Source organism: Halictus rubicundus, chromosome 1 (genome assembly GCF_050948215.1).
Source record: "Halictus rubicundus isolate RS-2024b chromosome 1, iyHalRubi1_principal, whole genome shotgun sequence".
NCBI classification, from domain to species: Eukaryota; Metazoa; Arthropoda; class Insecta; order Hymenoptera; family Halictidae; genus Halictus; species Halictus rubicundus.
In genome coordinates this window covers 25313206-25601563 of record NC_135149.1, presented here as the reverse complement: position 1 = coordinate 25601563, position 288358 = coordinate 25313206, and the positions used below count along the sequence as shown (strand labels likewise).

The 288358-nt window shown below is 44.3% G+C and overlaps 3 protein-coding genes across 6 annotated transcripts in view; all 3 read left to right on the top strand.

Moving 5' to 3' along the window:
- Positions 1–78380: 78380 nt before the first annotated feature.
- Positions 78381–132251, top strand: LOC143359040 (uncharacterized). The gene is made up of 2 exons (XM_076796684.1): positions 78381–79334; positions 130852–132251. The coding sequence occupies exons 1-2, from the start codon at positions 79223–79225 to the stop codon at positions 131034–131036; spliced, it is 297 nt and encodes a 98-aa protein (XP_076652799.1). The 5' UTR covers positions 78381–79222; the 3' UTR covers positions 131037–132251.
- A 1283-nt stretch (positions 132252–133534) lies between these two features.
- Positions 133535–265126, top strand: Dati (zinc finger protein datilografo). 4 transcript variants are annotated; one of them, XM_076796195.1, is made up of 13 exons: positions 133535–134550; positions 140252–140362; positions 194250–194580; positions 233469–233662; positions 239663–239692; positions 250362–250521; positions 254661–254873; positions 255182–255304; positions 255601–255738; positions 256481–256681; positions 258568–258788; positions 258910–259063; positions 259502–265126. In XM_076796195.1, the coding sequence occupies exons 1-13, from the start codon at positions 133543–133545 to the stop codon at positions 259621–259623; spliced, it is 3006 nt and encodes a 1001-aa protein (XP_076652310.1). In that variant the 5' UTR covers positions 133535–133542; the 3' UTR covers positions 259624–265126. The 4 variants fall into 4 exon arrangements, with proteins under 4 accessions (XP_076652310.1, XP_076652295.1, XP_076652285.1 ...); XM_076796180.1 differs by having other exon boundaries at positions 133543–134550; positions 194262–194580; XM_076796170.1 differs by having other exon boundaries at positions 133543–134550; positions 256493–256681.
- Positions 265127–284806: 19680 nt separating this feature from the next.
- LOC143358930 (aminomethyltransferase, mitochondrial) overlaps positions 284807–288358 on the top strand; it is a 3774-nt gene continuing 222 nt past the window's right edge. The window contains exons 1-5 of the mRNA XM_076796473.1: positions 284807–285170; positions 285686–286026; positions 286245–286564; positions 286631–286713; positions 287752–288358. The exon at positions 287752–288358 is cut by the window's right edge and continues 222 nt beyond it. Coding sequence (XP_076652588.1) covers positions 284918–285170; positions 285686–286026; positions 286245–286564; positions 286631–286713; positions 287752–288092 — 1338 coding nt within the window. The 5' untranslated portion in view covers positions 284807–284917 and the 3' untranslated portion in view covers positions 288093–288358. The remainder of the gene's footprint in view (positions 285171–285685; positions 286027–286244; positions 286565–286630; positions 286714–287751) is intronic.

Genomic DNA, 288358 nt, shown 5'->3' with positions numbered 1-288358 from the left:
CTACGGAAGCATGTTTGTGGGCCGCTTAAACTTAACCATTTTATTATTTTCTAACCGTTTCAGCAATTCTCGAGTGATTATTGCATTGGCCGATGATTGATTTCATGATCACAATAAATATAAATCGATGTTGTTCATGAAAAGTATCCTTAAAAAAGTGTTCTTACTTTCTCTTAATAACTTCCATAGAAACATTATTTCTATTCGGTGATCCTTGAAAATACCTCTTCAAAAATAGCTGCTCGTCTTATTTGAAATCAAGAAATTATTTTTACATTTTATTCTCGGATGCAATTTTCATACAAAAAAGATCCCGAATTCTTATATTTCTAGAAATCGTGATCTAAAATTAACTTCGTCGTCACATTGTTTAAAACCACCACCCAAAGACTATTTTTACTCACTGCTCCTCAAACTGTCAGATAGAAATAATTTTTATATTTTATTCTAGGAAATCATTCCCTACGAATGACTCCTACGTCGCATCCTTCAAAACCGCCCTCTAAAAATAATTTTTACTCATCATCTAACCAAACTATCCCCTAAAATTAATTCTCACATTTTATTCTTTGAAACCGTCTCCTAGAATAATTTCCACCCCGCATACTAAAAACTCTATCCAAAAATAATTCCCATTTCTCATTTAGTGAAAGTATTCCCCGAAAATTATTCTTGAACTGCATCTTTTCCATCCACGCTTCGTCTCACAAACCACCCCTTAAAAATAACTTGTACTTCATATACCTAAGTTCATTGTCTGTAACAGAAACTCACCCCCTAAAAATTACTCTTATTCCCTGTTCCACAAGACCGCTCTCCAAAAAACAATTCCTCACATTGGAAAACCATCCCCTGAAAAAGCAATCAGAAATCTTCATTAATTCTGAAAAACCGTTCTAAAAATTATTTTACCCCTTAAAGGCATCCCGTGCCCCTCGTCCCAAGAAGCGACCCTCCAAAAATATCTTTCACAGCTTATCTCACGACCCGGCGGCTTACAAATAACTTTTAACCCTTATCAGAGGAGTCCCACCCCTGGAAAACGACTTTAACTCCGATCCGAGCAACCCCAGAGGCACGCGGAGTTGGAATCGATACGGTGTCTAAATAAATATCAGCCATTCGTCTGGTTAAGTGTCGTTCGGATCCAGCTGGCAGGTGATCGTCTGTAGAATCTTGCCACGAAGAAGGGACGGAATTGATCGCGGCGGTGCCGCGCGATTACACACCGGCGTGTTGGAAATCTTCCGCGCGATCAGGTCCTCTTCTGAGCTATTTCTTGCTGATCGTCGCCGGGCCATCGCCATCGCCGAGCCGTTCCACAGTCTTCTCTCCTCATCACCGTCGTCACGGCTGCCTTCCTCCGGGCTCCTTTATCCTGCAGTATCTATCTTCATTTTCTTAATCGCTCCCAGCTACCGCCGCCCCCGTCTCCTATTCCACCCCCGCGTACCACCACCCTCCAACCCTCTCACACCGCCCGTTCACGCTGGCCAAGATGGCGTCGTTGACGAAGACGTATTACCCGGGCACGCTGCCGGCTGAAAGGGATCGGCTGCGGATTTCTAAGAGATTGGACCGCCCTAACGAGTAGATTCTTTACTCCGCGAATCGCTCCCGTAATCCGAGCGGTCTTAGCCGAACTGGATTAAATGGCGATGGAGCCCGCGCCACCTGCTAAATCGCTCAATAAGAACCCCAACACCTTTTTACACCCCCGAATTCAAGACGACATCGCCCCAACGTGAACTGTTTGTGGAAATCAATTTGTACAAGTCAATAAAAAGAAATTCAACTTTGTAAGTCAGGTTGTAAGTGAGCCTCCATAAGCGAGGGTGATTTTGCCATCCCCAAATTCGAGATTGAGTCGCTTTGGAAGTGCCGATACAGTGAATTCTCGATATATGTCAACGACACGGGTCTTGCCTGCGTCGTGTATCGTGCAGGAGACATAACCCGAGATACCCCGCGGAAGTGGGGATGATTCCGCGACGTTTATCATCCAGGCCTTGGCGACATATATAGAGAAATCACTTTATAATGGACGAGTAAATTAAAAAACCTTGTTTTCTTTTTTACAATAACAATCAAAGTACTAGTGACTGTATCTTACGTTCCTATAAGGAATCAATTTAAATCTAAATGGACAAAAGAATTTTTGTTAACAATTTTCCGTTGAAATAAAACTCCCCCTGATATTGAAAGAGAACCAGCCCCAGAATCACCACAAGCAAACAGGATGAAACTAGTAATGAGTCTAGTTATCACCGAAAGAATAATCCGGCTTGTATAAAGAATAACATTCGAGCCAATTGGTGTGTATAAAAGAGATTCGGGTGCACTAACCAAAGAGACTAATTGATGAAGACGAACCCTAACAAGATCGCTTATCACGAAAAGAAAAATCCGGTATAAGGAACAACTTTTGAACGAGACCATGTGTATAAAAGAGGCGCACACGTTCGCCGGATCACTTTTTACCCTCGTCGTCCTCGGAGGACGCTGCTAATTCGATTGCTTTCGTTAATCTCGGAACAGCGTACACAGAGTTACGCACACCGATGCGAGGCCACGTGTACCAGAGCTATCTGCCGTAGAGTAATCCGGAGACGAGGTAACGCACGCGTGCACGCACATACCCCGACACGTACGTATACATACACGTGTATGTATGTATATAGATGAGTACATACAGACACACATACGCAGCCCCATGCGGCCGGAAACCAGGAGCACGGAGGAAGCCGAATGTGGGACAAACTCATACCCCATTCATCCGAACCACGCTAGCCGCGCGTTTGCCTTCTGGTGAAAGTCGAGAAACCCGTTACTGTCGCTCCCGTCTGTCTCTCCCCAGCGATTTGTTTCGTACGGGTTCACTTTCTCCCTATCGATTTTTATTTTGACAGTGACCGCCGGCTGTCCGCTCGACCGGCGCTAATTAATTCTCGATTCCTAAGCTCTCGGACCCTCCGACAGCCTCCTCGTTAGCGCCTTGTCTTATCGTTTCTTTAAAAAAAAAAAATTCGTCAAATTTATAATTTTCATAATTTACAATTTTTAGAAACCTCGTGAAATATTATAGATTACTGTCAAATTGATTTCGTAATTTAGAATTTTTCTGAGGACTGTACCAATATTATCAAAATCGTGAGGGGTAGTTTCCTGGTCTACAATTTTTCTAACGGTTCTATGAGACAACCTCTACACGAGGAATTTCCCAAATTAAAAAAGGTACTTCGTTCCTTGTGAATTTCTAACGATCAGAACTTGCCTTTTTGAAAAAGAATTTGGGCACACGACGGTGCAGCAAAACTTAATTTTATCATTTCTTATTTTTTGTTACAGAATGGAAAACAACTTGTGGGAATACAATAGAGTTTGGAAAATTAATGTTTTATTCATTACTCACGGGTTTGCAAAATAAGAGAATTTATACAATGTTTGTCTCAGGTTTGGAAAACAGAAAAATCAGGTCGAAATTCATTCTTTTCATTCAAACATCGAAGGAAGATTGTTTCTTCTTCATTACTGATCTGTTCAGAAGAGAATTTAAATATTCATTACAGATTTTGGGAACACAAGATTCCATTACAAGATTTGAATTACAAATCTAGTAATCTGCTATTCAAGTACAGATAAAGTGTGCTTGACCAAGCCTTCGAAAAGTTCTCTGTGTCCAATATAAATTTTTATTTCCTTCCAAGGTTTAAAGGTTATGAATACCGAGACTGCGGATTTCCTGCAACCATGTCAAAATTGAACGAAATTTAAAACTATACAGTGACTGACTGAGTAGAAACACCCGAATCCTCCTCTAGGTGCACGTCCACCAGGTACGTTAAATTTCGCGGATTCTCTTTTCTAAAGAAGCGTAATAAACTCGGGAGCGTGATCAATTTCTGCGAAAAGCTTATCGCAGGCTGGCGAAAGAAGGCGTCTCGGGGGCGTCGCTTTGGAAGCGAGCCTGCAGCAAACTGGATAGACGAAATTGGACGCTCGGGGGTGGCCCCGGAGTGCTCGAAAGACGACGAAGTCTCGAAGAAGAAGCGGAAGAACCGGAAGAACCTCGGCACGGCGAGATTCCGGGGGGGGAGGGAGAGGTGGTTGGTCGTGGGTGTATGAGGTGGAGGGGGTGGGTGGTTGAAGCAACTTGCCGGCGAGAAAACGAGTTTCTGCCCGGAAAGTCTGGGCTGCAGCCCCTTCGCGGAGGCGCACCGTACCCGTCCACCCCCGCCGCCCTTCTTCGGTGGCAGTATCAAGACCTGTGTGCCCAGCGGTGGTGTCCGTGTAACTCCGAAGGTGTGCAAGAACGAAGTTGCCGGTGTCGGCGAAAGACAGAGGCCGAGACGCTGGGAGACAGAAGGCTGGAGCAAGAAGAAAGTGTGGATAAAGGGGGTCGGAGATGGGGCTGGGCGGTGGGGGCGGGGGTGAAAGACAGAAGGAGAAAGAGAGGTAGAAGCGCGGACGGAAAGAGACGGTGAAAGATGGAGAAAACGGAGAGAGATAGAGAGAGAGAGAGAGAGAGAGAGAGAGAAAGAGAGGGAGAGTGAGCAGGAGAGAGGCAGAGGGAGAAGCTTTTCCTTAGCTGGCGCGAGTGGGGGCAGCCATTTTCCCGAGTTCTTAATATTTTCATGATGGCGGCCGGTGCTGGCGGAGCCGCTTGGAAATGGGGAGTGGGTGGGTGGTGGGTAGCTGTAGGGTGTGGGGTGGATGAAAGAGGGTGGGCAAGCGGAACGGAGCACCAGAGGCGGGCTTCGGGGCGGGAGGGGAGAAATTAGAAAAGGGGAGATTTAAATATCAAGCTCCGAGGGGCGGACCAAGCTCCGTCTCGCTCTCTCTTGGACCGTCCACCCTCGGCCACCCTCTCGCCCTCTCTCTTCCGCTTTCTCTCCTGGCCCCGCTATCCGTCTCCGTTCAGCTAGCTCTTCCTCCGTTCGCCCTTGCTAGCCGGCTCTCACTCTTTCCACCCTCTTTCGCCCGTCGTCTCTACGGTTCTTCTCTTTCTCATCACCCTCCTCCTCCTCCTCTTCCTCCTCCTCCCCGTCCCCCCGTAGCCCCCGTCTCACCCCACCGAACGTCCCTGCCCCCGCATTACCAGCCGTTCTTCGCTTATGCACCCATACAAACAGCGGAGCCGGCTCCACCGGTCCGTGTACACACACAGAGGGAGACGCACGCTCACGCACACACACGCCTATCGATCCTCGGCCAGAGAAAAGGCGTCTTAGAGCCGTTCGACGGCGGACGAGGACGCTACGGCGTCGCGGCGCTCGATCTAAGGCTACGCGAGCGCTACGTGCTAATTGGATGTCCCCTGCCCCCACGCTTTTGTCCGACCTGGACCCGACACCCAGCTTCCCCGATATTGTGACACACGCCCGACCCGAACGATCACGGCCGTCCCGACGCAACAATGTTCCCAACCATATCCACATAGCGACGATTACACCCGCGATGCACGCCCTTGCATCCCCGAGAATGCACCGGCCGAATACCGACCAGCATTATTATTCGGAAAAACTGCCAACGGGACCCGCGGACCGGTGCAACGACACTGCGTTCTATTGTGTGCAGTTGAGGCACACCTGGGATCCACGGGTTTCAGGGCTTGGGCATCGGGCGGCGAGATTCTTTTATTAATAATCTTCTTTGGGATCGAGTTTTTCAGCATTTTCTTTTTTCACTTAACAACCGGTGGGTGGCGTTTTTAAGAAGACATTTGGCATTGTGCGCTCGTTTTAGTATTTTTGGTATTTGTTTTTTTGGGATCGATTTCTGATGGGTTGATAGCGGAGATTAATTGATGGGATCTTTTTATGAAGATTTTTTGGGAATGTACTTTAGTAGACATAGTGAGTTACGTTTTTATTTAGGGGACGGTCATATGTTCATCACAATCTTTTTATCAATGTTTTCGGGAATGCATTTCTAATTATTTCTGTTTACCAACTGCTGTGTAATAGGTAAATGGTAAACTATCTTTTTACGTGGGGGTTGGAGGTATGTTCTTCATGCTGCTTTCATTATTCATTTTTATTGAGAATCATTTTTCAACGATTTTCTTATCAGCTATTTTTATATGGCATTTTTGCGGCAGATGGCAATAGACTTTTTTTGGAGACACATGGTTAATTGCATTGTTAACCAGGGTGTGGTGTGCTCTTTTTATTCACAATTTTTTGGGGATTGATTTTTTAACGACTTTCCTACCAATAGCTACTTAATGACATTTTTAGCGAATCATCCATCCAGCTCCTCTGATTAATAAGTCTTTGGAGTTTGTTTGATGAAGATTTTTTCACTGCTGGTGATTTAATTGTGGGCTTAAGAAGATGATTTAGTAGTTTTTCATTAGCAATAGCAATTAGGCTCGCAGGCTGGCGAGTCCTTTTAACCCTTAAGCACCGTTCTGGTCAATTTGACCTGAAAGCGAACCGTCGTTTCTGATGCCAGAAGTAACAGATGGGTCGCAATGACTCACTTATAATTTTGGGTTTTACAATTGCACACGTCATACGGCTACTTTCGTCGGTAGCTATTAATTACATTTGTACACTATTGTTCGCTACTATTCATGTATTACAAAATATAAAGAAATGTGAAAAAATTGATTTAAATCATGTGGAAAATATTGTCAATAATTGATTTAAATTAAGCGAAAGATATTGTAAAGTTTCAAATCAATATCGTGCAAGCAATTGTGAAATATTTTCAAGTAAACATTGTGGAAAATATAGACAATATTACGAAGTATATTAGCGTGAAAAAAATGGTGAAAAATATAGACAATATTGCGAAGTATATTAGCGTGAAAAAAATGGTGAAAAATATAGACAATATTACGAAGTATATTAGCGTGAAAAAAATGGTGAAAAATATAGACAATATTACGAAGTATATTAGCGTGAAAAAAATGGTGAAAAATATAGACAATATTACGAAGTATATTAGCGTGAAAAAAATGGTGAAAAATATAGAAAATATTACGAAATATATTACCACGAAAAATATGGTGAAAAATGTTAATAAATGCATTGTAAAAAATATTGTGAAAAATATTTACGAAGAACGTTGCAGAAATGCTGTGAAAAAGTGTAGCGAAGAATGTCGCGAGGTAAACATCGTCGGCGTGTTTCGCCGGTGGCGTGAAACGTGTAAAGTCGAGTGTAGAACGCTGTTCAAGAATGCATGCTAATCCGCCGGGTAGGATGAGCGCATTTGATCTTGAATTTTGGGTTACCGGGTTCCGTAAACCCGGCGTGCGGCGCGGATGTTCACGTGTGCGATGTCACGTGTTTGATGTAGGTCAATGTCTTCGGCACCGGTCACCGTTCCAAACGTGTCGCCACAAATCAAATAACTGTGTACTTGCTCTCGCATGTGGCCACCACCGTTTCACTGTGCCGAGGACGCGAGGAGGTTCCCATGCAATTTCCAGGTGTTCCGCCACCCCTGCCACGAACGAACATCATTAACGTTCCATTCGTGTCCCACTCAAATTTTCGAAAAACCATCATCTCGACCTCGAAAAGGCGCGAACCGAAACCAACTCGGTATCATTCCGCAAAATCGGTCGTTACCTCGAACTGGGCGAATACCTGAAGGATCGTCCGCCGGAAGCATCCAATCTCCTTTTTATGCGAGTGATAATCGATGGAAATGTTGCATGCTCTCCAATTTCACTCTATTCGTCAAAATCCGGAGCACGGACGTGTCGGAAGAAGAGTTAATCGAAATCTTAATCAAACTCCCGCGATTGAAACAATCAGGTCATCCCGCTCCCACGACCTACGTCATTCGCGATTCAAATAAACAAGGTAGATATTTTTCGGAGACGGCGCGAAATTATTCTACATTTATTTCGGGCAGATTGCATGCAAAACACAACCTGGATACAAAATTAATTCGGTATGCAATAGACAATTTTAGGGGTTGAAAGAAATTATCTTTTCTTCTTTAATACCTTCGTTAAATTACATAATACTTTAAAAATCGATAAATTCTGCAACTTGCAATTCCTTTTAACATCTCCAAGTTATAAAGACGTAAAATTCTTAGTCAACAGCGTTTCTGAAAAGCGCAAGAAAATTTTCATTCAGCAAAGGTCTGTGTTAGGTTCAATTTTAGGTTTCTTTTTAGGGGAGGGCTGAAGGTTTTCAACGAAGCAGCTTGATGGAAAGGAGTATGCTCGATGCTGTGATGGTCTAAAATTTCGCAGAGGATTTTGGGAGGAGGGGGTTGACATTCGCCACAAAAATATTTCGGCGAACGATTCCGCGGTTCTTTCGCGTGCGAAATGAACGGGGCCCGGTCGGGTCGATCGAAGGCGAAACTCGCCCCCCTCGTTCCCCCGGTTCCCTTCCCGGTGAGAGAGGAATATTAGTTACCCTTTCAGTCGTAAGCGAGCGCCGTAAAATTATTCACCGTGTTATTCCTTCGCCTGCTCCTCGGAGGAGGGCCCTGATACGGAAGTAAGGAAACTTATGAAAATCTATATAAGGAAAATTCTCAAGAGTGAGATCGTCGAGGCGGGTAGGTCGGCGAAGGCGGCGGCGGGGGGTGAGTTTCTGGGGGGGTAGTTGCCGAGCGTTCTGGAAAGGAAGGAAGAAGGTGAAAGGGAAGAGGGCGCGAAGAAGAAAGGGGCGGGGGTGGGTGGTCGTAGAAGGAAGAGGGGGAGGGGGAGGGGGGGTGGTTGGAGGAATAGGTAGGGAACTCGAATTCGTCCTTTGAGAGGCCGACAGCAGGCGCCAGCCGGAGGAAACAGAGTAAAATGTCCTGGAAACAACGAAGTCTTTCGCTACCCCCGGGCTCACCCTCCACCCTCTCTTGTCCTCTCTCTTTCTCACTCTCTCTTTCTCTCTCGCAGGTATAATACCCCCCCGTCCCAAGAAGCTTACCCGCCCTATATTTTCCGTATCTGGAATAAGTGTGCAAGGGGCTTGCAAGACTGTGTGCTACGCCCCCTTCTTTAATTACGTTCAGCCGCCCCTCGCGGAGCAACTACTTCTCCACAAGGTACCCCTTCCGAGAGAGCCACCCTCGCAGCAACCGGCTCGAACGCTCTCCACCGCCTTCCACCCCCCCCCCCGGTCACCCTCTCAGCTTCGTTTTATCTATTCATCCTCCGGTGTCTTCTGTTTTTAGAGAAGAAAATTTTAATTGGAATTTCGTGAGCCCAAGACCCACTCCCTCGCTGCCCGTTCACCCCCGCGAAGTGTCTACCGGTTCTGTCTTCTGTTCTTAACACCAACCCCTTTCCTCTTTTCGTCCCGCTTACTCTCTGCCCAAACCACCCCCTACACCCTCCCACTCTCTCCCTCTCTCACTCTCTTTCTCTTTTGTGTGCCGTTTCCGCGAGGAACCAACCCCCGACCAACCCCCTCACGACTTCCAACGGGACCGATAATCCAATAGGCTTCGTTCTCCCTCACCCCCCCCCCTTCCCCCGTGAAACGATGGATGATGGATGAATATTAAACGGAGCCTGTTTCGGATGGATGACTCGCTAGGTCAAGGCGAACCGGTGGTAATTCAATCGCGGATTGTTACTACTTCGGTTATTTGTCCCGTCACAGTCATTGAAAACGGTCAATGATCCGCTAGATGCAAGTAGAAGCCAGTGGTTTTGGAATTATAGTTGGATATACAGGGGCGGGAAAAATTATGTACGGTATTTGTTACTGTAGTTGGCCGTCTGAGCAGTATATAAAATTATTTAAACACTAATCACATTAAAATTAAATTAAAATTTTTTAGAAATTTGGGCTACATTTCAGACAATATCTTTTAGTTAGAATGAACAAAATTTTTCATTTCAGACGCCCCAATTTTTGTCAACGATGGCCGATACAAAACGGCGAATAACTCAGCCATTTTTTAATATTTTATTCTGAACAAAATGGAGAATAGAGTTGAATGTTGTGATATTATCACTACAAAAACCCGGAATTTTTGATTTATTAATTATCCTTTAAATAATTCTTATATAGTCAAGGTGGCTGATTACGAATGGCAACAGAGTCGCTAATGATGTGCGAACGATTAATATCGGAAAATTGTTTTGCACATAGAAGATGAAGGATCCAAATTAGGGGATGGTGTGTCTTTCGGTCAGACGAGGCTGTCCAAATCGTAAGAAACACGTGTCGGTAGGAGCAGGTCCCAGGAAGGCATCCGAGCGAAACTCAGGGTAATCAACCGTCCTTTATTTCGAGAGCAAACAGAGACCGCTTTTGCGCCAGCACACGCATACATATACACACACGCGTCTCGTGGACTGTCACAAATAGGGGGTGGCGACGCGTCGCCTAAACCTCCCCCCTCTACGTTTTTTAATTAAGCACCTTCGAGTTTTTCCACGGTCGAATTTTTTCACAGGCCCGTGCACCGTCTGCCCGGTTTTCGGGAGAGCCATCTTCTTCGACTCGCTTCGTCTCTCTTATCGATTTTGCAATTAGTAAGAAAGTAATCCAACCCCTTATACCTATCCACCCTCGAATCCCCTGCGAAGATAATCGACGTTCCAAGAAAAGCACCTCTAATTGCGACGCATCGCAGGAACCCTTCCGGACAACGAACAGATTTTTCCCTTCATGGCGTTCCCATGGAACACCAACGATCTATACGATCTTCCCAGCATCTGTGTATAGTGATCGAGACGACTGACTCCGGGGCGGGAATCTTCCAACCCCTATCTCGAAACCAGACTGAGGAATCTTACGAAGTTAGGCTGTTTCGTGAAGAGTTCGATGGAACAAAAATTTTAACAGGATTTAATATTTCTTGTGTGTACGTTGCAATATTATTTACTAAATCCTATTAAAAATTGTTTTTAGGGTTACCTAAACTTTGTATTCATTTTTTATTTACAAAGGATTATTATTTATACTTGGGTTTATCACCCGAGAATGAATTAGACAACTTCTAATATCAAAACTTGAATCAAAATTTTTTTTATTATTTTTATTTTTATTCATACAGGCTATCATCTATATATCATTCTGGAGTACTAGAAAAGAAAGAAGGAAATGTTATTTTGTAAGGATTCTTTCCAATTTCCTTTAGATTAATATAACCATGTTTATGTTTGTTCTCATAATAATATAATATAATTTGTTCCCATTGTTCCCATAATTTGTACTTATATTGAATTATTTTTGTTCTTATCATAAATGGGAGTCGGACACGAATATCGATTATTACGTATATGCAACGACGTATTATCATAACATAAATGTGTAATAAAGTAATTCAATGATCAATTCTCGCAATATGAATAAGTGATAAGTAACAAAATTATTCATTATTATAATAGAAGTAAGTACATGAAAGAAGAACAGCTAAAAAGAATCTCGATAAAACATAGTATAGAACATAGTATAGCATAGTATAAAACATAGTATTTATAGTAACAGATGCACCGTGGATCTTCACAGATTTACAGCTTGTAATGATCTCCAAAAACCAAACTAAAAATAAAACGAAAGAAACACGATCTTAATTCCACGATGGGTCTTAAAACCTATCGAGACTGTTACCACCAGCAAAAATTAAATTCACTCGGAAGCATAAATTTCCTTAAAAATCCACAGTCAAGTAGCATTTCGCAAACCGCAAATGAGCACGGTACGCCGAAATTGGCGGCGAGGAAACAAAAATGAGTATCCCGGGGGTAGCAAAGGCAGAGGGTAGGAAAGTAGCCAATAGAATCGGCGGCCAATCTCTCGACTTCTTCGATCGTGTAAGTGGAAACGGTCGGTTCAAGAGCAAGAGAACCGCGACAGCAGAAAATAGCCAGCTCTGAAAACATTTCCGGCCGATTGAAACGCGCAGATTGGTCCAGCGGCGGGAAAGAACAGGGCGGGGATCGGGTGTGGGGGTTGTGGGGGGGTTGGTGTTGGGTGGATGGAATGGGAAAGGAAGACGAAGAGAGAGAAGCGGCGGGAAAGGAGTCGGAGATAGAACCGCTCGATTGAGTCCACTGAAACAGTTTGTGTCTGCGGTCCACCGAAATTGATCCGGCAACACCGCGGCAACTGTCTCCAACACTCTCGAGCCCTACGCCCACGCTCTCTCCTCTTCTTTTCTCTCTCTCTCTCTCTCTCTCTCTCTCTCTCTCTCTCTCGCTAGTTTTCTCTCTTTCGATCCCTCTTTCTCCCTTTCCGCCGCCATCGGTAACCGCCACCACATCCTCCCGTTCTCGTTCTGGCCGCGCGGACACCTGTGGTACGTCCTCGAGGATCTTGACCCTCACCGGCGATTTTATCTGGGATCTACCGGTGATCGATCATCGATTACCCGGACGATGACTCTATTCTACCCTGAGGAATCACTTAAATTCTTTCAGGCTCTCGGTTTTAATGCTCCCTCCACCTTTTGGTTCTTGGTAGTTTTGTTAAAGGTTCCATTTCATCCCCCAGCTTCGATTTTTCGTTTTTGCTGTTTCTTGATGCCCTTCGTCCTCGATATCACACCCCTATTTTTGGCCATTACCTATTCATTTGGCTACAAGACTATTTTTCTGTGGAAAATTGTTTATATTCTTTCGATTTCCCTTTTCGATTTTCCCTAATACTAATAATAATAGTTTGGTCCTCAATCTTTATAGTTTTCTTAGAGATTCACTATCATCCCCCTATGTATGGCCATCATCCATTAGTCTGACTACCAGACCAATTTCTTCTGAAGGATTGTTTAAATTTTTTTATTTTTCATACTTGCTATTTCTTGCTGCTCTTCACCTTTTATTTTTGCAATTTTTTAAAGAGTCGATATCATCCCCCTACTTTTCACCATGACCTGTTAGCCTAACAGGTGTAACTTCCTTTGAAGAGTCACTTAAATTCTTTTGGCACTGCTGATGATGTCGAGCTAGATTTTTAAAGAAATAAGAGTATTACTCATTTCTGTAGTCGCTTTAAATTTAAACAGGATAATATTTTCACGTTATCAATATCGAACCCCTGCTGCAGTCGGAAAGTCACTAGGATTGAGCGTCCACTTTTTCACAAATTATAATTAATAATTCCAGACCAATCCCTTATTCAATCATATCAATTATTCATTTCTTTCAAGTCTAAAAATAATTTTCCCTATTATCAAAAATGACAACTCTTTAAACGAATATTTCCCTGTCACTTTTTCAGAAATTCTAGCCAGTCTCAAATAAAACATATTTATCAAACCTTCGTCAAAGTTCACGTTCTGTTCAGTGGACAGACCCTCGAACCTACGATGAACTATGAGAAGCGAGGGGTTAATTGACCGTCTTGTCGTGATTCCTGGCAGTGGGGACTCCAGCAGCTTATCAGAAGGTCCAACAAGAACTGCAATAAATTTTCTATTGAAAATAAACCGACCCGAAAGGCGTCTCAAAACTCCTCAGAAGATCCAGCAAGAAGTGTAATAAATATTTTTCTCAGAATTCTCATTAAAACATCCAAAGGGTGCTTTATAAATAAAATCTGCTTCCGTACAACAACCCAAACCCAGAGAGTCTATCTTGTACTATTCTAATTTGGATTATTGTCTCGCATCGAGGATCCACACGTCCCAGGATGTTCCAATCACTGTGTTTAAAACCCCAAAGCAGAGACCAGCTAAAAATCCTTCCCATTAGGACACCCGAAGGTACATTAATCCCAGAAAACAAACACGACTCCTCCATCAAAAATCCGCTAGCAGGGGTTCATCATCTGGCTGCGATCCGCGCCGTCTGCAGCTCCTCCCAATGCTCCCTCGCTCGACCGGTCGCGTCGCTAAGGGTTGAAAAGTGGTCGATCGTCTTCGAGAGGGTCAACGATTGCTCGCCTATAGAGCACACCGTGTTCCACCTCTCCTGCTGTTCCACCTCCTCCTCCTCCTCGTCCTCCGAGGAAGTTTCGCGCTGAAGCCGTTGAAATATCAAACACAGGAGGAAAAGGAAAGAAGAAGAAGAAGTGGAGGGTTGGCCGTGGTAAGAATAAGAAGACGTGGAAAGAGAGAGGGGTTGGTAGGGTGCTGGTTTCCTAAAGGTCGAGTTTCCGAGTGCAGCTGGGAGGGAGAGAGAGGGAGAGAGATAGCGAGAGAGGTCTGCAGGGGGCGAGTACGGTAATAGAGAACTGTAGTGAGAGAGAAAGAGACAGAGAGAGAGAGAGAGGAGAGAAAGAGAGAAGGGGGTGGAGAGGGTGGAGAGCTCGGCGAGGCAAGACGGATGGAGGTCGTAGGACCTAGCCCGGAGGAGATGGAGGAGACGAAAGGAGAGGTCGTAGGAGGAGGAGAGGGTCGAGGCGGAGGGTAGGAGAGAAATAAAGATGGCCGCTCGTGCCTCCGGGGCCGAGCCACCCACCGGAGCCACCTTACTCCTCACGGTAATAAAAGGAAAAAGGGGAGAAAACTGAGAAGCAGAGCTGAAGGTGGTAGGTCGGCCTGTGGGGGTGCCGCGAACGAACGAACGAACGAACGAGCGGAGCGACCGACGGGGGGGCATCCGCGGGGGAAACAGTTCTTATTGATTCAGAGGAGCCACCCTCACGGAGGAGCAAAAGCCTGGTGGACCCGCTCCTGGACTTCTCTCTTCTCTCCTTCCACGGTCTTCCCTCTTCGTCCCAGCGTCAGCCTGTGCCTTTTACGAACGAGGGCTCGCGATCTCCGTCACTTGCGCTCGACCTGCTCCTACCCCACCGAAACGCCTTCCTTCGACCAGGCATGTTTTACAACCCCGACGACTTACAACCATCCCCTCTTCTTTTCCATTTTTTTTTTAAACGACCTTCAAACAAACGATCTTCGTTGAGAACGTTCTTCCTGACTGTCGATTTTTGATTGCTTCAGAAATTCAACACTTTTTTTCTAGACTTCAATCCGTGGACCAAGTATTCTTTACAACCCCGACGACTTATATGCATCCCTTCTACGTCTTCCCTCGTCTTTTTCATTTTTTTTTCTTTTTTGACAAACGACCTTTCTTGAGAACATTCTTCCTGACCGTCGATTTTCGATTGAACACTTTTTTTCTACATTTCAGTCCGTGGACCAAGGATGTTTTACAACCTCGACGACTTATATCCACCCCTTCTTCGTGTTCTTCTTCTTTTTTCGTTTTCGATTAATGGTCTTCGTTGGAAATTCCTGGGTGTCCATTTTTTATTTCATAAGAAATTCTGCATTTTTTCCCGAGGTCTTCCTTTTTCTTGGATCAGGGTATTTTGCAACCCCTTTCATTAATGCTCTTCTTCTTTTTATTTCATATTTCATACATGGTTGATGACCATTTTAGTCGCTGTTCTTGACCGTTGATTTAGGATTTTCCATCAGATTTGAAATTGTTTCCTACCCTCATTTTCTCGACTAAGAATATTTTACAACCCCATCAACTTCCCTCGATTTGTTCCACAATTCTTTATTTTTATTGAAATATTCTAATAACGTTTGTTGAGAATATAATCTCTGGTTGTTGGGTTAGGATGTCTCGACGAATTCAACGTATTTTCCTACTTTTCATTTAAATCGACAATATTTTACAACCCCTTCAATTTTTCTGAATTTTTTCTTATCGACTAACAGAATTATAATTATTCACTCTAATTTAACACGGACTGAAAATAGACTTCTCCTTTCAACAATTTAGCAAGTGACAAATAACATAACAATCTTCTTAAACCCTTCTAATGTCCTTCTACTTTCACAATTCACCCTTTCATGTTCCCCATAAAAGCATAAAATCCACAGTCCACTAATCATCAGTCCACACTTCTCAAGAAACGATCCATTAATAAATACTCAAAATTCGTGAATATTAAATATATAAAATAGTACACATTAATTTTTAAAAATGTGGAGCAAAAAAAAGTTTAAAAATTTTTAAAAAATGTGGAGCATAAGCGAAATGCTTTGATGCTAAAATGTTAAAAAATTAGAATGGATATTGATCGATTCGACCAGTGAACGTCACAAGTAAATATCTTTGATTCCTTTGATCGTGAGCGAACCCTACAGCTTCGAGATCCTTCCGAAGGAATATTCCTTTTCCCGAGAACCCAGGCAGCGTTCGTCGGGCTGAAGGAGCCCGGGAAATATCGCCGGGCTTTAGGTGCACAGACAAATTTCGCAGTCCACTTTGCCTGCGTCGGGTCCCAAAGTGGGGTACGATATACGGGGCTTTTTAAGCGGAGTCGTTTTATATTTGACGAGGCATCAGCGGCGGGTAAACGCGCACCTGCCGACAGGAGTCGTGTGTCTACAGCGTAAACAACCACCCAGGCCCTCGACACACCCCCGAACCACCCCCCACGCTACCCCGTTCGTCGTCGGAAAAAGTGGTTTCAACCACTTTTCCCTCCGTAAACTCGGCCCGCACTTACCGGCCCGGAGCCAGAAAGTCCGAGTCAATTTGACCGCCCCCGCACGGTTAACGCAAACTCCGCCGGGGGTTGGGCATAGAGGATGATACACACGGGTGTAAACCGAGGGGGGTGGAAGAAAAGAAGAGGGAAAAAAAAGAGGAAGGAGAGAGGACGGCCGGCAATTACGCGGTCGTTTCAATCCGGGCGACTCGAAAAACTTGCCCCGGCTGCTGGCCTTTAATAACCGGGGCAAACTTTGCTCACCCCCTCCGCGCCACCGGGGGTTGTTACTTTTTAATCACGGGTAAATATTGACCGGTGGCCCAGATTCTTTGAGACTCCGCGAGGACTTTAAACGAGTAGATTAGCAGGAGGACTCGGGCGAAAGAGGATTCGCGGATTGTTAGGGGTGGTTTCTGCTCCGGGGGGCTAGAAAATCTTTTCTCTGCGCTCTTCTACGGTGTGCATGTAAACACGGAGAAATTCTATTTATTAACCCTTTGCACTTGAGTGGTGATTCTGAAGCACCACTAGAAATTGTTGTGGCATTATTTCAAAGAATTTACAAAAAATATTACAAAACATTTGTTACATTACAAAATTTGTATTGAATAGATTACTAAACGTTTAAATGTTATATGTGCTAATGGGATCAGTTTCGTATGAATAAAATGAAGATATTCTAAGACGGAAGAAAAATCTAGTTTTAGAATGAAAATAGCGCCGAGTGCAAAGGGTTAATAACTAGACTGCGGATGTTTATGTTAAATAAAAATTTTCTATCTGAATTGCAGCAAACTGAAATAGCAATTTATTTTCTTTCTTAACATGTTCAATAGAGTGAAAATAATATAACACTGTTTTTAAATTCTTCTAATGCTTTTACTGTTTTAAATTACACCTACTCATTTCTGTCATAAATGCATACAACCCGCAGTCTATTAGTAACACTCAAGCCACTCGAACATGAACATCGGAAAATTGAACTTACTATTTTATTTGTAAAAATAGACGCCCTATTTCATAATGACGAACATTTTCACCCGCCTGGCGAGCAGATATTCATGCAAAATAAAAGTGTTCTGCATTAATTGTGGCAAGCACGGGATAACTTCACTTCGAAACATTATTCAATGAGGAGCAATTATGTTGTTAAATTTGTTAATGTTGATAATTATGTTAATGTTGTCAATAATGACGATTTGTAGGTGGGCACCCTGGTCATGAAACAGTGGGAGATTTTTCGGGGATGAACGAGGGGGTTGAAAACAGCACTCATCGCTTCCAGGGTGGAGCATAGTCTTCCATCGACGATCCGCAAGACCAAGGACGTTTCAATCTCGCGGAGCACATATATAAAAAGACCGGGCGAATTCCTCCGGAGGAATCGGTTGAAACTGGGCCCGTCTCGTGACCAATCCCTCGAAGGGACGAGGAGCGGGAAAGGAGAAAGGCAACGTCGTAATTTTGCAGGACTTTTCCGAGTTGCAGCTCGTCGGAGTCGCCCGTTCCCCCCCGCCCCCTTTTCTCTCTTTCTCCGTTCCAGCGGCGCCCGGTTCGCCCGGCTCTCTGGGCAAATTGACTTTTCCTAATAAACCAACTCGCGAGGCAACTTCGGCGAAAATCATTTAAAACTTTGCCAGACTCGAATTCGCCTCTCGTTTTAATGCGGAGGCCCGCAGAAAGCTCGCTCGCGCGCGCCCGCCCGCGTGCATCCTCGCCTTCGCCTCGCCCCCGCTTCGCCCGGCCTCGCCCAGCTCGCTAGCTCGTTCCTCCTTTCTTCCGCTCTTTCCGCGCCGCTTACACGCTCCTCCCGTTTCCGTTCATCGTTTTCTCGTTTCGCATTGTGCCCGCGCCGCCTTTGTGCGCTAATAGCCGCCGCGTCTAACCGCGAAGTCGGCTTTCCCGCCACCGCCACCGGAAAAACTCGCGGAAAATTCCGGATCGGACCGACCGGAACCCGGGGATCCACCCCCGACCAACCCCCATCGCCCAGCGCGAATTCCCTTCCGCCTCGCAGGGGTTGCTTTCGAATTCTATTCTTTAACCCACGGTGCCTTTCTCCTCGTTATGTACCGTATTTGCCGTGAAATGAAAAAGATCGGATAGAAAATATTCTAGGAAGAAATATTTGGTTTTGGAAAATAAGATTCTGGAAGGAAATAAGGTTTTCGGAATACGTGTTCCACCGATTCAGAGAGTCCGAGGGGAGTTTGAATGGGGAATCATGCTCCGCGACCGAATTCATCGGGGCTCGCACAAAGAGTCATCCCCCTCCGAAAAAGAAGCTGGCATTTCCGCGGCGAAACGAGGCGAACGAAATACCGGCGCGGGATTTTTAATCGAAAACCGTCGCCCACGGCGGCACGTCCGCTTTTTGCCAGGGCCCGGTAATGTATGCCGGTGGTTGTCTCATTCTCGAAGCGATCTCGTGCAGGGCGTGTGCCATGAAATAAATAGTAACGGAATCCAGCGCGTACCAGCCACCCCCTACTACCACCGGCATCGTTGCTGCACGACGTGAGAACCCATAAACCAGGAATAACAAGCTCCGCGACGAGAAACCAGCGGAGCATCTCGGATATACCGGATTTCAGCCGACGAAAAATTACCGACCACCATATATCTGCGGCCACGACACACCTGCGGGATTTTCTGAACGGTTTTCTTTTCTCTACCATCGATCGTAAGTCGCAAAATATCATAACTCGCAAAATATTCTCATTCGAGATAATAAAGAGACGTTGACACTTTAAGATTGACTCGAAGACTGAAACCAAAGTTTTCTTACAAAATTAGAAGACCTCTGAGCCAAAAATTTGGTGAGTACAGATTTTGAAAATTGTGTAATTCTTGCAGCAAATACGTAGAAATGTATGACCCTGTCACAAACTAAATCGATGAATCACCTTTCGAGTTTTCTTACATTTTCTTAATATTTAGGATTATTAGTATTAAACGAGAAACATTGAAAGAACTTTTGAAAATGATTGTACTTTTTATTTTGCGGAGTTAATCGATTTGATAAATGAACGGCTTGTACAAATACGTATAACAATTACGATTTAACTAAAAAATGGAATTGCTCGAATTTTGTACCAAGATTCTGAATTAAAAATGTGTAAAATATTTGTTCATATATAAAAATATGTGTAACAAGTACAGTTTTATTAAAAAACGGAATTGCTCGATTTTTGTTATCCTCAATTAAAAATGTATAAAAATGTATAAAAATGTATAAAATGTTTGTTCAGTCAGATTTGATGTCGAAAATTTGTTACAATACAAACACAAATAAAAGAATCTGTGTAACGGTGACTCTAAGTGACATCTTTATGATTTGGTCAATTGCAGAACGAAAAATATGGAATCGTTAATTTTAATTCCTCTGGTATTTTTAGTCCGAGCTTCAACAAAAATGCTGCACTTTAAATTTTGCTTGGAATTTTTGCTGCAAATAATTCTTTCAGCTAAAAATTTTAGGAAATGAATGCGACACAATAGCAATTGGATTAAAACAACCGTTTACGGTTTACTGCAGTCCAAATCAGAAATGTATTTTTCGTGAAATCGTTAAATAAATATGCCCTTTCATTCCTGAATATACACCAATGAAAATACCGCACACTCCTGGCGAATGCTTTCTTTTCATTTCTACAAATAAACTGTGCATTGTATACGTTTATTGTGTTCACAAGCGCGCGAGGTACTGCGAATGTAATTATTCCATGAACATTTTGTTTTTCAAAATTGCCGTTTCAGTTGTTCCTACCTGCGGAAGAATATTAAATGCGAGTTTAACTTTGTTAGAAATTTGATTACGCTGCTCTTTATTCCGTGCAAGTTGATTTAAACACACAAAAATTCTATTCATTAATAACACTCCACCCAGTCTACCACACAAACTTGAACATTTCAATTGCAAAATTGGACTTTAGAAATAGGCGATTTATTTAATAATGACCAGACCGCGGACTTTATACATTTATCACAAAAATGGGTGCGTGCAATTAAAGCAGTGGACATATTGAACACATTTAAGGACATCAGTGTGCTAATCGCATCAATTTTCACAGCAGAAAGCTACGCCATTAGCCGAGCACTGGAAATTGCCAATTTATATAGTAATACTACAAATTTTCTCATCTTCACCAACTCGCAAAGTACAATCAAGTCACTACAGAAGCCAACCTTCGAATATAGTATCAGTAACCATATCATTGAAATCAAAACTAAGTACTCTACGTTTATATTAAACAACAAAGGCCAAAATTTTATTAAGTTTATCTGGATACCAGCACATGTAGGAATTATCGGTAACGAAGAAGTAGACTCACTTGCGAAAGAAGCGACCAAAGAAAGCCCTTCACCAGATATCAAGGTTTCAATCGCTGACCTAACCAGAGACCTCAAAATTCAAGCAAGATTGTCCACTAACACCCTAATCAAAAAGGAAGGTCTAATCAAAGGTGTGAACTATGTTAGATTTTATCACAAGGACAAAGGCAAGCCATGGTACACTGGTCTTGCGCTCTCTAGAGATTTTCTAGTTTTTGTTAATAGATGTCGAGCTAATCACTATAATTTAAATGGTTCTTTGGCGAGGGTTAACTTTATAGCTAACAGCGCTTGCCAATGCGGAGCAGAACTCCAAGACCTAAATCATGTTATATGGCAATGCCCAGACTATGAAAACGAACGCAATACATTGGAAACAAAGCTCCTGAAAGACAAGTACTGTTTCCCTCTTTGTATTAGTTCCTTCTTATGTAAACCTGACATAAAAGGACTGAAAATAATTTATAATTTCCTTAAACAATGTTCCGTTAGACTTTAGAAACAGTGTAAACCTATTTAATGTAAGCTAGATGTAATAATATTGTACTTGCATATATAAACCACTTGGTTTAAAGCAATAAATAAATAAATCAGTGTGCTAATTTCAGCCCCATAAGATAATTTTAAAAAAGAAGAAAGTGTTATTTGGGCCCCTGTGTGTTGCAATCAACACAAACATTTTATATTTAATAACGACAAGCATTTTCACCAGGGTGGTTATCCAATTAAGTTTGATAAATCTCCAGTGGATTTTTACGCAAAATGGAAATGTTCTGCATCAATTAAGGGAAGCAGGAATTAAATAAAAATTCAATAATGGAAAGAATTACATATAAATAATTAATCTCACTTTGGTTGTTATACTTTAAAGAATGCAACGTGAAATTTTGAATAATGGTGGATTTTGAGTAATGCTGATTAGAGGGTGTGTGCCCCGGACAGGTCTTCAGTTATGAAGGAAGGGGTTAAAAATTTAGCACTTGAGCTCACCAAAAATTGTTTAAAAATCGTCAGGGGATCGAGAGTAGCTGAAACGATGCAAAGGTGAAACTAGACGCGGGGGGAAGCGATAGGGGTGAGAATCGAAGGAGCTGGTGGAGACGGTGGTCGACTCGGTGGGCGCATTAAACATGCACCGCTTCAACATTATTTCATCTCGGTGAATAATTCACCGCGATGGCTGACAAGCGGAGTCGGCCTCGGCAAAAGAAAACGTCGAAGAAGCCACCTCGTAACGAACCACCGGGCGACGATAATCGAATTTCCTGGAGCCGACGCTCGTGATCCTCGAAACGACCGATCTTCTTCCGGCGTCCGGAAATAGAGAACGATTTTTGACCAGCCCCGAAACGGTTCGGTTTCCGGCCCGGGCTAGCGTGATACGCCCGAATAAAATGGCGGCTTCGCAAAAGAGCACGCGAAGAAATTCCGCCAATATTTAACGATCCAACGGGATCAGAGAACTTTGCTCGACAAATAATCTTCCGGGAGCAAACGTTTGCACGGCTTCCAGCTAACCCCGGGATCGAAGAATCGTTTCTCAAAGGGTCCCTGGAAATGATAAGCCAAATCCCGGCCGCGGGGAATTATTATTTAGCTTTCTTTCCAACAAACACGATTTTACAATTTCAACAGTCTTGGAACGAGAATATTTTATCTCATTAACGCGATCCCACACAGAACTAATGACTACGCACGTTACATCACGAAAGGTTAATAAACAACGATGATATAATATTGTATATTGCATTCTTCAGAGAATGAAACGGATTACATTCGATTACTTCGTACAAACTTTGTCACGTGGGGAAGCGATTTCATGTGTCAAACACATTTCTGTACTAATCAAATAAGGTTGTTATTGATATTGTTGCAGAGGAAATCGAACTTGACAAAAATTCTGATATAATTAAACTACACCAAAACTCTCAACACCAATTTTGTAGAAGTGCAAAAGGATCTGCATTTTACATTTGAAAGACAGAATTTCTTTGTTACAGGTTTCCTTTCTTATTTTATGTTCTAAATTGACAACCGTATTTTAACAAGAAAGCGCCATCTATATGTTCTTTCTTTAAATTTACTAAGTTTAAGGATTCTACGATTTCAGTGTCATCTTAGGGGTTGGTTTATGGAATGTTTGTAAATTGTTTCCCGAAAATATTCTATAAATTGCAAGGATTAAAATTAGTTCATAAAATATCAACTGCTTTTTCCCAGTAAAACAGAAAATGTACATTGATGGGTTAGAGTTTGTGAGACTAGCGATTATGTCCCCTTTTTCACCCTCTAAAAAGAATACAGAAAAATATAAAATTTTGCATTGCCAATCGATTACTCCAACAATTCTCAACGAAACAGCAGAATTCATAGCAAGCCTCAATAAAAAAGCAGGTCCCCAAACCAAAAAAAAAATAAATCACAACCCTTAAAAAAGGAAAAATCGTCTCCAACGCCGAAGGGGGTAGCAAACCGTGCAAAGACGGGTCCAAAAAATTAATTTTAGGATCCGCTCGGTCCGGAAGCGGTTCAAAGACGACCGTTCGGCATTCTTGGGCTTCGCCACGTTTAAAATTCAGCTGGGAAAAGCTGGAGGCTCGCCGAGGGCTGGCGGCGACGCGAAACAGCTTCGTATCTCGAGATAATAACGAGTCCCTCCTTTCCTTTACCTCTTTTTCTCGGCGATGATACGCCGAGTCCCCTACCGCGGGCTCGCGCGCGCGTGGTCTCGAAAAATTAATTATATCTCGAAAGTTAAAATCGAGTTTCGGACCGGGGGAGCGCGGAACGCGCGAGGCGTTTGTTTTTGTTCGGCGTCGACCCCCGGCCGCCGGGAAACGGCAGAAATTTTAAACGAAAGTTTACTAATGAAGGCGACTCCCCCGCGAGCCCCCTCCCACCACCCTGCAACGCCCCCGTGCTTTTTCCCTTCGCGAGAACCCGGCGTTGCACCGAGAGAGAAAAGAGGGACGAGAGAAAATCGCGGGGCCGACGCCGCGCTTTTCACCGGACGGCCCCGCCAGTTTTCCGTGCCGCGGCGTTTTCATCGTCTCGCCGGCTCTAGACAGACTTTTCGCGAGAGCGCGTCCTCTTTTTTTTCGCCGCGGCGAGAGCGGACGTCGCGGTTCAATGACGCCGCCCGACGCCGCTGGAAAAAGACACCGCGACGCCGCCGACTCGCGGCCGCGTGTTCTGGAGGAAATGCGTTTTCCTCCGCGTTTCAATGCGGACACGCTTCCGCGAGCGACGCCGTTGTTTTAGCCACCGCTCCGGGTTCTTTCTCTCGGGATCTCGCTTTTTCTCTGTTCGCAATTTTTGTCAATCCTGTTTCATCAACTATTACTACCCCATGGACTGCTGAACATATTTTACCATAATTGACGATGACCCTAGACCTATCGCTGGTCAAATGTCACGAATTTTTTATTTCGGTATTCATAATTTCAACAATACCGAAATCAAAAATCCGTGACATTTGACCAGCGATAGGTCTAGGGTCATCGTCAATTATGGTAAAATATGTTCAGCAGTCCATGGGGTAATAATAGTTGATGAAACGGGATTGAAAAAAATGGCGAACAGAGAAAAAACTTTCGTGGGAAATGAATTTCTTAAATCAAGCGTAGACCATAAATAATAATAACAAAAAGTCCAAAGCTTAATCTTGCCATTCTTATGAAGCAACGCATGCCGGTCACCTTCAATATTCGGTTTAGTGTCACGACCAGACACACATTTATTTATCAATTTTTTTTTAAACATATTTCCGAAGTCGTATCTTGTAGTCTACCCATTCGGCTGTCTGTTAAATCTAATGCAACAGTTATTGGGTTGTCCAGAAAACTCAAACGCAGTACATTGATATACATTTATTGAATTATTATAAATGCCATTTTGTTCCATAATCTTTCTCGAAACTTGCGTTTTTCGGCGAAAAACTTTTAAATATGATTTTTTATGTCGACCAAAGAGTTAAAGTTTTTGTCATTATGGGCATTTTGTATTGACCTAAAGAGATGAAAATCTGAGGGTGTAATGTCCGGTTGAAAGGGTGAATGAGATAGCACATGCCAACCAAGCTCCAACAGCTTTTGGAAGAAAAAGAGCATCAAATGCCTATAATGCACTTTCTTTCCTTCCATATTTAAGAGCGGATAAAACTAACAAAAATTAATGTATCCTAATCAAACCTTTTTCTAAAAATGACTGAAATATCACATTTTAGACTATGTATGTACACATACCATTTGTTTTCAATCATTCTGACATATTCAGACCTATCCTAATGCCTCCTACAGAAAAACGGCACGAACTTTCCGGACAACCCAATATTTGGACCGTTTATTTTGATAGTGAGCAGCCTCACGTTTATTTATCAATTTTTTTAAACATATTTTCGAAGTCGTATCTTGTGGACCCATTCGGCTGTCCGTTATATCTAATGCAACAGTTGTTTGGACCGTTCATTTCGAAAGTGGTGCAAGCCCATTAATACAAAAAATTAAAAAATACAAATTATGTAATATCTCATTTTTTTTTTAAATGGACTTACCCCACTTTCAGAGTAAACGGTTCATTTATTTCATTTAATCGTCAGAGATCGAGTTCGTAACTGGCACTGACCGTAGTAACACTTTTAATGTTGCATGATTGTTGCATGTCCAGTAACGGGATGAAACGTCGCCTCGGAAAAATCGCTTCAGACCGACGGAAACCGCCGATAATTTTTGCACCAATAACAAAGAGCGAGCCAAGATCAAAAGAAGATCGCGCGCGATCTATGGGCGATTGATCGAGGACTGCCGACGGCGACAGCTCCGTGGCGTGGGCCGCCATGAAAAAATCCATGGAGCGTGGAATCGTTCGTCATGTCGACGATCAAAGAGCCCGGCCCATGGAAAGAGAGAGAGAGAGAGAGAGAGAGAGAGAGAGAGATTTCTCCGTCGGACCGGGTAGCTTTTTCGAAGATCGATAAGGGAGTTCTTCGAAGCGTGGCGAGAGAAGGCGCGAGAGGGGTGGGAGGGGGCCCAGGACATAATAGAAAGAGATCCCTCCATTTTGCACAGCCATCTTTCGCGCGCAGGGCCGTCTAAACCCACCCTCGCGTTTCTACGAGCTTTTCTTTCCCCTTGGTCGTATCTCTTTCTCTCGTCGTACACCCGGGCCGAAACAAACCACCTCCGGTTCCACGGGGGTGAAAGCTACTGAGAGAAAGAGAGAGAGAGAGAGAGAGAGAGAGAGAGAGAGGGAGAGATAGAGAAAATTCGCGGAGAGGGTTCCCCGGCGAAAGTAAGGGCTTAAAAATTCCCCGCCGCCCTCCTTCGGCCGACAACGAGCAAGAGGTTGCCGCTGCCTTTCCTGGCAACCCCCAAAAATCATTAAAACCATCCCTCGACTCGCCAAGGACTCTCGTCCTCGTCGGAGGATTCCTGCCCAGGGAGATCATCCTTCGGCGGATTCTTTCCGCAAGGAACCGGTTCGACTAACAGAATCTAAGGGCGCCGTTCTCGTGAGGCGAGACACCCCTAGCGAGGGGTTGCTCCGCGTCTTTGCGAAGAAATCGGGTTCGTACCTCGTTCGGAGGATCTTCTGCCTTCCTGCTTGGTTAAATATTTTATTTCAACTCATACTTTCATTCTGAACGCAGGATTTATCCAGAAATTTAACAATAAACCTCCCACCACCGGTGAAATGATTCCAGGCCTTTTATTTCACATTTATTGAAACTGTAGTGACGCCTCCGTGGGGACTGATTCAACAATTTCTTTATTCAAGAATACACTGTAATACAAATCACACAAAATAAACTAAATCAGGTTATTTTTACAAGGCGATTTATACTATACACTTTTAGTGCTCGGTTGAATGTTAAAATTTAAAGGAGAATCCTGATTTTTCAAGATTTCTTAATTTAGACTTCACCAAGCTCGCGAAGGCGTTTTAGAAAATTATTAAGTTAATGAATTTGTTTATTAATTGTAGGGGAACACGTCTATTCACACGTAACGAAAGCAAAAATGAGAACATTTTTCTAGACGAGGGGAGAAAATATTGTTTCGCATTCAGGGTTTGAAATGGCTTTTCAAAAATGAGAATTAAGGTCGACACACGCGGCATAATTACGGATAATCAGGCTGATAAATGAAGGTAAATTATGTACAATTATACATTGATGTCACTCAGCCAGGATAATTCAGTATTCAATACATGTTACATCAATATGGAGATGCAGAACGACTAAATGTGAATGTCCATGGACGAAGAAAGTAGAGAATGAAAAGCAGTGAGAAGATATTTATTCAGTGAATAGATTGAAGGTTTTATGGTAATGTTAACATGCGAAAATTGTGGAAATTCTCTTGGCCAAGGCACATGTGTGCAGACTGTGATAATTTGTACCATATTATGCAACATTTTAACTCTGCGATAACTAACCTACACGAATCCCCAATTTCATAGTTTCTTTCGTAAAATTCAGAGTGTGCGAAAGATTTCTTTCTGTCAACTGGAAGATTGCTCCTGGTAAAAATAAAATAAAAACCTTGTTATCTTTTTTTAGTTACATAGTTTCGTGCATGATATACCCTGATAAAAAATCCGGAATTGTAAAAATTCATTTCATGGTAGAAATCTGCCTAAAAGCCAATAAAGACAGGCAAGAAGAATTGTTAATACCCTTTGAAATGCATTCTTAACGTATAATGTTTCGCATAAAATAATTATAGCTTTGTGCATCCAATAGTATGCTCGTTTACGGTACCTAAATTGCACAAACCAATTCATGTCATTTCGATCGAGCAATCGACAACAAATGATATAGAAGTACCGGCACAAAGTGAAACACATAACGTATACTTTCACATCCCCATAAATCCCCACGCACTTGGTTATTCACGAGAAAACATAAATCATGATGTAACAACAAGTATACGGAGCAATCGCACAGTTTTATTTTTGCATGAGACATCGATTGTGGATAAACTTCCTACACGATGTCTGGGAGACAGAGAATTATAGTGACTTCAGAGACTACTTGAATACCACTTGTCGATAGTTTAATTCAGAATTAAAAAAGCATCCGCTTTCACAATGATTCATTTTACTAAATTATTCATTTTCTTTACAGATATTTCTGTACGATACGGGAATTGAGAAAATGAAAATTATTTCTCAGAAATCCTCCAAATTGAAATATCTCGAAAAACATTGTAAAATTTGTTTCACGACTAAATCCACCACAGATTTGAAAATTAAAGCTTCCTCTTCCTAACGATCCCCTAAAAATTGATGTACGATTTTTTTTGTTCGTTCTACCGAGCTTCGCAACGGAAGGTGTACCGCCAACTTTATAATAACGTAAGGTACATCATGAGGGTTTCACACAACCGAACTTGTTCTCCGTTTCTGTCCCATAAAACATCTAAAAAAAAAATCGTACATCAACTTTTAAGGGCTTGTTGTACGAGGGAGGCATCACTCTTCAAGTCGATGATGGATTTAATAACGAACATATTTTTCCTATGATTTTAGAAATGTTTCAATGCACAGAAATTCTGAGAAGAAACCCAAATAGTTAATCGTAGTTTAATCGTAATTTTTCTTGCTGACATACATTAGTCGATTAAATGCAAATCACAGAAATATTTAAAGAACTTAAAAATACTGTTGCGTTATACTCATTCAAATTATTAAGAAAGGAAACAGTAGTCTATGTAGCTCCTACATCTTGAAATTAATATTAATCCTACAAAGTCTTAAAAGTAACTAATAAATATTGTTTTATAAAAATGACGAGATTGAATTTATTTCGATTTTGTACGGTTCGCATTATAATACATGTTCTCCTAAGTACATTTATCATTTCCCACGAAAGCACCTTTATAATTTCAGTAACTGTAAATTAAAAATCTGAAACCAGTCACTTTTATTTTATTTTAATTTTTATTTTACACACGAATCCGCAGTCTGTCAACACTTTGACGTCCGATTATTTACACTGCCTGACTGACAGAAAAAGCGGGCGAAAAATTGAGCAGAACGATTTTAAATAAACCGATGGAAAAACTTACAAACCAACAATTCACAAATAACCTATTTTTAGATATCCCGACATCAAAATCTTAATCGCTGAAGACTTCACAACCTGCGCGACGGTGTACCCATCAAATTCCAGAATACAGTGATTTCTCTGTATATGTCGCCAAGGCCTGGATGATAAATGTCGTAGAATCATTCCCACTACCGTAGCCCCCGTGAGGGTCCACGAAACTTGAGAGGCTTCGGACGCTGAGGAGTGTAAACATAACACGATTCGGATAATGTCTCCTGGACGATTCATGACGCTGGCAAGACAGGCGTTGTTGACATATATCGAGAGTTCACTGTATTTCCCCGTTTCGTTCCACGGGATCAATTTAGTCTCGGTGGGGTGACTTATGGGGTAAATAACAAACCAACACAGGCGGTTCTTGTCGATTCCCTTTCGGCCATGAAGCCGAGAAGATAATGGCGGGTCGGGGGGAGAGTGGGGAAGGGGGGAGAGGGAGCAATTTCACGGAAAAAGGAGTCTCCGAGGCTCGGCGTGGAAGAAAATCACCGGCCTGCTAGCGTACACCAATAATTTCGTTGCCGTGACTGCCGGCAAAAATGGTGGTGCAACGTGCGAGGGTGGCACGCGAGAGGATCCACCCTTCAGGAACGTTGCCACCCTCCTCGAGGGCTCCCGTAACGGAGAAAATTGCGGAGAATCGCTTTCTCTCCCGGCTCGCTTCTCCTGACTTATTCAACGCTGGGAGCCGCGACACGTGACGAACGGGACCCAACGAGCCGGCTAAGTGGACCGGAAGTCCACGGAGGAACGCGATCCTTCGGTTCAGAAATGGGACAGTCGATGCGAGCCGGCTTGAATAAAGAAAAAATCACGATCGAGGCTGGCCAGATGCCGCGCCATGTGGACGCGCGTTTCACGCGTCGATCATCGCGCGTTGGCCTACAAACGAGCAACAACACAACCTGCCTCGTGCATCTCTCCCCCCCCCCTTTCTCCCTCTCTCTCTCTCTTTCCCCTATCCCATCCCCTTTCTCTTCTCCCCTCTACACACCCCCGCATGACCCCTATCCTGAACCCACGTGCTCCGAGGAAGTTCGGCGACTCTGACGAAATTCGTAACTCCCTTGATATCGGGATCGTGGGAACCTTGAGTGTCTCCGGGATTTAGGGTGTTCCGGGGCCTACGACTTGGAACACGTCCGCCATAAACGATTCCCAGCGACCGATAGACTGATCTAATGCTTCCACAAAATTTCACGGTTCTTCTATCGCTATGTTCGATCGAATTCATATTTCCGTGAACAAGTGAACTGAATTCTCGATATATGTCAACAACACGGGTCTTGCCAGTGACATATATCGTCCAGGAGTCGTTTTATGTTTACACTCCTCGGTGTCCGTGGCCTCTCAAGCTTCGGCCCCCTCACGGGGTAAACCCAGCGGTAGTGGGGACAATTCCGCGACGTTTATCATCCAGACATTGGCGACATATATGGAGAAATCGTTGTACTTAGTGGGAAACAAAGTTTTAAGCCTACGCGAGCGTCTCCGGGATTTAGGGTGCTCCGGGGCCTACCACTCGTGACACGTTTGCGATCGAGCTGTGATAATTCCAGCGATTGATAGACTGATCTAGAGCTTCTACAATGTCCAATGGTTTGACCGTGGATCTACATGTGAAATAAAAATTTGTTTGTGTCAATTGCTAGGGAAAGAAGCCAAATAGAAATTCCTCTCTTCGTTTAATGACTTTCATGAGCTGAAACTAATACATTGGTATTCTGACACTTCATTGTTAACACTAGGTTTACATAGCACTAGAACTGACTATTTTACACTACTTTATGAAAATAACATGAATGCACCTATCAGAATTTCTAGTCATTTTTTAAATAATATATGTATACCCAAGGAAATCAATTTGTAAAATAGTTCCTCACGAATGCATCTTTACAATCTCAATATTCGTAAATTACAAATATTAGAATACGTCATTTTGACGGGGTCCCGTAAATCTAGTGTTGAGCTTTCGCGAATAAGTCATGTAACACATGGTACGGAAATGGGCTAGATGAATAGGTGAAAATGCAAATTATGTTTGGCTTTGAAGTGGGTGGTTGATTTGAAAGAAGAGGAAGAAGAATCGATGCTTGCCATCGGGTCCCATGGATCCTGTAGCCCGTCGGCGCTCCTCGGGTACAACTTAGGGTTGGCTGGGCGATATAAATTCGTCCAATCTAAATCGAGCCGTCTTCAATTTCGTATCTCGTTCGTGCCCGGTCTCCTTTTCCCTTCGCTCGGCAATCCTTTGCTCCGTTGCACTCTCGTTGTATTCCGTTCGCCGGCTCTCGGTTTTCCCAACCCCCGTTCGTCCTGGGCGCTCGCGAGTCCTGTTATTCCAGGATTCCAGTTGCCTAAGACGCCTTCGCCGACCGCAGAGTAAAGTATGAGGCCATACTTCACCCGCGGGGGCTTCTCTATCTTTCTCTCTCACTCTCTCTCCCTTTCTCATGCTCACTCCTCCCCTAGATCTCCTCCCCCGCGCGCACGCCCGGTCTAATGAAACTTTGAAAAATCACCGGAATTAACCGAATTTGAATTACACCGAATTCCCGGGGACAGAAGGCGGAGAAGGGTGAAAAGTGACGTAACGACCGGATGAAGCGACGAGGAATTCCTTCTGCAGCCCCTACTCGACACCCTCGACTACCCCCGAAGACGACTTTGCCGTCTTTTCTTCCTGGTATCGATCTTGATCTCGATATCGCGCGACTTCGACGATGCTTCTCGTTAAATAGATGCCAACGTTGGATAAAGTGTGAGAGTAAAATTGTAAATAGGGGGTGAAAGTGGTTGATTCGTGGATCTTCAAATGTCGATCTCTGATGGATGCAGAAAGAAATTGTAGTTATGGGTACAGAAGGAATGGTGCACAGTTTGTGAAGCTTCGTTTTAATAAAATAGTAAATAGGAGTTGAAAGTCCTCTGTTAGGGGATGGTTTGCCTGAATCTTCGAGTGTAGAAGACGTATGCTGAAGTAAATTCCAAGTAACAGTACAAATTCTGCAAAATCTGTGACGCTTCTTTTTAAGAAATGTTGTAAGAAATATTGACAGTCAGTGTGAAATTGTAAATAGGGGATGAAAGTGGTTGATTTGTGGATCCCTAAATGTCGATCTCTGATGGATGCAGAAAGAAATTGTAATTATTAGTACAGAAGGAATGGTGCACAATTTGTGAAGCTTCGTTTTAATAAAATAGTAAATAGGGGTTGAAAGTCCTCCGTCAGGGGATGATTTGCCTGAATCTTCAGGTATAGAAGACGTATGCAGAAATAAATTGTAATTAACTGTACAAATTCTACAAAATTTGTGACGCTCCTTTTTAAGAAATATTGTAAGCAATATTGAAAATGATGTCAGTGTGAAATTGTAAATAGGGGGTGAACGTTCTTCATCGAAGAACGCTTCGCGAATCTTTACGTGTCGCGAAGCTTGTCTGTCGTAAACAGAAATTGTTTTTAATTTAGAGAGGGAAACAGGTCGGAATGTGGGTCGAGAATTTTTGTGAAATATTTTTCGGTTATGGCATTCGAATCTGTTCTTTCGCACTGCTGGAGAGGTACTTTGTCTCGAGCACAATTTCGAACGAGAATGAGTCGTAATGCACTGGGGAGGTAAAATACCTCCTGATGAAACTACCCTCCGCGCTCTTCGAGGAAAGTAGGACTGCTTGAAGAAAACGGACTATTCGTCACTCCTGCTACGAGATATCGATCTTCGCTCCACTCTTATCCGTTTCAGGAACAATCTCTCGGAAACAAACTGCTCGAAGCAGGTAGAACTCGTTTCTATCAAAAATCAGCCCTACATTAATTTTCTACATTTGTTTTCGAAACACAAATAAATTGAGCATTGAGAAACAATTCTATAAATGTACAAATTATCTATTCACCAGATCTGCATTAAATATTAACACAAACGATGACGAATAAATCGTAAATGCGATCCCGTTGACGCAAAAATTAATTGTCCACCAGGTCCACCTTATCTTTTGCTTATCACAGAAAAACCACCCCTTCCAATTCCCTTCAAGACCCAAACGAACAGTACATGAAAACTCGAAACCGAGGTTTAAAAAATGAATTCTCCTAGTCCAATCGCCTTCCTGTCTTCGTGGTACCGATCCCGAACTTGTTTTTCGCGATTCCTCTTGAGCACAACCTCGTCTTAAGCCTCCGAGTCTTCCTGATCTTGAAGTATTGGTCGAGTGAAAACTTCGCGGCACTGAAGAACGATCGGTATCGATACATCGCGAGTCGACGAGGCTAGGACCGAGTGTCCGGCATGTCCAGTGGCGACCGGCAGACTGGACCCGCTCGAAAAAGTGACCGTCGCAATGGTTGTCCCCCTGTGGCCCGTTGCGGACCTTCTCTTTTTGGGTCCAGTCGTCGATACGCGGCCGGCCAACCCCATCGGCCCGCGAATAAAGGCGGAAACTGGACAAACCAGTTTGCCGTTTTCGAAATTAGGCTCCCCCGGCGAACGGGACCTCGACTGGCCGATGTCCACTGTCCAAGGGGTGAGCCCCGAGGCCCGCCACGGGTCCCAATACCGCCGCGCGTTCATGAATAAGTCGCAACAATGTCCTGCCCGGGACCGGTTCCTCTTTCTTTCCCATTGTCGCCCGTCAAGGAGAACGATCGAAACTTATACGCGTGGACGAGCCCGGCAAACCACGTTCACGTTACGCTGTCCACGAATGCCGACAACTATCGTTCTTGTTGCACCATTCGTCTTTAATTATACTGCACGGAGTGTAACGTGAATAGGAAGTGATATAGGAGGATAAAGATTGAATTGTGTTCGCAATGATAGTACGCTGTACTGATGTTAATTTAACGAAGTCACGAATGGAGAAAAGTAGAATTCAGTTGCCGGAATTGCCGGGGAAAGAATTACAAATGTTTCAGTAACCTTCCGACGGCGGAGACCGGGTCTATTTTGACCCAGAGCATCGATATCGTCATTTACAGTTTTTGGGGGATTAATGAGACCAGCAGCTGCTGCACTAGGAAAAATATGTTTTAAAAAGGTGTAGAAATACTTCAGTTGTATAGCTATAAGAATGGTTCACTGCCTGAATATTGAGAAATAGTTTTTTAGACATTTTTTAAAACCAGATTAGTAGAGATACTTACTCCAAACTTTGGGAATGTGTTTAGCAGTTCTTTAAGGATGTAGAAAACTTTTCGCAGCAATTGCTATAGCATCGAATGTTATAACGATTCAATCGAAATGTTTCGGAAAATGTTTATACATACACCCATGAATGAGATTTTCTCCGGACCAATGTTGACATAACTTTTTTCCTTCTCTAAGCATTAGGAATCTATCCCTGAAGTTTTGCCCGCCATTTACGAAACACCCTGTATAATAACTGTGCTTATAATACGTGGGAAATAATGACGCCAATTAAAGCCAAAAATATTTTAACTTCTGCAGAAATAACGCAGGCGGATCAGATTTTTACGAAAGCTTAGTTATCTAGGATCAACCCTTAGCACTCGAATGGCGACTGTAAGGCGCCACTAAAAATTGCTGTATCATTATTCAAAATATTTTTTACATTATTAAATTTGTTTGTATTTAACAAATTACTGAACACTTCGGTACTGTACGAGTAAATTGCATAATTTTCATATGTACAACATGAAGCTATTTTAACTCCAAAACGAAACATTTCTTCCGACCAAGAATATTTCTCTTCTATATATATTTTTTCATGTTGAGTGCAAAGGGTTAAAATCAATGTTCACATTATCCGAAGTAATGATAAGACTGACAGATTCAGAACCGTGTGACCCACGTACGGCCGGTGTGGTATTGCACAAAAGAATCGAATAATGAGCGCAGCAGAGTGGGGAACAGCAGCGAAGCAGATTTTCGGCCGAAAACAATTAGCGAACGTCCATAAAGAAGGAAACCATTTTCCCCGGCGATTCGGACGGATGAAATTCGCGGGTATGGTTGGAATCGCGTCCGGCAGACGCGGCCCAAAACAATCTTTTCCGCCCGGAAGTCGGGTAGGTTTCCAAATAGGTGGGTCCGTTGGAAGCGGCGGTGCTTTGGGAACGTCGGCGTTCCTTTGAATTCTTCAAAGCATCGCTGGCAGACAGACAGGGAGACCCGGAGAAAGAGACCTGAAAACAGGAGAAAGAGAGAGAAAGAGGGTAGGTCGGTCGCTCCGGTAGCGCGATTCTACTTTCTATAAATGGGATTTGTTAATTTGAAACGATGCACCGGGCATAATTACACGAGCTCGCGATACTTATAGCTGTAAGTATTTCATCGTCGTATTAAGCTCGTAAGCTCGTTATCTCCGCAAAAGGTACGATAGACCCTTGGCTCCGGCGAGAGGCAATGTACGGGCTCGGTAGGAGGACCCGCGGAGCGTTTCATAGCGTTTAGTCTTTATGGCGTGTGGTTCTGCAGCCATCTCGAGGTAGCTCTTCTCTCTACATTACCCATCCCTCCCCCCTTCCCGCTCCGTTCCGTAGCCACCCCCGGTTTTCCACCCCCGAACCACCCCCAGCTAGCGTTCTGTTCTCTTCTCTCTTCTCTCATTCACCTAGCTCTCTTTCTCTCTCTCTCTCTCTCTTTCTCCTCCACAAGCCAAGCAACCTAGCAAGCCTGACTCCGCGCTACGGCGAAACAATGGACCGAAATAAATAGCCCGTCTTTCGTCTTTTGTTTCTTGGGGGCCCATTGTTGCCGCCGTAGATAAGAAAACAAGAGACTCTGTCGCTGTGTTTACGAGCCCCGGCCGAGGCTCCTGGATGCTGCGGCCCCCTTTTTGCCTCGTCCGCCCAAGAGCCACCTTCTTCTCTCACCCCCAGTGTTCTCTCATCCTCCTCCTCCTCCTCCTCGTCCTCTTCCTCTTCGTCCTCTCTCTTCTTCTTCCTGCTCCACCTCTTCCTCCACGGCCTGACACACGGCTCTTCTCTCCTAGTCGGGCTCTCCCTTTTCAACCACCCTCCACCACCCACACGCCACCCGATCGTGCACCATCCAGTTCCTTTCGCGTCTCGTCCACCTATCGTTCTTCTTCGTCGCGACTAATCCCTCCGCTGCGACGCTTCCACGTTCTTCGGAATCCTCGTGACGCGCGAGCATGTCACCCTTCCGCGCCAGGACCACCCCCGCGATAAACCCCAGATGCAAGAACTCCATCGTCCGGCTGGCCTTTCTTTGCGCCGGAATGCAACTCGCCGCGCCGGTTTTCCCCGGTGGTTGCACCTTCGCAACCCTTCTGGGAAAAATGCACTCGCTATACGCCCCTGGACTTCTTTAACCACGAACCTACCGCGGTCGAAACCACCGGGTTTCAATTATTGAAATTGTGAAACAGTTTTCATAGGGAATTACTGAATTTACTTCTTTATTTAAGCACATATTGTCATGGAAATCGTACAAAGTTCAGGTAAATTTAACTTTCTCCCCTCTCTAAGACATTTCACTTTTATATGTTTTGTCATAACGACTGGTTCCTATGTTCTTCTTTCACGATTACTGAAATTGTACAAATATTTTCATCAGAAATCTTTGAAAGAACTTTTTCGTTGAAGCACGTGCTAGGATAAAAATGGTATTAGGTTTGAATAGATGTAGTCTTATTACAAAGGAATATACGTCAGTTGTATTATTACTCGGTAGGTCTAGTGTTCAGTATCATGACGATTTAAGTGACCTAAACGTTTCTTCTGATGCAAAGCATTTCTCTAGTGCTTGGTCCCTTGTCCCCTGGGAAAAATTGCTAGGTATACGCTCCTGGAAATTTAAATTCTTGAAGCTTGATGATTCAGCTCCTGAACATAAACGTCATATCCTGATCAAAAGTATTTCCATTGTGTAGGATACTTGCGTTTTAGGCACGCGAAGCTGAGTATATTTACTCATAGCATACCTCAGTCCCAACCATTTATGCAATACAAATTACGAATGAATATGGTAATTGAAAAATTGTTTCTAGAGTGCAAAGGATGAACGCGTTACCTACCGAGCCATTTTCGCTCAATTTTTCATCCAGGCCAATTCCACATCAGCCTGTGGATTTTTCTGCAAAATAAAAATTCCGTTAATTGCAACATGCAGAAGTCACGTGGATATTTACATTTTCTCTTGATAATTTTATAGAGTCGAAAACAAAGCAACAGTGATTATAACTCCTGAGTGAATTCATGAACTCCTTTGTCCTTAACGATTTCCTGATAGGATCATAAAATTGATATTTATTGTATGTCCACGTTTGTATTAATGTTTCATTATCGACAATAAAAGAACACAATTTTATTTCAATCTCAAATGAGTGTGCAACATTCATATTCAATAGATTCTGTTTGAACGAACCCTTTGAATGACTAAAAAATTCTGTCATAACAAAATTATATTCACCGAATGTAAAATACTCAATTCTCGATAATGTGATTGACACATGGTTAATTCCGTTTCCATTTGTCCCAGTCATTTATCCAACAAAATAAAAATGATGACGGCCCAGGTTCTCCCAGCGGAAAAGTGGCAAGTAATTTAGCATAAACTTGGCAATAAAGGAACAAGAAATAGTTTAATCGGCGTCCGTCGGTTCCCTGGTCCGGGGGGGGGGGGGGGGCGCGTCGTCGCGAGGGTCTTCTCCGCGAATTAATTAAAATTTTCGCAGGCAGCGGCGTCGAGATGGTGGGCGGCGAGAGGCTAATTTTCTAGCAAGAAAATTCTGATTCTAATTTCATGCAAATGGCCGCCTGTGCCGGGGCACCGGCCCGCCACGGTAGGGGTGGCCAGGGAACGAAAGGGGTGCGAGGGGGGTTCGATGGGGGAGGAGGGGGAGAGAGAGTAGTCGTCGCGGGGTGTTGCAGAGAGGGTTGCGTGACGAGGGTGGGGCCGAGGGTGGCCCCCTTTACGCCGGCGACAACGGAGCTCTTCCAGTTTGTGGGGGTGTGGGCCAGGAGGGGCGTAAGAAGAGCGACAAAACAATGGAACGAAATTTAAATTATGCTCCCCGCAAAATGGCGATCGTATGCAAACGCGATGCTTATCCACCGGAGCAGAAAGAGAGAAGGCGCCGACGACTTTGCAGATGCCGACAACTCGTCCCCCTCCCGCCTCTCCTCTTTCTTTCCTCCTCCTCCTCCCACCACCCCCCACCCGCACCCCTTTCCCTTGTGCCCCTCGTTCGCCAGCGTGCCGCTTCTTTTCTGTCATTCCCCCGTCTTCCCTCTTAATCTTCTGTGTCCCCTTTTACCTTTCTCCCGGAGTGCATAGGCCGCCGCGCACCTTGCGTGTCGCCTATGCACACGCGATTCCTTCCTTCTTACCGGCCCGCTGCGTTTCGTTTCGTTCGCTTGTTTATTTCTTACGGCTAACCGGCACAACCCTCGACCAACCACGATCGATCAATTAACCGACGCCGGACAACTGGCCTTACTTTCACTGATCTTTTTTTGAACAAATCGGGCCCCCCGAGAGAAGATCCCTTTTAGCTACTATGAGCCACGGTACAGATTCTTTATTTTTCTATATAAACATTTTGCAAGTTACAACACATTTTGCAAGTTACAACATTTTACATTTTACATTTTACATTCTACATTCTACATTCTACATTTTACATTTTACATTTTACATTTTACATTTTACATTCTCCATTCTACATTCTACATTTTACATTTTACATTTTACATTTTACATTTTACATTTTACATTTTACATTTTACATTTTACATTTTACATTTTACATTTTACATTTTACATTTTACATTTTACATTTTACATTTTACATTTTACATTTTACATTTTACATTTTACATTTTACATTTTACATTTTACATTTTACATTTTACATTTTACATTTTACATTTTACATTTTACATTTTACACTTCACATTTTACATTTTATATTTCACATTTTAAATTATACATTTTACATTTTAAATTCTACACTTCACGTTTTACATTTTACAACATTATTTTGTTAGAGCATCTTTCTTAAAATGCATTAAAATGTACCTCTTACAAATATTTGTGTAATAATATAATATAATATAATATATATAATACCATAATATTTGTGTAAAAATATTCTGTAGCAATCACAAGAAGCCAGAGTTAAATTAAAACTGGTTCCTCCCTTCTCAATAATTTTAATATATCGAGAATAATATAACAGTAAGTTGAAGTTCTTATTGTGCTTGTAATATTTTATGTCTAATCTAATCATGTTTCTAATAAATGTATTAAATCCACGAGCGACCAATGAAAGTATTAAAAAAGAGACGATATATTGTTCAGTAAAGTCCAATAGAAGATCCAATATTATGTATCGAAATGAATAGTACAGAAAATTAAATTCGCCTTCATAGTTCGTCGTCTAAAAACTTTCTATTAAAATCCGCACCCGAGTAATATCGAATATTTCGCGAGCTAATAGCAGCTATAAATACGTGACACGTCTTCCCGTATAATTAAATACAAGGTACCGGGGCGCGGCGGGATGATTCTATGAAACGAAATTAATATTCTTATTTATATTGGCGAGCGTGTTGTTTCAGTATATTGGATTCGATGGCGAAGCGTTCGAGTTGTCTCTGTCAACAAAGAAACCTACTGGGTAGTGCGAATACCACGGTAAATAGGAATGGCTGATGAGGTCTGGGGAATATATTTTGAATCATGTTCCATGCTGTTTGGAGGATAGTCTGTTTTTCGTGGTGGCCGAAGAAGCTCCGCACGATCGTTATACCACGACGAACACCATAATGCTTTACCGGAAAGAAGGAATCGCCAAAATTCACTGAAAAAATTCTCCAAATCATTCTTTCCTTTACAATACCACACTACGTCGAAAATAACAGTGAGTCCCAAGGTAACTCGAACAATCATTACACTGCAGATCCTTATGCAGAATAAAATGTTCGTGTATCAATTATAAGATATAAGAGCTAAGTAAAATTTTTCTCAGTAATAATTTTAACAGTGTAAGGGATCCAATTACTGTGGGGGTACCAACTACTGTGTCTGTATTAATTATTATCATTTCTAAAGCATACTGGATATTAAAACAGAAATATATAACATATGTATATTAACTGATTTTAATGAAAGAAATTTAATATCTCTTTTTTAATATTCATTTCGCTTTAAAAATAAGAATAATTAATATTGGTACAGTGATTGGTATCGCCACAGTAATTGGGTCCTTTACCCTATGTTAGCAATGGAATTTTGAAAGTCTTGTTACTCTTTTAAATTCCACCTATTCATTTTTATCTACATATATATTTTTTATCTATATTTACTTACAAAGTTGTCATATTCATATATGCGATATGAATCACTCTCATTCACTCTCTGTTTCCCATTCGCACTCCACGTCCCTCCGCCGACAATTTATCTCACACATCGCATCTCCCTATTCTATTTTTACAATAAACGCATAAAACCCGCAGTCTAATTACAAGCTCGCAACGAAAACCGCTATACAATACCGGCAAGAAAATACTGCAAATTTCCACTCTCTCTTTCACAATACCGCCGTACACCCGAACAATCCCGCTGCCTGAAAAACCGCAGCAATTCAGAAAACCGACTCGAGTCTCCGGTTGGGCAATAATTAGCCGAATCGCGTCTAATTTCGCGTGACCTTTGCCCGTTGCAAAACACCGCGGAGGTTCCGCGCGTCGCTCACCGGGCCGATTTGCGAGGACGCGGAGCGTGCAAATCGGGAAAAGAAGCTCCTATGCAAAATTCAGCCGGAGCTTAAACGCTACAAACCGCGACGGAGCCGCGAGTGCTCCGTGCAACAATTACCGTCGGTCGATTAATATTTCATTCGCTGGCGGGAGGGGGTGGGGGGTTAATTCGATGCGCGATAAAACTGATTCGCAGTGCTCTAATTGTCCCGGCGTCGTTTCGTTCTTTCCGCGCAGAAACGTTTCCAACGAGCGAAACTGCGCGGCGAAGTCGCTATTCTTGTTGCGGCTGATTTTCTCTTGAGGGGCTGGGCCGACGCAGGGGGTGAGAATGGGGCGGTGGGGGTGGGAGGGGTGGGAGGACGGATTCATTTATCTTTCCCGTAGATCTAGCTTATATTTCACCGCCCTCCCTCTCTCCCCCCGAGGCAGATACTAAGACGAATGGTCTCTCGAGCAGATCTTGCAAAACATCACCCCCGCGTTTCACCTCATCCACCCCCGCGTGCAAAGCCGGAAGACCTGCCATCGAATGCAAATGTAAAACACTGAAGAGGCGAGCTGAACTACTTCAACCGGTGTCGCGAGTTTATTCGGACCGCAAAAACCGCCATGAATTACGCCCCTGGATCAAGATTAATCGCGGACGGGGGTGGATCGCGAGACGAGAGGAAATCGGAGATGTTGCGAGTGAAGGACGATCGTCGGACGGAGACTCTCAGACTTTTTGTAGAGATTTGGGAGGGGGGATGATTTTCAGGGAAATTGTGGTAGTTCGTTTGGGGGTTGGTGGTGGGAGGTGATCGTGGACTGGGGTTTTAGCACTAAAAATGACTATTTTACATTATAAAAAGAAGATGAACGTATCTATAAAAATTTGTAGCCATTTTTATAATAATGCATAGCCAAAGAAATCAGTTTGTTAAATAATTCCTCATGGATGCTTACAATCGAAATATTCGTACATTGAAAATATTAGAATCCGTCATTTTGACAGGTCCCGTAGTGTTAAGATAACATTCATGTTCTACCTTGCTGATTTCTAAAATTCTTGAAATTTCGGTAGACATATTGTAGACTATGTAAATGTATCTTAAGTAATTAATTGTTGAGTAATAAGAGTGTAATCAAATTAATGCAGGTTCAATTTAATTCTTAAGAATTTTTGGTAAAATGTCAGAATGTTGTAAACACGTTGGTTGAAACTATGAAACTAATCCCTATTTTATGGAATTATTAAATAAGTACCATGCGCGTATAAATTAATTGTATCCTCCATTTACAGAAAGAATGCAAAAATCGAACAAATCGACGACTCATTTTAAATAAAATTATTCACAAATATTGCAATTCTTTTGAAAGGTGTAGAATGAAAATACTATTTTCGAAACTAATTTCTCAGGTACGGTAACGGTCATTTTTCTACAAAATTATGGTATAAACTGATAGAAGCAATGTCTCGCTGAGCCATCATACAACGAGCACCATTATCGACCAGATTCAAGAAATGACAGCACAAGAAGCTACATTTTATTCCTTTAGAAAGCTCGAAAGGACGTAGAGATTTTTATGAAGTAGGTTTGCAGGTTTGACGGGACCTGTTTGACCTGTTGAAGTCCCGTTGGACTTCTTCGAGTTTGGGGGTGCCATCTGCCCCATGGAAAACGGTTGCTCGCCGCCAAGAAAAATCGCTCGTGGGAAAGCGGTGAGCTGGCTCCTTGAGCGAGTCCTTTTTATCGTGACCCGGTCCTTTCTTGCGCGACCCTAACTCGCCGCGAGCAACCCTTCAGGGTCGGCCAACGGTCAGCGAACCCCCGGCTTTCGGCATTATGGGAACCGGTTTTTCGGACGGAATTTTTCCATCGAATTTTTATCGCGAACCCGTTTGACCGGTCAGCCGATGTTCTCTCGTCCAGGTGGTCACTTCCTGACCACCCTGGTTCGGGTCACTCTCTTGTGCCCCCCCCCCTCCCTTCCTGATCCCTTGTTATGTCAAACGGTCGCCGCTTCTTAATTCTGCGACACGTTCCTGCCACTCGACAATGGCCACACTTCTATATATGTTATGCCCACTGTATTGTCCATCTGCGTTCGTTCATACTTTCGCGACTGTTGCTATGAACATGCTGAAGAAAAATTAGCAGAGGTGTTCGACCCCTTTGAAGGTCAGGAGGAGAAAGGTTGCTCGTATTTGAAATTACGTTTTAGTTATTTTTAGTAATCGCTTCTCAGGGGGATCTATTTACAAAGAGATAGAGATATATGACTAGAATATTGGAAGAATATTTATTATTGTAGTCCACTGTGAAAATTCAGCTTAAAATTAAAAAATAAAATTGAAATTTAGAACGAGAAAATTTGGAACCAGTGTCTCAACAAAGTCTTCCAATTTCAATCTTCTTGCTCACTGGATGAAGAAGCAATTACTTGCACAATTAATCGTATTATTCTAAATATGTAGAAGTGTGTTCTATAATTTTTAATCTCCATTGAAACAGTACCATGTTTCGATCAGAACCGTTATACGAAATTATCGTGCTCTTTAAATTTTATTTGTCTCGCTGAACGAATAAAACTGCCAGTGATTGTACAATTGAGTTTATATCGATATAAGCGTACAGAAACACTCGATCGAATTATTGTTTCGACCAATTTAGGAAATAATCGTGCTCTTACAATTTTAATTATCTTGTTCAACGAATAAATCCGCCGCTGCTTGCACGAATGACGATGGCAATGATCAAATTACATGCTCATTATATAAATATGTAGTAGCATCCAGGCTAAATATTAATCATCCATCGAAGCAGCATCAGTTTTCGAAGTCTTATTATTTTTTGGTAATTCTTCTTGGAGTTCAGGCGAGCACTTACGTTTTTATCGTGGCGATAACAAGAAGACTATGCGTGTTACGCGTTTCATTCGTGTTTCTCGGCCAGCATACACGGGCAAACGTGTTCCCCAGCTCCGCTGGTTACACTTTGACTACTCTGTAAAACACTTTGAACTGGTCTTCGGGTTTCTCCGTCTGCTTCGCCAGCTTTCCTGTTTCTCTTACGACAACCAAGGATTACTATGGGAGCATTCTTACCCTCCCATACGGAGGTGGGAGGGGGGGGGGGCTTTATTATTATTGCCGTCATCTATTTAACTGGATGCGGCTAATTATCAGCGGTATCAGTTCGAACTGGCGGGTTTCAGACAGAGCCCACGACCGAACATTCAATTAGTCGTTTCGGGTATACCTTAACGAAGATTCTGACAATGAGACGCGTTTTCTATGGTGTCTAGTATACCGGTCCGTTGTTCACGATGATTATGCAGCCATACTATTTATGTCAATTACTTTACTGTCGCGCGGCGGAGTGAATGGAATTCTTGAGCGATTATTCGTGGAAATGACAGGCCTTTTAGCCGAGGAGAATCGGAGTCAATGAATGACCAGGCACGATTATTATAAGCCTCAGATTTGTATGCCTGGAGCCTTCCGAACGCTCCGTGAATTTATTTTCAATATTCGCATATCTTCACAGTATTATACGCCATTGACTATAATGGAGTTTGAAGCAGTTCTATTTTATTCTTCATTTAATAAAATCGTGGTTGAAGTCCACTAAAAATTTCGCTTCGTTGAAACAAGACGTTGTTCTATTTCTTGACACACCTGGAACATTTTAGGAATTGTAACCAATCAAAAAGGCCAATAAAAACGTCAAATAAAACTTCGCAGTTCTGTAAAAAATTGTATCAGTTCATTAAGAAAGCTGTTCCATTATTTGATGAGACATTTTAGGAGTCCTAATTTCTTTTTTTGCCAGTAAAATTGTTAAATAAAAGTTCATTAAAAGTTGATGTTGCACTATTTCTTGAAACATTTAGCGCATTTTATAAATTGTAATTTCCACTAGTTCATAAATACAATTTTATTAGTTGATTCAGAAGGTTGATGCACTATTTCTTAATATATCTAAAACACATTTGACGAATTGTGCCACCCTTCTTGTAAGTAAAATTGTAAAATAAAGCTCGGTGTAACAGTAAAAATTTTGCATTTCATTAAAAGATGTTGCAGCGTCTCCTGATATACCTAGCAGATTTTATAAATTTTAACACCTCGTTTCCTAGTGAAATTATGAAATAACGTTTGCCGATCCGAAAAAGCCAGTTGAATTATTTCCGGTTGCGCCATGAGCGTCGTATCGGGCCAAGAATTGTGTGCATTATTTCTAGAAGTTAGTGTCGCCGTGTAGCCGAGGTAGGATGGTGGTTAAACGTCCATTTTCTTCTTCGGGCAGCGAATCGTTTCCTCGGGAAGCCCGTTCGAGACGGCGAGAGCTCGCAGGAGGAGGTGTAGGAGGGAGCCCAACGGGTTCAAATTGGTAACTCTAGAAGATCAAGATGAAAAACGAGCTAAACACCCCTAACCCCTCCGCCGGCGTGGTCCTTCAACCCCCTCCAACCCCCGAAACCCCCGAGTTCCTCCGGAGAAGCGAGAGCGCAGTCTGGTATACAGCAACACCCCTCTTTGAAACAGCCCTCGCGAGGCCACGCTACCGTTTTAATATTAATGGAAAGGCTGATGGGAAAGCTGAAAGGAAGGAAATTGAAGGAAAATAAAAGGAAAAGCGTCCTAACATCGCCACCCCGGCCACCCCATCCTGCGTCAACCATCCCCGAAACGAAACATCTTCCTATTTATTCAAGGCTGACATACCGATCGATACTTTCAGCATTTCTAAAATACAAGATTCTATTTAGGGGATGAATTGTCATTTATTTAAATTCTTTCATTGCTCATATTTTCATTTTGTTGAACGTAAGATACTCTTGAAAGTAAAATTAGGGGATGAAGGTTTGATTGAATCAAACTCTTTTAGTACTTGCACACGATATTGCCAGTTTTATTTTCTGTACAGCACAAGATACTCTTGCGGTCAACTTAGGGGATGTACAACCCTTGCAAATCCAGATAATTATTTACCGAATTTTTCGGAATATATTTTTCACTGTGATTCTCCGAGATGCATATAAAAGTTGCATTTAGCCACGAGAAAACTTGGGGAACTTGATCAAGTCCTTGGGGAAGTTGGGTCAAAGGTGACCCACTGTAGAAAATTTCTGCCCGAAAGCAGATTTCGTAATCGAAAAACGAAACGCCTGCCACGCTCTTGTTTATTCAATAAACGCAGCCAGAAAATCGACGGCTGCTTAACGATAAGTGGGTAGCATGAATGATGACACTGTCATTCGTCATCCGCTCTCCTGAATAAAACACAGAGCTGATCTGCGATCCGAACGAAAGATTCCCATGCATAAAACCGTGTTCTATTTCGACCGATCGGCGATCCCCATCGTCCGGAAATGACTGTTCGATAATTCACGGTATAGCTGGCGCGCAACGGACCGATCCGCGCAAAAACCACTCGTGACTAATCTTCAAGGCTGGCATGTGATCATGAAACAAAAGCGGCAGCGTCAGAAATTGGACACAACAGTTGGATGACACGAAAATGAAGTGACTTCGAAGACACCTTAAAAAAAAAAGGCGTGGGAAAAATATCGAACGGGCGATTATGATTGACGAGTGTATGTTTGGTGGATATGGACGACAGTGTTTCATTGATAATACAACCGGTGATTAACTTCGACCAAGCCTCGTTTCGGGGAACGCAACTTTCCTATAAACGACCGCATCAAAAGGACCTTTGATACTGAGAAGTTCGATGACCAACGGGAGCATGATACCATCATTGTGTGTCAATCATGCGATTCTCTATTTCAGAGATATTCGGGAGAAAGGTATCTTCATAATTTTTATGCAGTTTAAATAGTGCGTTCTGTTCTTTTTGTTTGAAGTTGCTTAGATTGTAAATAGGATTTCTGCGCAGACAACGATTTTTATGTATTTTTATGTATTCAAAAACTGGTTGAAAGTGTCGTGGAGTATGACAAAAATCGCTATCCTCTGATCGATATCCTTTGTCTACCTGAAACCCCTCTACCAAACGTTTCGATTAGATCCTGCTGATCACTGGGTATGTAAATGTACACTACAGCATCGAACCAAAAAATAAAAATAAAGAACCTAGCACCCAAAATAAAAATTATATTTTTTTAAAAAGTCAATAGGAAATCGTCTTCCAAAAAATTTAATCACGATCCTTCCATGTCCACTAAAGTATCGAACCAAAAAATGGAAATCAAGCATCCACCGAACGTTTGAACGATCAGGAACCTAGCAAAGACAACCTAAGACAAAATTCATATTTTTATCAAAAGCCAATTGAAAATCGTCTTCCAAACATTTGAATCAGGATCCTTCCATGTCCACTAAAGTATCGAACCAAAAAATGGAAATAAAGCATCTTTTGAATGTTTGAACGATCAGGAACTTACCAAAGAGCACCCAAAACAAAATTCATATTTTTATCAAAAGCCAATTGAAAATCGTCTTCCAAACAATTGATTTACGACTCATCTATGTGTATGTCCACTAAAGTATTGAGCCAAAAAATAAACATAAAGCATCCACCGAACGTTTCACGCTCAGGAACCTAGCAAAGGGCACCCAAAACAAAATTCATATTTTTTTAAAGAAGCCCTTCCATGTCCACTAAAGTATCGAGCCAAAAAATACAAATAAAGCATCCACCGAACGTTTGAACGATCAGGAACCTAGCAAAGAGCACCGAAGACAAAATTCATATTTTTATCAAAAGCCAATTGAGAATCGTCTTGCAAACAATTGAAACAGGAGCCTTCCATGTCTACAAAATTATCGAAGCAAAAAAAAAAAAATAAAAATGAAGCATCCACAGAACATTTGAACGATCTGGAACCTAGCAAAGAGCACCCAAAACAAAATTGATATTTTTTTAAAAAGCCAATTGAAAATTATCTTCCAAAAAATTTAATCGCGAGCCTTCCACGTCCACTACAGTATCGAACCAAAAAATAAAAATAAAGCATCCACCGGACGCTTGAACGCTCAGGAACCTAGCAAAGGGCACCCAAAACGAAATTCATATTTTTTTAGAGAAGCCCTTCCATGTCCACTAAAGTATCGAGCCAACAAATACAAGTAAAGCATCCACCGAACGTTTGAACGATCAGGAATCTAGCAAAGAGCACCGAAGACAAAATTCATATTTTTATCAAAAGCCAATTGAGAATCGTCTTGCAAACAATTGAAACAGGAGCCTTCCTGTCTACTAAATTATCGAATCAAAAAAAAAAAAAAATAATAAAAATGAAGCAAACACAGAACATTTGAACGATCAGGAACCTAGCAAAGGGCACCCAAGACAAAATTCATATTTTTTTAAAGAAGCCCTTCCACGTCCACTAAAGTATCGAGCCAAAAAATAAAAATAAAGCATCCACCGAACGTTTGAACGACCAGGAACCTAGCAAAGAGCACCCAAGACAAAATTCATATTTTTTTAAGGAGTCCATCCAAAACCTAAAAAACGATCGTTCGGAATCCTCGCGCAGAACTGGACACCGTCGAATTCCATCAGCAGTGGAGTCGAGGCCGGTCGGAGTCGGTTTGGCATGGTTCGGTTCGGTGGTGCGAGCCGTGTGTCTGTCTCCTTGTAAATCCTAGAAGGTTTCATGAAAGTTCTGGCATAGAACGCGGCTGGATGGCGGATGGCGGCCGGTCGGGTCCCCCGGTTCGTCTCTAGGAACGGCTTTCGTCCTTTTATCTGGAACTGCGGTGCCGCTCTCTCGCGCCGGGCAAGCCGGGCGTCTTGGAGCGGGCGTCTCCTGGACGACGCCTCGGATCAATACCGACGCCCAGCGTCTCATTGGCCCCTTCTCTTAGGTGCCGTGGAAAATCGCCCAGGAGATGACGGCCAGGAAGAGGCAGGAGGGTGCCTGCAGGAGAGGAGAGAGCGGGAGCGGCAGGAAAAGGGGTGGCCAGGAGGTGAGAGGGGGTGTGGGCAGGGGGTGGCCGGATGGTTCTAAGGGGGTGAGCCGAGCGGACCTTCCTTCCTCCATCCTTCCACAGCCTCCAGCCATTCTTTGCAGCCGCTTCACCCTCCGACGCCTCCGACGTTCCATTTTCTTTTCTGGCCGTCGCTCCTACGCTTTTCCGTAACGTCTACTACGTCACTGCCTGACGAGGGACGATTCCTCTTTTTTACTGTTTTTTTTTTTCATTTTTTCTTTTTTTTTTGGCAGATTTGCCTTCGCCGTCTGGCTCTTCTTTCGTTCTCCGGGCCGCTGCCTCGATAAGTCCGCTCCCGCGACACAATGGACTCATTATTTTTACCGGACGCCTACTTTTCTACTCCGCCGACGACGCGTCGACTTCGTGTTCCCGTCGAGACGACGCCGTATATCGCCCGGGCTTTGTGGTCTTGTGCTTGACAGGGGAACTGTTCTTGCGATCCTGGTCGGCCGAGGCCTGTGGGACCGAATTTTTCGAGCTTTTGTTCCAACCGGGCTTCCGGCGCCTGCAACGGGGCTGGATTGATGAGAAGTTGTTGGTCCGAACTGGGTTTACATTGACCATTCAACGCTTCAAATTCACGTCAGTATTATTGTTGTCAGTACAGTGATTTCTCTATATATGTCGCCAAAGCCTGGACGATAAACGTCGCGGAATTATCCCCACTATCGACATCATGTCGACAGAACAAACTAGAAAATTCTTGGAAACATGTACAATCGAATCCCCATGCTCTAATATAATCGGTACAGCGATTTCTCTGTATATGTCGCCAAGGCCTGAACGATAAACGTCGCGGAATTATCCCCACTATCGACACCATGTCCACAGAGCAAACTAGAAAATTCTTGAAAACATGTACAGTCGAATCTCCATGCTCTAATATAATCGGTACAGTGATTTCTCTGTATATGTCGCCAAGGCCTGGACGATAAACGTCGCGGAATTATCCCCACTATCGACATCATTGCCACAGAGCAAACTAGAAAATTCTTCGAAACATGTACAGTCGAATCCCCATGCTCTAATATAATCGGTACAGTGATTTCTCTGTATATGTCGCCAAGGCCTGGACGATAAACGTCGCGGAATTATCCCCACTACCGCGAGGCATACCCCCAAAGGGGCAATGAAACTCGAGAGGTCTTGGACGTCGAGGACTGTAAACATAACACTACTCGGGTATGTCCTGGACGATACACGTTGCTGGCAAGACCCATGTTGTTGACATATATCGAGAATTCACTGTATTGGTTATGATTGTGGATTTTGTGCATTGATTACAAAAACGAGTAATTTGACGCAGAGGAAAGATTAAAAGTTCCTTTTGTTTTTATTCGTTTCTCAAGATCATACGGCTTTGTTTATTGATCACGTCATTGAAATAGGAATTACGAAATGAAGGACTAAATGTCATACTCATGCAATGCGAATAAATCATAAAATGCATTATTAAAATGTATATAAAACAATTAATTTAATTGTAGCCAAAGAAAAGGGTCTTCCAACTGGTACAGATGGCAGTATCGATATTCTAAAAAATATTTTTCTCATTACAGTACTACCTTTTCATAAATCACATGAACCCAGATAAAACAGGAAACGAGAAACAATGAATGGCGAAGAAGGGCTCTCCCAAATGAATGACGAATAACCTGAGCGATAACTACAGCCTTTTCTCGATATATGTCCCAAATACCTGGCTGATAGAAGTCGCAGAACTATCCCCACTACGCCGAGGAGTGTAAACATAATCCGGGTACGACGTGGATGAAAGAATAGTATCTCCTGGATGATATGTGTCGCTGGCAAGACCCGTGTTCATGACATATATCGAGAAAACACTGTAATCGAATAACTAATAATTCATTATTCCCTATTCAAATAAAATTTTCTCAAACAATGTCTAATGTCTACCGACCGAACCGCAAAAAGACGCACAGTCGGCGGAGTATGTCAACAATGCCGACTGTTGATCGCGCCTCGGATCACCAAAGTGTACAGTGATCCTCGACGCGCGTTAATCAGCATTCACGGTGGCGAAACCCGAGAACAGTATCCAGCCTCAGAATCCACCCCCTATCCAGGTAACCAAAGCCACGCGCGGCGAGGTTCTATTCACCTTTTTTTTTTTCCCCTCCCCGGCATGGGTTTAATCGAACGCGGGGGTTCATTAGCGGGCGCGGTAAACTACACGACCGCTCTTGTCGCCGTCCTCGCTTTTAAAAGGCTCGTTGGTCGTCTTTTTTCTTCCAACCCCCAGCAAACTTCCTCGGCGATCGGAGGGTTGGAATCAATGAGGTAGGATCGCGGCCGACAGGGTGCGCGTGGCCAAGTGATTTTTTGCGGTGCTTCCCTCTATCTGGTGCTGATCCTCCGGTTTTCCCTTCGGTCCTCTTTCTCAACCCCTCGAACCTTTTTTCCATCCCCTCTCTTTCTCTCTCTCTTTCTTTTTCTCACCCCGGGTCGCTGCTCCACCTTTTTTCTCCCTGTTGCTGGCGAGCGCGACGCGCGCCACGGGACACATTATTAGCTTAATAACTCCAGGGGACCTTTTTTAATCCCGCCGCACCGTTTCCAGGAGCAGCCTCCTCCGCGGAAGGCTTTAATTAAAAAATAAACAACCCAGCACCCCCGGAGCAGCCGGTAAACGGGCGCGAGAGATTTAAAGCTGGCCGGGACCGGCCCCGGGACATTTGCATTTCGATTCTACGGGCCGCGAGCCGTTTCTTTATCGCGTGGCCGCCAGGCCGTGTCAAGATCTCCCCGGCCCACTCGCCGATCTACGCGGACAATGGTCGTTCCGGTGACCACCAGAAAATCTCATTTTTATTGCAAGAGGTTGGAGATGCTCTGTGACACACGTCTCGGGAAAAAGTTATACAGTGAACTTTCCGATATATGTCAACAACACGGGTCTTCTCAGCGACGTGTATCGTGCAGGTGGCATACGCGAGCCGTGTTACGTTTACCGAGGCCTCTCGACCTTCGTGGCCCCTCACGGAGTATACTTCGCGGTAGTGAGGGTAATTCCGCGTCGTTTACCGTCCAGGCCTTGGCGACATATATAGAGAAATCATTGTATTTAGTAGGAAACAAACTCTTAAGCCTAGGCGAGTGTCTCCGGGATTTAGGGTGTTCCGAGACCTAAGACTCATGACACGTTCGCGATCGAGCTGTGATAAACAATTCCAGCGATTGATAGACTGATCTAGCGCTTCTAGAAAATTTTACGGTTCTTCTATCGTTGTGTTCGATGTGATTCATATTTCTTTTTCCCGGCTTTCTTTTTCGGGATGGTTTGCGCTAGGGTTTGGGGAAGAGTTGGAGTTGGTTTGAAGGGGTGTTGTTGCGGTGGTGGTTTAAGAATATTGTTTAGGCTTCTTTGTGAGAATTGTTGTGTATGGTTTTGGTACGTTTTGTGCATTTTACGCTGTTGAAAATGGAGGAAAGGTGCTAAAGTATCGTTTAGAGACTATAGAGTTTGGACAGTTTTCATTGGACACCTTGACAGAGAAGTACAGTGAATTCTCGATATATCTCAACAACTCGGGTCTTGCCAGTGACGTGTATCGTAAAGGTGACATACCCGAGCCGTGTTATGTTTGCACTCCTCGGCGTCCGAGGCCACTCGACCTTCGTGGCCCCTCACGGGGTATACCCAGCGGTAGTGGGGATAATTCCGCGACATTTATCGTCCAGGCCTTGGCGACATATATAGAAAAATCACTGTACCGTTTATATTACCTAGTCTCGTCACAGTTTTTCGTTTTCGAGTACTGCGTTGCGAAGGTGTGAGAAAATTCAGCGATCAGGAGGGACAAAAATCATTTCACTGATCCCCAAAAAATTCAATTTTCATCGTACATCATCGAAGAAGGTCTGGAACGTTTGATATAACAGTTTCGCCGCGTTGGAAGCATGATTCAGAGCACAGTGCTCGCCGCGGGACCGTTTTCGCCCCATTCTCGCGCAAGGGTAACTGCGACCGGGTTCCAGCGAATTAATTGGGGAAAAATCGGAGCTCGGGAAAATTGGCGGATTAAACAGGGGAGGGAAGAAAAGTTGTACGCGCGCAAACAGGTGTATTTATCATAGACGAGCGAGCGGAGCGGTGGCGCGCATGGGAAAACAGCCGCGTATCGCCGCCCGCCAAACACCGTTTACCGAGCGATAAACAGTTTGCATTTTGTTGCATGGCCGTCCGTGTAATTAGCGCTTAATAAATCCGCGGCACGCTCCTATGGCTGCGCTCTTTCCCGCGAGCCGCGCTGATAAACAATCGACCGGCTGCATTTGACAGGCGGCCGTGCCGCGCCGAAAAGAGATCGGACGCGATCAGGTTGTTTGCCTTTGATGCCTGTTTTTATGGGGAATTGGATCCGACTCGTCTAGCTACTCTCGAATTCTGATGAACTGGATGTTTCCCATAGCGCGATATTTTTTAAATATTTATTCGGGCCGGGGAAACATCCCCTGAAAAATTGTAAAGGCTCAGACGATTAGGAGAGATAAATTTTGCTTTTCTGAGTTGCTAATGTTTTGGGAAAGTTTCTAGGTGTGCGAGGTTAATAATATATAAAAAATAATTATATATATTGCTTTGTAGAAAATAAGATTAATGTCTTATATTTCTGTTCGACTTTTCATTCAGGTTTCTTGATGAATCATACCTGGACCTTTCGACGTTATTTTGGGACAGAAAATTTTTTGGGGAAGATGAGATTCAAGGTGATAAAAGTAGAAGCTCCGCACTGAAAAATGAGTTTAGGTAGATCGTTCTGCGATTTTTCTTTGCAAAGTTACAACAGTTTAAATTTTTGCAGAAGTTGGAAACCATCCTCTATAAAATTGAAAGATTTCAGATCTACGGAATTATTGTAAACATTTTGCAAAAGTTATAGGATGTCTGATAATAAATACTAGACGACGATGTACTGTTTTTCATTTACATACTATATCTAGAATGAATTTTTCTGACAGACAGGCTCGCTTCAACATTTTCACTGGACACGAAAACATCCCTTATGGATTTGAATGACTCCGATGTCTCGATGCATGTTTTCACATATTTCAGGTGACATTTGTCTGAATGGAAAAATTCGTACAACAAAATTGAACAAAATCGTTCAGCCAAACGAGCCTCCATAAATATTCTCTAGCACGGAACCATTATTTTAAACAACAGAATTAGCGAACCGACATTTATCACAGTTATCGTTCTCTTAACGCACATTGATTGTCACGAGAGCTAGGTGCAGTATTCTATGATTAAGTTCAGAAATTAATTTTTATCGCACATATTTGAATAAAACAAATTTAATTAGAATATGCAGCATGCAGAAGAGTTAGCGAAGTAATCACTGCGGTCACTTTCATTTTTCCACTTTCGACTTCGATAAATAAAATAGCTTCAATGTTACGGGATTTTTGGGGGCTGTTTTTCGAGTGAAACGAGTACTTAAATTTCCTGAAATTAATTCAACATGTCCCCCATAGAAATAGTCTTACAAAAATATCGAAAGCCTCGAGTCGTTAGAAGAAATTTATATGAAAAATTAAGTTTATTTTCACTCGTGCATTAGCAGGTTAAATTGTCTATAAAATATTGTCAATTGAGCACGTGGCTCTAAAGAGTAACACGGAGCTAGGGGGTGTTAAATGAGCTTCTGAGTACTTACATTTCCTGAAATTAAATCAGCATGTCCCCATCGAAATAGTCTTACAAAAATATCGGAAGCCTCGAGTCGTTAGAAGAAATTTATATGAAAAATTAAGTTTATTTTCACTCGTGCATTAGCAGGTTAAATTGTCTATAAAATATTGTCAATTGAGCACGTGGCTCTAAAGAGTAACACGGGGCTAGTGTTGAAGGAGCTTCGGATGCAAGGTGGCAAAGAAAATTCTGAGTCCTGCATAATGCAGCTTTTTTTCACGAAGCATAATCGATACTTGGAGCCAGGTAGTATGCAACCGAGGGCGAAACAGCGACGCAGATATTAGCCTCGCGGGAACAGCGTGTAGAACGAGGCTGAAGGGGCAGAGATACCATTTTGAACGACGAATTTTCCGCAGACAAGCTGAAATCCAAGTTAGCCACGGCTTAAGGAGAGCCAATGGTAGCCAGGAGAGCATGCTACGGTATAGGAGAGTCCCGGCAAGGTGTCCGGCAGCTTATTTTTCCGTGAAGGGGTGAGCACATCGCCGGGGTAGGGATAAGTCGCGAAGGCGGTGGAGGATGAGTGGGATGGCCAGCCTTAACCGAAAGAGGGGAAAAGACGCGAAAGTGGGGTAAAATAGGCCGCGGGGTGGGGGACGGGCGAGGGGGGTGACACTTAGATGGTTCAAATCGAGGGGGCAGGGGGTTGGACGGAAGTGACGGAGGACGGGGGTGGCTCGGCCGCCGCACCAACGTCCCGATAGGCGTCCGAGCGACGGTGTCTGCACTTCGTTAACCCATCGCAATGTTATTTCATTTGCGAAGTACAAGCGACAACCGGCTACCCCCGGTAATGCCGAAATTTCGACGAGGACGCCAAGGCGATCCTGGACTGGAGGAACCACTCCCTTTTGCCGGAAATGCTGCTATTTCCACGTCCAGTGGACTGCGATCCATCGAGAAACATTGCGAAATTTTTCTGTGCCATTTTTTGACGAACATATGTTTTACACTTTTATTTTAGTGCACACATAATCGGAATTGTAAAGATAGGTGCACTTGAATTGACGATTATATAGTTTAGGAGACATTTCGAGGGACTCAACACCGAACCTACCACCGCCGGTGAAAATGACCGGTTCCAGATTTTTTTATTTTACAATTACTGAAATTATAAAGACGATTTCGTGGAAATGATTAAATGAATATACTTTGTAGAGAAGAATTCAATCTCGTCGTTTTTAAAAGAGAACATGTATTGGTTACTTTTAAGGCTCGGTAGGATTAGTGTTAAAGGACTCTAGACCTTCGAGGACTATTACCAAATTTCTCTGCGATATGTAAAAGCTTGCTGATGTTCCTATGACGAATGCAAGCACTTCTATACGTCTTAAAATTTTTAAAACAAAAGTCTTTGTGACACAAACCATTTTTTGATCCTTTAAGAGGAATATAAAATCACACAGTCCCCACATATCTATTATTAATTAATAATGAAACGAATGCAGAGTAAACACAACAAAAACTATGTATAATATTGACGTTTGGTCCGTCTAGTTTATATATCTACATGATAATTCGACAGAAATTATTCAGTACAGTATCAAGCCACAATGACGACGGGCGCTAAAAAGCTTCACAAATAACAACATACTCACAAAAACGCTATAACCCACTACTAAAAAACACAATTAGGGCGGATCTCTGACCCAATGTTCTACATCCAAGCGTTATCCACGCGACCCAACCCTAAAGGGCCACAGCGCTCTGCCCGCAGAGTCTACAAAATAAAGACAAAAAAGCGTCGCCCTAATGCACTTAACCCTTTGCACGAAGAAAAAAGCATGATCCCTCGCAGGTAGGTCACCCCGGCGTCACTCACCCCACGGACCCACCCCATGGATTTCTTTCGAACAGGTGGGCAAAAAATCAGGGTCGGAAAACCGAGGGGTGTGAGACTCCTAACCCTAAACAAGCTTTTTCATCGTCTAATCGTGCCTTTTTGTGCGACGGTTTTTTTCACAGCCGTTATTAGGGTTGCGTCGGGTTTTTGCGGGTGCAGGTAACGCACCCTGTGTTGCCGGTAAAAAAAAAACCGGAAAAAACGCGTTCACCCCCTGGCTCGCGTGGAGTGGTGACGACAGGTCGGTGCTTATATTTATACGGCACGCCGCTGCCAGACGATGATGATTTATCTGCGCGGGTGCACGCGTTCGTCCGAAACGCTTGGTAAATATAAAATCTCGCGCATCCGGCTGTTGACTGATGATAGTAAAAACCCATTGGCCGGGCAAACACGGCAGCCGGGATTTTAACGGGGCCTATTTCGTGCTATTTGACGAGCCCCGCTCTGTGGAAACGCGACCGGGAAGAAATATTGGCGCCCCCGGTCCCCGGGATTAAATCAACGGCACGCAATGCCGCCTCTCATTTCGATCCGCGAAGATTATAAATAATGCAAACTCCGCGCATTCGCCCGGGACCGCTGAAGATGGCATTCGATGGTTTTTCACGTTTCTCTGTTTACCCCCTTAACCGCGCCGTATTTTGTTCGAGCCTTCACCTTTTTGGGGTTTTTGATTTTTTGCAATTAGAATTTTCGAGTTAAAAATCCGGAACCAATTGCAGCGGATGTATCTATGTGTTTGACATCCGATCGATTTTTTTCGGAATTTTCGCATGCGGCTCAATAACCGAAATAGGCTAAAAACTGATTTTTACATTTTACCCTCTATCTACCCCAAGATATAGGGTTAAAATTTTGATTTTTCTCTTGATGCCTTATCGAATGGCAAAACACAGGAGCAATTTGGGAATTTCGTTCCTTCTTTAATAATCTAAATAGGGGATTCAACTTTTTCAGTTGTCATACTGTTGCAAATTCGGAATGCAGTAGTAATATTAAAAACTATTTCCTCACACACCCAAATAATATTAATTCTAAATTTCACCCCTATTCTACAACAATAGACCCCAATTAGAAGATTTTAAATATAAAACAGCTCGCTCAAAACTCAGTCCATCCTCTAATATCATCTCCTAAACCAGCCAGCAGCTATTATTTCATCCGAGAAAAGACTTTTCATTATCGCTATTAATACTCACCCTTCCGCTTCTCAAAATTAGAAGAATTTATGGTCGCGGTGTTGTTTAACGGTTCTCCTGAATAATTTTCTCCTCTCCAGAATTAAAACAGCAGCACCCAAGGGGCGGTCGATCGAAGGCAAGTTGATTTGTTAATCAAACCGGTTAATCGAATTCCCCGCGGGGTGAAACAATAGCCGAGAAACAAACCTGCGAGCGTTGTCACGCTGACGAGTAGTTCTGCGATCATCAGTTGGTAGCGGTGGCGCCACGGGTCGCTTCGATTTCGCCTGTGAACGGAACCGGGTCGGTAAAACGGGATCGTTTCTGGATCTCGTCCAATCTAACAGGATTGTTCGATCCTACCCCCCCCCCCCCGAACCACCCACACTTGGGCGGAGAGTCCTTTCTCTTAACCATCCTATTCATTATTCGACTAAATCGAAGGAAGAAAAGTTCGCTTCAGAATCTTCCTTCGAATAAAAGAAACGATTCTTTTCCATTATAATTTTTTCTTTTTCGATGCAGGAATGTTGGGGGAAAAATTGAACAAATGAATGGGGCAGACAGAAGCACTGGGCTCTTGATTATCCGGCCTCTTCATTGGCCAGAATGAATTTCCACTTCGGAACTGTGAAATAAAAGCACCGAGGCGATTCTTTTACGAAGTATTTTTTTTCAGATGCAGGAATTCACGGGGAAAAGATTTAACAATTTGGTGGATGGACGTGCTGGTTTTTGATCAAAATACAAATAAAGTTTGATGCAGACGACTGTACTTTTCGTCAGGGGAACGAGAGAAAAGCAAAGCGGAATGCAGAGAAGCATACATTTCGCGGGAGTGGGACTTTTTAAATTCGCGCGTAGAAGGTATGGTCAGTTCGACGGGTTATTTCCATCAAGGTCGCCGATGTTGGCTCCTTCTCTCCTTTCCCCGGCTTCTTTCTCGTTCGTTCCCAATGGTGCAGCCTTTCATCCCTCTCGCACGAACTCTTTTTAACTTGCGCGAGCCTCGCCGGCGACCGAAACCACGCAGGAAAATTGCATCTCCGCTGCGATCGTTCTACAATTGCCAAAATTTAATGATTTGTTCTCTTGCCCCGTGGTTCTGGTAATTATGTTTGCTATTTTTGTCGTCCTTTTAGCGGAAGGAATTCCAAACTCGATTCGGAGACTGCTGCTTGGAGTTGATTTTCGATTTAATGAAAAATATTTCATTCTCGGTTCTGCTTTCGCGATAATTACTTGAATTCATCACTTCCACGATCTCCTAAATGTTGAAAATTTATGTATGTAACGAGAGAATTATATAATTAATAATTACAGCGAGATCTATTGTGAATTATTCCATAAATTCCATTGTCTCGGTAATAGTCCCACGATTACCCAAATTAAAAAGGATTAATAATCCCTAAATAATATTCCCAATTCCCTAAATTACTCAGACACATACCCTAAATTCCTTTTTCTCGATAATACTCCCATGATTTCGTGTACTATCTTTTGAGAAATTCAGTCTTATTAGGTTCTCCAATTATTAAATAATATAGGACCTTAATGTACCACAATGTTCACTTCCCCTTCACACGTTCCTCAAGTAAGAAAATGATATGAGTAATAACTATAGATCGATCACGACTTATTTATGGACTAGTCAATCCACCGCGATGTTAACAAGAAAACAGAATAACCGTGGACCAAGAGAAACCATTGTAAACCCGTTCCTTAAAAGTTCCCGGGAGTACTGTGACACTTATTTATCGTTCGTTTCGCTGCCAGTTATTGCGCAATCTCTTCCCATTTGAAGAGTTATAAAATCCAGTGATTGTACCGGATTTCTATCGAGTATCTGTTTGATTGACATTAATTGGATAAGACATGCTCTAGGCAGCCTTAGCTGGTTCTATTGTTTCCGAATGGTACAATGTTGCGTACCAAACGTTGTACTTGCCGTGTTTCTATAAAAAGAGACTGTGTTCTCGCGCGGAGTCCGTTTCATTATTTTCTTTGTCTCCCTTCCGCACTATTGCATTGAATCAACAGCTATTTTTGCGCGATGATAAATAGAACAAACTTTTAGAACGCGTCACTTTGGTCTGTTTTATCGGAATTTTTTTTAACTGGAAACTGTACGTACTTGCGCCGGTCGTTCTCGCAGTGTTTTAGTCCCAGTCTCAAAAATGTCTTGCAAAACCATTTTAATTTTTAACTCTCTAAATTTTTCTTCAATTTTTCTCCTTGAAGTACTGCATTATGAGCCTTCCACCTCGGCTAAAATACCCAGAATTACTCGATGCGTAAAGGCGTCTAAAAAATCATCCCCTAGGACAAGACCAGATTATTACTGCACTATCTAAAATTCTTCAGTTATTGTACTCTTAATAATGATTAACTTTTTCTAATTTTTAAAAGATTTTACTGAACTTCTACTTACTGTGACACAATTTTTCGAATGATTGATGCAGTGTCCCTATATCAACGACAGAATATTTATTATTTTAGTCATTAAATAAGTTTGTTAAAAATAGTTATTTTCGCTGATAAAATTTTTGACAGACTTTTTTCTTTTCGATAATTTTTAATTCACTTCATTCTTTTCTACAATCACTACATTATTTCATTCTTAGGACACGTATTAAAGCTCTTGATAGATCCATTTTCCAATGAATGAACTGATCATAACCGTATCGCGAGTCACACTCTAAACCAGCATACACTCCAGATGCATTTCCAGCCGGCTCCGCGTGGCTCGGTGCAGCGCAATAAAATTGCAGCTAAACTCGCACGTGTTCTGCAAAGATGGCGGCAAACAAGGGCCGAAAAAGGGGGTTCGCCTCGCTCCCCGAAACCTCCATCATCGACTTTTCCTTCCCTTCGTTGCGTCCTCTTCGCAGCCGCCTGAAAATTCACCCCTCGCGAGCGATATATCCCGGTGCATCGATTCCCGTTGCACCCGAGGGGGGATGATGCGAGTAGCGAGAGAGCGTGCAACGCGTGGAACGCGTGCAACCCCGTATCCCGGTTCCTCAGCGTTTATTACACGCGTTCGCGAATTGCGTAAGCCTCGAGAATATCGATAGTCTAATAATATGGGACGGGACGCGTTCGCTTGTTCCTTCCGCGGCGCATCGCGCGCTTTCGGCATTCCTCTTGTCCGCGGTGTTTCGACTGCATTTCCTCTCGACGCATCTCGCTGGGTTCGCGTTGCACTCTGTCGCTTACAGTCCCCCCCTCCCTCCCTTCCCGCCACCACTGTACCAGGCATGATCAAAAAGAAACCGGGCTCTGGCAGTTTCCTCGGGACAGTGTCAGATAAAATTTGATGGCCCTGCTGGACACTTATCCGTGCCCTTGTGTACCAGTCAGCCAATTTCGAGTTGCGGATATTTTAACACGTGCTACATGCAATTCAGTGAAAGCTTGACAATGCAAAAATGGAAATAAGCACAGACTAAATTCGAAATGGTACTCATTAATCAGGCAACTAATTTGATTTCCATTCCCTTCGTAGAGGTCCCCTCCAATATAGCGGTTCTAGCAGTTCTGCAATCCCGCAACTAGTCGTTGGAAATCATTTTCTTCCAGTACCTCTCCCGTTCTGTTTCCCTCTTGTCTAGAAGTGTATAGAAAGCTCGGTGTATTGGTATTACCCGATTCCGTTAATTTAAGATTCTTCACTCCTTTTTTCCCTCTTCACACGGTTTCTGATGCATTCCCCGTTATTTCCTCCCGATGCGCCCATCCGCCTAGTTCCCGTTGCACTCTGACGCTCGCAGATTTCCCCCCTTGCCGGCCCCTCGTCCGCAAGTGCATAGAATCCTCGGCGTATTGGTAAACCCAGTCCCACCAATTTTAGATGCTTCGCTCGTTCTTTTATCCCTCTTTCCGCGGTTTCTGATGCATTCCCCGCTATTTAGCGCCCATCCGCCTAGTTCGCGTTGCACTCTGACGCTTGCAGTTTCCCCCCACCCTTGGTGCACCCTCGTCCACAAGTGTATAGAAACCCCGGTGTATTGGCAAACCCGGTCCCGCCAATTTTAGATGCTTTGCTCCTTCTTTTTTTCCCTCCGTCCGCGGCGTCCGGCTGAGCCGCGACGCCCGCCCCGACGCTTTTCGTCCTCTTCTTCTTCGACTACGACGACGACGACGACGACGACGACGACGACGACGACGACGACGACGAAGACGAAGACGAGCGCCGACGCCGCGCGCCATTTTATTTTCTCGAGGCGCGCCCGCTATTTTTGGCCGTTCTAGAAAACCCGCCTCTCCTTTTTCCGGGTCTTGGCAGCCGCGTCCGGGTGGCGATCTCTCGCTCGCTCGCTCGCTCGCACGCGGATTTATTCTTACGTGTGACCGCGAAAAATATTGCCCGCGCGGATACACACCCACTCGGCCAGATGCGATTTTTGACGCGGACCAGCCGCGCCGGATGCCGCGTCTTACAATTACTCACCCGCCACCAATTTTTCCATTCCACCGCTTGGCAGACGCGCAACAATGTCGCCGGGATGACCAGGAAGCTGCACCAACGAAAACATGCTCGGAGTCAATGTAGCGGGCGCTTTGCGTCAGGCGAAATTTGCTATGCTTATTCGGATTCCGATGTCTTCTTGGCCGATTCTTGATGCATGGGGATTCGACTGTACACGTTTCCAAGAATTTTCTAGTTTGCTCTGTGGGCATGATGTCGGTAGTGGGGATAATTCCGCGACGTTTATCGTCCAGACCTTGGCGACATATACAGAGAAATCACTGTAACGTTTATATTTGAGTATGGGGATTCGACTGTACATGTTTCCAAGAATTTTCTAGTTTGTTCTGTGGGCATGATGTTGGTAGTGGGGATAATTCCGCGACGTTTATCGTCCAGACCTTGACGACATATACAGAGAAATCACTGTAACGTTTATATTTGAGTATGGGGATTCGACTGTACATGTTTCCAAGAATTTTCTAGTTTGTTCTGTGGACATGATGTCGGTAGTGGGGATAATTCCGCGACGTTTATCGTCCAGACCTTGGCGACATATACAGAGAAATCACTGTATCGTTTATATTAGAGCATGGGGATTCGACTTTACATGTTTCCAAGAATTGTCTAGTTTTCTTTGTGGGCATGATGTCGGTAGTGGGGATAATTCCGCGACGTTTATCGTCCAGATCTTGGCGACATATACAGAAAAATCACTGTATCGTTCATATTAGAGCATGGGAATTCGACTGTACATGTTTCCAAGAATTTTCTAGTTTTCTTTGTGGGCATGATGTCGATAGTGGGGATAATTCCGCGACGTTTATCGTCCAGGCTTTGGCGACATATATAGAGAAATCACTGTACCGTTTATATTAGAATTATAAGTTACGAAGGTGAGAGAGAATTCAGCGATCTAGAGGGACGAAAATCATTTCAATGATCGCCAAAAAATTCAATTTTTATCGTTCATTATCGAAGAATTTCTGAAATATTTGAGATAACAGTTTGCGTCAGGGGAAATTTGCTATGCTTCGTCTTGGGCGATTCTTGGGCATGGGGATTCGACTGTATATGTTTTCAAAAATTTTATATTTTGTTCTATGGGAATGAGGGAATTTTGGAGGTAAAAATAAAGAGATTCGATTGTTCTGCTCGGTAATTGTGCAGTCAATATTTACAAGAATATATACTGTTTTTAAATTGGTGTAAAAATACAAGAGTTGCATTTATTTTCTAAATTCATTGGTGTGCTTCTTTGTAAGCTAAAGGCAAAACTGCTCGATTCGTGTGGTTAATTCTTAGACTATGAATATTTTTAATATTGTTGTATTTTCTACATTGCTTTACGAGCACTTGGATGGCATTTCTCTTAGAGATTGATTTATCCTGTTAAGATATTTAGAGACCTGAGAATAAAAAGGATTGATTTTGTCGGACAGTAATCCGGTTGCGAATACATGCAACAACGTTGAACTTTCCACATTGTTTTCTGAGAACGAGCGTTGCACTAATTTCGGAAATTTCGTTGCCCCGATGAATATTTTAAGATTCTAAAACTGGAAAAGGTCGATGTCTATGGTCAGAATATTTGCTCCAATATTTTCCTAAGGTTAATTTTTCCGCGCGCATTTTTCTCCGGATATTTTTTTTCTCGCCATCGCCACCCGCGGCGCAGTCGGAAGAACGGTCCGAAAAATCGGGCAGGGTTGGCGTCTGTTCGTTGTGTGCCGGTCGTGTTCGAAAACGCGTTTCGTTATTAGCGGGATTGCAATTTCTACGTTGACCCTCGTCCTTTCTGATCTCGAGTCGATCGATTTCCCGTGAGGTCAGTGACCCTCCTTTCGCTCCCCTCGCACGCCACGCAGAAGAAACGAAACGGCGACTTTTGCCGATAGCGATCGTCCTCGATGGACACCATTCCCCCCGGCCCGCGCCATATTTATTGGCATATTAGGATACACTAGAACGCGCTAGTGCAAACTATATGTTTACTACGAAACGATCAATACTCACAATTCTGATGGGACTCTCTCTCGGGCAACGTGTGCATACACACGCATCGAGCACAGAGAGAGAGAGAGAGAGAGAGAGAGGGAGGGAGAGGGAGAGAGCAGCATTCGCGCTCGCGTGTTATTTACACAATGCGTTAAATAAATTTTCCAGGCCGCTACTTCCTGCCCCTTGAAATATATCGAATTGAATATTTTCGTTCACGTCTGCCCCCGCGAGCCGAGCTGCAACCCCCGAGCCACCCCTTTTCCGCCCTCCACGCCCGGCGTCATTTTGTTCGAACCGGAGTTTCGAATTCCGCTCGGTCGCGAAAAATTAAACAAAAATCGGCGGCCGACGGGAACCGGCGAGAGGAACACGCCGGATATCGTATCGCTATTAACCGATCAATTTGCGAACGACGGAAAAACCCCGGCGACCGGGCTTTTGCTCAAAATTCGCTAGCGAATTTCCGCGGCGCGTCGAAGGCAATTTTTACGCCGGCCGAACAACGGACGAACATATACGCCGCGATATAATTATACGCTGTATCGAATAATAATGTAATGGAACATAATCAGCGCGCAATGCGCACAATGAAGGTTCGTTACGCGCTCTTTGTTATTGTAATTAGCCGGGCCGATTTGTCTTGCGATAGACTTTCGCGAATAATCACCTGTCGATTTTCGGACCATGGTTCTTCAGGTTCTTCGAGATCAGAATACCCAGTTGCAATCGAACTGTGTATCTTTTGTTCTGTATTTTCGTGCACAGGTTATACCAGGTTATGCTCAGGGAAATTCGTAATCTGTGGGTTTCGACTGCGAAAGGAATTTCGTATGAAAACTTTCGTGGTAACTCTGTGTAATTGAAGTAATTGTTAGTGAAATGTTAAGGCAGATTGTGCTAATTAAACTGCGCTCGCGATGCTCAGTGTGTCGAACTTTTCGGGATTGCACGTGCTGCTTTGTATGGGAGATTCTCGACACAATTTTTCAACTGTTCGTTGCCGATCCGAGGTTATTGGATCGAACGGTTCTGCGCTGAGAAATTCTTTAGTAGAATACAACATTTTGTTATGAACATCAATCCGATGTTCTTCGAAAAATTTGTATGGAAGAATTATGTCGTTACGGAGACATTTAGTGCGAATTTTCGGCTGCACTTTCTCGGTGACATGGACTTAGTGTGGAAAAATTTAGAACGTCGATTATTGTGTTGATGAAGAATTCCAAAAAAATTGGAAGAAAGGATATTTTTATTAAAGAAATTTTAAAAACATTGTCCACCTTCATGTTCTCAAAATTGATAACAGAGTGCTTTTACTTTAAAAAGTAATTATTCCTAATCCTATGATTTTTTATATAATATTAATATTAATTACACTGTGGCACTGGAACTGAGAAAATTGGATTGGGAAATTCTAAATTCTCACTTCTTTTCTTCCTAGGAGAAATGAAAATTCATTCAAAGATTTCCAGAATGATAATAATTGAATATTTTCTGTTTCTCAAAAATATTGAATATTTTCTGTTTTCCTTTTTACGAAAGAATAAATTGAAATCCGACGTAGCAACCCTTAGCTAGTAAACTTTAGCTTTAACATTTTTAAAACGTAACAAGTGTGGAAATAGTTACACGTTAAAAATGATAAGTAAATGTCATTTACATTCTAGGAGAAGTATGAGTACGTCAATTAAACATCTTTTGCTTGCTGAAACAGATCCTTCAGCTTAAACCTCGGTTAGCCCGCTTTGTAATTCGACCTAGCCGATTTCATAGCGTAGATATGTAACCCGGCGAATACCTGCCGGAATGGATTAGACTTCTTTGACGGTTGATTCCAATAGAGGCTAATTTACGTAGTGTAGTAGCCACAACCTCCATAACGGAGCGAACTACAGACATTCCTGGAGGAATGTCACATTATTGCGTCAAAGGATCTCTTAAAAATTCACCGTGGATTCCACGCACAAATCTGACGAATTCAAAACTCTCGTAAAGTACGGCTTACTTTCGTTGCAAACGAATTTCCCATCGTTCTCTTCCGACACGCAATTTTTTTCACGAAGGCAAGTAGCTGTACGAAGTTTTAATTTTAATAAAGCCCGTTACGGTATTTCAAAGCGAAAGAATCACTATTACGATCGTGTAATGGCTTAATGTGTGGTGTGCAATTATAGTGTACTCAAAACCCCATTTAAGGAGGGAGAACCCAACCATCGTCATTACAGAGGCATAACAAGACTACGTGAATTAAATCCTAGTTAAGATTACATGCGGAACTATTACGGATCCTAAGGTATTATCCCCGTAACGTGCACTTTAAAAAGGAGTAAAGAAGATTAGTGACGACAGCTGGAAAAATAGATAAATTTAATCACGTACGAAAATATATAATACAAACGATGAATATTGTTCCCAGAGGAGCCTCGGGAAAGTGTCGTTTAGGCGTGACACGAAACATTTTACCGAAAGTTAATAAAGATGGACATGCATGGCAAATGCTCAAATGACAAAAATAATTATTATTAATTAATTCAAAAGACGAGGCGATTCTCCAAAAAATTCTAGGACTAAATTCCACGAGCAAAGGAACTATTTTATCCCTAAGCGGCTTTAGAAAATCAGTGTAATTTCTCAGAAACGGTATAAACAACGCTATTGGGAGCAGGTGGATTGAAAATGAACGACTGACAAGCACAGAAAAATGTAATTTCGATCCTCCCCAAAAATTGCAGTAATAACCCTTTGACTCTGAAGCACCACTAGAAATTGTGGTCGCGTTATCTCAAAGAAATTACAAAAAATATTACAAAATATTTGTTACATTACAAAATTTGTATTCAATAGATTACTAAGCATTTAAATATTATATGTGGAAATCGGAATAATTTCGTATGAATGAAATGAAAATATTCCAAGACGGAAGAAAAATTCAGTTTTAGATTGAAAATAGCGCCTAATGCAAAGGGATAAATTCAATAGTATCTACAACCCCTTAAATTAATATTTACTTGCTGCCCATAGCAGCTTCAGGAAAAGAAACAACCATTTTGATTGAACCACCATACTCGAAAAGCCATCAGGAGCACGTAGAACTAAAACGGGCGAGATCCGAACCGTTCGAAAAATCCCCGTACAAATTCGATCCAAAAATCGGCGGACCGGCAGCACCGATCCGGTCCCATAGCAGGCTCGCCAGAACTGCCGTAGATCATCATTTCCCGGGGACAATACCGAAAAAGCGTCACTCGCAGGTAGAACGAAAATGGACGATGGCATCGAACGCGCGGATTCGTCCCATGAATTTCCCAAAAAGCCCGGGAAAGCTCCCTTGGAACGCGCTGGTTCGCTGAACGAGGCCGATGCGTCCGGGTGGATCGTGCGAGTATGTGTGCGCGCGAGTGGGTGGCAAACGGGGTGGGGGGAGGTATAGCGCGTTTGCGGGGGTGGTTCCCGATCGAATCCCGGGGATCGAGAAATCTTTTTTGTCGCGGCGCTCGTATCGGCTCTCTCTCGGCTCTCTCTCCGCGTTTCGTACATATCCGCGTATTTTCGGACGATTTTCTGCCCGCGACTGTAAGAGCACGCTAAAACTTCTCTCTCTCTCTCTCTCTCTCTCTCTCTCTCTTTCTCTCTCTTTCTCTCTCTCCCCACCACCCCCGCGATTCTTCCATCCTGCTTTCACTGGGATCTCTGTGCTCGCCCCTCGGCAACGTTCGCGCGTCTCTGCGGAACGGGAGGCAACGGACCAGCGTTTAATGTAAATCGCCACGCACGGGCCGAGCGCGCTCGCGGGAGCGAGAGGGATGCCCCGTAGAGCGAGACGTGCGGTGGAGGGGGTCGCGAGGGGGCGGGGTGAACCGCGGGGCAGCGGGACGGAGTGGGGCGGGAGGGAGGTACATACATATGTATGGGTAAACGTGCACCCACCGGGTCGGTCTCGCTCTCTCGCGGTTCTCTTTGTCTTCGTTTCACTCCGCTCTCTTTCTCGCTCCTCCTCCGCCGCCGTCCCCCTCACCCCTCCCTCAAGCGGTTCCTCTCGCTCCGTTCCTCCCACATCTCTTTCGCCGGATACTTCCATCCCGTACGCCGCGCCGCGCCGCGCCGCGTCGGTCGGCTCTCTTTTTCGATCCAGGCTGCCGGCGTGTCCCTCTCGCTCCACGTCGGTCCGGCTCGCTCTCTCCGACGGTTCCGCTCGCTTCGACTCGCTTTTAGCTCTCGCTTCAGCTCCGGACGGTCCGCGTGGACGTTAGCCCGGCGGATTTTTTCCGCTCTTTGTCCACACGCTCGTTCTCGGTCCTTCTTTCTTTCCGCCGCGCGCCGCTTTTTTCCTGCCCCCCATCGTCCCGCAATCTTTCTCTACCCCAACCCCATCCCCCCACCTCCCCAACCACCCGGGGCGGACGCGAGTGATTTTTATAATCTGCTACTTGTTGCGCCGGCAGAGGCCCGCCCGGAAAAACCGGAAAATAGAGGAAAACAAAAGCACCGTGGGAGAGGAGAGAGAGGAGAGAGAGTGTCCGCGGCCGGACGGAGAACAGAAACAGGGTGGCCGGACTCTCCGGCCAATGGGGCGGGAGAGCGACGCGGGAGGGGGTGAAAAAAGAAAAAGGCACCGCGGGACGGATGATCCGCGCGCGCGTGTTCGCTCGCCTCGCTTGCCTCGTCTCGCCTCGCCCCGCGCCGGAGCCGCGAGCGGAGCAGAGCAGAGCGGAGCGGAGCTCTCTTTCTCTGTAGATGCTCTTCTGGCCCGCGAGCCGACGCTCTGCTCGCTGCTTTTCCACGAGCTTTTTCTACGCCTTTTTAGTTTGTTTGAAAAATGCGCCAGCGGGGTGAATGACCCCCGTGACCAACTCGTCTCTGGCCGATTAGGCTGCGATGGGAACGAGACGGTTCTTGGAATTTCGTGGGATTGGGACTAATTGCGTCGATAAGGAACATTGCAGCTTTGCATTCGGATTGTTCCGCTTTCTGTCGACAGCGCGGAGCTACTTCGCTTCGTTTTAGACAGCACGTAAATTAACCTAATGCTAGTTCAACACTGAACCTACCACGGTCAAAATTACCGGTTTTATATTTTACAATTATTCAAGCTATAAAAATTCATTTATGGAAAAGTTCCTTGTCCAAGCATTTATTGTAAATTACAGACAATCTCATTAAATTTAGGGTCGCCATTTTTACAAGGCAATATTGACCAGATATTGTTAATGCCTGGTAGGTTTAAAATGCTTCGACAAAACCATTTAAATATTGTGCAGATACTTTTTGATAGCATATACGAAATTAAAATTATTTTTTCAAAACACTGTCCCCCGGAAACCATAACGTATTAAAGAGAGTATTAATTGGGAGGTAGATTTTATAATGGAGGTATAGTGCACTGTATGCGATGCATGTTGGCACAAGTGCATAAAGATGCTGTTTTCTTTGATGGGGAAATTTGCAGGGTGAACGATCGTTCTCCGGAATTGATTGTTCAACAAAATAGGGGCTCACCATTTTAATGGTCTTTTTCTGATTGGGGGAGAATGTTAACCGGGTGGTAAATTTTGTTGGAGGTTCAAGTGAGTTGCACTTTATTCGATGCACATTGTTACAAGTGACCAGAGATGAGTTTCTCCCTGACAGGAAAATTTGTAGGGTGATTAATGTTTTTCATTTTTGTAATTGAAAGGGTACGTTCATTAGGGGGTGAGTTTTGTTCGAGATTGCTGTATAGTGCACTTTATTCGATGCATGTTGGCACAAGTGCATGAAGATGCTCTTTTATTCGCTGGGAAAATTTGTCGGATGTTGTTCGAAGTACAAATTCAGTTGAGACTTTCCAGTTTTAGTTTTTTTTTTGTTATATTAAAAGAAAATGTTGCTTGTGATTGTTAACTCTTTTGGAACGCGTATTGCACTTGATTCCATGCAAATTGTACGAGTGCATAAAAACGCGTTTCCCTTGATGAAGAAAATTTGTGGGATGTTCTTCGAAGTACAAATTCAGTTGAGACTTTCCAGTTTTAGTTTTTTTTTGTCATATTAAAAGAAAATGTTGCTTGTGATTGTTAACTCTTTTGGAATGCGTATTGCACTTGATTCCATGCAAATTGTACGAGTGCATAAAAACGCGTTTCCCTTGATGAAGAAAATTTGTGGGATGGATAATCATCCTCGTGAATCGATTGTTTATAAAACACAAAGTAGAAGCTAACCAATCGTATCGTTTTTCCTGATTAAAGGGGAGCGTTAATTAAGGCGATAACATTGCTGGAATCTGTAGTACGCTGTACTTTTTACTGTGCGAGTTGTTGCGAATGTACGAATATCAAAATAAAACATTAGATTTTTTATTAATACATCGAACTCTGCCAAGCACAACTTCGTATAAATAAAAACTTTCACAATATCCGCAAAGACAATTAAACTTTGTCCAACCACCCCTTATTCCGTTATGTGCATCAGCAAAGTTTCGCGGTGACGTGTACGAAGAGGCATACTTCTTTCCGTTCCGAGGACAATTAAATCATTCTAATTAATCAGTGTGTGTATTTACGCCGGATTTTATGTGTAAAATTTATGTTATAAAATGAACGACGTTAAAAGGCGGCTGGTCCCTGGGCCCCATCCTTATTAGTGTCCATGTAATCTTCTAACAAGAAGTGCAACATAAAACTTCGACATTAATTAAACGTGTTAGCGAATGCATAACGACTGGCCACTAATTAGTGAATTATAAACTGAAATACTTTAACCTTAAAAGTTTATGGCTAGTTTTTAATAACACGCGCGGAGAAACGGTCGGTAATAGCAACGTGCCCGCGAATAGGGACATATATACCTAGCAGGCTGCTGCAATTATCTTGATCGTCGATGGAGAATATTTGCGCATTTATTATGACGTCGCGAACGGAATATATATGCACACTTATTATAATTTTTACCGCGACCATCTTGCGAACGATCGGGCCAAATGAAATGCCCTCTGCGCGAATGAAGAGCTCGCGATCGGAAGGCGATACAGCTTCTTTTTTTTTTTTTGTTAATTAGGCACCGTGGCGCTACGATAATGCGAGCATCTGAGCAAACGCAGGCTCACTGCGTGACCGTTTAATTGCGGGAAAATTGCTCTAGGCGTTAATGCGATTGGAGCCAGCGAGAATTGGGTGATTTTCGACGAGCTGGTCTGTCAATGGAGAATTTTTTATGAATTTTATGACGGATGTTTTAAAATAATTTATTCCATACGGAACACGAGGAGGAACCGTTCGAGCAGGACGATAAGTGACACTGCCGTGAACGAGACCGGAGGCAGAGGTTTTCAAATATTTATTGATCTTATTAGACCGGCGATAATCCGAAACGGCGGGAAAAGTGTGTAGGAGAGAAAATTATCTTTCCACGGTATCATCGGTTTCTCTCCTCGTTTGCGATCGTTCCGTACGGAGAATTTCTACACGCTGAGTTAAAGGCCGCGCTCAGCACGGTTCTCCAAATCTTCCATTGAGAAAACCTCGACGGTTGCTGCGGAGCGACTGAAATAAACGGGGAGAGCCGGGATTCGCGTGCAAACGCCGCATTATAGCCAAACAATCTAGAAGAATGGCCTAGCGAAATCGAACGCACGAATTGCCGAAGGAACAGTAAATACGGACAGGAGGAAATTGGATGCTGATAGTTGCAACAGCAAAAATTCACGAAACTATGTGACGAACAAAAAATGTTCACCAAAGCGGCTGACTTGAAATTATGAACGTGGAGAAAGCAACAGTTAATCTACAGATTTTTACGAAAATACACAGCCACGTTGGATTTATTGAAAGGAGTTGATTTAGAATCAGAGTTATCCTGATTAGCATAGATAGCTAATTAATAGACTGAGGACGTTTACGCAATTTCCAATTTTTGTAGACAAATTTTGAGAAAATAGAATGAAATAAAATCCTATTTTTCATGGGAACCGCCTCTGCAAATCCAAAAGAAAGAAAAATGGTAACAAATTACATCGAATTTTATATTGTAGCATTTTTTGAAAATTGTCATAAGCCATAAATGCATAAAGATCCGCAGTCTACTAATTAATTGAAATTAAATAAAGAAAGGATTAAATTATGTATTAGAATTAGGTATAGGTTTTAAAGTAGATTGATCAAAATAGGGGTTGGATAAGGTAGGGGTTGATTCAGAATGGGAATTACTTTATTTGGAACAGAAGACTATGGGGATACAATGAAAAATTAGTTTCAATTTATTTTTGAAATGTACTAATAATTAAGTAACATCAAAATTGTTTTAGATTTAAGAATATAGTTTAAAATTAGATGTTTTAGAATAGAATTTTTTTAGAAGAATTAGGGTTGGATAACGTGGGTGGTGATCGATACTGGTAGATGAACATTTCGCGAAATGTTCCTTCGAATGCCACATAAATATTGATAACACTATTACGATAGTGCCTTCCTTATTATGTCTTCCTTTTTGACTGCTGCGCATGGCTAGTTTATTTTTCATTAACTTTCGAAAGTGTTCAAGCCAATAGTGGTCAATCTCGGACGTCTGGTAACCCTGCTAACGATTGATTTACGATCATAGCTCGCTAGATAGCGTATTGTATTATATGTATGAACCCGTGCATTGTTTCTAAGAAACATTCGGAAACCATTCGTACGTGGCCAGTCACACAGAACAGGATGCAATCAATTATAATAAATAGTCTTATTCTTACCTATGAAAGAAATGTGTGTTCCTTATTACGACTATTATTATCGCGATAGTAATGCGAAAACAATATTAAATCTCTGACTGTTTATTTCGTTTTGTTCCCTCACGGGTATTATAGATCCGAAAAAATTGCAGCATAACCGTCGATCCGTAGCGAGCATAAGAGTACAGATTTTATTCTGCTTTTATGGCTTTTATTTTGCTTTATGCTCATCCCTTGAAAAAGTTCGTGTTTTTTAGAACGGAATCTTCGGATCTCAATTTTCAGACAGAAATAACTCCAGTATAGCTATTGTTGTTACCATGGGGCCTCATAACTGAAATTTTGATAGTGGGTTAGAATCTTTACAAAAAAAAAGTGAATCACAAAAATTTTTGAGGCAGAAATTAACCCTGGTAGGAAAAATCATCGGGGTCATTTCGATTCAACTATTGGATCGCATGACTTATATATTATACATGTACATACAGGGTGGCCTAAAACCATAGAAGATAAATATGAAAATTCTACGTTTCAAGGTGGCTCCATATGAACACAAAAATAAATAAATATAAGATATTCTTTTTCTCAAAATTTTCTGAAAATATTCTTTTTCTTCCAGGAAACTAGAATCGACTCCAATCACTACCTGCAAAATCCATAGGAGATAATCATACAAATTCTACGGTCCCAAAAATATAACTCCCAATTAACACGGAGTCATCCGTCATGGGAAGGTCGGTGAGGAGACCTGTAAAAAGTGCGAGCAGAAATTTTCTTGGTGTTCGAGGGAATTCGAGTCGACAAAGAGGATCCAATCACCGCGTCAGCAATCAGAGAGCGATCTACGATGCAAATTCTCCGGCTCGAAAATAGCTCGGTATTAACGCAGCGCGATCCATCATCCGAAGGCTGTCTCGAAAAACGAAGAAAAGCAGAAAAAGGTGGAAAAGAGGGTAATGGCGAGAGCGCGAGCGGCACTTTGTCCCACGCGGCGAGCGTGTAGCCGCGCAAAATGGCTTCCTCCTTTTCAGGAATTATCGCGATGTAGGAAGTCTCGGCGCCGTTGGTGGGGGCGGAGGTGGCCGGCAGTCGCTCCGCGCTCTCGGCCGAAAGTTTAAAATAGAATATCTCGCGAGTAACTTTCATCGGTCGTCAAAAAATCATGCAGTGTCGTACCTAGCGGGGGGCACACGCTGCCTCCTCCCACCCGCGATGGCGGCTTTGCTTATGGGTAGGCGGGGGCGGAAGGGGGGGCAGTGGGGGCAGAGGGGGGTGGGCACACGAGAGAAGAACGCGCGAGAAAGGGAACGAGAAAAGGAAACGGCGACGAAGCCGGGGCCCTCCTCTCCGCTCTCGCCCGAGCGCGTTCGAGCGGCTCTAGGATAGGCCATGCGGTTGCGTTCGACGTGGAAACGCCAGAATGTGCACGCAGACAGATGCACGCGTGCAACTGCAACGCGCGCGAGCAACCGAGAGCCCGATCCGCCGTGCAAGCAACTCCGCGGAGCTGGCGAACGGACGAGCGAATAAGCAAGCGTGCAAGCGAGCGAGCGAGTAGGCGACCGCGTGTGTGCCCACCGCGAGAATTTACCGCCGGTAACTGCGCCCCGGCAGGAAGTTCTCCCGCGGCCGAGGAAAGATATTTCAGAGCTTTTGTTGATCGCACCGGACGATCCCCTATTAACAACTAGCCGAACTGGAAACGAGACCGATCCCCGAACCCCTTCGCGCTTCCCGTTCCCGGGATCCGCGCGCAACGCCGCCGCGCCGTGGGAAGTGGAGAACCGTTGCGCGTGAAAAAGAGCCGCTCGATCCGTAGATCCTAGATCCCGGACGATCGAGGCGCCCGCGGAGAGGCAGGAAATTTGCGCGGGGGTGAGAGACCGTCTTGATGCTTCGCCCGCCGGATGCTTATTAGCCCATTCGCATCGTCAGGAACAACGAGAGGCTATGTCCTTATCAACTGTTTGTTTTTATTGGACCGGGTTATTGGCGATCCAGGAAACGTGGGATACGGTCTTTTGGATCGAGGTTGCGTTTTCGAGAAAATTCAATCGACGAATTTACAAGTTCGTTGTGTACATGCTATTGGGTAGCAATCGACTGATGCGTCTGATCATGGTCTACAGAATCCACTGATCGGAAATACTGGTGCATGAGAAGATTTTCCTTGACCAATTTTGAGCTTCAAATGTTACCGACTAGGAATCGACTGAGATGTCTGGCCACGACCAGAATAATCTACTTATTGGAAATACTAGTGCACGGCAAGGTTTCACTTGATTTGACTTCTTCATGTCTGAAGACATTTGCTATTGAATAAGAATCGACTGGCGTGTCTGATCATGACTTGCTGGATCTATTTATTGGAAATTTTTATCTTCTTGGACTAAATTTTTAACTCTTCTGACCAGACTGCGGATCTTTATGAAAAACAGAAAATACTTGCATTGATTGCAAGACGCAAAAGTATAAACAAAAATTTGTCTCTTCTTTTAATTAGTTTATTAAGCGGAAACCAATAAGCTGACGTCCTTAAATCTTTTTCATATGTGCACTGCTTTAAATTGTGCTTACCCATTTTTGTCATAAATGCATAAAATCCGCAGTCTACTTATGACAATAATCAAAATTTTGTACGATTCTCAATGACATTGCAGTTTATTAATAAATTTGTAAATTAATCTGCGATCATAAAAGAACATAAAAATCCACAATAATGTTTTCAAATGAAGTTGAAAGTGGATTTCGAAAGTACCCTGTACAATAATAAATTGGAAACAGTAAGATTGTTGGTTAGTCCAATCAACGGTAAGATTAAATATTACATTAGACCGGGGATAGAGAGGATCATGCCCCTCTCTGGAAAACAACCGTAAAAGAATAGTACTCCAGAGAAAACCCTCTTGATACCTCACTTTCCCGCTAATTAGCGTTTCCAGGACAGCGTTAGTCCGCTCTAACAAGTTCCACTGAATCCTTTTTCCACATTTCCCCGGAGAAGAATCTTTGGAGATGTCGGATCAGACAAAACCTTCAGCTCAGTTCCACAAAGCTTCGAATAACGAATTAAAAATCCCTCGTTCGTGAAATTCAGAAATCTCCCAGCTCCCATACTCCATTTCAACGTTATCAAAAATTCTAATCAGATCAGATCCTTCGAAAATCACCAAACTGACGAACCCTTGTCTCAATACAGAACCAGAAAGGAGGTTATCCACGGTCACCAAGAAACTTGCCCCAAACACTGACTTACCTCCTCACCCTCAACTAGACGTACGCACCCCTTATCTGAAGTGTTGGAAGACTCCGGGCTTGTTGTCTCACGGTGGGAACACTGAACCGAACCTTGCCCAACTCAACTTGCCAAGTTTCACATCACCTGGTCCCACCCACGATCCCAAGAATTATCGAACTCGAACGTGCCGTCCAACTGACGATCCTAAAAATGTTGAACTTGAAACCTGCGTCCTAACAAAAGTCTCGGGTCAATTCAGAAAAAAAAAACCCTCCAAACTGATCGGAAACCAAAGACCCTTTACTATTCCCAAGACCATCAGATTAGGGACACACAAGTCCTCCAACTCCCTAGTCAACAAGAATCTGGTGTCAATTCAGAAAAAGAAACCTCCAAACTGATCGGAAACCAAAGACCCTTTACTGTTCCTAAGATCGTCAGATTAGGGGCATACATGTCCTCCAACTCCCTAGTCAACAAAAGTCTAGAGTCAATTCAGAAAAAGAAACCTCCAAACTGATCGGAAGCCAAAGACCCTTTACTGTTCCTAACATCATCAGGTTAGGGGCATACATGTCCTCCAACTCCCTAGTCAACAAAAGTTTGGTGTCAATTCAGAAAAAGGACCCTCCAAACTGATCAGAAGCCAAAGACCCTTTACTGTTCCTAAGATCATCAGATTCGGGACATACTTGTCCTCCAAGTCCCCAGTCTTAAAAATGTTCATTCCTCAGTCCAGTCTTCCAGATGGGACATCCAAGACAAGCTTCACGATGTCTTGGATTCCGGAAATGGCCCAATCTTGGCAGCCCTCTGCTGATGAACTTTCTGGCCCCTGTTCCCAAAATCAACATGTTGCTTCCATCAATCTTGAAAAGTCTTTAAATGATGTGTTTTTAGACAAATCTTAGCAGCCACAAGAGAGTGCGAGTTCCCTGCATCCCCAATCCCAAAATCATCAAACCCAAACGTCTTCAAGCTCCCCAAGGATCACGAGAGCTTCAAGAGCCCTACCATAGCAGAAGCCTCAAGGATCAATTTACAATTTTTGCCCAGCAAATCCTTTCAAAGTTAGCTTCCCCAGACTGACCCTACGAGTTAGAGGACTTCCGCGACTCCTCCGTCTGCCATAGCCAAAAAGGCAAGGCGAAAGACGTTGATTCGTTTCTCCGGTGTAAACGTCCCCGAAGTGACGAGACGGTTCACCGTTCCCGGTACAGTTGCACGTAGAGTCTCGGTGCTGTTCGCGGAGCTCTGATTTTCACTCTCCACGCCAATGAATGACGTAGCGAAGATACTCCGCGGTGGCGGCGGCGGTGGCGGAGCAGCGTGCGGGCCTCTCCGATCCGCTCGCTCATATTCGCTAGAGCTCGCGCTAGCTCGCCTAGCCGCGCGCGCGAGTAGAGTACACACGTTCTGCACGGTGTGCGCATGCGCGGACGCGGTGCGCGCGGTGCGCCGCGGCTCTCGGCTCGACTCGCCACGGCCCTCGTTCTCCTCTCGGCTCTCCGTGGCTCGCCCTCCCCGCCGCCAAGGTGCATGCATGCATTCTATGCGGCGTGCACCGCATTAGATGCATTTCTAAGTCGCGCCGCAATAAATCGCAGAAATATCGAAGCCCGAGAGGCCCGCGCTGGCCCTGAGACCCTCGGACACGTCGTGGCCCAGTGACGTACTCTGTCGTCGATCATCAGCCAGCCGGAAGAGGACCAAGAAGACCGGGGCCGGTAAAGCCTGACCGATTCTTAAAGATCCGTTGCCGCGAGGGGACCTTGCCAAGCTGACTCGGAGCTTTCGGATCGACAAGGACAGTGGGCACTCTTCGGGAAAGGGATCAAGGTGCGAAGAGGTTGATCGAGGCCGGGACCGGGGCCCCGACACGTGCGATCCAGCGGACGTCTCCCAACCGATCGGCGCCGGTGTGTATACGATAGGGGTTGCTATCGACGCTGCCAATCGATCCTCCTTTCCCACAGCCGGTTTTCCTCGTCGCGGGCAACACACGCCGGCCACGGAAGAGCGACCCGAAGAGATGAGACACGCCGGTGGTGTACCGGGCAGGAAGTGACAAAGGTTACCGGTGCGGCCGGGGGCCCGCGCGGATTCGCGTTACTTCCACGGGAAAGGGCCGTCGCGGATGCGGCAGCGTTTCGGAGGAGGAAGAAGAAGAAAAGAATACGACGCACCGAGTCACGTGCGAACCAGTCCCTCCCACTTGCGGACGGCGTGCCGCGGATTTCAGTGCGCTGAAAATCGTAACGTCGCGAGAGCCAGCTCCGGCCGAACCGTACGCCCTGGAAAACCGGGATCGTCTTCAGAAACGGCAAACGGGAATTTACAAATAAACCCGCGACAGCTTCGGAACGTTTCTTCGAACCGGAAGACGCACAGGGTCGAATTGTTCGAGAGTGAATCGGTGGCGATCCTGGAACTGGTGTTCGTCCTCCGGGACAACTGGATCGAAGGAAGACGAGCTGGTCTGATCGCGAGAGATCGGTGGAGTGACTGTTCGTCACCTTCTTCTGGGCTTCTACCGGAGGCCAGCTAGGTCGAAGAGGATCGGTATCAGAAGAGATCCGAGTGACTGAGACTGCTAGGAGCCTCGTGTTCATCTCCGAGTTGGAGCAGCTGAATCTTCACGAAGTGGAATAATAAGAAGCAGCTTGTAAATAAACAAAAATCAACTCGCATCGGTAAGAAGGAAAGACGTGGAGCTAGATCAGAAGAGGACAACTTGGGAATCGAATTGTTTCAGAGAAAAAGAAGACGGAGGGTCCAGTGAGTTGTTGATGAACCTAGAGAAGAGTGTCTGCACCAGATTCAAGAGGACCGAACTCGATCCTGAAAAAGATAGTGGATCCAGTGAATGATTGAAGGAATCTTATACGAGAGAAGATCAAGATTATCAGGACCCAATTACTAAAGGAACCAGGATCGAGGAAAGAGTGTCTACACCAGTTTGAAGAAGGAAGACCCGTTCGATCCAGAAGAAGATAGAGGATCGTGGTACAGCGGACCTCCGAGGAGGATCGAGAGCCTCGGGTAGGAACCGGAAGTTGGTGGCGGCAGGTGTTCCGTCTTCGGTCGGTTTTTCTCGCGTCGCGGAAACCGTCGTGTGCACGGTTTGGAGCGGTAGGAAGCGGCGTGTCCGCGGTTTTTCGCGCGAAGAAGACGCGGAGGAGACGAGATCCGAGCGGCGACTGTCGGCCCCTTGGTCGCTTACACAGTGTCGTCCTCGACGTAGCGTCGAGCGGAACGCGCGATGCACGCGGCGATCAGTGCCCGTCCGCCGAGTGTACATTGAAGGAAAGGAACACACACGCGAAAGGGAGAAAGTGGGAAGAATCGGCCGCGCGGTCCGGAGCCGAGCCGAGCCGAGTCGAGCGGAGCCGGCCGATTTGTCTCGATCTTTTCGATCGCGCGACTCGCGTCGATAAGGGCCGCGGAAAACGTGAGGCCGGCGACGCCGTCCGCGTTCTCTTCGTCTTCGTTCGCGACCGTTTTTATCGTTTTTCTTGTTTTTTTTTTTCTTCGATTGGTCGGTCCTCTAGTTATCTTCTTCGTGGTTCCCGGAGGTGTTTCTCTTCGGATACTCTTCGGGGAATAGCCGCGAGTGAGTGAGACGCGGTAACACCGAGCATCGGTTCCCGCGAAACAGTGTCGGATGAACTGGACGCACGGACTGTTCGATGTGGATGAGGATGAGGAGGACGACGACGAACTACCACTGGAACGCGATGATCTGAAGAGGCTGGTAGAGACCGGATCGAGTTCAGGTAAAGAGTTTGCATTGCGGGAGCTGGCTTTCGGGTACCGGGACGGCTCGAGACACCACTGTGCACCGATTTGCCGATTTTCGAAGACGAAATTCAAACGGGATTTGAAACAGCTTTACTTTCAATGGTTTCGATCGAGACGTGCCTCGAATATGCGACCATGCAGCTGTTATCATTTTTTAAATTATGCACCCATTTCGGACCTAATTATTGTCTAAATGGTCGAGGGAGAATCATCTTTATTTTAACTGCTTTGGGTACGAACCTTGACGCAAATATATGAAGTTGTAGCTGTTGCAATTTTTTGAGGATCTAGCTCGGAATTGTCGAAATGGTTGAATAGAGAATTATTTTTATTTTAACTGATATGAATAGAAATCACAACCGAAATGTAGTGATAGAATTGTGAGAATTTTGTATTTACTTTGGTTCTAGTTTAAAATTACCTAAATGGTTGAATAGAGAATTATTTTTATTGTAACTGTTATGAATAGAAATCACAACTGAAACATGTAGTGATAGAATTGTTAGAATATTTTGTTTATTTTGGATCTAGTTCAGAATTATCTGAATAGTTAAATAGAGAATTATTTATATTTTAATTGTTTTGAATAGAAATCACAACAGAAGCATACAATGATGCAGTTTTTGTCACTCCTCTTATTGTGGATCTAGTTCAGAATTATCTAAATGATTCAATAGAGAATTATTTTTATATTAATTGTTTTGAATAGAAATGACAACAGAAGCACACAATGATGCAGTTTTGATCACTCCTCTTATTGTGGATCTAGTTCAGAATTACCTAAATGGTTGAATAGAGAATTATTATTATTTTAACTGTTATGAATAGAAATCACAACTGAAATATTTAATGATAGAATTGTTAGAATTTTTTGTTTATTTTGGATCTAGTTTAGAATTATCTAAATGGTTGAATAGAGTATTATTTTTATTTTAACTGTTATAAATAGAAATCACAACTGAAATATGTAGTGATAGAATTGTTAGAATTTCTTGTTTATTTTGGATGTAGTTCAGATCCAAATGTTAATTGTTTTGAATAGAAATCACACTGGAAGCAGACAATGATGCAGTTTTTATCACTCCTCTTATTGTGGATCTAGTTCAGAATTATCTAAATGGTTGAATAGAAAATTGTTTTTATTTTAACTGTTATAAGTATAGAAATCACAACTAAAATATGTAGAGATAGAGTTGTTAGAATTTTCTGTTTATTTTGGATCTAGTTCAGAATTATCTAAATGATTTAACGGAGATAGAGATTTTTAAAATTTTTATCTTCATCAGAATCTACAAGAATTCACAAAGAACATGTAAAGAATTTTTTCTGAACAATGTTGGTTAAAATTTACAAAGGCTACATACTTCATATGCAGAACTGTGCCTCTTTTCATTGTTATTGTTATCTTTATTGAGAAAATCCAAGCCGAGATCGTTCAAATAATTAGTTATTTGTATAAGCCAAAGTTAACCATTTTGCTAACTAATTAATTATTCGAGCAAGTCGAACATTTCTTGAACTCCGTGTTATTCGAATGAATAATTAAAGGGAGAACGTACCCAAAGAACGATCTTCTCAATGATTTCACAGTGTGCTAAACTTGATTCAATTTTGCAAATGATGTGAGCATGACAACAGCTACAGAAACTTATATGTACTGTCGTCCAACAATATTTTTAGAAACCTTCTCAAAATATGAATCGTCGTAAACATTTCACTGTTTGTACACCAATTTAGAAATCGTTGTAACCGAATTAAATAATTCAGATACGATATTTTACGTGCGCGCAATTATAATATAATACAAGTAGTGTTTTCATGTTTTATAATAAACATTTATTCTTATGCATTCATAACACACGCAGGTTTATAAAGTGCAAGCAAACATGTCTGTGTATTAACAAACATTTGAGTTCCAATTACACACATGCACATAATTATAATATTATATACATATCCTGATATTTTATAACAAACATGCAGCAGGGATTTTTTTGCATTTATGGCATGAGCAAGTGCGAGCAAACATTAGCACAAATTGCTAGCATTTTCACTTCACTTTCACTGGAAGATATCTTCCAAATGCGGCGTTTCCAATTTTTTTCAAAAACGTCCAAAAAATTATATTTTCGTCAAAGGTCCACGGTTGAGTAGTGGAGTACCGAAAGCAATTAGCCTCAAAATTTCGCGATGAGAGCCACGTCATTGACTAGAAAACCGTCCGCAAACCTACATTCGTCTTTCTGTCATTGTTTTTAAGCAGAAAAGCTTAAAGGTGCCGGATCTCGAGGTAAGAAAATTCGCGGTAACAGTTGAAAAATTGGGTTTCGGCCAGGAGAGCGGCGTCGCGGTGCACAGTGGCGTCGCGGAAGGTGCTGGCCCGCCGATCGAGCGATCGATCAGCGCCGGCGAGATTAACGCTTTTTCCACTTGTGTCGGATCGGGCGCGCGCGCGGCCCGACCCGGCTTGTCTCTGTCGCGCTGGGATCTAACAACTATTAATATTGCTTGCTTGCAGAGATGTCTGACCGGTACACACGCACACGCTTTAGCCGCAAAACTAACAAAACCGAAAGCACGCGGATTGGAGGAAAAACGGCGCTGGCCCCGGACTAAAACTCGACCCGCTTCTTTCCTCTTCCAATCGACGTGCCCGCTTTGCTTCGCCGAGATCCCGTGTAGAACGCTTCGAGCTACCCCCTGCGTCTTCTGCAACCCCTCTCTCGCAACCCCCGAAAGAAATCGACAGGAGAAACAACGAGGATGAGGCGCAAAATCGAGGATCGAGCACGGCGTCTCCCGTAGAAACGATCGATCGATCCGACGTGCAAAAAGAGTTCCGAGCCAACTATTTCTCGCAACCCCCGAAAAAAGAAATCTCGATAGATCGATCACGAAACAGGAAGCAACGAGAAGGCGGGAAAAATCGTTCGATCGATTGGAAGGAAGGGGTTGTCGAAAGAGGGTGCGGGCGTAGAGCCGGCCGGTGATTAGTCACAGTGTTTTGGAAAACAATGCGCAGAATTTCCGGCCAGCCGATAAATAATATAGGATAAATAAAGTGTATCGCCGGGGATGAGTGAAGTGACGGCGACGCGGCGCGGGGCTCGAACGAATGAATAAACAACCCCCGATGCATGTATTGTGCATTATCGAATAAAAATTGAATGAAACACAACGGCGTGGCGCGGACTGCCTCTCTCCCGGTCCGCTCTCTCTCTCTCTCTCCCTCTCTCTCTTTCTCTCTCGAAACTCAACGCCCAGAGAGAGCCCGTCGTTTGTTCGTCCGGTTGAACCCCTGCTGAATATTTCGGACCTTGATCGATCATCGAATAAAAGGAGAATGGACAAACGCCGCGGCCGGACGTTCGATTGTTCGTCCGTTTGACTCGATTTTTAATGACGGAATTTCGACGCCAACATACACGGGCCATCGATCGGCGCGTTATTTAGCGGAGGATTGCGCGTTTATGGAAATGTCGGGGGATTAATCGCTCCCGGGGATTTGATAAGGCTTAACTCCCGGTAAGGAGAGCTCGGGCCCGCCATTTTTGGCGAATGGTAAACGAACGCGGGCCGTTCGAACGGGAAAAGAAAGTTGAACGAAACTGTCGGCGATCGAGACTCTTACAGAATTTGTACTGGGGAAAAGTCCGTGAAAATGTACCATTTTCATACGTATGTGTAATATGCCGTATGATACAGACAAGAAATAGTTCGTTTCAGACAGCCATTTTATCAAGTACTGAAATTATACCAATGCTTTCAGGGAAATTACTTTGAATTAAATGAGTTCTCTGTGAGAATATTAAGTCGGAAAGTCGTGTAAAATCTAGACGAATGCACTTTTGTAATTATTGTAAGTAGATGGATTGTAGTCTGCGAAGTGGTAAGATTGTGGATGTTTATGCGTTTCTGATATGTTTTAGTGCACAAGATGTATATGATACCATTTTTGTATTATTTTGAATCTGTAGAAATGCTTTCTGACAACTTTAAATCGCATAAATATCGACAGTCTTGTTATGAATAATTCGTAGAAAGTGACTTCGATCGCTCAGCGTTTCTAGTGTTAACGTCGTGATAATAAAACACTGGTTTCACGACTGTAAATTGTGTATAAAAATTACTGGCACACAACTTCGAAATCCTTATGACGTTAACACATCTATATATTATATTTTATTGATCTAGTTCCATAAATACTGCGCCCATGAATAAAGCATTTTACAAAAATGATGTACGTTATGGATCACTTTATACAACATAAATCGCTTTTACACTTAGTCAAACGAGCGTTTCCCGCCCAATTTATTTTATCCCTGCCCCTTTCTAAACATATTCTGTTCAATGAATAATTCAACGAAAAGCTGTTGAAATGAAAGAATGTAAGCAGCTGCAGAGCAATGTGTAATTAAACTCAGAACAATTGAATTAATGTTTCAAATTCAATTTCGCCCTGTACACCTTGTTAAACGCTTTCTTGCATTAGAAAATAATTTCGAAAACATGATTAATAGAAAGATGGAGGAAAGAGTCCCGGAGACTTAGAAATTCGCAGATTAGAAAAATCCAGGCAAACTACGTATATAATTTATCAGATTAAGTTTATTTAAACTCACCCCTTTCCAAATACGTACATTCCAAGTCAAAGAGAAATTCTACAAGAATTGTTGACCAAACAGAAAGCCAAAAAATAATTCTCAAATATTGAAATGAAATATTGAAATGAACAAAAATCATAATTAAACCTGGCAGAGTCGAGCAGGCGTTTTAAACCAAATTTATAACAACCCAATCTAATTATATACATCTTCACTGGAAAACAAATTCCCAAAAGACCTCACTGAAACACAAATAAAAGAACAATTCCGAAAATCCAGAAGCTCAAATTTATAAACCAAAATGTTTTACAATTAAATCACTCTTATAACCATATTCCAGCTTAACCCCCATACGTTCCCCAAGGTGAAAATTCATCCATTTATTATTTTCACGAAAAATGACTGATTCTTTTTCTATCGTAAGACGTGCTTCAGTGACGCTATAAACGAAACATAATTTGTTATTTGAAAGTAAGACAAAAATGGTTGGAACATTACCCTAGGCTCTTATATGTAAGTATAGGATCGCGCGAGGGTTAAGAAACAATCCCAAAAAGCAGAAGGAAATAATTACCGGATCCCAGAGCAGCTCTCATACAAGAGTCCCCAAAGCCTGGCAAAGCAGACGTTGCGATTAAATTTACCTGGCTGGAAACGCGACAATGTCGCAATTCACGGCGTCGCTCTCCCCTATAGGGTGCCCCTCCCCCTTCCCTTCGGCGACCCTCAAATTAAACCCTTAAACAGGTCCGAGAGCCGGCGGCGTCACCTTTGCGACCAGGTCAGCGTCCACGAGACGAGATAATGCTGTCTCATAGGGGTTGCTTCCCAAAAGAGAGACAAAGAGGCAAGCGGAAAGAAGGGTGGTTGGGAGAAAGATAAAATAGTGGGGGGTTAGAAAGGGAGCTAAAAGAAGGTCCGAGGAGATCGAAGACGGAGAGGAATAATAAATTCGGGGATGGCTCCCTTCTTCCCCTTCGGTGCCCTTTGGTGCCTCATCGGCAGTGCCGAGTAAAATAATATTTGAAACACAAAATAAAATTTCAATCACTAATTCCGTATTTATATAATCTATAATAAACAGATATTCCCAAATATAAAAAAGAATTCTATCAATTTCCTTGTAACAGTATCACATGAAATTGGCTTCGCCGGTCACTTCTACATGCCCTTGTGTATCGGCCTGCCAATAATCATCGAGCCACGAATATTTTAACACGTGCTACATGCAATTTAGCGGAAGCATGATCGCGTGGCAATTCGACGCAACGCGCCGAAAAATGGAAATAAGCCCGGACTAAATGCAGAAAGGTCCTAATTAATCAGCAAGCTAATTCGACAGTTCCATTCCCTTTGTGGTAGTCCCCCCCCCCCCCCCGCGAATATAGCTATGACGCGTTTTCTTTTTCTTCAGACCTGGTGTTCGGATGAAATGCTTTCAATCACTATCTCCAAATACTTTTCATTCGAAACGTAGCCGGTCCTGCCCCTTCGGCCAGCGGTCCCCCCCACTCTGGACACGGGGCATCACCGATGGGCTCTCTCGCCCTTCCATATGGGGGCCCCGTGTGCCACCCCCCTTTTTTAAGGCGGCCAGCTGCGGGGTCAGTTTTCGACGGGCGCGCGGCGCATTAAGATGCTTCGCTCAAAATTCCTCGCGTGTCATCGTGTTCGGGTCGTAGTGTTTCGCGCGTGAAACGGTGGATACGGCGCCTGGGTCCCCACCCACCCCCCTCCGGATTTAGTGCAAAAGTGGTGCTCGTCTTCTCACCCCCGCAGCTCTCACTCGTGCAACCCTGGTCCCCGATGGAGACGAACCGAACGAGCCGCCGTCAACACGAGAGAAAGAGAGAGAGAGAGGGGCCGCGGGAAAGAACGGAAAACAACGAGGCGCGCGAGTAACGCGGCGGATCGTCTATGCAGTGATGAACAAGTGATGGATATTAAATGGACGCACGGTACGCATCGACAGATTAATTCCATTTTCCGAGCGGTGCGGACTCGCGATCCGCCCCGAGCTAGACCGAAATATTCGTTTTTTCATTTTTTTTCCTACCCCCTTCTCCCGCTCTTTTTTTTTTGTCGTCGTGTTCCAACAGTCGTTCCATCATTGGTGGTAGTCCTGCTGGCAAATATTTATCGAACTCGTTCACGCGATCGATCTAATATTTTTCACCGGTCCACCGCTTTCCCGCGCTTTTTTTTTCAGCAACTCAGGCGATCCGGATTTTTTTCCCACGTTTCGCTGGGCGCGATTGGTTGCATCGTAGGGCTCCTAAGCGACCAATGTGCGAACGGAATTATTGCAAAAATGTGTTGACCTTGTTTAAAGGAAAGGAGATTTAATTTAACTGCGGATTTTTCTTGAGGAATTTTCAAATCTGTGAAATGTATTATTATTGAAATCGTTTCGCTGTTACTTGTATCGGGAATAGTTCTTTTTGGCCGCTTTAGTATCAATTTTTCTGGCTCTGAATTTTTAGAAAAATCTGCAGCGTTATAATAACACTTTATTCGATATTGTGCAATTGAGACGATTGTACCTTAAACAATAACCGCACGCGGTATAGTTGATTAAAAATTCAATTTCATTCTGAGCCCAATTAATGTCGACGGCGATTGCGATTCGTCAAAAGTTCATGCAACAGTCAAAAATTCAACGAAATTCGCTTGGGGTAAGGGTATTGTTTAAAACTTGACATTGTGATGTTTTTACCAAAGTTCGATGAAATTTCAATTTTATTTTTCGTCCTATCGAGGCTATACTGCAGAAATGATACAATAGTAATAACGCGAACAAAGTTCGTTTTGTTTAAAATTGTATGGTGTAACATTTTTTTCAAAAGTCCAAGTTTTATTTCACTTCAAGTCCGATCCAGACGATTTTTCTAATGTTAATACGCGTACTATACAGTTTAATTAAATCCATGTATGTACTTTTTCAAATTTAATAATGGAACATGTTTGTCAAAGTTCAATAAAAATGCAATTTTATTTCGAACTCGTTTGATTGTTCAAAAATTATTACTGTAACCCGACTCCACTAAAATTGAATTTTGCTCCGCGTCCGATAAAACAATGAATAAATTTTTCTCCGGCATCAGTTTTTCTGATTCATATTCATTCGTATCAAGTCACAGTAATAGGAACTAGTATAAATAATTTCATAGTATTAACGCATTTACATCGAGTTACATTCAGCATTTTACACCAACTTATTTCAATTTTGTCTCCATTTTGCCTGAATTTTACCTCAGTTTTTCCACAATTTGCCTAAACTTTGAATTAGGAGATTCTCCTCTAAAGATTTCTTTGTTCAAATTCTGTGTCAGTTTTGTCCAATTTTAACGATCATTTTATTGTTCACAAAGTCATAAAGAATTCCACAGAAGCTTCCGAAGAGTTGCTTTTATTTTCTCAAATTTTATTTGTCACGCGTTTCCCGCAAATGGGAATTGTCGATAAGTATTTCCCGGGCCACCGGGTATGCTGCATCGATCCGCGCTTTTCCAAATTTCAGTCGGAACGCGGCGCAATTAACATCGCAACAGAAATTAGTTCGAAATGCAATAACGTCGATCGGCGACGAAAGAATTCGAAGCTTTCTGAGCCCATCCCCGTGGACCGTGTTGCTGCCAATCGTTTGCGCCTCGCGCGAATAATTAATCGCGAATAGCTGTTTTCCGTGGAGAGAGAGGCTCACTCTCCCTCTCTCTCCCTCTCTCCCTCGTGAGAGAGCGAGGGTGTAAGCCCACCCCTTTCGAATCCGAAAAACGCGACTCGTTGCAGCGGCTCGTTTAATTTCGCTAATTTCTTTTCTTCCGTTCGAACCGGGCCCCGCAAGGGTTGCAACCCTTGCGTCTCCTCTCCCAGAAAGAAGAGAGAGAGAGAGAGAAGCGAGAAGAATCGAGAGAGGAGGAAACGTTAAAGGGTTCGCGAGACGTTAAAAATCTCAAGGGGCCGCAAGAAGGGTGGGAAGAGGGTAGAAGAGCGTCGTAAGGATGACGGACCGGAAAAATAATTACTACCCCCCGTAACACGGACTCGGCCGAGTGTCTGAAACCGCGGGAATAAAACTGCGGCCTGGGGTGAAATATTTTGACAGCCGGAAAAAATGACAATCTTTCCACCCTGGAAGAGGGAACATTTAATTGGCAGTCGGGAAATTTGAAAATTTTGCATCCTGTTTAACACACCCGAAAGAAACCACTTTTCTTCTTATTGCGAAGGTTCATTGAACACTGATGAACAATATTATTCGATCAAAACTGCATTTGGAATTTTTGGTAGGCTCTGCTCTATTTTTTTAAATTTCAGCCCCTAGCTGCCTGCTCCGAGTAAAAATCTTTCTGAATATTCAAGCAACAGAAACAATAATTTTCTATATTATGTCCGGTGAAGATTCATTGAGAAGAGATTTAAAAAACAATATTTACTATGCTAAACACGCTTACATTCGATAAAAATTGAGTTCAGAATTTTCACCCCTTATCTGATTGAAAATAAAAATATTTCGAAATATTCGGACCAGAAAAGCAGTAAATTTGGATAAAAATTTAACGCATAACTACAAAAAGTAATATTTATCGTGCAGAATATTGTTTATAGGTTGGATATATCTTGTAATAAAAATGTTCAGTCGAATAAAAGGGTGATGGAGGAGAAAGTAATTAATCGATATTCTATTTTTAAGAGGGGTTTGGTTTCACTTTTGTCAGAGAGTGGGTGGTTACGCTTGTTGCACGGTTTATTAAAGGAACAGCAGAGAGAACGAGATGCTTCACGGAGTATCGATCCGCGAAAACAATGGGCTTCCAATTTGCGCAAAAGAACGGAAAAACGTTCCCAAAGAATTCTATTATCGTTACGACCGATTGAATCGGCCAATCATCACCCGGAAATTGGATCTCCTCGTTCCTTTTTAGGCGACAAAAACTCCTCTCCCATTTTCTTATCACTGAATTACCTATAAAAGTCCCGAATAACAGGCTCGTTGTCAGAGCGCCGCCAACCTCGATTCGATGGCCGCCAATTTCGTCCCTGAACTTCCGTCAAACTGCAAATTCCTGCTCTCAAACGAACTGTGCAAATATTAACAAGTTCCCTATTACCGCCACCCGTTTAATTCGATAAACTCTGACACAAAAATTGATTTTCCCTAAACGTAATACCTAGATACAATCAATGCACCAATGAATTTTTACATTTTCACCGGAAAGTAAAAGAAATTGGATTTATTACATAGCTGCAAAAACTGTAGGTTTAAAATGTTACGACTCCTGTTCAATCTTAATTCCGTGGAATGTTAGAAAAATAATTTTTCAGAGTTTTTCTGAAAAACTATTTTTTTAGTTATAAATGAGTATAACAACAAGCAATATGAACATTGCGATTAATTAGAAAAATACTGAACACAAAGAGAACAAAAAGGGGTCATTATTTTAAAGCAGCCTAGTAAATAAAATTCTGTTTTCCTCAGGCATGTTTTCAGTGAAATAAAAAATAGAACAGATGTATGATTCCAGTCTTCTAAATTTTTATTGTATAAAATTTTATAAAATCCACCTTGCCAGTGATTATAACAAATAAAAAAATAATGTTTGACGGTTTATTGGACATATAAAAATAAATGTGTTCAGACGAACGTTCGAGTTTGGACGAGCATCATCTTGCGTAGAATTGAATTCAGCCGATTCATTGGGCTCGGGAACAATCAATTTAGGAGAGCCAAGGGAAGACGTGTCCGGGGGTTATTGATTAAAACAATCGAAGAGAATTCTTGCCGCGTGACGCGACATTCGAGGGAAAGCAAAGAACGCCGGCCAGAGAAAAGGTACAAAGGGCCGGGTGGAAGGGGACAGAGACTTGTGGAGGGAGGGTGGACCGACAGCGGGAAAAGATGGCGTAAAAATGGAGGGTGAAAAATAGGCGTGGGATGGGGTCAACCGAGACCCCACCCCACCCCCTCTCGACCATAACGTCGACACTCCTTTTCGGCCCGTTTCCATTGGGAATACGGCTGCCGGGAAGGAAGATCAGCGAAATTCCGCGTCCCCGGGGCGCCCCGCAACTTTTTAAGACACTGTTCCATTAGCGGGGCAAAAAGGGATGATGGTTGTTTAGTCGCATGATTTACAAATGGAAATCGCCCCGAGAAACCGCCGTCACTATTCCTGAAGGGTTGCAGAGCTCACCTGAGTAAAAAATTAATTTATTCTCGAACAACCCTTCCACGGTTCCCCTAACACGCGTCTTTTACAATTAATTTATTGTATAGAATTTCGGTAGCATTTTATGCAAATTTAAATTTTTGAGGATGATTTTAAGGGTTCATTATTCCAGTGAAATTTTGTTTCCTGATATAATTGGTTCAGTAAAATAAATGTGAAATAAAACGGTATTAGGGTGTAATTTGAGGGGTTGAATCCTTAGTTCAATAAACTACAAATATTAAACAATTCTAATCCTATCAATATTCCTCAGAAAGTACTCTTCTGACTACGAAACATTTTTACAAGTCTTCTGGCAGGACGAAGATGGTAATTTTCACTGATTTTGTTCGATTTTTCCTGAGAATGGGAGTTGTGTCGTTGGAACGGACAATGGAGGCAGGATAGGTAGATGGTGGTCGTATCGGAAAAGCGGAAGATCTAATTTTACAAAATATTCTCACATTCCGAATAATTCAAGGTTGCGACTCGGAACCAGACCAGGTAGAAGGGGGCCGCGGCGACGAGTTAAAACAAACATTTTTGCGCGTGCGAGCATCGGCCATAAAGCTCTGCCCGGCCAAATGCATTGGCCGGCGGTTGCATAACACTCTAGAATAGCTTCGGAAAATGGTGGACCTTCTCTCGCGGCTAGCTTTTTCTTTTTCGGTCTACGCGGGCCGTTTTACGTCTCAATACCGGGAACTGTCCTCCCTTCTCGCCCCTCTGCTCGCCTAACTGCACCGCGAGAGGCATCCGTGAACTTTGCGATGCTGCGAAACACTATTCTTTGCGCGGATTATATTTAAAACACAATTGCCAACTCCCTCCGCGTGATCTCTATCCCACCAATCGCGAGAACTGCACAAAATTTTTGTGAAATTATTTACGCGGAATTTTCCAACCCTTAGCTAATTTTTTTGCTAGCTGAACCAACCTTTTTCGTGCTTATTTTGGCAGAAGGAAAATTTAAAACACAAATGCCAACTTCTTATAATACATTATCTAGTGTATTGCAAAAATTGTGCAAAGTTTGAGTACAGTGTTTAATCCGAATTTTTCAACCCTCTGAAGCAGATAAATTTTTCTGAGCAGGAAGAGAATTAAATTTTTTAATTCTAGTGAACGATTGTGTTCGTTATATGTCTAGGATTATTTAAGTATTCAGGTTTTTATTTTGGTAGAAATGTTAAGAAAAATTTGTAAGGGAAAGTTGAAAAATATGTAGGTAAGATACAAGCAGAAGTGTAATACAAGTTTAGCAGGATGCGATGCAGTACTATTAAAATTAACTCTGACCCTGAATCAATTTTCGTACAATGTTTTACAAGTACTATACCGCGGAGGAATTTACGACATCAACGAAGAAACGTATTATGACAGTAATAAAACCAAGCTTTATTTGTGCATGCTGAATTCTTTCGTTCCTGCCTTTTACACGTTTCCAGTCTACTTCGCAAATATTTTCTCTGGTTACGCACAAGATGGACAGCGTGTTAGCGCTGTCAGATTTTTTTTATTTAATTAATCTGTGAAAAGAAACAACTAGAGTAGAGTAAAACCGATAATTTGTAAATTTGTCACTAGACAGCGGTGCTTTATGAATTTGTAGTGGAAAAAAATTTACAAAAATTGTGAAATAAAATATTTTATACAATTGATTGTTACTTGACCCTACTTTTAAAGTTGCACAAATCATTGATGAATAAAGTAGAATTTTGTTCAGCCTCGTCTTTGAATAAAACGGCGCAAGATTGAATGAAACAATGCCAACTTTTAAGTTGTGATATTATATAGGTGTTTAATTACTTCTATACAATAACTGATCATAAATACTTTTTTGTAGAGTACTAGTCTGTAATAAATTAAAAATTTTAATAGAGGAATACACATTTTTCTAATATGTAATACTAGAATTATCAAAATAAATAAATTGACCCATTCGATATACCTTAAACAATTATTTTCAGAATACTTTTGCGAAAAGTTATCAAATAAATGTGCATGTTACGGTAAAAATTGCAACAGCGGTGATTTTAACTTTTAATTTTCGCAAGAGATCTGAAGAAGCGGGTTTGGACGTTTGGCATTCGGTCGGAGAATTCCGCAAAAATTGGCAGTTCGCAGAAAAGATTCCGCCGCCGCGATTCCGATCCGCGATCGCGTGTTGCGCAAGTGTAACCGGTCGAAAATAGCTCGCAAAATGTCGGTTATTTTTTGGAGGGCTCTAGAGAGGCTATCGGAGCCGCGTCTTTAGCCAAACGCTGATGTCTCGTTGCGAAACGCGCGTTGCGCGATCAAAAACTGCGAATCCGACAACCGAAGAAAACGAGAAGGAAAAAAAGAAAAGAAAAGGCAGAAGAAGAAGAAAAAGCCACTTACGATCCCTTTCGGAGTCGGTCAATTAAAATTATTTATTAAAAGGCGCCCGGGTTCGAGAGTAAACAGACCGGGGACGTCGGAGAGGCGCGATCCGATTAAAATCTAATTTTTCACGGATACTCTCTTAATTAAAACATTAAATTGATTGCGGCGTGAGGTCGGCCCCGTCCAGGGGGAGGGGCACACCGTCTTCGTCGTGAGGTGGGGCGGCGTGAAAGGGAGACGAAGAAAAAGACAGAAAGATGGAGGGCCGGGGGAGTCGAGGGGGCGGTGGTGCCGCGTGAAAATAAATGAAAATGAAATCAATTATAAAACTGTTTGAGGAGACTCCGTCGCGGAGCGATGGATGGATGGATGGACCGGCGACGGTCGATCTTGAATTTTCTTAATTAAAAATCTACAGACTTTGCTTTCAATTAAAAACCGAAATACTGCCGCGGTGTCTTGCCGATCGAACCGACTCTGATCGTGTGCGAGCCCTTGCCGTCTCCGGGAAATTGGTAATTTAAAATAATAGTGGTGGGAAGACGGGAATGGAGGAGATTTTGATCGCCAGAGGAAGAAAGTAAAGCGTAGGGGTTGCTTCATTAGGGCTGGTTTCGCTCGGGAATGAGCCAGTAAAGATTCTAAACAAATGTTGGATTCACTGCTTTCAAACTAGATCATATGTAAATATTTAAAGTTCTATAACTGAAGTCGTACATTTTTATTTGAATTCTTCAAGCCTTTATTTTATTTTTTTATCGCTTCTTTGTGTCAAGGGAATTTCTTCACTGTAATTTTGCAGTATTTTTTCGACTCCAGTTATGGTATATATTTTTTATGATATCAAAATAAATATTAATTGTGCAGCTATTAGCTCGATATTATCGTCGATTGATGAAACGTTATTATCATTTTTCATAAATCGAGGATAATACCGATCGACCAGATCTCACCACGAGGAGATTAGAGACCCGAATGCTATTTTAAAATAAATTATGAACTTTTGGTTTTTTTTTGGCAATAAAAATGCGACAGTCATTGATCGTGTGAAGAAAAAGAAAAAAGTAGCCTTGTTAAATATTTAGAAAGAATAAATTCTATTTTAAAATCACTTGTAAATACATCCCTTACTTTTTAGTGATAGCAAAAGCCTAATTGAACGTGTCAGAAGAATAAACGTTTTAAGACTCTACAACTTCTAGTAATTATTTTTAGAGGAGTAAATATTATTTCATGAGAAATGGTGTGGATAGCATTTTTCACAGATAATAGAAATGTGACTGGACACACAAGAAGAATAAGAAAGATCCAGGTTGGATGGTTCTAAAGACCAGAACAGTTCTTTATCTCGCAATTGAGGTCACTCGTAAGAATATACACGTCGAGATACAGTAGACGAATCTGCAGATAAATGAATAAGAAGTGGGCTGTCTACTGCGCTCAGTAGGTTAATGATTTTGTTCTTATATTTTGTTCGTAAGATTACGATCGATAGAATACAGTCTAGAAGATCGACGGTATCTAGGTGTTAAGTAGAAATTCCTCGTGCCGATTTCATTTCAATGTCGTTGATTTCGGCGCCACGAATAGATATCAAGTGTTTCCAAGTCCTGGGGATTAACGCCGGGGGATCGAAGCAGCTTTGCCGAAGGCTCGTTTAGCTCCAGGAATGTGTCTAAGACTCTGAGAATTCAGACGGTGGAAACTTGAAGGAAATTATTCTTAGAAGATCAACAAAATTATAGAGCGAGGGTGCGAACTGTCACTCGCGTGTCATCTGTGTCGACGAGTCGTTCTGGTCATTTTCCTGACGAGTTGGACAATTCGTAAAATTTTTAATAAACTTCTTTCTGATATTTTCTTACAAACTTTACCACACCCTTATTTTAACATGCGGTAAACTGAAAATAAATACTCAACACCTTAGAAAATAATTTTCCAATTATCGAAACTCCCTACTCTCTGAAAAATTCGACAAAAATTAATTTACCCGCCATTGCAAATTTTACCACATCTTTATTTTAACATGGCAACGAGTAGATTGAAAATCAATACTTAACCCCTTAGAAAATAATTTTTTAATTACCGAAAGTCCCTACTCTCTGAAAAATTCGACAAAAATTAATTTCCCCGCCATTGCAAATTTTACCACATCTTTATTTTAACATGGCAACGAGTAGATTGAAAATCAATACTTAACCCCTTAGAAAATAATTTTTTAATTACCGAAAGTCCCTACTCTCTGAAAAATTCGACAAAAATTAATTTCCCGGCCATTGCAGACCACCTGAAAATTTTGTAAAAAACTGAAGACGTACAACAATGCATACAATCTTCGCAGTCTACACATCAAGGACACTCTCTGAAAAATTCGACAAAAATTAATTTCCGAATTCCAGGCGACCAGAAAATTGTGTAAAAAATTGAAGATGTACAACAATGAGATCTGCAGACAATCCAGGCAATCTACGCATCAAGGACGCAGACCCTCGAGTATCCTCGCGGAATTTCGTCGGGTGAGGCGCGTCTCGAAAGGGTTTCCGCGTCTTTTCAGAAATTCGTCAGGCCGATTCGAGAGAGAAAGGGAGAAAGGGACGGGAGAGAGTGAGAGTGGGCTCTCTAATCTCGAGATTTTCGCGGCAGGAGGACGTCGCCTCGATTTATGATCCTCCTAAATCTCGGCAGCGGCCTCCCTCTCTGCCTCCTTTTGTCCCCTTGGACACTTTTGCACTTTTAAAACTTACTTCGCGCGCGCGCGGAAATTTCATTAGAATTGTCGGTGTCTCTCCTCTTTCTCTCCTCCCTCTCTCTCTCTCTCTCTCTCTCTCTCTCTCTCTCTCTCTCTCTCTCTCTCTCTCTCTCTCTACTCGTGGGCAGCGATAAGACGCCGCCAAGTTGCGCTTTACCCGCTTTACATCGCGGCCCGTTGAAATATTGCCCGGGATTTCGCCCGTTCTCCTTCTGTTTTCGGACCCCGACCGACTTCTTCCGGCGACTTAATCAGCGGCCGCACTTTATAGATAAACAAAGTTAACATGTTGCGCGAACTCGCCGGCCGAAATATCGTCCCGGAATTGCACCGACTGTTTCCCTGGCGGCAGCGGCGACCGCGTCGCGAAAAACTGAAAACAAACTAGAGAGAGAGAGAGAGAGAGACGCAATCAGCGCCGCGATTCTTCTTCGCCGCCGCGCGACGTCTACGAGGGAAAAAGTTTTCCTATTGTTCCGACCTGTCTCCCACCCCAGCCACTAAACCAGGGAGACACGGAGCCGTGGGGATGGAGGGTATCAGTCGCGGAAATTTCTCAGGTGTCTTTTTACCGAGTCGTCTTACTATTAGGTTGGTGCATATGAAATGCCCGATATTACAATGCAAATGTGATGAAGCCTTCTGGTCTGAAAATACTATTATACAGGCTCGTTCAATACAATTTTAAGGTACACGCGGCTGATACTCCAGTTTTTATTTGGATGTGTAATTTTGAATAACAAATTGTATTATTGTGAAAATTCAATTTTCACAATAATACAGGGGTTAAATAAATTTATTCTTGTCATTTTCATGAAGCTAGATGCCACCAGACTAGGGTAATCATTTATTGGATATTTTTAATAATTTTTCGTGTTGTGGAATTGTCACAGAACCCCTAGGAATGTCCATGCTTTGTACAGGTACCGTTATATCGATTTATTATATTTCCATAATGAAGGTGACGCGGATAATAAATTATATTCTGGAGAGTTGTGGGTCACTATATTAACACTGGGTTTACGGAGCGCTAAAAATTACTATTTTACATTGCTTTGTAAAAATAACATATACCCAAAGAAATCAATTTATTATTCCTCGTGGCTACATCTCTACAATCTCAATATTCGTAAATTAAAAATAATAAAATGCGTCATTTTGACGGGTCCCTAGTGTCGAAGAGAATTATTTGAAAAAGTTGAATCATCGGATTTGACAATGTGAGCGGTACGACTCGAAGGTAATAAACTTGCTAGACAAATTAGGATTCCAACTACTGCTAGACAGTGATGTGTTTATAGCCGCATAAAATTTTAAGGCGTGAACCTATGTTTGAGCAAGGGTTTAAATTGCTTGTCATAAAAATAGAACTATTCTAACGCAATTATTAAAATAGATATGTATTGTTTGAGCAAAAGTGACAGTATTTATTAATAAAAAGAGGTGATAGTATTCTTTTCATGGATTAATAATTTATTCTTGTTCGACTTGAAATCATTGAGTTAAAAATTGCAACAGCTGACGTAATTAAAAATTCTTACGGCATTAAACATTGAATTCTTTATAATAATAGAAAGGTGTCACCGCAGAAATGATTATGTAAATCATACGTCCCTTGGACAGGAAAATTATTCTTCATGCGAATTATTCACTGAACCTGTTCCATTAGATCATCACCTGTTCTGGTCGTTCCATCATTATTTGGTTGACATAAATTTTATAACGTTGCGAGTGGTGTTGAAATGGATTGATGATTTTCTTGTATCGGAACTGCCATTGGTTTACGGGGATCAGATTGGAAAATGTAACAACGTTATCAAGAATGATAGGAAACATTTTGAAGACAATTCTGTTTATAAATATATTTTTAAAATGCGTTCAGTTGATTTCGAGAGAGAATAGAAGAAACGGTGGCTGGAGAAAATATTTCAAAGATCGAAAAGTATACAATTTCTTTTGTACAAATTTATTTTTTAAACGCATTCGATTTAGAAAAAGATTTGTAGGGGGGGGGTAAACGGTAGCTGAAGAAGCAGATCAATTTCCGTTTGTTCCCTGTAAAACGGCAAAGCGGGCGTGAATTTGTGCGTGAATAATGTTGCGGGTACTTAATAGGTATCTGATACACCATATGCGTACACACAGAGGAGGATATAGTCCCTTCGACGATAATCGATAAATCGAACCGAATGGTCGTGTGGCATCGGTTTAGAGACTGTTTCCAAATGTTTCTAACACCGAAAGTAAAACCGATCTCAATACAGGCTCAAGTGTCGCACACTACTCGCAAAAATACTCGATTTGCATTTTTTTATATTGGCAATCAACTTCACTCCACTTCCAGGAAGTGAAAAACAAGTTAATAACAAACACGAAGTTTCATAAAATGTTTTTGCAAATCATTAATTGCTGCGAGAATGTTTAATTTAGTCGTTTGTAGTCAATATGCGAGATTTATTCAACTTTTTTAAAATTGATTTAAAAATATGTTTGTTACAACGACGGAATTTTGATGACAAATTATTTTTAGTAATGCGTTACGGCTTATCTGTGTGTCGAAAATTTATAAAAATGACTATCTACTTTGTAAGAAAAATTCACAATAGTGTATACTAGTTTTTAGGACATAGTATATTTTAAATAATTTTTTGAAATATCCGCCTGAATTTACGAATTGCCTGTTTAAAAATCTATCTAAAAATGCACAACGCATACATGCACGAATTTTCGACGCTGATCAATGGTATTCGAAACATTTCATCGAACATATTCTCCATCCCCTAAATTCGAGGGTTGTTTTCACCCCTCCACAGCGAACTATCACAGATACACAAAATTCATGTGAAATATTTCGCCGAAACCCTGTGTTATACTGAAAACGCATTAAAATCAGCCAGCTGCCGTCCTTTTACCAGATTTAAATCTCTGGATATCTAAAAATCAATCTGACTACTAAAACAATCATAAAAACCTGCTAAACATCTTACAAATATAATTAAAATTCACAGAAGAATAAATCACCAATTTGAATAATGACCAAAGACAACAACAAAAATTATTTTTCTAGAAATAATCAAGATCTAGGCTTAATAAAAATAAAATAGTACAATCTAGTTGGTTCAAAGACAACAACAGAAGTTATTTCTCTAAAAATTAATAAAAAATGATTTCTCTAAAAATTAAAAAAAATTAAAAATACAATCTAGTGGATCCAAAGACAACAACACAATTTGTTTTCCTAAAAATCAACATGCAGCGATATGTGCATAAATCGTCAAAAATAATAAATATTGAATAATTCAATCTAGTGGATCCAAAGACAACAACAAAAGCTTTCTGTTGGAATCAAACGCAGAAGCAGCTTCCAAAAATCACACAGATCGGACGCAAGAACACAGATTCGCAAAGATAACAACAAAAGCTTGCTCCAGAAGCTGGCACCGTCCAAAAATCATGGCAGAAGAATAGGTGATCAGTCGGCGAGCTCCAGGCCGAAGGACACCGAGCGTAAGCGGATACAGCGAGTACTCACGCATCCCCTATCGTCGAGGAGCCGAAGAGGACCTAGAAATTAGTTCGCGCTTACTTTTCGCAGTCCAGGTCCAGGTCCAGGGACAATGGCGTTCCTTGGGTCCTCCGGCTCCCTTTTTCCCCGATTCCCTTTTGTCCCGCCGTGCTGGAGGACAGGCCAGACACGCTTCCACAAAGGGAAGAGGCTGGAACAATGAGCACTTTTGAGGACGACTGTGTGACCTCGCGCTCGCAGAAACGAGGCCAAGCGAAACGCGCGGCTCGAAATCGAAACACTTCGGGGCCCCACGAAGGAATCACGGGGGCCGGACGCCCCGGCCGGGGCCCGGTGAAATCCCGGCATGATAACGGGCCCTCCCCTTCCGGAGACGCGGGATTACACTGCGCAGTAATAGTAATCGCGATGCCTCGAAGAGTGCAGCTGCTGCTCACGGAGCCGAGCCCGGCATATGCTGCGTGGTCGCCGCTGCTCTTCCGATTATCCACATGCTACGCGTATACCTTGGAGAATGGACATCTGGCCTGCCCGCGGTGCTCGCAGGATTATTTGCTCGTTTGTCCCGGCCACGGGCCACCGACACCACCCTAGGACCGATAGATGATCGACGACACCCTGAAGACACGCGAGAAATTTCGTCTGCCATCGTTTTGTGCAGGGTTTAAAAGTTTCGTCCAGATCCTCATTATTTGAACGATCAGATTGGTTGGTGTAACTGTTTGCTACTTGGGTTTGATAAGATGTTGATGAAGATCTTGAAGAAATGTGTCTTAAAAAAATTATTAAGGAAGAGCTACCATGAAGTCGTCCAACTTCATATTTTCTAGAGACTATTTAAAGTGGTTGCTACTTTTGTCATCAACCGTTTGCCACTTAGCTGAAGAAATGTCGTTGGAAATGGTTTTTAAAAAATTATTAAGGAAGAGCTACCATGAAGTCGTCCAACTTCATATTGTCTAAAGACAATTTAAAGCGGTTGCTGCTTTTGCCTTTAACTGTTAGCTTCTTAGGTCGAAGAAATGTGGTTCGAAATGGTTTTTAAAAAATTATTAATGAAGAGCTACCATGAAGTCGTCCAACTTCAGAGACAATTTAAAGCGGTTGCTGTTTTTGCCTTTAACTGCAACTTCATATCATACAGAGACAATTTAAAGTGGTTGGTATTTTTGCCTTCAACTTTTAGCTACTTAGGTTGAAGAAATGTTGTCGAAAATGGTTTTTAAAAAATTATTAAGTGTCTGAAGAGCTACCACGAAGTCGTCCAACTTCGTGGCAGTTAAGAAACAATTTAAATTGTTAGCTACTCGCGTCTTCAACAGTCTAATAATTGTCGAAGATCTGAAATGTTTTTTAGAAAATGGTAGGGGCTCGAACGGGTCCAGCCATGGCTACCATGAGTGGAAATATGCTTCTTTAAAGGGTTAATTGAATTGCCCTTAACCGTGACCCATGTTGAAACATTCGCGGGTTTGTTTGGTGCGGGGGTGGACCGTTTGGGTCGAGGTAGCGAGACGGATACCTGCTCTGGGACTCTTTTCAGGGGGTGGAAATGGGAAAGGCAGGATTGTAGGTTGTTGAAAGGGTCGGGATCTATGTTGAGATTTGAAGTGCACTTTTGTACGTGTGGAAAGTGTAGTGATTGTACCGAGGATGCTTATGCGAATCCCTTTTTTTCATGGATCAACAGTAAAGTGGATTTCATGTTCCTTCTTCATTTTTACCAGCCTGATTTGCCTACTAGTATCAAATCGATTTGCATATTAAGATTTAAAAGATTTTTAAGATAGTATGCTCGGAGGACACAGTTTTCGCTACTTTAGTTTTCATTAGTTTAGTTTTCACGATGACCCATTCCCGTGAATCGAGTTAATCAGCTAGAGAAACGGTAGCAACATTATCCCCGTTTAACAACGTCCTAAGGAATGTTTTATAAACGCCGGCCTAATCGGCCTATAATCAATCGATTGTGGCAACACAGAACTTTTTCGATCGCAAAATTTGCTCTCTGTTAAAACAGTTTACCGGCATAGCCCCCGTATATAATTCAATATTCATTTCTAATTGCCCCGGCAATCAATAGAATATTCCACTCTCATTAGCAATTTAGGGAACACTAATCAATGTTTCTAACAAACATTACTATTGCCATCAAGCAATTCAGCAACAATGATACCGTGATCGAACATTCATCTCTAATTGCTCCCGTGTCACGTAATAATTCATTTTCACTCGAGTTTTGAAGAATGCCAATAAATATTCCAACACCTGTCGAACAATGCCTCCGATGACCTTCATCTCTATTTCTAATCTCGTCGACATACAACACAATAACTCATTGAATTCCTAAAACATGAGTCACATAGTACAGACTTTGCCCCGTAGGTACTTCAAAACAAAGAAATCGTCTCACAATCAGATTCAGGATCAATATCAAATTGTCATGAAAAATTAATAGACTATGGTAACATTTTTCAGAATTATTACTTTGATTACATGGAAAGATTGTATTAGTTATCGACGTACTTCTAAACGAATCTTCGAAAATTGATACTGGATTAATAAGTATAGTATGCTAATAACTTAATTCTTACGCAGGTATATACTGTCATTAACTAATTTAGAACTATTAGAATTGAATTGAGATCGATTTCTTTATTAAATAGGTACAGTGATTTCTCTATATATGTCGCCAAGACCTGGACGATAAGTGTCGCGGAATTATCTCCACTACCGCGGGGTATACTCGGACGCGGAGGAGTGTAAACATGACACGACTCGGGTATGTCTCCTGTACGATACACGTCGCTGGCAAGTCCCATGTTGTTGACACATATCGAGAATTCACTGTACTTCTCTGTCACTGTGTCCAATGGAAACTGTTCGAAACTCTATCGCCTCTAAAATATACTGTAGCAACTTTCTTACATTTTCAACAGCATAAAATGGAAAGAACGTTCTAAAACCATAAACAACAAACCTCGCAAAGAAGCCTGTACAATATTCTGAAACCACCACCGCAACAACACCCCTTCAAACCGACTCCAACTCTTCCCCAAACCCCAGCGCAAACCACCCCGAAAAAGAAAGCGGAGAAAAAGCGCTCACAGCGAGAAGAAGAAGAATCAGAAACCCACCCTCTTCTCACGAACCACCCCCACGAAGAGTCTCAAAGAAAAAAGACCTCGAGGAGCAACCATCCCATCTCCGGTTCCAACATCTCCAAGTCTAGTGTCCGTTGGTGTGGGTGAGGGTGTAAGGGGGTTGAAGAAGAAGAAGAAGAAGCGCTCGAAGAATATCTGTCTGTTGAATCGTCCGCAAATTGCGGTCGAAAAAGGTAAAAGTTGCTCTCGGATCGTAACTTTCTTGGATGGTGAAGAGGCGAGGCGAGAGGTTGGCCGGTGATTTTTGTTTTCATTTGATTACCTCGGGCGGCCGGGTCTGGCTCGGCGTTCCACTGCGTTTCCACCCCCCGAGTGATGGTGTTCGGCCGGGGGTTGGAAAACGGCTGGTTAGCAACGTGGAGGGCGCGCGGAAGTTGGCGAAAGCGCGCCACGAGATTCCGTTATTTTCACCGGCTGGAATCAATAGGGGCCAACCCACCCACACTCGCGCACGCACGCGGGATTCCTCGTCGGAGATCGCGCGAGCACGCGCGCGCCCGCGCGCCGGCTCACCGGCACGGCAGCGTGTGCCGTCGTCCGTCGTGTCGTGTCGACTCGCCGGGTTGGGTTAGGTTAAGCTCGCGCTTAGCGCCGCTAGGTCACATCGCACGATAGGTGTTTACATCGGGGAAGACCACGCGAGGATACCCAGGTGCCATGACCTACCGCGAAAAAGGAGTCGCGTGCCCGAAATCCCGCTTTCCTGCCACCATTCCGAACCCTCCACTCCTAGCCCTCTTCCGGCCCTCTTCTTCAACTGCTTCTCATTCTTACTACCCCTCCCTCATCCTCTCCTTCTTCTTCTTCCTCCACTTCGGCTTCTTCGTCATCGTCCTCTTCGGCTTCCTCCTCGTTAACACGGATGTCGCGTGTCCCTCTTCACTTTTAGCCCTCTTCTGCCCTGCCTTGACCCCTCTATTTCTACTCTTTCTCCCCTATCACCTCTTCTGCTTCTTCTTCATCATCTTCTTCAGCTTTTTCATTCTCTACTTCCTTTTCGGCTTCTTCATCAGCGACTATTTTTCAATTCTACCTGTATATTATTTTCCTAAACATCTTAACATAACTGCAAGATAGCTATAGTTCACCGATGAAGATAGCTAGCATGGTAGCAGATACGGCAACAGGGAAATAATGAAAGTGTACCTTGTTCTTCAACTACTTTTTATTCATCCTCCTCCTCTTCAATGTCCTATTCCCCTTCAGCTTCTTCCTCGTCGTCCTCTTCCTCTTCGAGTTCTTCGACATCGTCCTCTTCGGCTTCTTCGTCGTTAACCCGGGAGTTGTTTGTCCCTCTTCACTTTTAGCCCTGCTCTGTCCTTCCTTAACCCCTCTGTTTTTTATTTTTACTCTTCCGGCCGTATCACCTCTTTTGCATCTTCTTCATCATCTTCTTCATCTTCTTCATCTTCCACTTCCTTTTCGGCTTCTCCATCAGCGACTATTTTTCTAGTCTCTCTACATATTATTTTCATATTACTCGTTGACATAAATGCAAGAATAGCTATAGTTCACCGATGAGGATAGGTAGCACGGTAGCAGATACAGCAACAGAGAAATACTGAAAGTCTACCTTGTTCTTCAACTACTTTTTATTCCTCCTCCTCCTCTTCAATGTCCTATTCCCCTTCAGCTTCTTCCTCGTCGTCCTCTTCCTCTTCGAGTTCTTCGACATCGTCCTCTTCGGCTTCCTCGTCGTTAACCCGGGAGTCGTGTGTCCCTCTTCACTTTTAGCCCTCCTCTGTCCTTCCTTAACCCTTCTGGTTTTTATTTTTACTATTCCGGCCCTATCACCTCTTTTGCACCTTCTTCATCATCTTCTTCATCATCTTCATCATCTTTTTCATCTTCCACTTCCTTTTCGGCTTCTCCATCAGCGACTATTTTTCTAGTCTCTCTACATATTATTTTCATATTACTCGTTGACATAAATGCAAGAATAGCTATAGCTCACCGATGAGGATATGTAGCACGGTAGCAGATACAGCAACAGAGAAATACTGAAAGTCTACCTTGTTCTTCAACTGGTTTTTATTCCTCCTCCTCCTCTTCAATGTCCTATTCCCCTTCAGCTTCTTCCTCGTCGTCCTCTTCCTCTTCGAGTTCTTCGTCGTCGTCCTCTTCGGGTAGCCCGTCGTTAGCCCGACGACTTCCAGGGATTACTTTCTCATTTAGATTTTATCGGAGCGGCTCGCGCGCCGGTTTTCTTATGTCCCTCTTAGACGGCCATTCCCCGATTCCTTCTCCTTTGTTTTTACTAATTACCCAGGACCAGTCAGCCATCCGACGTCTCTTCTTCTTCCTGCCCCCCCCCCCCAACCTCCCTCCGAGGACTCCTCTTTCACTCGCGGCCGTCGATCATTAGGCGGCCGGCCAAAAGGGTGTCCTCCCGTGACTCGCTCCTGTTTTCTTGATTTTAAATAACACCCGGCGAAACTATTGTTCGACTACGATTGTGGTTCCGGTGCGGAGGTGTTCGATTTGTCTTTCGGTGACTATGGCTGGGTCTTAATTTCGTCCGGACTATCGAAATGTGTTTTTGAGTCGAACGTTCTCCTCAAAGGGTTGCACGAATGATCCTTGGATGACTGTTCGTCTATGTTCATTCTGTATTTGGTTAGGACAATAGTGTGTTTATTTATGTTTTCTACTTCGAATATTACAGAATCTTTAGTAATATTGTCTTTGCAAATTTTGTGCGCATTCCTGAGTTTTCGAAAATTCTGAGTACCTAGAAGCGTAACCAATTATAAGGACTCCAATGGACTTTCAAGGACTGCAATTCTTACTAGAGAATATTATTATTATTACTATTATTATTATTGTTATTGTTATTATTAAACTGTGGATCGTATACATTTTTCTTAAATTTTATGTGTACTTAAAGTTCAAATAATTTTGAAGAACACGAAGATTAAGTAAACTATTATAAACGTGTCATTTGATATCTGATCAATCCGAGCCCTTAACGATACCCAAAAACATTATATCTTGAATTTCTTTAGATCGTTGCATAAGGCTATACAGTTTCATACATGCCAGCAGTCTGATCGCTATACTCATCGTCAGTGGAGCCGTCCATACCCCAACAAACGATCGTCCTTATAGTGATCCTCGCGTCCCATGGCCACCCTAGAAGGGTAATGGTGAACAATCCGAAGAGAAAAGGTCTGGTGTCCGCGAACGAATCGCTATGTCCTCGGGTCCAGTTGGCGGTTTCGAATCCGTCGAATCGACAGAGGTCCTCTGCAGCTGGCCCGACAAAAAATCAGGCCCGATTGTTTTATTCCCAGCGGTTCTATCCGCTGGTCAACCGGTCCTTCTGTCCTTATTATGATTATCCTCGACGAAGGGTCGTCGGAGGGGAGGGTCTCGTCGAACGGTTTCCATCGTCCCCGTTCCTCGTCGACTCCTATCCACTTTTCCTCCCCTAATCAGAAAAGACAGAGGAGAAGAAAGAGCAAAAAGCGAATCTCTGGCTAAGGGATGAGGGTTGGAGCAGCCTAGCTCGAAAGAGTGGTCGAAATCCAATTTTCCTTTCTTCTGGCGCGTCTCTCGCGATGAAAGAGAATCTGGTGGATGCACCACGTGTCACGGGGCACCTCGTATGCAAATTTCCTGGCCCCATTGTCTTCTTTCGAACCCCCCGTCCACCCCTTGGCCCACCCCACGGCCGACAAAAAGATCCAGGTCAAACTTTCATCCGGTTAGGAATTTTTATTTTTCGATGAACGGAACAACAAAGGGGGTCAAACCCTGACGTCGGCCCAGAAGAGAATATTGTCAGGGGTTGGGCAGCCGCATTCACCTTTTCGAACACGCTCAACGGTCGGGGACAGTGTCGTTCTAAGACAATCGATACAATTACCGAGGAACCGCCATCGAAGACGTGGCTCGAGGGTCGAGTCGCTCTTTTCTACGGTAGCCAACCCTCCGCCAAGTGTTCCTTCCCTCTCGGGAGAGTGCACCCTTTTGCTTCCTCCGAGAGCAAAAAAAAAAGGGTGCGAAAGATTCCGAGACCTGTGGAGCCTCGCAGACGCCATTCAAGACGAATAAAATCTGTTTACTCGATCTTATTGAATTTAGACACCCCCCGGATAAATGTTTTCGACAATCTATTTGGGATCTTCGAGATCATTATTTAAGGGGTGGGAAGTAATTGAGGGTATTTCTTAATTGGATACGGATTGCTATTGGCTGAAATTTTCCTGAAAATTTTTATTTTCAGCTGGGTACACGATTTTAATGTATCTTTATTGTTACCCTCTAAGATAAATGTCTTATTTGTGATTTAATTGACTGTATGTGCTAATGTCTACATACTGTTGTTACATGGAACTTGGATTAAAAAATTTTTATTTTGGACAGACTTCTTAATTTTATTGAATTTAATTTGCTACCCCTTTAACGTCGCGGGTTCTTTCCTTTCTAACAATTTTAGTAGGATTTTTGAACTTATTGTTGAAATAGTATGCTTAGTTAAAATTTTTCTTAAAAGTGGTTATTTTAAGCTAGTTACTCGAATTTATTAATTGCCAACCCTTAAGATGAACGTAGTCGACGTTGAAAGGGTGAAAATCAATGAATGTATATTTATCGATCATTAGGTGGTATGATCACATTTAATTTTTCTGCAATATTTTATTTTTAATCTCCCCATTTGATCCGAGTGGAAATAAATTTAATAAAATTTGTACTCCCCCGGAAGTGTATATTGATATACAACAAAACACCTACTTCAATTACATTGAATAACTTTAATGCACCGTTTCTCTGAATATGGAAATTTTTTAAATATTCATTAACAGAAAATGCACACCTGAAATTCATTAAAATTTTTAATTGATTATATAAATATCTGTAGAAGTTTCTCCGTGACATATTTGACTAACAAATTCCATAATTAAATAATAAACTTAGTTTCTTATCAAACTGCTTCGCGACAGTATACATTTATTGAAAGATTCAATTGTACAACATCTGTTCAAATTCGTCACTAAAAAGGATTATTTCATGAATACGCTTCAACGAAAAAATATGTATTCAATCAAATACCATTTTGTACAAAATATTATAGTTCATGAGTGACATTTAAACCCACGTTATATTGATAAAATTAATAATAAAATGTCATGAAACGTATTATTTTTTAGCTGTACAGCGAAATATGGAAACTCTGTATAACAGAGTTCATTCATTCGGGTTAAATAATTCACATTTGTCGCTAGTACTCGTCAATGATAAATATTATTCTTGTTGTTATAAATTTTATTCTATATTTTAATATATTATAATATTATATATATATATATATATATATATATATATATATATATGTATATGTATATGTATATATATTCTATTAATTTATAAGTGGAACATTTGTCATTTATAAATATAAGTCATCCAGCATATGCAACAAATACGGCGAATATATTTTCGCAATGTGCAGAATAAGTTGTAGTAAGTTCTCGCATTGAGTGAAATTGAGCGGTTGCGTGCGAACCGGTGAAAATAGAAAAAAAAATATTTTTTTGAAAAATCCGTGTATACATAGCGAAGGACAAAAAAATCGGAATTTGCGGTTGCATAACGATTCGCAGGTATGCAGCGTAGCCCAGCAATCGTAATAAGATCTGGTCTATCGTCGAAAGGCTCGCGCTAGGGAATGCCGCTCGAGAATTTCCAGAGGCGAGGCACGCCGTTCTGGGGGTTGTCGATCAACCCCCGTGGAAACGCGATGGAGCGGGCTGCGGTCACCGCTAGGATTCGAAATACGACGGTGTACGTACTCTGTTACGTCGCGTACGCAACGATGTTATGTTAACCTTATCGTTGGGATGGCGTGGAGGCACGTAGCGTCGCGCTAACACCCACCGATCGCTATTTGCCACGACGAACCGGCGAAATCTTCCGTGCAACGCCGCCGCCGGAATTCCGAAAACTTTCCCGACAGTTCTTCAGAAATCCAAATTCCCCCAAGCCGCTATCCTTCACCGGGAACATATTTTTAAAACGAGCATCGCAAACTACCCCTCTCTTTATCGTCAACCAATTCTTGAAACTATTTCTCACCTGCCCCGAATTTCTGAAGTTACGTTCAATTTTCATTTTTGTGACAAGGAACATTTTTTAGCTAACATTCTAGACTGATTTTTCTCGAGGACAAAAGCAAAAATTTCAGGCTACTCTTATCTTCATCCTCAACTGATTTTTAGAATAAGTTGAAACAGCTTTTTTCAGAAAGAATAAATGTTTAAAATCACGATTTTTAGTTTTTCTGTTTTCGTCTAGAACAATTTTCAAAGACAGCATTTCAAATTGGTTTTCAAAACGAAAATTTCATACTACTCCTTCCATTTGTTAAGAATATATTTTTTACTTATTACAGACAAATTTTCAAAGTGAACATTTCAAACAGATTTATGATGTAGAAAATAAAATAGTAAGAGCGAAATGAAACGGAGATTATGGCTTAAGAAATTTTTAGAAAAGGGTGGGAAAATATGTTACTATTTTTCTACTGCTTCTTGCCATAAGTGCAAGCATAGCCACCGTTCACCGATAGCAGGCACAGTAATAGAGAAATAATGAAAACTGCAATCAACTCTTATTCAGTCGAGCAATTATTACATTAATGTTCTGCGAGCCAAATTGACTGGCAGGTTCCATCCAATTAACAAAGAAAAATTCTTTAATTGTAATAGTAACCGATATTGTTGAATTGATTTATACAACACGGCTACGTACAGCGATCCTAATTGGTAGGCTGCGGATATTCGTGCAAGTTTTTAAAAACATATAAATCCTCTCTGAAAAAATATATCATTCAGGGTAGCAATTCAAATTAAATTGAGCCCGGGTGGTTTGTAAAAATTGTAAAAAAAAGTCGAGTAACATTCATACAATAGCCAGAAACTGAAAAAAAATGATCGTGACAGAAGTTTCGAGACACTTATTTTGTCCAAAAACTTCAGTGAACCTACAGTTAATCTACATATTTACACAAGATTTGCTATTTATTAACCGTACGATGCGCGTAATTAAACCGACTCCAAGTGTGATCGAAGAATGTCTCAAAATGCATCTTTGCAAAACCAGAAAATCAAGTTTCACTTTCTCTGTGGCCGCACCGAATAATTCCGCCGGTATAGAAGGTATTTAGCCGGAGGAACGTAAACGTTTAGGTAACGCTGAGGTCCTCCGCCCTGAATTCTCAAGGTATATACAACCTAATTCCCTTCGACCTAATCACGACTTCGGTGACGGAGGGCGCCGCAAATTCTGGACGTCTCCTCTGTCCATACCGTTAAAACCAGGGTCCACGTCCATTTTTAAAAACGATTCGAAAAGGCGGGATTTTTTCTGACGGTTCCTCCTGAAGGGAGAGGACGAGGCGTTCCTTCATAAAGGAGACGAGGCGAGTTGCGGTCTGCGCCAGGATTCGAAATACACGTGATGGTGAACGTGAAGTCCATTCTGGCGTGTACGCAACAACGGCGTGCTAACCTTACTGTCACGCCGGGGCCAAAGGGATGTAAAGCCGCGATAACGCCTCCGAATCGTTATTGGGTGTGATAGAGAGGCCACCCCTCATCGTTTACAAACCGCTCTATCGTGGAAACGAAGCATCGCAAACAGCCGGAAAGTCGGCGCCGCGAGAACTGTCGCGCGACTTCCGCAATAGAATTTTCGAAAAATTCGATTTTTCAGTGCCGGCCGAGTTCGATGGCCGAACAGTCGCCGGCACCCGATGTTAGGGCAGTTCAAACAACCATACGGGGTCAACAATGGCTTCCTCCACAGGGCTCGTACACCCTCTTCCGATGGGGATTTTGGGACGCGACGAAGACGGGGCGGCTCTTTCGAAATTTAGACGATGGCCACCCCTCTGGGGTAATTGGACAGTTTTTTGGTGGATTGCATGGGCGATTATTTAGGCGATTTTTGATCTAGATGATGACAGCGTTATGTTTGGAGAAGCCGAGGCTGAGATTGAAGAGGGGGTAGTTTTTTGAAAATGTTTTTAGCTCGTAGAAATTTCGAAAGATTTATAGTACGCTGGAATAAATTTGACAATAGGGTTAATTCTCAACTAGGCTACGTATTTTATATATTCAAATAATAATCAAATAATAATTAAATTTTTCATCCCTTCTGGAATAGGATAAATTGACTAATAGAGTAAAGAAATTTTTTCCAGATTTCTTTCTCTGTAAATGTAATTATAAAAATTTATGTTTGCATACAGATCCGGTCTGACTATTATATTGGATCTTGAGACAGCACTGTGAATAATGTATCAAACAGATACAAACCTCTTTAAGTATGTAATTTTGGAAGACTGATAATATTTTATTGTGGTTTTAACAGACAAACATGTCTGGGTTAGATTATTTTAGTTTGGTTATAAACGCTTTGGTATGAATTTTTCACATATTTTTAATTAAATGAAATTCTGTTTAAGTGTTTTAAATAATTGTAAACAACATCGATGACGTGGTAATACTGTCGAGAAATAAATTTCAAAGTATCCGATGAATTTTTAAATTGTGTCAACACATTGGGAAATTCAATGTAAAATTAAACAGCAAATTGTTGTTAAAAATTGACGATAATGACGTCTGGTAGGTTGATAATAAATTCTTTCGAACGGATTAATATATTGATTTTTGAGCGAGTTTTACTCTGATAGGATCCTGTTCAAATATTTGATGAAATTGGGGGGGGGGTGAAAGCGAAGAAGGGATGAGAGATTTTCGCACTTGGTGCATTAATTGCATCCACCTGTTCTACGAATGCTCAAAATTATTATTCTAATGTGACCATAAACACAAAGACCTAAATCGAAATTTGACCTATTCCCTCGTACAATAAACACAGATATAATTCACCACGAAACAATTTACACAAAATTATATTACGCACTAAATTAAATGCACAAGTGAAAGTTTCTCGTTATGTCTTTTTTTTTTACAAGATAGAATTAATATCGATTGCTCATTTTATCCCATTCAATAACCGTTTTAAGGGAAATCGGAAGGTGGTGCCGTTCCAATATCACCCGTTCTTTTTCCAATTTAAATTTGAATTTTCAATCTCGCTGAATTTAAACTTTCAATTAAAGTTCGAATTAAATTAAATCGAATTAAATTATGCTTTGAATCCAACTAATTTAATCTTTGAATTAACATTGTACCGGGTTGTTTAACAACGTAACTACCCACTGCGGCACAGAACTCCACCAAAATTTCTACGAAAGAAGAAATCTAATCAAAAAGAATTAAAAAATGATGATTCCATCTGCTATATCAAGAAAATTCTATGAAAATACACTAAATATTCTCGTTTCTTGCTGGCAGTACAGTAGGCCTACTCAACCTCCATTATCCGAACTAATCAAGGAAATATGTGTATGCATTCGGATAATCGAACCGTTCTTGTTAGGATTACGTAGAAACGTAAATTACTGACAACTACGTGTACATACGTGTACTGTATAACAAAGGTTTGGATAATCGAGGCTGTCCCGCATACTGAAACTAATACTAGGTCAAAATGACGGATTCTACAATTTTTAACTTACCATTATTGAAATTGGTAATGACGCATCCATGAGGAATTATTCACCAAATTTATTTCTTTGGGTACATATTATTTAAAAAACGACACATAATTTGGGTAGACAAATTCTTGTTATATTACTGGGATTACATTTGCAAAAATATTCAAGGCCAAACAGAAAGAATTGCGCTTCGCGACACTTCAGGCAAGGAAGTTCGCGGCCATCGTCGTCGACAAAAGAAAAATCTGCAGCAAAAAAAAGGGAGCATGAGCGGCGATGATCCGGGGCCCGGATCGCTGGAGAGGCGAAGGCGTCGTCGAGCCCGGAGGGCGAATTACGAGTCGTCGTAAAACGTCGGAGCCGAATCACCGTTTCGCCGTAGCAATCGAAACAATCGATAAAACGAGCCACGCGTCGCTGGTCGCCGCTCGGCGTCCGCCAAAAGAGCAGCCATCATCAACATCATCGACTTGGCCGGAGAGAAAACCAATCGCCCCGCGCTCCTCTTCTCTTCCGTCCAACCCTCTTTCCAACCCCAAGCCAAAACGATCCCCTAACGAGCCTGTGCGCAGCGCCTCGAAGTGCTCCTCGGTAGCCCCTGAAAAGCGCAATTTCGTAAAAGACGTTTCTGGATAGGTCCGAGCGAGAGAAAGAAGGCGGGCAAGAGTGTCGGGGTCCGGAGCGGGACGGTAAAACGAGCGAAAGAGGAAGCGAGCGGAGCGCATTCGGAGCATCGTGGAGCGTGCGGGATGACGGTACATGGTCGTCCACCTGGCGGGGTGTCGGGTTTGCGCAGCGCAAAACGCAAACTCGGCTGACGAGCGGCTCTCGCACTGCGCTTCAGCGCATGGGGGCAGTTTAGCAGATCGGTCGTTTATGGGCGAGAGGGTGATCGGGGCGAGGTGGTGGATTGCAGCGGGGGTGGTCGGGCGGGCCATCGAGCGGGACAAGGTCCGGCCGAGAGGGCTGCCCGACCGGGAGCGAGAGGCTGCGAGGGCCGAGGGGTTGCTGAGGGGGTGGTCGAGGAGCGGTTGTCCGAGAGAGGGTTGGCGGCCCGTTGGTGCGATAGAGTCGGCGAGGAGGTGAGGTGGGGGTGCCCGGCACGGGGCCACGGCGCAGTTGCTACTCAGACACGGGGATGCTCGCAATGCCTCTATCAAAGGTTACCGAAAATTTCGGAAAACGTAGCGGGTTTTCGTTAAAATTGCGCGCGGCCTTAAGAGATTCGCGTGCCGGGTGCCGGGTTTACGTGCGGGCGGCCGAGCGAGCGAGCCTAAGTCGCCGAGGCGTCGCGGCGCGCCGTCGGGTATACCGTGAGACTCTCGAAGGAAGGAAGGAAGGAAGAGAGAAAGATAGGGGGCGGGTGGGGGGTGCAGATCCGCGTCGAAAAAGAAGGACCGAGGGGGACACGGGTTTTCTTGCGAAAGGGGGTCGCGACGCGTAAGGTGGTGATCGCGAGAGGGTTCGATGGGGGAGGAAGGAAACCCTTGGAGAAAGAGGAAGAGGGAGAGAGAGAGAGAGAGAGAGGGAGAGAGGTGAAGGAGGACATTGAAGGAGGACCGAGGAAGAAGGAGACCGGTTCCCGGCCCAAGATCACCGTCCCGCGACGCACCAACAGACACTGGCGAGCCGCGAGGAGCACGTGGGGGAGAAAAGTCCGGGAAAGCACGAGGAGCGGGCAAGAGAAAGAGGCTGGGAGAGAGACGAACGATGGGAGAGCCCGCGGGAGAGACAAGGACAGAGACAGCGTGCCGACGCGTCTTACCACCGACGCGCAAGGAGCGACGCCGCGCGCCTCTCTAGAAGGGGAACGAGGAGCTGGAGGGGGTGGCGAGGGGGCGGTCGCGGCGGGGGCAGCAAAGACGCTCATTCGTTCCTCGAGTCACGTGGGCCCCTTCTTACAGCCGAGGTTTTTCCTTTCGTCCCGCGGGAAATTCGAACCCCTTCGCGACGACCATCCGATACGCTTCTCACCCTCTTGGCCCAGGGCGGGGAAGGGGTGGGGGGAGAAGGGGGCGACACTTGATACGCCCCGTGATCTCGATGATCGCAGATTTTAAATGATCCTTCGTTCTTCTTTAATTCTATCTTTCCTTGTATCGATCTTCAAATATCGAACTGTTTCGGGGGGGTTTGTACCGGAAAGGGGCGATTAGGGGTTTCCGATTGGAATCTGCGGTCGTCGAGGCTTCTCGAGAATTCTCTCGGTCCTTCGGCTCTCTCGATCCCGTGAATCCGCTCGTAGATCCGTTCGGTTATCGTTTCGTCGCGACGCGTCGCGTGATCGTCGTCGTCCGATAGGGTTACGAGAGCGGATTCACACGACGAGGCCCCCTTCCGGGTATTTTTCTGTTTCAGACGCGTCGCACTGTGTTGTTATGTGTTGTCATAGTTATTTCATTGAAAAATTAATTTCGCCGTTTCCGAAACACACGCACCGATTTCTGTCTGTGAAACACAAAGTCTGAACAACTCCTCTTTAAGTTTCTGCCGAAACCGGACTCGATTAATTAGAAACCAAGCTTTCGTTCGAGCGTTCCTCATTTCGAAATTTCGACAAGTAAGAAGAATAAGAAGCAGAAGACGACGAAAAAACGAAAAAAGAGAAGGAAGAGGAAGGAAAAAGGAAACCAAGGAAACTGAAGGAAGAGAGAAATACAAAAAAATATTGAGAAAAAGCACAAAAAAATAGAGAAAGAACGAGCGAGAGAGAGAGAGAGAGAGTAAGCGAGAAAGAGAGAGAGAGAGCGAGAAAGCGAGAGAGAGAGAGAGAGAAGTAACGAAATTTAATGAAACAAAAAAAAGCATTGCCTTAAGAAGAGGAAGAAGAGTTATTACTTACACTGTCGACGGAACAAAGCAGGAGGAAACAGGGGGGAAAGAGAAACAAGAGTAATTAAGGGAAAAAAGAAATAATACAAAAAATACACTTTAGACGCCTAACAAAGTAAATTGTAAAGATATGACTAAAGTATATTTTTAACAAGTTTTGAGAAACTTTAGATTTTAAACGTAAATTTTAAACGCGCGATAAAAAAAATGAAAAAAAACGATAAAATTCTTAATAACTAAAAATGTGATCTAAAAGTCGTTGCTACCAAGAGAAGCCTTATGTCCTTGTTTCAATTAGTTCGGTTCCAAACGTAAGTAACGCTCATCGAACAACTGTTCTACTAATCATTTTTGCATGACGCATGTGTTTTCCAGCTACAAAGATCTACGGGATCTCAAAGAAATTCTTGTTCCTCGCGAAACCTCGCATCGATTCCGATTTACTCTCTAAGTAACAGATCGTTTCGGGAACCGTTGGATCGGGTCACGGAGAATCGCGAATCGTCTCGGGTCGTCCCGGCAATCGCGCGGTTCGCATCCCCTCGCGGAAACCGGCACACCCAAGCCGAACGAACGACCGCCAACAAAAGTTTCGCCTCCTCCCGTAATTGTACGCTTTCCGTGCGTGCGGCGCATGCAGCGCGCAACACTTATTACAGTAAATCGGTTAAACGCGAGAGAGTGTCCGTAATCATAGCAACTACGCGGTAATCGCTACCGTGGCCCCGTAGTATTGCCATTACGCGCATTATCATTATAATTCGCAGATTATTAAGCGGCGCGTAGCTGATGGCCGGCCGGCCCGATCGGCCGATCGCCTGCTAAACAAATTCCTCGACACCGGACTCGATCGTTCCCCGTCCGAAAATCTAGATCTCTTAGAATCGTATCAAACTTCCATTTCTGTCGGCTTCTACAGCCCGGGGTGAGGGGGATGAAAATCGGGGAAAAAAAACTAGAGGCGGAATCAGCGAAAATCCGTGCAGATTTATCGAAGGGGTGGACCGGAAAAAAAAACTGAAAAGGGAGGGGTGGTTTTTACCGAGAGAGAAAAATTGCGGGAGCGGCCTATGCCGGTTCGAAATCATTTTATTTTCTGTGTGCACGATGACGCACCGTTGCCAGCCCCGGGAGCCGATGATCGAAGGGGTGGCTGTAGGGTGGCAGGCGACGAGGGGGCCGGGGGGAGGGAGGGCGGGTATGCAGGGGTTCGATTTGAAATTTCCTATTTCGCAAGGCCTGGCTTGAAAACCGGCGCTACGTTGCATGCGGCGCGGCGCAACACGCGAGCGGGTATCCACGTACGAATACGAACGAGAATGACGGTGGCGAAGGGTTGGTAGAGGGTGGCGGGTCGTTGCGGGGGGAGGTTGCGATGGTTGCGGGGCACACCGGGAACGGCGCGGCATCGTCAGGCATTTTTTCGATGATTTTCAAGCCGGGGGGAGGTTGGGCGACAGAGAAAGAGGGCGGGAGAGAGAGATAGCGGTCGCCCGCGTTCCATACACGCGAGCACCGCTGGGTAACTGCATGGTTTACGTGTAGAAATGTGCGAGTGAGCGAGTGAGCGAGCGAGCGAGAGTCTATCATCCCATTTGGCTGGGCTTCGGCGATGGTCGGCGTTGTTGCGCCGGGAATGCCAGCAGGGGGTGGTGGACAGGGGCGGAAAGGCGTTAGGGTGCCCCTCGGTGGAAAGAGGAGGCGATGCAACTCGGTGTCGGCGGTAGCATGAACTGCTAGGGGTGAGCTGGAGAGTGCGAGGGCATCGAGGAGTAAGGGAGGGAGACCGGGTGCAAGAGAGAGAGAGAGAGAGTGAAACGAGCTGGGGTTGGCGAGCGAAGGAGGGTGGCGGGCCGCCTGCATGCATTTTTTTTCCACACCCCGCGTATTGATCCCGGAGTCATTCAAAATGGCGGCCGGGGCCGAGTCAGCCAATGACTGCCTGAATCGATGACTGCAGCGAGCCACCCCCGAACCGGCCAATGGGAGGCCGTCGTACGGCGTTCTATGCGGGAACCACCACCCCGGTGTACGAGACACACCGGCCTACACCACACCGTCCCACCGGACTCGCCGGTGTGTACGTGTACGCGTCTGTGTACGTATATCTACTTGCACATGCGTTCGCACGCGTGTCTGTTCCCTGTTCCGGGTTCGAGCTCGTCGATGACCCGGGACACGTCGATGATTTCCACGGAAAATTCGTCCCCCACCCATCACCGGGGGCCAACGGGAGCTGCGTTTTCGCTTCGCATACTCTCTGCGCTCCACCATCGGCGCCCCTCCCCCCCCACCCCCTGTCGTTTCGACGGGGGGTTCGAAAAAATCGCCGAACTTTCGACTCGATCGTTTCCCGAGTCGACCGACCGGCTATTTCCATCCAGACCGTTCGCATTTGCCGCGATTAACGGCCCACCCTGTTCTGCCGCCCACGCCTCGACCTCCCCTCCGAATCCACTCTCTCTCTCTCTCTCTCTCTCTCCACCCTCTTTTATTCCACCCTCGCGAAATAACGGGAATCGGAACCTGGACTCGCGGCCACGATCGAAGAATCGCATCGTTGTTCGCCCCCCTATGTGCGAGCGCGCTCGAATCATCGCGGGGGTCGTTGACCGTCGCTCGATGACGACTGCACACCAGGATTTTAAACGAAACCCGATGCTGCACGAAGCTGAACCTTTCCTCGCACCGACGCGCTCTTCGGCTTTTCGTTTCCCCGGGATTTTAACGCTCCACGCCAGGCCTCCGTGCTTCTTGCCCGTTCGGATAGGACGTTGCCCGTGGTCAGGGTTCCCGCGGAGTCTTCGTGATGTTACGAAGCTTAACAGTTTTCGTAATCGTCCGCACTTTGGATCCTCGAAGTTAGGCCTCCACGCTTCCCGCCTGTTGAGATAGGACGGTATCCGTGGTCAGGGTTCCCGCGGAGAGTCCTCGCGGACTTATGAAGCTCGACATTTTTCGTAGTCGCCTATGAATTCCGGAAAGGGGATAGTTACTTTCTACGTTGGGAATGTTTATAGAATACTTGATAGTCAATGGTCGCTGAAACTTGTAGAGTATCTTGTTACAGCAATCTAGGAGACACAATCAGCTCCAGACACTTCTTGGGTTCCCGGTGACATAGATATTACTGTGTCGTTGATTGTGACTCCTAAGTCAGCAGAATTGGACACGGATATTAAAGAACCGGGCACTTGTTCTCTTTGAACTGTTTAGCAACCGTGTACGGGACAGGGAAGCGTCTCTCTAACGAGTCTTCGCCTTTTTTCATCGTCTGATTGGGCCATTAAACAATTTTGTACTTTCTGGACACTGAACTGATCGTGGAGATCATTGGTGGCGGCTAGGAAAGGGTTCTAGTTCTAAATTTTTTAAAATTGAACCTTGGTATTGGACAGCTAAAAGCCATATTCGTTTCTCGAAAATTTTCAGTACTCCATGCTACGGGAATATTGAAATAAATGCTAGAGGGTCATTAACTAAAATCTCACTTAAAGTTGGTCTTTGACAGCGGACACCGTCGTTTGTCAAAGTGTCTTCCTGCTTACTACCATAATCAGCAGGATCGTCGAAAGATGTCTTGCTAAACTCTCAGATTTTGATAGAGAACGTCAAAATTGAATCCTGACATCAGCGACAGTGAATAGACACCCTCCTCTATTCAAACTGTCTTTCCACGTCTTCTGAGTACTACAATGATCAGTGAAATCATCAAACGAGGCATCGCAAGACCCCAACTGCCGAATCCCAGAAAACATATCGTCATAGAGAACATCCAAAACTGAACTTCAAAGCAGAAAACTAACAATCACTGTTTATCCAACCTGTCTTCCCTTTCTAAATGCTAGAGACAGAATTGTTAATCATCGTGCTAGGAGGCTTCCTACGACTATTAAATCTTTGACACCGGCAACAGCCATTTGCACCTAATCAAACAGTCTTCCCACATTCTTTAACCGCTGGAATGATTGATAGGATCGTTGATCATCGGAAGACTTCTTCCTACTTTCAATCTGAAGCTTTATCCGAAATCAATCTTCGACATTAGCGACAATCAACAACCGTTTCACCTAATCGAGCCTGTCTTTCCGTGCTTTTCGATCGCCGGAGTGATAGACGGTATCATCGATCAAGACCGTAAACGATTGCTCGTGCTTGAGCTACTACTACACTCAAAGCAGGACTCAAAGCTAGACTCGAAATTCTATGTGGGCTCGAAGACCATCGAAGCTAATTGGATCGCCAAAAATCGCAACCGACTGCACAGATTCCGCTTTACCACGGCGTCTCCCTTCAAAATGACAGGATCACGGTCAAAGTGATAGAGATCAGCAGAGATTTTAACACTGAACCCACCGAGCCTCAAAAGTAACTACACGTGGTCTTATAAAAACGTCGAGATCGAATTTATTTGTATTTTGTGCGGTTCGTGTTACAATTCAAGCTCTACTAAATATATGTATTCAATCATTTCCCCCCGAAAGCATCGTTATAGTTTCAGCAATTGTGGAATAAAAAATCGGCCAAAATGACCGAACTTTGTAATTGTGAAACAAGATATCTGTAATCGTTGAAAATGACCGACGGTGGTGGGTTCATTGTTAACGGGCTGATCGGATCGAGAAAAATTGCACGGATCATCATAAATTCCACGTGACGAGTCGGCCGATTTCGCGACCCGGTTCGATGCGACTCTGTGGTCGGCTATCGGCGTCACCTTGATCCTGGCTACGTGGCCGTTATCTTATCGAGCCGTTCCTCAGTCGGCAAAAAATCCGGATCGTCGTGTACAGTTCCTCCGTCTGTTCCCCTGTCAGCTGGATCTCCGGTGCCGATCGGTGGATCAACCGCGAAGACGAACAGACGGACGGTTAGACGGATAGACGGACGGACGGACAGGCGCGAGGTGGTGTCTGAATCGAAGCGCATCAATTTTCTGCCGGGGCACTCGTTCGAGCACTTTGTGCGCGGGGCAAAGAGAATGTCGAAACTGTGCGAGAGGCACGAGGCACGATTGCATCACGGCCTGCAGCGTGGCGGCGGCACAGCAGCGTGCACCGCGCGCCGCATTACATCTACTCTTGTGTGTGCATATGTACTTAGATTGGCTCCTATTGACATAGCCACAGAGACAACGACGCCGGTGGAGAGTACAGTCGGGAAAAATGCGAGCGACGCGCGTTCCTCGGCCTCGTCCGACACTTTGATCTCCCACACCGAAGGGGACACAGAAGTGCAAACAGAGCGGCAGCCCGCGAGCGTACGCGAGCGAGCAACCGTGCACGCGAGCCGAACGCATTTTCCGACAGAATGAATTAATAGGAAATCGGACGAACCGGGTAAAACCGTCCTCCTTTTCCCGGACCACCATCAGGAAATCGATCCCCCGCGAGATTCTTCCGATTCGAGTCGCATCCCGATATTCATGTATATACATATAGATACATATATACATATATATATACATATAGCAGAGAGAGAGAGAAGCTGGCCGTCGGATTGTTGAAATTTTCGATTAAATTCGAATCCCTGTGACCGGAGTTTGTGGACGAAACGATGTTTGCCGAATGGACGCTCGACGGTGGACATCGCGCGGATTTTGTTGATCGTGGTCAACACTGACTGGCCCCCCGCCGACACCCCCGCGTACACAGCATTGACAAATTCATGAGCTCCCCCCAGGGTGGAGGGGGATTTTGCCGAAGCGCGCCACTGTTTTATCGGGATCCGACGTTTTCTTGAATCATTTATCCACCGCTGATTCGCTTCTTCCACTGGTGCCGAACCCGGGCTCGTTTGGCTCCGGCGCGATCGAATCTGCTTCTGTAAACACGGGTCGTAATGAGCCGCGGGGAAAATAAAATGTACCTGTCTGTTTCAATCCGAATGGTCTCAATCCACTTTTCAGAATTCCAATGGGCGATCAGCGTGCTGTAGTTAACCCTTCGCACTCGAAGCCGTTTCCGAAACGAAACATTTCTTCCGAATATTTCTTCCTTTCTAGAATATTTCCCTTCAAAATATTTCTTTTTCTTGTTATACATGCGCAAAATGGTGCAATTTACTCGTACAACACGGTACAAATTTAATAATGTAAAAAGTATTTTGAATAATGATACAGCAATTCTTAGTGGCGCCTCACTTTTTCACCAACATTGTTCGTGTTCGGAGGAGGATTATGGTTCTCAGGGAATCCGTGATAATTCTTCTATGGTATCCTGTTGAGAATTGTTGAGGATAGTTGTACAGTTAGGACGTATTTCGTTGCGATTGTTGAACATGTGTCGCAGATAGGGAATAGAATTGAAATATTGCGTAAAAAGAACAGGGGATTGCGAAATTCTTATCTTGACTAAACAGTGATTCTGAAAGTATTTGTTTCGCGTTGCATCATGCTAATTGACATTTCTGTACTGTGTTCATAAAGATGGAGCAAACCTGTTCAAGTTTTGTTTTTGTTCCAAGGTTCTTTTTACACAATTTCCGAAATGTACGAACGGAAGAAATCTTCTAAGAATGACGTTGGGAATGAGTGTGACAAGTGGAACGAGCTTAGGCGTTCCTTATCTCGAGCAAAGAGTGACTGAAACATGTCGCTTCGTGCTGTTTCAGTTTTACAACATTTTTCTATCCGCTCGACGAACCTTATCCCGTTTAATTGTTTTTCTCTCGTCAAATCTGCGAAGATCTGTCGGAAATAATCTTTGAAAAACCTCTGACGAAAAGAAAATATGACTCTTATCTTGAGCAAACAGCGACTGAAAAATTTGTTTGTTCCACTTCGGCATCGAGATTTCTATTTGACTGTGAACTTTTCCATTCCCCGTTTTTCTAGCATCGAATTTTCTATCGATTTCTATTTACGTATTGATTAGGTCGTTTGGGGAAGTGAAAGATGCTTCGGGTGGAGAAGATGGCGTCTCGAAATTTTCGTTCCCAGCTCCGAGAGAGCGTTTTGCGTTCCGAAGGGTAGCGCGTCTCGTGCACTTTCTGCTGCAGCTGTACTAAGCGCACACGATGGAATGGTTTTTCTAGCGCGGGCAGTTTTTCTATTAAGCTTCATTTGTTTCTTTCATTGCGTAATGCGCCGGACGCGTCGCTCATTTCATCCTACTGCCGAGCACTCCTACCGTTAGAATTCTTAATCCGGATTGCAGTTTCGATGGTTCGTGTGACGCTCTGAATGCAAGCATACTCGGCTCAACGGGAAGCCTAACTCTTCGGCAATCACGATTCTACAAAATCGAAAACCCGAGAAGTGTGACTAAACAACACCGTTCCGGAAACCGATTCCCTCGGATTTCTGACGCTCTTTTCTTGCAAAACGTGACAATAGTTGCATTTAAGCTTTCGACTACTGATCAAACTTTCTCAATTGCAATGAGTGATTAAATTGGTAGAGCTAGTTACATAGATTAATTATTTTACAGTGAAACCGTCGATTCTTGAATGAAAACTTTCCTATGGTTTTTAGAGTTTATTTTTCTTGTGCATTTTTCCCATTCTCCAAAAAGTCTTTTCTCAGTCCTTTCAAATTGCATTGGGTGATTAAATTGACACAGTTAGTTACATGGATTAATCATTCTACAGTGAAATAGTCGATTCTTGAATGAAAACTTTCCTACAGTTTTTAGTATTTATTTTTCTTGTGCATTTTTCCCATTCTCCAACAAACCTGCTCCCAGACCTTTCAAATTGCAATGGGTGATTAAATTGACACAGCTAGTTACATGGATCAATCATTCTACAGTGAAACAGTCGATTCTTGACTGAAAACTTTCCTATACTAAATTCTTAACACTAGACCTACCACGGTCAAAATGACCTGTTTTCTATTTCACAATTATTGAAATTATAAAAACGTTTTCACAGGAAATGACTGAATTGTCTTCTTTATTTAAGCACATATTTCAATTAAAATCGTACAAAGTTCAAGTAAATTTAATCTTCTCCCTTCTATAAGACGTTTCACTTTTATATGTGTTGTGCTTGGTACATTTAGTGTCAATATTAATTTTTCCTGTTCTCTAAGAAACCTTCTTCAGATTTCAGTCGGTGATCAAAGTGTTAGAGCTATTTGCGAAAAAAGTCGATTGTTACTCGATTGTTACCTTGTTACTCTGATTTCTTATTATGCATTTTCCCATTCTCCAAAAAGCCTTCCCATTACCAGATCTTCTAAACCACAGTGAGTGATCAAATTGTTAAAGCTACAACCAGCAAATAGCTAGAGCAGCAGTTTCACATTAAACCAGTATATTGTTGAATGAAAATCTTACTGAACAGAATTTTTCTCACTCTTTCGTGGATTATCGGTGGTTGTGAATCGCGAATATTCGAAACGCCGCGGGTCGTCCGAGGATAAGAATTCGCCACGTGTATGAGAAATACAGTAATCGCGCTAACACTTCAATCGCCCACACTAATCCCCTTAATTAGTTACTTTTCTATCGCCTTCGCTATAAATCCGCTTCGTTCAACTTATCGTCAGCTCCTAGAGTCCCCTCTCTCTCTCTATTTTTCCATCATTTCCGGCTCAAGTTCTTCCACCTCCCTTTGTTCCAACAACAGCGAATCAAAAAGACAAAGTCCCACAAGCATTCCCTCATCGAATAGGATCGCACATCGTGCCTCGCGATCGATATCCCGAAGTTTAGCCGGGACAGAAACCTAAGGAACGAGTCACCCTTTTCTGCACTCGTTCGCCCCTCGTTCTCCAACTCGCCACCAGGCGTCACCTCGCCACGGGGTGGTTTTCTCGGGGATGAAGCTGCGAGGTGGCTTCACACGATCAGCGTCCCGAAAATTCTCCTCCTCTTTCAAACCGTCTTCCCCGAGCAATCCAACCGCGAAGACGCTCTGTTCAACAAAGAGCATCCTCGAAAGAGGCTAGCAACAAAGACTGTCTCCGGAAGAATCGCGAGAAATAAAATCGCTACGTAAAATCGCTGTGTAAAATCGTTTGTAGCGGGTCTCGGCCTGCATACGGTGCGCACCGTTCAAAGAGTATCGAGGAAACGGTTCGAACCGGTCGAGGGAAAAGAGCGAGGAGGGTCTGGTTTCGGGCGAGGAGGCGGACAATCGAAAGAAAGAAGGCAAGATCAGGGTCGGAAGACAAATGTCTTCCTACGCGGAGCGGTGCGTTCTCTATCAGGGGAGTCGATCGAGTCGATTCACCGAGCGAAAGAGCGAGAGAGAATTCAAAGACGGGAAGAGACTCGCATCGCGCGCCGACACACAACCGGCGCAGCCCGGCCAAGATGCAAGTGCACGTGCACGTCGTATGCACCGACTTCGGGCTCGGCTCGACTCGATTCGACGCGGTTCCGAGCCGAGTATGTATACTGTACAGACACACGCACACACATACACGTGCGTGGATATTGTACCGGCGCACATCCTTCTTCTGTGTCGGTTGGTTCCAGCTGCCGATCGGGATCGGGGGAATCGGGATCGGGATTGGGATCTAAAATGCTACATGAACGTGTGCACGTACAAGTAGGTGCAATTGGCCGGTCGCTCGGTGGCCGGTGCATATGTGCGCATGCAGGCTCGCGATCCCACCCACCCTTCGTGAACGAGGCCCCGACTCTCACCTGTTTTCACCCTGCCGCTACTCATTTGTAATTTAAAACGAGCCTCGATTGCCCAATGCGTCCCTCCGCCTTCACCTCCTCTTCGACCTCCTCCGCCTACTCCTCCGGTTTTGTACACATCCCGGGCGCACTTATCGCCCCAGTCCATAAATTCGTGCGTATCCCCCCCCCCCCCCGTCCCCACATTTGTGCAAGTAGCCACGGCTACTTGAAAAATAACCTCGGGTAACTCGGTGCGCAACCGGCCGCTCGATCGCAGATTACCCGATCACCGTGTTGCACGATCAACATCCTCCGACGACCTGCGACCTTCCTCGATCGCCACGACTTTCCGCGTAGTTGATCCCTATCAAGATTACTGATGCTTTGTTAACCGAGACTGCTCGCTGGCTTTGATTCTACCAAGATGGAGATCTGCGTGCAATTTTTTACTTGGACTTCGTTCTCCTCGGTCTCCGACATGCTTCCCGCTAACTGTACCATGGAATTCTCTGTTTCTCACCTTTCTAACGTCTCGTCACCGTTTTAATACTTCGCTACGGGTAGGTTCGGGATCTTCAGCGATCAGACCGTCCCCGGTGATCGATGGGATTCTGATTTCTCAGCTTTCGAACACTTTGACGGCCAAACTAGAAACCTCAAGAATTCTGTAAAATCAAAGTTATTTGATGAAATTGAAATTGAGTAGTCCTCCAACTGCCTTGCATTTTACAGACCCTAATAGAATTTGGTACAGTGAATATAGTAACGTTGAAATTCGTTTTAAAACCTGGACAAATGATCCCGTCACCCACGTATGGCAGTCAATGTGTCAATGGCAGTGTTTTAATGAGCGAGTTGATCATTTCTCATCGAGACTTTAAGTTGGCAGCTTTTTCATTCGAAGCTTGACCATTTCTGAAGATTCTAGTGCTGTTTCTAGTTTTCTTCCTGTGATTTTTCGAGTTTTGGACTTCCTTTTAGGTGACTGGGAGATTCTTATCTCGAGAAATGTCCCCACAAAAGATTATTGTCACTGGATTTATAACTATTTCACTGGTCTTTATACTAAGAAATTCATCTCGAAATTTATCTGGAACATTTTAAAAATTGGAGAGCACTCTCGTTAGAATCGAAACGTAGCTTCTCTGACTATTTATTCTACAGATTCAATTTAAAACTAGTTCTTCTCATCTTGCAAAGCTAACTTTCCTCATCGTTTCCAAAAAGGAAAATGACCGAAAACACTTGCCATTTTTGCCAATTCGGATCTCGCAGATCTCGCGACTGTTCCGAACGACAAAGGAAAGGTTGATTCGCCGCGTCATGAGGACAGAGCGTCGAAGATCGGCAATTCGACTCATCGGATCGCATTGCCAGGGGTAAATAGGAAGGAAGTACTTTCTCCTCGGCGAAACCGGCACCTCGGTAGCAGCCTGTCGCGGCCGGAAGTTCGATCGTGATCGTGGTACAGGCCGTTCTTTCCGCCCACACCCCGGCGCGCTCGTTTCGCGTGTTTATGCAGATGCGTGGCCGAAAAATGCTCGCACGTTTACGGACATCTGTCAGATTCGCCGGTAGATATCGGGCCTCGATCTATCGAGCCGGCTCGATCTCGCCGGTGTGCGCGACTTCTTTCCGATGCAGCTCATGAATTTCCGAACATTAGCGAGAGGCCAACGGTCCCTTGTCCAGAAAGCATCCCCTTTCCGGGCGGTTTTTCACAGGCGGACGGTCTTCGGGGTCGCGCACGTGTGCTTCTGCGATGATCCCCCTGTCTTCACGAATCTTCTCGTCAAGTTCGACAGTCTGAAATTGGCTCAGATCGATGATCAATTTCTTATGGAAAAAATTCGACCACTTTTCACGGAGGACCGGTGACCATGGGGTCGTACACGTGTGTCCTCGGGGGTGGTTTCGCGTCCGCGGTCCACCTTCAGCGCGCGCTTCGTGGCACAGGTAGTTGCAGAGGGTGGATTCTTCGCGGTGGTGGGGGGTTGCAGCGAGAAAAAAACGCGGCGCGGTTCTCCGCCCTCGACTCACACCTCCACGTGGCGTACACGTGGAAAAAACGAGCAGGCCAGCGGAAAAAAGCGGCGCGTGGGGGTTGTTGCGCTCGGGACGCGATGGTGGGGGATGGAAAACGGACGGACGAAGGAAGGGAAAGCCCGGCGAAGGACAGACTCCGGTGGTTGAGGGGGTGGAGGGTGACTCGCAACGAGCCAGCAAGCGACAGCTGCGAAGGGAAAGAGAGGGATGAAGGAAGAACCGGTGGAGGGGAAAGACGTTGGCCGAAGAAGGGGTGGAAAGCTCTCGCGCGAGCCTGGTGGGGTGCGCACGTTAGACGGCCTGCTTGGAGAGGGGGTTGCGCGAAGGGTAGGGGCCGTCTGTTTGACGAGAAGGGTGCGTAAGACGAGCAGGATGACCATCGACCAGCCGATGCTGCGAAACGAGCAGCGGATACGAAAGTCGACGTCCTCTTCGGGGTCGCCGATCCATCTTGCGTTCGGGACATTCCTCGGAAACAAATGTATTTTTACTCAGGGTTATCGGAAAATTAATGTTTCCTAATATTGCGGGTTTGAGGCAGGACCTTTTAGAATCAGGAATTTTATACTTCCACGCTGAGACGTCTCGCTTGAATCTGTTATGGACAGGCTAGAGTGATACATACTTTAGAACAAAGGGATTTCCACTTTTACCATAGTTTTTCGTTGTAACTTCATGGGAACATTTTCCCTTTCTTTTTGGGATATTTAGAAAGAAGCAGATTATAGGGTACGAGGACAATATTTGCTGATCCTAGAGACAGTCCAAAATTGTGAATTGCTGCCCACACACACATTTCGAGTTTCAAAGACAAAATTGATTAAAATCGTTTGAAGAGACAGGACGATAGTAAGCCGAATTAGGACAACTTGTGCACGACGTTTGTCAAAGACCACGACTTCCCTATATGAAACGGGTTACTCGAAGGCAATCCAATGAACCGCCCACGTCGATAGACGTTCAGTGACGACACAAACACACACTTTGCTAGGGTGAACTTGCCCCGAAGAATTCCAACAAAAATACATACGTACACCAGCCTGATAAAATACATCTGAAAGAACATACTCGCCGGACACCATTCGCTAAATTTCGGGGGGGGGGGATGATCGATTAAAGAGTTCCGGTCTCGGGCCAGCCGGACGACGTCCGAAGGACAATAAAAAACGGAGACAAGTCGGTGAACGATGGGTCCGATAATGCGCGGATGAAAATAGTGCAGGAAGGGTCTCTCTATCGAGTGGGAAGGGATTAAAAAAGAAAGCGCGTCCCACACTCCCCCTCGTGCCGGTTAGTCACGCGTGTGCGGCCATACGGAGCGCAAGGGAGGAGGCCATTTTTATACGACGCCCGGCTTGGTCCCCTTCTTTTTATTCGTACCTCAGACTGCCGGTACACCCCCTTACAGGATCCCCCGGCAGCAATTTTTCGGTCAGTCGAATTCGTCGGTTCGTGACGCTCGCACGTACGAGAAACGGTGTGCGCGGGTTGTACAACGAGAAACAACGGCAACAACAACAAACGCACGGAGACGGCCACGCGAGAGAGAGAGAGAGAGAGAGAAAGAAAGACGTGCGCGGGAACTTCGAAACGAAACTTCGGAGTGACGGGGTTGTCGTGCCGGGGTGGGAGGGCGGGGGTGGTTGCGTCTTCGCTCGGTTACTTCCATCAGGGGGTTGGCTGGGTGGTTGACGAGAACCGGTGGGACCGGGGGTGGGGTCGGGGGAGACGAAATTTTCAAGGGCAATCGCGTAAGAACGAAGTCGACGAAAAGTGAAGGCGGCTGGCGAGAGGAGCGCGTGTTTATGTTCCCGTGCGGGTCCGAGCGGGTCGCGCGAGAGGGTGGCAGATCGGTGATCCAGGTAACGGAGCGCGCCACAAGGACGAGGTAGAGAGAGAGAAAGAGAACGGGAGAGAGAGATAGAGGGTAGGGTTCTTGCGGAGCGGCTCGCATCGCATCACAGCCGCCGCCGCCACCACCGCCGCCGCCGCCGGTAGGGAGAGAGAATTTTCTCGAGTGGGAGGTTAGAGAGGGTAGTCGAAGGTAGAGTAGAGACGCGCGCGGGATTGGAGAGAGAAGGAGAACACTCGGGGAACGACGACGCGGAGAAGGAGAAAAAGGAGGGAAAGGTGGGAAAGAGAGAAAGATCTATAGGTAGTCTGTTGGTCCGCGGGTATATCTCGGTCTCGTTCTCACCCCTTCGGGCAGCAGCGGCGGAGGCTACCCCCGACGGAGACGTCGGCGTTCGTCGACAGGCGTTCGAGAGACCCCTACCCACCGGGAGGAGGGAAAGCCGCCTGGTGGCCCGTAGGAGCGGCAGGGGTTCGCGGGGGCGAGAGGGGCGGCTCTCGCCGTCGAGGAAAAGGGGGAGACATAGCGCGCGCCTCGGCGAAGGGAGGCCGACGTTGGTGGGGGCGAAGGAAAAGAGGGGTGGCTTGAAAACTGCTGTCCTACGGAAGGCTCAGTTTTTCGTCCTCTCGGAGGTAGATTTTGGCCGTGGGAGGACCGGTCAAGGGTTGGAAGCCGGCCGAGGGTGACCTGGGCCGGGGCCCAGGTCCTTCGGACCCTGGCCGACGGAGCCTCTTACGTGGGCGACCGTGCCGGGAAACGGAGTCGGAGGCAGCCAGAAATTTCGCGACCGCGCACCACCTAAGACAACGCCCCTACCCGAACACGCGTTCTTTAAGGCACGAGGGGGTGGCTTTTAGTCAGACGCACGCGGTCTGAGAAGCGCGCCACCACCGGCCCCCGCCGACGGAGAAGGACTTAGCGTTTCTCGCGAGCCGCAGACCCGAGTCAGTTTCGGTTCCTCCTCCGTCAAGGACTCGAGAACGCGGAAGAGGAGAAGAGCTTTTTCCTCGATCGTGAACACGCGTCATTATCGTCGTCGTCGTCGTCGTCGTTTGTCGTCGTCGTAGTCGTCTTCGTCGTTTACGTTTTCCCGGTTTACCCGTTTTCTGTCCGTGACACTCCGTCGTCTTCGCGACTCGCTCTCTGCCCACCGGATACACGCTACTTCCAACGACGCATCGTGTCTTCGCCGATCAGCTTCGTGCAGCGGACACACACACACACACAGATATCAAGTGCGTTTTCATCTTTCTATCTATCCGTCCGACCGACAGTGTGAGTCCACCGGTACTCTGTCCGCTCCGGAAACCTAACGAGGAAACCATGGATTTTCGCGACGATCCCGACGACAGTGCCGGACTTAGAAAAGTGTGTCTCTCTCGAGCCGGGTGATGTGTGCGCGCGGACCCCCCAACGTGACACACCGACACCGCCGGACACCGACGTCCCCGAATCCTTTCGCCTTTTTTCATCCGTGATTTTGGTCAGTTTTCCCCTCTTTCGGCCAACCAACGCCGATCCACCCCCTCCATCCCAGCTCCCTGACATGCCCGGTACACGTCATCGTCGTCTCCAGTGTTTCGTCGCGATCCTCCACGGATCGAGCCTTTCTTAATCCCGGCCGGCGAGCACCGGTGATATGGAGTCGCTCGCACCGAGACCGGGAAAAACGCGCGAATCACACGGGGAATCGCGATCCCGCGCTCCAAGATCCTCCCCGTGTCTGCTGAGACTGGCAGAGCCTTCCGGATCGCTAGAGATCCAGCAGGATACTCGGGGACATTGACGACGCGAACGATGGGGATGATCGGTCGCAAGGTGACCAGTCCTTTTCCACCGTCTCGCCAGTTACGATCGACGATCCCCGCGAATTTGCTGTTTGGAAGTTGCAACGCTCGTGCTTCGAACTGTTCCTTGGAAAAACGTGCTTTCGTTAGAGTGTTTCCCAGTCGCGCGATCATCCTCTTCCAAACGACGATTCTGTGACCCGACAGGCGTGTTGACGAATCGGAGGACAAGTTCTTCGTAGCTTCGCCAGGAAATTGGCTAGGATCGCATCGATCAGGAATTTCTGTGGGATAGATTCGCTCGAGAAAGTGGAAAATGTTCGAGAGAGTTGAAAATCTTCGTCACCCTAATTTCGCGGAGGACCGTCGGGATTCGTTTTTCAGTCTCCTCGATTTTCTAGGATCGTCACCGAGTTGTACGATCGGATTGTGCCTCTAGATGTTCCTTTTGTTCAACGAGCAATCGAGTTCCGTTGGAGAAGGTTTCGGTGGCCGAGTGTGACGCGACGGCAAAACGCTCCGCGACTCACGTGCTTCCCAGCAACAATCTTTCAGGACTAACCCCGTCCAAACCGCGATAAAACGATTAATTAACAAGTGCAAAGTAGTTTCGCGGCGTTCTAGTCGATGTTCCAGTGGTTCCTTTTCTCGTAACAATTCCCGTAATTTTGCAATATCCGTTTGCAATTTCAGATTGCACAATTCCAGCGAAATGACTCCAAAATTCTTCCAGTTCTCAGATCGTCGTTCTTCGACAGTTCTGAAATCGGGAGCCCGTGTCAGGGGTTGAGGACACCTGTGAATTTTCCGGTTGAATTTCAGATAATACGATCCCTCGATCCCTCCCTTTGTCGATCAGGACCCGTTCGTCTCGGTTTCTAGATTTATCGGGTTCTTTTTTTATCCGGCGAGCGACAGGTTGTGCCAACAAGGGGGGTGGGACGGTTAGACGACCAGTTTAGTGAACAAAGGTGGCAAAAGGTGACCCGAGTCCGCGTAACAATTGGTTTCAGTGCGAGGTTTCCGCGAGCGAATGATATCCTAGTTGCATGCTATTTTTTGTCGGCCGGTCCGGGTACCGAGTGACAGTGCGAGGAACAATGATTCCGTTCGAACGAACGCCTAGTGGAAATCCGAGAATCTCCGTTCGAGCGAGCACCGGGGCAGCGATCAGCAAACAATCTAGCGTCTGTTTTTCTTTTCTGAATTGCAGCTTCGAGCGGGAGACGCATTGCAGCAAGAGATTCCCGCGCAGGAGAGGAAGACTGGACAAAGCGGAAGAAGCAGAATAAGACGAGCAAAGCAGAAGAAGCGGAGGAACACAAGAGGAAAAGAAGAGCGAAAGCGAGAATACGCGTAGAGAAGAAGCGGGGTTGCGACGAGAGTGATTCGGAGTAGCGAATAGAGGAAGTTTAGCGAGAGTGATCATCGATCCGAGTGAAGAAACCAGAGGCTTTAGAGAGAAAAAGCGAAAGAAAGATCAGAGTGAAAGAAGAGAGTAGCAAAGAAGCAGAAGCTAAAGAAGAAGAAGAAGAAGAAGAAGAAGCGAAAAGTGGACAGTGAAAGGAAGAGAAGAAGCCGAAAGGAAGACGAGAAGAAGAGTCGAACGAAGAAGAATAAGAAGAAGCTCGCTAAGAGAGAACCTCGCGCCGCATACATATATATTTCAGTGTGTTCAAAAAACGAGTGTACCTAAGTGCAATATTATTAAACCTAAACGATAATAAGAAACAACCACAACTACCATCGACGATATCGTTAACGACGAGCGGTTAAACGATAATCGAGATAGAATTCCTTTTAAAGAGTTAAAAGATACCCTAGAGTCGCATTTCGAGGAGGAGTCATCGTGACCGGACGCGATTTTCCAAACAAAGGGAGTCAGAACCGAGCGCGTTTTTTTTCTGTTACGATCGGAAGTTCGCCGCGCGCGATCGAGCTGGTAAAGAGAGCGAGAGAGCAGCGAATCCACGAGTTCGACGCGCCGGAAAAATTGTGCGCGATAGAAGGAAAAACGAGGAAAAATTCGCCGAGTGACAGACGCAAGGATCGTTCGGACGAAGCGGCCGACAGTACTGCCGTCCCGGTTTATAAAGAAATCATACACACCACGCATTCGACACGGTGAACGGGTGAAAAAAGGGCTCGCCTGTTCGCCAGCACACACGCACATATACAACACGCACATCGACATCAACGGGGCTACGAACTACTCAGGGCAAAACGGGACGAGCAGCCGTCTATCCGCGAGTGCGACAGATTCTTCTCGCTGATCACGGCCCGCAAAGTGGACACAGTCGAGGCCACGTAATCGAGAATCGAGACAGAATTCGAGAGCGCACCGAAAAAATAACAATAAAAGAAACGACCGACCAAAAACCGCAGAAGTTCAACCAAGAGAGAGAGAGAGAGAAAGAGAGGATTTCGCGTCCGCACGGACTGTCCTTCTCGTTCACACCGTCCGGGCTGGGCAATCCTGAATTTTAACTTGAACTTAAGTGTACGATAGACTTTAAGTTAGATAGACGAAAGAAAATAGGGTGTTCTCCGCGACGACAGAGTGCCCGGAGAACGTCCGCTCGAGCGCGCATCGATTCGCAAAACCATACACGCGGAACACCGTATACACACACAAGCATATACACGCACACACACACACACACACGCACGAACAAAATCGGTTACATCAAATGCAGACCATAGGAAGGAGGAGCTAATATAAAGACGAGTTCGACGATACAATCGAAACCGCGTAGACGCACGCGTAACGACGAGTGTTGAACGAAGTGATCGTGTACGGGAGAACACGGATTTGACGATTGTGGAGAGGTTGTAGAAGAATAGAGAGAAAGAGAGAGTGACCGGACCGGAAGAGACGAAACCGAGAGAGGCCCCACGAGAAAAGAGAAGGGAAGAGAGAAGCAGCAAGAGAAGCAGAGGGAACGAACGGAGCAGCAGGCTGAGCAGGGCAGAGGACAAGACCGCCGGTGTACCGAGGGAAAGAGTTTCATGAGCCAGGTAGCGGGAGGCAGCAGCAGCAGGCCCGGGAAGTCGAAGCAGGTGGCGAGTAACTGACGTTGCCCGCCGCCCACGTCGAGCGAGGATCGCTGTCGTCCATCGGGGCGATCCGAGGATCCCGGGTGGAGGAGGCTCGGTGTCGAAGAAAGCGCGATAGAGCGGTCAGGAAGATAGGAAGGAACGGCGGCGAGCGCGGAAGTGTGCCGGCCGTCGAGCTGCTTACCGGAAGGGGTGCGAAAAAGCGGGCAAGCTGCGCCGGAAGGGGGTAGCCCGGGCTTCTCGCGAAGGCCTCAAAATTTCGGACGCGACGGCGGCCCTGGACCTACGTGCCCAGACGCAAGCCCAACCCGACTTTGGCTTGGACCACCACCAGCAACAGCATCACCATCAGCAGCAACAGCAGCCGCAACAACAACAGCAGCAGCAGCCGCCGCCGCAACAGCAACAGCATCAACAACAGCAACAACAACCGCCGCAACAGCAGCAGCAGCATCAACAGCCGCCGCAGCAACATCAGCAGCAGCAGAGCCAAAATCCGGAGTCGCGTCCACACCATCACCTTCAGCAGCATCATCATCATCATCAACACCACCCCGGGAATCATCTCCACTCTGGCGATTCGGGGGGTGGGATAGGAGGCGGAGGAGGAGGTGGTGGCGGTGGAGCAGGTGGAGGTGGCGGTGGAGGCGGCGGAAGTGGCGGCGGTGGAAGCGGCGGTGGTGTTGCTGGTGTTGCTGGAGGAGGCCAGCCAGGCCCCGAGCCGGATAGTCGAGGGGTCAGGATACAGGACGAGGACGACGAGGACATCACCGAGAGGGAGGACGAGGAGGAGGACGAGGACCCTTGCAGCTCGCCGGAGCCGGACCTCGAAAACGTGCCGGAACCAATGGAGGTTGAAACGTCGGCCGTCACCGCGGCGGCCGCGAACCTCCACGCGCTGCGACAGCATGTCTTTAAGATGTCCGATTACTGGCAGCAGCCGCAGCGGGGACCGCCTCAGCACTCGCCGGGGATACAGCATAGCCCTATATCGAACTCGACCCAGCAACAGCAACACCAACAGGTGCAACAGTTGCACAGTCCGCTCGGTCAAACGCCGCAGCAGCAACAACAGCAACAACAGCAGCAGCAGACGGGCGTGTCGCAAGTGCAGCAAACCTCGAACTCCGGGCTAGGGCCGACGGCCAGCCCGCAACAGCAGATGCAGCAGCAACAGCAGCACGCGATGTCCATGAGCCAGCAAACGGCCCAGGGAGCGCAGCATCAGTCTTCCCCGGCGCCGACGACGCCGTCCCCTCAGGCGGATCATCAGAGCGCCATCGCGTCCAGTATGGCCCAGAGCCTTCATAACCTGGCGCAAGCACAACAGACAATGTCGCAAGCCTCGAGCCCGTCGCTGGCCGTTCAGGCGGTCCAGGCGGCTCAGGCGCTCAACCAGAATTTGGGACAAGCGCTGACCCAGGCGCTCACGCAGAACATGCAGCAGAACCTTGGCCAGACGTTGCAGCACAACCTGGCGCAAAGTCTAACGCCGAGCCTGTCGCCGCAGCAGCAACAACAGTTGCTGAACCAGCCGCAGAATCTCAGCCAGGCTAGCCAGAATCTGCAACAGAACATCCAGAGCCAGGCGCAGAACCTGTCGCAGACGCTGCAACAACAGACCCTCAGCCAACAGGCGCAGAACCTCACGCAGAACCTGCAGCAACAGGCGCAGAACCTGCAGCAACAGGCGCTCAACATGGCCAGCAGTATTGCTCAGAACGGCGGCCTCGCCGTGATGAACATGTCCGCCAACCAGCAACAGAACTCCCAGAACTCGATGCTGAGTCCCGGCGCCACCAGCCAGGACTCCCACGACGCCAGCCTCACCGAGAAGCTCGTCAACGAGTTGCAGGTGAGAGAACCTTTCTTTCGGTTCGTTCGTTCGTTCTTCTTCTACTCGTGCATACGTTTATTCGATCATGATTTCTTCCGTTCGCGCGTGGTCTGTCGGGATCACCTCTCGCTTCTGTTCCCTCTCGATCTCCGCGGTCGTGTTCCGCGGCCATGCTCCCGGAGAGATGAGATAAATAAACTGGGACGAGGCGACCGCGATAAAAGTGCATAATGCGCCGATAAATAGGGTCATTCACTTGGGCCGACCGACGCCGGACAATACTTCCAAACAGTTTCTGACCGACGCTGAAAAACGCTCGGGAAACCGGCGTCTTAGGGCGTCGTCGGGCCGTCAGATTCGCGTGCGTTTGTGCCGCAAATTAGGGAAGCGGTTTAGGAAACTCAACGTCGCGATTAGGTTCGAATTTAGCAGGATTTTTTGTTTGCTTCTAACGAATCTTTTCTGACTGTAGAGAGAATTTTTCGTTTCAAGTTTTAAAGATACAGTTCCGAAGTTTGATCTTGTCAGTGGAATTTTTAGCTATCGCTGTACTACGGATCTTTGCACAAATTTTCATGTACATAGTTTAATAGATTCGTACGTAATATGTATCATCTAGTTTATAAAAATTTGTATTCGACATAAGTTAATCTGTGTCCAGAGTTTCGTAGAGATCAAAGTGAAATAAAAATTGTGTTTGAGTTTGACGAATATAATAAGTCTGCAGAGTGATGGAGATGTGAATTAGGTAGAAGTTTATCTCCATGCGCGTATTTTGCAAAAATTATTTGATAGACCACTGAGCAGCCGCAAATGCGTGAAGATCCTTAGTCTACTGGTAGGTCGCGAAATTAATGCGGATCTAGCTGGAGACGCTTAATATCTTACGATTAGAATGGAGAATGCACTTTAACCCTGCGGCGTTAATTTGCTAAGTATAATATTTTACACCCCCGCAAAGAAGTATTGAAGTCTTGTTCGATGTGCATTGGTCGTGTCTATTTTAATGCTGGAAACAGCGAGCACTAAGTTCACAATCTCCGCGAAAGATTGCAGAAACACGTCCATCAAAATTCTAACATCAATTATTTTAGTAACATTCCGTAAAAGCGTAGTTTCAGCAGTAAAACAAAATATCCGAAACGGATCATTTTCGTTGATCCATTACTTCATCGCAATCTCTGTTTTAGATAAAAGAAAAACACTGTAACAATGAGAAACACCGTTGGTGAAAATAGCAGTCTAATTACTCCAGATTAATAGCATAAAGCTCCCAGGAGTAGAATAGATAGCTGTTATGACTATGGTCGGTATCTGAGGCATCATCTTTCGAAAAACAGACCATAATACACGCATAATCTGTGTATCTCTAAAATAGCAGCATCCGCAGGGTTAAAGCGCAACTGCCGAGGTGGAGGCTCAAAGACTCCGCAAAACTTCTCGTAGCGACATGAGTTCGCCTAAATTCGTCCCGAACAATATTTCAGAAAACCCATTCGCTCCAACAGTGCAATCTAAACTTAACAGATTCACTGGCATTCGTGTGGCGCGTGTACGCATAGTCATGTATTTGCTTGTATTCAAAATTATGGTTCCAGCACATTGGCAAATGTTTCTCGCGAGAATCTATCAGCTACAAGTAAATGAAAATGTTGCAAAATAAGATGACCATTTATTGTCATAATCGGATCAAACGTTCAGTGTAATATTGTCCCTTTAACGCTGGGTAATTAGGCCATCGGGCACAGAAGTGACTCAAGAAATATCACAAGAGTCAAGCGTTCGAGCCGCCATTTTTACAAAAGATCAGTTATCAAGATTAGTGTAAAAGATTTCCATGTATCTATACGAGTCCTTACGATTCGGTGATCAATTTGTTAAGTACTTCGGCGAGACCTAAAAATAGTGCGAAAAGGGAAGACAGAAAATGGGTTTTGATAATTGTGGATGCACCTCGGCAGCGAAGCGCTAGATTTAATTTTTCTTAAAGCGTCTTCAGGGGAGAAAATCAGTTCGGAAGGTGAAAGGGTTTGCGGGGAGTGCGTCGAAAGGGCGTCTGTCGGCCTAACTGTCTGACTACGAAGGAATCCAGTCGATTTGGTGTCCGTTCGGCGGCTTCGAAAGTTTGAATCCGCGACTGTACCCGAGATACACTGACCATGGTTCACGCACATCGGAATACGTTGACTAACCGCGTCGCGAGTACTTCACAACACGCGTTCGCCGCGAGAACGAGCGAGAGAGGGAGCGTGCGAGCGAGATGACTTTGAGTAGTGAGAGAGAGAGAGAGAGAGAGAGAGAGAGAGAGAGAGAGACATGTATCTTGCGAGCGAGTGAGGGAGAGAAGTGGAAAGAGCTTGATAGAGAGAGAGAGGGAGAGTGAGAGGGAGGGAGAGCGAGTGAACGTGGACGTTCGCGAGCTAGCCGGGCTCTAGCTCGCGAGCGTGCGAGCAAGCGAGCGAGTAAGCGTGCAAGCGTGCAAGCGAGCGAGCGTGCGAGCGAGCAGCCAGGCGGGCAGGCAGGCAGGCACGCACACATTAGAGTCACGGGGCCACAAATGCAAACGCGGCCCACGCACACCGATGCGAGAGGAGATGCAGATACGTCGTCTCTCGGGGTTCTTGACCCGCGCAACACAGATAATACTATACGCATACGTCATACGGTACGCCGAGAAGATGTTCTCGAGAAAATATCGCGGCGTGCTTCTGCGATGCCACAGTCCCCGCGAGCTTCGATACGAGGAAACTAAGTAAATATATCCCCGCGGATCCGCTTCGGGGTCTCTCTCTCTCTCTCTCTCTCTCTCTCTCTCTCTCTCTCTCTCTCTCTCTCTCTCTCTCTCTCTCTCTCTCTCTCTCTCTCTCTCTCTCTCTCTCGCCACGCTAATAGCGATCCGTACCTTTTTTTACTCCTTTTTTTCTTTCTTCTCTTACCCTTTCTCCCCTCTCTCTCTCTCTCTCTCTCTCTCTTTCTTACTTTCTCTCTTACTTTCTATTTCTCTCTCTTTGCCTCTACCCTTTCGTCCAACTCTTTCTTTTCGACCCCCCGTGCGTTCTTCTTTTATCGAAGGCCTCGAGAGACAACCGCTTCTATGTACCGTGGTGATTCTGGACACTGAGATCGAAACATGCGATTTTCATAATAGTTTGCCTCTCCGTGGATTTTCACTGGCTTCTACAGTGATTTTTTGAGGTTATTTGTTAATCGATTTTTCTATGGCTAGACAGATTTAATTTTGAACCAGCAATTCGCCTCGCGCAATATTCAATGAATAATACAGTCGGTTGAGTCTGAAGTGATTTCTGTTTTCATTTTTTAAATTCACGTCGGTGCAGAATATTTTTACAGTTATTAGTTCACGTTCTCAACTGATCAACAATTTAGCAAGTCGAGTCTGACGCACCTTCTGTTTGCGTTTCTTAACACTAGGTTTACGGAGCAAGTGACTATTTTACATTTCTTTATACAAATAACGCGTATGTGCTGCCCAAATTTTTTGCCATTTCTATTTAATAACGTATACCCAAGCAAATAAATTTGTTGAATAATTCCTCACAGATGATTCTTTAGAATTTTAATAATTGTAAATTAACAATACTAGAACCCGTGATAAATTCACCTAGCGTTAAATTCATGTCACCGCAGAATATTTCATAATTGTTGTATCATTCTCAATTGATTAATACTGTTGTATCGTACTCAATTGATTAATATTTAGTCTTTTTTTTTTAATAACATATACCCAAGAAAATAAATTTGTTGAATAATTCCTCACAGAGGTATCTTTAGAATTTTAATAATTGTAAATTAACAAGACTAGAACCCGTGATAAATTCACCTAGTGTTAAATTCATGTCACCGCACAATATTTAATAATGATTAATACTCTTTTTATTTGTGTCTTGAGTCACTGATCACTTCTTGCAGAATTTTTAAGCTCCTCCTTCACGTACTATGTCATCATTCGGAGACATACTAATCGGTGTTTAACGGGTGTTAAAAGTTAGGTGTTTGCATTGACTTTAGATCATCCGGAACGTCTTGAATACATTTTCTTTTTCATTAGGCTTTTTCCGCTGTTACTTGTCGGCGATTTAAGATTTTCAAAGCACAATGTTTCGGTGCGAAGTATTATAACAGCGATCGAAACTGGACAGTGGTCCTGCTCATTCGAAAATGACAAGTTTCTGACTGGAAAGACTGACACGATTTCTTGCTAATGGATATCACTTTTCCCTGTTCCATAATGTAAAGTCTTTACAATATTTAAGTAATTATGAATTCTTCAGAGCACTCGATGTGTTAAACGACGCTTAAATTTCTTTGGTATGCTTCGCGATATTTCGTCCGTGTCAATTATCGAATAACGCTTCGCTTCGAACCGAAACATTCCGCGAGAAGTCAGAATCTGTCGATGTTAATTTGGCCGTGGCTAATTTCAGTGTTCCGTATCGCCCAGTACAATTCGAACGTGTGTCCGTGATTATGTCCGACCGTTGTTTATGTAAAAGTATGCGGAAGTGACTCTTTGTGGAGAAATCTTGTCCGAGATCCTGAATTTTGTATCACGTTATCAATTATCTTCAGCGAGAAATTGTGGAGAAACTCGTTAAGAAAATTCGCGACTGACGTGTATATTTATCCAATTTTAGCAGTGTCAAATTAAGCAGCTGTGACACGCGAGATCATTAAACTTGTATTCTCGGTTTCGTTAAACGAACTCCTTTTTATACGGTTCTCGTGATTCGACCGATGACGTGCTAATCGAACCGAAAATGAAATTTAGTTAAATAGTTAAATAGAAAAGTTGTCTCTCAATATATTAAAATCGAAGTAGAAGCAATACCTATCGTACCTCTTACGAATTAACAAAAGTCCTAATCTGCTAATAGCACTAATAAATAACAATCGACGCTCGACACAGCAAAATCTGGTTAAAAAAAATTAAAGGTGTCGCTAATTCTCCTACAAAGACAATTTCCACGCACTCCCAAAAAATGAAAGACTAATCACAGGCACACAGAATCTAATTGAAAACCAAATTAACCCTCATTTACCACCAGTGGTGCCACAGTTGAACCCCTTGCACTACGATGAACGGAGCGATTAAAATTTCATTGGGAAGAAGAGGAAAGATATTTGTTAAACAGAATTCTGTTAAAATCGATTTTCAATATTTCCATGAAATTAATAACAGGTTAAGAGAAAAATAAATCACATTTCAACAAAACACATTAACCATTTTACATTACATTCTTTTTCTTAAAGCATTGATTGAACGAAACCCGATGTCCTAATCGAAATCTTTAGTCTCGCAATCAGTATGCAAGAACCTAACATGAACCTAAAGTCTGACGCCGGTCCCCGCGGACCGGCGAGGCTCTTGACGTGTCAGCTAGAAAATAGAAAAACAGAATTCTGTTTCAACATAATAGAAATGAGTAGCATTCTGTTCGAAATCATGATCGCCTGGACAGTGCAAGGGGTTAAGAGTCTCGACGGTCGAGAGAGAGAGAGAGGGAGAGAGAGAGAGAGAGGCACTGTCGAAGAGGAACCGCACGCCGTTAGCGCCGCGAGCGTCGAGGCCTAATCGGCGTCGCATGAGAGTCCGAGTATCGAGGTGGTCGCCCGGGCAGAAGTCCGATTGTTGTTAATAGTGGTTTGAGAGGGCCAGCAGGAAAGTAAACTAACACGAGCCTCCTGTCTTGCCCGATAGTCTCGTGCCTCTGCGGCGGGACTTGGCGGTGCGGGAGGCGCCGGCGGAGGCGGAGGAATGGGCAACATCAGCGAGCGCGCCCTCGAGGAATGCTGGTCCACCCTGCAACGAGTGAGTTGAACACTCAGCCCGTTCACGAATCCCCTACTTATTATTATTTTCTCTAATACTTCTTGTACATCTTCCCTTTGGTCGCACAGCTTCTAACCCAGTCACCGTATCTCTATCAGTTCCGTAGACTTTCATTTATACAGTATACCTCATTATTATTATTATTATTATTATTATTATTATTATTATTATCTCCACCGTAGACCCGAATCACACAAAAATTCCTCCCGCACGTCTCGACAAAGCCGTTCTGACTTTTTCATTTTAACACAGAGAACGCCGACCTAGTCGGCCTCTTCCCCTAGTCGATGTTCACCCATTTTTTTTTTGTTTCTTTCCACACGATTGTTTGTTGTACTCTCTAGATAGTGACACACACACGTTAATACACACCATTTATGATTGATTTTGTTACCACACCGCTGCTCTGGCATGCTGCTCTACGTGCGTGTATGTGCTTCCGTATGGTTTATGTTTCTGTGTTATTACGATTGCCTGTTCGCACGCGTCGTCGACGACCAGCGAACGTTGCCGTGCTCTCGTCCGTGGATCGTCGACGGTATATTTTTTCTCTCTTGTTGTTCTGGATATTATCGACCGCTGTGTGGCGGTTCGAGATCGATCCCAGTTTCGCGAAGTTTCTTCGAGAAATTTCTTTCGGTGAAATGGTGGCTCGTGAGGAGCCTTCCGCGGTCAGGAGGAGGGCGCAGGTGCCCCGGGGCGGGACAATAACGCGCGTTTAATTGTCGCGTACGCGTATTCCACGCACGACGCGGCCGATTTAATGGGACAGTCCGTCGGTCGATCGATAGTACGCGAGTCGACGCGTATATGGCCGGTTGTCCTTTTACGAGCCGGCACCGAAATGAAGGGAAAGGAAGCACCGGCCTAACGAGCCGCGAATCCAGTCGGGGCTAACCGTTGCGACGCGAAAGAACCAGAATATCCGCGGACAGGGACGCGAACAGAAACGATGCTGCCACGTCGTTTCGACGGAGATACCCGGAAAGAGATGCAACAAAGAGAAGACAGGGGGGTTGACTACCGCCCGGGCGAGTTCGGCGCTGGCTGAAAAGAGAGAAGTCGCCCGGGGAAACTTTTAAATTCTCAGTACGAAGCAACAATTTGTTTCGCTAAGTAGCCGTGGACCGTTCTTTTGTTTTTCGCCGCGTCTTCTTTTATTCCCTCCGAGGGTCCACCGGGTGGAACCGGGGGCGGTGGGTGGCTCGGTTTTCCGAGGGGGATGAATGGAGAGGCGGTTAAAGGAAACCGCGCGCGCCCGTCCATCGCCACCTTGAAAGCGGAGTCGCGCCGCGCCGCGCCGCGCCGCGGCCCGAAACTTTCGGAAAATCGCAAAAACGCCGCGCGATGGCGAAGTTTTCGCGTTTTCCCCCGGATTTAATTAAAACATTCGCCTCCTTTGTGGCGTTCCTCGGGCTCCCCTCGCCGGGGGAGCGGGGGCTAAGTGTTGCCAGCGTCGCGTCCGAGGAACACTTGCAACCCTTCCCCACAACGCTCTGAGATTATCGGAACATCATCGCGGGATTTATACTTTTTTTGCAACGGTGTTGTTCAATCTGCCGACGATGTTCGACATCCTCTGAGAATTCATTTTTACCGCAGGAAGTTTTTTAAGAATTTCTTCCTTTCCGAAGGTTGATTGTTAGAACCTAATCGTGGATCTTTATCCTTTTGCCGTCTTATCCACCGATGCTGGTCCATCTACCGATGCTTTGACGGTTTCTGGGAATTAATTCATGTCAAAGGAAATTGCTTAGTTCGTCCAGTGCCACGCCGGTCCGTAGGGACCGGCCACAGATATTAGGTTCATGTAGCACAGCACAGTTATGCATAGTTATTGTGAGACTAAAGATTTCGCTTAGGGGACATCGGTTTTTGTTCAGTCAATGCTTTAAACAATTTTTTCTGGGCATCTTCTGACGTCGATTGCTCCTGGAAAGATGTATCGATTATTGATGAGGATTGTTTGGACGTTTGTGATCGATTAGGACACTTCGCCGCGTTCACGAGACACGTGGAACTCCTTGGAACAGCTCGCCGAGCATTGAAACATAATCCCGCATTTTGACGTATTTTCATTTTTGCAGCGTTCAATTTCTCAATGCTGAGAATTCTCGTTCGATTCAATCCTGATTGCAGCAAGCTTCTTGTTTTATTCTTGACAGACCTGGCTGATAAGTGGAACGTTGCTGGACGTTTGTAATTAATTAGGAACAATTTTTGTGCGAATCGTAGTTTGTACAGGACGCGATTATGTCAGATTGAAAGTTCGTACGGTTAATTGAAAGGTTCAAGGATAATATGCTTGAAGCAAAGTAGTATCTAATTTCATGCACAAATGGCTCTGCATTCCTGTTGCATTGTGCGTTTAACGTTGCACACTGGAGTGCATAAATAATACTTTCATTTCGTTTGTTCTACACTAGTGGTGCCAAAGAGTCGCGGAAGATAATTTCATGACTATTAAAATAATAAAAATCTTCTTTGTCCACTAAAATATAACGAGTGGTGCTTATACAATTCTCATAAGCATAATTTTCACAAATTTATGTTACGTAAATACAACATTCCTACAACTTTTGTAAATATACAAATAATTGTCAAAGGATAATCCTCGACAGAAGCTGATCCATAAAATTCAAGAATTCTTGATCCCCTGTGAATAACAATTTCCGGGGTTCCAGTAAATCTCGCATCTCGATCCTCTTGATCCTCGGCTACCCAAAAACGACGCTCGAGAGCATCGATTCGAGAGTAACGATTAAAACAACCACGTGCGTGAAAGTAAGCGGCGGTGCGAGTCGTGGGAAAACAAAGGGCGCGAAAGATGATAGAAAGTCGAAAACATTAATGCGGAGCAACGTTGTACAAACACTCGTCGTCGAGCGGTTCTCATGGTTCTCCGATCGGGGAGGAGAATGTACATACATAGTAGCAAAGGGAGGGGAGGGGAGGGAGCGGGGTTTTTGTTCTTTCGCCGGGACGAAAATTAAAATCCAATTATTTCGACACCTCTGCCCGACCCTCCGGCGATTCAAATGAATTTTTTGCGACGGACCGTTTCCCTCCAAATCTCTCTTTCACCCTGCCCTTTAAACCGGTTCCGCGACGAAGCGGAGGTAACGTTACACACTACCCTTGACCGATTCGGAGTCCCAATCTTGAGCGACAGCTGCCAGAACCGGAACCATGATGCACCGGGGAAGGAGGAAGACGATGATCGAGGGGGTCGAAGACGGAGATGCTGTGAAACGATCGATAGAACAATGCTGAGAACAAAACGACCAGCAGTGACACTGCCTTGTTAATTCGTTCGGCCCATGAAGAATTAGATTTGATTTTGGTGGGGATAGATAGTTTAATCTTGTAATCGAGGGCTTAGGCTAGGGGATGCAAAGATTATCGGTGCCTATAAAAATATATTAATGAAATTTCTGTATTAGAAAGTTGTATTTGGCGAGTCTAGGCGCCACTACAAATTGCTACACTATTATTCAAAACAATTTTTACACTAAGTTGGTATCTAAGAAATTCATAAAAATTTGTAAATACGAGTAATAGACGTCATACGCATACAAAGAAATAAATTATACAGAAATATTCTGGGTCAGAAGAAATGGTTTTAAAACAGCTTCGAGTGCAGAGGGTTAATAATTTTTAGCATTGATCTGCTAATAATTGATGATACACTTTAAGGGATGAAAAGACATAGAGGGAATAGTTAAAAGAAACTCACGTCTTGGAAGGTCGTATACAATAAAGTACAGAATTGAATATTATCGGACAATTCGAAACAGTTTTATTTCATTGATTTGATTAATGGCAAACGTCGATGTAGAGTGAAATGCAAACAGGGACATAATTGAGACAAATTAGTGTTTCGTTAATTTCCATACACTGTGAAGAATAATATTATTGACAGCGAGCGTGGAATTTAAAATGACTGAATCATCGATTTATTAGCGCACATTAAGGCGCCGATAAACATCTCCAGTTAAATGTTATTCGTTTAGTGATAGGGTTCAACAGATTCCGCTCGACGAATATGGAGCCACCGGTACGATTAATCCTCCTTTAAAGCTAATTCAATTGTTTCGCCACTGCCGGCCGGAAGTTGCTTTCCCGTTTTCGCTGCGAGCGAAAAGAAGCGTGAGAGTCGCGTTAAATAACACTGACAAACCGTGCTAGCAATTTTTAGTGTATTCACACTGAACCGATCAATCAAATCGAACTAATTGAACTAGCTAAAAAAATATCTCTGTGCTGGCTGTTAGAGGATGAAAATTTCACAATTCAGAATATAAAAATGTTTTTCAACCAGAGGCTTCAATTATGGATCACAAGTTTCTGAAATTAGGAAGAAATTAGTGGAAGAATTGAGAGAAATTAAATGAGGCAGAGACTCGATGCAAAAGCTAATAGATCTGTACGTGAAATGGCGGATGAAGGCAGATGATCCTCGAACAAAGGGCTCGCAGATTCCTCGCGTCTTTTCTCACGTTCGCATCCCCTTGAACGGCTTTTTTTTTTCTTCATTTCGACTGCAACCCCGTGTTATTTAAATAACGGTGTTCTCGCGGGCGCGCCATTGTTTCACTAACCCTTCTACTATTACGACGAGAGGGGTGTGCGGAGGCAGGGTGTTCTCTCTGTTTCGAGTCGAAGAAGAAAACTCGCAGGATGAAAGATGAGGGGGTAGGAACTTCCGTGCCGTCGAGCCGTTATGGCGAACGCAAAATTACGACATCTCAAGTCCACGGGCAACCGGTTCTTCGCGAATGCCGGCCACACGGCCTGCAAAGTTTCCTGGCTTTTCAGTAATTTTCTATGATTTTCAGATCGCATGATCGCTAACAATAACGCCCGCTAACCCCCCTCTCCCTCGTGCCCCGTTATACCGGCCGCTAAGATCATCCACCTAATCGAATTGTTCGATCTTCGGTACCGTGGAGAATCCTCGGCGAATTGAAACGATTGGAGTCGGGGGGTTGGTTTCTGGGAAATTCGGCGCCGAGGGTCACTATCGTTTTAATAAACACGAGATCTGGAATATTGTCTGTCTCTTTGGGAAATTATTTCTATCGCCGGATCTATTTTTAACACTGTAGGAGGGCTGAAATCTTTTCCAAGAAAGGAAAATTTAATATCCTGTTCTTCTAGAAAATGATTTCTATTGCTAAATTAATTTTTTTAAATTGTTAGAGGGCTGGAATACTTTCCGAGTGGGGGTAGTTTAATGTTTGTATGCTTAAGAAATTGTTCCTATCGCCGAATTAATTTTTTAAAATTGTCAGAGGGCTGGAATACTTTCCAAGTGGGGGTAGTTTTATGTCTGCATCTTTCAGAAATTGTTCCTATCTCTGAATCAATTTTTTTAAATTGTTGGAGGGTTGAAATACTTTCGGAGAGAGGGAGGTTTAATGTCTGTCCTTTTAGGAAATTATTTCTACTGATAAATTAATTTTTAAAATTGTCAGAGGGCTGAAATCTTTTCCAAGAAAAGAAAATTTAATATCCTGTTCTTCTAGAAAATGATTTCTATTGCTAAATTAATTTTTTAAAATTGTCAGAGGGCTGGAATACTTTCCGAGTGGGGGTAGTTTTATGTCTGCATCCTTCAGAAATTGTTCCTATCTCTGAATCAATTTTTTTAAATTGTTGGAGGGTTGAAATACTTTCGGAGAGAGGGAGGTTTAATGTCTGTCCTTTTAGGAAATTATTTCTACTGATAAATTAATTTTTAAAATTGTCAGAGGGCTGAAATCTTTTCCAAGAAAAGAAAATTTAATATCCTGTTCTTCTAGAAAATGATTTCTATTGCTAAATTAATTTTTTAAAATTGTCAGAGGGCTGGAATACTTTCCGAGTGGGGGTAGTTTTATGTCTGCATCCTTCAGAAATTGTTCCTATCTCTGAATCAATTTTTTTAAATTGTTGGAGGGTTGAAATACTTTCGGAGAGAGGGAGGTTTAATGTCTGTCCTTTTAGGAAATTATTTCTACTGATAAATTAATTTTTTAAATTGCCAGAGGGCTGAAATCTTTTCCAAGAAAAGAAAATTTAATATCCAGTTCTTCTAGAAAATGATTTCTATTGCTAAATTAATTTTTTTAAATTGTTAGAGGGCTGGAATACTTTCCGAGTGGGGGTAGTTTAATGTTTGTATGCTTAAGAAATTGTTCCTATCGCCGAATTAATTTTTTAAAATTGTCAGAGGGCTGGAATACTTTCCAAGTGGGGGTAGTTTTATGTCTGCATCTTTCAGAAATTGTTCCTATCTCTGAATCAATTTTTTTAAATTGTTGGAGGGTTGAAATACTTTCGGAGAGAGGGAGGTTTAATGTCTGTCCTTTTAGGAAATTATTTCTACTGATAAATTAATTTTTAAAATTGTCAGAGGGCTGAAATCTTTTCCAAGAAAAGAAAATTTAATATCCTGTTCTTCTAGAAAATGATTTCTATTGCTAAATTAATTTTTTAAAATTGTCAGAGGGCTGGAATACTTTCCAAGTGGGGGTAGTTTCTCTGAATCCATTTTTTAAAATTGTTGGAGGGCTAAAATACTTTCGAAAAGAGGATAGTTTAATGCCTGTCCGTCTAAAAAATTATTTCTATTGCTAAATTAATTTCCAAATTATCAGAGGGCTGAAATACTTTCGACAAGAGGGAAGTTCAGTGCCTGGCTCTTTGAAAAATCGTTTCTATCAGCAGATTAATTTTTAAAAATTGTTCACTTAGAAAGGGAAATTTATTGAATAAAGTTTTTTCATGTGGACAACGTTCAGAGGATTCATTTCGAGATAGATGACGCGTTTAACCACTTGCACAATTTTATTCGTTGTAACAGTTGAAGAGCACTTCTGTTCACTTAATTATGAACGAGCCGATTGTTGTAAATAAATACACGATCGAACGAATCAATTCGAGCCTGTATATCGGCCGCGCTCGCGGACGTGCTTGTTGAAAATGTTAAAGTGCTACGAATTTAGAGGCTAACCGGATCAATGACAGGACGTTTATAGATGCGTGAAAATAGAGTGATATTTTCGGTGACTCCTGAGGAATTAATCGGATGCCGATTAACAGGACGCAAAACTGAAATTGCAGTGTAAATTTTACATGCGTGAGAACCGTTCCGTATTCCGGGGACCCGGAAATATTTCACAGAATATTCTCGAGGAACATCATCATATTACCATCGTTCGCCTTAAATCATTCAGCAACCAATTAGTCAATCTGAGCATCGGAGAAAAATGCCTTAAACAATCAACGAACATAAGTGAAGATTTTCATTTAAATATCTCAATTGCACAATTCAATAAATCAGTCCACGGTAATTTCAACTTGTCCACGACCAAGAATTTCGCAAAAATGCTTCGAGACGAGCTGACAGAGGTTCTCGTCGTCTCGCGTGTCGGTGGTCGGCGGTCGGGCAAGAAGCGTGAAAATCGCGAGGTATCGGAACGAACAATGTCATTCCGATGACGAATAGCTCGTCGAAAACGTGTCGGCGCAGGAAAAACGGCGACAAAGAGCGGGATAAAGACAGTAAACGAACGCGCGCGGCGCTGTTTCGCGCGGAGCGGAGCTGCCTCGGAGAGTGTACGCGTCGCGTACGGTTCTTTCTTCTTCCTTTTTTTTTTCTTCTCCTTGTTCGTCGTTCGCCGGCTCTCTCGCGGTTCCGCCATGACCTACCCCAAGCGGTCGGCTGGAAAAAGAAGGAGAAAAGGGGAATAGAGGGAGAGAGGTGCGTGACGGCGGCCGGGAAAAGCGCGGGAGCAACGGAGAAACCTAACCGGAGAAAGAGAAGGATAAAGAGAGAGAGAGAGGCTTGACAAGAGAGAGGAGCAAAGCAAAGAGAGAGAGAGAGAGAGAGAGAGAGCTCGCCCACACACGGCACGGCTTGCAGCGAAGTTGCAGCGCGGAGGGCCGCGCGGACGAAAGAAGAAACGAGACGAAAGAAGAAGCAGGAGGGCGAGAGACGCAACGCTCAACCGAGTTTATTCTTTGTGTCGCGCGTATGGCCGGCAGCTTTTTTTTTATCGTTCGTTGACTCCGTTCTGCAGCCGCAGAGAACAAGCTCGCCGCATCGCTACGGGCGATAAGATTACGCTCGCAGGGGCGGCGGCCGCGAGCGAGAACTGCCCGACACGGTCCGAAGCGGTTTTTCCGATCGGGTCCTTCGATCCGCACTTTCCCCAGGTCCTAAATCCCCAGTTCCACTTTCCACGAAGCGATCCTCGCTCATTGGTTTCGCCTCTTCAGGGTTTTATGTGAATTCAGTTGTTAATCTTGGCTCCTGGATACAAAACCCAGCTTCTAGGCTTCTAAATCGTGCTCCTGGATTCAAAATCCAGCTCTAGGCTCACAAATCTAACTCCTAGAAGCAGAGTCCAGTTTATATAGTTCATATTGTACTCCATTGTTCTAAATTCTAGTCACCAAATTTTAAAATCAACCCACCAACGTAACCTCTAGCTGTCTTACTCTCAATTTTAGATTCTAAACTACCAGATCTGCAAACTGTAGATTTGGAGATCCAAATTTCAGATTGATTAGGTCCTACATCCTTAACCTAGCTGCTGGGTCCAAAATCTAGCTCCTAGGCTCCCAAATATAGCTCCTAGAAGCAGAATCTAGCTCCTGAAGTTCACATTGTACTCCATTGTTCTAAATTCCAGTCACCAAATTCTAAAATGAAGCCACGAACCTAACCTCTAGCTGTCTCACTCTCAATTTTAGCTTCTAAACCACCAAATCTGCAAAACTCTAGATTTGGAAATCCAAGTTTCAGACTGATTAGGTCCTGAATCCTGAACCCAGGTACTGGATCCGAAATCTGACTCCTAGGGTCCAAAACCTAGCTCCTGGGATCTAAATTCTAGCTCCCAGGACACCAACTCTACATTCCAGTCTTGAAAATCAGCTCCTACATTCCAAAATTTAATTACTACGTACTAAATCCAGCCTCTGAGACCTAAAATGGCAGATTCCAGAATAATTTAGCTCATCTGTTCTAAAATTTAGATCATTCTTCAAAATGTATCCCGTATTCATTAATCGCATCTGCAAGGTTCCGCGGTATCAATTTTCATTGATGACTCCGTCAAGTTGTAAATTTATAAATTGATCATTTCCCCTTCTCGTCTTCTCGATTTTCCAATAGCAATTTTCATTGATCACTTCGTCACAGGTTTAAAATTCAACTTGGTCGCTAAGTTCGATTATTTCCACCTTGAAGTTGAGATTTTCGTTAGGCACTTGGTCTAGGTTTAAAAAAGGGAGACTCCAAAATGTGATTACGAAGTTCGTCTCTTCAGGGTTCGCTTCGGTTTCTTCCGCGGTAGCGGTTCGCCCCCGTTAGTTAGCGCAGCGATTCTGCGAGTTTCAGTCGTTTCTGCGCGACGATAGCCGATTTATACTGTTATAGTTGTACTGGTCAGACTGGTGGCAAACAGATGCCTAGGTGGTAATCGGATCTCCGGACCGCTATGGTTCTACCAGTATGTTTCACATACTTCGGTCGGAACAGTGGTTAATGACGTCTCCTACGACACTTCGAGGTCTAACGTGAAGAGGATTTCAGGGAGATTCAGCAGTCATTTGCTTTAAAATTAACGCGTTCCGAACGGAGTGAGTCACTCCGTGGGTCATCGGGTGATGCTCTGAATCACTGGCGGAACGGAACAACAATCAATCAACAGTGCGAAACCTATGAAGCAACATGAAAAATTTCCCAGAAAAGGGACAAGCACCGAAACTCAAAAATCGAAGAATTAATCGTCTGATAAAAAAATTAGGAATTTCGCTGCCAACGCGTTAACAATCCATCTAAGAACCCCCTTAACGTCCTCCTGAATGACCAATTTCCATCGAAAACGCGTCTAATAATTTTCTCATAATCCCCTCGATTACGTTACCCGCGATGACTGGCCGATCCGCGATTCGATTTACCGTGGCCATTGAAAAATTGATTAAGAAATAACTGTTAATCATTCGATTCCTGAAAGACTAACCGCTGCTGCCAGGCAAGGCGTTAACACGAGCAACGCGAAGAGTTGGTAAATGAACCTCGTCCAACCGAAGATCAAGTTCTAGCGAAATGATAATCCACGCGGACGGAACGGGCATACTGGTTCTTCGACGCGCGTTCGCCACCACTATGTCTCCCAGTAATAGCCTTCGCAATTACAATACTCTGACAAAGAAGCCTCGGCGATTTATTAAATATCGTCTTGCCGCGTGACGTTGAATAATCGTCGAAATGCTCGCCGGACTAATATAGATTTCTCTGCGCCAATTTGCAGAAATCCAAATCAATTCCGGTGAGAAACATTTTCTCCGGTTCTTTTTGGCTTCGTGTAATGCACATTTCGACACGTTTCAAATCGTTGTATCCGAACATGTTCAAAAGTCATTTTTTAAAACATCCAGAAAGTTGTACATGATAACATCCGTAGGTGTATACATTATTTTATGTTTCAAACATTTTATTGTGAAAGACTTTATAGGACTATTTTAAACATACTATTACGCTTTAATTAGTTTTAAAGAATTCGAGCAGCTGTGGGTGAACATTACAGTCTGTATCAAATTTTATTAGACTGTTTTAAACGTTTTATTATAGCTTGTCTTAGTAAATTAAATGACAATGTCTTTTACCGTTCACATTAAAAAAGTTTGTAGAGCTGATATACACAAACCGCTGAACAATTAAAAATTGGGAACAGAGTACGAACAAACCAAGGGAAGTATAACAAATAAACCACAGGATTAATTTCAACCTAGGCGCGCATAAAACAAATTCCGCTTCCTGCCTGCGAATAAGATCATCGTAAACGGGGAACAGAAGCGATCCTCTAATCCTTAACGACTCTCCAAGAGGCCCTGAGATGGTCTCAATAATCTAAAAGATTATACTATTTTTCCCGAACGTGCTCCGACTGCTTCGTGCTCCATTAAAAAGAATATCGTCGTGTTGACGTCGCCTAAACGTGCGACGATCGTTCCTGCCCGCAGGGTGACGTCCCGCTTGTCTTCCTATTTAAGAATTACGGCGTGTAATTTACCGAACTTATCGAGTAACCGTTATCCAACGCGCGACCGGTAATTATTGCGAACTGGAGACGAGACGGCGAGCCATTAACCCGCGCAGGTTCCGCTCGAACGCGAAACGCAAGCCTGTCGATGACGAGACACCCCGCGGGACGAAATCCGCGGGACGAAATCCCACGGGACCGGGAGGAATCGGGAAAAATAAAGGGTCGAATTTCGGAGAGATTTGCGCGCGGTTGGTATTCGGTGAACCGGCGTTCTCAGTCGAGAAATCTCGGCGGCCGGTCAGAAGAGAGACCGCGCGCGTATCCCAGAACCTTTCCTCTCCTCTGGACGGAGCTGCCGCGGCAAAAGATCGTTGCCCTTCTAAATATAAGTTTGCAAAATCGAACAGCAAAACTGCGGAGTTTTGCCGTGGTCTGTGCGGCTCTGTGTGTATATTGCCGGTAGATCAGCCCCTTCTTCTTCTTCTTCTTCTCATCGTCTTCTTCTTCTTCTTCTTCTTCTGCCGGCTACACGCCGCTCTCGCGCTCCTCTTTCTAGCGTGTCGCTTGGTCCTCCTCCGCCGGAGCGTATCCTCTCTCGCCAACTCTCCCTCTCTCTCTCTCCCTCTCTCTTTTCTTTCTCCCCCTCTCTCTTTGTCCCTCTTTCTCCCATTTTCTCCGTCTCTTTCCCTTTTCTTTCTCCTTCCCTCCGACTCCCCCGACCTGGAGCCCATATCCACCACCTCCTTCGGACCCCCCCTCTTCAACAACCTCCTCCTCCTCCTCCTCCTCCTCCTCCTCCAACGAAGCCGATCCCCCCCACTGTTCCCCGGCTCCGTGACCTCGAAGGCCTGCGAAACCGCTCTTTCGTTCGACGAGACTTTCGGACAAAATTCGCCGGTCGCTCCCCTGCGAAACGTAGTCCTAGGTCAGGGATCCGGCCCGCAACGGGCAACGGGACTCGGAAGATGGCCCGGGACCCCTTTTCGTGAAACGGGACCTCGGACCCCTGCACGGACCCCCATCTCTGCCCCAAGATGCCTCAACCTTCTCGGTCAGAATCGTTTCACTCTTGCCGAAACAGTCGCCATTTTTTCCTCGGCTTTTCTGCGGAAAAATGAAAAACGGAGGACAATAGGAAAAGTTTTTGGATTTTTGGTAGCTGGAGAAATTGTGGTCTCATTGAAAATAATTTTATGCCGACTAGAAGACTTTTTCTATTGAGATTTTCCATTAGAAATTAGCAAAATGGAGGGGGGGCACTAGTTTTGTACTTCTTGAGTCTTTTAGCTGAAAGTTGAAGCCCTCGTTGATAGCAATTTTATACCGGGTGGAAAAGTTGCCATTTTCCTTAAGTTTCTTCTATAGAGAATTAGGAAAATTTGGGGAGGGGGTCACAGAAGAGTTTTACACTTTTTGAGACGTTTCACTAGAAGCTGAAAAAGTGTTTTAAACTTGCTGAAAAAAGGTTTAACTTTTCTTGAGCTCTCCCACTAAAGTAACCAATAATCGCATTGTACATTCTTTAATCTCCCTATCACAGAACTTTAAAGTAACAATTTCTGAAGGAACATGTCCATTCCAAAAAGCAATGGAACAACCAACACGCATTCCATTGCAACATTGTCCCCCAGTCGCAACAAGTGTCCAAACACCGTGCAAACACTTTCGAACATCGTGCAAATACTTTTCGCGTCCGCAGCGCACACTTCGTTCCCGATAATTTCTTCCACGGTATTGACAGACATTTGACGCAGATAATACATACGTCGCTGCGCGTCGTTGTTTATGTTGAAAGAACTCGCCAAGAGACCTGACCAAATCCGCCGCAACAAGAAAACCATTCAATCCAACGTTCACAAGATCGCAACAATCTGGTTTAATGTTTCCCGCGAATGTTCTCAAATTTCAAGCTGCAGATTCTTTGCAGATCCATGCAACTTTTACTGCGACACACAGACGGCTATATCGATTAACATACTCGCTATCAGCGACGCAATTGCGACGACCGCTGGCTTGCGTTTCACTTGAAGAAAAGGGAGTTTCTTTCTGTTACATGTTTCTCGTATTGTTTATCGCTAGACTGTGGACTTTATACAATTATGATACAAACGCAATGCATAAATCGTAAAGACATTAAAAGAATTTAATGTTGTTGTTGTACTACTATATTATTTACGCAGTAGTTTATGCTACTGTTATTTTACTAAACGAAGAAGTATGTCTTCGTTTAACTTCGAAAATTCCTATTTTGCGTAAAGATTTATTATATTTCAATGGTTCATAGGGAGGGTACATGACATTCGATCGAATGTTGTAAAAATGAAGGAACAATCTTCGAAGTTCAGCAGAATTTACAAAGAATGCATGCTTACAAATTTAATATTGACAAAAACTCCAAAAACGTCCAATCCAAGCTAGCATAATCGCGCTCCGTTTCCAAGAGTAGCGAACTCCGCCCGAGTTTTTCAGGACGTGGCGTATTTTAATTTTTCCCCGAAAAAAATGGCTTGAAGTGACGAGCAGCTGAAAAAAAACCGACCAAAGAAATGGCGGCAAGTTTGAAGCGCGCATCGGCGGGTTCCTCGCCGAAAAGAAGACGTGTCGGCGTCGCTTCAAGTTCTTTCCTCTCGGGGGAAAAAAGTAGCCGGGGCTGGGTCCGCGTTCGAGCACGCGACGCCAAAAACGCGGCCATTAAATCGGCGCACAGCCTCCGAATTATTGATGGCGGTCGTTTATTCCCGACGAAAGTAAAGGCGTATTATCTCGAGTAAAAAGCGAGCGTTCGTTCGGGCGGAGCGGAGCGGAGCAGAGCAAAGACGGAGGAGAATGATCAATTCCCCTCGTGATCTGGGTGGGACGGTGTACTCTCTCTGCTCTCTCGGATGAACAGAGAAAGAGAGAGAGAAGGAGAGAGAGAGAGAGAGAGAGAGAGAGAGAGAGAGAGAGCTGAGAGCGACGCGCGAAACAGCAGAGATAAAAAAATCCGGCCGCGTGGAAAAAATAACCGAGCCGGAATCTGGGTCAGCGGGGCTGTGCAATCGCAATGTGCCAATGTCAGCCGGCGTAGATCGCAAGGCCAGCGGAATCCGCGAGCGAAGAGACCATAGATCGCTTCTCGATCCTCCTAGCCCCGAAAATCATAGTTCCAGGATAACGTGATCCACGTTCCCGTGATACACTATGAAGCGAAATTGAAACGAACGGTGCCTCGAACGCAGGAATCCGCAATCATGGGGCACGCCGACGCCGTTGGAATTTCGAGCTCAGTTTTTTCCCCCCTCGAGGATCGCTCATGCTGTTCATGCCGAAAGAGCAAAGAGCGCGCGGAGCGTGCACGTTGCATCGTGGCGAGCGGCCCGGCGTCATCGTCATCGTCATCTCGTGCATGCGTGGGTGAATAGCCTGGCCGGTCTCGCGCGACGGAGAGAGAAAGAGAAAAAGAGAGGGAGAGAGAGAGAGAGAGAGAGAGAGAGAGAGAAGAAAGAAAGAAAGATAGAGAGCTAGAGAGAAGGGGGAGAGCCAGTGCCTCGAAGGGGGAGAGAGGGAGTGAGGGAGAGAAAGAAGTAAGACGAGCAAGGAGAAACGAGGTGTCCTAGGCGAAAGAGAGACGGTCGTAGAGGAGGTTGCAGAGAGGAGGGGCCAGGAGAAAGAAAGACTCCCAGTCGTCGGCGCGGTTGGGCCCCCTCCTATCGCCAGGCACCGGTCTGAAAAAGTCTAGATTTCGGGTCCTTGAACCCCATAAGCGACCGGTTACCAAATCGTGGGCGGAACCGGCACTTTGATCCGCGGATCGATCCCCCCGGTGCCAACTGTCCCGGGCCAACTGTTAGGTTTCCGGGGTGAGGTGGGGGGTACAATGTTCTAGCCTAGGGTTGGTGACGGTTTAGAGGGGTCTCGTCGCGGCGGATCATCCCTAGACGATCCCCGGGGTACGAGGACGCGACGCGACGCGACGGGTAGGATTCGCGACTCTCTTCAGCGGGATAGGCAAGACGCAACCCCACTCCGTGCTCTCGTGGATCCGCTCTGGTAGCTTCTCGAGGCGAGTATTCTACCTTCGGACCTTCGCGCCAGTGCCCCCCACCGGCGGGTATCCGGCCAATCGGCCGCGAGGACGCCGGCGTGAAGCCTACGCGACGGCGGCCAGGCCGATTCTCGCCGGCGCCCCAGCATTTTATACGGAAAAGACTCTTTAACGAAGCACAAGGTGCGCACGCACGACCAACTTCACGCGACACCACGCGCGCACCGCGTCACACGCACACGGGGAGGCGAGAGTGCGACGAAGACGAAGACGAAGACAGCCACCACAACGACCACGACCGGCGACCACCTGGACCCGGGGGACCTTACACCCTTTTTTCCTACCACCCCCTAACTCCATCCACCCCCACCCTCATCCTCGGAGACCACCCCGGAAGGGTGGCCGAAAAACGCGACCACTGAATTTTTAACCTCGGAGCACCAAGAAAAAGAGCATCACCGACCAAGAAGAAGAGCCACGAGGACCAAAGGGGATCCGGAAGAAGGATGACCGAATCGAAGGCGGCCCGATGAGGGATCGGGCAGCAACCACGGCAAAACCACGATGAGTGACAACGTGCGCGGCATTGACAGCTGACAGCGCGCGAGGAATCCGCTCCTCCTGCACGCCGCCGCCGCCGCCGCCGCCGCTGCCGTCTGTGTTCTCTGCTCCTCTTCGTCTCCGGTGTCTCGCGTACCCGAGTGTGTCTCTTCCTTCTCGCCCAGGCCCCGTGGGTCCCGGAGTCGGGCCACCGTCTGTGTTCCACCTCGAGCTGTTTTCTTCCTCCTTCTTCTTCTTCTTCTTCTTCTTCTTCTTCTTCTTCCTCTTTCGTGATCCAGGCTGTGGTGTCCACCGCAGCCGCCTCCAACGCCGCCGCCGCCCCCACCAAGTTAGCAACCGCGCCGCGAAGTGCCGAACGATGAACTCGGGCAACAGTGTGCCATATTTTGTGATCTTTTTACCTAGCTCCTACCACCGCGTTTTAACTGTGATCCACCTACTCTAGAGCGACCCGCGAGCCTGATCCGAGCTGGAGGAGGAGGTAAGGAAGACTACTAACCGCGGGGGATTATACACCGTAGTATTCGGGTAGATAACCGTTCGGGCTAATTACGATCGTTCGGCGAGAGAACGAGGGGACGGCCGATTAGCGGCGGCCTTTTCGGTGATCGAGGCGGGACGCGTCGATTTTCGTGGGAGGATCGTGCGGGATCGGCGAGATCGGAGATGCCTGGGGACGGGTAGCGTCGTTCCGCGGAATCGCGTACGCCGGCTACGCGCATTCCAGAACGAGGACGACGCGCTCCTTCGAGCGCGAAACACCGCCAACTGGATCGACACGAAGCCGACGTGTCTCGCGGGAGAAAGATCCTTTCGTCTGCCCCCAACGGGAGAAACGGAGACTCGCCGCGCGCCGCGGAGACCGTTCCGCGCGGCCGCACGCTCGAAATCGAGACACGCTCACGGTTCCTGCTCGAACGCACAAAGAAAGCGGCGCGGGGGCGGGGATACGCTCGACTTTTGACACTGGAACCCCCCTTCAGAGATCGTACGGACCCCTTGAAGTACCACCGATTCACGACATTTTAGTTTTCTTGGGGTTTTAGAGCTGTCGGTGATATTTAATACTGGACCCCCCCCCCCCCCACCTTAGAGCTGTTATCGACCCCTTGAAATAATACCGATTCTTGAAATTTTAGTTTTCTTGGGTTTTTAGAGCAGTCCGTGATATTTGACACTTGACCCCATCCCCGCCCCCCTGAGCTCTTATGGACCCTCTTGTAGTGCTCTTTATTTGCAAAATTTTAAGTCCCTTGGATTTATTGAGCAGTGAGTGATATTTGACACTGGACCCCCTTTAGAGCACTCGTGGACCCTTTATATCGATATTTATTTGCTAAACGTTAGGTCCCTTGGTTTTATTGAGCAGTGGTTAATATTTGACACTAGACCCCCATTAGAGCACTTATGGATCCCTTAAAATGTTACCGATTCTCGAAATTTTAGTTTTCTTGGTTTTTTAGAACAGTGGGTGAGATTTGAAACTGGACCCCCCCCCCCCACTTTCGATCTCTTATGGACTCTCCTGTAGTGCTATTTATTTGAAAAATTTTGGGTCCCTTGAATTTATTGACCAATGGCTAATATTTGGCACCGGGCCCCCTTTGGAGAACTTCTGAACCCCTTGCAGTGCAACTGATTAACAAAATTGTAGTCTTCTTGGTTTTATATGGCAGTGGTTGATATTTGTCACTGAATCCCCCTTTCTTAGATCTTTTGACTTCATTCAGCAGTGGTTAATATTTAACACTGGACTCCCCGTTTCAGCATTTGCATTTCCACCCCTCCCAGCGGTATTTATTTACAAACTTTTGCTCTTCTTGGGTTCATTGAACCATGATTATCGTAGGCACTTGCAGTCTTGTTACTCGAGCAATTGTTTACTATCGAGCGTGTTTCATTTGTCAATAGTTTCCAATGAATGCGACTCGGCGTTTCCTATCTGGCATAGAAAGCTCATGATGGATTACGTTAGTCGTTTCAGTGGAAGAGGTCAAGCTTCGCCGTGTTTTGAGGGACACTTGTGTCTTCTTCTTCTTGGGTCTCACGGTCTATTTAATGGTCGTAGACAGGCTTCCCCAAAGATTGTTAACAGTTTGCTATGGCGGTGCTCTACAGATTCGTTTTGTTCATTATTAATAAACCGAGTTTTTTTTACCATCTGTTGTGCGAACAAATTCAAAGAGAACTGTGAAATGTGTCTGTTGACCCGGTTTTGACCTGCAAGTACAAATATCCATTCAATTCCATCGGGATTCTATGTTTTCTTATCCTGTTTGAATTATAATTGGAATTTATTCAGTAAACACTCGTACTAGGATCAATGAAATTGACTTTATTAGTAATTTCAAGGTTATCGATGCTTATTGTTACATCCATTCATGAGAAATGATTTTAATAGAGAAATTGAAGCTTGTCGACTTCATTCGGCAAAATGAAAATTTTCCAAAGTAATCCAGAGAAGCCACAGCTAAACAGAGATTGTCTCCGAGCATCCTCAAACAATACCAAGTATGAAGTTGATAGACTTCGGCGATTGTAATCGGCATATAACGCTGCTAGCAAACGTGTTAACCGCTCGGCATACTAAACGATTCGTGTATAGTCGCCAGGGGGAAAGAGATTCTCCGGTTTGTAAGCGCACACACAGAAAGACACGCGGACACACACGCACACACACACACACCGATCAGAAAAACTTGGTTTGATTTTCTCCAGTCCCGGCGAAGATAGAATTTATTAATAAGCATTACGCCGTGCTGGCTGCATGTGTCCGCGTGCATCTTTGCATAGTCACTCCCCGATCACTGTAACACTGTACCATTTATCCGTACGTTCAACTGCGGTACAGTCATTTAGATAATTATACCTCCATCGATACTGCAACAGTTGACGCGGACGTACCAGTGTTGTGTGCACTCTTTTATTATCATTAGGCGACTCGACCGCACGCGAAAATTCACCGAGCAAAAACCTGAGGTGCAAGACAATTAAAAACTCTCGCGAATCGATTCGCTCGGCGCGAATCTCTTCTAGCGAGGCTGCATCATTCGTGCAAATTATGTGCGAGCAGTTTTCCAAATCTGCGGAAAAAATTCTGATTGAAAAATCGAAAGGGCTGAGATTTTGCGCATTTTAGGAACTTTTGTCGACATTACAGCTACTGTTACCCGGGGCAATGGCAGTTTCCAGATGTTCTATTTTACAATTACTGAATTTCCAAGGATGTGTTAACATTGGGAAGGATTCACATTTTTATATTTAAGCGTACATTAAAATTAGACTGTGAATTCTATGCATTTATGGCGAAAGTAGAAAGGCAGAACAATAAAAGCATTTAAAGAATTTGAGAATTCTGTTTAATAAAATTAAATCTGTTTAAAATCTGTTTGATAAAAAGTTTTGCCGCTTAATAAAATTACTTGAAAAAAGGAGACGAAATTCCGTGCAACTTCTGTCCCTCGAAAATGATGTAGAAAACGTTTATCTTGTTAATTGCAATAGAAATCGTACAAAATCCAAATAAATTGGATGGTGTAATTTTTCTCTCAAGGTCAGAGGTTCCATGGGTTTCTAATAAATATCGCAGCATCTTGAACGCTCGGTGTCCGGCGTGCTGGCACTTTTGCGACCAACTGTATACACGACCGATATAAACGCATGAAATAAACGATCGAATGTCAGCGGGATGGAAGAAGGTAGCAACGGCGACCAGGGTCCGAGTTTCGATCCGCTCAAACAGGCCGCGTCTTCTTAAAATTTTTACGGGTGGCCGGTCGCTGGCCGTATCAGCCGCGAAGTTCGCTCGAGTCACAAACAAGCACAAATTAAAATTAATTACCGTCGGTTCGGGCAACCAGTTAAACGCTTCAATCTTATAAAACCTGTTTCAATCTTGTCCCTCGTCCGGCGAGCAAGATCCAAAGTTCAATCCCGCGCCGAAATGACGGAGAGAAAACACATTCGAACGATCCCGTTCGTCGAACGGTTCCCCCGAAAAAATCCGGTCAGAATTGTCCGAGTAGTCCCGGCACCGGTGCCTGGACCTGGGTCAACGTGGGACCCCGTTCGGACCTCCCGGGGGGGGGGGCTCGTCAGCGGTCCTCGGGACCGGTCGGAACTGGTCCGGGACAGTTTCGCGCGAGCCTGTGGGATTTTTAGCGTATTTCTCGGCTGGGTCGCGCCGCGGCGCAGTCTCGAGCGGAGCTTCTAAGACGGAGAGAAACGCGATTTGCATGCGTCGCGGAGAAAGAGAGAGAAAGAGGGGGGAGAGAGAGAGAGAGAGAGGAGAGAGGGAGTTACAGAGAGAAAGGGAGAGAACGAGAGAGAGAGAGAGAGAGAGAGAGAGAGAGAGAGAGAGAGAGAGAGAGAGAGAGAGAGAGAGAGAGAGGTGGGAAAGGAGGGGAGGTAGAAGGAAACAGGACGCTCTGGTAGGAAAAGAGTAGATAAACGAAGAGAGATAGCGGCGCGAGTATATGCAGATCGCGGCGGAGAACGGTCAAAGAAAAATTCCTCCGCCGGCAAAAACTCGACCCTTTGGTCCCGCGAGCCGTGGGAAATCCAACGGGGCCCCATAACCGAAGGGGGGCAGCAAAACTCGAAACGTATACCCCCTCCTCCCTCCCTCCCCCCTTGCCCTAATCAAATTGGAGCCTACGTGGCAGCGAGCGAAACGTTCGCGAGAGGATGCTTTTCCACGGGGTTTTTCGAGTTGAACGACACGCTAGTCGCGGGACGGTCGGGCCTCGAGAAATGTCAAGAAACGCGAGACGCGGACAACAGCGTCGTCGTCGCGAGAGGAGAGACGAGAAAGAGAGAGAGAGCAGAGAGAGAGAGAGAGAGAGAGAGAGAGAGAGAGAGAGCCCTCGCTCGCGGACAGACGGAAAAGGAACGGCCAGATGGCCGGAGAGACAGAGAGGGAGGAGAGAGACGTGGCAGACGTGGCAACGGCGCGAATGCAGAATGCACGCTGACATAAAACATACATATATGCAGGATGCAGCGAGCAGCATCCGAGAGCGAGAGCCTCCTCTTCTGCGAGCCGGCCGCCACCGAGACAACAGTCGTCGATCTTTTCGCGATCGATCGATCTCCGGTGCTCGATCTGGAAATCCACGATGACAGGGGACCTCGTGCCTTTGACCATCTGACCGGGCCGATTTCTTATCGGAATCCCCGCGAGATTAGGGTACAGCGTGAGATTCTCTGGGGAGATTTGCGTGCATTAAATGATGATTAAGGATTTTATGCATTTATGACAGAAATGGGTAACCACGATTTGGACATATTAACACGTTGACTGCCATGTCACCCACATGTGGGTGACGGAATTGTTTATTTTTACGTTAATATATTCATTGTACCAAATTTGATTAGGATCTGTAAAATGCAAGAAAGTTGAATTTTTTTCAATTTCTATTTCATTAAACAATTTACTGTGATTTTATGGAATTTTTGAGGTCCCTAGTTTGGCAAGGATATTAGTGTATTAGTTTCAACTTAGTAAAATCATTGAAAGAAGAAATAAATTTTTATTTCGCTCCTGCGTTTTGCAGTCGGTGCAAACAGTTTTTATTTCCCATAAAGGTCCACAGTCTAATGATAATTAACCTTTGAGAGAATTTTTTGTATGCTCTTCTGTGATAGTCAGGCAACATGCTGGTAGTCTTTGAGTCGTCTGTGATCGCTGGGAAATTCGTTAATGGCAGCACTTTGACGACCGACAGCCAGATAGTGCTCACTCGTGCCAATAGGTTCCATCAAACATGCTAAATCTCTAACATAGTTCAACACGTTTCGCCTGCCACGTCTGTCATAGGGTGACTCTTTGATTATGGTAATCAATTTTTCTATTAGGGCCCGTAGTGTGCAGAAGTTGTGGGATTTTGGGGGAATGTGGTCAACGTGTTATCGTTACCGATAGCATTGACACCGCGATAATAGTCATCCGAGTACAGTGAATTCTCGATATATAAGTCAACAACACGGGTCTTGTTAGCGTCGTGTATCGCCGAGGAGACAACATACCCGAGCCGTGTTATGTTTACACTCCTCGGCGTCCGAGGCCTCTCCGAGAGGTACACGGTAGCGGGGATAATTCCGCGACGTTTATCGTCCAGGCCTTGGCGACATATACAGAGAAATCACTAGTAGTTACAACTACCCAAAGTTTGGTCGCTCGAACCACTTAACCCTCAGCTTACTGTCAGAGCAATTTTAGAAATAATAATCTCAAGTCCAATTATTCCGGACAATTTTCCACATGGTGCTTGACGCGGTGCGCGCATTCCTTCATCCTTCCGCAGAAATTCGCACCGCTTCTCGCGCGGCCATAAGCTGGTTCTTTTAATACGCGATCGGCTGGACACGCTAGACTGCTCAAAATAATTGGAGGTTTCTACTAGGAAATTCTGTCGACCAGTTCTGCGAGAGGCTCGGTATGCGCCTCCCGACTATTCGATTGAGATGTCTTCGGAGATTTCGTCGGGGGTTGAGGGGCACGGGCATTTTCCTGATAACGTAGGCATGCTGAAGGATTTGTGGCTCGATGCTTCTGCCTCGGTCACACGTTCGTACAGCTTGCGACAGATTGGAGACACGGTTCCCCAGGTTTGACCACACACACACAATTTCACTTTTCTCAACACTAAACCCATCGAGCATTAATAGCATCTAGCAAACACATGGCCTTATAAAAATGGCAACCCTACATTTATTGTCCGTATTTTCCAATATAATAAATCCTTAGACAGGAAAATTTATTCCACTATTTTCCATAAATAAATTTTTATAGTTTCGATAATTGTAAAATATAAAACCCTGAACCCACCAAACGTTAATAGCATCTAGCAAACATGGCATTATAAAAATGGCAACCCTACATTTATTGTCCGTATTTTTCAATATAATAAATGCTTGGACTGGGAAATTTATTCCACTACTTTCCATAAATAAATTTTTACAGTTTCAATAATCGTGAAACATAAAACCCTAAACCCACCAAGTATTAACAGCATCTAGTAAACATGGCCGTATAAAAATGGCAACTCTACATTTATTGAGACTGTCCGTAGTTGTCAACATAATAAATGCTTAGATAAGGAAAATTAGACACTATTTTCCATAAATGAATTTTTATAGTTGCTATAATTATAAAATATAAAACCGAGCATTTTGACCGTGCTAGGTTTATTGTCAAAAGTTCAGAAATGTAAATAATAGAAGAATAAAAGTAATGGGAGCTTGCAATTATCAAGCTGAGGATTGTTTACAAAAAACTTGTGCTTCTAGTAAAATTGTACATCGTACAGAATATTGGTGTACTCATTGATTAAGTTAGTCAATAAGCAGATTTGTCAGACGAACGATATTAATTAATTAATTTCTCTTTGGCAGAGTGGAAACCTTTTTTTTTTGAGTCCTAGAAGTCTTGGAACGTTCTTTTCGAAGAAAGTTTGTTTCTGTGGTTTTTCAAGAATTGGATACTGTGCAAACAATTGTCCCGTTCGTCGATTAAGCTATTCAATTCGCAGTCAATTAGAACCGGTAGTGATTGAAACGATATTAATAGAGCCTGAATGGGGCACAACTATTTGTGGACTATCGAATAGAGATTCCTCGGATTCATTCGTCAAGAATTTTGCCTGGATTTCTCGTATGCACGCACGTATTACTGGAGGCATTTATTGCACCACTCTCCAATTCATGTAACGAGCGTAAACAGGAATAAAATCGTGTGATTTTATTGCCACGTTCAGAGCGATAAAAACTAAATTCTTGGGCAAATAAGACTACCAGGGCTCGGCGAACGGAAAATCATCCTCGTGTCAATAAAATTAATTGCATCCACTCAAGTTAATTGGGGCTTCGCACCTCAGACAATTTTACATCACTGTACAGTACGTTTGCAATTATTTAAAAAATCCACAGCGTTCTTCTCGGGCGAGTAAAACAATTGTATAATTTTTAAGTTGGGACGGGACACGTAAAAATGGCTACAAAAAATTGTAGATCAAGTTTTAGATTGCCCTTGTAAAGAGGAAGTCCTTGAAGAGCTTCGTTCTTCGAGCCTACGTTAAATTCTGTGACGGAAAAAATTTTGCAAAATTTCTACATTCAATTCGACATTTTCGGAGAACGTTCAGTTTTCGACTCGCTGTATCGCACAAGAATGTTAATGAAAGAACATCGGAAGAGTTTAGAAGAATATTTACAATTGTTAATGAAAATAGACGCTTCGAAATGAGTCTGGGTTTGCCATTGTCTGATTTTTCGTTGCGTTGGAATGATTTTTGGAGGCGCGATATGCGGTGAAATTCGCGAAAATCGCGGATGTAGGTTGCACGGATATCTTTCGCGATATTCGAGTGCAGCGACAAACATTCGCAGCAGCGTAGGAGAGCGGTTAGGCTCGTTTCTCCGGCGGAACGCTCGAAATGGGGTCGTTGACACGCGCGAGTGCCGATTTTTCGCGCGATCGCCGTCCGAGTTCGAGCGGCTCGATATTTTCGGACGGCTTCGAACCCCATTCTTTTATCTGGGAGCGTGGCCGTTTGAACGAGGGACGAAAAGGGGAGCGGGAGAAAGAAAGAGAAAGAAAAGAAAGAGAAAGAAAAGAGAGAGAGAGAGAGAGAGAGAGAGAGAGAGCGCATCGTGGCTGCTGAACCTGACCTCCGACAATACACGCCGGCGTCGGCGGCATTCCGTCCAAGCCTCCGCTCGCGGCTCCGAGTCTCTCTCTCTCTCTCTCTCTCTCTCTCTCCCTCTCCTCCCTCTCTGCTTATTAAAATAAATTAAAGATCGCGAGGGTCCGCCGCGACCCTTTCTCTCGATACGATTTCACTTCCGACGAATTCTTCGACGTCTTCTTCTTCTTCTTGTTGGTCTCCTTTTTCGCGTCGGCTCTGATGAAATTTCGTGAAAATTCTCCGAGCCAGTCAGCGGCCACCGAAGGACATCAACTTCTCCTTTGTCCTTCGCTCGTGATTTGTACGCTGTTACGCGAATGGCTTCAGGGTCGTCTCTGGTGTCGAGGATTCAGCAATCGGTCGTGCACTCGGTCAAGGTTGCGCGATTATCGGCGCGTTAGTACCTTGCTGATCGGCTGTGCAAACGTTGACGGAGATACCCGATGACTTTTGCCGTTCTTCGATGGAATTGTTCGATTCTGCCTTCCAGGAAATCCTTTGGAACGGTTTTGTAGTCGACGAAGATGTTCTTCGAGGGCAGGTGGACGAGTGTTGGGTCAAAGTCAATGAGAATATTCGAGGGATAACCAGGTCGCCCTTTTCGAGTTTGACCCTAAAATTCTGTATTGCTACGTCGAGTTGTGGCACTGGAATCTTTTCAAAAATTCCGTGAAGAATTACTGAGGTACTTCGAAGTATGCAGTTCAAGGCTACATAATTTGAACGTTCTAGAGAAGCTGAAGAAACTTTTTACTTGCAGTTATCTGCGATTATTGTAAAAAGCAGTGCAGAGAAAATTTTTCTGGGATCACGGAAGACCCCAACGTGCCATTCGAGGGTTAAACGACTTATGAGACCGTATACAATACAGTTGGAAGCAACAGATTACGCTACTTTTAGTGGATAATCTAGTAATCCCATAAATAACGTAGTGTCTATACGAAAATATTTCGGGAAAATTTGGGTAGTCAACGTAGACCATCGTTGTCCACACAGAATTTATTAGAAACATTTCTGTAAACCATACAGCACATTAAATTATTCTAACATTGTATTATAGTCAATCATAAAATATAGCTAGAGGCAGGATTGTACAGTTTTTTACACGTTGTCTGCCAAGGCACTTTTCAGGATTCAGGATTAATTTAATCATCCTCACAAAAGACTGTTCTTCTTAAATAATTTATCGCTTTAAAAGTGAATGTCATTTCTTAATGCAAAACTATGATTAACCATATTATGCCAAGTAAACAAGCTACGAGTTGTCTCGTAGTTGGCAGTCAAGGTGTCAATATCCCAGGGAGAAAGTGAAACATTATAATTCGTAGCATGGTTAGGAAATCTCCAAAAATTCCAAAAATCTCGTACGATTTTAAAAAATCCCAATGTATCGATTTCCCAATGTATCGAAGAAGATCAGCTATTTTTAACACTAAACCTACCACGGTCAAAATGACCGGTTCTCCATTCCACAGTTATTGAAATTACAAAAACGTTTTCACAGAAAATTACTGAATTGACTTCTTCATTCAAGCACACATTACAATGAAAACCGTACAAACTTTAAGTAAATTCAATCTACTCTCTCCTACAAGACGTTTCACTTTTATATGTTTCGTGCTTGGTAGGTTTGGCGTTACGGAAGCATTTCAGCTTTAAACTGAAAAATCTCCGAAAATTGAAATATCTCAAATAATTGAAACAGATCGGAATTCGTCGGCAAAAAGGGAGAATATCGGACAGGTCCGTCCGAAGGATCGCAGGCTCGAAAATCGCGGCGAACCCGGTGTCCTCCATTTTACTGAACGTCCGGGTGGCGTGCGTCGGTAAAAGCACATCGGGTCTGGCATCGAGCGAAAAATGATGGCGGTCGGTGCACGCGATGTCAGACGAAAAGGCAGCAGCGGCGACTGCATGCTGCAGCAGCACACAACATGCAGCATGCAGCAGCAGCAGCAGCAGCAAGGGAAGCGAAAGAAATGATATTCCGCGGGACTGTACCGGCTGAACTGACCACGGACAAACCCGTTCATATTGTCTTACCTTCCCGCAGAGCCGCGGCGGCTGTCTGCGCGTCGGCGTGTCGGCTGTTAGCATACGTATGATATGATAAAAAAAAAGTTCTCTGACGCGAGCACAAGGTTACTGCCACAGGCCGGTGATACGCACCACCCCACCAAGGCTGCCCTGGCAGCGGAGTCACTGGCAATCGCTTTTGCTGGACAGAAAGAGGACGAGCTCTCCTCTCTCTCTCTCCTCTCCCAGGTCTCTTTCTCTGTCAACAAGCCTAAAAAAGAAAATATACAATTTAAGAAACGATATATACCTCCTCTATCCACGGTCTCCGATCCGAACCGATATCCACGTTCCAAATCGAACTTGTCATTTTAAATTCAATTCCGCGATCGATCACTGCAAATCGCATGCGAGTTGTCTCGACTACCAATTGTTTGATTCGCTAAACTGTTTTCACGGTTACCGTGTGACTCACGCATTTGATTGTACAATCGCCCGAGGAATCTGCCGGAAAGCGTGATGTTCGGTCGCTTGGATCGGTATATCTTTCGCTGGGGGACAACGGGCGACCATTTCCTGCGGCGATCGCGACCGGCAGAAGTTACAGTGGAACTTCTCCGCTCTTAATAATTTTAATGTACGTCTCTTCTGATCTCACCGGGTGAAACGCGATTTTTGTTTCACACGGTCAAGTTTAAACAGGACGCGATACATTTTGGCAATCGAATCGGCCCTGAGGTTTTTGGGTCAGCAAGTTTTTAAGGGGACGTTCTCGGGGATAAAGCTTCGAGGCTCTCTTCTTTTCCTCGGGGACATTGATTTCCCCGGAGTTTCTAGCTTTGTGCACCATCTGCGACGATCCGATGCGAGCTAGTGCAGTTCGGGTGCTGTGTGCAAGCTGCAAAGTCTGGAATGACCACACGAGGGACATTCTTTTCTCTTCCTCGTAATAGTCATTTTACGAGACCTCTTAGCTTCGTGTATACCTTCGAAGACCATGTAATGCATCGCAGCCTATTTCCGAAAGCTATACCCAAGGTTCGCCTATCATTTCTCATCGCCTAATCCATTCTAACATATAATGTACAACTCTGGGGGTCTACGAGTAACCTGTTAAGCTGAGAAATCTTCGCGAAAATCGTTCTGCGGGATCAAAATTGTCCAGACTCTCTTCCCTTCTTGAAAATCCTGGTTACAAGGGTGTCCAGGCACGTGCAGCATGCACCACGTAGCAAACGTACTGCAACGTACCTACGTGCGTATCCGCGGTTCTAAATGCAACGAGCAATCGCCAAGTAGTTCTTTGTTTCTCTGCGCGTTGCAGCGAGCAAGCGCGTCCGCGAGCATCGGCTCAATTAATATCTCGCAGCGGCGTCGGCCGGGCCGAGTCCTCGAGATTGTGGTTCTGCAGCAGCCTGGAAAGAGAGGGAGAGAGTGTCAGCGCGAGAGAGAGAGAGAGAGAGAGAGAGAGAGAGAGAGAGAAGCAGCTTGATCGCGAAGCAAAAAGAGAAAGAGACACGCAGCGAGAAGCTCGATGCATCGGGATGAAAAGGCGACTGCACCGATGCAGAAGAAGAAGAAGAAGAAGAAGAAGAGAGAGAGAGAGAGAGAGACCTGGCCGGGGAACTAGCGCGTAATCCGACACGTTCTTACATGGATGCAGCTGGATCTTAAATTCAATACACACGTGGCCAGGGTTTTCCAGCGCGCGAGACACCAGGCGCCCGCTCGGCTCCTACGCCGCGCTCGCGCGGATAATTGCTCGCGTCGCACGGCTCCGATCGATGGCCAATCATCCCGCGGACGATTAAGATAACCGAGCGGCCTAGAGACGATCCTAAGGCGAGTCAATGGGCGAACCGTTATGGCTGGTCGGAGGAGAAGGATCCGCCGAGATCCGCGGGCGCATGCAAAACTGGATGACGCGACCGGCACACCGTGAATCTCGGCGGGAACGTTGCGATTCGACGGAATGCGGAAACGCCGCTCGAGTTCCGCGTGCGGACGGTGAACGGCTGCGGAGAAGGCACCAAACGTTGCCGATGGATCTCTGCATCCGCTTTGCTCAAGTTGAACGGGATTCGATCTTCTGATGAAGATGAAGTGCAGTATTTACTCTATATATGTCACAAATTCCTAGCCGATAAAAGTCACAGAAGTACCTCGATAGGGGCCAGGAAGCTCGAGAAACCTCGGTCGCCGGGGAGTGTAAGGTCGCGTGAATCAGAGAGTAGTATCTCCTGGCCGATATACAGTCTTTACTCGATATATGTCGCAAATATCTAGCCGATAAAAGTCACAGAACTACCTCGTTAGGGGCCAAGAAGCTCGAGAAACCTCGGTCGCCGAGGAGTGTAAGGTCGCGTGAATCAGACAGTAGTATCTCCTGGCCGATATACAGTCTTTACTCGACATATGTCACAAATATCTAGCCGATAAAAGTCCCAGAACTATGAACCCCGCGAGGGGTCAAGAAGCTTTTCCTTTTCTACGTTCGGCAGTGTACCAAAGGGTAGTATCTTCTAGCCGATATATGTCAATGGATAGACCCGTGTTTTGGACATGTATCGAGTAAACACTGTACGAAGATGAAGACTTAGAAGAAACTTGTAGCTCGAAAGGAGAGCAGCTTAGGTGCGTCATGATTGAATTGTTTAGGCCAATGGGGGAAGTAAACCAGAATTTTTTGCATACTGATTTGTTACGTCATCTTTGGAAAGAAAACATTTTTTGTGACCAGAGACTCCCAGCTCGATTAAAAAAAAAATGTAGCTCAGGCACCGTCGTTTAGACAAGCTGGAAAGAATAGAGACGATAAATAAATGATCGAATTAATTGTTAAAGCCCAGAGTCATTTATTAAATGTTTTCTGTGGTTCTTGTGCGAGTTATCATGCACGAGGTATGCAGTCGCACGTGTATGCATAAAATAATGCCACCTAAACATAGTAGAAGCCCACGGAATCATAATCAGTTCAGGCTGACGGTTTCGGAGTGCTCAAACCTGACAATAAGTACCATAATTGTGTGCTCGTTGCGTTCTTTTGGGGGGCAGACTATAATATCATTATTAGCGGACCGAGGCGTATACTTATAGCCAAACCATGGAATTTCGTTCAATTACAGATTATAAAGATCTTCATTTTGTCCCGTTCTATTTCTTGTTTTCGACTTTTCTGAGGTCACCTCCGCTCAATTTATGTGCATCTCCGATGAAACTGCAATTTTGCATAAATCCCGCGGCCAATTTCTGAGAAATTCAGTGCACGATGCATTATTCTCGAGCATCGACGGAAAATGGGGTTTTCTAAGGAGAGGAGAGGAGAGGCCTCTTCTCAAGAAAAATTTCGCTCTCGCGTATTCTTCCGTTACGGATGTTGGAATCCAATTAACACGGCACTCAGGATTTCTCTTCTTTTCTTGAAACCTTGAGTCCACGGAAACGTATATACGCAGGTACAACTTCTGCTGAATCACAGCTCGCATCTGCAGGAATAGGCAATAACCTGAGCCGCTGCAGGCACGATTGCTTACTGTAGCAAAACATTAAGTGTCATGTTCATGTAGAATTTTCGATGCATGAGACACTGTCTCGTATCATACTGGGAACCATTCCGTATCGTAATGTAAGAGTTTCGAGGAAAACAACTGCGCGGGCCTCGAGGATAATTTCTCTTGGACATATTCGAAACTAATTAGCCGTCAGGCGTCGAGTTTTCTCTTAGTATAATTCTTTACGAATCTTCCGACAATGAGGAAGCAAAAGCAAGCTGCTTTTACCACTGTGGTTTTGATCGCTCGCTGTGGAGGAAATACTAAATACATACCATGTTCGCGTAAGATTTTCTACTGGTTAGGCCAATTAGGGCGACCTTGAGATTAGCTCTTGTAGCATCAAGATTTAGGATAAGGACACTTTGGGGGATCTGAAATTTTGTACTGTATGGGAAGGACTAAATTACAGTCTTTACTCGATTTATGTCGCAAATGTCAATAAGCGTCACTGTCCTATTCTTCTATTCGATATATGTCACTGGGTAGACCCGGATTGTGGACATATATCGAGTAAACACTGTGATTAGCATCCACAGCGATGTTTTCTCTTGTTCTACGGTTAAAAACGGAGCTATTTCAAGAACATCTTTTTCTCTTGGAACAAATGGCCCCGAGCACCATTTCTGTCGTATCGGTACCGATGTTCAGGATTATAAGAAGCGGTGAAAAAGCAGATTGCCCGTCGCAATAAAACGCGAGACGTGTTCATCGGGGATTTTCGACGGGAGAACAAGTCTCCGTCGTGGCAACGAACGGGAGAACCGCACCGGAGAAAAACTGGACCGTGTATCAGCGACGGCGGCGCATTGTAAACGGATACGATCTGCGCGCGGGTAATCGCGTATCCCGTGTCGTCGCGTCGAAGATGTATCGATTGCTTCTTTTTTCTGCGTCCTAATGAGCGCTGCGCGTTACGCGATCGAGTTTCGGCGCGCGGGTGGTCGATCCGCCGCGGCGATCCCAGTTTTTGCGGATCGATGATTTTTCCGCGACGCGATCCGTTCCCCGGCCTCCGGGGGAAACGTTTCCGACCGTCTCCTCGGACAACCGAATCGATGAATAAATCTTGCAGCTAATTTTCTGTGCGAGCAAATTCGAGGGAATTATTACGGTCCGAGCGAGCACCAGTAATTAACGGTAATCGATGAACGATAACATTCCTAAGTGAATTTCTGCGATTGATTTTGTATCTGGAACATTAGACGAACATTTCAGCGTATTCGATCCACTGGTTTATTTAGGAAGCATGTACATTAGACAACATTAAAAATATGTGGTTATTAGAATACTAAAAAAAAAATTAAAGAAAATTAATCAAAATTAAGTGAAATAAATTAGTATTTTTTTAGACTAGTTAAAAAGTTATTCGTCGTTGCTCCCTCGAAGTTGATATTGGAAGTTCGTAGGCTAAAAATTCAACTCCTAGAGTGACCAATGAAATTATTAAATTGTTCTTCATCCGGATTCATTATTTCGGAAGAATTTTCGAGATGCTAGGTGCGTTGTAATACTGAAAATGTTAAAAGAAGATTATGATATTGTTACTAATAGCCTCAAGAACCGTACCAAAAAATCGCATTAAAAATTGAACGCCTCTGGTGGAGAATAAAATTGCAAAATTGTCCCAAATGTCCAATTCATACGATTCCCTTAGGTAATTAATTCCGTGACGAAAGAAGCAATTCTCAAAATTTAAAAACCAGCTTCAGGTACCATCCATCGAGGGATTGATTAATAAACGAAGTGCGTAGGTAACTCGTCCAGTCGTGAAGCTAGCAATTCCGCAACGCGGCTCAGGATCTTGTGCAGGATCTCCGAAGACGGTATCCATTGATCTCGGGGATCTCGGTGTTCAGGGATTCGTGACTGTGTCAATGACGGACAGGGAATACTTTCGCGTCGTATTACCATTATAAACGATCCGCGTAACGAGGGATCTCGGTTCGCGGAAGATCCTGCGCGCGCGGCTTTTCAAGCGACCGGCCGGTTTCCCCTGAAAAGAAACCAGCATGGCTTGCGACGGCTATGGTGTGCGTACCTATCTCTCTCTCTCTCTGCTCCCTCGAAAAATGGCCGGCCATAAATAAGGCGGCAGAATTTCCACGTGGATTCGCTAATAAACATACCACCCATCGAGATGCCCGGTATATTTGTATGCAAATCGATTGTAATGCGCGGGGCTCGCGGGGCACGGGGCACGAAGAGCGTGTAAATGCGGGCCGGCGACGTCGGTTCTACGGAACACGCACTCGCCTATACATATTTATACGCGTGCGGAGTGTGAAGCATGAACGCGTGCACGACCGGCACGCATGCGCGCGGGAGACTGCGTGCGTGCACGCACGATGACTCAGAAACGAGTCCACGCGACAATGGCGAGGAACGGGACGGCGAAAGGAGCGGAACGCCCGCGGAAACGCGTCGCCGAAATCTGCGCGGACGATTTTTTATTTCCGGTTTTGGACCCCCTCTGGCGGAGACCCAAATCTAGAGATTTGATTCGTTGAAGCTGCTCGGACCTGAAGAACGCACTTTGAATTTTCTCGGGGCTCTGGAAGGGTACCACCAGTTGATTCATGGGGGCTATTCCCGCTGCTGATGATTCCTGATAGCTTATTGCGCCAAGAAATGTCCATGGGGAACGTTACTTAGGGTTGGAGAAGGCTTTCTTTGGGGGAATCATTTTAGGAGAACTGTGAGGATAATCCAAGCATAGTCTGATGCGTTAAAGCATACCATCTAGAGGCTATAAGCAATTTGTCAATTCCTGATGACCAAAATCGCCAAGTTTACATTTTTCATTTCTACATCCGCATTTTACAAGAATCTCTAGCTTTGCACACCGCCTAACACGATTCATCGATATTTTGACCCATCAATTAGGATTCCACGGGCTGTAAGAAAATTTTTAAACAAACAAATTTCCAAACGTTCCGAAGAATCACAATCGTCATTCCTGGTTTTCCTAGAATCTTCAGCTTCGAACACCATCCAGCATGGTCTAATGAATTATAATCTAACATCTACAGCTCCAGAGGCAACGAGCAAGATGCCAAGTCGAGAAAGGTCCATGGGAAACATTCCGTGCGACCTCCGCGTGCTTAGCCTCCATTCTTTTCGTCGAAATCCTAATTTTACGACAGTATCCAGCTTCGAACGCCATCCAACATAGCCTAACGCATCGCAGCTCTCCGTCTAGAGTTTTAGAGGCTATAAACATACGCGGCGGTATTTGAATGGTCAGTTAGAAAACCGATTCGATCGTGAAATAGACTTCAATACCGTACGGGTTAAGGTCTGGCCGTGGTCTGGCTACTTGAATAAACAGATTACAACAGGATCATGAAGATAAGGCTCTTTTCCTCGCCTTCCATTCCTGGATGGCACTTCCGTCAACCTGATCCTTGTTTAGAGGACGGGGCTGACGATACTCTCACTCGTAACGGTCTAATATACAGTCTTCACTCGATATATGTCTAAAAGACGGGTCCGGCCAAGGACATGTATCGGCTAGGAGATTCTTTGATCCACGTAGAAAAGGATAGCGATGATCTAGAGTCGACTGAGGTCTCTCGAGCTTCTAGGCCCCTCAAGTGTATACTCTTGGGTACACCTCGCGGCAGTGGGGATAGTTCTGGGACTCTTATCGGCTGGTCATTTCGGACATATATAGAGTAAACACTGTATTGCGATATAGCATATGTAGCCTCGGTATTGAAATGATCGTCCAGTTTGAGCGAATAGACCAGGGGTATACCAGGGGTCACATCTTGGGGTCTAGCTAGCTGATCTAGTGAGCTAATTTTATGAGGATGATCCTCTAACAGTCCATTCTCTGGATCAGTCCGAGGCATTGTCCCTCAGCATCCACAAACCACAGCAACTCCCGTGACCCTGGTCGCCAGCCACAGGACCCCACGTAGTCCTGGCGGGTGACCAGGTTAGGGGATGCGGGGTCTCCGCGGGCCAGGAAATGGCGTTGTTGGTCCGCGATTTTTCCGTCGATAGAGTAGAGTCCAGGCGGGCGAACTATGATAAACAAATGAGACTTGGCAACGCGGCCCCCGTTCTCTGGCCGAAGACCACTGCAACAGCAAGCAGCAGCGAGTAGCAACGTCGGCGGCGGCGGCGGCGGCGGCAGCAGCAGCCAAGGCCTGTCAGACTTTCCTCCGTCTCCGTCTGGTCCTCCGGTTTTTCTGTTGGTCGGTCTCGCTTCCGCGAGTCTCCGGTGTTGGTCTCCGCGCAGAGAGTGTGGTGTCCGACCATCTTTCTCCGGGCGGTGTGTGTGCAGGCCGGTGTGTCTTTCTCTGGGCTGCGATCGCTGGAGGATTTCCCTCCTCCGCGGGTCCCGTTCTCGCCTTCTTGTTCATTGCCTCCCTCCCCCGTCCCCCTGTCCCCCTCTTTCCCCTCGAGCCAGCCAGCCAGCCGCCTTCGCAGTCGCTGCTCGGAGCCGCTAACCCAGAACCGAGAGAAAGAGAGGAGAGTCTGCGGGTTCGAACGCGATAGACTAGGACCAAGAAGGAGAGGGCGACGGGGAGAGAGAGGGGGGGGGGCAGCAACTCTCTGGTAGCCCCGGTGTGGAGGAGGAGAAAGAGGAAGAGGCGCACAGAGAGACTCTTATTTGCTTCTTTCGTTATTCCTCTTATTTCCCTGGCCGCCTTCAGCACCGGCACCTTCTTCTTTCATTGCTCCGCTTCTTCTGAACCCAAGCTGCTCTCCCGGCCGTTTCCACCCCCCTCGCAGAGCCCACACACATCCCCGAAGAGATATCCGTACAGGCACCGGCACACCAAGCCCGGAGACAGATATGCACGCCGAGGATAGCGTTGGCGGTTTATTTTTATTGCGATCCTCTACTCCGTCCCCTCCGGCCCCCCCTCCTCGCGCTATCGTTCTTTCTCGCTCGTTTCTTCATCCTCCGCCGGTGTTCGGTCTTCTTCCTCTTCTTTCGCGGCGCGAGGGGAAGGCGAAAGCCGCGAGCTTCTCTTCCTACTCCAGGTGGTCGTTTTTTCCGCTTGCGCCGCGCTTCCTCGCTTCTTTTCGCGTCGCCTTCTTCCTTCCTTCGTCGCTCGCTGCCTCGGGTTGCCCGTGGTCAGTACTTTCCAAGAGGGATGGCATGACAGCAAGCGCGAAACACGCCTCGGCCTTCGCCGGATACTCTTTTTACCGCGACGCTTTCGCGCCTCGACGTCTTCTTTTTTTTTTTTTCTTTTTCGTCGACCGCCTCTTCAGCTGTGGCCAAGATCCCTGGCTCGCGAGAGACCGAGCCGTTTCTGCGGTACCGTACGCAACGCGGGGAACCACGATAATCGAATTTTTAGCATTGCGTCGATGCACCAGATTCTTTGGGAGTTTTGGTGATATCGTAGATAGCAGGCCCCGTTGTTTCTGTGAATGTTTTTATGCCTTCATGGTAAATCTGTTTACCGTCGTGAAAAGAGAAAGTGGACATTTATATGATTTTAGCTGGTTGATGTGTAGGACAAATTTTAACCTCTTGAAAGGCATTTAGCTTCATATAATAGTTAATAGCCACATCGTACGTGGCTCTTTTGCGAACATAATCACAGTTATTTTCATTTCTGTCTTGTTCAATTAATACTTATTATAAAGTCCATAAAGTGTACATAATTACTTATGGGATTGACTTTATAGGACTTTTATGCACAGTAAAAATTATATTAATTGCATCTGTGTAAGATGCAGAAGCTTCATAGGTATTTATTTATTTTCTTGATAATTTGCATAAGTCGAAAATAATGGAACAGTGATTTTAAATTCTTTGAATGTTTCCACTGTTTTGTGTTTGGTCTAATTATTTTTATTATAGATGCATTAAGTCGCAGCCTACTGTTTATAAATGCATTAAAATCGACAAATCTGTTTTTCAAAAATGCGTTCCTGAAGCGATTAAAGATAAATTAGAAGTACGCAGGTCTGGATACAAAGGTTAAGGGGGTGGTGGTTAATTGAGATTAATTGAGATTAATTGAGATTCAATTCGAGGTCCCTTATAATCACTGGATTAGTATGGAAATTATCACGTATGGTTGAAATATTAATACGTTACCAAAGGTTTGTACATAACCACTAGCATCACAATTTCCGTCACAGCTGCTTTGATTAAATCATCTTCATTAATAGTTTCCTGAAAGAAAAAGAAACATACTTATACCTATACTTATTCTAATGGCAAAATATACAGGGTGTTTTCAATTAGGTAGTACAGTAAAAAAAAATTTGTTCACGTGAGTCTCCGTTTTCGAGAAAATCGGCTTTGAAAATTCATTGGCAGTAGAATCAGCGAGTCATGATCAGACGAATCTTTAAATTCGATTTTCGCGGGAACGAGACCTCGTACAATAAAATTGGAATCTATCTTTCGAATTGTGTTTGTATGAAGATTCACACTTCTCCCAGAAACGTTCTTTTAAATATAAATATTTTTTTGTAGGCATACAAGTGGTCTTATAATTTATTTTATTGCTGATGAAAATATTTCCCAATATATAAATAGTAATATTGATAGACATGTTATAAATTGGTCTTATCAGTTTTCGCCTATTTTTTGATAGAGTATTAAATCTCAATTTTTATACAAACATTATACTATTAATGTCACAGTGAAGTCTAATTGTGATAGAAAAATCATAAAAATAAGAATTTAATAGAATTTCGTGTTTTTTCCAAAAAAATGTCAAGCACACTGAAAATGTGAATTTCGATGTAAAAATTCGAAGAAAGTGGAGTTTCACTTTTCACAGTGGTAGTTTCGAGGGACGAGAAATAAATCAGTATTAGAATCGATTGAACGGTATATTTTACTGTTTGTTGAAACTTTTACGAGCCATAAAGCGCCACAGACCACTGATTGCCTAAAACAAAAAATCGCTTTATGCCTTCGGGAGTTCAGTTTCGTCGGGAGAGTCAAGTCGAATCGTTGGGTCTAAAAGAGAAGGACGTTTAATTAAATCCTCCTTTAAACAGACTAATGACATGTTAGAACAAAAACGCTAGTTTTCTCTATGCCCTGAAACATTTCCTGAGAACCGGGTCGGATCTTTGATTGCGAGCCCGAAGAGACAAATGCTTAATTAGATCCTAATTGAAACTGTACAGTGGCCCGGCGGAAAATAAAAGACTTGTGAATATCTCGATTCTCTCTCGTTCTCTCGAAATCCGTTTTTATTGGAACTCGTACTGAATATTTAATTGCGTAATGCATAAAAATGGGGGACACTTAATTAAATCTTGCTCCGAATCAACCACTATACGCGTCGCAAAAAAAAAAATGAATTAATTCCTCAGTATCTCTTTATTCTTTCTGTAGTCCGAGAAAACGAGCGAGTAAAAACGTTAATGAACCGAATGTTTAATTGGGCCTGGCCGATTATTCCGGCGGCGTGTCGGAATAGAAGATTAGCTTCCCCTATGCGTTCGGAAATTCGTTTCTGCCCCGGGAATCAGACCGAATCTTGCAATTTCTTGACCTCGTGTACGGTATCGGGACTATTAATAGACTTGAACGATAAGTATGATACTGTTCCTCCATTCTTCGCCGGCGCGAAGTGAGCGCAATCGATTGCTAATTATCAGCGTATCCCTCCCGCTCGGTGTCAACGAGCATTTAGGAGTACTTAGAGGTAGTTCTAAACAGACTTCATCGACGGTATAGACTAAATTAATGGGAAAACACTTGCTTACACCAATCTCATGCGACGATTGTCTGGTAAGCAATCTTCATCGATTATTAGCGATGGCATCGTGCCGCCTACGCTGCAACGGCGCATCCAAATTTCACTCTATGCACTTTAGCTCGGCCTGCATCTCGAGCCTCTCAACACTGGAGAAAGTCTTTCTAAAAATCGCTTCTTTCTCTTGGGACAAATTCGATAAATTGATTTTTCTGTATCCAAGTTGAGGGACAATACTAATGTATGCAATTTACTGCATACAAAACTTGCATTCGGATAGAAAACACTGCTTCATATTTTACCACCATTTTCCATCGACCCCACCTTCCTCAATTTATAAAAATGCTCACTGAGAAATGATTTGCTACGAGCTTCACTGCTTTATGAATTATTACAATTTCAAGTCTCACAATGACGAGAAGATCAATGATTAATATAAGCATATTTTAGGCAAAATTGCAGTACACTGACACGAATAATTAACTGTGACAGTGCTCGCACGATAGCAACGGCGATCGGAAGCACGTCGTCCACTTGCATCACGTCGCGCCGGCAATGCTAATCGAATCTAAACAAACGACAATTAAATAATAAACTGATTAGTATGCCCGAGTGCGGGTCGAAGTTGATTCTGCAGCTATCGATCATTTTCAACCGGCCCGGGTTCACCTGCGGGAATAACGACGCGGAACCGCCGACAATTATCGTAATGCGCCGGCATACGAACCTCGTTTTCCCCTGGGAACAATCCCGTGGGATCTCTCCGGGCATCGGGAAAATCAGGGAAACGGGGGAAAATCGTAGGAAAAACGCTGCGGCGGGGGTGGACAGTAAACGCGATTCGATCGCGGTATTTCCGCGCGATTTTTCCGCACGCCTTCAGGCATTGAAACTGTTTTTAAATTAAAGCCAAAACGTTTGAGTATAACAGAAAAATAGGCCAAAAGAATGACGAATAAATTTGGACCCCAAGGATATTTATTAAAGTTAATGAAAGCTTGTAATTTGTCAGTTTTTGTTAAAATTTTGGAAAATATGAAATTCAATTGGAAAACTCTGAAAGAGCAATTTTAATATATATATTTTTAAGGTCAAGATTTTTTCACAGTTATTTTCAATTTGTTCTGCCGAGTGTTTTGGATTCAATGCGAGAAAACAGTTTCGTCGTTCTATGTTGATGTTATTAAAATTTCCGTTTCGTCACAAATGTGACCGAGCGTGCAGCGTATCACGATTGTCCTGCATAGCTCGATGCAGTTTGATGCACTTTCACCGTGCACACGAATCTCTCCTAACCTTATTCCGCTCGGGGGATGATCGATAGATCGATCGGGCGGACGGGAAAGGGAGTATGTTTATTTTTGAGAAACCAGATTACTGGCCACCATGAAACCGGAATCTCGTTCAAGGAGAAAAGACGGCCTCCTGGTAATCCGATTGGAAAGTTTTCGCCGCGGCTCGAGGAGTTTGAATTTCTTCAGGTTTTTTTATTTTTCTCTTTTGGAAAAGACGATGAAAAAGTTCGGTGTACTGTTTCCGGAGTAGGCGTTGATTATCTTCTGCTGGCGAATCGGTTGGACGACATTTTCTCAATGAATGGGAATTGTGAAGCTTCCATAAAAATTAAAAGAGAATCATTCATTTCATTAAATATCCTGAATAAAATATCATTTCTAACTTGAAACATTGTGGAATATTGAACACAGAATTCGGAAGAAAATGGGTAGTTTAAGTACTATAGATGTTCATTATTAAATCGTGGATTCTTAAATTAATTTCTATGTTCGTTAGAGAAGTCAGAAAGAATGAAAAATTCATTTCATTGATGACAGGATCATCTACAATGAGAATTTAATATATGTTGCAGATAATTAACGTTAATTTGGATGTTTCTTTGTGCAGCATCATTTGGCAAATGCACAAAGATCCGCAATTTAATAATAATTTACTTCGTTCTTTGTAATTAGCTGCGTATAATGAAGATTAAATATTTACAGTGAGATTATTATTTAGCTGAGGTTATTATGGCAACAATAATGCTGGATCTCGCCCAGTCGTCATTATTTGTGACGTAATAATGCCGTTATTATTATTATTATTGTTACTATTATAGTGCATATTACAATAGCATTCACGATCATTAAATTTGGATTTATAGTTAAGGCACGTGGTTAATAACACCGTTGAATTAGCAACGTACAAGCTTATTGTAAAAGTCGCCTTTGCCCAGCTATTCCTGCGTTTCACAGTGCGAGGAACATTTACATACTGACTTTCCAACAATTAGAAACTAACCTTCCTGTTCTTTGCTTTCAATTCTAATAAAATTGCTCATTTTTTACTTGCAACACTTCTGGCAAGAACAAAATGAGCTTTTCCATCCAAATCGCATCATTCTCTTAATTGTTGACTTAACAAACATAGATTCATGCCGATGGTATACTAATGTAGCAAAGGAACATAGTCGGTTTTTGAGGATAGGATAAGTACAGCAGGTGATATGTTGCACAATACTTCTATAGTCTTCTGGCCCTTGAACAAAAGTCATTATAGCTCCTCTATGCACAAATCTTTTTGCTTAAAAAAATAATATTGGTTACAATAAATTCCAAAAGATTCCTCGGTTTTCGGTTTTCGTCAGGCTGTCCCTCGGACAAAAGTCATTATAGCTCCTTTATGCACACATCTTTTTGCCTAAAAAAATAATTCTGGTTAGTTTAATGACGTGGTAAAATAACTCAGTAAATTTGAAAAACATTTATCCATCCCATTAGTTACAATAAATTCCAAAGGTTCCTTCGTCTTCGGTTCACATCAGGCTGGCCTCGAACAGAAGTCATTATTGCTCCTTCATGCATAGATCATTCTGCCTAAAAAAAATAATTCTGGTCAGTTCAATGATGTGGTAAAATATCCCAGTAATTTTCAAAAAGATAGTCCGAACCTATCGGTAACAATAAATTCCCAAAAATTCCTCCATCATGGAGTTGCATCAAGGTGTTCCCCTTAACGAGTCCACGGGTGCTAATTGAGACATCGGTAGCAACAATTTTCGCGAATGGTTTAGTCCCTATAGCTCGCGAGGAAGCTCGCGTGGATCCTCGATCGTCGGTGCGCATCGCGGTCTCGCAGTTGATACGCGTGCGGCTGTGCGTGAACGTCTTATCGTGACGTCACTGATAAAGCGGCCATGATGGATAGGCAAAGTCTGCTTCACAAAGAGACCCCGCCCTATTTTTTCCACGGTCTGCCTCTAGCCGGACACACGGTTTTAGCGGCGAGTGCGAGAACGCGCCGTCAACGAGCGAGAGAAGACTATGGCACTAACCTTCGCGCGCGCGCTCCACGCCCAAAATAATTTGTACAAGCCAGGGAAGAAAGATGGCGGATTCGAAGAAAAGCCAGCAACCGGCTTCGCCCGGCCCGCGAAGCCTCCGCCTCGCGAAATTTTTCGATTCGCCAATGTATTTTCGTACGCGCCGCGGATTCGCCGCTCGCGGTTACGCAACGGGCATCGATCGCGCCGAATTAATTAGGAACACGCGGGGAACTGATCTCGAACCCGATAAATCCTATCCTTTTAATCCTTAGGTCGATGCTATAATAAGGATTCGTGCGAAACAAAAATTGCCCGCGAGAAACGAAAACTAAACTTATTTCACCCTCATTTCTCGAAATTTTATTTTGGGCTTAAAAGATCTTAGCAATTTCTACAATATTTCCAAGAAACGGGAACTAAAAATTTCATTCTTGATTTAAGAGATTCGATAAGCTGGTAATAATTCTTTACTCTACTTTTGTCATTTATTAATTGATTACAACGGATCGGAGAATTTCGGAGAATTCAGTTGATCCGAGTACGCGGGAAGGAAAAATTTCGAAATCAGGTTAAAGATCAGCGTCATCCGCGTGTAATCGACGCGGGCAGTTAACGCGTTGAAGGGCAGACCGAGAATCGAGTTTGGTAACTCGAGACCGTTCCTTCGTGCTTCCTTTTTTTCTGATGTCGGGGCTTCTTAGCTCGAGCAGCGACGAAACTGGAAAAATGCCAGGCCCCGAATCGTTCGCGGGCAATTTAGCCTCGAGGCGAATTATCGAATTAGTCGGGACACTGGGGAACGAAACCCGCGATCACGGAAGTCCATTGAATCCTCCTACTTACAGCTGTCCCGGGCTGCAGACTCAATTCCCTGGTCCCTGGAAATGTTTCCAGAGACGGAAAAAATCATTCAGATTAATCGTCAGAAACGGCCATTAAACGTGGGTGTAGCTCTTCTCTAATTAATTGTAATACGTCAAGCACGGTATGAGTTCCTGAATTCGTCTAATAATTAAAACCTCTATTAAATTCTTCTAATACGCAGTAGAAATAAAATTTCATTCATCTATGACCAAAGTTTAGCACTTTGACTGCCAAACTGGAAACCTCAAAAATTCCATAAAATCAAACTTATTTAATGAAATAAACATTGAAATAAATTCAGTGTATGATACCGAACAGTCCTCCAACTTTCTTCCATTTTACAGATCCTAATCAAATTCGGTGCAACGAATACATTAACGTAAAAATTCATTTTAAAACATCGAACATAGACATACTAGAATTCCGGAGAATGGTGTCCTAATCGAGCCAAAATGATACAAGAAACTTTTACACCACAGCTGTGAATCGCATAAAAGTAACTGAAAGCTAGCCTCAATGATCCACAGACTTGGATCGCCAGTCTACTGATTCCCCGGAAACCCGTTCGCGACTGTTGATCTCATCAGCAAAAGAAAGCGCCAAGGGTCCAGAACAGACGTGCTCAGTGTGACGCAGCTAAGCGATAGCAATCGAGTGTTTGAAGTAAAAGTGAGGATACGTGAACGGTCGAAAAGCGTCCGACCAGGTTGTCCTGGAAAAATGTTGGAGGATGAGAATCCGGACCGGTGGCTACTTCCTGGACGTCGGTGCGCTACTAGATGGTGTCCTCTCTGTCTGCCGGGCAAGTAGTCCGCGAGTTGTCGCGAGGGTGGAGGAAGAGAAGCAACAGAAACGAACGATCGTTGCAGCGGCGGCGGTGGCGGTAGCATGATGAGGAGTAGTGGAGGAACACGTACACGCAACAACGGAGCGCAAATGCGCACACACAGAGGAGTGGCGAGCGAGCCTTGGTATGAGCGCGAGAAGTCGAAGGAGCGGGGTACACGCGTATGACGAGAGAGAGGAAGAGGTAGGGGATAGAGGCGAGGGAGGTTGTGAAAGAGAGACAGAAACCGGGCACGATTGGCCCCTTCCGCCGTGTCAGCGGTGCCGATTGGCTCGCGTTCCCCGGAATCGTGTTATTTCAATCGATATCTCTTCGAGTAGCCGGCCGATTTTTCGTCGCGGCGCGTTATCAGCGCCTTTCCACCTTTTTTTCTTCCCCCGTTTAGCGCACGCACAGCAAGCCGCCCGGAGACCAAGAAATCGCAACTGTGCCCCCCCTTCGGCCGGTTTAGTTCGCGATAGACGCCACACGCTGGCGCACAGCGCTGCGTCCGCGATTTTCTGACCACGAGACACGGACTACCCCCGCGAATTTTTCCCCCGCGGGAAGAAAAAATAAAGAAACCGGTGACCGGAGATTCGCGGGAAAAAACGCGAATCGGTAGTTCGCGATCGAGAACCGCGGACGTCGGTTCCCGGAACGGAACGACCAGTGTGCCCTCCCCCGGTGGCCCCCGTGTCCGGTAGCCTAATCGCGCGACGCGTCAAACAGGGTGGCCCAGTGTCTGCTAAAAAATCCTCTCCCGTGGAAAATTGTGCCGGGAGCGTTACCAAGTTCTTCGTCTAGTGTGTCAGTTTGGTTCGTGATTACTTCGCAGCTTGTTATCTTCGTCGAGACACTTCCCGCCAAGAGGACTCATCGCCAAAGACGCAATACCTCGGAGTCCGATGGATACAGTCCGTCGTGATCACGACTTCAGCTGGTCGTTTGCATAGTCGAATTGGATCTTGATCGGTTGTTCAGGGTTTTGAGGGTTAGTTTCAAGGGGTGAGTCTCGAAGAGGGTAGCTGACGAGACTAGTGTAGAGATTGTCGTAGAAAGAGGACCCAGGAAACAGTGAGCACGTGAAAGTGGAACGGTACCGTTCTCACACGGCGGGATACTGGTCCCCGGGACAAAAGAAGAATCACGCCCTCGCGCAGATGTGCCCGGCCCCGAAGAGTGTGTCTCTCACACGCAACGGTTTCTCCGGCGTCTGGTTGCGCAAACGTTGATGAACCTGAAAAATTAGCGAGCACAGTAAATACCGACGGGTCTAGGGCCCCGTCGAAGTCGTCGGGAGGTTCGCGGAACGATTGAACTCGAAGAGGATCGTGATAGAAAACGTCGAAGGAACGAAAGGAGGAAAGAATTATTTGGGGGACAGAGCATGTTGGCGGGTCGGTTAGGATTCATCCTGACGACGACGTTGCGACCCGGGATGAGGGTAGCCATGCCGGTATCGGAGACTTTCGTGTCACCGTGCGTGGAGGGCGGGAGGGACTCTTCAGGTCGCGTGCTCGGGATTCTTCCCTGAAGATGTATGGCACCAATGAAAGCCACGGGCCGAACCAATGGCCTTGGACACCGCCTCCTGCGTCCCAACCGCTCCCGCCGCAAGCCCAGCATCAAAACCATCCCCGACCTCACCCCCACAATCATCCGAGCCACCCGCCGTACGTACCGCCGCCGTATCAGCATCCTCATCACTTGCCGCACGAGGTAATTATTGACGATATTCCGCAGCCGGCTCGGACCGGTTGTCTTCCCTACAACTCCAAGAATCTTTCGGGAACTCCACCCCTCGGAGCCCGGCTTCGAGGGATAACTGCCCCCGAATGCGTCCGCGACATTCATCCCTGCGTGCATCTCCGTTACGATGGCGCAACCATGTCCCGGGACGTCCTCGGATGGCTCGGGGGGATTCTGGACTGGGACCTTTCCCGGTCTTCAAGATCTGATTCGATATGCTCGTGGATTTTAAACAATCTTCTAGGAGCTAAACGAAGCATGGTTCCGTTTAATATTCTGCTAGGTTATCATGGTTTTGGGGGGAAGCATGAATTGAGATTTTTTGGGGGTCTTCAGGGTCTAGATCAGGTCTGGGTACCGAACGATATGCTAGTTTAATATGGTCTTCGGGGGCTATACGAATTGAGACGTGTCTGGGTCTTCAAGATCTGCTTCGATGTGCTCGTGGATTTTAAACAATTTTCCTGGAGATAAACGAAGCATGGTACTGTGTAATATTCTGCTAGGTTATCATGGTTTTGGGGGGGTGGGGGCAGTAGAAATTGAGATTTTTTTGGGGGTCTTCAGGGTCTGGGTTCCGTCCGATAAATTGCTAGTTTATCATGGTCTTGGGGGGGGGGGGGGCAATACGAATTGAGACCTTTACCAGTCTTCAAGATCTGCTTCGATATGCTCGTGGATTTTAAACAATTTTCTGGGAGCCAAATGAGGCATGGTTCCGTCTAATATTCTCCTAGGTTATCATGGTTTTGGGAGACAGTATGAATTGAGATTTTTTGGAGGGTCTTCAGGGTCTAGCTCAAGTCTTTGTTCGGTCCGAAACATTGCTAGTTTATCATGGTCTTGGGGGGCAATACAAATTGAGACATGTTTGGGTCTTCAGGGTCTCTTACGACGTGTTTGTGGATTTTAATCAGTTTCTAATGCTTTTGTTTAGGACAATCTTAACTTCGACCCTCTTGTGCCTTCAGGTTATGTTTCAACACGGATTTTAATCGTTGTGTTTGAACCTAAATGGTTGCGAGTGGGACATTCCGAGTTGTGATCTTGCCACGTCTTCGTATTAAAGAAACGTTAGGTTAGGTTTCGATATTTTGCACCGTAATCGAGTCTTGGAGGGAAGAATCACGTTGGTAATTTCCAAACGAAGAATCCCCGGACCTTTATCATCGCGTCGTTTTCTATTCCTATTCATAGCCAGCCGCGCGCGCGTTAAGCATTTAATTCGGCCGCGGATCGATCCGCTTAATCGCGCTATTAATAAACACGTCGAATCCAGACACCCCCAAAAATACCAGTGAACGCACGACAGTCTCAAGGTCAAGGTTCGATCGACACGCGATCCCGGGGAAAAGGGATCGCGGCGTCGAACCGCGAAACAAATTTTCCGTTGGACGAACGTCGGTGAAGAACTTTGAGACGTTCCGGGCGACCCCTGACCCTTTTTATCTGTCGAATCCGGCGTCGAATTGTCGACGTCGTCAGAATTAGAATCTGCGTGCAGATTGGAGAATCGTTTAGAGGCGGAAACACGACTACGGGCCTGAAGTAGAAAGCGACGAAGTATGTAAAGCCGGTCGTCGTTGCCCTCTTATTGGGCTAATCGAGGCGAGCGCCGTTTTGATCGAGGATTAGAGATTGTTACTCTTAAGGCTACACGGCGAGGCGTGCACGCGTGATTAATATATACCGCGGCAGGGAAACCTACGACGATGACTTGAACACCGTCCGGGTCCCCGGCCGCGAGAGCATGGTTTCCACTGTGCCCACTATAGACGGCTCATAGACGATCGTTTCGCCACGGATAGAAATTTCTCGGCCCGCCATTCGGACACGCTCGGAGGCTCTCGTTGGCCATTGACGCGCCTCCTTCGCATGGGCTCGCATAAGCTTCGTCTTCACGAAAGCGGGGAATCGTTAATTGGCCACGCGATCGCTCCACGAGGATGACAGAGCGCGGAGGAGAGCCACTTTCTCCATTCCCGCGGCGATCATCGCGGAACAATTCGCCGACACCTTTCGCGGATGCAGGGCCGCATTTAGGCTTTCTTGCAACGCAAATTATCTCCTTGCTACGCTGATCGTAGGTTAGGCCGGCACCAATTATTCATTTTAATTCGTCGTCTATTCAGCTCCTCCTTCTTACGTCTTGGTTGGGTATTAGTTAACAAATTTTAGTTCTTCGTGTACGTAGCTCCTGCTGCGATCTGGGTTAGCTCTGTGGTTGTCGTCAAGTTTGTTCGTCATCAGTTTGGCTCCTTCTTCAACGTCAAGTCTGGATACGCGAGGGTTAAATGTGAAAATTTTAATTCACCCTCTATAGCTTCTTCTTCAGATCGGAGCTGGAGCTACGTACACGAAGAACTAAAATTTGTTAACTAATCCATACCTAACCAAGACCTGACGATCATAATAGTAGACTGTGTTGGTTGTCAAGTTTATTCATCATCAATTTAGCTCCTTCTTCAACGTCTAGTCTGGGTAGGTTAGGGTTAGCTGTTAATTTTAGTTCATCTTCTATAGCTCCATCTTCGATGACATTTTTTTAGTAGTCTACTGTCTGATCGTCAAGTTTTGGTTAGGTATGTATTAGTTAACAAATTTTAGTTGTTCGTATACGTAACTCCTTCTTCGATCAGGGTTAGGTCCGTGTTGTTGGTCAAATTTCTTCATCATCAGTGTTTTCAACGTCAAGTCTGGATAGATGAGGGTTAGCTGTCAATTTCAGTTGACTGTCCATAGCTTCTTCTTCCATGACATTCTTTTGGTAGTCCATTGTCAGAACCTCGTTTCGCCTCTTGATTATCTCCGCTGCGACGATCGCATCAAAGTTCCCGACAAGGTCTCCCGCGCGATCTGTCCCCTAAAAATCGGTGGCTCCTAAATTCGCCTGCTTCCGACACCGGGGTCCGCCCACGGTCGGTTCCATCAGGTGTGCGGGGCGGTCAGGGTCGCCGGTGTGCAGACGCTCGTGATTTTCGCGAATCCGGTATAATCATCCGTGTCTCGATCCGCAAGAAAAAGAAGAAGAGCCGGCCGTCAGATTAGAGGATCTGGGAAGAGGGTTGGGCCGGTCTAGGTGTGATCGACAGGTTGGCCTGCAGCAGGAAGCGATCGAGGTAGCGGATCACGGTGCCGCCGCCGCGATTCAGACAGATTAAAGCCGTCGCGATTATGGCGCTAGAGAAAGAGAGAGAGAGAGAGAGAGAGAGAGAGAGAGAGAGAGAGAGAGAGAGAGAGGGACGGTCCACCTTTTCCTTTATATTACGGCGCTATTCGCGTAGTTTAGACAGATAGGTGGGCAGGCAGGAGAGAATGAGTCAGGCAACGCTAGGTAGGTTAGATTGGACGTTGTCTCCGCGCTCACGCGCGCACGTGTCTGCGTGTTCCGTCGGCCGCGTACGTACATGCGCGATATACGCACGAACACGCGTGCATGCACGTACATACGCGCAGAAACCGAGCGGAGCCGAGCCGAGCGGAGCGGAGCGCAGCGCACACATACCGGCGAGTTAATAGCACATGCGAAGTGCTAGATGGCCGGCGCGCGTGGGTGGACGGAGCACACGTTGCGCCCGCGTATGTGTGCCACGGAGAAAAGGCATATGGTCAGCAGGTGAGACCTTTGCTTTGTGTTCCAAGTGTATAAAGTAGCCTACTTCCAGTGACCAATGTTATTCAGCCGTAATTTACTGCGCCCGCCGTGAGACAAAGGGTTGCGCCGACACCACCCGAAACGATCCCTTTTCGAAAAACCGGGACAACTTATCCCGACGCGGTCGCTAGAACGAACAGCTTCGACGGATTCCCTTGGACTTCGGTGACTACGGGGTGGGGATTAATTATTGGGGCGATGACTTTTTAACAATGAACCTACCGCGGTCGAAATGACCGATTTTATATTTCACAATTATTGAAACTATATAAATTGAACACTATATGAATTCTATATAATTCAACTATATCAATTCTTTTTAGTACTAAACCTGCCACGGTCGATATAACCAATTTTATATTTCACAATTCTTGAAACTATATAAATTCTATATAATTCAACTATATCAATTCTTTTTAATACTAAACCTACCACGGTCGATATAACCAATTTTATATTTCACAATTCTTGAAACTATATAAATTCTATATAATTCAACTATATCAATTCTTTTTAATACTAAACCTACCACGGTCGATATAACCAATTTTATATTTCACAATTCTTGAAACTATATAAATTCTATATAATTCAACTATATAAATTCTTTTTAACACTAAACCTACCACGGTCAAAATTTATATTTCACAATTATTGAAACTGTATATACTCATTTATGGAAAATAGTGGAATAAATTTCCTTGTCGAAGCATTTATTATATTGAAAACTGCGAACAATCACAGTTTAGTGTTGCCATTTGTGTAAGGCAATATTTACCAGATATAGTTAATGCTTGGCAGGTTTAGTCCTGGGTGAGAAGGTTTGAGTCCTGGGTGAGTCTCTCTTGATCTGGAAAGTTCTTCTGATCTATGAAATTTCTGGAAATCATGCTGGTCTTGATGTCTGTTTAGGTTAGGTTGGGGTAGAATTGGTAGCTGTGAGATACTTTGTGAAACAGTTCTGAAATGTCTAGAAATATTTCATCTATAGGCGAGTCCATCTTCATCCAAGTTTTTAGGATCGTTTGTATACATCTTCAAGTATTTGGCAACAAATCGCTGATAATAGTTGTTAATATTGGAATCAGTGGGAGGCCTTTTTAAACAGTTCCAGTGTGTCCAGAACTGTGTACTGATGAACCCGTTGCACTACAATTTATTTCATGATTACCTACAATGATTCTTCTCCTTCTTTGATGCCTACAATCTGCTAGGAAAAATAGAAAATTTATATGTATTGTATAACCACGTGTTCTGGAATGACTACGATAAAATAGAATTTCATTTCAATTTGAAGGGAATTAGTAATACACATATTTCGAAAATTCAGTTCGAGGTCTTCGTCACGAGTCTGACTCGATATTATACTACAAGGGGTTTGATTTAGGATTTTGAGAAAGTTCGTCCGAAATTTATGGCAATCGATCGGCGATAGTTCGTGTTATCATTTTAGAGTAACACACGAGTTCACGAGATTTATTAAGACGTTTATCGAGTCACGAATTGATTTCGAACGATGTATACTCATGAATAAATCAACTGATTCAGCAATATCCTTTGAAAGCAAGAAATCCGATGCTATAGATCGTTTCGATCCGCTCTGCGGTTCTAGTGTTAATGAACATACGTCCCAATTGAATTATACACAGCTGTCTATATCTTTAAAAATGTTCTTCCTGTAAAGGTCGGTACAAAAAGGTTGAATTTGAGACGAAAAGGACGAGCTTCAGATTGGTCTACGATCAATATTCTCTTGTCGTTCGTGTAATTTCTTTGGGAACTTTAATACAAGTGGAGTAATAAAATTTGAACAATATTCAACTCTGTGCTGTTCAATTCGGACGCGAGATTAATGGCTGGAAAATCTGGCGGAAAATTCATAATTAACCTAGATAGGTTCCTTGTGAAAAAGAATACTAAGTTCTTTATTCGTACAATTTTTCACTGTTCGGATATTGTGCCAGACTTGATTATTGTAATTCTTTGATGCTTAAGAGGCTATTAAAGCACTGCTCCGTGATCGAGTAAAACACTCGTAAAAGAAGGAAATGGAACAAAGAAAAGATAACATAAAATAGTATAAAATAAAATAGTAAACTATGTAAACCGTAGAAGCAGAAATAATCCGCAAATGTATGCAATAAAGCCAAGAATAATGTCGTGCCAAGAGTAGGTAGGTAATAAAAATAAATTAGTACGAACATAAATTATGCAAAACAAAAAAATGAGAACCCGTTATGAGTAGAATTTTAATGCTGAAAAGAGCCCAAAAATTTGGAGAACAGATTACTAAGTTCCTCGCGTAATTAACACAGTTTCGTGTATAACATAAAATATGATCTCGCGCATTCTAGAATAATATATTTCTGTGACATCTCAACAATCTTTTTCAAACGGTTATGATATCCGTAAAAAACAGCAGCACGAGGAACCACTTCAGTCGGGCCAACAGTCGTGGGTGGCAAAGAGGAAGGGTTGGGATGAGGGATGCTTCTTAGGAAATACACAGGGTGTCGGTTGATATATTTTTCCATTATTAAGGACATTAAGCCGGCGGGCCGCGGGCAAGCAACTCTTTCCCTCTATTTTTTCTCTCTCTCTCTTTCTCTCGCTCTCTCATTCCCGCTCGGGTCTCTCTTCTTTTTTTCCCGCATCGTCGGCGAGGACGATAAATCAGAAAAAAAAGATTCTGCGTGGCGTTGGCGGCGGGGAACGCAATTTTCCGTCTGCCAGGAGATAAAAATTTGATTAATGGACGTATGGTCTTCGAGTTCGTGAAAAACCGTGGCGACCGGGTCGGGCCGGGCCGGGCCGGCGGCTCAGTGGGTCGACTTAATTAGCATTCGCTCAAAAATCATATTCCGAATAAATGTCTCGGAGGGAGGGTGCGAGGGAGGTTTTTCTTCGCCCCTCGAGGAACTTTCCCCGAAAAAATCTCGACGTCCACTCGAGACGGTCGTTAAAAATTCGCAACTCGACTTTGTCGCCATCGAGTCTCTGTCTCCCCCCCACCCCCCGCGGCAGCTGCGCTGGAGCATGGTCGTCGCAAGAAAAAGGATTGGTAGAAGCGTCCGGGGACGGGACAGGACAAAATTTCATTAAAAAACGATCACGATCAGGACCGCGTGAAATCGTCCCGTGAAATCGCCGGGTACAACCCCCGGCGGTGATGGAAAAAAGAAACATCCAACCCCGTGGATGTTATACATCCGGCCCCGGTGGAGGAATTTTATTCAAATCGGGAACACGGAGTCGGATTGATTTGTCTCCGGGGGCGAACGAGGAGGCGAAAAAACGAGGAATAAAATCGAGTCGCAGCCTCTCCCTCTCCCACGGGGATTAAGAATCAGGGATGCGCAAGTGTCGAAGGTCGCCCGTCAAATATCCACCGAAGAAAGGGTTGGAAGTCGCGGAAACTTGAGAACCCCCGGTGACAATTTCAATTCTCTCTTGCTCTCGTACTCTACGTCTCCGCGTCTCTTCGTCGCGGCCGTGAGGAAGAGGAGGAGGAGGAGGAGGGCGGCCGGAGCTAAGATTCTTAAAACTTCTCGCGAGATTTTTCGATTTTAATTACAGTTTTAACATATTTTAATAAAATCCTCCGCAGACGACGGACCCTGTCTTCTTGCTCCGAGAGGAGGAACAGTGGCCTTTCGTTCCCTTCTTTAATTCCAGGCCGAACTTCTCTCCGGTTGGCCCTGTTCTCTCTCTCTCTGTCTCTCTCTCACTCTCCCTCTCTCTTTCCTTATACAGCCGGTCGCTTTCGCCACGGACCGTACGGTCGTTTAAAACGTTAACCCTTTCGTTCGTTCACCTACACCCACACCATCGACGAGCAACACCTGTTCCCCGAACAGAGAACCCGAAATCAAGCGTTCCTCGCCGTTCCACCCGCCCGTTGTGCCCCTCGGCCCTTAGTTTCGCGTTCCTCCTGATCGCTCGGCACACGTCCAGCATTGTACGCAACATTCGTACCTGCGTTAGGCGTACCGCGTTCACGTGGGCGTCCGTTGTACCAGCACCTACACAAACGCGAGCCGCCCTGCGATCCGAAAAACATCGATCGGATGGCTGCTTTCGAAAAGCACCGCGAGCACGGACGTTGACCCCTTCCGCGGCCAGCTGTTACACGCTTACTATGAATTTCGGCGAGGATCGACTTCGAATCGACTGCCGGAACACGGGGTTAGGTGTCCCGTGGGATCATGCTCTTTAAAGTCCCCACCCAAACGCAGCCGTTTTCAGTGAAAAAATAGCACCTCGTCTCTTAGAATCAAACTAACTGTCCCGTACGATCGAATTACCAAAAATTGAAATTTCTTTTCGTGAAAAATTGAAATCCGAGTTAGGGAACGGTTAGCTGCCGAGGTGCGCCGGATCATGCGACGGATCTGTCCCAAAGATGATTCGACCGACGATGTGCAGTGATTTCTCTGTATATGTCGCCAAGACCTCGACGATAAGCGTCGCGGAATTATCCCCACCACGGGGTGTACCCCGTGAGGGGCCGCGAAGCTCGAGAGGCCTCGGACGCCGACGTATGTCGGACGCATGTCTCCTAGACGATACTTGACACCGGCAAGACCCGTGTCGTTGACATATATCGAGAATTCGCTGTGTCGAGCGAGTTCGCGTAAGTATCGGCCGCGTTGCGTCATCGTGCGTGAACTTTTAATTAATGGATCGCGCTTGGGAGCTGAAGGCGAAATCGAGGGAGTGAACGGCGTCGAGGAGCGAGTCGAAACTATCGCGCGGAGCACAACAGCAGCGCGGCGACCGCGGGTTTTTGCATGATGAATAACTCAGAAGGCAAACGATACCGCCACGCTCTATGAGCCTGGACTTTTCGATTCTCGTCATCCGATAATTGCATGAGAAAATCATGGGGATCGCTCGAACCGTCCACGACCAACAGGGGAGGCCGAGGCGACTGCCTGCGCTTGGAAACTCATTTGCTAGTCAAAATCATTTTGCTGGTCGATCATATTGTAATCTGTGGACAAATCACATTTTTTAGTTGGACTGTCTGTGCTCCAGAGGGATATAGAGTCCCATGGAGGTCTCGCTTCCTTCAAATCCTGCTCCTTTGAATGTTACATCCCTTTATAGGAGAATATGTCCAAATTTTGCAAGATAAGGGCTCCCAAATTCTACCAAAATACATCAGAGACTTGAGAGACCTGGGAATATCGGAAATTTGAGGGTCAACTTATGGGGGATGAAATTTCAAATTAATTTCCTCCGAGTGTCAAAGCCCCTAGGTCTCACACTCAACTTCCTAGAATCTTTCCAAATTAAAGCTTTCTGAGTTCCAATTTCTCCAAAATCTAATCTCTTGTGAACCTACAGAACTGGTTTCAGTGCTTTAAAATTTCAACTCACGTCAACTAAAGGGGCCAAGCAACCCTCAGAGCAATAATAAATCAAAAAACCTCCAAAGTCGCCAAGCTCCCACTATTCCACTCCAACATCTGAATTAAAAATTTTAACTCCCTTCGAAAATAATTAGAAACCTCCTAAACCCCCCAAAGGCCTGCTATAGGCTAGCACAATCCCCAAACCTACTGACCAACCACTCTAAGTCCCCTAAAGACCAACTCAATCACCCTAAGTCCCCCAAAAATCATCTCCCCAACTTCCCAGCGACTCTCACGCAGGCCCAAATTACTATGATCTTATCAGAGACCGGAGCAATTCTGCATAGACAAAAGATTGAGTATTGTCGCGCGGGTAGCTCGCCTCGGCTTGTCCCTCCCGGAGTTCCAGGGGTAGTATGGCGATCGACGGAGATCGATAGGCGGTCGGGTCCTCCGTCGATCAGCCATCCTCCGTTGTTCGGCCATAAGTGCAGCGTACCAACTAACCCCCGCAGTTCTTCTCGCAGATCTTCATGCACAAGAGCGCCGCGATGCAGATGCACGCGAGGGAGCTTGGCGCGGGTGCACTGACTGCACGACCCGGCGGCGGCGTGGCCGGTGCATTGGCGAGTCTCGGTCCGATCGGGGTCGGTCCAGGTGGCATGATCGCCGGCAACGAGGTAAAGCCGCACCAGTGCCAGCAATGCCTCAAGTCATTCTCCAGCAACCACCAGCTCGTGCAGCACATCAGGGTCCACACCGGCGAGAAACCGTACAAATGCAGCTACTGCGACCGCAGGTTCAAGCAGCTCAGCCACGTACAACAACATACCCGCCTGCATACGGGTGAGTAGCCGTAGATAGGCGTGTACGACCACTCTGTCAAACCGGAGAGCCAATTCCTGGCCCCCGGCTTCGACCGGCGACGATCCTGACCTCCAGGAATGGCAGGATTTTTCCCGGGACCGCGATCGATCGCCGCGAACAAGATCGAAACGGGAGGGGCGACAATTGCGGACAAGCAGATAGCATTGTCCGCTAAACCGAGCTCTATTGCGGACTGCGAAACTTCGGCCGCGATCCGATTCCACGTTTTCTTCCGGCCACCCTTCGTGCCCGGAAATGGAAAGTTCGTTGTTTTATAGTTTCTGGAGTTGAAAACTACCGGGGATTGATATTATTTTATTTTGATCGATACCGGGGAATTAATCGTGAAAGTAAGCAGCAGCGTCTTTGATTAGACAATTATAGAAATTTCAGTCAGAATTTCGGAGAATAAGAATTAGATGAAATTCTACGTGCGCGATGTCTGTGGTTTAAGAATAAAATAACGCGACAGAATAGTTTATTATATTTTTCGTGGTAGAATTCGAGGAATCAAGAATTAGCTGTGAAGTTTAATTTCATCGATGCTTGTAGATTGGAAATAAAATGAAACAGTAATGATGTTCAGTCCGATATAAATTTACAAGAACTGGAAATTAGTTGAAATTGTATTCTGTCCACTATTGGCATCGTTGAATAAAGGATGAAGCGAATTCGAACATTGAATGAAAGATTGAACACATTTTTACGAACGAATTTGAAAAACGGATCAAATTTTGATTTTACTGCCGATATTAGTGAATAAAAAATAGTATACTGATATTGTACTTTGAATTGCACAGGTGTTTTAATATTTTTATGTGACACTTGCATGGAGATTCGCAGTCCCTTTACTCGGTCTGCAACAGTCCTTAGTTCTTTTTATGGAATCATTTGTAGGGGAGACATATAGTGAATAGGTACATATTGGTTTTATATAATTGCTGACGATATTGATACCCGAGACCGCAGATTAATTACCGAGGCTTTTATGGAAGAGCGGAACGAGTACTTTTATTACACGAGACACGCTACAGCTATTATTTTAAAAGAGATAATCGTGCAAAAAGAGTTTATATATTTATATGAACATTCTTTAAAACACCAACAAAATTTGTAAAAGTACAAAGATCATAATCCACCGCAGACGCGAAAGATAAAATTCAATTAACACCATCATCGGATTAAAGCAAGGAATCTGCCCGTAACAAGATTACGATATTACATTATTTTATAAATCAGTGTAACAAGAAATTCGATTTGCGAATTTCCCGATTGTAGAATCCAGTATCGAAATTGTTCCCAGTCGATTATCAAATTAACACAAATATCACCTAGATGGTATGATCCGTACAAAAATGATCAAAGACTCCGGATACTAACGAATCTGTTAAAAGATAAGTCGATATATTGAAAGACCGTGCATTTTTATGCAAAATAAAACTGTCTTGCATTAACTCCAATAAACAGGAGAGGATACATATTACTTTCTTTGATCAATAGTTTCGATGAAGCTCGGTGTAATATATTTATATTCTTAAATTGTAGTAAACGAAAGTTAAAATTGTCTGAGAAAAAAGATTTTAATGGTTGCTGTGATTTAAGCTGTCGTGCTTATCTGAAATTAAAAAATCCAATTCTTATTTAATATACCTCCGGTTACAATCGGTACCAAAAAGGAAGCAAAATATTGAAAATTTAAAAAATGCCAGCATTTTCAATATAAAGTTTCAATTTCTTCGACTTTTTCTTGTCTTCAAGGGGTTGCAAAAATTATAAAAAAATATATGCTGGCACGCTTGTGGTACTGACATCAACACACACATACGCTGAAGATGTGTACAAAATTTGAGCCTAATCGGTACATTAGGTTTAAAAAACGCGTTTCAAGTTCAAACTCACCGCATCACCACCCTTCGATGGGTCACACTAGGATTATAAAATTTCTAAAGTATACTCTCAAAATATTGTCCTGTTCGCGTGCACAAAAGGAAGATCAATCTTTTCGACCCGTTATGCTAGCCCTTAATTCCGCTCGGCGAGTTTCATTGTGGAGCCGCACAGGGTCAGAGCGGAACCGTCGAATTTAATGGCGGCGTTCGGCGAGCAAACAGAGCGAGCCTTTAGAGAGTCTGCGGGGTCGACTTTTGTCGTGGGTGGTGCCGAACGGGGCGATCGTTCGCATTCATCAGGGCGCGCAAAATCACGGGTTCGATCCTCGCGGAATCACGGATGCGAAGTCGCTTGTCGCGACGCGACGCGACGCCGCGCCGAGCCGAGCGGAGCCGAGCCGAGCAGAGCCGAGCCGAGCGAGCCGGTGTCCGGGGCTTAATGCATGCATTCAGCGTGCCCGGGACTGATAGTAAATTCTATGAATACCGCATTGCATCGCGGCCAGTCGATAATCAATAAATTAATATACTATTATAATGTGCGTCCGCGCGATCCCGCGTTCCGATTGCGGCTAATTTTAATGCGTCGCGCGGCGCCGCGCCGCAGCGATAGACGGAGAGAGATATTGCTCAACACTCGGGGCCCGTGTTCTTGCTAGCCGGGTTTCGCGAGAGACAGATCGACAACGTCTGGCGATTTACACGGGGCCGCGAACGATCGAACAGATCGAGCAGATCGAGCAGCTAAGAATAGCAGTGACGGCGAGAGACGCGGAGGAACACGCTCGAGGGAGCCGTAATAATGAGAAAATTCGACGGCAAAGCCAGCCCGGCCCAGCCGGTCGGCGAGCGGGTGAACGGGTCGCGCCCGGGTAGAAAGAATTTCATTAAGGGATGAGCGTAGTCAATCGGAAGGTATTAGCCCTGAAGAGATAGAGAGAGAGAGAGAGAGAGAGCATGGCTACGGTCAGCAGACGCCGCGCGTGCGACCGGACCCCCCTCTCCCTCCCTCGCCGACGGGTCCTCGTGTCTAAGATCGTTTCCGATCGCTTCCGGCCGAGGAAAAAAAACCGAAACCTCGTCGGTATGCCAGCTATTTAATCGAAACGCCCGAGACTCGATACAATCGATTCCTAAGAAAACACATTCCATGGAAATACGCCCCGAGAAAAACCAATTTTACGCCGGCCGTCCGATTAGACTCGCGAGGGTGGCTTTTGATGCAGGGGTGAGGATGCGCGAGATTTTTTGGTGGGGGCTGTTCAGGATATGCGAATTGACCACCTTGGACTGTGGAAAGACACTCTTAAAATGTGATAAGTCAATTTTCAGTAATAAACGATCGCTTGTTTACCCTAGTCACGCGAGGGGTAGGTTTTGATAGAGAGGGATGTGGATGAAATTTTTTAGGGAACTGTTGTGGATACAGGAAATAACTTTCTGGGATTGTGGAGAGACATCATTAAGATGTGATAAGTCAGTTTTCAGTAGTACATGATCACTTTTCCACCCTAGACCCGCAAGGGGTGGGTTTTCGTGCAGAGGGATGAGGATGTACGAATTTTTTGGGGGAGATTGCTAAGAACGTGGAAATTAAGTTTTTGGAAAAGTGAAGAGACATCCCTAAGATGCAATGGGACAGTTTTTAGTAATCTACGATCATGCTCACCATATATTTCTACCCTATTACTTGCAAGCCTAGTAAATTTGCTGTTGGGGTGACTAATAGTAGTAGGTTCCATTTGATATCTTTCATAATGATGTCGTAGCATTAATAAGTCTATAGAACAATCAACAAGGATAATTCAGAGTTACTAAATTGCCCAAATAAAGTACAAAGTATAGTAAAAGTGACATCAAAGTGACGGGGGTTGAAAAATTCGAAAACTTGTTCCTTCACTATATCTGAAATAAATTTCCCAAATAAAGTGCAAAAGAGATATTAAAGGACAAGTGCCCACACAAGGGATGCAGAAAGTAATAAAATCCAACGAACAAGGGGGAACGGTGCAAACGGACGGGGGTTGAAAAATTAGAAATCCTGTTCCTCGAGTATTAAATTTGAACTAAATTTTCCAAATAAAGTTGAAAAGAGAGATTAAAAGACAGGTGCCCACGCAAGGGATGCAGAGAAAAATAAAATCCAACGAACAAGGAGGAACAGCGCAAAGGGGCGGGGGTTGAAAAATTCGAAAGCTAATTCCTCGACTATTAAATTTGAACTAAATTTCCCAAATAAAGTGCAAAAGAGAGATTAAAAGACAAGTGCCCACGCAAGGGATGCAGAGAATAATAAAATCCAACGAACATGGGGGAACAGCGCAAAGGGATGGGGGTTGAAAAATTCGAAAGCTTGTTCCTTGACCGTGTTCAACGAGGGACGAGGCGAAAAAAAAGAAAGTCGTTGGGCGGACGTTGATTTCGCCAGGCTCGTTTCAACCCCTTCGCGTCCCTTTCGACGACCGGCAACGAGCAAGTAACTACTGCTCAGCCACCCCTTACATTAATAATCACCCTTCCCGCGTGCCGGGTTCCCGCGGCTGGTACTTCAAGCTGACGTCGTTGGGACGCGCATCTATCGCATGCACACCGTTTTCGTAGTTTCCATTGCATCTGTATCGATGCAACGAACACGACAACCATATTCTTTCGGAAAATCGAAAACGCAGATGGCCAGACGTTATTTCACTTTTCGCGTCGCTTCCACAGTGGACGAACCCCAGTCGATAGCAAATTGAAGTTGATATTAAAGTTGTACAGACATCGGAATGTGGTGTGTTCGTTGAATCATGTCCTGGAAAGTTAGAGTGCTTTGACGCTAGAACCGAGTCCTAAACGCGTGTGACATACATTTCTTTGGAAAAAGGATTGAATTTATTCAGATTTCAATATAATTTTTGTAATAGTGTATATTTGGAAGAATAAGTATACCAAAAAATTTCTCAGGAAAACATTTTCATAGTTTCAGTAACCGTAAAAGAACAATTCTGAAATTCGTAATTTTAACGAGCTCGGTGGTACTCGGTGGTTAAGGACGACTCTAATGAGCGTCGTCAAAATGAATATTAGTCTGTGGATCTTTACGCAAAATAAAAATTGTGTACACCAATTGCAAGAAATTGGTACCGTGTAGAAATTCGTTTTCTTTTTCAGTAATTTTTAAAAGCTGCAAATAATACATCCGTGCTTTTAAATTCACTTAAATCTCTAATTAAGTTCTCTTTCAAATGACACCGATCCATTTCTGTCATAAATGCATCAAATCCGTATCGATTACGCGAGATCGGATTATTCCGACCGGTTCGAGTCCGAAAAACTGGAATCGTTCGAATATCCCGGTACCACCGAGAACCATAGGAGGTCGCATAGTGTCACGTTAATTTCGCAAACGGTCCGCAACCCTCGAAAAAACGTGTAACGAACGGTGCAACGGGGATCGGCGCATTTCGAGCGGTTCGAATTCGAAAAACTCGAATCGTTCGAATATCCCGGGCGATGCTAACCACCCTAAACCACCCTAAACCACCGGGGATCAGGGATTCGCGGCACGCGGACTTCTCGCGGCGGAAAAATCAGCGTTTCGCGTTCCCCGCCGAAATTCCTTGCCGGATTCCGGCGAGCGCGAGGGCAGTTATTTTCCCGAACGGTACCGCCGATATGCTCTTCCGGGGGAGGCATTTGCATGCCATATTGATTTCTCGTTTCGCGGGCTCTCTCGGCGAGATCTCTGCGGGCGTGCCGCCTCGCGATTGGCCGATCAAAGTCAAAAAACGGCGGGAATTTACGGGCGCCACCCCCGCCGTGTGATTATAGCGTCGCCGGGAGAGTTACAACAATTTCCCCGGACCAGCCGGCACACACTTGTATACGTGCGCGTGGATATACGTACAATCTATACATACATTTATATGCATATATAGACATATATATATATATATATAATGGTGAAGCTATAAAATTTGCAACGCGCGTATATAATTCATTAACCGAAATTCGAGCTGGCGCTGCAATGGCCAGGCAAAACGAGAAACGAACGGGGGTTGACCGGTCGCTGAAGGGGTGGTTGGGGCGTGTGCAACGGGGGGTGGGAACGAGAGATGCGGGCGAGGGTGGCAGAAACGAAGGACAGCGAATATAATATCGGTGAGTGTCCACGATATCGATAGCTGGTCAATAGCTGCAGCCTAGACAAATACCTGGCGAGGGTGTACAGTGCATCCTCCCCTCCCCAGCGCCGTAACGCGCGAGGGTGACCGAGCCGGACGGCCAATGGGACGTCGGCTTGCCCCACCAAACGGACGGCGCGCGAAAAAGCGCGGGAATTTTTCGATCGCCCGATCGCTCAATAATGGAACCGAAGTTACGCGCCGCCACCGTCGCACGCGCACGCTCTCCGCTCCGCTCTGCTCTGCTTCGCTCCGCTCGAAAGCCACCCTCTCTGCCACCGTTGCATCCTGGCACAGTCACACGGACACGCAACCGTCGCAAACCGTGGCACACGAATACGGAAACAGGGAGAGACAGAGAGAGAGAGAGAGAGAGGGAGGGAGAGAGAGAGAGAGAGAGAGAGCATGGTATGGGGACAACCGGCGCAGCAGCCTAATAAATAGCCGCACGCATTCGGGAACGTGTTCCCCGGGATAGACGACAGCGTTGTTCGTATGCAACCGGCCAGAGGCTACCAAAGATTATCCCTTCGGCAACGAGGAAAACTCAATTTTCATGGGGGCCGAAATCTAATGATCGGCCGACCCCATGCGCGAGAGGAATTAATCGGTTTTCCTGATCGCTGACAGCGGTCGCGTTACCGCTCCACGCACCATTCGATGGACAGGCCTGCCTTTTTCTTTTGGGGGCTGATGGTTTCATAGATGCAGGCGGCGCGATTTCTGTCCATCATTTCGAGAGTTTGCTAATTTACGCATAATCAAAGTGTTTACCACGAGACAGCGATAAGAATTGTTAACTCTTCTTGGAAAATAAGAATTTTCAATTCCTTTTGGAAAACAAGAATTGTCCATTCTTCTTGGAAAATAAGAATTTTTAATTCCTTTTGGAAAATAACAATTGTTTATTCTTCTTGGAATATCAGAATCGTCTAATTTGACTGCACGGAACAGAATCTGGCGATGTGCTTCTTCTCGAAATATTTTCGATAAGTCAATCAGTTTTCAGTAATATTGTTAGATTTTTCTAACGGCCTGGTTTCTATTTCCCCGACTAATTTTTATGATTCTAGTTACGAACTATTCTAGTTACGATGATTTCCTCGAAATCGATGGCGATTGTTACTCGACGCGTTCGTCGGGATTTGCGACGGGGCTGGTTGCAATTGAATGCACTTTGATGAATCCGTAATGCGAAAGCTGGCGAGTGTGCTGGAGATTGTATGATTATTGTAAAATCATTAGGCTGGCTTCGACATGAATGCTACACTTTTCCGTTGTACCCTCTTTGACCCTACTACAGTGTTCCTATCCTGTTACGCTCGTTGTATGTATTGAGATTTTGTGCATTAAAGTGCATCGTAGATAATATTGAATAAAAGTGGCAACACTTTTCTACAACTTGATTGCTATTCATATGAAACAGCGGAATTAGAGCGATGTACGTATCCCTGAAGCAGAATGTATAATCGAAGGCGAGGTTTAAGGACTATGCATTTATTCATGCAGTTTCATATGCACTTTTCTCAACGAAGGTTAGACTTCTTTCGAACCGGGTTAGGCTGTCTTTGAAGAACTTTTGTGAAGGATATCAGTATGGAATCACAAGGTAGATTATTCCACTAGATAACTGTCTCTTCGGTGAAGCAATTTAGATAATAAATAAAGGGCCACGAATTAATTTCCACATCCAATAATAAACCAATCAAGCTTCAACCCTTAGCACTCGAATGACGGCTATAAGGCGTCACTAAAAATTGCTGTATCGTTATTCACAATATTTCCCACATTATTAAATTTTCCACCATTTTAAATAACATGTTTATATAACATGAAAAAATACATATAGAAGGGAAATATTCTAGGTCGGAAGAAATGATTCGTTTTGGAGTTAAAATAGTTTCTATTGCAAAGGTTTAATAATGCGAGTGGCAAAGCGAAGGGAGTTGAGCGATTTTCCAAAAACATCTACTCACCCTCCAAAAACGTTTGTCCTACGCTGCGATCGGAACGAGTCTTTCTTAAAAAGGTTCGCCTTGTCTGAAATTAGTAAAAATAAAGGGGTTGCGAACCGATAAAGGGGTAGCCTGGCGGCGGAACGTTAAAATTCGATAGAGCGATAACGATGGACCCGTTAATAGACAGGACATTAGATCCGAGAGAGAGACGAGTCCATTAATACCGATACAAGCGGGTCGCGGCGGGTCGGGACCGTGAAAGCCGGGTCTCCGGAGCGATGGCCGAGCGTTTGAAAAAAGGAGCACGTCCTCGGCGGCGAAATTGACCGGACAATTTTAAAGCCCAGTTAAGACTGCGAAAAATTGCCGTATCGTCGGCGCATGAATAAAAATTAACCGTCCCCTCTCGGGGCGGGTCGCTTCCATTCTTCGTCCGCGTTTCCGTGGAACGAGCTCGTGTACGTTGCTCCGCGGAATTAATGCACGAGGGTCAGTCGAATATCAACCGGATTTTCTATTGTACAACTATGTTGTTCTAGATAAGTTCAAGTAGATATGTCTTACACACAATCCGCATAATGGGCTATTCTACTTAACCATTTCCTCGATAGCTGGCACGAGAACAGTTACGTATTATTATCACGTTTTTAAATATGGAAGGTGGAAAACATTGCAATCTTAAATCAATGTTATCGTAAATATTTCTTGGCAAAAGAAGTGATATTTTTAAAAGTTTCACTGGAATAGAAAACTCGAGAAACAGTCTATATATTTGATCGAGCCTCGCAGGGGTTGAAGCGAGCAGAGGGTGAAAACTGTTAGTGTTGTAGAAACGATCTGGAAATATTTCTTGGCAAAGGAAGTATTTACAAAAATTCCACTGAAGTAGAAAACTTGAGAAACAGTCCATATATTTGATCGAGCCTCGCAGGGGTTGAAGCGAGCAGAGGGTGAAAACTGTTAGTGTTGTAGAAACGATCTGGAAATATTTCTTGGCAAAGGAAGTATTTACAAAAATTCCACTGAAGTAGAAAACTTGAGAAACAGTCCATATATTTGATCGAGCCTCGCAGGGGTTGAAGCGAGCAGAGGGTGAAAACTGTTAGTGTTGTAGAAACGATCTGAAAATATTTCTAGGCAAATGAAGTATTTATAAAAATTCCACTGGAGTAGAAAACTCGAGAAACAGTCTATATATTTGATCGAGCCTCGCAGGGGTCGAAGCGAGCAGAGGGTGGAAACTGTTAATGTTGTAAAAACGACCTGGAAATATTTCTTGGCAAATGAAGTATTTATAAAAATTCCACTGGAGTAGAAAACTCGAGAAACAGTCTATATATTTGATCGAGCCTCGCAGGGGTTGAAGCGAGCAGAGGGTGAAAACTGTTAGTGTTGTAGAAACGATCTGAAAATATTTCTAGGCAAATGAAGTATTTATAAAAATTCCACTGGAGTAGAAAACTCGAGAAACAGTCTATATATTTGATCGAGCCTCGCAGGGGTTGAAGCGAGCAGAGGGTGAAAACTGTTAGTGTTGTAGAAACGATCTGAAAATATTTCTAGGCAAATGAAGTATTTATAAAAATTCCACTGGAGTAGAAAACTCGAGAAACAGTCCATATATTTGATCGAGCCACGCAGGGGTTGAAGCGAGCAGAGGGTGGAAACTGTTAGTGTTGTAGAAACGATCTGGAAATCAGAGCCGCATCGTGCCTCGTCCTCGACATCGTTTCCGGTTCCTATTCGAGCCGGCAGTGACCTCGTGACAGGGCCGCGAACTCTCATCGAGCCTCACCCCCTCGTGCTTCTTTCGCCGTCCTCTTTTCCGAGGCTTTCTCCTGCCCGCCCGCCCCCGCCCTCTCCCCCTGCCTCCCCCACTTTTAATTCGCTAATTTCACCCAGTTAAGAATTTATGCGACGGAATGTCTCGCCAGACGTCTCGAGAAAAATCAAAGCGGCGCAACGCGGAAAGAACGCGCCGGCTGTCGGCTCCGGGCCCGTCCCTTTATCACAAATGACGCGGAATGAAAGATTAAACAAAAGCGGCGAACGCTTTGCCCGCGTCTGGAAAAACTCGACAGGGGTCGGATCGGCCCGGGGGGTGGGAACCGGCTCGTTCTGCCAGGTAATTTGCTGCTTCACTCGTAAATCGCGCGATTTTTAACCCTGCTTTACGCAAACCGGAAATCTACAGTCTCGATAAGCAAGATAGAATTATTCCCGGTTTGTTCACTTTTGTTGTTAGTAGGAGGAATTTGTACGCATTTTAATAGTGCTGCTAAAATTGTTTGAAAACGACTATGAACAGGCCACGACCATCTTGTTCCAAATTAAATTCCTCCTTGCACATGATATTGAATTTTCTGGTATTTTTTGGACTTATTAATTTTCTTGGATTCGACTCATCCTGAGGATTCACATGTTGTAATACTGCTTACGAGTGCTGTCGGATTATGTGGCCCACATGTGTTCACGAAGTACGAAATTCTCTAGCACATCAAGATAAAATTGCTAAAATTACCATAAACGGCTGAAACCTTCTCAGACTCTAAAAATCTTCTTCATAACAATTTCTAGAAACACCGGTTTGACCTCACACGTTAAAACAAGTATGAAACTAGTCGAATAAATTGATCCCTCAGTACCTCGGCATCGACATAATCAAAATCGAAGATCGAACCCTGACAAACGTACTTTACGATTCGACGGTGCCTTTTAACGGAGACTATTGCCATTGTCGATGTCATGGTTGGTAGTGACAGTGCTCGGCTCGATATGGACACGATATCCGAGGTTTTTTGTTTGGTGCACGGCCATTTTCCGTTTGGACACGATTAATCGATCGAATCGACGGAACGCAATACCTTTCGACGGCGTTGCTTAATTAATTCGCGTAACATGAGCTAATCAACTTACCCGGTGCCCCGTTATCGTAAATATTTTAACGGGCGATATTAATCCTAATATTAGTTTGCGCGCTGGCTACGTAAATCACTCGTATATACACACGTGCATAAACATATTCATACACGTGTGTGTGTATGTGTATGTGTATATCGAAATCGTGCGGTTCGGTCGGCCGCGCGGAAAGGATTTCGTTGCCGAAACAACGGGCCCGCGATTTTCTCGATCGATCGGATCCTCGACGAGGGTACTCGCACGATTATGCAACAACGAGATGCACCGACGCCGATTCGACTCCGCTCGAGAACTGTGCCGATCTACCGGCGACTATCGTCTGACCAGCGTTATCGTTCGATCGAATTTCCGGAGAACGTTCGAACGTTTTTATTCGAGCGTGGGCGCGGCCGAAATTGTTTGTGAAAGCTACCTGGCGTATCGCGATCGTTTCTGCTCGATTTTATACTAAACGCGGCGATTAATATATACGGAAATATTTAGTTCGTTCCTTAACACCGGGTTTACGGAGCACTAAAAGCGGCTATTCTGCATAACTCTATAAAAATAACAAGAATATTTTTAGAATAATAAATACCCAAAGAAAAAAAGAAATAAAGCTAAATTTCTCATGTATGCATCCTTGGAATCGTAATGATTTTAAATTAACCCCAATATCGAGTACTAAACAGAGTCTAATAAATATGTATGTATGTTATTAATTTCCTTTAAACCGAAATAAAATTCTATGTTGTTGTAGTTGATGTACACTACCGCTCAAAAGTATCCGGACACTTGCGAAATATGTTTTAGCATTGCATAAAAGTTATTTCAGTGTCTAAAATAGTGATTTCTATTAGTTTCTTATGAAATATCCAACGTTTTAAATTAACAATTACGTATGTGGAACTTACCAATACTACACTAAAATTAAATGCGAGATTCATCGACGTATCCTACAATAAATATAAACTATCTCTTTTTTTCTATGAAATTCTGAACGATGAAAAATTTCTAATGATTATAATCCCAAAATGGATAGTAGTGCAAGGGGTTAAAGATATTAAAAGCCGTCATTTTGACGGGTCCCGTAAACCCGGTGTTAAAAATCGAATCGAGAAGAAAATATCTGTGATCGGTCCCATCGGAGTACCGTTTCTATCAATTAATTCCTAAAAGCATAAACCGCAGAAAAACCGACAGCTTCCTGTCTCGAAGAAATCGTAACAATCCTAACCTGCCCCGTGCAAAAAAGACCATAATCTCGTCACGCGGGAGGAAGAACACTCGGCTAACTGAATTATCCTTGGCAAAAGAAAAAGAGAAGAAAAAATAAGCATTGCGACGGGTTCTCTCTCTCGAGGAGGCCACGGAACGATCTAACAAGCGAGCTTCGGTCGGATAGAGATAGACGCGCGAGAGCCTAACGGTCAGAAAATCCTATTCCCCGATAGCGAGGAGAAAGGCAATTAAACCGTTAAAAGGTAAAAGGTAAGGATAATTAAAAGTCGAAGATACCGTATGGCCTGGCCCGGAAAATTAACGTAGTCATGCCGCATATGCACGGATCGAAAGAGACGTGGCCGAGCGAACGATAAAGAGGGGCTCTGATCTATTCTAATTTTCGACGAACCCTTCCGCGACGATGCATTTTTTTCCGTGAGGGTTAATTTGAATAGAACGCGCACACTCACGGTTTAGGGGATGGCTCGATACGCCTACGCTTTTTTTCTCTCTCCTCTCTTCGTCCTCCTTCTTTCTTTCTTTTTTTCACGTGTGTGAGTTTCGTTTACGAACAATGACCGGGCTGATTGTCGATTTTTTTTTCTCTCGGTACGTCAACTCCTGTTTCGTTTCTTTTTTCTTTCTCGGGTTCTCTTTTTTTCGGGGATCAAGGGTGCGTTTTTATTGCGCAAGCCGGAAGCCGATTCGTTCGAGCACCGCCGTCGTCGTCGTCGTCGTCGATGTGCCACGTCATTTTTTAAGGTCACCTTTCAACGATCGCGAGCATTATTGTCACTGTGTACCGTTCGCGATCCCAGATAAGCAATCTTTCGCGCGATGTTTGCTCGGAGCCTTGTTGATAGATCAACGCGAAGAGCAGCCGGTCTAGCCTGACGAATTTCGAGAGACTCGACTAGCCTCCTCGGCAAATATTTCCGCGAACCGGTCGCTGATTGCTAACTCTGTTAACCCCCCAAATGCGAAAACGAAAATCTTCAGAAAACAAGAAATTTTTCTGGATTTTTTTCGTGGGACGTCCGCTGAATGTGTTCCTTTCATAAACTTTTCAAAGAGGCAGCCCTTCCGAGGCTGCTTTCTGCATAAATAATTGTTGAATAGTAAAAGCGACATTTTTCATAGTGAAAAATGGAAAGGATATAGCTGTATGAATTTTTTACTGTTAAAACATTTTCAAGTTCCTTTAAAAGAATATTTTTGCTTTGCATATAAAATTATTGAATCACGAAAAAATCAAATTTTTCGTGAAAGAAACTAGTCAAAACGTAACTGTAAATATTTATTGAGAATACAGAAGAAAAAATCTTAAATTCAAGTGTTTAATTTTTAGAAAGAATACTTCTTCTGCAATATTCGGTAAACTTTTTAATGATAATATTCAATTCAAATTGTGTTGAAATTGTTCAGTGATAATCTTCCCTTAAAAGAGTAACCCTTTCAGAGTCAATGCTATTTTTTTCATAAATTATTATTGAATCGTGTAGAAGTGTAAAACTAACTAATAGTAGCTCTAAATATTTAAGAGGAACAGTATAAAAGAGTTATAAATTATGTTCAGCATTCCAAGGGTGCCCTACACAGATAATTATCGAGTCGCACAAAACTGGAATTTTCTGTGAAAAGTGCAAACTAAATATTTCTCAGAAGTGTAGATTAAAATTGTAGTTTAATTATCAGTATTCAGTGATAAGCTCCCCGTAAAAAGGCAACTCTTTCAGGGTCACTGCTGCGCTCTGCATTGATAATAATCGTATGAAAGTGGAATTTTTCGCGACTAGTGAACGATGAAAATTAGCTCTAGATATGTGCTAAAAACGTAGAAACAAAAGAACAACATTTCTTTTGCCTTCAAATTATAAGATCCACAATATTAATATAATTCACACTATTATAGTATTAAGACTGTTCTCCAAATATTACATTATAAAACAGTGGTATTTTTCGTGCCAGAAAAACCAGTAAAATTCTCCAAAACAATCCTAAAGAGCGTACAAAAATTTGATTAGTTTCGCGAGCGGATTACAAGCCCAGAATTTTAGTCCGCCGGCGAGTAATATTCTTTCAGCAATATTCAACGAGCTATTAGTTTTTCAAAAGGCGCGTAAATCTGCACTGCGCTCACAGATTGTTGCCATGAGAGTGATTTTTTCGAAGCGTTATCTTATCGCGCGTTACTGATATAGAATAGAATCCGAGATGCACTCGTCCAATAAGTGTTCTTCGAGTCGTAAAAAGGAGAATCGACGTGCACTTTTCGATCCGCTAATATACCGTCGAAAATTCGCGAACGTTCTAAAAGAAAAACGCAGGAGACGATTCCCGACTGAAACCCTTCGACTGAAACGAGCAAACGAGCGATTATAATTTCATCTCTGAAAGCGACGCCGCCGGTTTCGCGCGGGGTAAGGGGGGAAGGGGGAGGGGAGGAGGAATCTTTTAAAATTCTTAAAGAGACCCGACTCTTTCGACCCTTCGAATCGACGAAACTTCAACCCTTTCGCATTACTGACTTACTTTCGCGGCCCTTTGGGGAACCCGAACTTTCTCGCGACGCATCTCCGTCGAGGAACCCTCTCTGCAACTCATTCTGTTTGCTTCCGAAATGAATCACGTAACTGGAGCGACGAACCGGAGCACCCGATCTCGCGTAGAAACTCGAAACCGACGTCGAAATAATCGATCGAAAAAAAAATCACCGCCGCCGCAGAAACGCGTCACGCTTATTTATAAACGGTTTATCGTTCGAACCGAACACTCTCCGCTAATAACGCTGAAATTTCTAAATACAGCTTTTCCGGAATGCTTAGAACGCTCTTATAATTCACTATTATTATTTATAGTCGCCCAAAGTTGTTGACTCAAGAGCGAATTCCTATTTCGGGCAATTTGCGACGCGATTACCAAACTTTCGGCTGACAAAGTATAGCCTCCGGAGCTATTAAAATGATTCCCGATGGAACGTTGACCGATAGATTGATCAGCTAGTTTCGGAGAGCTGTATTTCTAATTTCGTGTTACGATTTTGATGTCTACCATTTTCAAGCTGCCGGTTGGAACTATTTCCCTGCCGATTTCGCGCGAATATTGAACTTTCGTATTCCCACAATTTACTTTGCTCTCGATGGACCTTCAAGCACGTTTCAAGTTATTATTGTGCACAGACTGACGACTTTTTAATGCAAATTTCCATCTTCGTGGAGTATTTTACAAAGTCTGGAACGGTGGAAAAATTTCTTTCGCTGATCAAACAATTCTTTGAGACAACCATGAAGATACTGCTGATGTAGCTTGGGAACTGGTAGCATAAATGCATAAAACGGAACTTTGCAGATCTTTCTACCAACTGCTTCGATCAACAATGATTACATAAGATCTGGAACGATGGAAATATGAATTTCGCTGACTAGAAAATTCCTCGTTGTAGAAATAAACTGAAAATACAGCTAGCTGTCGTTAACGCACACGGTTCTTTGTGTTTTGCCATAGAACTGAATACGGCGCGATTATTATGCAAATTTCCATATTTATCACTGACTTTATAAAATCTAGAACGCCAGAAAAATTTTTTCCGCAGAGCAGAAAATCTCCCACAGTAAAAATAAACTGAAAATATATCCAAGTCGTGTTGGAGCACACAATTCTTTGTGTTTTGCGAACTTGCCTGTGTCATAAACGCATAGAACCGAATACGGCTCGATTATTATGCAAATTTCTATATTTGTCACTGACTTTATAAAATCTAGAACGCCAGAAAAATTTTTTCCGCAGAGCAGAAAATCTCCCACAGTAAAAATAAACTGAAAATATTACCAAATTCTGTTAGAGCACACAGTTCTTTGTATCCTGCAAACTTGCCCGTGTCATAAATGCATAGAACTGAATACAGCGCGATTATTATGCAAATTTCTATATTTGTCACTGACTTTATAGAATCTAGAATGCCAGAAAAATTTTTTCCGCAGAGCAGAAAACGTCCCACAGTCAAAATAAACCGAAAATATAACCAAGTCCGATTAAAGCACACAATTCTTTGTGTTTCGCGAACTTGCCCGTGTCACAAATGTCCAAAACTGAATATACCGCGATTCTAATGCAAGTTTGCGTTCCCGTGAATGATTTCCTAAAATCTGTAAAAATGTTGTCCGATTACCAGAAAATTAGGTTGAAACCGCAGGAAAAATGTGCATGCTGGCGGAGTCGCATGGAGGATTCGCGGGTAAATCGAGCGCAACGGGAATGGGCAAATATTTCAGCGTCGAAGTATGCGGAAATGGGTAAAAGTGTAACAGAGAGACCGGCTAAAAATACGCGACCGAATGGTCTAAGGTAAAAATGCGCCCGCCGGTAAGGACAAGATACACGCGCGATACGTGTCAGCGTACCACCAGAAGGCTGTAATCTCGCTTCATACCAGTTCTCTATCTAATGTGTACTCGCATGCGGTAAACGGTCTACAAAATCTAGATTGACTTTCTAAGCTGGCACGAAAGCCGGCGCGACTTTTTCCACAAAATCAGGTACGATCTTCAACGAGGAGCGCACGATCACGCTTGGGCCCCGCAGAACCGGTCTGTAGGTTAAGGATACTGCTCCTTCGACGCGCTCATGCTCGCCGTTTCGCGCAAACCGATATCCCAGGGGGTCGCCGTTCAATTATCATTTTTTCCCCGGCTGATTATCTGTACACAGTAATCCGTTCTCGCGGCGAAACGGACGCGGTTTGTTAATTCGCGAAACTTTGATCCGATCGGAATTTATCCGCTGCAAATTTCGCTGATTTTCTGTAAATTTCCGAAGAAACGCTTCCTTCGTCGCGAAAATTGCGTAACAGAGTAATTGATTCACAAGTTGCTCCGAAATGCGAATATCGAGCGACGCGGAGGAGTATTCGCTCGTTCCCTCGAAAAATCAGGACAACGAAGGGAACAGTTGTATGGTCGATGATAATGTTCTAGAAAGGAATCCATAAAACTCGCATAAACGAGTTAACTCGCCGCGGATACCTATGCAAATGTCGGTTTTCATAGACTCATTGACAGAAACCGGAATCAAACAGAAATCTAATTGGCCCATCAAGATCCGCACCGGCAGAAAAACCTCGTTAAACTTCAATCAATTTTTACCATGAGCCGAATCGCTGATAATGAGATTTGTCGTTAATACAGAAAACGCACGGTTTAATTATCCGCAATCTTTTAAGACCGTTCCAATCTTGTTCTTCGAAAGAGTTAGTATCTCTGTAATTAATGCCGGACCTGTCTTGTTGCGAGACTACGAACTTTTTGTAATTACGAGGGGTAGGAAGATATGCAAAACACAATAAACCCGAATGGAATTAAATATTCCAATACTGTTTTTATTCGCTTCCCGTGCGGCTGGTCAAATTGAAAGTAAAGAATTCGTAAAAGCTGTCATAATCTTCGCGGTTTTATACGAGTCATCGGTATGGAAAATGAAGCGGAGGTATGTCTCGACATATTTTACGATTGCAATTGTCATTAGTAGGCTGTGGATGTTTATGCGAAATAAAAATTTTCTACCTGAAAATTTATTTTCTTTCCTAATATGCTTAATAGGTTGGAGATAATGTAACAGCATTTTTAAATTCTTTTAATATTTTTACTGTTTTGAAATATACCTACTCACTTTGTCATAAATGCATAAAATCCGCAGTCATTAATTTCTCGAAGCACGGAAAACGTTTTTCAATGAAGAGAATAATGTTTCAGGCGATACTTGGTGCTGCGAAAATAATGTGCAGTATAAAATCGATATTTTTAAATTATTTTCACGATTTAAACCGACAGATAAATCATGCAAACTGCAAGTGACGCAGAAAAATCATTTTCTTGGTAACTCTTGCTTTCCTGAAATAGACGAGTCTATATTAAAGTATAAAAATCTTGTTAGAGTTTACCAGCAAAAATATATAAGTGCGTCGATTATTCTTAAAATCTGCGAACAAAGTGTAATATAAACAACCAAGAAAATCCCAGATTATTCATGCTGTTATAAAATGATGCAGTAAAATCAGTTGGCGCATGAGTATAGTCCGTTTACAAAAGTACATAAATTTCCTGATGAGAATGGAACATAGACCGTGTAGGAATAATTTTATAAAAATCTGGTGGAATTCAAAGTTCGCATCGGATATTTCAAAGAAACGTGCTGGAAATGTAAGAAAAAGGTGGTGTTAAAGATTGTAGAAGCGAGGACCGGAAGAATGATGGCGTCGCGTCGCGCGCCTAATTCCGTGTCGAGTATGGCGTCGTACGATGCTTTCTATCGTCCCGCGGGTATTACACGGCCGATTTTTCGGATCGGTTGCGGCTCGGCCTGGAAGAGAGGAGAAGATTTACGCGGGACCATTTATATCGGGCAGTCAGGCCGGCGGGTCAAGAATATTGAGCACGGCCGGCCGTAAAATAAGATATAGATTTCCATCTAGTAAACTTTCTACACGGCATGTGTGGGAGGCAACGCAGAAACGCCATACGGCATACGAGAACAGCTCTCCGCTCCGTCTTACGTTAGAAACTTTGGGCGCAGCCTTGTGTGCACTGCTCGAGTTCTGCTCTACACACGGAGAGCACCGAAGAGAGAACGAAAGAGAGAGAGAGAGAGAGAGAGAGAGAGACTCGCCACAGACCGAGCGAACAGGCTTAAAGACTTGCGAGCACTTATCAGGTCATCCCATAAATACCGTGAATTTTCTTTCCGCGCGCGTTTTCTGTTTCTTCGTTATTCTTTTTTTCTCCTCGCTCTCGCCAAAGCCAGAAACCGCGATTTATGGAGTGCGAGCAACGCCCGGAATATTAAACCCTTCGACTATACTCACTCGAAATGAGCATCGCGAGCGCGACGGTCTCGCAAATTTAATATAAATCTGGCCGCGGTCATTGTTCGACGCGCTACCTGCGCCACGTGTGTCGCCAACGTGTTTTGCGTAAAGAGGGCCGAATTAATTTTATGCGCGGCGTTGCCGATGCTTGTAATTCGTAATTCGATACGCCGCGGATCTATGATCGTCCTTCCGCCGTTTCCCCTGGAAGCGGAATTTGATGAAACATTCACGATGTAACGCGTCAACCTTGCTAACCATTTCTGTATTACAAATTTATTAATAAATATTCCGTAAAAGATTCCACACGTTAATCCGCCTGTATAAAATTGGAACGCAAGCGATATAAACTGTAACGCGAGCGAAGTAAAAACAAGTTTTGCTCTGATGTGATCGTATTAAAATCGTGAAATTAAATTCTCGATTAACTCGTCCATTCGATTAACTCTAATCCCGAAAAACTGCACCAGGAATATTTTATTAAACGGCACTTTGCAAGCTTTCGGGGTTCCGCTCTTCGTTGGCTGATGAATGATTTTATTCGAATGAATAGTAAAAATTTCTTCGGCGATGTTGAAAGGTAACTCGACAGCCGGCATGATCAAACATGCATCATTCAACGAGATTACCGGGTTGAAGCAGTGCCAGGTGAAAAAACTACGACGTTTTCCGACCCGAAATGACGTTCATGAAATATTGATACGAAATCCGAGAAACCGGCAGATGGGTATTGAAAGCGAACCGTAATTGAAGTACGAACGATTCCGAGGCTTTATATGATTCGCTTAAATCACGAGAGCTTAATAATGCACGGCTTTCTCTAATCAGGTTCTGAAACAGCTTCTCTCCTCTATCAAGATCTTTTTGTTCCCACGCGAAAAATCCGAGGCAACGTAGCTTCTTCAACCGAGAAAAATGACATTGTATAGGTGTACCAGGCTTTGCTTTCAAGATGGCCCCGATAAAACCGCTCGGCGCATACTTATTGTTAACAAACATCACCTTTCGATTAAAGAACATCGAAAATAGCGATTGGTATCGTTGCTTATGCTGATCTGCAGTTCTGTTCAATTACTTGGGCGATTAAACGTTCGAATGAAATTCGTTCGTTGCATTGAAACGAAATGAATGCAGAAATTTTGTTCGGATAAGCAAATCAGCTTTTGCAAGAGAGAAACGATAAGAGTTACAGAAGACTAAAAACTATATAAATGTGTCACTGTTACTTAAAAATACTCAGATATTAACAAATTCGTTGCAATCACTGAAATATATTAGAAATACAGTTTTTCATTGGACTGTTATATTATGTTTTTTATTGAAAAAATATGAAATCGATTTGGGACTTGCTCTTCTTCAAGATCGTGGTGTATGCGCTTCTGTTTATTTGTTACTGGACCGTAGATATTTGTGTAACAAACTAAAAATGTGATATATCAATTACACAAGAAACAAGAGTTTAATATACTTTTTCTCTTAACAATTTTAATTATTAAATCCTTTAAATATTATTGTTTTGAATTTGATCTATTAGCTTTTAGCAGTAATAACACTGACAATCTTTTTATTAACAAGACCTGGTATCTTGTTATGCATTTATGCAAATGTTTTGATAATATCTTTGTGATATAATATTAATTTTTCTCTGCCATTTAATGGTAAGAATTTCTCACACCATGTCCTTCGATTCCTCTCTTGTAACGACTCACCCTACGATAATTCCACCGTTAATTAAACATAGCAATATTATTGCCAAATTAAAACGCTATTCGCCTAAATTTGTGCGTGTCAGGACAATAAGCGCATCGCTGGTCTCTAGAAACAGAAACCCAGCGGTACAAGAGTCGATTAACGGACCGTCGGATAAAAATGGTCCAATAAGGGGGTGGTTCTCTTTATACCGATTCGCAGCCCTTCTCCCGAAAAGCCGAGGAAGAAAGGTCCGCGCAGGGTTTCTTTGAGCGTTAGTAAACCGGAAACGAGTCGGTGAATCCTCCAGCAATCCGTTCGCTGTCAATAGCAGGTGGCAGAGATATCTCATTTGTCTTTCACCCTAATCATTCCCCGCAGTTCGCCTGGTGACCTGTTTCGCGTGGAAACTGCTTGCATTCTTAAACCAATCCGGCCGGGTTCTCTATAAAATCGTTGTCCTTGAACCGTCCGTACAATCCAGTGGAACATGGATACTAGATAAAAAGTAGGAAGGAGAGGGGGGGGGATGAGTGAGTTAAGGGTGTCCTTCGAAATCTTTCGTTCGAGCAAATGGCTCGCGATGAAAAATCGTAAAGACACGAGGGCCATCAGGACTTAGCTCCCGGCCACTCGACAGGCCGAACGTTCGTTCTGAGACATTAATTTTTACCCCTTTCCTGCTACCCCCATCTGCCTAATGACCCGGAGTCTGCTTCCACGGAGGCGACGACAGACCGAGGCTCGGGGACGAAGGGAGAAAAAAGGCTGCCGACGAAACGGCCGTTAAGTGGCGAGGATCGTCGTCGTCGTCGTCGACGTCCTCGGTTCTCGGTCCTTGGTCCTCGTCGTAGTCCTCGGGAGAAGGGTCTCCCTGCACAGGATCTTGTCCTGCATCCAGGGGAACGATCGTTACCGCTCGGACGGATGTGCCAGGGAACAAGGGGCCGATGTGCCGTGTACACTCTCCTTCCTTCCGGTGTCTTACATAATTCCTCGCCCGTTTTTCTCACCCCATCCCTCTACCACCACCGCTCCCCGCACTCGCTCGTTTTCACCCCCTTCGGGCGAAAGAGCCCACGCCGCAACAATGGGTCTCATCAGCCATCGGGAATAAATTATGCCCGGCCAGAAAAATCAGCCTGCCTCGAAAATTAGAGCTTGTACTCGACTCGAAGAAACTGCCCCGAAAGAAATCCGAAAAAGAAGGGAACAGAGCCTGCGATCCCCGCCCCCCCCCCCACCGGAAATCGTCCCGCTAATTTACGGGATTCCCTTAATTGACTTCGTCTTCTGTAGAACTGTACAGTTTCTTCGCACCGGGAATTTTTCGCAATTTTATTCTAGACACCTGGGTGGGCTATTTCAAGTATTTGAATTAATATATCGATCACGTGAGACGCCAAGTGATGATGTGCAAAAATTTAATTGTTTCTCTTGATAATTTTGATACATTGGAAACAGTATTCTGAAATTTTCCCTGTGGTATATAGAGGAGACTAACACTAGGTTTACGGAGCACTAAAAATTACTATTCCGTTTTCTCTTTGCAAAGCATTACAAAAAAAAAAAAAATGAATTCCTTCTCTTAATAATTTTGATACATTGGAAACAATATTCTGAAATTTTCCCTATGGTATACAGAGGAGTATTTAGAGCAGTGGTTGAGGTTGCTTTATACACTAGGTTAACACTAGGTTTACGGAGCACCAAAAATTACTATTTTACTCTTACTTTATAAAAATAACACGAATGCATCTATCAAAATTTGTAGCCATTTTTTAAATAATATATACTCAAAGAAATCTTATATACTCATGGATGCATCTTTACAATATCAATATTCGTAAATGAAAAATATTACAATCCCGTAAATCTGGTGTTAAATGCTATTACAGTTCAACACATCAGTACTGAACAGCAGAAATCACTGATTTCCTCCGAGCAGGGCCACGTTGGTCAAAATTTTGGTTTATTCGCGTCCCTCGAATCTGTCGATGAAAATGGACATCGGAGCGGGTTCAAAATACTCGAAATCCTCGCCCACGTGCGTCCCAATCAAAACACCGACGGGGTGAGACTCGTTCCTCGGCCGATCGGGGGAGGTCATCGTCAGATCAAATCGGGTTCGTCGGCCCCGAGGAAGTAAGCCACGGGTTGCAAGAAAGGGTTCGGGGTCAGCGAACCTGACACGCTCCCTCTGGGCGGTCCGCTCCGAGCAATCGAAGAGGAAAGGGGGGAAAAAAGGAAGAGGAACACGATAAAGAGTTTCGGACGGGCAGGTGGAACCGTTTGAGGGTTCAAGAGTTGCAGAGAGAGAGAGAGAGAGAGAGAGAGAGAGACGGAGCTCAACCATATGCCCGAATAATGTTCCACCCGCGTACGACCCGGCCAACCGGCGCGACGAGTTTGTCGGCATCAACCACGAAGAACGGACCCCGGGACCCAGCGAAGAAAGCGTCCCGAGAGGAAATCTTGTGCCAGTCCTCCGGGACGAGGACAGTGTCTTCGTGTTCGCCGGAAATCGAGCCGAAGGGCTGGCGATTCGAGTCGCAAGAATATCGATCACTGGGGCCGGCCGTTGCCCGCTCCGACACTCGACGATTCTCAAACACTCGCGGCACGTTTGCTGGTCATCGGTCGGCCGGATAGCTGGGAAACTAGATTGCTGAGAAACCGGGGGCTCAGTATGCCGCAAAGACCACACCGGATTCAGAAACGGCCACCAGAAACGCCGCCCTGCATTACTGTGGATCGCCCCCCTCGTCTGCGGACCGAGTTCTTCCGATAACTCCGACTTTTCGGACCTCCGGCGCAGTTAGGGGATCATACATCTTTGAGGTACTGGGGTTGTTACAGTGTGCACGATGGCGGAGTATGGTGATGGATTCTTGGTCGATTCTTTGGGACTTTTCTTTAGCGTCGCTCAAGAAAAATGGGTGGAGCAGTTGCTACAATTTTGGAGGACACCAGTGTCTTTTCAAGGGCGTTTAGAACTTGGGGACTCGAGTGGTTTGCTTCAGGTTAGTTTAGATGTGTAAAATTTCGAGCTCAGATTCGGTGAGGAAGCTTGATTTAGAAGCTGAATTATGCCAAGTGTTCGAACGAGATCTTACTGTGATGGGATTGAGCAGAATGTACTGCATCAGTACATGGGGTTTAAAATATGCTTGTTCAGAAATTGTTAAAATTTGTGTCAATTAGTGTCCAAGTAAAATACCTATACCTGAAAGAATAGGTTCAATTAAAATAGAGAAAACGTTGAAATTGTGGAGGCATCGGTCTCGTTCGTTTTTTAACAAATTTTACTCCGCCAGGGGAACTAATAGTTCCGTCCACTTCTTTGAACTGTTCCTAATTACCATCGAAAGAAGCGTAACTTCCCGATAACAGTTTCAACTACCGTAAATTTGTCCGTGAAAGTATGATTTTGCGACCATTTATCAATTCATCGCCGACCACGTTGAATCCATCGCAAACATCGTAGCGCAACAATAAAAAGTCACGGGCCGGGGGGAAAAAGCAAATAAAAGAAACACGCCGAAGCGTGAAACGCAGACAGTGAAAATTCTATCAACGTTCCGCCGAGCCGAGTCAAGTAGAACATGAATAATGATCATCGCGTTACCATCAATTTTAATGACACGTTTGAAAGCCAGTTTTCATTCAGCCACGGAAAGGATTCTGCCCGGAATACGGTCTTCGTGTGCGGACTGAACGGTTCATGTTCCCCAACTGTTTCATGCGAGCTAGAAATCATTTACCTTTGAGGGTTACCCAAGTTGGACGTCACGTGAATGATGATTCCGGTAACGTCGTTATCCTTTTTCAGATATATCAGGTTTCATTCACATGCCGGAAGGTTCGGCTTCCCGTTTAATCAGAGAGCGTCACTCGATGTTTCATTAAAAGTGTCCCGCAATTGACACCGCCACCGCCGCCCGCGAGTGGATCCGAATCACTCGCTACCCATCTTTCACGATCATTCCGAAACACAATGGCACCAATTGTTCACGCAATTGTTAAATTAATTTGCTATAAATTGCGGCGTCTGCACCTCGGCGGACAAAGTTTTATCGTTTTTTCTTGGGGGAGAATTTTGTGCTCAGTTCTGCGAACCTATTTAATGATTCCAGAGACGCAACGTTCTCTTTCAGTTCGAGCACAATCTTTTCAGAATATTGTTATGTATGAAGGATTTTTTGTTAGCAATTGTTGGAGAAATTCATTTGTCACACTTAACGAATCAGTGAATTAATTTCTCAAGGGATATTAGCACAGAAGATCAATTTATTCTGGCACACTCTCGCACGTGTGCCTCCGTGAACATACTCTGATCATTTCTAGGGTCATTGTCCTCTATTTTCCCTAAAATCTCTGCAGAACAATTTAAAATAACATTTTGCTGACGATCATTGTCCGAATCATTTTATTCTGGCACGCCCGTGCGTCCGCACTGGAATGGAACACGCCCAGATCATTTTTTAACACTTCAGTGTTAGATTCTGCTAATAAATGATTCCAGAGGCAACCGATCTTCGCCGGAATCATGTGAAATAACATTTCGCCGAGGATTATTGAACGAGTCATTTTATTCCCGCAGACTCGTGCACCTGAACGTGAGCGAACGCGCCCCGATGATTTCGCGCGTCGTATCGCCGTATTTCATCATTAAATGATTCCAGAGGCGAGTCATTCTGATCCATTTTCGGTGAAATCTCCGGCGGATTATTTACAGTGAATAATTCGAAGCAATGGCGAGAGACCGTTCGAATTTTATCAAGCAAATCCTCGAGTTTCATCCGGTTCGAAAGTCATTCAACCCACACCCGGCTGGTTCCGTGATCGATCGTGCACGGGGTTTCCGGTGCCGCGTCGCCGAGGCGATTTCGAAAACGGCTTTTTTTGTCCCCCCCCCCACCCCCGAATTTCTGCCGGTATAATTTTCAATCGGGCATCGGACGCAACCCTGCCGGGATTATCAATTTTTAGCAAGGGGCGTCGGTGTGTTTCGCAAAACTCGACCCCTCGATTCCACGGGGATGCTCGTTGCCATGGCGGCTAGGTTTTGAAGAGGATGTACCCGGGGTGATTTCGCCTAGACTACTGATGATGACTGTACTCTGCCCCCGTGCGCTTCCGTATGTGTGCCCACGCGTAGGTGTGCGCGAATGTGTGTCCGAGGGATATGGGCTCCGACACACACTCACACAAGCACGCGTGCCGCTGACACGCACACAAACCACACACATGGTCGTGAAATTTCGCACGTACGTACGCGCGGTACATTCGCCAGGGGGTAGAAATCATTAAAGGGGCGTGGCGTGCCCGTGGTTGCCCGGATGACGGTCACGTGAACCAAGATGGCCGCCGGACCGGGAGGGCTCCCCTCTTTGCAACAGTCATTTGTTATCGGCCATTTTATTTTAATGATTTCCATGCATGCGTGAAACGCTCGGCTGCATCGCTCGGGAAAGGGATGTTCTCTCTCTCTCTCTCTCTCTCTCCTCCCTCACTCTCTCTCTCTCTCTCTCTTTCTCCTCTCTCGCTCTGTCTCTCGACAGGCTGTTCGCTCTCTATGCGCCTGGTAACGCGCGTTCTCATAGAGCGATACACACTATACCGCGGCGAACGCGCCGCTAACGTTGCTTTCATGCTAATTTCGAACCCTATAAATTCCGAGTCGCGTCCATTGTAATGCTCTTCGTTCTTTCGATAAATTTCTCTCGATTTGCCGAACCCGATTGCAAACGAGATAACACCCTGCAACATAGTCCGCCGAGGCTGGCCAACCCCCGGGGCTGCGGCCGCTGGAACACCATGGAACAATTCAATGCGATATTTAACCATGCTCGTTTGCAAATAACAAATCTATTGGCTTCAACGACCGCGCAGCAGATTTCGCTGCTTTCAATTTCTGCCAGGCCTAATAACGCTGTCTTGAAACGTAGTTGCAAAGAATCATCGACCTTGAACCCTTCGTCATCAAGGTGGAGGCTCGAAGACACCGCGAACCGATTTTTATCGTTTCACACAATTTTAAATAACATTTTCAGCCTCGAATCATTGTCATGTGCAACTTCGTTGTCTAGGAAGAGGAGGGTAGGAGATGCACTCTAGTAATGCAGTATCAAAGAATTATTCTGAACCCTTGATCATCAAAATGGAGTTCCAAAGACACTGCGAACTAAAATTATTCACGTCTTCCGTAAATAAAATGTTCAATCTCGAATGATCAACGAGGACACAATGAAAATGTGAAATTTCGGTGTCTGGTAAAGTAGTCACAGAAAATCATGCTGAGCCTTCGGAATATTTCACATTTACGTGTCACATTAATCAGAAGAAAAATATCTATCCTTGAAAACTAATACAATGACGAACACTTGACGAAGAAATTGTGTAAATCTTGCCCAGCGCAATTAAAACAATCAAATATTCGGAGGCATCGCCAGTTAAGGGTAGTTTCCGTCCCTAAACATTAAAAACTATTCCTGTAACTGAATTTATCCAGACCACGAAGACAGTAATCTCCAGCTTGAGCTACGAAGCAAAAACAAGCAAAGTACCACTTAGGATCTTTCGCATAACCGATTCCCAAGGGTGTTAACTGGCGTCCGAGCGTATAATGTCGATCGGGAAAGAAATCTGGCGACGATCACGGTAATCGTACGCGCCGATAACCAGTAATAATCGTCGTGTAATCACCCATCGGGGTGAGTTAATTCGCGAGCCACGGGGGAAAATAATAATGCGATCTTGATGAACAAAAAAAAAAAAAAGGCAAAACGTGCCGGCGGTAATCGCGGCAATAAAACCCGCGGCATAAAATCGAGCCGACTGGTTAACCGACTGGCCAGAGAGCCCATTCCGCCTCGGTTACGCTACTGCCGCGATTTATAATAATAATCGATCGCCGGTTGCACGCGCTCGTTCGTTCGATTGTTCGAACGGCAACGTCGCCACGGTGTCGCGGCTAATAATTAATACACGCCGATTAGCGGCGGTCGTTAAGGGCTGATCGATGTCTTTTTAGAACGTTCTAAGTGATTGCTTCCCGTCGATAGCCGGGATATCGATAATTCCGCGAGATTAATAGAATCCGTCCTGGGGTGAGGGGGAGGGATCGGTGTCGCGCCTTTTAGTCCGCGTTTAGACGCGAAATTGCTCCGAAATCGGCCGAAATCGTGCACCGTGGCTTCAATCAACGCCCACCCGAAAATAATTTTCCATCTGCGACAGGGAACGATTGAAATTTCTCAGATTTTCTGAGCTTCTACCCTTCCGATTCGATCGCACGTCGAAACGGAGATGATTTAATACATTTTGGAAATTGAGGAATGATATTTGGGAGGGTGATGAGCATGATTCCCCTGATTGAATGTGTATTCATCTGTTTTTTCGAGAAAGAAATGGAAAACATTGTCGGAAAAGACAAGGGGGTGGAAATTTGAAGAAGCATAAATATCATAAATATTATTTTATCTTATAACGGAATTTCCCTTGAAAATTCTTACTAAACTTTGTCTTATGTAGTCACAAAATGTCTACGCAACTCTCAAACCTCCTAGTAAATGTCTATTAGCTGTTTTTATGAAACATAAGGGGATGAAAATTTGATGAGAGGGTTGAATCGGGTAAATATGATTCCAATGTGTCTTATTGTTAGTGAATATCGTTTCCCGTACTTTATTCTACCGAGATATGAGACTCTGAGGGATTTTCAACCCTTCGGTCAAAACGCAGATTCAGTCAAACCAATAGGGGATGAATTTTACGAAATACTACAAAATGTTATCACACGTACACTAAGGTATGTACGAAAAATATATTTGTGTCGAATGACAGATATTTTTGATCGTTGTACGATGAAAATTCATAGATGGTGGATCCCAATCCACCAGATTTCCACCAGGAAGTATAGAAATAGGGGTTGAATATCTGGTATATTTTAGAGGATATTTTTGGCTAAAATATTATCCACTGAGTCTCTTTTTATCAAGATTTAAAGCTCTTCAGCTGCAATTATAAAATCAGATATACAAATCAAAGGGGTGGAAATATATAAACTGGGGCTGAATATTGTAAATTTGACTCTAACACATTTTTGAGAATATTATTTGCTAAAATATAGCTCTTCAGTTTCATTAGTCTCTTTCTCAGTTTCAACCCCCTAATAAAAAAGAACAAGTACCACCTCAATGAGAGGGTAGAAACATAAAAATACAGTTGAACCTCTAAACTGTGCTCCTAAAAATAATCTTCAGAGTAGACATATTACGCTAACTTCCTCTCACCAGGATACAAAATCCTCGACGAGCTCCAACCCCCACAAATTTCGCAATATTCCCCAAAATACTGTCGATCGCTAAGAACCATAAATTTCAAACGCTACACATTATACAATACACATTTCTCTTGACTGATCTTTTAAACGTCCACTCGAAACCATCATCGAGCCAGACAGGGGATGGAAACACGAAACCCGGCGTCCGCAAAAATGACTGGTCCGCGTTCTCGCGAATATTATTTCGAAAACATTGTTGCATGGCGATCGGCGTGTCTGTCGGAGACGTAAAAATCCGGACAAATTTCCAGCCCGGGTTCGATGACCGCGCCAGCGATCCGGTCATCGCAAACGGGGGATGAATTTCGCGAAATTCTGGCAAAACACCATCGAGCGTTCACAAAGACACTCTCGCGCAGCGGGTATTTCTCTTGAATTCTGGTTGGTCGGCTGGTCGAGAAACGTGGTGAAAAAAAAAAAGAACGGAAAAATCGTCATCGAGGGTGGCAACGCGAACGAACACGGTGGGATGGGTAGGGAGGGGGTCCGACAAATATCATCGCGATATACAAACACATTCCGGCCGTTCGAGCCCGAGCATTCATTCTCATCTCCGATTTTTCGCCGGCAACTATGTATTCTCCCCTGTTCGCGAAATTCAAGGTATCGTATGAATAGCCGTGGAAAGAGAGGAGTGTCGATGACGGGAGAGAGAGAGTGAGAGGGGGCGAGAAAGGGAGGGACGAGGTCATCGCAACGGGCAGGCGGCGGCCGCACGTGCGTGTGAGTGCGTGCAATTTAATGATTTCCAGCCGGAATTTCGATGACGGCAACTGGGAACGGGGGATGAAAATCTCCCCTCTCTTGCAGCGGCTCGGTGCGAGAAAGAGGGCTGGTTGTAGCAGAGAGTGAGAGAGAGAGAGAGAGAGAGAGAGAGAGAATCATGCGTTGGTCAGGGCCGGGTTGTGCACACGCGCAAAATCTCGCGGGAGAAACAAAGAAGAGGAGCGACACGGAAATCGGCGATGTGGGGGAGAGAACGATGGACGCGGGAAAGAAAAGGGGGTGGGAGAGAGAGAGAGAGAGAGGTGGGAGAGGGAGAGAGAGGTGGTTCGGAATAGAAGAGGAAACCTAGCTAGAGAGAAAGCGGAGGCGGAGGAAGCTCGGTGGAGAGCGAGCGGCGTGCACGATGACAGAGGGAGAGAGAAAGAGACAGGACGTAAATTTTCTAGCGGTGCGTTCATTTGTTCGTTGAACGAAATGCGAATGCATTATACATGGATTGCAGGGGACATTAATTTTCTGCCGTGGACGTGTAGTGGGCCGTGGAGGGCCGCTGGGTGGTCGCCGTTTCCACGGCCGAGGCAAGAGGGTTGCAAAGGAGGTGGAGAAGAGGGAGAGTCGAACGGAGAGGGAGGGTGAGTGTGTGCTGTGCTGTGCTGCGCTGCGCCCGTGCTGTGTTGCACGAGTGCATCGAAGAGGTGCACATACAGACAGAGACAGAGGGGGGGGGGATAGGAGAAGAGGATACACGCCGGGAGATCGAAAAGCCCAGGGAGAGAACAAGACGGAGAGAGACCGCGAAAGAGGCGAACAGAATCGAGGCCTCCGGGCTGTTTCGTTCCGAGCACACGTCCAACCACGTGCCAGCTCTCTTTCCGACCGCTTTCTATACACACGATGGTACGAGCGGGCTCGGTGATTTTGACGAGTGGACGAGGAGGATCTTTCTGCCGCTCCCTTGCCCGTGGATACCGAAAAAATTGATGTTTCAGACGATACCGTTGGACAGAACCGGTTCCCCGGATTTCTCGGAGGTTTCTGCAGGGTTGGCCAGGGTGAATAGCTGGCTAAAGGGTTGAGCGAAAGGGTTAATGTCGGGTACCAGCTTGTAATGTAGATCTGTGTGCTCAGGTGAGAGGAGAAAATCGTAGATATTCGAGATAGGTAAGCCGGAAATGTATGATATCGAGATTGTTGTAAGGGTTGAAAAAAGGTGAAAACGAAGGGTAGTTTCTATACACCTCGAGGAAATAACAGGTTAGATGTAAAGGGCTTTGCGGTATATATTCACACGTTAATATAGCAAGCTCATTTTTACAAAGAATTTTCTAACAAAGCTAAAAGAAGAATTGTTTGAACAGCAGGAAGATTCGCAACGAAATTATTACAAGACTGCATTCAACATTTTACAAAATTACACTGAGAAATTCTCTAAGACCATCCTCAACAACAAATCCTAAATATTCAACTGAATATTTAACCATTTGAGGACGAATTGTCGATAAATTCATAACATCGTAAGCATACATCTATTTAGTTTAATTATGAACACACACAGTAAAATATCGCGTACACTGTTAACATCTTGCACTACAATCTATTTCATGGTTCCAGTGATTAGTGTAGTTCATAATTCCCTAGAAGGCGAAGAAAATTGATATCTACTGTACGCCTGTATGTTCTCCAATCGCTGCACACTAACAACGACATAATAGAATTTTATTTCGGCTTGAAGGCAATTAAGAACGTATAATATTTATTAGTAGTCTGCGGATCTTTATGCGAAATGAAAAATGTTTGCGTCGACTGCAAGACGCAGGAGCGAAGTAAAAATGTATATCTTCTTTTAATTATTTTAACAAGTTAAAACCAGTACGCTGTTATCCTTCAATCTTTCTCATATTTCCACTATTTTAACACTAAACCTATCCGGTCAAAATGACCGTTCCAGATTTTTAATTTCACAATTACTGAAATGGTACAGATGCTTTCGTGGAAAATGATTAAATAAATATATTTAGGAGAGCATTACAATACGAACCCCACAAAATCCAAATAAATTCAATCTCGTCATTTTTATAAGACAACATGTAATAGTCACTTTTAAGCCTCGGTAGGTTTAGTGTTAAATTATGACCACCCATTTAAATTGTGGTAACCCATTTTAAATAAAATCCGCAGTCTATAATCTCTGTCCAGAATCCTCATCACGAGTCCCACTCTAAGTTTTAGTGCGAAGGGTTGATTTTTCCAACGAAAGTGTGCATAGAACTTTAAAAAAATCCTGGTCCTCGGGTTAATCGAAATTTAATCTAAAAATCGAGAAAGACGAAAGAAAGGGTTCCCATCATAAAGTGTATGAAAAAGAAAGGGGAATGAAGAATCCTCGGAGATCTCTCGCCAAGATTTCCGGGTCGTCTGCGCGACCCACCGAAAAATATCGAGTCGGAAATACTGCCAAAAATCTGGAAGGGGTGTGCTGATGAAATGGTGCGGCTGACAGGAGAGTTGGGGGTGGAGGGGGTGGTTGTCGGGGCGGTGGAAACGCAGGCTCGCGGGTCCGAGAGGCGGCGCGGCCGCTTGCTGACAAATAATCAAATATATCGCCACTCTCATTTGATATTCCAAGCTAGTGCAGGTGATGAATGTAATGACGTTATACGCCGGGCGGGGAATTACGGTCGTCGAGCAAAATTTAATGTCGATGCATGTTTAGCCGGGCGGCGAGAGAGGTACACGGAAAGGCATTAAACCGTCGCGGGGGAGTAAAAAGAGCATCGGGGACACGAATGTGTGTCCAGTGAAACGCATCGATCCGCTCGGTGTGGAGAAAGGAACCAACAAGAGAGAAAGAGAGAGAGAGAGAGAGAGGAAGAACACAGGGGTCGTTTGGTCAATCGTTTGAATAGCGAGCAATTAACCGGGCGTCAGATTTTATTTCCGCGGGCGAGATAAAGAAACAGAAAACAGAAAGCCGCCCCCCTGGAAAACGGAAGAAGAAGAAACACGAGGAGCCCGAAGGACGCGTACATTACAAAGTTAACGAAGCCACTCTCGATTCCCGAGGTTCGTCGAACGACGTTAATGGACCATTCTCCCGCGAACCGCCGCTTCCGGTTTAAATAAGAGCCGAGAGGCAAGAAGCGGCCATTGTGCCGGCGCAGGAGCGCGTGTTGATGCGCGATTTCATTCACCGGCTGTAAAAGAACCAAAGCTGAAGACGACCGGACCCCGTTCCACCTCGTTCGTAGCCCGATTATTAGCTCGTTTTTAATTGCGCCCCGACCAGATACCCCGGCTATCACTCTTATGGTAATATAAGTGCCCGGTAATGTAAGTAAGTGATGGAAACTCGGCCCCGGCCGGCAGAGATTGCCTCTCTCTCGCTCTCTCTCTCTCTCTCTCTCTCTCTCTCTGGCCTGGTGGATACCCGGCCGATTCCGGAATCGCAGATTACTAATTAGGGAGCACTAATTAAGGGTCGACGGCTGTTAGACCTCGCATCATTGATAAAGTCCTGGGAATTAACGCCGGGGCAAAAAGAACTCGTAAATTGTCGATCTTGTTTCGCTTCTGACAGCCGGAACGCGATTCTCCGAAGATTCTGACCAAATTCGAATTCTTTTTTCGACATTTATAATGTGCGTAAACCTTGGGAAATTTTACTGACTTCAGAAATAATACCAGGTTCACGATCAGATTGATTGGTTTGCGAAATCGTTGCTTTCTTCGAGCATTTCCAACGAGTAGGATTCGTTTCCGAATATTTTCTATTAATAATTTTTGCTACCTGTGTGTAGACTTTGGAAAATTTTACAGACTTCAGAAATAGTTTACGTTGACATTGAAATTGGTTGGTTTGCGAAATCGTTGCTCTCATCAAGTATTTTCAACGAATAGAATTTAGGATCGAATATTTTTTATTAAGAATTTTTGCTACCTATGTGTAGACTTTGGAAAATTTTACAGACTCCCGAAATAGTCTAGGTTGATATTGAAATTGGTTGGTCTGGAATAGGATTCGTTTTTGAATATTTTTTATTAATTTTTGGTCCCTGTGTGTACACTTTGGAAAGTTTTACAGACTTTAGAAATAGTTGAGGTTGATGATGAAATTGTTGGGATCGATTAAAAAAGCAAACAGTAGAATGGGAAAGGCGAGTACAAATAATGAGGTAATTTCCAGGTTGCCAGATACTCGACAGAGATAAGTGCCTGTAAAAATTGCTCGCATTACGCTGTAATATCGATTGCTCTATCAGATAAAGAATCTTTATTGCAATTTCACCGTGCACCTGAAATATTCTCCGAATTGCATCGGTTTAAATAAAATGTCCGTAAACATTGCAGAAAGCCTGCCGAACAAACTGCCAAGATTAAAACTGGCCCGATAAAAATTCATTGAACGTTCCATGTTAGTGTCAATTAAATAAAAATCTACATTGAACGTCTATCATTGAACGAGTTCTTTAACCATTCTACGTTACGTTCGACTAAAACGAAATTAACACTAAGAAACGAATATATACACAAATTCGTATAAAAAAACTATTCACTAAATTAATTCATTAAAACTATATTCATATTTATTCAAAAAATTCTTCGAGCATTCCGCGTTATTTGCAACTAAAAAAAGCCTCAGATCTCTAGCTAAAATAAAATCAGTACCGAAGGTGTTAGTTGAAAAAATTCTTTCAACATTCCAGGTTATTATCTACTAGAAAGAAACCTGCATTATCTTCGTCGAATCGCTGCGCCACGATTAGGTCTCGTCTCGTTAGAGTGAAATCGTAAAACGCATGAACCATAATCCAGTTTACATATTTCGGTTTTTTTTTTTAGTTTCTCGGTCGTTCAGCAGAAATGTCAAAAGAAGTTACATTGAGCAGGACGATCTATAAAACGGTCGAGTTCATTCTCGAAAACAGAAATTTCTTTTTCGTCGCGGTGCAGGCCATTCGGAATGGTATTAATGGATTTCCGGTAGGTAAAGCGTTAAAATCACAAGGTCTGCGCATCTGGACCAATTTACAAGGACTCGCCGCGTATAAGTGCCGAAGCGTTTACTAACGACCGTGCGTTAATTCCCGATGCGAGCATAACGCGCGTGCGCTCGTAGGTTTTTCGCCTGGGAAAGAAGGAATCCCATTGATAAATTCATTAACACCGTACCGAATGGTGATACGGTGTACGGCGCATCGGTGTTCCACGTAGATGGAAACGCGATAAAATTTAACGGGTGTGCACGAGCCGCCTAAATAAACGCCAATCATAAAACGGTGCCTGCTGGCGCTTGTAAAAATGATAAAGTAAAGCTCGTAAAAGTAATAGTTTACGTATTGGCTATAACATTTGCCACGCGTTACACGTTGCCTTCGGATCTTCCTTCATCTTCCCCCCCTTTCTCTCTCTCTCTCTCTCTCTCTCTCTCTCTCTCTCTTTTCTTAGACCGCGGAAGCTCCTGGCGTCCCCTTATTCACCGGCGGAATGGGATATTTTGCATTCATGTATTCATCGGGCGACACAATGCGATAAATAATTTTTACTTCGGTGTCCTACAGGCTGCGTCGACTCCTCGCACACTCCGGTAACAAGAATGTTGCCAGCAGTGACGTGTCTGGCCGTGGAATTTCAAGAGAACTTGAAACCTGTCCCGTCCGAAGATTCTTCGACAAAATTCGAATATTTATACCAATTATTTCGCTTTTATTACTCTATAACAAAAACCTGATTTGTTAATATATACGGGTTCAAAGTGTTTCTTACGATGGAAATCTCGTGTAGTCGCACTTCAAGTTGTGAATCGAATTGAACGCTCAAAGCAGAAATACCTGTTTATTAGGGTGGGAACTTGCACCTTGATTCGAAATAAAATTTTACTGTATAATTTAACCGCTATTTAACATAAATTGTCGGAAGTAACGTTCGGTACATTTCTACAGGGTTCAGACAAATCTGTAACGAAAGCCTCGAATCGTTATTTAAATGCAAAATTATGATCACTAGACTGCGGATGTTGATGCAATTTCCAATTTTTATAGACAAATCAAAATCCTAATTTTCATGGGAACGGAAACAAAACAAATAAAAATCGATCTCCTCTGTAGATCTAAAACAAATAAAAATCGTACTGAATCCTATCGAATTTTATGTTATAGCATTCTTTGAAAATTTTCATAAGCCATAAACGCATAAAGATAGGCAGTCTAAGGATCACTGAAATAGTTTGAACAAATCTGAAGTAACTTAAGAAACGCTGATTTAAAGTATCCGCTTTGCGATCGAATATATTTCGGTTTAATTTTTAATAAAACGCCCGGCGAAATCATTCCGCGGCAGCCATAATCCGACGATTTTAATGAAAATCTGGGCACGGTGTATCCTTAAAAACTCCGGGAAAATCGTTCTTATCAAGAATCTCGTATCCCGAGCGCCGATAAGCCAATATCGAGTCCCGTTGGATCTTATCGGACTATTTTTATTAAAGCTTCGATCGGTCTGAATAAAAGATGAATCCCAACGAAGGAGGAAGTATCCGATCGAAAGAGAGAGAGAGAGAGAGAGAGAGAGAGAGAGAGAGAGAGAGAGAGAGAGAGAGGATTAAGGAACAAAAAGAACGAGGGTAAAAAGAGGACCGGCGAGGAATGTCGATATTAATAAAAGTTAAATTGAGCCAATCGCTGGCACGGTGTTCCCCGTTGGCGGGACAGCGAGTAAAAAGGCAATAAAAATTGCAAGGATCCGTGCAGCTCGTCCGTGGGATTGATTAATGGCCGCGGAAGATATTACTCCGTCGACGGTAGTATCCGTAACGTTAATCGCGACTCGTCTAATAAACGTGCGATCGAAACTTTCCATAAATAATTTCACACGATTAAGATAGTTCCTGCGCGGCTTGTCACGCTCTAAACCTTCGATTCCGGCTGTCGAAATGTTACGAATTTCCGATTAAAAAGACGAAAAAGAAAAAAACAAACACACACGCGAAACGAGGGAATTAAACGCGGTTACGAAATATTGCGACGGAGATTATTAATGCACCGGCGACAGGAAGACACGGGACGGAAGCAACGAACGCATCCGTCGTTTTAAATCAGCCGGCGGGTTATACGGGTTGTTAAAACACCGGCTCTAATGGCCGTTTTAAAACGAGTGGCATTTTTTACGCTCACCCCTAAATCTCGCCGGTGATACCTGTTGCTCGTCCCCCGGAAAAAAGTTGTCTCTTGCTCTCTCTCTCTCTCTCTTTCTCTTTTTCTCTCTTTCTCTCTGTCGCTTTTTCCTCTCTTTTTCTCGTTTTACGCTCCCGTTCTCTCGGCTGTTCCCCGGCTCTTCCGAGCCAACCACCCTATTAGTATTAAACGATCGCGATAAAAATTGCAGTCACTCGTTCAGCCAGTCTCCGCATAATTTCGTGTAATTTTCACGTGTGAACCGGGAGGAATTAATTCCCCTTTTATCCACTTCGGTTTCCACCGATTCGATCTGTTCCCGTTCGTCCGCTGAAAAGCACCGAGGTGAATTTATTCAATTAGACGGGATACCGCGGCTCTCTCGCGATCTCTCCCCCCTCCGCGAATCTTTTTATGCACACGCGAGTACGTGCGAGAGAGAGAGAGAGAGAGAGAGAGAGAGAGAGAGAGAGAGAGCCTGCAGCTCCCGTGTTCCAAGCAAACGAGCAAGAAGCATTCAAGTCGTCATTCTTTATCGCGATATGGATTTTTGCGCCAGTTTTGCAGAACTGTTTCGCGTAGAGGAGGTTTTCAATTATCTTCTTACCGCGGATACGATTTTATGGGTTTATGCAATCAGCGTAATTGCGGTAATTAGGTGAACACGGTGGAAGAGATCGGGCACGGTTAATCGGCACGTGATCGAGATCGAGGCGATGCTTTTTCGAAAGTGTGCTGTTGCGAACCGATCCCTCTGTCGGATGAATGAACTAAAAATAGATTAGGGAATTAATTGACGGCTTGGTCGACGGGTCAAGTGAAAATAAAATGATAAATCATGAAATGGAATTTGTTGCGGAGGTTTTTATGCGCTTCGAAAAGATACTACGGGTGTGAATTATGAAAAGGTGGAGTGTGAGAAATTCGACTGTAACTTGACAGAGCAGTTAACAATCTGGTGATAAAGCTCGCCGAGAAAACATGTATAGTAACAAATGTTAATACTATTTTTGCCGTAAGAAATTTTCTAATTGATATATTCGACTTGTTCTTCGCCCTGGCTTCTATAAAACGGTCCACGAAAGTTTTAATTTGCATAAAGATTCGCGAATTGGACTGATTCCTAGTCGCGGGGCTGAATGAATAAATATTATTATGTAGTTAAAGGTAACTGAGAAAGTTTATACAGAATTTTAGAAAGATCTTAAGGTGATACTTGGTGGTCTGAGTGAACACTGTACCACTTAACAACCAGAATTACCGAGCCCTAAACGAAACTATATTCCTATATAACTATATTGTTTATAAAATCAACAGGATTTAATTTATTCGGATTGCATAGGATGGTAGCATGCATTTGAATAGAGTATACTAACAAATGTCTCAAGAAAATATTTCTACCATGGTTAAACGATCGGTTTAATATATGTTTCATATAGGTTTCATATTCTGCAATTATTAAACCTATAAAAATGCATTACTGGAAAATAATGGAATAAATTTCCTTGCTCCAACGTCTATCGTAAAAGAAATCACGGAAAATCTAAATAGACTGTTGTCATCTTTGTTTCTGTCAATATTCACCAGCTACAGTGAATTTTCGATATATGTCAACAACACGGGTCTTGCCAGCGACATATATCGTCCAGGAGACATACCCGAGCCGTGTTATGTTTACACTCCTGTGCACTCCTCCGCCTCTCGAGCTTCTTGATCCCTCGCGTATACCCCACAGTAGTGGGGATAATTCCGCGACGTTTATCACCCAGGCCTAGGCGACATATATAGAGAAATCACTGTACTTTTAGTGCTTGGTGGGTTTAGCGTTAACGGGTTAATTTCTCTGGGCAACCGACTCGTTCTGGTCACCGAGAACCAGAAAAAAACCATTTTGTCCGAGCGTTTCATCGTCGTCTCATGAGACACACATTTCTGTTTGCAGGTGAACGACCGTACAAGTGCCATCTACCGGATTGCGGGCGGGCGTTCATTCAGCTATCGAATTTGCAGCAGCACCTTCGGAATCACGACGCCCAGGTGGAACGGGCGAAGAACCGGCCGTTCCAATGCAACATCTGCGGCAAAGGCTTCGCCACAGAATCCAGCCTTCGTACCCACACGTCGAAGGTCAGTCATGTATGTACCAAATCCGACGTCCAACAACACCACCACCACCACCAACAACAACAACAACAACAACAACAACAGGCATTTTGGCTACATATCGCGGTGCTCGCACACGACAATAACGAAACAATCCGGAGAATCGGGTGTCTAGAAAATCTCGATCGGATACGGTTGTACACACGGTTGTGCGATTCTCGCACACATCGATCTCTATCCATCGTATCGATAACTCACTGTTGTCTATTTTTTTTTTATATATATATATATATATATACATTATTGGTAATATCGTAATTCGCTAAAAATTCTCCTAAAGCTGGAAACGCTCTTCTTATCGGTCGTGCGTACGCCTAATAATAATAATAATAATTACACAATAACGTTTAACCGCGGCACGGAACAACGCGTTTCTCTGTATTCACACATGGTGGCGGGTGGGTCACGCTTCTCTCCGTGCGATCTGCAGATCCATTCCCTTCTCGATCGATAGGCATCCACTTTCAAAACCCTCTCAAACTGTGTCGTTCCATAGCTTCGCTACAAAAAAAAAAAAAAAAAGAAAAAAAAAATCGGCAAACCGACCAACAAGGCTAACTCTCTCGGTGCACGGTGACCAGCAGAACTCGATGCACGGTGGCGAAATCGATCGATCCTTCGACAAATTCGATTCTGAACGAATTCGATAAACTGAACATCGAGAAGTCCGACACCACCGTGCAAAGAGCTTTCGCTCGCAGTTCGCAAGTGCAACGCTCGTTTTTCCGTCGCGGTCCCCGCGGAAGAAGAGATCTCCTATAACGGTAGCTTAGATCGTTCTTGCTGGGCTCTTCGTTGTAACGCTTCTGGGTCTGCTTTTTGGTGGTTGTGGGACTTCCGGCCCGGCTTCTACGTCGCATTCTAGAACGGGAGTTCGCAGAGCAAAGCTAGGGGGGGTTCACGATTCGAAGTCGTCTAAACCCTTCTCAAACACGTATGCGTACGTATCACATATACATATACGAACCATCGAGGGACGTTCTAACAATCCCCGGACTTAACGAGACCCTGACGAACCTTCGTCTTCCGAGACACCTTTTTCTACGAACCTCTACAGAGACGGAAGACGCGAATCTCCGTCTTTCGTCATACGTTAATGAACTTCTGTGAGAACCGTGGCCACGATGCAGAATCACGCCGTTCACGAGGTGTTAATCCGAACTAGCGACAGACGAATGAGATGACTCCAGAAGCACCCCTGCGAGCATACAGTCTAATATCAGAAAAAAGAGGAAATGCATTGATAAATCGAGAGAGAGAGAGAGAGAGTCGGAGAGCATGATGCCTCGGGGGGATCGCCGAGGAAGAGGAAAAAAACAGTTCGGATCTGGGAAAAAGATTGTTTAAGGCTCCTGGAGCAGGAGAGAAAGAGAGATAGAGAGAGAGAGGGGGGAGGGGGGTTTAATCGAATTCACCCCTTCCCGGATCGCTGGCGCTCGCTCGGGCACCGATTACCAGAGGAATCTTGTACCGTGGGGTGGTTTTTTGCCGGGGCTCGTCGTAGCAACTGAATTTCTCAACCCTTTCGCCGCGCCGGGCACATGTCTTGGCGAAAAAACGTGGGAAGGCATCTGTCGGGAGCCGTGTCCGTGACTCGGTCCTGCCGCGCCTTTTTCCTCCTCCCTCTCTCCCGCCTCTCCGTCCTCTCCTTTCTTTCGTTCTTTCTTTCTTTCTTTCTGTCTCTCCGCTCTTGCATCCTCGCGTTCTTCGGGGTTCGCGCTTGCGCTTGCGCGCGCGCGCGCGCTCACGGTTCTTTCAGCTGAAAAACCACCGGGTAGACTCGGGCCGATCTTTTTGCCGGGGGCCAATTAGGCCAGGCATGTTGCGTAACCAGTCGTAAACTTAACCTACCTTCGTCGAGGAGAGCCGGCGAAAGAGGAAGCGATAAAACGAACCGGGACCGATTATCCATTAGCGTCGCGACCAACGAGACCCGAGACACGGACAACCGCGCGCGCGGCACCGTGTTCCGTTTTCTCGAGTTGCTCGGGTCCTGCGGGACCCGTGTCGATCGAAAGTTTCATTAATTGGGAACGGGGTGGAGGAGAGTCCGGGGTTTTTCAGCGAGCGGGGAATCGCGGCGTCGGGAATCAGGTGCGTCGGACGCGCGCGGCACGCGACCATAATCCGCGGGCAATAAATATCCGTTCTTTCAGCGGCCGGCTCTCGGTCGGGGATCGTTTAATTGAAAGCTAATCCGCGGCTGAAAGCTTACAACCTCTCTCTCTCTCTCTCCCTCTCTCTTTCTTTCTTTCTCTCTTTCGCTCCGTCGATAAATCTCGCGGTAGAATCTCGGGGTTTCCGCGAGAGAAGTGAAGAAGAAGCAGAGAAAGAATGGGGGGGGGGGAGGGGGGAGAGAAGAGACGAACTTCGAGGAGGAGGAAAAATCGCCGGTTAAAAGCGGATGAAAAGAAGCCGAGAGGAAGAAAGGCGACGAGGAGGAGTGACGGGCCGGAGGATCTCGGCGATGGAGAGAAGTAATTAAAAGCCGGCCAGCGCGACAGAAAACAGAGTCCCGCTCTCGGAAATAAAATAAAACGAAACGAAACAAACGGAGGGCGGGAGGGAAGTGGAGGACCGAGAGAGCCCATCTCGCTGCGGCTAATCGAATTTTCGCCGGGGCAGATTTCTTGAAATTGTTTTCGCTATTCCAGGCTATCTGCTAGCCCCTTCCTCCCTCAACCCCTTCCCCCTCCTCCGTCTCCGTTCGTCCGTCGTTACTTCTTGAACCGGCCTCGCTCCGGCCTGACAGCTAATGGATCGTTCTGTTTAAAAAGAACAAGCAAAAATAAAAAAATAAAAGAATAAAAAGAAAACCACCGGTGACGGACGAGAGGAAGGAGCGCAAGAGAGAAGAGCAACGAGAGAAAGGGGAAATGAAAGAGTTATACTGTGGGTCGAGGCCTGGCGTGTCGGCGAAACATTATCCCGGCCCGAGAAAGACAATACACTCCGAGCACAATATTATAATAGGCCGGAGCGTAAATGTATTATGGAGAACGATCGGTAGCCAGCCATAGAAACTTGCGTTTCCTACGACTCTCCCCCCTCCCCTCCTCTTCCCTCTCCGTCCCTTTTCCTCGGACTCCCCACCACCCCCCTTTTCACGAGATCCTACCCCCGTCGTGTTATATCCGCTGTAACACGCTTCTTGTACGAACTGTTACCCCTTTCTTTGTTCCGCGAAACGGTCGGGCAACGTTTCTTCGGAGCGATCCCGCGAACGAGACCCGCTTTCCGCGACGCGAAGGACGACCTCGTTCGATAGTTCAGGATGGACTCGGGAAAGGGGATTCAGGACGGAATCCGTGTGTTTCGACGTTGGTGCACGCGAGAACACAACAGCCGCGAACAGCTCTCCGCGGGAAAGTTTTCCTCGGATTGTATAATGCGCGCGCGACGCTCCGCGGAAAAATCGCACCGACGAGATAAGATAAGACGCTCGATGGCGAATCGTCTGTCGCTCGAGTGACCTACATGCTCGTCTTCCGAGCGCTGGTTTTTCGATCGATAGCGAGCGCTCGGACGCTTTGTCTTTGCGTTGCGATTTTTCTGGGGGAGGGGAATTTTTGACGATTCGACGGAGCACGATGCGTTTGCTGATTTTATTCTCGATGGTAATTGAATGTTCTATAGAACGTGGGAGCATTCGCTGATCTCATTCCTGTTGGTACCGTTTTGTCGGGTATTGTGTAGAATGTAAAAGCGTTCGTTGATTTTATTATTCGCGGTACCATTTTGTTGAGAATTGTGTAGAATGTAAAAGCATTCATTGATTCTTGATGGTAACATTTTGTTCGATATTATGTAAATGCACTAATTCATTTTGTTATTCACGGTACCATTTTGTTGAGAATTGCGCAGACAGCCCATTCGCTGATCGCATTCCTGTTGTTACCATTTTGTCGAGTATTGTGTAGAACGTAAAAGCATTCATTGATTTCATTCTTGATGATGCCATTTTGTCGAGTATCGTGGAGATTGTAAAAGCAATTGATTTCATTCTTGATGGTATTATGTTGAATGTAAAAGCACTCACTGATCTTGTTCCTGTTGGTATCATTTTGTTCGATATTATGTAGGATGTGAAAACACTATCTGATCTTATTCTCGATTATACCATTTTCTTTTATTATCATGTTTAACGTAGAAGCATTTACTGATCTTCTTCTTGATGGTACTATATTGCCAGGCATTATGTACATTGAGTACATTCATTGATCTTATTTTTGTTCCATTTTCTTGACGGTACCATTTCGTTGAGTATGATGTAGGATGTAACACTATTGGGGATTTGTGTCGAAGACTGATCGTTCCGTATGCACCAATGAAGAAAGCACTGTCAATAAACTGCGAGAACGTTTTTTATGTCATATTCTTTTGAAATTAATGGGGTGTGGTTTTTAAATGGGATGTTCTGGCATTTTTACAGTTCTCTTGATTCTTCAAAGCATTAACACGTAAATTTTTCTCAGATAGACTCAGTAACGAGATGTTAGTGAATTTTCTAGTTTTAATAAAAAGAATAAAAAGAAATTGCTGAAAGAAAAGCTTTAGCTTGTAATGGAAAATATGGTACTTCAGAAATTGCCAAATTGATTGGCTGTACAGAATAGAGCCTAGTGATGATTCGAGCCACCATAAACGCTCAATAAAACATCAATGAATTTGTAATATACCAGATTGTTTAAGTTTTAGCAGATCACAATTAAAATCTTTCACAGACTTTCAGACAAATGTTCAATTTTCTTCTACAAGTCAAACCAAAAATTATAATAATTCACATTACGTCTGTCAATGTTGAACCAATTGAGAGGTATAATTTCAGAACGGGTTTTCATAGCCGAGAGAAATAAAATTTTTTTTTAATTTATTTATTTAGTGATGGACCACAAAGGGCTCGGACAGTAACTTCAAAAACGAACGTAAATCAGCCATAATTTTTCACGAAAAATTCCCACACACAGTCCGAAATCCCCCAGAACTGCAAGAAGACAGTCCAGCAAGTAAAAAGCCAGAGTCCGCTGAAATTGAAACATCGATCGTTTCCGAGAGGTACACGACTCGCGGGTTGGTAAAAACCTGAAAAAGCGTTCTCGCCGTTTATCGAACAGCCTAATAACGAGGTGTCGACCAATTAAGGAGAGAACTGTGGGGGGTTAAACGTCGAAAAAAAAGAAGAAAGAAAGAAAAAAGAAAGGAAATTCGGAGCACTGCGAACTCGTGGGTGGCTGGGTTTCTTCGCTGCTTCTGCCGCGTCTTTACCCACTTTCGCGTGGCGCGGAGCCTTCGTATTTATCTGTAGTTTAGCGGTACAAGGGTTGAATGTCGTGCAACACGATACGCAACCCCTTCTGCCGGCAGACTTTCTCGTACCTTCGACCTTCTTCCGACTCACCTCCGGGGGCCTTCTCCTCCCTCTTTTCACCCCTCTTCTACCCCCCGCACCCCCATCGAGCCCCTTCTACCCTCTTCTTAATTGCCCGAGCGCGCGGAGCCTCGGTAAAAACTCGTTAGCCATTAGATTTATTTTTCCTCGCCACGGGGATCTCGTTCCGTGTTCTAAAAACCGCCGCTGCTTTCTCTCTCGTCGAGACGTACTTTTTATTATTTTCTTTTCCAAATTTTCACGTCGTCGTCGCGATCGAAAAACCAAAAAGAAGAGAACGAAAGACGTCAAAATTCGAAGGACTCAAAAAAAAAAAAAATGAGAAAAAATTATTCTCTCACGTGTGTGTGAAACTAACCAAAAAAAAAAAAAAAATATGTCGACCAAAAGAAAAAGCACCCTAGCGAACACGAAAAAAAACGCTTGTTCCTCAAATTATCTATATTCCTCTCGTACGTGGGACGTTGGATGGGCATTAAAAAAAAAATGATGATTAAAAAATCATAGAAAAATGTCGAATGTTCAAGACTACGAATTAATATGCAAATTGATCTCCATTTCATGCTGGTCTCTCTTTGTCGCAGTGTTCCAAGTACCCATGGCAACGATTAAAGGTAAAACGATCGGGTCAATAACGGCAGAGCCCATGGGAATTCCTTTCGGGTGTAATTTTCGATTTCTCGCTTTGCAAACTTTCGCCTTTCATGATCTTTTCCACGTAGATCTGTGCTCCTCCGTTCTCGGGAAAAGAGAAGCAAAATAAAAACAAAAAGAAAAGATAAGAAAAAAAAGTGAACGGGTCGTGCATCGATACTTTCACCGAAATGAAAACCAAAAAAAAAAAAAAAAAAAATAATAATAATATGAAACAGGATAAAATTCGAAGGAGAGTAGAAATAGGCGCCTCCACGTGTTTGGTATTTGGCATTCGTTCATTTAATTAATTGACTCCCTACCAACGTGTCCCCCTACCCAGAGGTCTCGAAGGAGTCTCCGCCGACCATAATCGAAACGATTCCGTGTTCACCGATCTTATCTCGGCCTGGAAACGTCGTGTTCGCGTTACCCGTGTTGTGCACGGTATATGGGCCCGCGAACTACATGCTCCTCTCGATTTTTCGACCGCGTGATTTTTTGGTTATACTTTCGCGGATCGCGGAACGCGAAAACTCACCCCTCGCGGAGCAAACATCGTCGCCTGGCGAATCTCCAGAAGGACTTCCGCCGGTTTCGCCGCGTTAAAATAGAAAACTGGGACGGCCTTACGTGGCAGCTCCGCACACCATCCTCACAGAAGAAGAATTCTTTCGGCGAAAGGTTCTGGTAATTATACACGGCCGCCTGAAAACGAAAAGTTAGAGTGGCTAACGTTATTTGTGGTCTTGCGATCTTTCGAGCACTTTCAGAAACTCGCGAATTGCAAAAACTGATTTCGAAGTATGTTCCTTTATGAGTGGACTGCGAATTTTTATGCAAAATGTAAAGTTTCCAAATCAGCTGAGAAAAATATAAATTGAAAGCCTCATCAGAAATAGTTGTATAAAAGAAACTGATATTTTACTCATTTTTGGTTTGCAATTTAAATCAAATTATGTTGCATTCATAATGTCAAATTTTGAGAGAAATCTCAACACAGGCAGAAAGAGATCAGTCATTTTGGATAATGATAGCGTGATAGTGCTCTTAAAGTCTTTTCAAAAAATTGTCCTAAAAGTTTTCTCATACATGCATAAAATACGCAGTCAATTACGTTAAAAATTAATTTTTATTTCATAATGTAGTCGCTCAAACCGAGTTTGATTTGGATTTATAGGTTCTAAAAGAGTTAAATGAGTAATCGGTTTGATAAATTATATATGTAGTTGATCACACAGGTTTGGTTTCATTAAATGAATTAGCTTCATTTGGAGAAAATCTTTTTGAGTAATAATCCGGTAGTCTATGTGTTTGTTAATGTAACATTGAAGCAGACAAAAATATAAATTCAAGAATGTGACATAGTTACGCTTGAAAAAATAATTAGAAGAAAAGAACAATTACAATTCTGCATTTGCTAAATTAAATAAAGTATAACTGTTCAATGACTAATACTCTTCGGCTGATTTAAGTCTATTGGATCATTTTTGTTATAATTTCTGTAAAATTGTAGAATTTTTTTCCATCAGTATTCGATTCTAGCGCAGTAATGTCAATAAATCAATAGCATCGAGTTTAATAAATAAATAATCCCCGTTTAGTCTATTAGAACGTTAAATTGCAATCTGATAAGAATAACTCCGACGAAGGTCGTTTAAAGTTCAACTATTACACATGGTTGAACGTGTCTCTTTTGTGGCTTAAACGTTACAATAATAAACATACTATATTACAGAAAAATGATAACCTTGAAATCGAGACAAAGGGCAAGCTTAGAAGCATCCTTATTCTGTCGTTCACCGAACCCTTTCGAGATTGTAAAACTCTCTCGTCAAGAGCTTTCTTCGCACGACCATAAATGACAGAAATATTTTTATCGTCATCTGAAATAATTCAAAGATTAGCGTAGAGCAGCTAATCCATTTTACAGAAAGCATATTATTAATGTTTACGTCTTGAGTAACATTACTTATTTATAATCGCAGCATCATTTGTGCTTCAAACATATAAACAATAAAATTTCACAATAATCAACTATAATATTTCTTATTACATACACTAAAGCTGGTAGCAGATGAGTAAATATTCAGTAAAATTGATAAATGTCATTGCAGTTCATATTAAATATTCTTCAGAGACTTTCATGTTACCGATTCTAATTGTTCTTCATTTCTACAATTCCATTAAATTTAATCACTTCAATTTAATTAAATATTTTTTCTCCATCTACAAAAGGCACGCAATTCAATTCATGCCGAGCCTAAAGTACATCTGAATTAAATCTGTACATCTCATAATTATCTTCTATAAGTCATTTTCTCATTATTACTTAACATCCGAGCCATAAATTCTAAATAGTTTTTTCTTTAAAAAAAAAGTATCTCAAAGCGATGAAGATTGAGTAGGCAACAAGCAAAGTTACTCAAAACGTTGATTTCTACGACGTATAGTTCGTAAAGCTTTACGAAAGCTCTTCAAGCTCATGAAAACCGATCTATCCTGATCTGTATAATTACCAAAATTTTTCCATTATAAGAAACGCGAATTATCCCCTCGTTCTCACCCCTCCCAAGAGCTCCGACATTTTTTCTTCTCGACCGGTGGCCCTATTAATTTTTTTCACACAGAGACTCCGCCCCTGCGGGCCCTTTTTTTCCCCTCCCTCTCTTGGAAAGAAACCCTTGTCGCCTCGCTCTCGATCACCGAACACGGGCGAACCTAATGAAATCATCGCCGCGTACAAGGGTGGGAGATTTGCTGGCTATTGTCCGCGACACCCCATCGTTTTTTTTCCTCCCGGTCTCCCGACCGCTATTGGCGCAACATTGTTCCCGATTCAACCCTTTCCCGTTACGGTTCCATTTTTTTTTCTTTCTGATATTTTTAACGTGCCCGGGGCTGATCGGACACGCATAACGCGCGGATTACCAGCGCGTGACACGCCCGGGGGATGAAAAAGAGAGTGAAATAATAATCGCGAAAAAGCGTCGGGGCGAGAACACCAAACACGATCAAAGAAATCGCGGATTATTCTCGCCGCTCGGCCTACGGCAACACTTTTTTCTATCATCGACGAACTATAATAACCGGATATCACCGTCGAAATCCTTCATTGTCGCCCGAGCAAACACGCAAGCCCAGCAACCCCTGAGCTGATCGTTGTCGATCCTAACCAGGAGAGTATTATATTCATACGCAAATTAAAATTAACGTCCACGGTACTGCGTTTGGCAAACCTGCTGGAAATAACAATAAAAAATTTGATCCAACAATTCAGACGACTGTGGACGTAGAAAGACTGATAAAAAATGAATCACGAGAAAAGAGAAAAGAAATAGGAATGTGAAAAGCAAGAACAATGTGGGTGTGAAGAACCGTCGTACAAATTTAATCCCGTTAAAGGAGCATGACTTCAAACGTCCCGTTCCGGGATCCTTCGTCCGCAAATATCGACATAAATTGTTCAAGGTTTCATCGAACACGGGATTCAATCTTTCAATCTGTCAAAAACGAAGAAAATTATTCAGGAGTCCTATAAGACATTCTATTGAGATCGAAAGAATATTTTCGACCTAGCTCCAATAAAGTGAGGGTGGCCTGTACAGTGAACGAAATGAATGAACACTTAGCTGCACGCCTCTGGAAAATAGCATTCGCAAATCGTTGTTTAACACGTGAAGTGCCAAAAATCAATCCCAGAGATTCTTACAAAATCAGTGTAATTTAATGAATGAAACCGAAACTAGAATTCCAAACTTCCTAAGAATCTTCTGAATAAAATTCGGTTTAGATAAACACAAACACAGGATATGCCACAATAAAACTGAATTTCTAAACCTAGTAAAAAATCGCTGTCATTCATACGTGACTGACGTGGCAGTTAACGTGTCAATGTCCCGAGCGCTGTTTCTGTAAGTCGTGTCATTGTTAAGATCTTGCATTTGGTACACAAATTCCGGCCACCCTGTCCCTTGAGAAAATTGAGAGAATAAAAGTAGTATCTCATCTGGGAGGAATGGAAAAAATAGAAATAATATAGGGAATCGAAAGAGTGAAAAGAATTCCATTTACAATGGACAGAACTGAAATATTTCAAAAAATCTCATCCAGCGAGAATTTAAAGAATACCAAAAATCTCACCTAGAGAGAACTGATAGAACATTAAAAATCTCATCAACAGGGAGTTCAAGAAAAATTGAAAAGGGGAGAGATAGTTACCTTTCGCCGAAGGAAAATGGCGCGCAGAGGCGTTCTTCGGGACGTTCCGCGTGCGGAAAAATCGCGGTGGATCCGATTAATAAAATCGAAGACAATCCGGTGGGCCCGGTTGCGAAACTCAGGCGACGACGGTGGCGTCGTGGCCAAGGAGCGGAGGATAAAAGAGCAAAAGACGGATATCTTTCGCGGACTTGGTTTGTTGTATGGCGCGAAGGTTGTCTGCCGGCGAGGCTCGCGGCCTCGTTGCGGCTAAAAGAGAGCCAAGGAAAGGAGACGGCTGGCGAACCGGGGGGGAAAAAAAAAGGAGAGAAATGACGGGAAAAGAATTGCGCGCCGCGAGAACGGCCTTCGGAGTTTATCGCTTTTGCTCCGGAGAAAAGAGATGCTGCCTCTCGGCCCAAGGCAATTTTTGCCGAGCTTTTATCTGGTCACGGGACCTGCCCGCAAACTGCGCGAAAAAAAAAAATATAACTGGTGAACAAACATTGCCAGAATATTCGTGAAACCTGAAACCATATTACAGAGATCAGTTCCTTTAGATCTCATATACGTTCGATTACTACAACTTAATTCGTGATCGAGTAAACAAATTTTTAAGGGACTAAAATTTCAATTTTCACTCTTGAAAAGAGTCGAGAGAACAAAAATTTGCAACATTGATCAGACAACTTTGTTACTGAGATTAGGTTCAGAGAGTTGAAGGATTAAAAAATTCGAGACAACCATGATCCGGTACTTTAGGGATGTACTTTCGGGATTGTCTTGATTGGACAGCGTCGGGGAGCATGCAGCGCTGTTCGAATGCGAGGCGTTTTCTTCGAACGCATTAATTTCCGGGGCAAAAGCGTGTTCCTCGATCTCCGAAGCTCGCGGGACAATTACACGCGAGCGAACTCCCTCGGGCCGATCAAAGATGGTCCCTTTCCGTGAACACAAAATGGCTCCATCGAGCCCAGCGTCACGCATCGGTTCGCGTGTGCTCACACCCACTTCCTTTTTACGCCACTCCCTGGCCCGAGACCGCTTCGAGCCGCTTCAAGAATCATCGAATAGAAAAACAACGATCGTGACCGTTCCGTGCGTCGTCGTAAACAACAATGTCAGCGTTCCTCGCACCGCCGTGAACGTCGCCCTAATGAAAACTGCGCAAAAACCAACGGACATCTCCATCTTCCTTCGGCGGAGCCCAGAAGAACCATAGTGTCCCTTCCGTCGACGAATAAAATCTTCAATGATCTAAGAAAGGAGAAAAAATCGTCGATTAGAATTATTACGTTCACGTAAGATTCGGTAACAATTGAAGATGGCCAACAGATGGTCAGCAGCGGAGTCGCTTAAACAATTACTCGGGAAGTGGATGGTAAAGGCTGGAGAACGAGCAGGGGAAAAATCACGGCTGAAACTGGAGAGACTATGACTCCCAGGAAACACTATACCCTGCCAGGCAGCTAAGAAGCAAGAAACGCATCAGTAACCGCTTTCTTTACATCCTCCTGAAATTTTCAAAGTAGTGCCTTCTACGTGGCCAAGCAGTTATCCTATCAGCGGTCTCTCCTACGACACTGAACACTTGAAAGGCTACGTACTACATACGTCTTAAGTGTACCGATGAATCGGTCCCGCGATGTGATCTAAGAATAAGAACAAAGTAGCATAAAGAAAAAGAGTCGAAAGCTTCCAAGGCTGAACGGAGTAGCATAAGGAGTTCAGTTCCTTCCTAGGACACCGAATCAAATTGAAACCGGCCTGTCTCCTACGTACAGTTTATTTACCAATGAATCTTCTCGATGCTGCACACTCTACTCCCACATACGGTCCAGCTACCGATGAGTCCTTCCAGTGCTATCGCACAGGAATACAAGGAGAAAGAGCCTCGAATACTAGCAATCGAACTGCTACCGAACAGAAGAAGTAGCACAAGGGACTCGAAAAATCTTCCGCCTACGCTTCAGGTACCTCTAGCGAGTCCTCTCGACGAAGAGCAAACGAATAAAAGAACTAGCCCAAGGAGAAGCTCGAACGCTATAGTCTCCGCGCGGTAAGACGGTTAGCTAGCTCTGGACAAAAGAACTCTCGCAACGACTGGAAAAACCAGGACTGCCGGTACACCACCGGGAGCCCGTGGACGGAGTCGAGGGACCAGGAAGTGTCTCGGAATTGGGGATAGAGAGAATGTGTTCGACCGGGCATCGTCCGCGCGGACTCTAGCCGAGAGAGATGAATCTGGTCACGGCGAATCATAAAGTCCCTTGGGGATTCGCCCACGCCTGCATCCACTCCGGTGGAGAGAGCGTGTTCCGTCCCGGAGAGAAAGAAGGAAGGAGAGGTTGCCGACGAAGAAGAAAACGGCGAACAGAGAGCGAAACAGAGAGAGAGAGAGAGAGAAAGAGAAAGAGGTTGGAAGGTGAGGAGCGAGGGGAGGGGCCGAGGAGCAGAGGAGAAAGAGCGTAGAGAAAGAGAGAAAGACAGGGCAGGGGAGTAGAGCCGTGGTATTCGCGGTGCAAAAAGCGAGGATGCAGGCAAAAAAGGAAGAGTGCAGCGAAGAAACCGGTTTTTTCCAGTTGGGCCAGGTCGGGGCGTCGAACCTACGGACCGCAGCCTCCCTCCGAGAATAACTTGCATGCTGCAGCGGCGGCGGACGACGTCGACTTCACCGTCTTCCTCGCCTGCCGCAAGCTGCCCGAGGTTGCCCCAGGTCCGGGAAGAAAGAAGAACGGCCCGGCCGAAAGCCGGAGGCCTGCGCCTTCGAAAGAATATCCTCTAACCCGATCAACAAGAAAGAGAGAGAGAAGTACAGTGTCTACTCTGTACACGTTCCAAATGTCTAGGAGACAAAAGTCCCAGAACTATCCCTACTGGGGTATACCCTGTGAGCAGTCATGAACCTCGTTGTCCTTTTCTACAATAGTATCTCCCGGACGATACACGTCCCTGGCTAGACCCGTGTTTTGTAAACACTGTGGCCGGATGAGAGCAAGGACCCCCTAAGCCCGGAGTTTCGGCCCCCTCGGTGACGTCACCCGTCCGTTGGCCCGGGTCAAGGAAGTTCGTCGTTGTCGAACAAAAGGCCGGGAAAAGAAACGGGGCCTTGGCGCCGGTAAAATATACACCGGCCGGCTAAAAGAAACCGCGAAAACCTCGCGCGGCCTCGGAGCGGACGCGCAACGCTCAGGATGATGATCTCAGTTCGGCATCGCGCCGCTCGCCGTGCGAAAAACTGCGCGTGATCCAACGTCTGACGATTCCACGAGCGGCGGGGAGGGGAGGGAAGGGTGGTCCTCGGTGGCACGGTCGCTAAAAATACATAGCAAAATGTACGCGAAAGGGGAGAGAAGCGAAGCCCCGTATTCTGCTTGGCAGCAAAGTGGAAAGCGAATCGAAAGAAGAAGACGATGAGGAAGAGAAGCGAGGAGGGAATTGGCCGGGCGAAAACGCGCGTAAGGTCGACGACGCCTGGTCTTATTTTAGGCCGGTGGTCCTGCCCGAGATTCGGCTCTCTCCTTGGTTCGTTGATCGCCTCAACTCGGTCGCGGTTGTCCCAGGTCCGGGAAAAAAGAAGGGCACGAGTCGCCCTCCCTGGGAACCGGAGGAGAACGTCGACACACGGAGAGAGAGAGAGAGAGGGAGAGAAGGGAGAGAGAGAGAGAGAAGGAGAATAACGAAAAAGGAAAAGAAGAGGACCGAGGATCCGTGAAGAGGAAGAAAAAGGAGAAGAAGGATGATGCGTTGTATCGTTGTCGGGGGCGGGGAGTTGGCAGGAAGAAGGGAACGAGGCGAGTGAAGACCCGAAAACTTTCGGGTCATTGCCGTCTGGTCTCGTTTTAGCCTTTCGTTCCCTCCCACCCACCTCCTCCTACCTCCTTCTTCTTTCCGTTCCTTCGTGGTTCTTTTTCTCGCCGTTTTAAGCACTCTTTTGAGCAAGGTTGACCACCATGTTTTTCCTCGCCGCGTGCCCCTGCCGCCTCTCTCGCGTGCGTATATAAAACCGACCTTCGTGCTCGCTCTCTTCTGAAAGGGAGAACGAGAGAGAATGAGAAAGACGGAGAGAGAGAGAGAGAGAAGGAGTAAGAGAGAGAGAGAGGCGCGATCGAGGCGAGGAGAAAAAGAGAATCTTGAAGGGAAAACAGAGAGAGAGCGTGGGTATGTTCGTCGGAGAGTAAAACGAAAACGGGTGGGTCGAAAAAATACGTACACGACGACCGCGAAACTGTTCCTTAAACACGAGGTCACGCACCAAAATGACGAAGACAGATACTTTTCAATGAGGACGTCGAATTTCGTTCATATCACTTCATATTTTACCTGTTCAAACAATGGCCTTTGTTGCCGTCGCGTCGCGTCGGCTTTTTAACTAGCTTCTTTTAAGAAGCATATATATCTACGATCGAAATTACAAGTGTAACAATATTTGTGCAACAACAGCAACAGAGGCCATCAGTGATTGTGTCGTAGTAGCTAGTTTGTGATCTATGCTTTGCATTCCCGTTCAAATCGGCCAGGCCCGCGAAGATCGATCGGATCCACAGACCCAGCAGCTGCGCCGATGATCTACCACGCAGCAAAAGCAAATCTTTTCTGGTGTGGTCTCCCGATCGATCTTGGCGGGCCTCGCGCTTTTACACATTCGCCTGTCTGGGCTTCGCTTTCTCCTTCCTTCTGCCTTCCTCAAATTACACGTCCTTCCGTCATTTCACCATCTCTCACCGCCTAACAGAAACGGATTAGTCGAATCTGTAACCAAACGCTCGTCATTACTCCCCTTGTGCCGTGACGAGCGCCGATCCTGCTCCAATTCTGCACCTTCAACGCTTCACCCTTGCGTCCCTGAGAACGTTCATCTCGACTGACGCGGCAAATGAAAATGATCGGCTGAAAAAACAGCCGATTCGTTCTAGCTTCTTTTAATTTAATTGTGGTTTCAGAACGATGGACGTGTGTAGACTTTGATTTATCCGAGTAGCTTTACGATCATTTATACAGACGTTCGTACGGTGATTCTTGTTAATCATTAATTGGTCATGCGCCTTCTGCGAGACCACTTGCGAGTTTTACCGCTTGCGAGTTTTATAGCGGTTCTTATGGTTTTTCATTAAATTCTTGTTCCTCGTGAAAAATGAACGTTCAAATTCAGTTTGTATCAAGTTTTAACAAGTCTTGTCATTTTTCGTTTTTCCACTTGCTTCTGAAGGGATCACAAATCATTTGCAAAGATTTATTTCGAAAGCTCCACAGTTCTTACGGGTTTGATTAAACGTGTAACTGTTCAAACGTCGTTCAGAGAAAAATTGAACGTTTCAAACAAATTTTGTCTATTTTCGTTTCTTGTTTTTTTTTCTCAAAGGGAGCCAGAGGGATCAGCCAAAAATCACACGATTTTATGTCAAGGGTTGATCTCGTCTAAACTTTGCACCCTTAAGTCCAGGGTTCAGATCCTCAGGATTAATTAACACTCGAGCAACCGAGGGTCAAGATCTGCCTTCTCGCATTGCTAGTCACTGGTCTTTTTCTATTTTTCTACCGAAATATTTTGTACAAAAGTCTGTTTAAAAGTACTCTCTACAAATTTCAATGAACGATGACTCCACAAAAATTAATTCGATTTAAAATGATTACTGCGAATCTTTGAAACAGGAGTGGGCAGAGTATTATTTCTATCTTGAAATATTCGAGTAAAATTCAAAATGGTTAAAAAATTCAGTTTCGATTTCACGAATGAAACTACTTCGAGGCGTTGGTGTTTTTTTAAACTAACGCAGCTAACGTGTTATATATTGAAATCTTGACTTTGATCAATTTCATCCCGTAGTATAAAAATTTATACAGTAAATTCTAAGAAAAGTAGAGTCGGAAGCTCGTGTGCTAACAAAAGTATGTTTTTTCAATTTTGACTTCAACAAACTCTATCCAGTAGTCTATAAAAATTTAAGATAATACAATAAAATAGAAAAACTGATAGAATCTTGCTATTATTACTAACTTATTTATTTACTTAGTTATTATTAATAACTCGTATAGGGCCGGTGGCTCGAGTGTTAACAAAAAATCCTGTTGGGACCGTGGAGAACGCGTCGAGATGTACTTGAGCCTCCTGAATCCCGTAAGTTCCTGGACCAGACACTCGAGGTGAATTCCCTGTTGCAAACAGAGTAAAACAGAGATGAAAAGACAGAGATGAAAGTCGAGAGAAAAAAAAAAGAAAGAAAGAAAAGCGAATAAATAGTAAATTTAGAAAGTAATAGTCCGTGGTGGCGGAGGCAAATCGGTGCCCTAACTCTCACTGGTCAATCGTGTTCTGTTCTGTGCGCTGCCTGTCCTGCGCTTCTGGTTCGCGACACTCTGCGGTGGTATTCTGTGGGTCGGCTGCTCTCTACCGGGTGCGCCGCGTGTGCCTGCTTCCGGTCTCTTCTTCTTCCGGCCCCCGCAAAAAAGGAGTTGCAACAGCGTGTTGTGTTCCAGCAACACGCCACTCTGATCGGCGGCCCGAACGCAACCAGCTGCCCTGTCTGCCACAAACTCTTCCTCAGCGGCGAGGCTCTTATGGAGCACATGAAGCACACCCACAAGGACCCGAATGCCTCCGGCGTTGCCAGTAAGTATCTACGGATAATCGAGCACCCTCGATTCATCGTCCGTGTCATTCTTTCTTTCTCCGTTGCTTCTGTTTCTTCTTCCGAATCCAGGGTGTACGCTCGGAGGGGAGGGGAAGGGAGACCGTACACCTGTCTATCGCGTGGCTCTCTTCTAGGCCCACCGATCGCCGATGCGCTTTCTAATTACTGGTTATTCGGAGACCGTAGATCAATCGGAAATTATAGATTTTCGGGGTTTTCGTAGCTTCGCCGACCGACCGCCCCGGTGGCCATCCGCGCTGCTATTAAGTTGATTAAGGGCCCCGGATTCTTGAATTGACCAGTCCGAAAGGGGTGATCTGGAAGAAATTGAAAGAAGGAGTTGTTAGATCATGTGATTTTTTGAAGAGGGTGGACTTTGCGCACCGTTCAGAAAATTCAGGCATTCGTATTTCCATTACGTTACATTAATTTGAAAATATGGAAGCCAAATAGGAATTCATTTCTCTCTTTAGTGGCTTCGTTAAGATATTATAAAATTCTTGCAGTATTTTTATTATTTCAAAATTGCACCCATTTTTTGCCATTTTCTGTAGGGCAAGGGAGAAGATCAGTTATAAATAAAAATTTGCTTCTTTCATTATTACTAGACTGCGAATTTGATCGATATAGTAAATGGTACTGAACGGTGAGTTACTCGGGAGTTTTATTTCGAGAAAAAGGTTGAGCAGTCCGGTTAAGTCTCGGAATCAGTGACCAGTATAAACGGTAGCGAACGATATGAAAGAGCACGGTGATCCATGGGCCGACGCACTAACGCTATAACACGCCTAACGGGGGCGCGCTTTCGGTCTTTCCGGGGACGGCGAGGAGGACACCAATCGGGGACCTTGGAAACCGAATAGTTCAGTTGCTATAGCAAACAGAGACTAAAGAAGAAGTCTGGTAGCTAGAAGAATACCCGGGGTATTCGACGACGATTGGTTCCTCCTCCCCGGGTCACCGACTTCCGCTGGGTAAGCTCCATTCGTCTAACACTACCTAACAGCTAACGAGCGGGCCGTAGGGTTTCTCGCGCGGATTCCTTCGTGGAGAAAGAAAGAACGGAGATAGACGTAACGAGGGTGCCTTAATTGCGCGAGTAAGTCTAAAAACAGAGCGAGAGGGGACGAACGAATGAGAGAGGGAGAGAGAGAGAGAGAGAGAGAGAGAAAGAGAGGGAGAGAGAGAGAGTGAGATTGAACGAGAGGGAGAGCGAAAGGCAGAGCAAATGGAGAAAGCGAGAAAGAGAGTGAGAAAGTGGTGGAACAACCGCTCATCGGGAGACACGAACGAGGGGTGGTTCGTCCTTATAGTCTTTAAGTACGTTTCACGTCCCCACCCCCCACCCCCACCTAAGAAACTTGCTTTGGCGCGGGCGATATGCACACATTGTCCTGTCACTTCTTCGTATATACTCTGTTGTTGCGCTGGAAAACGGAAAAAGGGGGTGTAGCACAGGTAGAGCGCACTCACCGACTAATACTTTGCGTACACTACTGGCTAATATGTATAATATTATGGACGGGCTGTCGTTCGACTCGCTGCGCGCTCGCCTAAACGGCGATCTCGCGGGAAAGCGTTACGGTATTGCCTGTATACATGCGAAAGAGATGCCCGCGATGTTTTTGAAAAATTCATCCCCGTTAAGACAGGGACTCTTAAAGTACCCAGAAACTAACCTGATACGAAACTATATTTGTCGATACATTGTCAATCTATTGACAAAACATTGTAGTTGTTAATTATTTCTTTTACGAAACTGTTACGGAAACGTGCCTCACGTTGTTCTGATTAAAACGAGACCAAACACGGCACGATTTGGTCCATAGTTAGTTGTTCAATCCACGATATCATGAAACCTCTATTATTCGAACCGGTGATGACTATACATTTCATTGAAGAGGTCTCTATATGTTTCTTAAATAAACAACACGATTCTCTTATTGAATTTTATCGAGCAGTCCGTCTGTTCAATCGGTTCGGATAGTAGAGGTTCCACTGTATCCTGGATTACACAGGCAAATGCGACCGGAACTGTATCGTGTTTGTACTCATTGTAATCAGAAAAGCGTCACGAATACGCTAACGACAGTTTCGCAACAAAATAATTAACAAAAGAGTTTTCTCACTAAATTGACAGTATTGTTCCACCGGTGTTCTTAGCTTACCATTCTCTTCTACGTTCCGACAACAAGAAATCAATGATTACTGCCGGTACACAATACCAAGTCCAAAGTTTTCACATGCATCGAGGCATTACCGTAGTCAAGAACGGAGAACGAAATTCGTTCGCGGAGGACACCGTTACCAGGGTAGTTGGCTTTGGAAATGTGTTTAATACACGTGTCAGTCAGGCAACTGACAGGCATGCCGGGTCGGACAAATATTTTTTGATCGATAGCAATTCAATTTAACCCTTCCCGGTATCTTGCGAGTTCAATAATATCGCCGCTCGAATCGATAACTCGGCTCCGCGTTCGCGAACGCGTCCGCTCAAATATTGATCATCGAGAATTAAGAAATTTTCCCGCGAAACGCCGACCCGTGCGCGTGCCTGTGTGTACGTATGTACCAAAAATTTTTAAAGTCAACCGTGTCGAGCGGGAGCTTAACGCGACAGAAATTTCGTTCTCCGGGCTCTCTGATTTATCTTTTCGCGTGGATCCGCCGGTTGAACGGTCGCGCTATCACGCGTCGCACGACAGCCAGTACATGCAATATATCGTATATGTATATGCGTGCAAGCTTATATATGTATACTGTATATTTAAGCGAACCGGTGCTTGAGTAAGGGTGGTGTTCTCGTTCTCGTTTTGTGCGTGTTCTGTCAAGTGTGTGGGCCTGTATACATTACGCGTACGCTTTGAACGCGTGCGCGTATTGATCTTAGAGAAATTCGTATTAGATAGACGTACAGAGAAGAACAATCGACAAAGACAGCGAACTCTATCTGTCGCGCGGCCGTCCCGTTTTTTTCGAACGCGTCGTCTCGTTTCCTCCGTCGTCTCCCAACCAGACGGCAACGTCCAGCTTGGTCCATCCGGCTGCATCTTGCGTATCATTCAGAGTTCTTCTCTATCGACCGTTCATTGACGACAACCCCCGGCGAAGGAAAGGGATACAGAGAGAGAGAGAGAGAGAGAGAGAGAGAGAGAGAGTTGTCTCGAGGAAGAGACAGGGAATGAGAATCCTAGACAGAGAGAAAGAGAGCAACTAGAACCGGCGCGTGCCCTTTCGCGGGTCCTGACGAGAGTGCGAGAATTGCAGAAGAGAAAGAGACCCGGAAGAGGACGGAGGTAGAAACGAAGGAGAAGCGAGGGAACGGCTAGATCGAACTGTCGAAAGGATCGAACTGTCAAAGAGTGAGAGTACGTATAGAGAAGGGGAAGAATGAGAAAACGGCGAGAAGACGAAGTTGAGGCTGGGAGAGAAACGTTGTCGATACTAAGAAAGAACGAACGAAGTAAACGATGTATAGAGAATAGACGTAGAGCGATAATGTAGAAAAGATTAGAGAGCTTCGTCGTCGAGAACTTTTCTTTGTGCGTCTATGAGCGTGCGTGCGTGCGTGCGCGCGCGCGCGTACGTGCGTGTGCATCTTGGGTTTTTGGGCCGACGACCTCGCTCGTGAAAGGGAGCCAGCAAACGGCAGAAGCAGCTCGCGGTGCGTCCGAGGTCAGTGCTCTCCTCTGGTCCTCGGCTATCCGTGTCTGCAAGGATTCTCCCTTCGCCTTCGAGGTCGACCGGAATGTCGACGTACGTACACGCGCGTGTGTACCCGCGAATGCGTGAGAAATAAGGTGGAGGAGGAAGAGGGAGGAGGAGGAGATGGAATGAAGATGAAGAGATTCTTTAGAAAAAAAAAAAAATAGATAAAGTATACATATATATACCGAAAAGAGAAGGACGATTAAACGAGACGATTTTTTGAGAGCGGGAGAGAGAGAGCGAGAGAGAGAGATACATGATATATATGGTGATGATATGATATGATTATGATATATGATATATGATATGATATATCTATATATATATATATATGGAGGCGGTGGCTTTCGTTCTCCTTGGGAAGCTTTATCCTGCTTAGCATTGACCTTGAAATTGTGTCGCCCTATTGTTCCCTCCGCTGACTGCACAACCTCCGTTGCCGGGGTTTACCTAGCGAAGCGACGGACCGCCAACCACCCGTGTCCAGTGTGCGGAAAACACTACGTCAACGAGGGTAGTCTTAGGAAGCACCTGGCCTGTCATCCTGAGACCAGTCAGCTTAGCTCAAGCCTCAGGATGTGGCCGTGCTCGGTGTGCCAAGCCGTCTTCACTCATGAGAGCGGTAAGTATATCCTCCTTCTTTGCTGCAAACGATGCTGAGATACATAAATCTATTATTCTCGTTCGTACCACCAGTATTATTTCATCATGTACTTCTTCTTCTTCTACTGTTATTACTATTACTACCATTACCAGTTACTTTTGCATTCGTTTCTTACTTTTATATGTCGTAAAGTATCGTTTCGTTTCGATATTTCTGAATGTCCGGGCTCGATCGTTTACTATTTATATTAATCGTTATTGTTATCTGTCGCCCGACCTACTGACCATAACGAACTCTATCGAGATCGCCTCTGCTTTGCTGTTAAGGTTTGTTGAGTCACATGGAGCACATGAGAATGGACCCGAAACACCAGTTCGCCGCGCAGTACGTTTTAAGCCGCGCGGCCGCCGAGAGGCGGGAGAGAGAGATCCTCGCGTCTTCGAGTTTAGGTAACGAACAACAACCACTGTCGTCCAAACAAACAAAAACAAAAACAAAAAAAAAAAAAAGAAAAGATTAACGAACAAAAAAAGAAAACAAACTATTCTATATAAATATGTGTATACAAAAACACCGCCTACGTATATATATGTAACCTGCACACACGAGAGAGCGTGCGATCGCAAGTAGCGTGTAGGCTCGATCCGCACCGCTCGTTGTGTATATTGTACAATGTTATTACAATCGTTATCGATAAGCACGACTTGTCGAACGACGATCATAACGAGGTTCTGGTGTCCGGCAGGTGCGGGATTGGGAGTGTTGGGAAGCCAAACAGGCGGACCTCAAAATTTGCAACAACCACCGATGTGTCCGTCGCCGTCGGCTCACTCGGACAGCAGCAGCGGAAACGGAAGACTATCGTCGGCCGGTAGTGAACCTGGTACGCTCCGATCTTGTTCCTCCGTCTTCTTGCAAACGGTCGTCAGTGGAATGATCGTTAGAGTGCCCGTTGACAGTCTTAGTAGTAACCGACTATCCTTAAAAGAAAGAAAAAAAGAAAAAAAAAACGATACACCTAAGAAAGCGTAACATTTCTCTTCCCCACCGAATCACAGAATCACAATATAGACCAAACGCGCAAACACCCTCCAACACGTCGTCAAACTCCATCAAACACACACACACACACACACAGAGCAGAGACACAGTCGGAAACATAATCTAAAACACACGTACATACAAACACATATACCACACGTTCGTTGTAATGTATCAAAAAAGAAAAAATAATGTGACCCACACAGGCCGAGCTTAGGCCAGCAACGCCAGCGATTGTAGCAAACGTGTGAATATATACACATCTGATTATTATCTGGAGAGTAAAAAATAAAGCATCTACGAATTCTTGTGTGAGTAATTCCCGTACATCATGGACGAACGTCTCTGGTTTTTGTCTGTATAAGAACGTCTCTTCTTCTTCTTCTACTTCCACTACCGCTTCTTCTCTTCTACAATTTTTTTTTTGTGAACTACCGAACACAGATGAGATGATGACCGCCCGTGAAAATGCTGTTGTTAGTTTAGCGCCCACAAAAAATAAAATAAAAAAAAAAGAAAGAAAGAAAGAAAGCCTCGCGAACCGCCCCACATACTGATCGGCCCGCGTATATTAACGGGAGCAGACTTTTGCGCAGGTACCGGTCTGCTGAACAACAACAACAACAACAATAATAACAACATGGCGTCGCCGGGACCGAGCGGCAACAAGCTCAGCGAGATGCTGCGAGCGGGCAGCCAACCGGGCACGGCGCAACAATACCACGACGAGATGCAGTCGCAGCAGCAACGCATGGCAGTGATGGCAGCCGCGGTCGCGTCAGCGGGTAAGAATCGTTTTGGCAGTGTCCTCGTTGACAGTCCAAACGTCAACATGGCAGCACCCCTCGCGAATGCATCGCTTCCAACGCATACCTAACGCTAGAACTACCGATTTTTCCTTTTGGAACTTCAGCGAAGAGAAATAAAAATTTTCTTGAGAAGTTTTTCTAATAAAAATCCTATGAAATTTAAATATATTCAAGCCTGTCATTATTCTAAAGGGACTCGTTTAGGGCTCGGCAGTTCTAATGTTAAATTGCAACGTAAAATAAAATATACAGTGATTTCTCTATATATGTCGCCAAGGCCTGGATGATAAACGTCGCGGAATTATCCCCATAACACGGGTATATCCCCTGGACGATACATGACCGCGTCGTTGACATATAACGAGAATTCGCTGCATAAAACACTAGGCACTCGGTAACCATTGACGTAATTAATATACTCTGCTCTACCAAAGAAATATTAACGTATGCCTAAAGCATACACAGCGAGTCTTCAACGTCATATTACTATAGTCTTTAGTGTTCTAAACCGAGTAAAGCGAACGCCCAACGCTGAAAAAGTATGGTCGTCGTTGCTATTAACAGTTAAGAATCGAGTTACAGAGAATTTCGACTTAAGAATCGAGGGTTAGGAATCGATCGGGCCGTCGGATCCACCGGGATTTAGCTCCCGTTGCACACCGTTCAAGGACGTCGATACCGCTTATCGTGTGTCGCGCGACGCTCGCTCGTCATGAGCGGACTCGTTCCAATTATTTTGCCGATAAACCACGTTTGATTTACAATTATGTTGTTTTTCCCCGGCAAGGATTTTTCTTATCTTCCCGAGCACGGGCCGCGTAGATCGCAAATAAATCGTGGCGGTAGTTCGGCGACGCGAGCGATAATGCTCGAGCGTCTTTGCGAGCGATAAATCGATCAACGAGAATTATACCCGGGATTCCGAGGGAGAAAGAACTGTTTTGGAGATGCTGTTGTGACGTCAGTTCATCCGCTTTGACTTTACGCTTGGAATTGTTAGTTCTGGTTTATTCATAATGTCACGTTTTAATGAGAAAAAGAAAGAAATCGAATGCAGAAAAGAAAATGGGTGAAATTTCAACCTGGGAGACGTATAAAGGTTAAATATGATGTTAAAAAGTGGAGAAGTAGTGTGTAGTGGCTCTCTCGTGGAGAAAAGTAGCTCTTTCGTGGAGAAAATATAGAAAACATTGGAGGAACGTACTTTTTGTTGAGGGACGTAGCTTTTTGGAAGAGGCAAAGTTACCGTTCATGGACAAAAGATAGTTTCCTAACGGGGAAAAAAATACAGTAGCTCTTTCGTGGAGAACAGTAGCTTTCTCGTGGAGAAAATCACTTCTAGTGGAAAAGAATCAGCTATGTGTAGTAAAAAAGCTAGCTTTTTCACGAAAAAAGGTGAAAAAGCTTTCTCATGGAAAAACAGCAGCTTTTGCATAGAGAAAGCGTACCTAAAATCGTTCTTTTATGGAAAAAAGTGCTGCTGGTTTAAAAATATCAACTTTTTACAGTAAAAAAAATATCTGTTTCATGAAGAAATTATATCTTCCTCGTAGTAATAGCTTCCAACGTAGCAAAAGTAGCTTCCTAGTCTAGAAAAGAAAAAATTTTTTAAAAATTTATATTTTTCTTCCTAGAAAATCTAGTTTCTTAGAAAATTTAGTTTCTTAGAAAAGCTACTATCTAGAAAAGCTACTATCTAGAAAAGTTAGTTTCTTAAAAAAGCTTGCTGCCCAGTCTACCAAATCATCCCAGCCCATAAAAAATAGCTTCCGGGTCTTAAACCTCCCGGGTCCAGAAAAGCCATCACTCAAATCCACAAGTTCCCCATCTAATCGAAGACGAATTTGTACGATGTTCGGCAGGTTTGCAAAATTCGGTGTCGCCGAACCTATCGCCGGTGGACATGGCGTCCCTGGCGGCGGCGATGAGGATGGGCAACAACGGTGACATGAGCGGGGGCGCGCAAGGATCGACGGGACCGCAACAACAGGGAGTGCAAGCGACCGGACCAGAACAGACGTTGAGGATGCACCAGGCGGAAGCCTTGTTGCGTTCTCAGGCGGAAGCCGCGCTGAGACTGGCTGTAAGTGCACGCACCATCCTCTAACACTCCGTATCCAAGCTCGATCGAAGAAAGAACTAGACCCCTGAAGCTCCTCCGAAGCGTTCTAGCTAAAGGGACAGTGTGTTACGTTTTGCTCCAGGTAACGCAGGCGGCGGCAGCGGCGGCGAGTTCTGCGGTCGGCGGAGACGTGAGACATCACTTGGGACAGCATAACGGAGGTAGCACTTCCGGCATGCCTGGACATCACACGAACCAACAGATGTCCCAACAAGACACCTTACCATCGGACCTTGGTGAGTCCGGAACGTCAACTAGGCTCGTCCACTAGTTTATCCTCTATATTTGGATCGATAGCTTCAATGTCGAAGCATCATAGATCGTCTTAGAGTCCGAGGATGCATCCTCTAAACACTATACTCGAGCTAACAGACAAGTGGATCAATGTCTCAAAGTCGTAGATCACCCTGGGAATCTGTAGAAGCATCTTTTGCATTCTCACAGAGTTAAAATTGTAAGAGAGTCTTTGGGCCACTTTATAGTCTCTGAAAGTTCAATGAAACATAGAGCCACAAGGTTAGTCTTTGTCCCTAGGCTAGTCTTCAACCTCTAACCGAGTCTACCGTGGCTCTGTTCCGCCCATCGAAGATCCCAAGCTCTAAATTGCACTTGGTGTGCCAACAGCCTGAAAGTTCCAATGTTCGAATGTTCCAATGTTCCCGTTTCTTTCCCAGGGGAAGCGTTGCGACTGCAGGAGCAACGGCTAGAGCAGGCGCTGAGGCTTCACGGGGACCCGCGTGCCCTGAGTTTCACCTTACAGCACGTGGTCAACCAGCAGAACAACCAGCAACCCTGAAAGTTCAGTTACTACTGAGACGAGTGGACCCCTTGGACGTCCGAGCAGACGAGCTTGCAGCAGCAAGCTGAACGCCTGAACCAGCAGTCGCTGCAAACCAGCGAGCGACCTGCGTCCCTCGGCGATCAGCAGCAGCAAGCGTCGTCCAGCATTGGCCTTCATCACCATCAACAGCAGCAGCAGCAGCAGCAACAACAACAACAGCAGCAACAACAACAGCAGCAACAGCAGCAGCAGCAGCATCCTGAAGGCCGCGGCGTCAAGAGGAAGGCCGACGATATGATCGGTAACTCTGACAAGGTCTAAAGAACCGTCGCACGAGGGACGATCAACCAGTGTTCAACAATCGTTGATGGTCCCGCCATGTGCGGCGTTCCTAGGCGTCCAAGTGTGGTCACCCGCGCAATCACTCACTTCTCAGCAGTACAAGTTAGAATCTTTCGAAATGAACGGCGAGGCCGCGGAAAGGCAATTTCCGAGGTCTCCCGGAAGTTGAAGCCCGGCCACGTACGGCGAAATCGTCGTGGCCCGATCCGACCCGTGAACCTGATCCAGGAGAAGCACAAACAGACTTCATACGTATCTAGAAATCCGTTAGACGGTGCGTGGCGAGGGTTGCCGCGGTGACGATGGTCTTCTAGCGCAGCGGCCCGCCTACGTTTGCACCGCTGATCACGTTGTTCCTACTTCGGTCCTGGCCCCAGAGTTCCCGGAACGGCACACTGTCCGCTCGCCTGGCAGCCCGTCTCGATCCTGGATCCTGCCCCATGGATCGTCGTCGAGCGACGCTCCCAGACGAGCGACGCGTTTTTTTGCTCCGACGTCGTTCCCTACGAACTCTCAGGACGCGTTGTCACCGCGAGCAGCCTGCCACCCCTGAGACGTGCCATAATGTTAATGAATCGCGACTGCATAACTGACGCGCGGCCGGTTGCCACGCGTGTCCCGGTTTCGTCCGGGCGCCGTGCATCCTGCTCGACGCGAGGTACTATGGTTTTTTTAGTACAAGGGCCGAGATAAAGGGCCGCGGAAACCCGGGGCCCGGCTCGGAAGTTTCGCAGCCGCGGCGCAGCCCGGCCCGCGGTCCCAGGCCCAACAAACTAACCTATATACATATATACATACCTACGAAACCAGTTTAAGGTCCCCCCCCCCAAACCCTAATCTTAGCTCCCGTAACGTTTAAGGCAAGACACAACCCGGAAGACACGCGTCTGAGACGTGCGTAAACGCGGTCCACAAAACGGCGGCTGTCCGTCAAGAGCCAGCCGCGACAACGCGATAAAAATAAAAACAGAGTAAAAGTCTCCCCTTCCTCGTTGAATCGAACGCGATTACGAACCGGAAGAAAGACGATTGGTCTGACAAAGAAACGGGGGGGTGCGGTCGGATTGAAACCCGCCACCCCCGGATTAGTGATACATTGTACACAAAGTGAAGAGACACATAAACTCCTCCCGAGGAGGAGAGTGCATACGTATCTCTTAACGCGACACGTATATATACATACACAAGCATATATATATATATATATATATATATATATACATACATATATATAAATGTATATGTATAGATACACAGAGAAGTTACACACCCAACAAACATACCCCCATACACACACACACACACACACACACAATTACGGCGAAACTTACTCGAGACGTAAGGATTAATAGAAATGCGCGCAACTTGTGCTGGTCGTCAGCACGAAAACTATTAGCTCGTAAGCGGACAAACAAAATATAATTATTACAAACAGTTATATTATATATATTATATATACATACAGAGAGTCCGGAGTGTATGATGAAGATACAAACCGTGGAAGAAAATTTTTAGGAGGGGAGCGGCGAGGTCGACGGGAAAAATAGAGACAACGGCCTGGCCGCTCGCGCCCCTACCCGTTGTACACGTGCACAGTTTTCGAAACGCGGTTGTCGAAGGATGAACACAGCCGCGAGAATGTACATGAGAGAGCGAGAGAGAGAGAGAGAAAAAGATAGAGCGTGCTAGAGAGGGAGAGAGAGAGGAACGAGTGTAAGGGTTACTAGAGCAAATGGGAGCGGCCCTTTCCTCGCGAGAGAGCGACGAACGCGACGTTTTCGCGAAAACGCTCGGCGAGTTCGCGCTGGCTCGCGAGGGAGGACGCCGCGAGAGCGAGGAGAGCCACGTGGAAGAGAAGAATCGGCGAAGAGAACTGATGATGCACAGAGAGTAAGAGAGAAATAAAAAACTAAATGATAAATATTATATATATTATATATATATATAAATATTATAAATAATAAATATAGGGTCTATGAGACTAGGATATAAATTAGGCGAAAAAGAGGATATTCGAGCGAGTGTGCTCTCGCGTGCCCATGCAGTTGTACACGATCCCAAGCAACCGTCGACCAGACCGACAGAGAGACGAAGAAGAAGAAGAAGAAGAAGAAGAAGCTATTGTTGTCCAGGTGAGACAGTGAAAGAGGGAGAACGAAGAAGGACAACCGAGAGACCACGAAGAACGCGTGCAAGAGGGGAAAATTCGCGAACGAACGGCCTTGGGATGGTCGCGTACGTGCAAGGGCACGCGAATCGTGCGAACGTTGAAGCTGCGCGAAAGGGAATGCTTCGTGAGCATCAAGGATGGAGCGAATGCGCGAAAATATGCGAGCCGTGAGCGCCAGCCTGAGCAAATGTACAGGAGAGATTGTGCGCGTGAGAGTGCGAACAAGAGTGTGTGTGCGAGAGAGTGCGTGCGTGCGAGAGAAAGAGATTTTAGAGTGGCGTGCTTCAGGTAATCTGAGGCCCTGTGATCGTTATAAGCAAAATATTTTTTTATTTCCGGGTATAATAATCTGAACGCGTAAAAATACTTGCGTCGTTTCGAACTTTTACTTGCAATATACCGTTACGTTCTCGCAATACTTAGAAAGAAGAAGAAGAAGCAGAATAAGATGAAAGAAGAAGAAGAAGGAGAAACAGAACAGAGGTGGATCAATTTTATTAAACGGAGCAAAAACGAAAAAAGCGAAAAATAACGATGAGATGAAACATGAGAAATCGAGCGAGGAACGGCTAAACTAAATCGTGCGGAAATCGCGAACGCTGAGAAGAAAAAATAGAGCTACGAAGATGAGGATGACGAGGGAGAGGAAAAGAATGAAGAATTCCGGCGCAAAAGTATACAAAATTTCAGCGCACGTAGGGTTTTCTTTTCGATCGAACTTTAGAGACCTCGGGCCAGTCCCCTAATCAACCCCCGCGGACAAAAAAAGAAAAAGGAAGAGAGAGCCACCATACACGCGCACAAACCTCTTTGTGATACCCCATCAATCTCGAGAGACCCCCGTGCATACCCCAATTTCCAGACCTTTTTGTACTAATCCTGGACAAGTCCCGTACCTTTCTCGATGGGGTTTCTTTCGACGTGACCAGACCAGCTGAAACGAAAGCACACTTTTTTCACGAAATCGCGAGTCTGATGGACGAATTTTTAGAAGAAAAAAACGAGAAACAGAGAGAGAGAGACGCGTTTTTCACAATTTTTGGAACTCGATCTCGACCGACAAAAGAACGTACCTTCGAAACGCGAGCTAAAATCGGCGGCGAGTTAGAGGCGGTCCGAACTCCCCAAAAAATAAAAGATACCTTCAAATGTCTACGGAAAAATGAATTTTGGAACGGGATAAAAAAAAAAGAGAACGCATTCACCTACGACAACGTTCGATTTCTTCGTTTCTTCGACTGGCAATCGCGAACTGGAGACTGCGGAACAGCGAAAATGGTAGCGTGCCGAATTTTTTCTTACCATGGACATATCTCGACCGCGTCGTTGTTGTTGTTGTTGCTCCCTCCCGGAGACTCTCGACGAGAACTTTTCGTTCCGCGACACCGGCTCGTATCACGATTTTCTACCACATTTTTCTGGATTGTTTCCGGGTCCCGTGACGAGGTCGCGCAGAAAATTACCCTTTCCTTCCGGTAACGAAAAGAAGCGACAAGAAAAAAACATGAAAAGTAAAGTAAATCAAAACGGATCGAGATTCAAAGAGACCATTCGAAATTCCTGGACAAAATTGACCTCGGGGAGGTCGCGAAAGAAAAACTCCGCGTCCCGACAAATTCCCCCGTTCCTCTTCGGAGGAAGATCCGATCCTCCATTCGCCAATCCCTTTGTTCGCCAACTCGCGAAAGTAGCCTAACGTCGTCATCTTCGTTGAACGTAAAAAAGATCGAGAGATAGAGAGAGAGAGAGAAAGAGAAAGAGAGAGAAAGAATCAGAAAAAATACGAAAGACACACGCGCGCCGAGAAGCCGCCGGTAAGAGCCAGGCTTTTTTCACCATCTGGAACGAGAGAAGAAAAGATTTGCTAAAGGATTCATCGTCAAAGCTACATTTAACGGCCGCACCCGCCTGCTTGCGACCGGAACCCGACACCGGTCCCCCGTCATCCCGAGCCGCCATCTTTTTTTGAATGACTCTCGGAGCGGCCGTCGCGTTTCTAGAAATTCCGCAAAACACAGACTTTAGCGTCCAAAAAATCTATTTTTCTCACAGGACTGGACGCGACGGCCATCGAAGAAGGAAACAAAGAGACGAAAAAAATTGCGCGCAGCTTTCGAGTATGCAATGGAAAAAAAAACGGAGGCGAGGATCGACGGGAGGATTCGCGATCGAGTTCCGGCGCGTGTCCCACGCGGGTCGAACATTGATCGTTCTTATTATAACAAGTTTTTGCGTTACAGGGCGTTTTTTCCTCGGATTAAGTAGTATGTAAATACACCTTGATATCACAAGCATAAACTGAGAATTTACTGGTAAACTTAAATCGAGTACATAATGCGAAATAGGGTTAGTTTCTATGTAAATACCTAAAGCTGGACGAGTGCATACACCTCGTTCACGCAACCAACGATAATCGTTTTTATCGAACCAGTGCTTCTGTTCGTCGTCGGTGTACGCCTGGTCGTTGGCGGTGTCGCGCTTATGCGACGCGGCGGCAGCCTACGCGGGCTCGCCTGATCGCCTTCGTCCCCGAATGAAAAAATCTCGAACATCGAAGAAGGACGAGAAAAGAAGAAAGAGAGAGACGAGCATAATTCACGGCGACGAGCGAACGCGAAGGCGGCGAACGCGCGCGCATAAGTGCGTACCAACCAAAAAATGGGCGTCGCTGATCGGGAAGTTTTTTTTTCTCGACACTGATACACTAATTACACAGTTACACAAGAGACACGCTCACGTACACACACAAGCATTGCGATGGATTGTACAGCTACGATAGGATAGATATTGTATTAAGCCTAAAGGACAAAAGGACAAAAACAAAAAAAGATGAACACAATTCTTCACACACTCGCACCACCGGCACCGACTAGCCTCCAAATTAGGACAGGGACCAAAAACCAAAAAACGAGGATACGAGACGAGAACAAAAAAAAAAAGAAACGAGAGCAAACGTAGAAGAGCGAACGTAGAGAAAGAGAGAAGAGAAGAAAAAAGAAAAGAAAACACGTTCGGCGAAAAACACATTCTTTCGAGGAGGATACTTTTCCGTCTTTTCGGGTACACAAGCAGACATCGACACTAAAGATTGAACACACACACACGAGATCATCATTCGGCCACGTTTCTGGAGGTGTGTTCGTAAGGAAATACGCGAGAGAAGATTCGTTTGTTTCGAAACGCCTCCTGCGACGCTGCCGTCGATTTTATTCCAAGTAGAATAAGACGGTTTGTGGTCAGACGCGTTAATCGAGCGACAGGTTGTCATCCGGAGTGATTCCGTCGGTGAATGACGGATTCAACGTCACGTAATGTCGACGGTAGGTCGCAGAGGAATTAAATTTGTCTGAGAAATTGAATCCAAAAAAAGTTGAACAAATTGAAAAAAAAAATCGTCGGCAAACGAAGAGGCGTGAGAAAGAGAGAGAGAGAGAAAGCAAAATTGATAGTCCACGGTCCCTCGACAAAACGAGAAAACATCACAGGAGCAGGCGAGCTAAAACGTATGCAAAAAAGCAAAATGGTGCACGTGAACAGGAGCGGAGGAGATGATACGAAGAAAAGGCAAAAAAGGGAAGAGCGGATTCTGGAACAGAATGATCGAAAAAGATGAAAAAAAAAACCCATCCGACACCACCCACTTTTCACCGTCGCTATCGCCGTTTATCAGCTGGAAACAAAAAAGAAAAACGAACATCCAAATTCACACAGTGTGAGAGGGAGAGAGAGAAAGCGAGTGAGAGCGTGCGAGAGTAAAAGAGAAGGCGTGTGAGAGCGAGAGCGAGAGAGAGAGAGAGAACGAGAAAGACACACACAGGAGGAAAAAGAAATTCTTTATTCGACAGCAACAACAGTTATACAACAAATCAGAACACACAAAACGCCATCGCACAACAACAACGTCGAGATCCTTCATGACACGGTGATGAGTCGCGTCGCGACGGACAAGATGACATTTTTGCACACACAATACACACACGACGGTCATGAAACGATTCCGAGACGACAGCTTTTCACAGGTGCATCCTGCCGTGCGCCGAGGGTTGCTTTTGTTGATTCAGCGCAGAGAAACACAAACAAATGTAGCAAAAAGAGGAACAGCGAGATAAAAAAACAAAGCCAAAGCGAAGAACGGAGCAGAGGTTTTCACTTTCGACAGAGGAAAAATGAAGAAGCAGACGAAAAGGAGTTTGCGAATTTGTGGAAATTCGATGCGATGAAGAAAGGAAAGAAAAAAAAAACGAAAAAATCCACGGGACAGCCGCGAACACAACAACTTCTCCCCACCCGCACACGTCACATCCCCGCGCGAGAAGGAGGAATGATTCCCGAGGCGCCGGCCCGTGCCCCGCGAACGTGTACCATATTTTATTAAAAAAAAAAGCAACAAAAAAAAAATGATAAACGTTTTTAAACGAAACACACAAGCAAACAATTAAACAATAGCTCTAGTAGTGTATGTTCTGTAATCGAAGAATGATAAGCGCGAAGGTAACGAGGTAAATAAATAAACGTAAAGTAAACGTAATTACGATGATGAAGTAAAGTAAAATAACGAGATAAAGTAAATAACGAAGATAAAAGTAAAACAAAATAAAAAAAAAAACGAAGTACGGCGCGCGCACAGCGCCGGAAGAAAAAAAGCACAAAAAAATAATTTACAAATATATTGATTTACATATGCCCGTAACTCGTAAGCGGGCCGGTGGCGCAGCGCGTCTACCTTCGCCGGATTTTCAACGAGCGTTTCAAGCGAACCGGAAGAACGCCGAAACTGGAACTGTCGACCGGCGACCGATGGATCAACGAGGAACATCGGAAGAAGATCGGATTATCCTTGAAGAGGAGAGGATTCAAGCCGTAGTCCGGCCTCGACGACGACGAGCACGAGAACACGCTCGTCGCCGGGGGGATCTCGACTCTCTCGTTGCCGAAGACGCGCACGCGCGCGAACAGTGTGATCTCGCGAACGATGGACGATCGAGACGAACTTTGAGATCGCGAAACACGAGAGAAACGAACGCGGCAACCGAGAGCCGGAACACGGACGACGACGACGACGAAGAAGAAGAGGATGTTGAAGAGGAGACCTCGGCGACGACGACAGGCGATTATGAAGAACGGCGAGATACATATGTATATATACATATACACGGTGAAAATCGGCCGGCAGAACGGGAGCACGCGTCCTGCAAAACCAGCCCTTACTACTACCCATAATCTTAATCTCTTTCATGTAAATTTGCTAAATGTTTAAATAATCTAAAAAAAATGCCATAGCCCGGATGCGCTGGTGTATACTCCCAGCGCATACACACTCACAAATACGACTCGACCTCACGAATTTAACGATGCAAAAGTTTAAATCCGCGCGCGGCCGACGCGAAACGCGGCGAAACGCGCGCGGTGGAATTGGTATTCTCGCCAAGGAGCGAACAGTTCACAACAGTGCACAGAATCACAGACAAAGCACAGACACGAAGAGAGTACAGCGAGAGGAGATGGAGAAGGAGGATGATGGAAGATGAAGAAGACAAGACCCGGGACCCGCCGGGGGCCCGATCGCAGCGAGCGTAAACCGAGAATTGGTGCCGTCGCGGCGAGACAAAATGGCGACGGAGACGCGCTGTCGATGGGTATCTCCCTCGGGGTCCCGGTCGACCTACTCACAAAATAAAGTTGCCCTGGTTCAAAGAGCGTGCAACCCCGCGCGCTCGCACACTTCTCAATACACGACGCCTGAAAAACGTCGAGCTACACTTCACATGTACACGTTAACACGAGCGGACAAGAGAGGGTTTTTACAGACTTGCTACACTATTACACACTTTGCTACACTTTAACTACACACGCTACGGATATGTAAAGCCAATTGATTTTGTAAATTGTCGATTTAGAGCAACCAAAAAAAAAAAAGAGAAACGAGAGAAAAAAACGGAACCTTTTTCGAGCTATACAAATCTTCAAAAACCGAATACTTTGAAAAGGGAGAGAGAGAGAGAGCGATAGAAAGAGAGAGTTAGAGAGAGAGAGACAGACGGATAAGAGAGAACACAAAATTTTGATCATTCAGAACTATTCGATTCGGCCATATATCAAACATTTTTCGAGCAAACAATATTCTATAAATAGAGACACGGTACCTTTTGTCATCAGAGTGAAAAAGCGCGTTCACGGTCGTGAATCGCGGAACAGAGAATCGAAACGTTTACTACCGAGCCGTTGTGGAGATGTCCGCGCGCGGTCGGGATCCGTCGCGTGATCAACGAATTTGAACATCCGGCACACGTTCTCGCTTTTACCAGCGGAGAGAGAGAGAGAGAGAGAGATCGTTTTGATCACGGTTCACCCGGTGATCTTGTCTTTTCGGTAATTTTTTTTCTGCAATCAAAACTAAAGGAAAACGATTCGCTCGACGCGAGAAAAAGCGAGGACAGACACGGTGTCGATGTTTCAAATCGAAACTCGCGGCCTTTGGCATACGTTTGGATGCATAACCAATGACGAGAGAGAAAGAGAAAGAGAAGAACGGCGATCGTGTTTCGCGATCGCCGTTATCGCATCCACGGACTTGACTAGCCAAGAAACCCGGAAGTGACGAGACGCTCGGCGAGTTTCCGCAAAAATTTTTGCGAATTCGTCGGCGTCGATCAATTAAACGCTGAACGGCGGTGATCGTCGTCGAGATAAAAGAGCGAACAATAGACCTCCCCCGTGTGGAGAGGTTTATCATCTCGAAGAGAGAGAGAGACGGTCCGCGGTGCAGCGGCAAACGATAGACCGACAGCCCAAGTGTAATAACGAAACCGAACATCAATCCTAAGCAGATTAGGCACACAACGGCGTTAGGAGGAGAGCCGTTGTTCCGAATTCGCGGCTTTACAAGCAAAAACCGTTGATTTGTTTTCGATCGGGTTTTAATTTTTTAATGAAATAATCTCACGACGAATATACCACGTACGGTCGCGCGCTCTTATCGATCCCCGAGACGTCACAGTCTGGCGAGAGAGAGAGAGAGAGAAGAGAGAGACATAGAGAGAGAGAGAAAGACAGAGAGAGAGAAAGACGTTCCACGTCGGCGAAACAGCAAAAATAGCAGGAGCTAGAGAGAGAGAGCAGGAGCAAGAGAGAAAGAGAGAGGGTGCGAAAAATTAGCAAAAAAAGACGAGACACGTATGTGGATATTCGTGGCAGTGTGTATCGTAAGTGCGCAGCATATGATAAAACCGACAGTCTAGCAGTGCGAGCGCCTCGGCGGCACTAGCGTTTTCACGCGGTGTCCCTGACCGAGCCTCCGTGATTAAAAACCGGAATAAGTTGTTTCAATGTCCACTATATAATGAAGAGGCATAGCTGGCGAGGCGGTGGGTTCGCGTTCGCCGTCACCGGAGACGCTGGAGGACGCGTTTTTCCCGATCGCGGGTCGAGGATCGATCGATCGATCCGAGCCCCGTGGATGTCCATCCCGGGAAACGCGGGAACCGACTCCTCTACGCGTTGCTCACAACGAGATGGAGGCTGCGAAATCATCCCCGGAGTTTGACGAACGACTTTGCGTTCTGTTCCGCGAGCTGACACCAAAATCTCGATCGATCGAAACTTTTGGCATATAACAAATTTCTCGATTTCGGCCTCGGATCTCTAACAGTGAAATTTTACGCTTTCGAAATTTTTCAAAAACTGTTGCAAACCTTTTCGGGCACTGTTCACCCTATTTGACAGAGAGTGTTAGAGACGGAAATTCGAAACCGGCCGCGTTCGAACGCGATCATGTAGAAACTCGAGCAGAGTAGTAACGTGCCGCGAATCAGAGATCAATTAGGATCACACACGTGAATCGGTAGAGATCGTCGGCGACGAACCCGCGAACCCACCGCGATCGGCTCCTCGTTGGAACCCGAGATTCCTCGACGCCGAGGGTGTTCGGGGTTCCGCGAGGAGCCAGATACTCTTTTCAAAATATTCTCCAAATTTTTGTTTACGGGAATGTGTTTTCGTTACCCTGGCCCCTGCGACTACCCCCCGTATGCGTGTCCGAGGTGAAAGACCGAGTCCAACCATTTTTTAATCAGAGCAACCGTCGTTGAAATATACAGAGAGCAATCTATCGAACCGTCGATCTGAATTCGTGATCGAATTCGCCGGTTCTCAGATGGGAATTACGTTGACAAACGATAGGTATGAAATTTTAACGAGATACCAAAAAAAAAAAAAAAGATAAAAAACGTGGAAATTGCGAGCAGAATCGATGAAAGATGTCGAGGAGTCCGTTGAGTGGGTGCCTTCGTCAGGGTTTTCCGTTACAGTTAAACAATCGTTCTCAACTATAACTCACAACTAGTAGTACTATGGTAGAGCAGTAATTACAAGTGTACCGCAGTAAACAGTTAACTAAGTAAGTATACAGGAAGCACGTGGTCTTTTTCAGTGTTTACAGTCAGTCCCGGGACGACCGGAAGTACCGGATTCATTTCGTACGCAGAACTTCCTTCGACCCCCTCCTGAATCTCGGGCAATCGTTCGAACAAGCCTTTCGAATTTCGAGAACAAAAAGAAAAAACAAACTCCAGGCCGAGGAACGAGCGGTCCAAACCCGAAGAAAAATAGATCTCTGAAAAAAGTGACAAAATCATTGAAATTCGAAAATTACAAATTTTCAACCCCTTCCAGACCGCCGTTCCCGAAAACCACCCCCCGTATCCCGTTCCATATTTAACAGAATAAATATGCTAATAAGTGTACTAAGTGTCCGTAGTTTAGGCAACGTGTGTACGTCGTATACTCCGAATAGGTGAAGCAGGGAGAGAGGAGAGAGGAGAGAGGAGAGAGGAGAGATAGAGGGAGAGAGTAGGGTTGAGAGAGAGAGAGATGGTGAGGAGAGGTGGGTCAGTCAGTCGCATATTTAAACTAACAGATAATAATTAATTAATTACAGTACCGTAACCGTTTGTCAAGTCAAGTTAATTAACAGTTAACCGTAACCACGCATACACGCATAATTATTAATTAAACGTACTCGACACAACTCTATGTAAGGACAGGTGCGATCGCTGGCACAGAAGCGTCGCCTTTTATTCGATAAATCGCGGAGGCACTCACTACGGAAGAGAAAACAAGGACTGTGGGACTCGGACGCGGATCGGAGGGTGCCTGAACGAGCGTCGCGAGTCGCCATTTTGCGATCGTTCTGCTAACACCGGCCGGACACAAAAAAAGAAATAAAATATCGAGAGAGAAAAGAAGAAGGGAAAAGCGAGCTCTGTCTCGAAGTAGCCGAGCCTTTTTTTGTGCCGATCGTTTCGAAAACGTCGGCGCGAGGCTCGCGCGACTTTTTGAGAGCGAGGCGGGGCGACGATCGTTCAGGTTTCCCCGGTTTTTCATTAGTCTTTCGAGTGCAGCGTTCAGTTACTTCACTTATGACGTTGCTTTCAACACAAATACAAAAATACCCCGCCACCCGTCCCTACAGATCAACCCATCCACAGAGTCCCTATCCCTAAAGGGTATAATCCCCTCAGAGCCCAATCTCCCCCAGAATTTCACGTATACGCATTGTTTCCAATTCGTTCGCGATAAATAAGTTGTGGATTTCAGGCCGACGCCGGTCGTTTCCGGTTTCGCCCCCATCCACGCATCGATTTACTGTGACAAATTACCGCAGATTCATCGATTGGTCACGAACGATCCATCGGGAATATTGCCAAAATTCTTTTTTGACGAATTAACAAAAATTTTTCCTCCAGGAGGAACAAGAAAAATTGTTCTTTGTGGAGGAGGTCCTTGATATAGAAAAAGAACGGTCGAATTTATTATTGATGTGCAAATGGAGACCAATAATAATGGAGACGAAAATTATCCTGAAGAGATTCTTAAATTATTTATAGTCGAAAAAGACATTCGAAAAGTTCCTCTTTGATGAATAGAAAGGACGTTTGAATTTATTGCTGGCATTCAAACCATTTAAAAAATGATAAAGCAGATTCTGGAAGGATTCTTAAAATATTTTCGACAAGATATTGAAAAATTTCTCAGCTTTCAAAAAACTCCTTTTTGATAAATAAGAGGGATGTTTGAATTCATTATTAGAATTCAAACGGTCCACGATAAAAATGATCTTGGCAGGATTCTTGCAATATTTTGGGATTTTTTTATTAAAAAAGGAGGGAGACATTCTTGGAACATTTGAATACTGAAAGGATATGTTGAGAAATTTTTTATTGTTTGCTCATTTCAGTAAATGAGAAAAATAATTAAAAATATTCTATTTTAAAAATACATTGAGGAACTTCTCAGTGATCATTGAAAAAATTTGTATTAAAATCACGAGAATAAGAGGATAAAAGTTTGAAGTAATTTTTATCGTGTATAATAAATTGAGGCTCGAAGAGAAAATATTCCAGAATGTGTATTAATAATTTCGTCAATGCTAAAGTTTCAAATTTGGAAAATAATAGAATGGACGTTCGATGACGATGCGGGGGCGGAGGACGACCGACGTGGGGCTTCGAATGAGAAGAAGAAAACTAAAAAATGGAAAAGTTGAGTTTCAGATTTCAGACGTTTTACGTGCGGTTAGTTACCGAGTATAACACACAAGCGCAGATTATCGTTAATTTTCGGCGCCCGTTTTCGTCGCGTTTCTATCGTCTCCAATGAAGAAGAAACAGAGAAGAAGAACCTTATATATAAATATTCTATCAGACGCAATCGAGAGAAACCGCGAAGCAATTGGTGGTAAAACGGCAGTCTAGCACGATGCGACGAAAATGTGCGTGAACAAGGTTTAATGGTATCGATTGAGTTTGGTCGAAGTCCCCTTTTGGGCAAATTATACCGACGCACTTCCGGTTCCGTCGGGCCCGTTTCCGGAATTCCAACGAAAACGTCCCGCCCGGATCTTCCGTTTCGAATTCGATTCTAGTCAAAAAATGGTACAAAAATCGGTGCCAAAAAGAGTGGTACCAAAATCGGTACTTATTTATTATTAACGCAACGAAAAAAAAAAGATGCGAATTCGATCGATAGAACGATCGAGATTGGTGAAGAAACAAAAAAAAAATTGCGATAGAGGAAGATCGTCGAGGGCTCGACCTTGGAAGAGAACAAAATGGGCCAACGGGACCGTACACGAAAAAATATCCGCGTTGTTGACAAAAAACACAAGTAGCCTCTTTTCGTTGTATCACAAATTTAAGAAAAAAAAATAATATATATGTCGGCCAAAGTCCGGTCGATCCTTGTATGAGAGCTAAAAAAAAAACGACACTCTTTCAAAATTGAAAAAAAAAAGTAATGGATGTACGGTGCGAATGAAGCTTTCGAAAAAAAATCTTCGATGGATAATATTGTTGTTGTTTTTCGAGTCGAGTACTAATTTTTCTTTGTGTTTTGTAAAATTCCTGCCCATCCATGCTTTCTAGCTGCGGGACGGTTGTCGGATTCTCGATCGCGAATCTGTTCGTCATCGAAATTCAATTTTTCCTGGATGAAAAACGAGCGAAAAAAGAAATAGAAGAATGACAATTCTCGAAGGAAAAATTATAATTTGCGACTCGAGGATTCGACGGACGACCCAAGCAGATTTCGATACCGCGGTTAACCCACTATTATTATTATTGCTATTATTACTGCTATTATTATTATCATTATTGCTACTATTATCGCTATTAGTTATTAATTAGTTAATCGTACACAAATTGTTAGAGGGCAATTGGAGGCGTATTTTAAAGAGCGTAATGAAAAGAAATAATAAGTCAAGGAATCGAAAAATATCCAAGCCGTGAACAAAAAGAGATCATGACGATATCTTGATCTTGAGGAAAAAGATCGATGAAGCGCGAACGACATCGACGAAGAATCGGTGGTAAAAAGAGGTAGTCGCCACGTTTCGAGATTCTCCTTTTTTTTCTGTTTAGTCTTTTCCCCATTTTTTATACATATATAAATATATAAATATATACTTGTATACACGAACACGCACACATAGATTTATACTCGTTAAATATTATATATTATTTGTACACTTATTTATGAACGTGTAAGGAAGGAAAAGTCGCGGAATTTTTCTCAGTCTAATAGTTATTCCGTTTTTTTTTTTTTGCAATTCGGTTCACGCGAAAATGTTCGTCGAGTTAACGACGATAGTCGAAAAATTTGTTTCTTAGCGCGGCCCTTTGTCGCTCTTTTTATTTTTATTTTTCGTATAAATGTCTTCCCCTGTAATTTTTAATTGTATTCATACGACTGAGAGATAGATAGCTACGATTTACGTACGCCACTACTACTGACACTCGCGTCGTTTGTTAAGTAATTACTTTTGACTATTATTATTACGTAGCTGTTACTACTAGGATGATTTTATCGTGGAAGGATCCTCGCTTTTTCCCTTTTTCGCAGATAAATCGCGCGAGCGTGTTCGTCGATCGAGGACTCGTCAAAGAAAAACGTTCCTCTTCCCCGTTTGTGTATACCATTCACATCCTCGTTCGAGCTCGGAGGGTACACGAGGAAAATTGTCAATTTTTTTCAACTTGTTTTCCTTGAAAATCGCAAACGGTTTCCCTAAAACTGTTTTTCATTCGAATTGTTAACGCTGGAAGCAAACAAAAGCTTTCATGTTCAAGAAATTAATACTGCAACGAAGACAAAAGTGTTTTTCCTTTATTTCATTAGAATTATTTGATACATTAAATCATATATTTTCTCGTATTATAAAAATTTCATTGGATTTTAGATTCATTTGGATTTTATTAGACTCCGAAGTAAAACAAAATCCATTTTATATTTTATTAGTATTGTTTGATAAATTGAATTGTAGATTGCCTTATACTCTGCAAATTTATTTAATCCTTTCAGGATTTTATGAGGAGCCAAAACGAGACAAAATTCTATTTACATTTCATTAGATGGGTTTGATATATTAAATTGTAGGTTGTTTCATATTGTACAAATTTATTTAATCCATTAAGGATTTTATAAGGATCCAAAACAAGACAAAATTCTTTTTAAATTGCATTGCAATTTTCAATTATTTGATATATTCAATCATAGACAATTTTATGTTTCAAAAAAATTGATCCAGTCTTTCTTGTCAAGCTCCAAATAAATCTTGACTCTATCTAAATCACGTGCGATTAGTATATTAAAATTGTAAATAATCTAAGAAATTTGTTCGGTCCAGTAAGGATTTTATCAAGCTCCAAATAAAATCAACTTATTTCTACGTTTTTCACATATAATGTGAAATTTATTACATATAATTAAATTGTAAATAGTCTGATAGTGCAAAGATTTCTTTATTCTATTCGGTCTAATCAGTCTACGAACGAAAGTCTGAAAAATTGTTTCTCAAATTTATTACACTTAATATATCAAACCATAATTAATTTTCAATTCGAAAAATTTCGTAAGACTTTCATCCGACTTCAAATAAATCAATGTCTCAAATAAACTACCTTTTCTTCGACTTTAAATAGTCTGATGAGTTAAAAAAGGAAAACATTCAAAAGGATAAGAACCAAACTTAAAACGGGAGGCTTTCCTCCTTAGTAGAATATTTTATTTACTCATTATTTTATTTACTAAAATAAAAATTCCTCCGTGTACTCTTCGCTCGCGTTCGCAACGTTTTAATTCGTCGATCGTCGCGCTGTTCAAGAGACACGTGGTTCTCGGATTCCAGTCCCTACATCAAACCACAAAATCGAAGAAAAAAAATTTTTTGGACTATACTTCAGAAAAAAAAAGAACGAAAAAGGAACGCGTCGATCGACGAGTATAAAACATCGCGTCGAGTTACGTTTGCTAGTCAGAATTGGTTAAAAACGAAGGACGAAGCGACAGGCTAGGGATTTTACGATTAGTTACTGCCTCTTATTGATTAATCGTTTTTATCGTGTAATTAGCGTGCTAGTGGCGCGGCTCGCGGGTTAATTAGTGTTAGGGAGGGGCGTAGAGAGGGCGAGAGAGAGAGAGAAAGAGAGAGATACGGAGCCGCGTGCAGCGTGTAACACAAACAAAACTACGGTTCTTTAGTTACTATTCACGTAGAAAATGGCGTGCCGAGGTCGCCGGTTTCACGGAAATTTATGCGTTTCTTTTTTTTTTTTATTATTCGGTCGTTCGCCTACACGAGCCCGTCGACTGTTAACTATACTTAAAATACTCTCCATCTTGTTTCGCGACCGGTTCAATCTTCCTCATCGAGTTTCGTCTAATTTCCTCTTATTAATTAAAACAATCTCGAAGCTAGATAGGTTTCTCGGTCCTAGTTCGTTGTTCCGACTTTATAGTAACCGGGTGGTACGCACCTAATCGCGTGTACGCCAACGTTTCCTTGCTATACTATTTACTATCGTCTTTAGTAAGCATACACACGAGACAACGCGGTACATACGGTATAGTTTATATAGTTTTTATCACTTTCGATTACATTTAATACCCCGTACTATGCATATAGTTGCTGCTACTATTACTATTAACGACTTTAGTTACTACGTACGTCATCGTCATCGTCACGAGAGATATCATCGTCAACCAACGCCGTTAAGTTGAACATATAAACAAATACACACGCACACGCCCACACACAAGATCCGCTTGTTTTTATTTTTTTTTTTTGTTTTTCCTTTTCGTGGCAGTCCGACCGTCGTTAATTTTCTCTGTCCCCCCCTACCGTCCCCACGATCCCTATTTTTTTCTTTTTTTTTTTTTTAATTTTATTATCACTGATTAATTTTACTACTATCTTACCCGTTAGAACGATAACTTTTGTCTCGTAATCAAGTGGTTCCTCGACGTCGACCATGATCGACGGCCCAACTATAGAGAGTGAAACAAATCTCTGAAATACGCTGACGATTGTCACACGGAAATTTAGGACACGTGCATTTATTAAATATTATCGTTACCTATTTATCGTCCTGTCGTCGAGACGACGGAAGCGCGCCACTTATCTGTAACACGAAAAGTGCATGTTCGACAACGAAAATGCTAAGGAAGATAGGCGATAGACCGGAGATGAAGCGCGTTTCCGTCGGTGACTCGCGGCGTTATCAGTTATCGCTATTAATTATCATTAGTTAACGATATTGCTACTATTACCACTATTATTAGTTATCGCTATCGATTCTTGATGCGAGCCTACTGTCGATCGGCGAGCGAGGTAACTGTTTCGATCGCTCCTCGCCTCCGCGAGAGAAACCGTGGATCCCGTCGATGATCCACGGCCGCTACGACGAGATCTAGCACTTGCTTTTGAAACGGAGAGATCGAGGCGAGGAGCAGTGGCGAGCGATTGAAAGTATACTGAGGGAACGGTTGAACATCCTGAGTGCGATAACGAGAAACACTAAATTTCTTTGCAAGCGGCGACGACGCCGTTGGATCTCCAGGATCGGGATCCAACGACGTGGATCACCGCGCCGAGTTTCAAACGTAAAGTTCGAAGATGCCGTATATATTACAGAATTATAATAATAATGAAAAAAAAAAAAGGTAATAATGAATCCTCGAAGCGCCGCGTACGTAGTGAGCAGCGTTTGCAATTTCGAATTTCGGAAATGGTCGACGCGCAATACAAAAGCATAAATATATAAAAGAATTTAAAAAAAGAAATAATACAGGTACAGAATGAAAATCGTAAAGCTAGAAAGTAATAAATATGTTTAAAATCTGTAAAATCCTGGAAAAAACACGCGAAAAGAGCTAGGGAGATGAAAAAATCTGTGGAGAAGCAGAGAGAAAGAGGGCGGGAGATATAAAGAGAGCGATAGAGAGGAGTATAAGAAAGCGAGAGCGAAATAATACTTAAGCAAAAAAAAAAAGCGTAAAAAATAATATAGCGAGAGTAATGTGAAAAAGACGAAACGATCAAATTCGTACACCAGTCTCTTTCGGTTACGAGCGAGTTCCGCATTGTGTAGGATTTCTCATTAAATGGTTCTATGTATGATGAGCATATATACATGTGATGATGATGATGCAATATCTAGGAGAAAGAGCAAAACCCCTTTTCGATGATTGCGAGAAACGGTGAAAATATATGGTACACAAGAGCTGCGAAACGAGATGAGATGAACTGAAAATTTTGTAGAAATCGCGAGAAGCCTTTTTGTCGTGGTGCACGTGTCAACGTGCACTCGGGTCAAAAACAAAACAAAAATGAAACGAACAAACAAACGAACGAAAAGAAAGAAATACGAAAAAAAAAAAAAACGAAATGTAACGAAACACGCGTCTCTGTCTAGGATGTAAATTCACACGTCGGGAATAACGACGAAAGGCGTTTTCCGGTTACGTTTTCTTTTCTACCATCGTTGTTAACGCTAAATGTAAGTTCGTCAGCGGGTGCTTCCGTGCGACGGAACCGATTCCCGTGCGACGAAAAACCGCGGAAGAACAATTTCAGGTCCCGAAAGTCATTGTCTACAGACTCGGAGGGCAGTGTTCGATGAGATTAGCCACTTTGGTATCGGGAATCGACTAATTTAGAGGCGATCCGTGCGAGCAAATCATCCCGTGGAGACGTTCTTCCGCTCGTACCTCGCTAGATGGCGCGGCGTTCCCGCCATTTTCCCGAGCCCCGCAACATGGCGGCGAGCCGAACAGCGTCTCCCAGCGTCGCATCAGAAATTTCATTCGACTATAGTTTGTAACGGAGCCCCGTTTCACTGCGGTGTCTTTTCGAACGGAAACTAGAAAAGTGAACGAATTCGAGGATGGTCTCTTCGACAGCGAACGAGACGTTTTAAATTTTAATTTTGATACTTTAAGGAAAAGACCGTCTGAGACGCGGCTCCCCCACCCTTCTCCGTTTAGACATATCAAAACGATGTGAACTCGACACACTGCGTTGCTAAAGGAACGAGAGGAAAAAGACGTTATTTTCAGCTATTTAGGAGTAAGGTTGAGAAAACAGTGGAGCAGTGTTTTCGGATACTCGAAGGGTTCGATACCATTGAACACTGCGGATCAGGGTTTTATTCGTGAATCGCAGTGTGATCGCGGGATTAAAAAGGAAAGCTAAAAAGCGTTGTGTATAATGGAAAAAAAACGTCTTTCGGGCTTCCTGTCGACGACGTAGGGCTTGTCCGAGGATCGAGCCGGAGGGACAAGATCGGGTCCCGCGTAGCTTAATTTTTAATTGTTAACGGTAAAATTCGGAAAAATGATCTCACGGTGTCGCGGGACCGATCGTTGGAAACCGTGTCGATGTTTTTCTGAGATCAGGGCCACGAAAATTCTAGTGAATCCTCCGGACGCGCCGCGCTCGGGCGAGCCCGTACGGGGTCGAGTTAGGATTAAAGAGCGGTTCGAGATGTTCGAGAGTGGTTGAAGAGCACAGCGAGCTTGAAATTACGAGTCGAACACGCTAGGTGTAAATATGATTCGAAGAGTACACGCGACACCCGTCATCGTAGAGATTAGAGAATTAAGGGAGAAGCGAAGAGCGTGTCGTTGTGAATGAAAACGTCTCACACGCGTACACGGCGAAATGAATTTTGTTCTGATCGCGAGCGCCGCGCGGGCTTAGGGCTCGTCGATTCTGGAAGCACGCGATTGGCCAGCCGGAAATTTTTCATGTCTTTTCGAGAAACGAAGGCGAAAAAAAGGCTGATACGTATCGCGAGACGGCGACGGTTCGTCGCTGAAATTTTTTGAGTGAAAGAAGAACGGCTTGAGTGTTTGTTGAGCAAAAAAAAAAGCGATAGCTGAGAAAAATTAATGTGAATGCGAGAGCGTATTTAAGTGGACAAATCCAGCGTGATTGGGTGAATGCGAACTGTGTGCTTACAGCAGAGCGTATGATTTTTTGAAAGAAGCGAATGAGACCGAGAGTTTGCGGTGTGAAAGCGTGTGAGCGAAAAAACTAAACAAAATTTTACTACCAAGTGGACTAGAATCGCAACCGATGGGCATTATTAAGCGAAAATGAAATTTTCGGAGCGTTTTTTCGACGAAGAAAAGCGTCCAAAATTGTACCTATTTTCATTTTATAAATTATATATATATGTATATGTATATGTATATGTATATGTATAGATATACGACGACCTAAACGATCATTATTGTGAGATGTAATATGAGAGAGAGAAAGAGATAGAGAGTTAGAGAGGGAGAGAACGAAAAAAAGAAAGCGAGAGAGAAAGAGAGAGCGAGAGAAAAAAAAATAGAGTATAGGGCGGGAAAAGAAAACACGTTGACGGAGAGAGATTTAAGAGAAAAAAAAATGGGAGAGAACAAAAAAGATGAAAAAATGCGTGGAAAGAGAGATTGGAGGAAGAGATGATGAAGTTGAAGAAGAAAAAAAAATTATTGTATCTATATTCGGAGGTGATCGATGATGTATTCGAGTCGTGATTATTATTATTATTATATATTATGATTATTGTGTATAGTTAAGGCGAAAATGGAATTTTAGACGAAATTATCGAACTCGAAGTATATAGGGAGAGCGAATAATAGTGAGAGTATAAGAGAGAGAACGGAAGAAAGCAAGCGAGATGAACGAGAATTGCGAGAGAATGCGAGAGAGAGAGAGAGTTGCGAGAGAAAAAAATTTTTTCTTGACGGTGATTGCACACTGTGAAACAAAAGAATCAACCACACGTCGGCAGGCAACCTAAAAAATAGATAAAACATACGGTTAACAAAAAATTGTCCCCCTCCCCTCGAGCAAAAAGCGACACTAAATCGAAAGTATAGTCAAGGACAAAAATTAATCGAGAGAAATTAACGAAAAAAACCTCACGGCCAACAAAAAAGAAAAAAATATGGAAAGGAACGAGAAAGTACGGAATGGTAGAGAGCACATGCGACGATAAATTAAGCAAATTAAACAAAATACAAAAAAACAAATGGAATCATCAGGACACAAATGTTTCGGAGACAATACGCAACATCACAAGAAATAAATATATTATATATAGAAATGAATAAGAATCACGCGCATAGATTGAAAAACACAACAATAGCAGGCAATAGAGTTTGGGTTCGCTGGAATGATTTTCTTTTTCTTCCCGGTATACAATAGATCATTGCAATAGAGAATTTTTCGTGGCAGGCAAAAAAGAAATGAAAATAATCAAATCAAAACAAAAAACAACCAGACAAATTTTTACAAACGACTCAATTCCTTGGTCTCTGTTCGTACACGATCGACCACAGTGGAGAAATAGCAAGAATAATAAAGTACTACACACATCACAATGCAAAAATTGTTAACAATATATCTATATATAAAGATATACATATATGTATGTATGTACGCGCGCGCATACGTACATCCGGTGCAAAATAGAAGTAAAAAAAATGATAACGAGCAAACCGTTGACAAAACGAAAATAGAAGAAATAAAAAGTAAATAACGAAACAATAGAAACGCGAACGCGTACGCGATGTGCTTCCTCGTTCGTGGCAATGTCGCCCGATCAAACTTCCAATTTCCGACGAAAACCCCCACACCCCCGTCTTCGAGAAACATCCGGTTTTCATTTCGATTTTCCACTATTTCCCCCCAACGAGAACCACCATGCAAAACGAAACGTGATTCGAGACAACGTGAAAGGGCGCATTGTCGCGTTCCAGGACGAGCAGAGGAGGAGAGGCGACATACGGAGGCAAAAAAAGAAAAAAGAACAAAAATCTTTCAAGCAAAAAATATAAAATAGAAACTCAGGCAGAGAAAGAGAGATAGAGAGAAAGAGAGAGAAAGAGAGGGAGAGTGAGGAAGAAAGGAAGGAAAATTCGAGAAATTATTAAAAAAACGTGTAGGACGAGCGCGACGAGAAATCGCGGAAACGAGACAGTATACTTTCTTCCCCCCGATCGCAATTTTCCAACCCCGGATCGAAAAAGTTCGGTTTGTTACACCCTCGCGATCGTGTAGGCGACTGTTTGTCGATTTTCGACGCTCTCGACACCGTAAATTCAACAGAACAAAAATACAATACAACATAGAAATGTCCCTCGGTCGACGAATATTTCGGACGCAATTCGAGAGAACAACCCCCTGCAGAGATAACGGAAATTCATGGAGAACTTACCCCCGATTCAACTCGTTCAGACAAAAATTGGCAATTACGGGGATCAATTGGCATAAACGCGAGCAAAATTCGCATATCAGAAACCCGTTGACCGGAGGGGCCACAAATGTCCTAAAGCCTTCTGTTTCCACCGTAGCATAATCCATTTTCCACAAGAGTGTTCCTACATTTTATCCACCCGCGGTCCCCAAAATCCGATTTTGCTTTTACAGTTTCCCCCTTGACACACCTTTTCCAGAAACCAACCCTCCCCCAATCCTAACAGGTATATTCCACAAATGGCACACCCCCTCAACGTTTTCAGAAATCCCCCAGGAGAACGTATCACACCGCCATTTTTACCGAACCACACACACCAAAATCCCCCCGCCCCCCAGAAGTCCCTCCAGTAGAAAACCGATCAACCAATGTGAGTGAATGTGTAACGTGTCAACAAAGAATACAAAATCATAAGAAACGTGTTTTAAACGTGGGAAAAAATATAGCGGATTTTTTTTCAAAGAGTATGAAAGCGCTAACGAAAGAGAAAAAAAAAGAACAACAAAAGCGATAGCGATGATGCGATCGAAGATCTCGGAGAAAAGCGAAGAAGCGTCGAGAGAAAGAGAATAAATAAGAACAACATTTATATATTTACGACCCGGAGGATGAAAAAAAATCGATCGATCGGAAGAGAAACGAGGAGAGAGAGAGAGAGAGAGAGAGAGAGAGTGAGAGAGAGAGGGAGTGTGTGAGAGAGAGTGTGAGAGGGAGAGAATGGTAAAACGGAAAAATGGGTTAAACGTTAAGAAGACACACACACATTCGTCGGACTGTGTAGGGACATTTTGCATCCAATTGCGTAAACACGAGACAGAGGGAAAAAGTGTGCGTGTGTGTGAGAGAAAGCAAAACGAGAATTCAAAAAGAAAAAAAATCAAGTCGAGAAATAGCGAGAGAAAGGGAGAGAGAGAAAGGGAGCGAGAGAATGCGTGTGTGTAAGGGAGCGAGAGATGAAAGTGGTAAGAGATGAGACTAAAATGGTGAAAAAAATGCGAAAAGAGAAAAGCGCGAGCGAGAAGAATAAGACGACGGAAGCTAAAAGAACTAAAAAAAAAAAATAAAATAAAAGTAATTATTGAATTACAAAATGTACGAACGAACAATTGATACTGTCTTCGTTTTTTAGGGTCGTTTCTCCGTTCGACACGCTACTATTACGAAAATAAAAAAAAAATATTGACGTTTGTCATTGGATTATTACCGACGACGATGAATTGTCATTATTAGTAAACGAAAAAAAAAATAACTATTGCTATTATTACGACGACGAATGATTATTATTATTATTATTATTAGTTATTATTATTAACATTTATTATTGACATTATTATCACGATTTATTATTGCGATGATGATTATTGCGATTATTACTATTATCTTTATTATTATTATTATTATTATTATTAATTATTATTAATATTATTATTACGTGGTACAATAAAAATTTAATAAGCATCCGACGTGTTCAGAGTCTCGTGACTGTTATCAACCTATCCCCTGCGTGTTGCACGCGTTTTCCAACAACAACCGACGACAATCCTTCCACACAGCCGCGGAAATTATCGTTTCCTACTTAACGTTAACGACATGCTACGCTGACCTCTCTTACGCTCGAAAATAATGATAACTATTCGCGGCGTCTATCGTGCAAGAAAATATCTGCTTATCGCTTCCCGTTATCTTTCACCCGTTGCAACATGTTGCGGACGAGTCTTTCGGGCACGAGACACAAAAAGCAGCTCGATCAATTATTCGAAAATCCTGTGCTGGTGCCAAACTGTCTAGGAAACACCTTTTTAAAACCAGAAAAATTTCACAAGCCGCACAGATGGAATCATTTCTTGGAGGAACGTGATTTGGAAGTGGTAGGAAATGTTCAAGTAAAATTGATAAAGTAAATCACTTATAAAGTTATAATGTTATAAACATTTCCAATAAATTGACGAGGTTATGTCCTAAAAACTATGGTCAAGGGTACACAATATTTTATATCAGGTACGTATCAGGCACAAAATGGTAACGATAGCTGAAAGCATAAAAGCTTCAGTCCTGTTGCACTCACAATATTTCAATATACACTGCACCGTTATAAAAATTACAAACGGATTGGCAATCTTACGGGGCTATTCTAAAAATTATGGTTAAGTATGTGCAATTTTTTTACATGATCAAAATTGTTAGAATGTGTCAGGTAAGCTTAAAATAATGTGTTAACTACAAAAATGCATTAGCACGAATGGCTGAGAATACTCTAAATAGATTACCCATTATTGTGCTTAACAAAGTTTGTTGCTTCACGACTAAAATGGTAAATGCTGTTCAATTTGCTAAGTAATCGTTAACTGTAAATTGGGAACATTACAAATCCATTAAATAACGGCCGGTAATTGTAAAAATGCATTAGTACGAGTGGGGAAAAAACGTCATTAACACACCCAAAACGAAAAATCGTAGACCACTAAAGATGACCTCGACATTCGGTCCCCCCAAGCACTATACTCCCTTCACTACTCCATTTCCCATGGAATATCTGGTCCAGATACCCCCTCGAACCGAAAACCGTCCGACCCGGGTTTGCGTCACGATTTTCGACCGTGGATCCGAGTCTGTGAACCGTGTCAGCGGGGTCATCGAATGCGGGACAGTACACGAAGAGAGCGTCCAGCATTTCGCGAGATAGTGCGCGACGAAACGATCGCGAGGAAAGACGATGTTCCGTTTCGGTGCGCGAGAGAGATCGGTTTGCCTGGACTGTTTCGAGAGATGCCTGGAGAACCTGGCCGGAAGTGGCCGGGAATTCTGCGGACTGGCGATTAGGCGAACGAGCAGCTCGAAGCCTGGCTCCTCGAGATGTTTGATCGATTCGGCCGAGCGATTTGGAGCTCGTCGTTCGTCGACGGCCGTGAAACCGGCGCCAGAGCCACGGAAGACCTGCTTGTACGACTTGCACGCGCAGCACCGAGGTAATGCACCCTATCTAAAAATTAAAAAGTGGTAATGTACACTATGTAACAATTAAAAAGAGAACACTCGCATCTTCTACCCCGCGTAATGACTATTTCAGCAAGGTGCAAGGATACACAGAGCTCTTGCAACTACACTGGATAGTTACTCTGGAAACTTATTGGAACTTATTGTTGGCTACCATTGCAAGCAAAATGGAAGTTTGAAGAATATTTTCAAAGTTGCTGGCTCGGTACTTTCAGACTTCGTTTGCTCCTCGAAAATTTGCTTATTTTTCCATTGCATCCTGTAAAATTTCCCGAACAGTAATCAAAGTGTAAAACGAAAATGGATGAAAATAGCTGAGGAATATTTTCTGCCACTATTTCCAAGGGAGCAGGCAAGGGATGAAACGTTGCTAATGCGTTAGGTAGCCTGAACTGCAAGGATTTTCTTCCCAAATGTTATTGCAATTAACGTGAATTAGTAAAATACGTTACAAAGTTAGCTTGAAGTTGTTGTTTCTCTTTTTCAGGAAAAATAGTCAACTTCTCGGGATGGCTGCTGCCTGTCCAATATCAGGAGGCGATAGCAGCGTCCCATCAGCATACAAGGACGTTTGCGTCATTGTTCGATGTGGGCCACATGATGCAGACCAGAGTCTCTGGGAATAGTGCTACCGATTTCTTGGAATCCTTGACCACCAGCGACCTGAAGAACTTGAAGAAGGGTTGCGCGGTGCTTACGGTGTTTACTAACGATAATGGAGGCATTCTGGATGACCTGATTATTACGAAGGACGACGATGACAAGTACTTCGTGGTGTCTAATGCTGGACGGCGGGACGAGGATTCGCTGTTACTGAGTCAGAAGCAGGTACGAGATTTTTAAACTGGATTTTGTATCGATTTTCGACGGTGTTAAGGGATGAAAATCGTTCCTACAGTTAGTGTAGTTAGTGCGAGAATTCAGTACCAAAACTGACCCAACTCTGCTACGAATATTTTTAGATACTATTAAATACAAACTCTAATTACATACCGAGAGGATAACATTCGTATTTTTCGACTAATTTCGATTTGTTGTTAAATCAGGAAGACTTCAAATCCCAAGGAAAAACAGTGAACCTAGAGTTCCTAGACCCCTTGGAACAAGGTCTGGTGGCCTTGCAAGGTCCAACATCAGCGGCCGTTCTCCAGCAATACGTGAACATCGATTTGAAAGAGCTGAGATTCATGAACAGTGTGGAAACTGATGTGTTTGGAAGTCGAGTTAGAATATCTCGTTGCGGATACACAGGAGAAGATGGTTTTGAGATATCTATGCCGGTGAAGGTCGCGAACAGTTTGGTCCAGAGGATTGTGGAGACGTCCGACACAAAGTTGGCTGGTCTAGGAGCTAGAGATAGCTTGAGGTAAGACGCATCTGCAAGATGAACGGTTTGTAAACAATCATGTGGTAAACTGTGGAATTTTTGTAGGCTTGAGGCTGGACTTTGCTTGTACGGGCACGATATCGACGAGGAAACTACCCCTGTTGAAGCCGGGCTTACTTGGCTAGTAGGTTAGTGGAAAATTGTGCTTTTCGTGCAATGTGGCACGGGCATACGCGTGATATGAAAGTTCGCTTCAAAGTTACTCCAGGACAACTGAATTATTGAATCAATTTAAATTGTGCATTAAAACAACCTCAGGATATACAAAAAGGCTAACTAGATAGTTCAAAACAGCTTCCACTATACCCTATATTATTTTAAGTTTTCTTTGCATTGCAAATTTTTTTTGTACAATAATACAGTTTGTTTAAAAGACAATTTTTCTCTCGATTTTTATTGCTAAAGATATAGAAGTGAAGGAACGTCTCGAATCCTGGGGTCAGAGAAAAATGTGTCGATATTTTGCTATTTAATTAACGAAGTTATTTACTTGACTCAGCCAATGGTTCATCCTGGTGTTGTTAATATAGCGAGATTCCTCTTGAAGGGTCTAAGAAGGATGTAGGAATGAAGGTCTTGAATCCTGGGGAAAAAAGAAATATGCATCAATCTTTCAATATGTAAATAATTAAATTTATTTATTTGCAAATTTGGAGGCTAGATGATCATCTCGGTGTTGTCGATATGGCGACATTTGTTCTGAAAAGGTCATGTAGGAACGAGTACGAGAATTAAACCATAGAAAACAAGAAAAGTACATGTCCATATTTTATTATATAACCTAGAACGCAGGAGACTTTGAACATATTCATGGAAACCACAGCTAAAACTATTCAAATCCGTATTAATTATCTTTTACATAATTTCAAACTTACTCTGTCGAGATGAGTGTGGATCCTTTTACTGGACTTAATATTAATATCTTATAACTTAAACTAGCTACTGCAAAATTAGAATGTAGATAGAACATTTATCGCTCTGGGTCAAACTGGACCCATCTCTCTCCATTTAAAGAATAATTAGTAAAATTCTGCTTGCATCTTTGGAAGCTACATAGGCCACCCCAGTGTTTTCCAATATGGCGCCATTCTTTTCAAAGAGGTTAACGATACAGGAATGAAGGAAAAATAATGTCTTATGATTCACGACTTATAATTTTGTTTCAGCTAAAAGGAGAAGGGCAGAAGAAAATTTCCCCGGGGCCCAAAAGATACTATCACAGATCAAATCAGGAGTCAGGAAGAAACGAATTGGTCTGATGTTGGGACAAGGTCCACCGGGCAGAGAAGGGGCGGCCATATTGACACCGGAAGGAGAACGCGTTGGGAAAGTGACTTCCGGTGGGCCCAGTCCAACCCTTGGACGACCCATTGCTATGGGGTATGTGCCCCCAGAATTAGCTCACTATGGTGGAGGAGTGTTGGTCGAAGTTCGGGGGAAAACGTACAAAGCTACCGTGACGAAGATGCCTTTCGTCAAGGCGAACTATTACAAAACAGATAAATGATAAATCGTATGTTCCATGTGTAAAATGGAAAACAAGGTACAAAGTTCTTATCATATTTTTATATTATATTGTTATATAGGAAAATAGCGCACTTAAATTTATTAATAGGTTTCAAAATACACTTCATAGCAATGTAAAAATTTGTGTAAGTATATAATACGAAATGGTATACATGTATATAATTAGTCAAACTTTTTGATAGAACTCGCAGGAACATTTTAATACTGGAGCTACCAGTGGAAATGTATTACTTAATTGATACATTT

Excerpts from the sequence above, each read along its gene's own strand:
- LOC143359040 (XM_076796684.1), top strand. The coding sequence starts at position 79,223 with ATGAACTGGACGCACGGACTGTTCGATGTGGATGAGGATGAGGAGGAC. Across the intron at positions 79,335-130,851 it reads AGAGACCGGATCGAGTTCAG|CTTCGAGCGGGAGACGCATT; the intron begins GTAAAGAGTTTG and ends TCTGAATTGCAG.
- Dati (XM_076796195.1), top strand. The coding sequence starts at position 133,543 with ATGGAGGTTGAAACGTCGGCCGTCACCGCGGCGGCCGCGAACCTCCAC. Across the intron at positions 194,581-233,468 it reads ACATACCCGCCTGCATACGG|GTGAACGACCGTACAAGTGC; the intron begins GTGAGTAGCCGT and ends TTCTGTTTGCAG. Across the intron at positions 239,693-250,361 it reads ACCCATGGCAACGATTAAAG|GAGTTGCAACAGCGTGTTGT; the intron begins GTAAAACGATCG and ends CCCGCAAAAAAG.